Genomic DNA, 288,358 nt, shown 5'->3' with positions numbered 1-288,358 from the left:
AAATTTTGAGTGTTGAATTTTATAATTGTTTGTCAAACAAATTGTGTGATAACTCCTTCCTAAAAAGAAAAAAAATGTTTAGATCTATATTATGCATGTCTGTTTGAGATCCACTTCATTAGACCAATGATGTCTATAAAAATCATTGATGGGACCCATTATGAATACTTTTTTGTTATCATTCCTGGAGTAGATTATAATTTTCTTTTAATCTTTGGAATGGTCGACAACTTATAAGTTGTATGGCTGATTACAGGTAAATCAGTAATTTCTTTTTATCAATGGCGTGTATTCTGGGGTGTGGAACATCCTTTCCATGTGTAATACTTTATATATTTTCCAACAGATGACATTACACAAATGTTTCGTCTTTTAAATGAATGATTTGTATATCATCATAATTTGCTATTTATATAAACCACATTTTTTTACAATAAATATTTACCATATTAACCTTGAATATTATGAATGTAGAATGAAATATGTCTACATTGTGATTGTTTTTTTAAAATCATTTAATTAATCATGTTAATAGGAGTTTTAGGAATCAAAATTTGTAATTTTTTAAAAACCCATTTTTAAATTGTTTTAAATCAACACACCCACATTTAAATTATTTTAAACATAAGATTTCATACCATATATGCGTTTGTAAAAATATTTAGATACCAAATTTCACATGTCTAACTTTCATATTTGTTGTAAAAAGTGTAACTTAAAATGGCAACAGTATGTTATGTAAAGATAAATAAGGATTTAAGTTATATGATGAATATTGGTCATGATATGTAAAACTCAGAACTGTCAACACAATTCAAAATGTTCAGAATATGTCAAACCATAATGAGAAAAAATAAGAATGTCGAGAATATGTTCAGAAATTTCAAGACAGTATTCAAATGTCAAGAATATGTCAAGAAATTTCAGACCATATTCAGAATGTCAAGAATATGTCGAGTAAATTTCATACAAATTTGATATAAATGAGCATTTGTCAAGAAAAATTAAGACACAAGTCATACTTTTGGAGAGTGTCGAATAAAAGCTCATGCAAATCAACACAAAAAATGGTCTTTTCAGACTTTTTGACTTTTGTAGTGAAGTGAATTACAAAAAAATCTTTTAAAAATAACACTATATTGTTAATTACATAAACTTGTATAAACTGTTGCTTTTGAATAAGTATTAAACACAACTCCATTTAATATGCATAAGTCCGGAGGCTGGAGCCTGTTGTTCATTTTTGTTTGTTAGTGTAGTTCATTGGTTCTTTTTGTTTTAATCTATTAGTGGTCCAAAAGCAACGAATATATTCATAAAACCAACAGATTTTTTACTTTTTTACATGAAAGGTTAAATATCTAGGTCATAGGTCATCTGTCAGCTCATTGTTCCGTGTTGTTCAAATGTGTTTTTTTCTTTCTCGTTAAGTTGTCTTAAACAAATGTCCTTAGTCATCAAAACAAGTTAAGAATGCATTTCACATGCAATGTTAATGTCTAGGTCAAACTTCAACCTTACGACTTTCAAAGTGCGCCAGAGGAGTGCATTCTGTACTCAAATCATGATCTGCTCAAAGTATATGCAATTATTTGATAAAGCCATAATCAAATAGAAAAAAGGAAATTCATGAGTATGTCAAATGGAAAGGCATACATTTAAAAAAAGAAAAGAAAAACATGTATAATATAATGATCATTATCACATTAACATACATCATACTTTTATTAATTGAGACTAAGATGGAGAGTTGTCTCATTGGCACCCATACCACATCTTCCTATATATATATATCGTGTACATGAACGGTATATATTAATTTTATATATATCATCAGATTACTTTAAACAAACCCACTGGTATGAAGCTCGAGGTCAAGTTTAAAAATGTCAGTACATTTCTAATAAAACTGAAATATTCATTGTTCATTGTAGAAAGTGACATTAAACACCAACAATTAAATCAATTCCTTAAAAAAAAAGACCACTACCAGAACAACATTATTATGAATACCATGCTGCATGTATCAACTTCATTACAAATTTATCATGTTTGTACAAATGTAAAGTGATAGGAACAAAGATGCTTGCATAATACAAAAAATACCCCCTGTAAAATGGTTGTTTGATATTAAATATCAAGAATTAATTTCAACTGGATTTTTCAAATCTAGAACAAATGTTTCTGAATCAATGCAGATTTTGAGGGAACAGGCAAAGTCAAAGTGTCTTTTTGAATAAACACGATCATATCGAATACCAACTGACAATTTTATCACTAAACACCACTGGCTTTGGCACCTATTTCCAGTGTCTTTGGACACATCAATTTGTATGTCTTTTCACCATCCTTGTTGACCACGATTTTTGTAGAGGTTATGATCAATTATCGACAACCTAGTACATGTTAACATTTGATCATTATCGAAATCCTGGCTTTTCGGTGTATACTTCAGCAACAGACTGTGACAAACTTAAAAAAATCCTGTATGACAAAATTCATTTCGATGACGAATGTCCTTTCTCAAACGCTTATCCAACACAACTTCCATTAATGCATTATTGACTTTTGAATCTTTTACAAGACATTTTTTAGTGTCTGACGCTTCATGTTCAATTGATGTATGAGCACATTGCATGAGGTAATTACCATGAAAAGAATGTATATTAGCTGTATGATTTACAATTATGGAAATCCAGCATTCTTCCAAAAAGTCCTTATCTCCATCACAATTACTGGTACACCACCTCACATGGTTTCAAATAGATCGCATCCAATGGATAAAATTTTTGCAACCTTTTGCCTTTCTTCACTGTTTTTTTCTTATTAGATTTGCATAAGTGTCAAACATCAAACTGATGTTGCACTTCCGGCATTTCCTGCTTCATGGTGCTTTTTATCTGAATATGTCAATCTGTAGCTAACACTTCAATCCTGAACCCTATGTCAAACAGAAGAGTCGTACTAGTGCTAGTAAAACTATTTATCTAAACTATTATATGTTATATGAAAATAGAAATATTACATTGAAAAAACTGGGGACTAACAGCTACATACACATTATAAACATTAAGAGTTATAATCCTTTTAAGATATAAATGAAAATGGTTATACGGAAAACTTGGGGGATAAGATTAAAGTATACAATTGTATCGATACGGTCAAATACAGATGCATAGATTTATTGATTGCATAATCAACTTTAATGTAACTAAGTGCACATAAATATTTTTCTATAAAATCATTCACACTACATAATCACAGCTGTTGTGAGGCGAGGAAAGATCCAATATAAGTATTTTCTTCAAAGAATATTTATGAAATGCAATACCGATTGGGATAACCCTATAAACAGAAACAAGGTCCCTGAATGAAGCCCTTTACTAATGTATCTTGAATTCAAGCAGTTACTGAATTTGCGTTATGGGCTTTGCTCATTGTTGAAGGCCGTACGGTGACCTATAATTGCTAATGTTTGTGTCATTTTGGTCTTTTGTGGATAGTTGTCTCATTGGAAATCATACCACATCATCTTTTTTACATGGATCTTTCCTGGCTGATAAAGCATTTTTACATTCATTTGTAGAAATATTAATGTGAAAAACTAGCATATCAAAACCATATCTAACACTATTACACAGTAAGACAACAAAGTTTTTGTTAGTGTGGTCTCTCAGAATTCAAACTGGTCATAACTTATAGATGAAGAGGCTCTAAAATCAGAGGTTAGTAATTTTTAGGTACCAATTTACTGTTTGTTTAACTTTTGCTCATTGGATTGACAACCTTCTTTGTAATTTTGAGAAGCAACTTTGCAATGTGTTTTACTATTACAAGTTTTACAAGTACGTATTATACAATAAGGTTAAGTGCAACTTTTAAACCCTTCAAATTGATGCAAACAGTTAAACCATTTATGCATATAACATCACGGCCAAGGGAATCAGGTGTTTCTGTATGAAGTAGAACTTTTTTCTGGCTGAAAATTTGGTTGCTGTACACTACAAATAACGGTGGAATGAGTTGTTGATTGAAACTTCCTACATGTGTTGATCTTAGAATCTGCACATACCATATTACGTAAATCTGAGTGCCATTTTGACCAATCTGTTTTTAATAGAATTAAAGAAAAGTTAAGAGTAGAATGTATTAGAAAGGTTTCAAACGTACCAGTTGTAATTGCTATAAGGTGTACTCTCACAGAACTTGTGAGAATACCTGGTTCTCAGTCGTAAGATAATTGCATACTTTTGTTTTCATTTTGTTTACCCTTGTTTTTATAATTTTTAACGGTTCGATAGTATGGTGGTAAATTACTGTATGTCGGTACTAGTGAATACTATTGACATGGGTACTTCGTACTTCGTATGTACACGTATTATGTATACATATCACGGGAAATTGTAATTCAAAGGGCATATTTACCCTTGTTCGTCACTTCTAAGACTGGACAATAGTGAAAGTAACTTAAGTTATTACTTAGTAAACTTATTTTTTATACAGTACAATTATAACTCTCGTGAATGTCTTTCGATCATTTGGGTTTGGACACAGGTTTTCGGATTTGGCTATACTTTTTGGACCTTTTGGATTATAGCTCTTCATCTTTTATATAAGTTTTGGATTTCAAATATTTTGGCCACGAGCATCACTGAAGAGAAATGTATTGTCGAAATGCGCATCTGGTGCAAGAAAATTGGTATCTTTAATTTTATTTTTCCACATTTTACCCTTTATTCAAAATACAGTCTTTTGCCTGCAGTTTAAATGGAGTTTGACCAATGTAACTTGTTTTTGTTGGTTTTTCATAGCCGGCGGAATCGTTGATGACAGGACAAACAATTTATGAACACAGTTTACCAATTATTCTATTGATTTTTTTTAATGAAAGATAATGTATTGTGTATTGCTACCAGGGTTTCCGCTGGCGGTCGCCATTTTCGCAATTTGCGAAAAAATAATAATTGTGGCGATTAAAATTCGTCATTGGCGAAAGAATTTGGCGAAAGAAATATATAAAACGATTTATTTTCAGCCATCTTGTTTATTTACTTCTTTCGGGTTTCTCTGACTTAACCGATCAGACAATACTCGGAATTCACCTTGAACTCGTTAAAATTTTGACAGAAAATCAATAATCAGCTGATTGCATTCATAGCTATCGGCATCAAAGGACTAATTAATAAAGGTGTTGATTGTATGATTTGACAAAATGAAATGGTTAACTGGCTTCTGTCACATGTCACAAAAGGGATTTATTAACCACTTTGCGACGCACGTGTTTGAAGCAACATTTTTACGCTTCCTCTCCTTCTTTTAATGATAGTCCAGAAAAGAAAATTGTTGTTATGACGAAAAATGTTCTAAAGCAAGAAAAGTCTCTGATTTAAAACTTTATCATTTAACTTTCATATAGATCATTGATTTGAGTTGGTACTTCAAAGTCGTTTCAGTTACACACGCGTTACAAGCATATAGTTTTACTTATTTACGATGGTCTAGAAAAGAAAACTGTCGTTATGAAGAAATCAATTCAAAAGGTTGGCATGAGAGTAACTATCTTCAATGTAATGACTACACCTTACACGAGGGATCAATTCCAAGTGATAAGATGCTTCGATTTGTTGTAAAAACACTTCTTATTTAGGGGGGCTGGAAAAAAAGGAAAATTTTAAAGGAAAATATATTTGTGTTACTTGGCGAAAAAAATAATAAAGTGGCGAAAAATATATTGTTTTGGCGAAAGAGGTGGCGAAAAAAATAATTGACCCAGGGGAAACCCTGATTGCTACTCATGCTTTATGTGTTTTGTGCTTAATCAATTATATTTATTTTAATGAAATATAGGGTCCACCAATATCCCTGGGCTATCGGCTATACATATATATAGCATTTAGTATTAATTGAGATGCATAGACATAATAATAAGTAAAGTTGATACTGATATTGACTCAATTATACTTAACTAAAACCAATGCATGTATTGCACTTTTCAAACAATCTTAGATAATGCGCAATTCAATAATCAATGTTAATATTCACAAATGTGTTGCACAAAATGAATAAATCAACTGTTTAGACGTCTACAAGACCAGATGTACATATTTATCTTATCTTAGGACAAAAAGTTAAATCAATGGTCTTTCAAAGTACATTACTAGTTTTTCCATAACGTACTTTACAATTTTGGTGGAGCTGTAAAATAAAAATAAATACAGCAACATTTGAACTTTTGGTAATAATTGTCTTATTGGCTTTCAAATCATATTTCCTAATTTTATATTCCTTTTGACATGGTAAAATCAAAATCTTCTGAAATTGATAGGTGTGCCCGAGGGTATCACCAGCCCAGTAGCCAGTACTTCGGTACTGGCATGAAAATACGGATTTTTTTTGTGTTATTTAAATTTGCTGTTAAAAAATATAAGAAATTATTATATATTAAGGAATGTATCTCCCTCATGCAAAGCTCTGATTCCTTTCACGGATTTGGCTATACTTTTTGGACCTTTTGGATTATAGCTCTTCATCTTTTATATAAGTTTTGGATTTCAAATATTTTGGCCACGAGCATCACTGAAGAGACATGTATTGTCGAAATGCGCATCTAGTGCAAGAAAATTGGTATCTTTAATTTTATTACTACCACTGGGTCGATGCCTCTGCTGGTGGACTATTAGTCCCCGAGGGTATCACCAGCCCAGTAGCCAGTACTTCGGTACTGGCATGAAAATACGGATTTTTTTTTGGTGTTATTTAAATTTGCTGTTACAAAATATAAGAAATTATTATATATTAAGGAATGTATCTCCCTCATGCAAAGCTCTGATTCCTTTCACGGATTTGGCTATACTTTTGGACCTTTTGGATTATAGCTCTTCATCTTTTATATAAGTTTTGGAATTCAAATATTTTGGCCACGAGCATCACTGAAGAGACATGTATTGTCGAAATGCGCATCTGGTGCAAGAAAATTGGTATCTTTAATTTTATTTTTCCACATTTTACCCTTTATTCAAAATACAGTCTTTTGCCTGCAGTTTAAATGGAGTTTGACCAATGTAACTTGTTTTTGTTGGTTTTTCATAGCCGGCGGAATCGTTGATGACAGGACAAACAATTTATGAACACAGTTTACCAATTATTCTATTGATTTTTTTTAATGAAAGATAATGTATTGTGTATTGCTACCAGGGTTTCCGCTGGCGAAAAATAATAATTGTGGCGATTAAAATTCGTCATTGGCGAAAGAATTTGGCGAAAGAAATATATAAAACGATTTATTTTCAGCCATCTTGTTTATTTACTTCTTTCGGGTTTCTCTGACTTAACCGATCAGACAATACTCGGAATTCACCTTGAACTCGTTAAAATTTTGACAGAAAATCAATAATCAGCTGATTGCATTCATAGCTATCGACATCAAAGGACTAATTAATAAAGGTGTTGATTGTATGATTTGACAAAATGAAATGGTTAACTGGCTTCTGTCACATGTCACAAAAGGGATTTATTAACCACTTTGCGACGCACGTGTTTGAAGCAACATTTTTACGCTTCCTCTCCTTCTTTTAATGATAGTCCAGAAAAGAAAATTGTTGTTATGACGAAAAATGTTCTAAAGCAAGAAAAGTCTCTGATTTAAAACTTTATCATTTAACTTTCATATAGATCATTGATTTGAGTTGGTACTTCAAAGTCGTTTCAGTTACACACGCGTTACAAGCATATAGTTTTACTTATTTACGATGGTCTAGAAAAGAAAACTGTCGTTATGAAGAAATCAATTCAAAAGGTTGGCATGAGAGTAACTATCTTCAATGTAATGACTACACCTTACACGAGGGATCAATTCCAAGTGATAAGATGCTTCGATTTGTTGTAAAAACACTTCTTATTTAGGGGGGCTGGAAAAAAAGGAAAATTTTAAAGGAAAATATATTTGTGTTACTTGGCGAAAAAAATAATAAAGTGGCGAAAAATATATTGTTTTGGCGAAAGAGGTGGCGAAAAAAATAATTGACCCAGGGGAAACCCTGATTGCTACTCATGCTTTATGTGTTTTGTGCTTAATCAATTATATTTATTTTAATGAAATATAGGGTCCACCAATATCCCTGGGCTATCGGCTATACATATATATAGCATTTAGTATTAATTGAGATGCATAGACATAATAATAAGTAAAGTTGATACTGATATTGACTCAATTATACTTAACTAAAACCAATGCATGTATTGCACTTTTCAAACAATCTTAGATAATGCGCAATTCAATAATCAATGTTAATATTCACAAATGTGTTGCACAAAATGAATAAATCAACTGTTTAGACGTCTACAAGACCAGATGTACATATTTATCTTATCTTAGGACAAAAAGTTAAATCAATGGTCTTTCAAAGTACATTACTAGTTTTTCCATAACGTACTTTACAATTTTGGTGGAGCTGTAAAATAAAAATAAATACAGCAACATTTGAACTTTTGGTAATAATTGTCTTATTGGCTTTCAAATCATATTTCCTAATTTTATATTCCTTTTGACATGGTAAAATCAAAATCTTCTGAAATTGATAGGTGTGCCCAAACAAGAACAAATACAGTAACATCATTTGGTTCTACCAGTAAAGCCCTGGACGTGGTCTTGTGGTTTTCAAATAAATTTACCTTGTCAAAACCAACCAAATAACTAGTATATAAAACTTTGAACCAAATTTAAATAGATTTCAGTGATTTAAACACATTTTGTCATCTGAACTTTTGTCAACTTATGTAATGTACGTTTCATTCATTAAAATTTGCCATTACTTAAACATTAAAATAGTTTTTATTTTATTTAAAATATCCAGCTTAGCGAGAGTTATTATGCTTATGTTACATCGTAGGTTTCGAATTAAGTTTTGTTCATATTGTTTTTCTTATGTCGAAAAACGGATATGAACCATTTTGGAGATAATAAACTATTCATAATATATAAAGAAATTTGACATCTAGAAACTATCTTTTTAGTGTAGTAAAAATACATAGCCTGTAAATTAGGTATAGTTTTAGGGTTTGATAGATTAAACTCAATTATTTTACCTCGAGTGTCAAAAGTCAAGATCAAACTCAATTAAGACAGATTAAGCTCAATTATTTTGATCTTGAGATAAAAAAAAAAGGGTGAATTTTATAGTGCGCAAAAGTGACTAAAGCCCTCAAAATCCTAACTTAAACCCTGGTCAATGGTTAATGTCAAATTGATATCGCATGGCTTTACACCTAATGCCAAATATCACCAGTCAATGTCAAAAATTAAATGTCAGATCGGGCAGGTGTATGGGATTAAAATGCAGAAAATGAAGATGAATCATATCAGAGGAAATTGACAAATCTATTGATGTACACTAAATAAATGTTTCAAACTTTTAAAATATAGTATTGATAACTATTTATTTCTTATTTTGATTTCGTGACAAAATTCAGATATATTCTTTGACACCTAAAAGTATTTTACTGATACTTTAATGGAAAATTGCAAGTACTTTAAAGTATCGTTTGTGCAGAATCTGAGAGGTTCAAATCCCGGATCAGTGGCAGATCCAAATATTTGCATAAGTGGGGTCCTGTTGACTGACCTAAGAGTGGGCACGCTCCAGTCACGCCTCAATGATTCCCAATATAAGCAACAGTTTTTTTTACCAAAAAGGTAGAAGGGGCCTAAACCCCCGGCCCCCAAACCCGCCTCTGCTGATCGCTGTTTTATGCATGTTATGCGGGGTAGTTGCTTAAATCAAGAGAGACCTTTTTATTTGTTAAAGTATATCAAATCTTTGAATCAGGAGAATCTGAAAAGGATTTTGAAAGGTTTAAAAACCTGTAGACTAGTTTTTTTCTAAGAATAAACACAATAATTTGTTTCGAAAGAAAGAAAGAAAGCACACATACTTATACCATCGGTACTTTTGCCAAAAAAAAAGTGTATAGCAAATCTATATGTTCATTGAGGAGAACTATTCAATGTTCCCCGAATATGATAAGATTGGTGAAATCTAAATTTAAAACAAATAAAACAGGCATGGTTATAAAAAAACGCAACGTTAATTAGTGCCGTTTATTATATATAAGGTTTCCAAGTGATAAGACCGTCGATGTTAAAACAACTATGTTTAAATTTTGTGTATATCGATAAACATTTTATAAAACGGCAATATATGTTCAGATGTATATGATTGTTAAGTTCATACTGTCACATACCTTGTAGGCAATGCTTAAAAGATACATGAAGGATTCAGAGCACGGTATCCGAATTTCCTTTCTTATGGAGGTACTGACAACATGGTGCGAGTGGTCAACTTTGAAAAGGAAGATATCAGTAATTGTAAAAAGTAGTGAACACACACGAATGACCACGAGTGACCAGACCCATACACTGACTGACTCAAATATGATCAACCATGATCATCTCAAAATGTAATAAACAATACAAAGATTAATGTAAATAAAATTGAGAATGGAAAAGGGGAGATTAATGTGCCTGAATATAATCAAAATGTTAGTCAGTAAATCATACATTTACAAACCGCCTACGTAATCACAACATCTGCAAGCAAAGCATTCAAAATATCAACGTGGTAATCGCAAGATGTTGCTAAATCTGAACACATCAGCTGTGTACATCACTATAAAACAGAATAATCTTCTCTGTCCATGATAAGTTACCACAGGAGCAGATTCATCAACTGAGGAAACTTTTAAAATCAGGTAAATGAAAAGAATTAGAATACTTATACAATTGATTAAAACATTAAAGGCGCGATATGAATGGTGTCAAGTGGTATTCATTAAACTATTACGGAATATAAATTGTATTAAAAGCATGTTTGATTTATACTTATTAGACTTTAAAGACTCACAATTTTATGATTGACCGACAGTGTTTTCACACATTGTATATAGTTTTAGAAAAAAAACCACTCATATTTCAATGATGCTTTTAAAGTTGTTATTGCCTCAAATGAAAATGCCATAGTAAACACATGGTAGTTCACTTTGGTTAAACTTTTACTGTTAATGCTTCTTTTAAAGCAGCTGAATGAAATCCGTTGATTTAGCTGTGAACAAACCCATAATTAAAACAAACACTTTGTTCTGACTGCATTAACATTATATGGTTTAAACAAAATCTGTAGTTCAAATTTAACATAATATGGTTTAAACAAAATATGAAGAGCAAATTTAACATTATATGGTTTAAACAAAATCCGTAGAGCAAATTTAACATAATAAGGTTTGTACATGTTAAACAAAATATGTAGAGCAAATTTAACAATATATGGTTTAAACAAAATCTGTAGAGCAAATTTAACATTATATGGTTTAAACATATTAAACAAAATTATTTAGAGCAAACTTAACATTATATGGTTTAAACAAAATCTGTAGAGCAAATTTAACATAATTTAACATGGCGTTGTCAGTTTGTTTTAGATTTATGAGTTTGACTGTCCCTTTGGTATCTTTCGTCCCTCTTTTAACATAACATAGGTTTATTCTATCGGCAAATTAATCACAAATGATAATCTTACGGACGTGATTTATTTATCGTTACATAAAATTAGTATGTATTTATAAACTAAATATTAGCACACGCCTGCGATTGCATCCCAAATCATCGAATTCTGGCTGACCTTAGGGAACTGTGAAACTCAACATTGATTTGAGCGACAAATTTAAAAAAATATTTTAAGTAGTCAGGCTACTCGAGATGCAAATAGTTACCAAAAAGCAATATTCATGATATTACAAACATACCGAGCTGAAAGAAAAATTCAAAACGGAAAGTTCCTTATCAATTCGGAAAATATAAGATCAAAAACATCAAACTAATCGAACAACACTCAATATTCCTGAAGATACACATAATACAGCCGTACCCTTATGTATACTAGATGAAATCTGGGTTTGTAGCTGGCAAAACATACACCTTTTGCTGTTTGCTTTTTCACTTTTGAATTTGTTGAGAGTGTCTGTATTGTAGATAAGTCGTACACAGTACAGTTTGAGAGTTTTTTTTTTACTTTTGTTTAATTGACCGTTTTCACTTTACCTTTGACTTTTTTTTATTATTTGCGTACTGAATAAGATAATAATATTGTTTATTTGTTTAGCTGATAAAGGTAACAACTCTCAATTGAGATGATAATGACTCACTTTTTGACATGGATCCTGTTTGTGTTGATATATTGATGCTTCGTTTAACTTCGTTGTGTCATTTAGTCGATAGTTTACTTTTGTTTAGATATATAAAACTTTTTTTAAATTAATTTTAGATTTTGTTGTTGTTGATACTATTCTTACTGAATAATATGCAATTATGTAAAACATATTTGTGTACAATGTTTTGTATTACGATGAATAACTGTTGAATTCATTCATGTCAAAGTTGTATATATTATTAAAAATTTGTGTTGCAGATACGCTTACCAAATCTCATTTGCAGTGAGAATGACTCACATTTTGAAATGCATCGTGTGTGCGTTTATGCATATGTGTTGTACACGTATTGTTAATGGAGTTATACCGGGTGGTTTTGATCCCGATCCGGTGGTTTCAGGTATGCTAATCACGATTAAAAGTTACAAAAATGTCACTGCGTGTATTGACAGATTGTCACATGCGATAGCTTTAAAAAAAAGTAGGATGATAAATTTAACTATATGAAGATATAATTATCAAGTTTGGGGTCCAAAGCAGTAGCTTGACTCTCATTATGAATGCTGAAACGTTAACATCTTAAAGTTGAGCAAGTAAAGTCCAAAAAGGCGTTTTCACCAATACGACGAAACGAGATTCAATAAATATCACAATCTTTAAAACAAAATTTCTAAAACTACCAGCGTTCAAATCAAGAAATATCTTTTTCAAAATCAATCCAGTTCCGACACACTGAGTACCGAGTTGGTTTCAATTGGCTGTCATCGAAATTGAATTTGGCCTTCATGAATCTTTTAAAAATACAATCTTTTGTACTATTGCCATGGCGTTGTCAGTTTTTTTTACTATGCGTTTGAATGTCCCGTTGGAATAAACCCCCTCTATTTTGATTTTATTCTTAAATTGAAAGAAAGTCTAATCATTTTATATTTTTCCCTACCTTCTACACAAATGTTTAGTTAACTTTTTTGAAGGGGAGAAAATCTAAAAATATTTGCTTCTTTTTATTTTAATAATATTGTGAAGCAAAGTTAGTAGCATATCTAAACAGAAATTTCCCTAAAAAGGCTTTGCATATGCATTAAAGGTATACAGCTCGCTAAATATCTATCAAATTTTATTAACAATTATACATACATGTATCCGAAGATTACAACTTATTGTTGCATATTTGTACCACATATTCATATGTGTTATTACACTGTACGCTAAAATGCTAAGTCTTAAACGATTAATACGAAAGAAAAAAACTTGTTCAATCCCATGCATCTGGATGAGGAAAACAATTTGTTGAAAATATCACCCTATATTTAATATAATAAATATCATCAAGATAATAATATGTGGTCATTAACAAGTACAAACAACAGCTGACTGTAGGGTAAATTACGCAAGAGATTTAGCAAAGAATGTTAATCATGCCGTACTAATAAACGGTGTATGTTTATAATGTATGTGTATTATGCATTTTCTTAATTCCGTGATTTTTTTTACACAGGATTAACAGCAACCTTACCCAGTGGTCCGAATTCATACCCGACAAATGCAATAATCCAATATAACCGGATTCTTTGTCCGAGTACTAATTTTAATGGTGGAAAATATAAAGCTACTATGGCTGGTAATTACTTGGTGTCTGTTACCATGATGTCAGGCACTGTAACCGCTCACACTACTCTAAGGAAAAATGGAGGCATTTATGTGTGGTTATATACTGGTACCCAATTTGATATGGCAACCCAAACTGTCTGCATGCAGTTGGCAGTAAATGACGAGATTTGGGTACAGATGACCAACAAGGCATCGATTCTCTTTGATGTTTATAACACTTTCACTGTAGTTAAATTGCCTGATTCAGAAAGAATATGGATAGAGTAAAGATGTTGCATTTAGACCAAAACATTAAAAAAAAGAGCAGTGAATGCTTTTGAATAAAGTTTACCATTTTGTTATCGTTATATTTTTTTTAAAGTAATAAGCTTACATATGCATTTAATTCTTTTTTTGGCATGTAACCTATACTTTAAAACAAATAAAACTGGACGGATGTTTATATTTACTATTTATCCTCATCAATTGTAGCAGGACTTCAGCATGTCGATTAGTGTATATAAGACTGATATAAATTGAAAGATGAGGAACATATCGTAGGTAAATCACACCAAACGAAACACACATCCTATAGATATTGAACATTTTGAAATTTGATTGGTTAATTGATATTAGTTGCATTTGATTTCCCAGGTTGAAATACAACAATTATATACAATATGATAACATGCAAATGTGTTATGGAATGTCGTTTTTTGCAGTTAAATCTTTCAACTTGTTCAAGTAATAATCTCCCTTGCTTGGCAAAAATAAAAGACACATTTGATAAAATCTACATTAAAAAGACTTGTTATAAGTACGCTAAAATATCTGTCAAACTGCATATGTTCAAACTCTCTTTTCGAAATTAAACAAAATCGTCGATGGTGTATATATATGGGAGACGAAAGATATAACAGGGACTGGACTTTCTAACTTATATATGTAAGACAGATATTAATTTTGATATGAGGTATATGAGTCAGTAAGACCAAACAACAAAACAATCAATAGATAATGAACATTTGGAATTTATTGTTCAATTGATAGTTGCCCAAACTGATAACCCAATGACTAAAAAAAGGTCATGCACGTCCCAAGTATATCACTTATTTGGTTAACTGAATAAATACATGGCTGCGTAGCTCATCAAGGGACTTAGTAATATCATATTTTACAGATTACACCTGCGTTTAACTGTAATACTTCATTATTTCCATTTCTGAAACAAGTTAAATATCTATTGTTACGGATTACAAGCATTTTGAGCAGAAGGATGGATCTGAAATGTTATTTGATTACGGAATTACTGAACATATTTGTCAACCTTTATAATTATTCATATTTCGAAAAATAATTGACAAACTCTATTTTTTAGATTTAGATATTCTTGATAAAAACTTCTGTCACTCCTCGATTGTTTTAATATACCTTTTTAGAAGTAGTGTGTGGATATTCACTCTTAAATCCAAAACAAAATATCATCAATATGATAAAAGATTAATTTAACGGATTCAGTTAAATTCACGCACTCACCCTCATAATTTAAAACTAATTCAAATTGTCGTTTGATTCTTCCGACAAAAAAAGAAACATTAATCATTTAGTCAATCAACAACAATTTAGATGAGATAAAGTTTGGTAAATAAGAGAGAAAAGAAAAGAAAAAAATATTATCTCCACTCTAAGTTGAGGGTGTCAGTTATTATGAAGATCGTAGTACGGTCTATAACAATGAACAAAGCCGCTATCATATGGCCAGCTATAAAAGAGGGACGAAAGATAAAATGGGACGGTCAAACTCATAAATAAAAAATAAACTGACAATACCATAGCTTAAAATGGAAATTACTAACAGACAAACAATAGTACACATGACACACTATAGAAAGCTAAAGTATAATCAACATCAACCCACCAACAACAAGAGGTGATCTCAGGTGTTCCGGAAGGATAAGCAGATTCTGCTCCACATGTGGCATCTGTCGTTTAGCTAATGTTGTAACAAATCCGGAAAATAGTCTAATAATTTGGTAGGTCACATTCATGAAAGGGAAGGAGATTGTAGTTACGACGTAAGGAACATATATCATTTGTGAAACGGTTATTCCATATAACGGTTAACCAACTAGTGATTTTGTTCGTAAAGTTTACGAATTAACTTCACCATTTGGAACTCTTGATTTAATAGCTTCCTTGTGAGCAGCAACCCTTTATCAAGAAAATTATGATAGGAAATGCCAGTACGGGAATATCGTATCAATTGGAAGATATATACCCCATATGCAGGTGCTACTGGAGTGTTGCTTCTTAGAAATGGAAAGTTCACAATTGGAAAGTTGAAATAATCTCTTTTGTCGTAAAGTTTGTTTACAACCGACCCACATTGTCACTTTAAAGATGTAAGTCAAGATATCTGATCGACTTAACTTTATCTATTGTATCGTTTATCTCTAGTTCGATGGGATAGATGCGTTCAACATAGTCACCATATTTTGAATTATTTCGTGAAAGAAAATCATCTATATAGCGGAAAGGAGAGTTAAAGGGTATTGCTAACTTCTTATCTCTCTTCTTAAGAAGTTCCTGTATGAAGCCTCATTACAAAAAAAGACAAGTCGACAAGAAGAGGGTCACAATTTTTTCCCATTGGAACAAATATGTTTTCAACCAAAGAAATCAAGCATCTTGAAAATGTCAATTTCAGAGAATTAATTGTTTAAATCAGAGTGATCCTTTTTAAAGTAAGATTGATCCCTACTTAAGACATGATACTTGTACCTACGTTTTATTGAACAAAGCAATACCAATTCTTTCAATTTGTCTCTTAGTTTGGAATTTGGAATACTTGTGTAAAGTGTAGAAAAGTCAAATATTTTAATACAATTGCAAGATGTAAGAGAGTAAGATTGTGTGTACTCTAAAAGATCTTTGGAATCTTTTATACAAGAGGGACGAAAATTACCAGAGGAGAAGTCAAACTTATAGAAATAAGGTCGTGACACAAAAGAAAAAGCAAAACTCCATATAAATATATATACATGTTTTGGCGCGAATTAACTGTTTGTGGTTATAGTGCCAAACATTTCAAATTTAACTTATGAATGATTAACTTGATCAGTTAACGGGCATCATTGACCTTAAAAAGAAGTTTGTTAATATAACATCCCTTTAAGTCCTAAATTGCAAAGGCGATTCTGGACGTCTAGATTCTCTCAACCTATTAGCCATTCGAACATATTTTTGGTACTACATTTCTTTAGATAAAGATAAATGTAATACAAAGTTCTTTTATAAATGGTTTTATATAAGTTTCTAATTTTTTGCATCGATGGAGAAAGTGAATCCCGTTCTCAATACTATAGGTGTAATACCACCAAATCATGGTACGTCACATCCGGTTGTATACGAAAGTAGGTTTAAAACAATAATGTGTCCATAATACACGAATGCCCAACTCGAATTATCATTTTCTATGTTCAGTGGACAGTGAAATTTGGATAGAAAATAAATCTCATTTGGCATTTTAATATAAAAAAAGGAGGTCATAACCTAAGGAACATGTGTACTAAGTTTCAAGTAGATTGGACTTCAACTAAATTAAATGCTACCTTGACCATAAACTTTATCCTGAAACTTGCACTATCATTTGTTATGTACATTGGACCGTGGAATTGGGGTTAATAGTCTAATTTGGCAATTAAATTAGAAAGATCATATCATAGGGAACATGTGTACTAAGTTTGAAGTTGATTGAACTTAAACTGCATCAAAAACTACCTCGACCAAAAACTTTAATCTGAACGGCATACAAATATTTATTTGAATTTGACAGTGGTCGAAAATTAACCCTGCATTTCAATGCACTTAAATTTTTCTGAGTCATAAACATGTATGTTGGGTGTCTTTAAGTATCATTCTTTTTTGATTTGATGGTCTGATAAAAACTTTTGGAAGGTTAGGGTTACGTAAGTACAAATCAGGTAACCAGTAAATACAAATGTAAAAATTGGGTTGTTTGATTCCGGTGATGGTTACTTTCTTGTATGCAATGAAATGTAGTGTGAAATTTTCAGTGTTACACTGGAAAGGATTAAACTTTATTCATGCAAAGTATTTATTTGGTTGAAATAAAGATTAATACTGTACATTTTTGTTAAAAGTGCCAATTTAACAAAGACTAATAGGGGAAAATCAGTGGTGGTATTACACCTATAAGTGTTTTGCCTGTAAATATGACCCTTCTACTCCATACGAGTATATAATCTTTAATTAAATCAACTGTGTTTATCCAAATATCATTGGCATCTATTTCACAACCCTTAATTGTTTTTTTTTAAATACCTGGGAATCATCTGCAAACATACATAATTTAGTTTTTATGAATTCTTTCTCTCTCCTGGCTTATTTAATCCTTCTATTTCAACGTGACCCCATGACGCACATTCCATGGTTTAAGTCTGTAAGTTATACAGAAGAGGCGCTATTAGACATTATTGACTAGCGGAGAGATTAATCGAGAAGTATCTTGATACAAATTCATTGGTTTTAACAAACGAAAAGAAAAGAAACATCGTTTAAGAGCATGCTTATCAACACCTTAAATCCCCCCCCCCCCAAAAAAAAAATCTCGCAAGTACAGAATTGATTAATTCCCATTTAACACTACCAAGCGCAAGATCCAAATATAACATATTCCTTCTCCATCTTCGTTGTTAATTTATTTTATATTGTTCTGATCCGGTTAGCCTAGCTTATTTTTCCTTCTTTTATCAAACCATGTCTGAACTGTTTGAATAATTTAAGGTGGTACCTAACACCTTAACTAAAACTAATTTGGCTCCTTTAATTTTCTTAAAATTTTGACAAAGTATAAACTTTGACCTTTCAACAAAAATTTAAATATTTCTAAAATTTTGAACCAACCGTTTTGTAAAAAAATTACACTGATTATATAGCAGTTTGGCAAACACCAAACATCAAAATTGATCACTGAGAAGCTTAATATTCCCTTTTTCAGCTTTTAGGGCACTTTTAGTTTAACAGCGGTAAATTTTCAAAAAATTGGGTAGAGTCAAGAAAACCGACGGAAAAAGAAATATATGTTGTGTTGTTCCCGGTTGCATATCAGATACTAGAAAGAACACTGACAAACACGAGTTTATGAAGAATGTAGAGTTTTATCCATTCCAATCAAAGATTAAAAAATATATATGTTCAGTTGAGGAGAAAGTGGTTAAAAATGATTAAAAGTCCAACTGATTATGACCCCCTGCTTGGCATTTTGTTTGTAGTAGACATTTTGTTGGTGGTAGAATGACTTCACAAAACAATATTCCAGAATAAATCCATAAAAATAACTTCAAACAACCACTATCAGAAAGACCAGATAGTTCTATTAAAAAAAGACAAATCCTTGCAACTATTACACCTAGCCAAAGTAAAGACGAATTGAAATTCCAAAAAAAGGTATGATGTGTTGCAAGTTTAGTCAGTATCTTTATATGTACAGCAATTCAACAAAAGAAGAAAAGTAGTAACTTAAAAAACATATTTTAAGGACAAAAAACATGCAAAAAGTTAAGTTTGACTTGGGAATATTAATATCATACATTTTATAGTTTTAAAAATTGCAGGGAATCCTAATACTGTGTAAAAGTCTCTGATTTAACTTGCTTATATTATTTTCACAATTAAGCAAGAATGCTAATGTGTTTTAAGAATAATAGTTTTGCATCTTATCCCACTGTTATGCATTTTTGAGCTACATATATAAATGTAAACAAAGGGTACATGCACCAATACTCATTGGTGGCAAGTTGATGGTTAAAAAATATAATTTAAGTAAATAAATATAACTGACTTTTAATCCATTGTAAATATTAAACTGGTCCCTACTATTATAGCTGTGAAAAATCTTTCATGATTGTCTTATCCAATCATTTTACAGTGTGTGCAGTTTTGTAATCTCAGAATTGGTAGAAAACTGCTTTAAAACATCATATTTATTAGAAATGTCCATTATATTTAACAAATATTCCAAATGAAACAACTCATGTTATATGGAAAGATGAAAAAGAAAACCAGCCATCAGTATTTACACAGGAGGATATTGCAAAAAATGATCCCATATCTATCAAAGAAGTTGACGTTGAACTGTTAAAGGTTAAATAACCATTCTGGTATTTATAATAAGTACCAAACAATGAACTTTATGTAGAATGTTGGCATGGAAAACAATTAAGAATACAGAAGTAAAATTATCAAAATGTGTATTATTGAACTAAATTAAGTGCATGTGTCATTTTAAATAATTATAGTTAGAAATAAAAAATGTCACATGTAAATATGTACAGCCAATAACACTGCACAAAATGTAACAGATGGATAAACTTGTGTATTCTACAAACAATCTGCAATAACATATTTGTAAACCTACATTTAGGTATTTAATGAACGCATTATTTGAGTTGACATTTGACATCTGTATATGTACGTGCATATATATCATTTTTTTCTTCATTTCTTCAATTGTTCTTTCTACAAATAAGTTTCATATTTTTATACATACTTTTTTATGTAGATATCATAGATGTTCCAGAGGATCGCAGCTACAGTTTTAGTACACCAACTATAAAACGCAAAAGTTGTCCAACCTATCGTGATATTGGTATTCAAACCGACATTGACAGTGAATTTATTGAGCAACTAGAAACAAAATTAAAAAAGGCTAATGAGAATTTAAAAGACAGTGCATTTTTACTAGGAGACAGGTTTCTGAAAAAGTTTTACGTGATGACAAAAGTATTTGTTTTTATACTGGTTTCCCTAATTTTCATATGTTTAATGGAATTTTGCACATATTAGACAGTTATGAAACAAATATTAAATACCGGAATGTACCAGACAGTATAAATGAAAAAAAATATGAAGAAAGAGAAAACCAGCTGCAGGTCCTAAAAGAAAGCTGTCTAGATACCGTGAATACACAGTTCCTATGATAAGGTGTCGCTAAGATCTACCAGAAAAAATATTGGCAGATATATTTGTTTTTTTCAGTCAGTAGAATATCCCACATATTTACAACATGGATATATTATATGAAGTCTATATTAAAAGATCTAGTGGTATGGCCATCCAAAGCTTTAATCAAAAAGCATATGCCTGCATCATTTAAGAAATCATATCCAAATACTACAGCTGTAATTGATTGTACAGAATTGTTTATACAGAGGCTAAGGAATCCAACAACTCAAGCTAAAACATTCAGTACTTACAAGTCTCATAACACTTATAAATGCTAAGTCAGCACAACTCCAAATAGCAATTTTAATTATATTTCTGATCTTTATGGAGGCAACACATCTGATAGATAAATTACTGAACTTTCTGGGTTTCTTGATTTAGTATCTGCAGGAGATGAAATTATAGCTGACCGCATATTCAGGATAAGAGACCTTCTTCGTGAGAGAAGGGCTTATTTAACTATGCCCCCATTTACTAGTCCTATAATATAAGACTCTGAAGGTTCATATCATTTACATTCAACGTGTTTTATCGGATATTTTTTTTAACTATCAATGTTGAACCACAGAATACAGGACTCTGAAGGTTCATATCATTTACATTCAACGTTTTTATCGGATATTTTTTTTTTTTTTACTATCAATGTTGGACCTCAGAGTCTTATAACAAGTATCCATTTTCTCGTAGTGGATTCCCAACGAATTTTTGTGGAAACTTTGACCGACAATTTGACAATATTTACGAAAGTTTTAAGTTTACTTATGTCACTATCCTTACAAGTGAACATCTCAAATAATAAATAAAATGTCTTACCTTATCATATGTTGGATTTAAATCCTTTTTTTTAACCACTTTTCAAACTGTCCCCCTTTATTTCAAATTGTCAAGCGGATCAAGTACGAGAAGTTCCGCAGGTCTTTCCGAATGTTTATCAGTTGTACATATTTCAGAATATTCATTGGAAAACGAATTTTGTTTTGACTTTAAGATGATTATAAATGATGAATTGATTTAATTCATTTTAACTTCCTAATCAATAGAAAAGGAAGCTTACCATCAAATCTTTCTTAACCCTTTAGAGGCGACCATTTATTATTCATAAAAAGGTAAAGGATGGTTGTATAAATGAATGCTTTGTCCCGATAATAACAGGAATTACACGGTGAAAATTTCTACAAAGAGTTATTGAAAGAAGAAAAAAACTGTGAAATGAAAATAATGGTCAAAGCTGGAAATGGTGACTATTATTAAATACACGAATAAGGTAGTTGGCTTTCTCGATTTACTTTCTTTACCGATTTTTTTTTCATGTTGGAGATTTGCCATTACAGCGTTTTTTTTTCCTCTCGCGGAAGGCCATGTAGAATAAACTGCCTACATCAACTTCACTCTTGTTAATGTAACATTATTTTGTCTCATCGGCTTCAATACCACATCTCCTTGCAATTTTGATTAGGGCTAATTGCATAATGCTTGTAGAATAAAGCTTTTGTCGGCTTGCTTGCTTTGTTTGTATACATTTCTACCTAAGCTTTGTAAAAAACATTCACATATTAATACAATATATATGCATATCTAGTTATACATTTAATACATGTATCACCGGTAATAAGCAGTCTGGGGTCAAATGTAAATAAATAAACTGTAAAATGTGATTCTATAAGTGTTGTGTAACATGTTGAAAAATGATTCAAATGAATACTACACAAATTACGCAAACCAATAATTTTATAAATTTGAATTTATTCATTACAATATCTTTCATGTTTCTTGTGCTGTTAATCTGGCGGCCACTTTTCCCTTTCTTTTTCTTAATTATAATTTTAAACGACTTCATGTACTATTTCCAAAATATTTTCTTCCTGTCATATTCAAACAATAATAATACTTTAAGCCCTTAAATAAAACATCACACAAAAAAAAAAACAAAGGTAAAATTGCGAGATCAACATACATGGATGAAAAGTTTAAATATCAAATGTCCAAAATCAGTGTTGTCCTATTATATTGGCAATAAGCTGACAGATGCGCTAGAGATGAATTCAGTTTTATTTTATCATGATAACTTTACTTTGTCGCTTAAAGCCACCGGCAAATATACAAGCGATATCATAAACTGCACCAGCACTTGTATCAGATGTTAAATTGTAAATGCATTGACCGTAGACAACTTCATAGAAGATAAATCAGATACAAAGAAAGACGAATGATGCGATTTTCAGCACTGTCGTTGTCCTTCTTGTAAATGTTGTGCAGAGTGTTTAAAAAACTGTACTTGTCGAGAAAGGAGCAAATTTAGTGTGAACGAGTTTCTAAAAACACCCAGAGATTAAAATTGCATTCTTACTTGAACTTTCTTCTCTAACAACTTGCTATTATTCTTTGTAACAACTCGATTTTTGCAATACAAATATTGCCTCGCCATCTATTATTTATTTCTATTGATACATACAAGAAAACGTTTGGTGAATGAGAATTGGCTCGCTCATCCCCGTTGTAGGAACTCGTATTTTGAAAGAAATTTATCTACTCATCCGCCCTCACAACTATCAATTAATTTCTACTGATGCTTAACAACTTGGACAGGAGAACTTTTGGTGAATGAGAATTGGCTCGCTCACTGTTGTATGCACCTCTGTTTTATGAAACTGTAAAAAAATGGAAAATCATGTATTGCCACGCTCGCTCTCGCATTGGTGCACTCTCATGGAACATTGCAACTTCATATCGTTAGCAGCTAGCAGATTTCATGAACATTTGAACTGGTATTTCGGAAGAAATTAATCGCATCGAACGTTCTATTGACTACATAAAAATTATCAAAAGTACCAGGATTATAATTTTATACGCCAGACGCGCGTTTCGTCTACATAAGACTCATCAGTGACGCTCAGATCAAAATAGTTGAAAAAGCCAAATAAATACAAAGTTGAAGAGCATTGAGGACCCAAAATTCCAAAAAGTTGTGCCAAATACGGCTAAGGTAATCTACTCCTGGGGTAAGAAAATCCTTAGTTTTTCGAAAAATTCAAAGTTTTGTAAACAGAAAATTTATAAAAAAAGACCATATAATTGATATTCATGTCAACACCGAAGTGCTGACTACTGGGCTGGTGATACCCTCGGGGACGAAACGTCCACCAGCAGTGGCATCGACCCTGTGGTGTAAACAGTTATCAAAAGTACCAGGATTATAATTTTATACGCCAGACGCGCGTTTCGTCTACATAAGACTCATCAGTGACGCTCAGATCAAAATAGTTGAAAAAGCCAAATAAATACAAAGTTGAAGAGCATTGAGGACCCAAAATTCCAAAAAGTTGTGCCAAATACGGCTAAGGTAATCTACTCCTGGGGTAAGAAAATCCTTAGTTTTTCGAAAAATTCAAAGTTTTGTAAACAGAAAATTTATAAAAAAAGACCATATGATTGATATTCATGTCAACACCGAAGTGCTGACTACTGGGCTGGTGATACCCTCGGGGACGAAACGTCCACCAGCAGTGGCATCGACCAGTGGTGTAAAAAGTTATCAAAAGTACCAGGATTATAATTTTATACGCCAGACGCGCGTTTCGTCTAAATAAGACTAACCTAACACCTTAACTAAAACTAATTTGGCTCCTTTAATTTTCTTAAAATTTTGACAAGTATAAACTTTGACCTTTCAACAAAAATTTAAATATTTCTAAAATTTTGAACCAACCGTTTTGTAAAAAAATTACACTGGTTATATAGCAGTTTGGCAAACACCAAACATCAAAATTGATCACTGAGAAGCTTAATATTCCCTTTTTCAGCTTTTAGGGCACTTTTAGTTTAACAGCGGTAAATTTTCAAAAAAATGGGTAGAGTCAAGAAAACCGACGGAAAAAGAAATATATGTTGTGTTGTTCCCGGTTGCATATCAGATACTAGAAAGAACACTGACAAACACGAGTTTATGAAGAATGTAGAGTTTTATCCATTCCAATCAAAGATTAAAAAATATATATGTTCAGTTGAGGAGAAAGTGGTTAAAAATGATTGAAAGTCCAACTGATTATGACCCCCTGCTTGGCATTTTGTTTGTAGTAGACATTTTGTTGGTGGTAGGATGACTTCACAAAACAATATTCCAGAATAAATCCATAAAAATAACTTCAAACAACCACTATCAGAAAGACCAGATAGTTCTATTAAAAAAAGACAAATCCTTGCAACTATTACACCTAGCCAAAGTAAAGCCGAATTGAAATTCCAAAAAAAGGTATGATGTGTTGCAAGTTTAGTCAGTATCTTTATATGTACAGCAATTCAACACAAGAAGAAAAGTAGTAACTTAAAAAACATATTTTAAGGACAAAAAACATGCAAAAAGTAAAGTTTGACTTGGGAATATTAATATCATACATTTTGTAGTTTTAAAAATTACAGGGAATCCTAATACTGTGTAAAAGTCTCTGATTTAACTTGCCTATATTATTTTCACAATTAAGCAAGAATGCTAATGTGATTAAAGAATAATAGTTTTGCATCTTATCCCACTGTTATGCATTTTTGAGCTACATATATAAATGTAAACAAAGGGTACATGCACCAATACTCATTGGTGGCAAGTTGATGGTTAAAAAATATAATTTAAGTAAATAAATATAACTGACTTTTAATCCATTGTAAATATTAAACTGGTCCCTACTATTATAGCTGTGAAAAATCTTTCATGATTGTCTTATCCAATCATTTTACAGTGTGTGCAGTTTTGTAATCTCAGAATTGGTAGATAACTGCTTTAAAACATCATATTTATTAGAAATGTCCATTATATTTAACAAATATTCCAAATGAAACAACTCATGTTATATGGAAAGATGAAAAAGAAAACCAGCCATCAGTATTTACACAGGAGGATATTGCAAAAAATGATCCCATATCTATCAAAGAAGTTGAAGTTGAACTGTTAAAGGTTAAATAACCATTCTGGTATTTATAATAAGTACCAAACAATGAACTTTATGTAGAATGTTGGCATGGAAAACAATTAAGAATACAGAAGTAAAATTATCAAAATGTGTATTATTGAACTAAATTAAGTGCATGTGTCATTTTAAATAATTATAGTTAGAAATAAAAAATGTCACATGTAAATATGTACAGCCAGTAACACTGCACAAAATGTAACAGATGGATAAACTTGTGTATTCTACAAACAATCTGCAATAACATATTTGTAAACCTACATTTAGGTATTTAATGAACGCATTATTTGAGTTGACATTTGACATCTGTATATGTACATGCACATATATCATTTTTTTCTTCATTTCTTCAATTGTTCTTTCTACAAATAAGTTTCATATTTTTATACATACTTTTTTATGTAGATATCATAGATGTTCCAGAGGATCGCAGCTACAGTTTTAGTACACCAACTATAAAACGCAAAAGTTGTCCAACCTATCGTGATATTGGTATTCAAACCGACATTGACAGTGAATTTATTGAGCAACTAGAAACAAAATTAAAAAAGGCTAATGAGAATTTAAAAGACAGTGCATTTTTACTAGGAGACAGGTTTCTGAAAAAGTTTTACGTGATGACAGAAGTATTTGTTTTTATACTGGTTTCCCTAGTCTTCATATGTTTAATGGAATTTTGCACATATTAAACAGTTATGAAACAAATATTAAATACCGGAATGTACCAGACAGTATAAATGAAAAAAAATATGAAGAAAGAGAAAACCAGCTGCAGGTCCTAAAAGAAAGCTGTCTAGATACCGTGAATACACAGTTCCTATGATAAGGTGTCGCTAAGATCTACCAGAAAAAATATTGGCAGATATATTTGTTGTTTCAGTCAGTAGAATATCCCACATATTTACAACATGGATATATTATATGAAGTCTATATTAAAAGATCTAGTGGTATGGCCATCCAAAGCTTTAATCAAAAAGCATATGCCTGCATCATTTAAGAAATCATATCCAAATACTACAGCTGTAATTGATTGTACAGATTTGTTTATACAGAGGCTAAGGAATCCAACAACTCAAGCTAAAACATTCAGTACTTACAAGTCTCGTAACACTTATAAATGCTAAGTCAGCACAACTCCAAATAGCAATTTTAATTATATTTCTGATCTTTATGGAGGCAACACATCTGATAGATAAATTACTGAACATTCTGGGTTTCTTGATTTAGTATCTGCAGGAGATGAAATTATAGCTGACCGCGTATTCAGGATAAGAGACCTTCTTCGTGAGAGAAGGGCTTATTTAACTATGCCCCCATTTACTAGTCCTATAATATAAGACTCTGAAGGTTCATATCATTTACATTCAATGTGTTTTATCGGATATTTTTTTTAACTATCAATGTTGAACCACAGAATACAGGACTCTGAAGGTTCATATCATTTACATTCAAGGTTTTTATCGGATATTTTTTTTTTTTACTATCAATGTTGGACCTCAGAGTCTTATAACAAGTATCCATTTTCTCGTAGTGGATTCCCAACGAATTTTTGTGGAAACTTTGACCGACAATTTGACAATATTACGAAAGTTTTAAGTTAACTTATGTCACTATCCTTACAAGTGAACATCTCAAATAATAAATAAAATGTCTTACCTTATCATATGTTGGATTTAAATCCTTTTTTTTAACCACTTTTCAAACTGTCCCCCCTTATTTCAAATTGTCAAGCGGATCAAGTACGAGAAGTTCCGCAGGTCTTTCCGAATGTTTATCAGTTGTACATATTTCAGAATATTCATTGGAAAACGAATTTTGTTTTGACTTTAAGATGATTATAAATGATGAATTGATTTAATTCATTTTAACTTCCTAATCAATAGAAAAGGAAGCTTACCATCAAATCTTTCTTAACCCTTTAGAGGCGACCATTCATTATTCATAAAAAGGTAAAGGATGGTTGTATAAATGAATGCTATGTCCCGATAATAACAGGAATTACACGGTGAAAATTTCTACAAAGAGTTATTGAAAGAAGAAAAAAACTGTGAAATGAAAATAATGGTCAAAGCTGGAAATGGTGACTATTATTACATACACGAATAAGGTAGTTGGCTTTCTCGATTTACTTTCTTTACCGATTTTTTTTCATGTTGGAGATTTGCCATTACAGCGTTTTTTTTTCCTCTCGCGGAAGGCCATGTAGAATAAACTGCTTACATCAACTTCACTCTTGTTAATGTAACATTATTTTGTCTCATCGGCTTCAATACCACATCTCCTTGAAATTTTGATTAGGGCTAATTGCATAATGCTTGTAGAATAAAGCTTTTGTCGGCTTGCTTGCTTTGTTTGTATACATTTCTACCTAAGCTTTGTAAAAAACATTCACATATTAATACAATATATATGCATATCTAGTTATACATTTAATACATGTCTCACCGGTAATAAGCAGTCTGGGGTCAAATGTAAATAAATAAACTGTAAAATGTGATTCTATAAGTGTTGTGTAACATGTTGAAAAATGATTCAAATGATATGAATACTACACAAATTACGCAAACCAATAATTTTATAAATTTGAATTTATTCATTACAATATCTTTCATGTTTCTTGTGCTGTTAATCTGGCGGCCACTTTTCCCTTTCTTTTTCTTAATTATAATTTTAAACGACTTCATGTACTATTTCCAAAATATTTTCTTCCTGTCATATTCAAACAATAATAATACTTTAAGCCCTTAAATAAAACATCACACAAAAAAAACCAAAGGTAAAATTGCGAGATCAACATACATGGATGAAAAGTTTAAATATCAAATGTCCAAAATCAGTGTTGTCCTATTATATTGGCAATAAGCTGACAGATGCGCTAGAGATGGATTCAGTTTTATTTTATCATGATAACTTTACTTTGTCGCTTAAAGCCACCGGCAAATATACAAGCGATATCATAAACTGCACCAGCACTTGTATCAGATGTTAAATTGTAAATGCATTGACCGTAGACAACTTCATAGAAGATAAATCAGATACAAAGAAAGACGAAGGATGCGATTTTCAGCACTGTCGTTGTCCTTCTTGTAAATGTTGTGCAGAGTGTTTAAAAAACTGTACTTGTCGAGAAAGGAGCAAATTTAGTGTGAACGAGTTTCTAAAAACACCCAGAGATTAAAATTGCATTCTTACTTGAACTTTCTTCTCTAACAACTTGCTATTATTCTTTGTAACAACTCGATTTTTGCAATACAAATATTGCCTCGCCAGCTATTATTTATTTCTATTGATACATACAAGAAAACGTTTGGTGAATGAGAATTGGCTCGCTCATCCCCGTTGTAGGAACTCGTATTTTGAAAGAAATTTATCTACTCATCCGCCCTCACAACTATAAATTAATTTCTACTGATGCTTAACAACTTGGACAGGAGAACTTTTGGTGAATGAGAATTGGCTCGCTCACTGTTGTATGCACCTCTGTTTTATGAAACTGTAAAAAAATGGAAAATCATGTATTACCACGCTCGCTCTCGCATTGGTGCACTCTCATGGAACATTGCAACTTCATATCGTTAGCAGCTAGCAGATTTCATGAACATTTGAACTGGTATTTCGGAAGAAATTGATCGCATCGAACGTTCTATTGACTACATAAAAAGTTATCAAAAGTACCAGGATTATAATTTTATACGCCAGATGCGCGTTTCGTCTACATAAGACTCATCAGTGACGCTCAGATCAAAATAGTTGAAAAAGCCAAATAAATACAAAGTTGAAGAGCATTGAGGACCCAAAATTCCAAAAAGTTGTGCCAAATACGGCTAAGGTAATCTACTCCTGGGGTAAGAAAATCCTTAGTTTTTCGAAAAATTCAAAGTTTTGTAAACAGAAAATTTATAAAACTAGAGGCTCTAAAGAGCCTGTGTCGCTCACCTTGGTCTATGTGAATATTAAACAAAGGAAGCAGATTGAAAATTGACTACAAAGGTCAATAACTCCTACAGGGGTCAATTGACCATTTCGTTCATGTTGACTTATTTGTAGATCTTACTTTGCTGAACATTATTGCTGTTTACAGTTTACCTATATCTATAATAATATTCAATATAAAACAGCAAAATTTCCTTAAAATTACCAATTCAGGGGCCGCAACCTAAAAACAGGTTGTCTAATTCATCTGAAAATTTCAGGGCAGATAGATCTTGACCTGATTAACAATTTTACTTCATGTCAGATTTTCTCTAAATTATTTGGTTTTTGAGTTATAAGCCAAAAACTGCATTTTACCCCTATGTTCTATTTTTAGCCGTGGCGGCCATCTTTATTTGATGGCCAGGTCACCGGACACATTTTTTAAACAAGAAACCCCAAAGATGATTGTGGCCAAGTTTGGATCAATTTGGCACAGCAGTTTCAGAGAAGAAGATTTTAGTAAAAGATTTATAAAATTTACGAAAAATGGTTAAAAATTGACTTTAAAGGGCAATAACTCCTAAAGAGGTCAACTGACCATTTTGGTCATGTTGACTTATTTGTAAATCTGACCTTGCTGAACATTATTGCTGTTTACAGTTTACCTATATCTATAATAATATTCAATATAATAACAAAAACAGCAAAATTTCCTTAAAATTACCAATTCAGGGGCTGCAACCCCAAAACAGGTTGTCCAATTCATCTGAAAATTTCAGGGCAGATAGATCTTCACCTGATTAACAATTTTACCAATGTCAGATTTGCTCTAAATGCTTTGGTTTTTGAGTTATAAGCCAAAAACTGCATTTTACCCCTATGTTCTATTAATAGCCATGGCGGTCATCTTGGTTAGTTGGCGGGGTCACCGGACACAATTTTTAAACTAGATACCCCAATGATGATTGTGGCCAAGTTTCAAATAATTTGGCCCAGCAGTTTCAGAGGAGAAGATTTTTCTAAAAGATTACTAAGATTTACGAAAAATGGTTAAAAATTGACTATAAAGGGCAATAACTCCTAAAGTGGTCAACTGATCATTTTGGTCATGTTGACTTATTTGTAGATCTTACTTTGCTGAACATTATTGCTTTTTACAGTTTATCTCTATCTGAAATAATATTCAAGATAATAACCAAAAACAACAAAATTTCCTTAAAATTACCAATTCAGGGGCAGCAACCTAACAACGGAATGTCAGATTCATCTGAAAATTTCAGGGCAGATAGATCTTAACCTGATTAACAATATTACCCCATGTCAGATTTGCCATAAATGCTTTGGTTTTTGAGTTATAAGCCAAAAACTGCATTTTACCCCTATGTTCTATTTATAGCCATGGCGGCCATCTTGGTTAGTTGGCGGGGTCACCGGACACAATTTTTTAACTAGATACCCCAATGATGATTGTGGCCAAGTTTGGTTAAATTTGGCCCAGTAGTTTCAGAGGAGAAGATTTTTGTAAAAGTTAACGCCGGACGACGACGACGGACGACGACGGACGACGACGGACGACGACGCCGGACGCCGGACGCCAAGTGATGAGAAAAGCTCACTTGGCCCTTCGGGCCAGGTGAGCTAAAAAGACCATATAATTGATATTCATGTCAACACCGAAGTGCTGACTACTGGGCTGGTGATACCCTCGGGGACGAAACGTCCACCAGCAGTGGCATCGACCCTGTGGTGTAAACAGTTATCAAAAGTACCAGGATTATAATTTTATACGCCAGACGCGCGTTTCGTCTACATAAGACTCATCAGTGACGCTCAGATCAAAATAGTTGAAAAAGCCAAATAAATACAAAGTTGAAGAGCATTGAGGACCCAAAATTCCAAAAAGTTGTGCCAAATACGGCTAAGGTAATCTACTCCTGGGGTAAGAAAATCCTTAGTTTTTCGAAAAATTCAAAGTTTTGTAAACAGAAAATTTATAAAAAAAGACCATATAATTGATATTCATGTCAACACCGAAGTGCTGACTACTGGGCTGGTGATACCCTCGGGGACGACACATCCACCAGCAGTGGCATCGACCCAGTGGTGTAAAAAGTTATCAAAAGTACCAGGATTATAATTTTATACGCCAGACGCGCGTTTCGTCTACATAAGACTCATCAGTGACGCATAACATTTATTTTGTGAATTTGGCTCGCATGCCTCCGTTACATAAACTCATATTTTCAAAGACATTTATAACCTCGCCCGCTCTCAGAACTCGTCCGTGATTTCTGTTGGTGCTCAATTAACAACTTGGAGTAGAGAACTTTTTGTGAAAGACGATTGGTTTGTTCCCCCCCCCCCCCCCCCCCTGCTAAAACATCATATTTATTAGAAATGTCCATTATATTTAACAAATATTCCAAATGAAACAACTCATGTTATATGGAAAGATGAAAAAGAAAACCAGCCATCAGTATTTACACAGGAGGATATTGCAAAAAATGATCCCATATCTATCAAAGAAGTTGAAGTTGAACTGTTAAAGGTTAAATAACCATTCTGGTATTTATAATAAGTACCAAACAATGAACTTTATGTAGAATGTTGGCATGGAAAACAATTAAGAATACAGAAGTAAAATTATCAAAATGTGTATTATTGAACTAAATTAAGTGCATGTGTCATTTTAAATAATTATAGTTAGAAATAAAAAATGTCACATGTAAATATGTACAGCCAATAACACTGCACAAAATGTAACAGATGGATAAACTTGTGTATTCTACAAACAATCTGCAATAACATATTTGTAAACCTACATTTAGGTATTTAATGAACGCATTATTTGAGTTGACATTTGACATCTGTATATGTACATGCACATATATCATTTTTTTCTTCATTTCTTCAATTGTTCTTTCTACAAATAAGTTTCATATTTTTATACATACTTTTTTATGTAGATATCATAGATGTTCCAGAGGATCGCAGCTACAGTTTTAGTACACCAACTATAAAACGCAAAAGTTGTCCAACCTATCGTGATATTGGTATTCAAACCGACATTGACAGTGAATTTATTGAGCAACTAGAAACAAAATTAAAAAAGGCTAATGAGAATTTAAAAGACAGTGCATTTTTACTAGGAGACAGGTTTCTGAAAAAGTTTTACGTGATGACAGAAGTATTTGTTTTTATACTGGTTTCCCTAGTCTTCATATGTTTAATGGAATTTTGCACATATTAAACAGTTATGAAACAAATATTAAATACCGGAATGTACCAGACAGTATAAATGAAAAAAAATATGAAGAAAGAGAAAACCAGCTGCAGGTCCTAAAAGAAAGCTGTCTAGATACCGTGAATACACAGTTCCTATGATAAGGTGTCGCTAAGATCTACCAGAAAAAATATTGGCAGATATATTTGTTGTTTCAGTCAGTAGAATATCCCACATATTTACAACATGGATATATTATATGAAGTCTATATTAAAAGATCTAGTGGTATGGCCATCCAAAGCTTTAATCAAAAAGCATATGCCTGCATCATTTAAGAAATCATATCCAAATACTACAGCTGTAATTGATTGTACAGATTTGTTTATACAGAGGCTAAGGAATCCAACAACTCAAGCTAAAACATTCAGTACTTACAAGTCTCGTAACACTTATAAATGCTAAGTCAGCACAACTCCAAATAGCAATTTTAATTATATTTCTGATCTTTATGGAGGCAACACATCTGATAGATAAATTACTGAACATTCTGGGTTTCTTGATTTAGTATCTGCAGGAGATGAAATTATAGCTGACCGCGTATTCAGGATAAGAGACCTTCTTCGTGAGAGAAGGGCTTATTTAACTATGCCCCCATTTACTAGTCCTATAATATAAGACTCTGAAGGTTCATATCATTTACATTCAATGTGTTTTATCGGATATTTTTTTTAACTATCAATGTTGAACCACAGAATACAGGACTCTGAAGGTTCATATCATTTACATTCAAGGTTTTTATCGGATATTTTTTTTTTTTACTATCAATGTTGGACCTCAGAGTCTTATAACAAGTATCCATTTTCTCGTAGTGGATTCCCAACGAATTTTTGTGGAAACTTTGACCGACAATTTGACAATATTACGAAAGTTTTAAGTTAACTTATGTCACTATCCTTACAAGTGAACATCTCAAATAATAAATAAAATGTCTTACCTTATCATATGTTGGATTTAAATCCTTTTTTTTAACCACTTTTCAAACTGTCCCCCCTTATTTCAAATTGTCAAGCGGATCAAGTACGAGAAGTTCCGCAGGTCTTTCCGAATGTTTATCAGTTGTACATATTTCAGAATATTCATTGGAAAACGAATTTTGTTTTGACTTTAAGATGATTATAAATGATGAATTGATTTAATTCATTTTAACTTCCTAATCAATAGAAAAGGAAGCTTACCATCAAATCTTTCTTAACCCTTTAGAGGCGACCATTCATTATTCATAAAAAGGTAAAGGATGGTTGTATAAATGAATGCTATGTCCCGATAATAACAGGAATTACACGGTGAAAATTTCTACAAAGAGTTATTGAAAGAAGAAAAAAACTGTGAAATGAAAATAATGGTCAAAGCTGGAAATGGTGACTATTATTACATACACGAATAAGGTAGTTGGCTTTCTCGATTTACTTTCTTTACCGATTTTTTTTCATGTTGGAGATTTGCCATTACAGCGTTTTTTTTCCTCTCGCGGAAGGCCATGTAGAATAAACTGCTTACATCAACTTCACTCTTGTTAATGTAACATTATTTTGTCTCATCGGCTTCAATACCACATCTCCTTGAAATTTTGATTAGGGCTAATTGCATAATGCTTGTAGAATAAAGCTTTTGTCGGCTTGCTTGCTTTGTTTGTATACATTTCTACCTAAGCTTTGTAAAAAACATTCACATATTAATACAATATATATGCATATCTAGTTATACATTTAATACATGTCTCACCGGTAATAAGCAGTCTGGGGTCAAATGTAAATAAATAAACTGTAAAATGTGATTCTATAAGTGTTGTGTAACATGTTGAAAAATGATTCAAATGATATGAATACTACACAAATTACGCAAACCAATAATTTTATAAATTTGAATTTATTCATTACAATATCTTTCATGTTTCTTGTGCTGTTAATCTGGCGGCCACTTTTCCCTTTCTTTTTCTTAATTATAATTTTAAACGACTTCATGTACTATTTCCAAAATATTTTCTTCCTGTCATATTCAAACAATAATAATACTTTAAGCCCTTAAATAAAACATCGCACAAAAAAAACCAAAGGTAAAATTGCGAGATCAACATACATGGATGAAAAGTTTAAATATCAAATGTCCAAAATCAGTGTTGTCCTATTATATTGGCAATAAGCTGACAGATGCGCTAGAGATGGATTCAGTTTTATTTTATCATGATAACTTTACTTTGTCGCTTAAAGCCACCGGCAAATATACAAGCGATATCATAAACTGCACCAGCACTTGTATCAGATGTTAAATTGTAAATGCATTGACCGTAGACAACTTCATAGAAGATAAATCAGATACAAAGAAAGACGAAGGATGCGATTTTCAGCACTGTCGTTGTCCTTCTTGTAAATGTTGTGCAGAGTGTTTAAAAAACTGTACTTGTCGAGAAAGGAGCAAATTTAGTGTGAACGAGTTTCTAAAAACACCCAGAGATTAAAATTGCATTCTTACTTGAACTTTCTTCTCTAACAACTTGCTATTATTCTTTGTAACAACTCGATTTTTGCAATACAAATATTGCCTCGCCAGCTATTATTTATTTCTATTGATACATACAAGAAAACGTTTGGTGAATGAGAATTGGCTCGCTCATCCCCGTTGTAGGAACTCGTATTTTGAAAGAAATTTATCTACTCATCCGCCCTCACAACTATAAATTAATTTCTACTGATGCTTAACAACTTGGACAGGAGAACTTTTGGTGAATGAGAATTGGCTCGCTCACTGTTGTATGCACCTCTGTTTTATGAAACTGTAAAAAAATGGAAAATCATGTATTACCACGCTCGCTCTCGCATTGGTGCACTCTCATGGAACATTGCAACTTCATATCGTTAGCAGCTAGCAGATTTCATGAACATTTGAACTGGTATTTCGGAAGAAATTGATCGCATCGAACGTTCTATTGACTACATAAAAAGTTATCAAAAGTACCAGGATTATAATTTTATACGCCAGATGCGCGTTTCGTCTACATAAGACTCATCAGTGACGCTCAGATCAAAATAGTTGAAAAAGCCAAATAAATACAAAGTTGAAGAGCATTGAGGACCCAAAATTCCAAAAAGTTGTGCCAAATACGGCTAAGGTAATCTACTCCTGGGGTAAGAAAATCCTTAGTTTTTCGAAAAATTCAAAGTTTTGTAAACAGAAAATTTATAAAAAAAGACCATATAATTGATATTCATGTCAACACCGAAGTGCTGACTACTGGGCTGGTGATACCCTCGGGGACGAAACGTCCACCAGCAGTGGCATCGACCCTGTGGTGTAAACAGTTATCAAAAGTACCAGGATTATAATTTTATACGCCAGACGCGCGTTTCGTCTACATAAGACTCATCAGTGACGCTCAGATCAAAATAGTTGAAAAAGCCAAATAAATACAAAGTTGAAGAGCATTGAGGACCCAAAATTCCAAAAAGTTGTGCCAAATACGGCTAAGGTAATCTACTCCTGGGGTAAGAAAATCCTTAGTTTTTCGAAAAATTCAAAGTTTTGTAAACAGAAAATTTATAAAAAAAGACCATATAATTGATATTCATGTCAACACCGAAGTGCTGACTACTGGGCTGGTGATACCCTCGGGGACGACACATCCACCAGCAGTGGCATCGACCCAGTGGTGTAAAAAGTTATCAAAAGTACCAGGATTATAATTTTATACGCCAGACGCGCGTTTCGTCTACATAAGACTCATCAGTGACGCATAACATTTATTTTGTGAATTTGGCTCGCATGCCTCCGTTACATAAACTCATATTTTCAAAGACATTTATAACCTCGCCCGCTCTCAGAACTCGTCCGTGATTTCTGTTGGTGCTCAATTAACAACTTGGAGTAGAGAACTTTTTGTGAAAGACGATTGGTTTGTTCCCCCCCCCCCCCCCCCCCGCCCCCGTTATGTGATTGAACTCGCAAATTTGCATTCGAAAATCAAAATTGGACAGTTATTGGGTACGAACTGACTTGCTTAATAAATAAGTTTTACCTATAATTAATGTTTAAACATATTTTTTACTAATCTGTTGATACATTATAACTGTATGTTGGACATTGTTCTTTTCAACTGTAAACAATATACTTATACCGTTTTTTTCGGGGAGGGGGGTTAAAAAAAGAACCCTTATTTTTTATTTTTTATGTTTTTTGCCGATTGTTTTCTATTCTGTTAACCCCATTCGTAATCTCTTCGCACTTTTTATGGCTATCTCAATAATTGCATGACACCATTATAATTGGTCGCGATTTAGACAATAGTGCTGAAAGTGACGCAAAAGACAAACCATTCCCGAGACACTTCTATTTACTCCACCAGTTATCATTGACTCTAACGATATAGGCAAGGGTGCTGAAAGTGGCGTTAAAGACAAAACATTTTCCAGACACTCTTATCTACTCTACCAATAACCATTTGCTGAGAAGATATAGACAATGGTGTTAAAAGTGGTGTTAAAGACAAACCATTACCTACGCACTCTTATTTGCTCCACCAACAACCATTGTCTGTGACAATATAGACAATGGTACTTAAAGTGGTGTTTACGACAAACATTCCAAAGACACTCCTATTTGTTTGATCAATAACCATTGTCTGTGACGATATAGACAATGGTGCTGAAAGTGACGTTAAAGACATATTCTCCAGACACTCCTATTTACTTCACTAATAATCCGTGGCTGTGACGATATAGACAATAGTGCTGAAAGTGACGCAAAAAAACAAACCATTTCCAAGACACTCCTATTTGCTTCAACAATAACAAATGGCTAAAACGCTATAGCCAATTGCAATGATGCTGAAAGTGACGCGAAAGACAAACCATTACTTAGACACTCCAATTGCTCCATCAATAACCATTGGCTTTGACGATAGAGCCAATGTTGCTGAAAGTGACGCAAAATACAAACTATTTCTAAGACACTTATATTTACACCACTAATAACCACTGTCTGTGACGATATAGAAAATGTTGCTGAAATTGACGCCAAAGACAAACATTCCCCAGACACTTCTTTTTACTCCACCAATAACCATTGGCTCTAACGATATAGACAATGGTGATGAAAGTGACGCAAAAAACAAACCATTTCCAAGACACTTCTATTTACTCCACCAAAAACCATTGGCTCTAACGATATGGACAATGATGCTTAAAGTGGCGTGAAAGACAAACCATTCCCCAGACACTCCTATTTACTTCAACAATAACAGATTGCTAAAACGCTAAAGCCAATGATGCTGAAAGTGACGCGAAAGACAAACCATTACCTAGACACTCCAATTGCTCCATCAAAAACCATTGGCTGTGACGATGGGCCAATGTTGCTGAAAGTGGCGTTAAAGACAAAACATTCTCCAGACACTCCTATTTGGTCCACCAATAATCATTGGCTGAGACGATATAGACAATGGTGTTAAAAGTGGCGTTAAAGACACACCATTCCCCAGACATTCATATTTGCTTCAACAATAACAAATGGCTGAAACGCTAAAGCCAAGGATGCTGAAAGTGACGCGAAAGACAAACCATTACCTAGACACTCCAATTGCTCCATCAATAACCATTGGCTGTGACGATAGAGCCAATTTTGCTGAAAGTGACGCAAAAGACAAACTTTTTCTAAGACACTTATATTTACACCACCAATAACCACTGTCTGTGACGATATAGACAATAATGCTGAAAATGACGCCAAAGACAAATATTCCCCAGACACTTCTTTGTCCTTCACCAATAACCACTGGCTCTACGATATAGATAATGGTGCTGAATATGCCGTTAAAGACAAACCATTCCCCAGACACTCCAATTTGCTTCACCAATAACAAGTGGCTGAAACGCTAATTCTAATGATGCTGAAAGTGGCGCGAAAGACAAACCATTACACAGACACTCCAATTGCTCCATCAATAACCATTGGCTAAGACGATATAGCCAATGATGCCGAACATGACGTTAAAGTCACATTCTCTAGACACTCATTTTTTTTTTCACCAATAACCATTGGCTTTGACGATAGAGCCAATGTTGCTGAAGTTGGCGTTCAAGACAAAACATTCTCCAGACAATTATATTTGCTCTACCAATACCCATTAGCTGAGACTATATAGAAACTGGTGCTGAAAGAGGTGTTAAAGACAAACCTTTACCTAGGCACTCTTATTTGCTCCACCACCAACCATTGTCTGTGACAATATAGACAATGGTACTTAAAGTGGTGTTTAAGACAAACATTCTGAAGACACTCCTATTAGTTTGATGATCAATAACCATTGTCTGTGACTATATAGACAATGGTGCTGCAAGTGACGAAAAAAACAAACCATTAACCAGACACTCCTATAGCAATTTGCTTCAACAATAACAAATGGCTGAAACGCTAAAGCCAATGATGCTGAAAGTGATGCGAAAGACTAACCATTACCCAGACACTCCAATTGCTCCACCAAAAACCATTGGCTGTGACGATAGAGCCAATGTTGCTAAAAGTGGTGTTAAATATATAAAACATTCTCCAGACACTCCTATTTGCTCCATTAATAAACATTAGCTGAGACGATATAGACAATGGTACTGACAATGACGAAAAAGACAAACATTTCCAAAACACTTCTATTAACTCCACCAATAACCATTGTCTGTGACGATATTGACAATGGTGCCTAAAGTTGTGTGAAAGACAAACCATTCCCCAGTCACACCTATTTGTTCCACCAACTACAATTGGCTGATACGATATAGACAATGATGCTGAAAGTGGTGTATAAGACAAACATTCCCCTGACACTTCTCTTAGCTCCACCAATAACCATAGGCTGAGACGATATAGACAATGGTACTGAAAGTGGTGTTAAAACAAACATTTCCCAGACACTCCGATTTGATCCACCAATAACCATTGTTCCTGACAATATAGACAATGGTACTTAAAGTGGTGTTAAAGACAAACATTTCCCAGACACTTCTATTTACTCCACCAATAACCATTGTATGTGACGATATATACAAAGGTATTTAAAGTGGTGTTAAAGAAAATCCATTCTCCAGACACTCCCATTTGCTCCACCAATAACCATTTCGTTAAGATATTGACAATGGTACTTAAAGTAGTGTTAAAGACAAACATACCCCAGACACTCCTATATGCTCAACCACTAACCATTGTCTGTGACGATAAAGACAATGGTGCTTAAAGTGGTGTTGAAGACAAACATTCCCTAGACACACCTATTTGCTCCACCAATAACCATTGTCTGTAACGATAAAGACAATGGTACTATTAGTGGTGTTAAAGACAAACATTTCCAAGGCATTCCTATTTTCTCCGTCAATAGCCATTGGTTGAAACAATATAGACAATGGTACTTAAAAAAAGAGGGAGAAAAAATACCAAAGAGACAGTCAAACTCATAAATCTAAAACAAACTGACAACGCCATTGCTAATAAAGGACTGCACTTTAGCGCATGATACGCCCGTTGCTCTAAAAGACGGGCGTATAAGTTATTGTCCCAAAATTGGAAAATCCCCCCTTTTTTAAGCATAAAAATTCATAACACGGAAATGTAAAATCTGAAATTTATAAGAATGGAAAGGGAGCTTACATCAATAGATATAAACTATTCACCAAAGTTTTATGGACATTGGTGAAAGCCTTTTTGAGTTATTGTCAGAAGTGTTAAAAATCCCCCTTTTTTTTTAAGAAAGCCTCATAAATCTTAAAATCTGAAATTTACAAAAATTGACAGGGAGCTTACATCAATAGATATAAACACTTCACCAAAGTTGCATGGACATTGGTAAAAGTGTTTTTGAGTTATTGTCCGAAGTGTGGACGACGGACCCCCTTTTTTATGAATAAAGCCCCATAAATCCAAAACTTAAAATCTGAAATTAAAAAAAAAACGAAAGGGAGCTTAAGTCAACAGATATAAACAATTCACTTAAGTTTCATGGAAATTGGTGAAAGTGTTTATTGAGTTATTGTCCGAAGTGTGGACGACGGACGGACAGATGGACGGACAGATGGACGGACAGACGGACAACTGTATACTATAATATGAAAAAGACAAAATGACAAACAATATTACACATGACACAACATAGAAAACTAACGAATAAACAACACGAACCCGACCAAAAACTAGGGATGATCTCAAGTGCTCCGGAAGGGTAAGCAGATCCTGCTCCACATGTCGCACCCGTCATGTTGCCTACATGTATGTGATAAAAAAAAATCCGGTAAATAGTCTAATTCGGTGGATCACATTCACGAAAGGGAAGGGGATTGTAGTTACGACGTAAGGAACATATCCGATATCATTTTTGAAACAGTTATTCTATAACAGCAAACCAACTCGTGATGGCGTCTTAAAGTGGTGTTATAGACAAAAATTCCCAAGGTACACCTACAGTGTATTTGCTCCACGAATAACCATTGGTTGAGACAATATAGACAATGGTACTTAAAGTGGTGTTAAAAACAAACATTCCCCTGACACTCCTATTTACTCTACCAACAACAATTGTCTGTGACGATATAGACAATGGTACTTAAAGTGGTGTTTAAGACAAACATTCCCTAGACACACCTATTTGCTCCACCAATTACAATTTTCTGTGACAATAAAGACAATGGTACTTACAGTGGTATTAAGACAAAAATTCCCCTGACACTCCTATTTTCTCCACCAATAACGACTGTCTGTGACAATATAGACAATGATGCTTAAAGCGCCTATTTGCTCCACCAAAAACCACTGTATTGACGATGTAGACAATGGTATTTTAAGTGGTGTTAATGACAAACAATTCCTTAGACATTCCTATTTACCCCACGAATAACCATTGTCCGTGACAATATAAACAATGGTGCTTAGAGTGGTGTTAAAGACAAACCATTCCCCCAGACACTCCTATTTACTCCACGAATAACCATTGTCCGTGACGATACAGACAATGGTACTTAAAGTGGTATTAAAGACAAACCATTCCCTGACACACCTATTTGCACCACTAATAACAAATGTCTGTGACGATATAAACAATGGTGCTTAGAGTGGTGTTAAAGACAAACCATTCCCCAGACACTCCTATTTACTTCAACAATAACAGATTGCTAAAACGCTAAAGCCAATGATGCTGAAAGTGACGCGAAAGACAAACCATTACCTAGACACTCCAATTGCTCCATCAAAAACCATTGGCTGTGACGATGGGCCAATGTTGCTGAAAGTGGCGTTAAAGACAAAACATTCTCCAGACACTCCTATTTGGTCCACCAATAATCATTGGCTGAGACGATATAGACAATGGTGTTAAAAGTGGCGTTAAAGACACACCATTCCCCAGACATTCATATTTGCTTCAACAATAACAAATGGCTGAAACGCTAAAGCCAAGGATGCTGAAAGTGACGCGAAAGACAAACCATTACCTAGACACTCCAATTGCTCCATCAATAACCATTGGCTGTGACGATAGAGCCAATTTTGCTGAAAGTGACGCAAAAGACAAACTTTTTCTAAGACACTTATATTTACACCACCAATAACCACTGTCTGTGACGATATAGACAATAATGCTGAAAATGACGCCAAAGACAAATATTCCCCAGACACTTCTTTGTCCTTCACCAATAACCACTGGCTCTACGATATAGATAATGGTGCTGAATATGCCGTTAAAGACAAACCATTCCCCAGACACTCCAATTTGCTTCACCAATAACAAGTGGCTGAAACGCTAATTCTAATGATGCTGAAAGTGGCGCGAAAGACAAACCATTACACAGACACTCCAATTGCTCCATCAATAACCATTGGCTAAGACGATATAGCCAATGATGCCGAACATGACGTTAAAGTCACATTCTCTAGACACTCATTTTTTTTTTCACCAATAACCATTGGCTTTGACGATAGAGCCAATGTTGCTGAAGTTGGCGTTCAAGACAAAACATTCTCCAGACAATTATATTTGCTCTACCAATACCCATTAGCTGAGACTATATAGAAACTGGTGCTGAAAGAGGTGTTAAAGACAAACCTTTACCTAGGCACTCTTATTTGCTCCACCACCAACCATTGTCTGTGACAATATAGACAATGGTACTTAAAGTGGTGTTTAAGACAAACATTCTGAAGACACTCCTATTAGTTTGATGATCAATAACCATTGTCTGTGACTATATAGACAATGGTGCTGCAAGTGACGAAAAAAACAAACCATTAACCAGACACTCCTATAGCAATTTGCTTCAACAATAACAAATGGCTGAAACGCTACAGCCAATGATGCTGAAAGTGATGCGAAAGACTAACCATTACCCAGACACTCCAATTGCTCCACCAAAAACCATTGGCTGTGACGATAGAGCCAATGTTGCTAAAAGTGGTGTTAAATATATAAAACATTCTCCAGACACTCCTATTTGCTCCATTAATAAACATTAGCTGAGACGATATAGACAATGGTACTGACAATGACGAAAAAGACAAACATTTCCAAAACACTTCTATTAACTCCACCAATAACCATTGTCTGTGACGATATTGACAATGGTGCCTAAAGTTGTGTGAAAGACAAACCATTCCCCAGTCACACCTATTTGTTCCACCAACTACAATTGGCTGATACGATATAGACAATGATGCTGAAAGTGGTGTATAAGACAAACATTCCCCTGACACTTCTCTTAGCTCCACCAATAACCATAGGCTGAGACGATATAGACAATGGTACTGAAAGTGGTGTTAAAACAAACATTTCCCAGACACTCCGATTTGATCCACCAATAACCATTGTTCCTGACAATATAGACAATGGTACTTAAAGTGGTGTTAAAGACAAACATTTCCCAGACACTTCTATTTACTCCACCAATAACCATTGTATGTGACGATATATACAAAGGTATTTAAAGTGGTGTTAAAGAAAATCCATTCTCCAGACACTCCCATTTGCTCCACCAATAACCATTTCGTTAAGATATTGACAATGGTACTTAAAGTAGTGTTAAAGACAAACATACCCCAGACACTCCTATATGCTCAACCACTAACCATTGTCTGTGACGATAAAGACAATGGTGCTTAAAGTGGTGTTGAAGACAAACATTCCCTAGACACACCTATTTGCTCCACCAATAACCATTGTCTGTAACGATAAAGACAATGGTACTATTAGTGGTGTTAAAGACAAACATTTCCAAGGCATTCCTATTTTCTCCGTCAATAGCCATTGGTTGAAACAATATAGACAATGGTACTTAAAAAAAGAGGGAGAAAAAATACCAAAGAGACAGTCAAACTCATAAATCTAAAACAAACTGACAACGCCATTGCTAATAAAGGACTGCACTTTAGCGCATGATACGCCCGTTGCTCTAAAAGACGGGCGTATAAGTTATTGTCCCAAAATTGGAAAATCCCCCCTTTTTTAAGCATAAAAATTCATAACACGGAAATGTAAAATCTGAAATTTATAAGAATGGAAAGGGAGCTTACATCAATAGATATAAACTATTCACCAAAGTTTTATGGACATTGGTGAAAGCCTTTTTGAGTTATTGTCAGAAGTGTTAAAAATCCCCCTTTTTTTTAAGAAAGCCTCATAAATCTTAAAATCTGAAATTTACAAAAATTGACAGGGAGCTTACATCAATAGATATAAACACTTCACCAAAGTTGCATGGACATTGGTAAAAGTGTTTTTGAGTTATTGTCCGAAGTGTGGACGACGGACCCCCTTTTTTATGAATAAAGCCCCATAAATCCAAAACTTAAAATCTGAAATTAAAAAAAAAACGAAAGGGAGCTTAAGTCAACAGATATAAACAATTCACTTAAGTTTCATGGAAATTGGTGAAAGTGTTTATTGAGTTATTGTCCGAAGTGTGGACGACGGACGGACAGATGGACGGACAGATGGACGGACAGACGGACAACTGTATACTATAATATGAAAAAGACAAAATGACAAACAATATTACACATGACACAACATAGAAAACTAACGAATAAACAACACGAACCCGACCAAAAACTAGGGATGATCTCAAGTGCTCCGGAAGGGTAAGCAGATCCTGCTCCACATGTCGCACCCGTCATGTTGCCTACATGTATGTGATAAAAAAAAATCCGGTAAATAGTCTAATTCGGTGGATCACATTCACGAAAGGGAAGGGGATTGTAGTTACGACGTAAGGAACATATCCGATATCATTTTTGAAACAGTTATTCTATAACAGCAAACCAACTCGTGATGGCGTCTTAAAGTGGTGTTATAGACAAAAATTCCCAAGGTACACCTACAGTGTATTTGCTCCACGAATAACCATTGGTTGAGACAATATAGACAATGGTACTTAAAGTGGTGTTAAAAACAAACATTCCCCTGACACTCCTATTTACTCTACCAATAACCATTGTCTGTAACGATAAAGACAATGGTACTATTAGTGGTGTTAAAGACAAACATTTCCAAGGCATTCCTATTTTCTCCGTCAATAGCCATTGGTTGAAACAATATAGACAATGGTACTTAAAAAAAGAGGGAGAAAAAATACCAAAGAGACAGTCAAACTCATAAATCTAAAACAAACTGACAACGCCATTGCTAATAAAGGACTGCACTTTAGCGCATGATACGCCCGTTGCTCTAAAAGACGGGCGTATAAGTTATTGTCCCAAAATTGGAAAATCCCCCCTTTTTTAAGCATAAAAATTCATAACACGGAAATGTAAAATCTGAAATTTATAAGAATGGAAAGGGAGCTTACATCAATAGATATAAACTATTCACCAAAGTTTTATGGACATTGGTGAAAGCCTTTTTGAGTTATTGTCAGAAGTGTTAAAAATCCCCCTTTTTTTTAAGAAAGCCTCATAAATCTTAAAATCTGAAATTTACAAAAATTGACAGGGAGCTTACATCAATAGATATAAACACTTCACCAAAGTTGCATGGACATTGGTAAAAGTGTTTTTGAGTTATTGTCCGAAGTGTGGACGACGGACCCCCTTTTTTATGAATAAAGCCCCATAAATCCAAAACTTAAAATCTGAAATTAAAAAAAAAACGAAAGGGAGCTTAAGTCAACAGATATAAACAATTCACTTAAGTTTCATGGAAATTGGTGAAAGTGTTTATTGAGTTATTGTCCGAAGTGTGGACGACGGACGGACAGATGGACGGACAGATGGACGGACAGACGGACAACTGTATACTATAATATGAAAAAGACAAAATGACAAACAATATTACACATGACACAACATAGAAAACTAACGAATAAACAACACGAACCCGACCAAAAACTAGGGATGATCTCAAGTGCTCCGGAAGGGTAAGCAGATCCTGCTCCACATGTCGCACCCGTCATGTTGCCTACATGTATGTGATAAAAAAAAATCCGGTAAATAGTCTAATTCGGTGGATCACATTCACGAAAGGGAAGGGGATTGTAGTTACGACGTAAGGAACATATCCGATATCATTTTTGAAACAGTTATTCTATAACAGCAAACCAACTCGTGATGGCGTCTTAAAGTGGTGTTATAGACAAAAATTCCCAAGGTACACCTACAGTGTATTTGCTCCACGAATAACCATTGGTTGAGACAATATAGACAATGGTACTTAAAGTGGTGTTAAAAACAAACATTCCCCTGACACTCCTATTTACTCTACCAACAACAATTGTCTGTGACGATATAGACAATGGTACTTAAAGTGGTGTTTAAGACAAACATTCCCTAGACACACCTATTTGCTCCACCAATTACAATTTTCTGTGACAATAAAGACAATGGTACTTACAGTGGTATTAAGACAAAAATTCCCCTGACACTCCTATTTTCTCCACCAATAACGACTGTCTGTGACAATATAGACAATGATGCTTAAAGCGCCTATTTGCTCCACCAAAAACCACTGTATTGACGATGTAGACAATGGTATTTTAAGTGGTGTTAATGACAAACAATTCCTTAGACATTCCTATTTACCCCACGAATAACCATTGTCCGTGACAATATAAACAATGGTGCTTAGAGTGGTGTTAAAGACAAACCATTCCCCCAGACACTCCTATTTACTCCACGAATAACCATTGTCCGTGACGATACAGACAATGGTACTTAAAGTGGTATTAAAGACAAACCATTCCCTGACACACCTATTTGCACCACTAATAACAAATGTCTGTGACGATATAAACAATGGTGCTTAGAGTGGTGTTAATGACAAACCATTCCCCAGACACTCCTATTTGTTCCACAAATAACCCTTGGCTGTGACGAAATAGACAATGGTGCTTAAAGTTGTGTTTAAGACAAACATTCTACAGGTACACCTATTTGCTCAACCAATAACCATCATCCGTGACGATATAGACAATTGTTCTTAAAGTGATGTTAAAGACAAACCTTCCCTTGACACTTATATTTGCTCCACCAATAACCATCATCCGTGACGATATAGACAATGGTGCTTAAAGTGGTGTTAAAAACAAACATCTCAAAGACACTACTATTTGCAACATTGGTTGAGACAATATATAGACAATGGTACTTACAATAGTGGTAAAACAAACCATTCCCCAAACACTCCTATTTGCCCCACCAATAACCAGTGTATGTGACGATATAGACAATGGTGCTTAAAATGGTGTTAAAGACAATCATTTCCCAGATATTCCTATTTACTCCAGGAATAACCATCATCTGTGACGATACAGACCATGATACTGAGGGTGGTGTTGAAGACAAATTATTCCGTAAACATTCCTATTTGCTCCACCAATAACCATTATCCGTGACGATATAAACAATGGTGCTCAAAGTGGTGTTAAGACAAATAGTCAAAAGCCACTCCTATGTACTCTACCAATTACAATTTTCTGTGACGATATAGACAATGGTTCTCAAAGAGGTGTTAAAAAAACATTTCCCTGAAACTCATATTTACTCCACCAATAACCATTGCCTGTGACGAAATAGACAATGGTACTTGAAGTGGTGTTTAAGACAAACATTTCCTAGACAAGCCGATTTGCTCCACCAAGTACAATTTTCTGTGACAATATAGACAATGGGACTTAAAGTGGTGTTGAAGACAAGTATTCCACACTCCTATTTGACGATTTAGAAAATGGTACTTAAAGTAGTGTTGAAGACCAACCATTCCCTAGACATTCCTATTTGCTCCACGAATAACCATTGTCTGTGATGATATAAACAATGGTGCTTAGAGTGGTGTCAATGACAAACCAATCCCCAGACACTCCTATTTGTATCACCAATAACCATTGGCTCTGACGATATAGACAATGGTGCTTGAAGTGGCGTAAAAGACAAACATTCCCCAGAAACTCCTATTTACTCCACGAATAACCATTATCCGTGTCGATATAAACAATGGTGCTAAAAGTGGTGTTAAAGACAAACATTCCAAAGACACTCCTATTTACTCTACCAATAACCATTGTCTGTGACGATTTAGACAATGGTACTGAAAGTGGTGTTTAAGACAAACATTCCCTAGACAAACCTATTTGCTCCACCAAGTACAATTTTCTGTGACAATATAGACAATGGTGCTAAAAGTGGTATTAAAGACAAACATTCCCCTGACACTCCTAATTTCTCCACCAATAACCACTGTCTTTGACGATATAGACAGTGATGCTTAAAGCGGTGTTAAAGACAAACATTCCCAAGACACTCGTATTTGCTCCACCTAATGTAATTTTATGTGACGATAAAGACAATGGTTCTTTGAGTGGTGTTAAAGACAAAGATTCCCCAGACACTCCTATTTGTTCCACCAATAACCACTGTATTGACGATATAGACAATGATATTTAAAGTGGTGTTAAAGACAAACATTCCCCATACACTCCTATTTACTCCACAAAACACCATTGTCTGTGACGATATAGACAATGATTCTTCAAGTGGTGTTGAAGACAAACCATTCCCTAGACATTCCTTTTTACTCCATGAATAACCATTGTCCTTGACGATACTAATAATGGTGCTTAGAGTGGTGTTAAAGACAAACAATTCTCAAGACACTCCTTTTTACTCCACGAATAACCATTGTCCGTGACTATACAGACAATGGTACTTAAAGTGGTGTTAATGACAAACCATTTCCCAGACAGACCTATTTGTGCCACTAATAACAATTGTCTGTGACGATATAAACAATTGTGCTTAGAGTGGTGTTAATGACAAACCATTCTCAAGACATTCCTATTTGTTCCACCAATAACCCTTGGCTGTGACGATATAGACAATGGTGCTTAAAGTGGCGTTTAAGACAAACATTCCCCAGGTACACATATTTGCTCAACCTTTAACCATCATCCGTGTCGATATAGACAATGGTGTTAAAAGTGATGTTAAAGACAAACCTTCCCTAGACACTTATATTTACTTCACCAATAACCATCATCCGTTACGACATAGACAATGGTGCTTAAAGTGGTTTTAAAAACAATCATTTCAAAGACACTCCTATTCGCCATACCAATAACCATTGGTTGAGACAGTATGGACAATGGTACCTAAAGTGGAGGTAAAACAAACCATTCCCCAAACACTGATTTTCGCTCCACCAATAACCAGTGTCTGTGACAATATAGACAATAGTGCTTAAAATTGTATTAAAGACAAACATTTCCCAGGCATTCCTATTTGGTCCACCAAAAACCATTATCCGTGACGATACATGTATAAACTATGGTGCTCAAAGTGGTGTTAAAGAGAATCATTCAAAAGACACTCCTATTCCCTCTACTAATTACAAATTTCGGGGACGATATAGACAATGGTACTTAAAGAGGTGTTAAAAACAAACATTTCCCTGAAACTCCTATTTACCCCACCAATAACCATTGTCTGTGACGATATAGACAATGGTACATAAAGTGGTGTTTAAGACAAACATTCCCTAGACACACCTATTTCCTCTACCAATTACAATTTTCTGTGACGATATAGACAATGGTACTTAAAGTGGTATTAAAGACAAACATCCCCAGACACTCCCATTTTTCTCCACCAATAACCACTGTCTGTGACGATACAGACAATGATGCTTAAAGCGGTGTTAAAGATAAACATTTCCCAGACACTCCTGTTTGCTCCACCAATTACAAATTTTTGTGACGATATAGACAATGGTGCTTAAAGTGGTGTTAAAGACATATATTCTCTAGGCACTCCAATTTGCTCGACCAATAACTATTGTCTGTGACGATTTCGGAAATGGTACTTAAAGTAGTGTTGAAGACAAACCATTCCCCAGACACTCCTATTTACTCTACGAATAGCTATTGTCTGTGACGATTCAAACAATGGTACTTAAAGTAGTGTTAAAGACAAACCATTCCCCAGACACTCCTATTTGTGCCACCAATAACCATTGTCTGTAAAGATATAAACAATGGTGCTTAAAGTGGTGTTGAAAACAAACATTCCCCAAACACTCATATTTGCTCCACCAATAACCATTGGCTAAGACGATATAGACAATGGTGCAGAAAGTGGCATTAAAGACAAAATTTAAATAATCAATCTTCCATCTTAATTTCTTTACATTTATTCGAATAGTTTGATATGTTTTAAAAATAGTTTGATTTGGATGTATTATTTGTGTATACGTGAGTGTTTGTAATTTTTGCCTCAATCTAACAGAAACAATGTATTTATATGTCTGTGTAGTTGTCATCTTGGTTTCAAGTTCAATGTGTTTATTGCCAATACATTACTGTGCTATTAATTTGGTTTATAAATACATCATAAATATATGAAAAATGTGTAAGGGTTCCGCGGAACCCAGTGTCTCGCCTGCTTTTGCTGTAACTCCCAGGCTCAACAAAAATGAAACAAACAATCAATAAAAATATTCCTCTTTATACTATCTCTTGATTGTAAGAAGCTATTGTCCAAGTTTAGGAAAAAATTTAGGATAGTTTATGAATCGAATAAATGTTTTAAAAACTTTAACTACAGACTGTATGTATGTTAACTGGAAGAAAAACTAAGTCCATTTATAAGTAAAATACAGATACACAGGTACCAAATATTAACAAAATTTTCTTTCTAGATACACAGAGTGAATGTATTGTTTCCTGGCAGAAAACCTAAGTCCATTTAAAAGTATAATATGGAAAAAGTGGATTTATTTTTTTACAAAATTTATTTCTGTATACTATCTTATGATCATAAACAAGCTTCTGTCCAAGTTTGGTACAAACCCAGGATAGTTAAAGAAAGTTATTAAAATTTTTAAAACTTTAAACATAGAGTGAATGTAATGTTTCCCTACAGAAAAAACTAAGGTCATTTATAGGTAAAAACAGAAAAAAAAGAATTTTATTTTTGCAAACTTTACTTCTGGATACTATCTTATGATCATAAACAAGCTTCTGTCCAAGTTTGGTAGACATCCAGTATAGTTTAAGAAAGTTATTAAATTTTCAAAAACTTTAACCACAGAGAGAATATTTGTGGACGCCGCCGCCGCCGCCGACGACGACGACGGAAAGTAGGATCGCTTAGTCTCGCTTTTTCGACTAAAGTCGAAGGCTCGACAATAAAGGAGAAATCGAAGGTTCAGTAAGACCCCTAGCTTTTAGGCCCCAAAATATAGCAGTTTTACAAAGTAACCTTTAAGCTACTTATTGGAAAGTAGAATGCTTATGCTACGTAAATATAGGCTGTTTTTGAAAATAACATGTACATATTTCGTGTACTAGCATCATAAAGTCATGCTAAATTACTGAAATCTTCAAAAGCGACGTTTTTTGGCATATTTGATAGTTTTTTCATATTTAAGCTAGAATCGGAGCGTATTTAATGACAAAACCAGTTAAAATCTTTCACAAAAGCTAATCAAAATAATTGAAATAGACATTTAAGTATTTAAAAAGCGTCCGAAATCTTTCGATAGATGAAATTGAAATTAGAGGCCAAAATCAGCTTTTACCGGACCTACTCCTTTATACATAATGATATTAAAAAAAACTCTTATAATTTTTTGTTTTAAGTTCTTGTTTAAAATTTATTATATCATCCACCGAACAATGTGCTATAAAAGATTGAAATAACACTTTTAAATGTTATACCTCTGAATCAATTTTCTGGGGGTTTACCATCATTAACAAGTCAAATATTGCCAAGCCAAGAATGGATAAGAACCAAAACATTTAAAAAGAATATGACTAAAAATGACATAAAATCAAGGCAACAGTAGAATACCGGTGTTAAAAATTCATAAATCGATTGAGAGAAATAATCGGATTTATCTGGGGAACACACTACAACCGAGGGAAACACATCTACTATAAAGGGAAACTGATATGCAACGAAAACAAATGACAACAAACAAAGAAACGAACTATTTGATAACACCTGCCTTATTCCTGAATTTGCACAGGACTTGGTGGGTTGAACCTGTTTATATAGCTAGCCAAACCTCCCGCTTTGATGTCAATGTTAAAATATATCTCTAAAATGGCAACACTACTTGACAGCACAAATACATGCAAGAACACTCGTCACAGAGAAACACACAAACAATAAATACATTAGTCGACACAACATACAAACCATAGAACAACAAGAAACACTTTACATCAATGACAGACGCCACAGGACATCATAAACAGTGACACACAATTTCAACGACTATGATGGTACTGAAAGACTATTTTATAATTATTTGGACTACAAAAAATAATACACCAATCAATCTGAGGTCAACCCAGCGTCACTGATGAGGCTTTAAGTTATGTAGACCAAACGCGCTTCTGGTGTATTAAATTATAAGCCTGATTCATTTGATAACTATTTAATTGATGGAGTTGAAACCTGAGTTTCATTATATTTTTAGATTTCTAAGCATACAATTTAAGAAAGGTTTGAAACAAATCATTGCAGTACCGAATTACTTACCTCTGAGGTGATGACACACTCTGTGTACTCATAGTCAACCAACAGAGGTATCGACCCAGTGCTCTCATGTAAAATGTCTCACTTTGCTTGAAATAAAAGGAATTTCCGACGTTAAATTGAAGCTAAAGTTATTTTTAGTGTTGCCAAACTAGCAACATGATTGTGATGAATGCAAAGTGACTATGTAGAACTTACTTTCATTTCAACACTTATTTGCGTTTTAAATACTAAAAATCAAGTCCGTGTGTTTAATCTACTTATAAAACAGAACATTAACTTGAATTGTCCTTGTCATCCTACTTTACACTGTTTCATTTTACATCACATTGATCAGTCGTATAAGAACCCCCTGTTTCTGCACAATAAGCATTGTCCATGTGTGTTGGATTCTAGGGAGTACAGGCACCAGACGAATTATCTTCGTACTTATTAAGTATTTTTGTCGCTCTTTCTATAGCAAATTCACGTGTTGTTACGTCATCAGGGAGATATGGAGGAAACCTTTTCAAATCTTCCGACACGCGAATCGGCCATCCCCAAAATTCAAAAACGAGGCTTAGATTCCTCTCGACTACATTGGAAAACGTCTGTATTCACATGTTCTCTTTATTCTGCTGGTTTGATGGTCGCTTGTCTTTTGGAAGTTTATCATAAGTCCTTAATACAGATTTGTAAGCAGTCCAGCCAAAGTCCCTCGCCAACTGTGCGTACACTAACAACGCTATACCAGCATTTGAACACCATTTGTCATACTTTGCCCCTTCCTGTAAACAAAAGTGTGCGTATGTCTATACAAATTAAAACCTTTAAAATTATGGATTTTCCAATATTGTAATAAAACAGAATAATGTTGCTCATCGCCACAATATTTAAACAATATCTAGTAATGATTGGGACATAAAGTTTAGTGTATTGTTTTGTTAGTTGTCAAAAACAAATCAAACATTTCACTGCTTATAAAACATATAATACGTACATAAATATATGGACTTGTTTTAGTCGTAGTTTTACTCTTATATTTGATGTGTTTCAGTCAGTTTTAGTAAATAACCTGGGTTTGTTTTTTCTCTCAATCGATTTATGAATTTGGAACAGCGGTATACTACTGTTGCCTTCATTTACACTCTCATCTCGGGACCTTTTACAGATGACTATGCGGTATGGCTTTGCTCATTGTTGAAGGCCGAAAGGTGACATATAGTTGTTAATTTCTGTGTCATTTTGGTCTCTTGTGAAAAGTTGTCTCATTAACTTGCTACATATTTTTTTATATTTCTCTTTTTGAATTTGCTTTCGAGTTATTGTAATTTTGTTATACTTATTGATAATATTTTCCCTTTCGTTCGCATTTGATTAGTTGTTTATTGTTAAAAATCAACCAATGTAAAAATGTTAGCAAATATTGATAATTTCATGGCAAACGACACTAGTTAATAAAAAGAATTAATCAGTAGCTGGTATATACGAAGCCGTATATTTCAAGTTACCAAAAACACGTTTTGAACATCGGTGGATGTCATAATTATTTTTTGCATGAACAAGTGGTCAAACAAGAAGAAGGATTACTGTGGATTCGTTAATGTTCGTTACTACCATCTTTCGTGGTTGAGGACAACTTGCATATTCGTGGACATTTAATTTCGTGGTTATGGCAAAGTCAGCATTCATTCCTTTAGAAAATGTGTTAATCGTTGAACATCTAAATTCGTGGTTCTCTCTTTCTTCGATTTTCACGAAATTGGTATGAAAGGAATATTTATGAATCCACAGTTTGTTTAAGTTTGAGAAAAAACACCAATATATGTAACTTATGATATATCTTACCCGGAGATAGTTGCTGGCCTTTTCAAAATTTTCTCTGACCCAAAGATGATCCCATGGTTTCACATTGCAAATTACGTCCATAGCGTGCAACGCAAATATATTACAAGTCACCTCCTTTGTTCCTTTCCAGGTCCACATAGAATCCTGGAAATTATGTCCCAGTTCATGGAATATTCCCCAACTTCCTTTCCTGTTGTTTACGTTTAAAATGTGGTCTCTTGATGACAGAAAGCACTCCTCATAGGTCTAATTTTAAATGAAAAATGTTTATGGTTGAGATCTCACAAACATGTTTAACCCCGCCGCATGTTTGCGCCTGTCCCAAGTCAGGAGCCTCTGGCCTTTGTTAGTCTTGTATTATTTAAATTTTAGTTTCTTGTGTACAATTTGGAAATTAGTATGGCGTTCATTATCACTGAACTAGTATATATTTGTTTAGGGGACAGCTGAAGGACGCCTCCGGGTGCGGGAATTTCTCGCTACATTGAAGACCTGTTGGTGACCTTCTGCTGTTGTGTTTTTTTATTTTGGTCGGGTTGTTGTCTCTTTGACACATTCCCCATTTCCATTCTCAATTTTATTATGCAATACTTAATATTTTGCATTGAATAAATCTTAACTTTGTAAACAGTATGGCAAAATTCTAACATGCTTTAGGGAAACAAATATAAGTTAATTAGACCAAAAAATCCTCATACCATTTGCCATGTTTGCATGTCAGGATTTTCGTTGATGAGAATGATAAGTAGTTTTTAAGACATGTTGGGAAAGTAATTTTGAAATTCCGATGCTTGCTTTGTATGGAAATTTAATTAGAATAGAGAAAATATACTGGAAACGCCATTTCTAAAAGAGAAAAGGACCAACAGACAAAAAGACAAACAATAGTACCCGACCAAAACATTTACAACATTTAAAATTAAAAACTGAGCAACACAAACCACATCACACTCGTTGATGATCTCATGTACCCAGGACTGGTGAGCAGAGAATGAACCACATGTAGCACTCTTCAATATTTTTTGTTATTTCTGTTATAACAAATAAACGCATCATATATTCCGGTCTAAAAATGGTTCATCAATCAAGCTAGAATAAAAAAGCCAAAAGGCTAGGTAAAGTACAAAGTATAAAAAGGTTCTAACATATTTTCTTGGTAAATGTTTGAAACGAACCTTATTAGGATCTGCCATATCCAGATGGGTGACGATTGGATAACCAGAATGCATGTCACCAATGACCGGCTGTTCATCTGTAACTACCCATTGTCCTCTACCATTTGATGGATCCTTCCCCAGCAGGTCAATGTGTGCAGATACTACAGAATCCCATGCCTTCATCGTCATTGTTGGATCTGAGAGGTTTCTGACCGATGAGGATGGTAAGGTCAATGCTATCTTGTCACCAATGACGTCACACCATAGTTCTGGCTTGTAACGCTCAACAGATTCCCATGTATCTGCCGTTTTGTAAGTAAATATGGGAGCAGGTACGACATTGCGTAGTTTCAATTGCAATTTATCCTTTGTACTTTTAGGCGACTCTGAATAAATCAGTCCTCCAAATGGAGTGCAAATATTAAGTGATGTTGAAGAAAAATTTCCAATTTCGTTTGGTTCAAGCTTTTTCTTTATTCTGAGCTTAGGCCATCGTCTTAGCTTAGAATTAATATTGTAAAGTTCGTTACCATGCAGAACAATTATAATATTCCATGGTTTTTCCGTCTTGCTCCACGACAAATCCATGATAGTACCAGCAGGAAGGTAACATCCCGTTGAATGAAATTTGCGTGTCTGTGAGGAAAATTCTAATTCGATAGACTGAACTTCCGGTGTATTCTCAAATGTTCCTGGAAATTCATGAATTCCTTCTGCTAATACTATATTCCCTTCTAAGCCATCTCGGATCATGAAATCGCACATAAGCATCGCAGCTTTTTTGGCGCCATGTGACTCAACGGGTTTACTCCGTGTTGGTATATGGTCGTTATCTGGTGATAATTTCTTAATCATTTCCACAACATGTGGTCTGTGTTTGATATAAAGTTCCAATGGTAAGTGTACTACATTGTGTATTAATCCTCCTAAACTGTTAATCTTTTCTAGGTGCTTGTTAATTGCTGAAACTAGATCACTGGGCTTTGCATAATCCGCCATATTGTCTTTTACTAAAAGTTCCGCTAAGTCGCTATCATTCTTGAACATTAATTTACCAGCATAAGCGATACCTATTGCCCTGAAGATGATGTTAAGTGGTATATTTTCAACGTTTATTTTACAAGCTTTCGCAACCCCCATGGACACAATCCACATATCAACCCACCTCCTCTCTCTACCCAATCAAGTAATTTCAATACACTGTTATCTTCTGTCCGAACCGGATCTCCATTCCATGTTAATATCCTACATTCAGGAGGAACCTCATCGAAGTTGTTTAAGTAACCAGAAAAACAAGGTATCTCATTTCCCTTGTCTGTGTTTTTCGTTATCCAATTTCTGATATTTTCGTTGAATCGTATATTTTTGTGTTTCGTATCTTTCTTTCCAAAACTGATAACAAATTCTTTGTGCGAAACTGCAACTATTCTTCCTTCACCATATTCAGCTGAAAATATACACAGTATTAAAGGATAAAAGGTTAATTTTTACATTTACAAAAACCATTCAAATAGGAAAACCGACGGTCTTATCTATTAAATAAAAAAGAAACTCCTTTTCCATAATATTGCCCTTTAACTGTAGATCATTTATCATTTAACAGATTTGAGATAAACATGTATCTATTGTCGTTTTAGAGATAATGCAGTTTCACATTTTGCGAGCGGCGGCATTTTTTTCTGAATCAACAACAGCTTACCACTTAAAATGTTTAAGCAATTGAAAAGGTTCACATAGTTATATGTTTGACCAAATACCAAAAAATATACCATGAAAAAAAAAAATCAATTTGAAATTTTTATGTTTTGCATTGACTCTTTCATAAGGTTTTTTTGTAAATAAACTCATCATATATACTAGTACTAAATTTTATATACACGCCAGACTCGCGTTTGTCTACAAAAGACTCATATCCAAAAAAGTTTAAAAAAAAAGCCAAATAAAGAACGAAGTTGAAGAGCATTGAGATTCAAAATTCTTAAAAGTGTTGCCAAATACAGCGAAGGTCATTTATGCCTGAGGTAGAAAAGCCTTAGTATTTGAAGACATTCAAATTTTTTTAAACAGTTAATTTATAAATATAACAATATCAATGATAATTCATGTCAGCACAAAAAGTGCTGACTACTGGGCTTGTGATACCCTCGGGGAAATAAATTTCCACCAGCAGTGGCAGCGACCCGTTGGTTGTAAATAAACTCATCATAGATACCAGGACTAAATTTTATATAAACGCCAGACGCGCGTTTCGTCTACAAAAGACTCATCAGTGACGCTCGAATAAAAAAAAAGTTTTTAAAAAAGTTTCATAACTTCTATTTATATAATTGATATTGCATCATTTTTGGCACTTTGTCAAAAGTGGTCATCTAATATATCAAATTGAAAGTCTTAATAAACTCTACTTTAAAATGAAAGTTTTAACCCCCTTTTTATCCCAGGGAGAAGGGCGGGGTCATTTAGTGCAAAAATACAAATTTCTCAGATGTTAAGGTCGTCGCATATCAAATGAAAGAACATAAAACGTACATTTCAAATTTTAAATTGACGTTCCCAAAAATTGGTTGGATGGTGTCATTGAGTGCAAAAAATAAATGTTCTTTTACGATAGGGTTGTTGTATATTAAATGAAGGGTCATGATGTGCACATTTCAAATATCAAATTCCCGACCTCCAAAAATTAGTTGGATAGGGTTATTAAGCGCAAAAAAACATGAAAAAATATAACATGGCGTTGCCGCATATCAAATAAAAACTCATCTACTCTATGTTACCTATATCATACATATATCATTCTTCCAATCTCAAAAATGTAGGTGGATCATATAAGAAAGAAGATGTGGTATGATTGCCAATGAAACAACTATCCATAAAAGACCAAAATGACACACACATTAACAACTATAGGTCACCGTACTCCCTTCAACAATGAGCAAAGTATAAAAAGCGAAAAGTTTTAGAAGGTTATATCAAACGAAAGGTCGAACAAAGTACATACGAAAACATCACTTTTACAGGAAAGACCTTTTAATTGTTTTACAAACAATTGAGATACTAGTTCTTTTTCTGTTTTTTTGTTTCACACCGAATAACGCGCGCAGCGAGTTTTTAACAGTGTGCACCACATTTTCAAAAAAAATATTACAGTCATTTCTTATAATTTAATTTTAGATTTTATTTTAAACCATAAAAAACAATAAAAAAAAATTGTTGACGTGACGGTCAAATGACTTCATTATGTCTTTGGCCTGGTAACAAAATAACGTCAGCCAATCAGAAGACGCGTTACATCCAAAATTAAATTATAGGGAAAATATAATTGTAAATAGTTATCAAAGGTACCAGGGTTATAATTTAGTTCGCCAGACGCGCGTTTCGTCTACATAAGACTCATCAGTGACGTTCATATCAAATGTTTATTAAGCCAAATGAGTAAAAAGTTGAAGAGCATTGAGGATCCAAAGTTCCAAAAAATTGTGCCATATACGGTTTAGGTAATCTATGCCTGGGATAAGAAAATAGTTTTTCGAAAAATTCAAAGTTTTGTAAACATGAAAGGAGTAGGTCCGGTAAGGACCGACTTTGTCCTCAAATTTCCGGTTCACCTTACGAAGGATTTTGACCACTTTTAAAATACTTAAAAGGGTCTATTTCATTTGAATCAATAAGTTTATGAGAAAGATTTTAACTGATTTTGTCATTTAAAACGACCAGATTCAAGCTCAAATATGAAAAATCTACCAAATATGCAAAAAAATGTCACTTTTCAGATGGTTTTCGTCAAAATGAAAGGGGCCGCATCCGTGTTCATCCTCAATCTTTATATATGTTATGTATTATCATAAAATACAACTTTCATTTTAATATTAAGGATGAACACGAATGCGGCCACTTTCGTTTCACACGAAAACCGCCTAAAATTTAACAAAAATGCTAGAATTGTGAAGTTTTCTGTAATTTAGCCTGACTTAATGGTGCTAGTACCTGATATATGTGCATTGCATTGTAAAAAACAGCCCATTTTTATGTAGCAGGACCATTCTTCTATACAATAAATATCTAAAAGTTTACATTTTAACATTTTGTAAAACTGCAATATTTTGGGGCCAAAAAGGGGTCTTACTGGACCTACTCCTTTGTAAAAATTACTACATAAGTGATATTCATGTTAACACCGAAGTGTTGACTACTGGGCTGTTGATACCCTCGGGGACGAAACGTCCACCAGCAGTGGCATCGACCCAGTGGTGTAAATAGTTATCTAAGGTACCAGGGTTATAATTTAGTACGCCAGACTCGCAAATCCCTTTTAAAATGTATTTTGTATAATACTGATAGAAATACCATAGACAGACACTCTCATTTATAAACTTATCAAGATCTTGTTTGTTCAATATAGAACATGTAGAAGAATCATTGCAATGTATGTTTTAAGATTACAAACCTGCTGCACATAAAACGTGTCCTCTCTTGTTTGCAAGGATTGCTTGTGAATTCTCTCCGTAAACAAAAATGACTCCCGGGACACAGCCTGGAAATGATACCAAGTCAACACCGTCTAGAATCTCTCTTTTCCAGTCTTTTATTTCGATTTTCTTTTACAAAAAAAAATAAATATGATAAAAATACTATTTTGAAATCAGGATATTTATAATCGACAGTTTATTGGCTAACATGTTTTACGTTTAAACGTTCTTTTAGGTATGCAAACACTATACTATATACGTGTATACTAATAATCATAATTCCCAAGTAATGAATTTGTACCTCTATTGTAACTTCGTCCATTGCGGTTAGATATTGAATTCCCCCCTTGAGTAGTACAACAAGAGCAACTATAGTAAAAGAATCGCTTCCTACATGTATCAGCAGCACGCCCAATCTTCGTTTTAAATGTGGCTTGTGCTATTCAATATTTTATGTTTGGTGTTTGGTGAACTTCTCATTTTACCATTTTAATTATACTTAACTTTCTGTTAGAAATACGTAAATATTACTCCAACGGGGATATCATAATACAATAACTTTACCAAACCAACAGGTGCACATATGTTATAACCGATATATATATAAATATTGAGACATAATCTCATTATAGATACCAGGACTTAATTTAGTATATACACCAGATGCGCGTTTCGTCTAAAAAAGACTCATTAGTGACGCTCGAATCCCAAAAAGTTTTAAATGTCAAATAAAGTACGGTGTTGAAGAGCATTGAGGACAAAAATTCTTAAAAGTTTTGCCGTCCATTTTGTTCCAATTTGTGATCAGTTTTATTTGACAATCGCCAATGGCAGTCAGCAGGGTTAAAGAACATCAGTTGTTCGGCCTGTTAGTCAAATGCGTTTTGTTTAAATATACTTTTCACTTTTTTGGTCTTTTAGAAAATGTTGTTTGTGCTGTATTTAGACCCTTCTACAACGAAATTTGATCACAAGATGTAACTAAATGGATCTTAATATAAATTTTTATACTAAACAGAAAAAAAAGTTAACTTGTGGCCACGATGTTATGCCACAGACATACGTCGTCAATATTGTTTTAAGTACACCAGATCCGGATTTCGATAATAAATGTCTCTTCAGTGATTTTAGGGATCGAAACGGTATTTGGAAGGCCATATAAAAAGCACCCTCATTTTTAGAAAAAGTACCCTCATTTTAGATAGACTCTTGAATTTTAAGAGTCAATATAGGATGAACAGATCATATAAACCGGAGGGAAAATATGATACAAGCCCAAAACGGAAAAATATAAACGAGCCTAAATTGAAAACTACGTTCAAACCTATGATTGCGTTGGATAGAAACCGCAATTATATAATTATATATATATATATATATAAAGAAACACCGACACCAGTAGATAGAAATAAAAAATACCTTACAGATAATACACAGTAAACTGGATGCTTTTCGTCATTTTTTAGCAATCCGATATATGTGAGGTGAACAAATTAAAACATTGAAGTTCAACTTGCCCTATGATTAATGATAGCATAGTTATCAGAAGTTATTTCTTTACAAATTCCTTTTATCATTATATGTTCTCTAAACGTCAAAAATTCAAGTTGTGTAATTCTAAAAATGGCAGGAAGATGAAAAGATGTATAAGTACCAAGGCATTTATAAAGTTTATACATCAGTAAAGAAATTTAAGTCTAAACGGAATGTCCGAATTAGACTATTTACCCCTATTTGTGACATGTTTACCTATTGTTTTTGTTTGATTTGTTCTCACATCGTTGTCAATATAATGGAATTTGATGCGACTGTCATACAAGTGAGAGGTTTATCTAGCTTTAAAACCAGGTCTAATCCACCATTTTCTAAATAAGAAAATGCCAGTACCAAGTCAGGAATATGACAGTTGTTATCCATTCAACATTGTTTGATGTGTTTGAACTATTGACTTTACCATTTGATTTGGGACTTTCCTTTTTGAATTTTCCTCGGAGTTTAGTATTTTTGTGTTTTTACTTTCCCTAAGCAGGTTGCTAAATGAAAAGCTCAAACTTATCATACAACTGTCATACTCCTAACATTTTCTAAAATTACACAACTGGATTATTGACGATAACAGGACCCATAATGACAAACCGAATGTGTACTTATATGTTTAAGCTAATGAGTGGCTAAATGAATAGACACAACATGATTATAATTCGTGATGATAACCGTAAACCTTAGGTATAATTGTCTATTGTAGTCGTTCTTCCTCATACAAATGGTTTAACAGTTTTCGTGTAAAACGTACATCCTGGTCAAGGGGTCCTTATAGTTCAGAATTTGAGTTTTCTTTTAATTTGTAGAACCTGTATTTCTATATTTCAAACAGTCACACATACAACGAAGTTGTTACGATTAAATTATATTAACTTGCATATATGATCTACTGATATTGTACAAAACAAAGGGGGGTATTCCAACTCACATAAACTGACAACATGATGGCTTACAACATACAAATAGACAAACCCTAGAACCCACGATTGCTCAACATGTTGCACACGTTGTGTTGCGCATGATAGTAAAATAAGTCTATATCGAGTAGTCATATTCGTGAAAAATTTTGAGACATTATAGTTACGACATAAACATGATAACGATAGAATGCACATATTTACTATCATCTTTGAAACGAATATGTCTTAACGGTCAACAAACTCGTGATGGCGTCTGTAAAATATTCGAAAAACTTTATTTAAACTTGACCATTTATATTGCAATTCAATTCCACTGTAAATAAAGATTGCTTTTTTCAAAAAATCAATTAAATACATCAGGAACATTAATTTATACAAAGCTATATAAAAATTATAAGAACACGATTATGTAACGGTTTATTTCTTCCTCTGTGATATTTTATCCTGAGGATAATTTGTCCCGGTAATTTTTTTCCAGGCATGGTATTTCACAGGTAGATTTTTTCTAAAGGAGTGAAAATCTATCTGTGTTATGCGGAGAGTATGTACCGGTATATATTTGCGGTACTATATTTAGAGTCCCAGTACCTACTATGTAAGTTACTCACAATCAATATATACCTGACTATAATTATAAAATGTTTCACAAAGGTAGAACAAATTTGCATAATTTATCAAAGGGAGGTAATTATGAGCAATTTATATTTTAAAGACATTAATATAATATATTTCTTAATCTATTTCATAATGAAATTTCTCTTTGAATCTTATTTTTCATATATTCATTTATATAAAAAGATAACTTATTACTTGATTTAATAAGACAGATAACATTTCACAGGTAAATACTATCCAGCTGTTAAACATGCTTTTGTTCCAATATATTATTATGCTATGGTTTACCTGATTTCCATCTAATTAACAACTACATCTCTGTCACCAGACACAACTATTTATATTGTTAAACATATCATCATAATCAAATTATTCTATTACTGTTTGTTAACAGTAGTAATGCAACTATATTTCTACCTTACTTTTTAATTTATATTTGTACTGAGATCTGAAAGCAACTCACTTTTTACATGTATTTTACTAATCTTATATACTCATGATATTATTTTCACAATTACCATGATTACGATCTTTAAAATTGTTTGATCAAATTTCACCCGGATATAATTTTGCTTTACAATTATCTCCCTTTCTGAATATAACATTTCTTAACGTTTCTCAAATCAAAATATGAACACAAGATAAAGTCTTCAAAGTTAACAATATTTGTTTATGAATAAGCAATAATATTTCAGTTAGAAGTATAAAAAAATAACTAAACATATTCATAATATCAATCAAGAACATATCATTACAATTCAATATACATACCCTTAATAAGAACAGTGTACAGAATATCACTGTAATTATATCTTAATTTAGTAGCAAAACACATAGATCTACCAATATTGACTTAATCAGAACCTTTTATATTTAAAATGTTAAACACATCTTTAATAGGTTAAATATTTCTCAACAATGCCTATTAAATAGTTCAATAAAACTATACTTTGAATTTAAATGACTATACAAAAATTCAAAATCATATTTGCATTTTCAAAACTCTAGATAAAAATATAGAATGTTATTCACATGTACATATTTTTGTTTTTTTGTATTTTATAAAACTCTTTTATATCAAACAGTCATATTCAAAATCATAATAAATATTTACAAAATACACCAACCTCAAATCTTCAAATATTCTTGTTCACAAAACAGAGACACAACTTCACCTGTCAATCACGTATTAATCAATAGTTAAAACATACAATGTAGTGAACAGTTTTTACCTGTACACTAATTACTAGAATGAAGTTAATATTTTGAAATACCTTTACATGATATTTGGACAAAATAATCACACTGTATCATAAATATGATTTGATAAAATATATAAATGCTAGTTTGAAAATGATCTCTCCTTTTTTTTCCAATTTTATTTAATTACTAAATTTCACTTGATTTGCTTAACTCTATACAAAGAGAGATAACTCATACATGTTTAATGTAATATTTGACATGTTACCTTTAAATATATGTAATAACCCAAACGTTTTAAAATATAAAGAATTGATGAATGCGTCAGATTTATTTACACTTACTGGAATAGCAAACTTTTGCAAAAGTGTTATTTAAACCTTTTAATGCATGTGCTTAATAATTTGTTCTTCCTGTCAAATATCTGTATTAATTATAAATACTATATTATTGCACCTTTGTTAACCATGTTGTTCAAATGTAAATATGTTCCCACTTTTATTGTTTGTTAAAAAATGTTGTACTAACATACTCCACGGGGTGGCTTTAGTGATATAAAATGTCTTATGTAATATGTTTTATGGCTTGTGTTACAAAACTTCAATTGTTAAAATCTATACAAAGAGAGATAACTCAAAGATTTCTAATGTAATTTTTGACATGTTACACATGTTTCGTCCACCAGACAGCAATGAGACAACTCAATTACTCAGAAGACCAACTTACTAGTGTAAAATTAGCCGTTGAAAACAGCCGCTGCTTATATCTAATAGCAACTTTCATAAAAATAGTCAGAAAAACATATATAATCCTTGAATTTCATGTACGTAAAATAGCATATATTTGGATTTCTATTTTTGAAATATCATTCAAAACATGACAGTGTTAACAAAATCATGAATTGTTGACTTTTGCCTTATCTAAGTATTTTGGACTTCCAAACTGTTCCCTTTGTTCTGAAGAAAGTGAAGCAAGCAACTGTGGTTTCATATTATTTTCGTCTTTGCAAAGGCTTTTACCGGACTTGGACAGTTGCCAACTTTAATACATGTGTTAAATCTTCAATGATGTTATCCATAATTAACTATGTGTACATTATTATTTATTGGACATATTTCTTTTCCTTTTATATATAAAATTAGGTCGTTATTGTTTGGATTGTAAATGTAAATGTTTGTCCCTTTATAGCTTTCTTTCAGCATTGAGACTATGATTGCTTACTTTACTACGTTTTGTCTTTGATGATCATATATGTCATTTTGGCACTTCTGTCATAAAAAGGCAATATGGCACCCACTCCGATTCAATGGATATGAATAATTGGAGATATCGCAAATAAGTTTTAAGGATAGCACCCGAACGATATAAATACCTCGGAGGTATATTTTGGGATAAAATTATCAACAGATTGACTTTAATGATGGATGAAATTATACAAAATATGTTATTTATGTTATATGCTTGCTGTTCAGTGTGAGCTTATGCTCCTTGTTGGAGACCATACCTAGACCTAATGATTTACTCTCATACATTGTGACTTGGAGAGTTGTCTCATTGACACTCATACTATATCGTCCTATATCTATATAAGCTGTTTACCGTACCTGATTTTTCAACACTTATTTTTATCATACTGAATATAATGATGATCTTAATGTAAGTTCAGGTTCTGATAAAACGTTTATACATCCAGTCCAGATAGAAATGTTTCAGTGCTAGTTTTCGTGCTTTTTGAGGAGGCATAATGTTCTTGGAATGATATAATACAGGTTTAAAAGGGCTCAATTTCTTTTCATAGTGGACAATGATTATTTCATCTGAAATTTCACTTTTTCACGCAGTGAAATTATTGCACAGGTACAATTCATAACAATGGAAAACAACCTGTTCAACTACTTTTACAAGGCGAAAAAGAAAGTCGAATAGTGAAGCCCGTAAACAATACTTTTTTAATCTGAGCATGCAAATCGAAGATAATGTTTTTGGCGTATTGAATTTTAAACCTGATGCTTTTTGTTATCTATTAATCATGTTTTTCTTTGTCTAATGTGTTCTCCTATTTATTTGTATTGTAGTCCTGTAATATTATGTTGTCATCTCAATGTTATATTTAACTTTGCCATTAAAGTGCGAGGTTTGGCATGCCACAAAACCAAGTTCAACTCACCACTTTTATTCCCCTTTAAAAGTGTCCTGTGCCAAGTCAGGAAGATGGCCATTGTTAAATTATTGTTCGTTTAAGTGTGTGTTGCATTTTAACGTTGAGTCGTTTGTGTTTTCTCTTATGTTTGAGATATTGAGATAAGACATGGCACGGTACTTGTCTATCCCAAATTCATGTATTTGGTTTTCATGTTATATTTGTTATTATCGTTGTGTTTTGTCTGATGCTTGGTCCGTTTCTGTGTGTCTTACGTTTCGGTGTTATGTCGTTGTTCTCCTCTTATATTTAATGCGTTTCCCTCGGTTTTAGTTTGATACCCCGATTTTGTTTTTTGTCCATGGATTTATTAGTTTTGAACAGCGGTATACTACTGTTGCCTTTATTTTTTTTTTAATTTACAATAAACATATTAGCAGAACAAATATATTAATTTTGAGAATCCCAGACTCTATATTTAGTCACAGTTTTTCTTGGACATGTAAGTTAAATAACTATTGTTGACAATTGAGATTCGAGAGTCTATAGTTGAGACATTTAGATTAGAGACCATCTCAAAAATATCAAATAACTGTTACGGATTTATACATTACAATTACAACTTTTATCATTGCTATATATCTAAGCGCTTTTTCAGGCAATTTGATAAGGGAAATCCATAACTTGGAACACCACCAAACGTTCACACAATAACATAATTTGAAAAAAAATGGAAAAAAAGGTGGAGTTCTTACTTCTGGAACACCCCTATCCAGTGTCCGCCAATGCTACCTCACTTGATGATAATGTTTGCAGTATTTAGAAAAAAACCTTAAAGTACATATCATGAATTTGAACGTCTGTATTCTATCTGTACATTTTTTATGACAGCGATGTTTTAACGAAAACAAACGATGCATATACTTACTGTCTAGTATATTTTGTTTATTTTTACTTGGAATCCGAATCAGATTATGAGTCAATGCCAAAAGCCTTCACAATCTTTAGCACTTGCTTCCATTTGAATAGGTCATAAGACAACTGGGTTTTTTTCCGGACAATTTCCGTGGTGCTTGGCTTTATTCCTTTGCCTTTTTCTTATCAGTTTTAAATTTGTTTTCGATGCCAGATATAGGATTTGGACTACAACTTGATTTTCTAGAGAACCTTTTAATATTAGTGGATAAAACATATGCTAACCGCTATCCATTATTGACAACTTACAAAAGACACCAATTGCGATATAAACTTTTTGCAAGAAACTAAATCGTTGCATCGGAGAATGCAGAGTTAATGTCGAACACGTCAATCGCATACTCAAATGTTATATTAAAGTACTTGGTACAATATGGCGTCATCCACGCTGGAGAATAACACAGATTGTTGAACTTTGCGCTGACTTGGTAGAAAGAGTGCACAATTTAATTTACTGAAAATAATAAAATCCTTACTTTGAAATGATTCATTTAGGTTATGTAATGAAATATAATAAATTATGTTATCAATAAAAAAAATCATTACTTATTTTGAGACGACCCTTTAAAATGTTTATTGTCTCTCTTGTCTCATTTGTTGTTTGTCAAACGTATTCATTTGTCTAACACGACTATTATATTAAGTTAAACATTGTAACAAACGATCCTGGCTGATATACAATGCTGACGAAAGACGATGCTAACCAAAACATCATGCATTCTCATATACTGTCATCAAGCTTTACGTATTCAAAAATGTTCACGTTGTGTTTCTTTTTGTATGATGGATGTATGTGCTTTTGAATATTTTGTATAAGTATTGCTTAACCACGCTTGAGACCGCCTGTCAGCTTATCCTTGATACCTATGACAGATGGTACGTGGAAAGAATGCGTTGGTTAAGTTTGTAACGTTATTTTATATGAGTTTAATCTGATACTTTTCTCGTGCTACCGACGTCAATTTTTGATTATTCATATTATATGCGCCAACATTTCGTTTCTTTGTTTGTGATAGCTATATCATAACAACTTGAACACGTTTTTTGATATTATCTTGTATTTGTTTTGTAACTTGTGGTTGATAAGACTTTAGCAGACAAGTCCACGTAATATGACTATATCCATATTATTGTTTTTCAAGGAAGCGCTTTGAAAAGCAACGATGTATATCGCATGTAACATGTATAACTTCCCGTTTATCATAATTTCAATAGTGCGTTTACACATATTTTAAAAACCTCAGTGTTTTAATACACCAAGGCTTCTTTTGCTAGTTTTCTATTATTGAGAGTTTTTTGGTACAAGGTAGCCTTTGAACATAGACTCCTCATTGGTTAAGGAATCAAAACCGTTTGTGTGCCACATCTTTCACAAATGTGAAGCCCATCGAAACCAACATCATTGCAATCTATGCATGGAGAAGAAGATTGTTAACAATACCCAACTAACAGAAAGTGATTGCATAAATAATATATCATGAAAATGCTAACAACTTAGCTAACGATACACAAAGGTAAGAAACATAAACGCAAGTTGGGTCGAATCAGTGACTTTTAAATCAAAGATACCATGACTGATGATTTATGAGCATATATGTTCCTAAAATAACGAAAGGCAAAGACATTTTAGTTGTCTTTTGCATGATTTATCATGCTATGTAATTGTTTCATCGACTAAAAGCATTTTGATTATACATTAATTTTGGTGTCTTTTGCATATTTTAAAAGATTATTTCAGCTTAAGTGGTGAAGCTGGAAATAAAAAAAATACCTGTAATTGTTTTATCTTTCACTCATTGCCAGAGTGGAATATTGTAAGGGGACAATTTGCTTAAATTGATGAGTTCTGCCTTCTGTAAATTATTACCTAGACCGGCCTTTTTATTGTATAAGTTGTCTCGATCCAGGTGGTTTTTCTCATATTTGTCTTTAATTCGTTTCAAATCAGCTTTTATTGGATATGAAAAATACCCCGACGCAATAATCAATGTATGGATGTTTGAAAGGTCTATTCCCATGGCGTTAATTATGGGCGTTCAAATGAAATACATCATCAGTAGGTCTTTCTTCTTGCATTCCTTTCGGTACCATTTTGTAAATTTCGGACGACAATTTGCGTTTAATGAATTTGAGTATGCGTTTTTACAATGTCGGATTTTACCAAACATATAAAAAAGAAGATGTGGTATGATTGCCAATGAGACAACTATCCACAAAAGACCAAAATGACACAAACATTAACAACTATAGGTCACAGTACGGCCTTCAGCAATGAGCAAAGCCCATACCGCACAGTTAGCGCAACATGTACGTTTCCAGTCTAATAAAAACATTTTGCTGTTGAACTTTCGTTCAAGCAAACCAATAAGTAAAAATGTCCACAAAATTGGACAAACACAATGAATTCCTTATGTCATTCAATTATTAGAAAGTAATACTAACCAAGTATCACAATAAGAAAAGACAGGAATACTTTATTCATTTGCGTGCATGTGAAAACACAGCCGGTTTACATGTAAGAATGACTCTACAATCTGATTTAATCTGTTTTATCTTATGGTATGACCCCTGATCGTAATGCAAGGTTTCCGTTTGCAAAAAAAACAAAAAAAAATGGCGATAAAAATTCGTCATTTTACAAAGAATTTGGCGAAAAAAATATATATATTTTCCTACATCTGTTTATTTACTTTTATCTGAATTTCTCGGACTAAACCTGATCAGACAATACTCGGAATTCACCTTGACCTCATTAAGATTTGGACAGAAAATCAGTAATCAGCTGATTGCTTTTAATAGCTATTGACAACAAAGGACTAATCAATAAAGGTGTTGATTGAATTGTTTGACGAAATGATATGATTAAATGGCTTCCGCCAAATGTCACATAAAGGATTTATTTACCACTTTGCGACGCACGTGTTTGAAGCAAACTGTTGACGTCTCATCTCCTGTTAAAGATGGTTTAGAAAGGAAAGCTGTTGTTTTGACGAAAATTATACAAAGGCAAAACAAATCTCCGATTTAAAACTTTAATTTAGATTAACCCTTCAATGTATTGACTACACATGAAATGAGGGTTCAATTTCATCTGATAAAAGCTTTTGTTTTGCTTTAAAACCACTTCTTAGTACAAAAGGGCACATCACATTATTCTTTTAACGGAACTTTCCCAACGAATTATAATGGTATTAAATGATCAAATCATGTCCATACATTTGATTATATTCCAGGACTTATATCTTCTTTATTATTAAAAGTTTAATGGCCCCCTCAATAAGAAAAGTTTTTTTTTTAAATACAATGATTTTTTCCCCTTTTAAGTTAAAAACAATTTTGTTGTTTTATAGTAAATGTTTAGTGTTTATTCATTATTACAATGTAGACTCTAAAATAAGTTTGAGAGAATAATCATAGACACAATGGTGCCAATCATCATATTTAAGGGAGGATGTGTGGAAAAAAGGTAAATTTTCAATATATTTATGTTAATTGGCGAAAAAATACTAAAGTGGCGAAAAATATATTGTTTTTGGTGAATGAGGTGGAGAAAAAAGTATTGAACCAGAGGAAACCCTGTAGTTATTATAATCAGACTATTTTACAAATATAAGATGTTTAAAACAAACACGTTGTGATAATAGAGCGTCAAATTCAGTATCCATTTGTTTGAACGAGTGAAAATGAATGATTTGCAAACATAACTTAAATACCCAATTTCAGGACAAATTTAAAACGTAAAAGTTCGTTTTAGAATGGTATAATAAAAACGTAGCTGTTATATTGTTATCTTGATGATTTTTTTTATATGTATAAAATGAATGAAAAGCAAATGTATATCAGCAGCCTGAGGCTATTGTTTCAAAAATTATCTTGTAACAAAAGTATAATTATCAAGTATTCAAAACTGGTAAAAGTGTATACATTTATCATTTAATTTATTATTTCATCATCTTTGATGTATATGTAATATTTGTCGCTGGACATAATACATACAACACTATCATCATCAACAATAGTGATATACATTGAGACTTAATCTCCGTCGTAAGTACATATATAAAATATAGCTTGAGTCTTCTTCGTCGTAAGTACTTTAACTTGAGGCTTAATTCTATCAGATATTTTAGCCGATTTATGTCAAGAACTTATTTATGCATGCATCTCTAAGCTACATAGTTCTAATAAATGTTCAAGTTAAAGCCAATAAAGATCATAGAAGTATGTTTTATCGTATGTATATAGTTGTATGAACTGTACAACTTTGTACTTTTTTCACTTTCGATCTTTTATATCTGGGCTTTATGTATTCGGGTTTAGTTTTCTGTAATTAGTTAATACTTCAGTTTCATTATGTATATCTCTTTCATATTCATTTGATAAAATTTACTGTTTGCAATAGCATGAATTGTTCTATATAATAAGAATGTTCTTATCCCGGGCATACAAACAATGCCGTATTTGGCAAAACCTTTTCAACTTTTGATCTTCAGTGCTGTACAACTTTGTACTGGTGAGTGTTGTGTGGACAAGACGCGTTTTTGTCGTATTGAATTTTAAACCTGATGCTTTTTGTTGTCTATTAAACATGCTTTTCTTTGTCTAATATGTTCTCCTTTTTATTTGTATTGTAGTCCTGTAATATTATATTGTCATTTCAATGTTTTATTCAACTTTGCCATTAAAGTGCGAAGTTTGGCATGCCATAAAACCCACCACTTTTATTCCCTTTTAAAAGTGTCCTGTACCAAGTCAGGATGATGGCCATTGTTAAACTATTGTTCGTTTCTCTGTGTGTTGCATTTTAAGTTGAGTCGTCTGTGTTTTCTCTTATTTTTGAGATATTGAGATAAGACGTGGCACGATACTTGTCTATCCCTAATTAATGTATTTGGTTTTGATGTTATATTTGTTATTCTCGTGGTGTTTTGTCTGTTGCTTGGTCCGTTTCTGTTTGTGTTGCGTTTCGGTGTTGTGTCGTTGTTCTCCTCTTATATTTAATGCATTTCCCTCGGTTTTAGTTTGTTACCCCGGTTTTGTTTTTTGTCCATGGATTTGTGAGTTTTGAACAGCGGTATACTACTGTTGCCTTTATTTATGAAATGATCATGTCACTATTAAAACAATAAGAAAGGAATTGACTCGTGAGAAAGAATCGAACATAAAAACAGCAATTCCTAGTACAGTATTTCAAAATGAACTTGATGTACCGATCTCATAGTATCCACAGCTGCTATAAATTATCTTAAAAAAACTACAACTGATAAATAGAGAAGAATTATCTGGGTTTTTTTTATTATATGATCATATAGTTGTATGAAATATAAACCGTTTTGTCGGAGTTTGTGTTGCTCGGTCTTTAGTTCTTTAAGTTACGTTTTGTGTACTGTATAGTATTTGTCTATTATATCCGGGTGCGTGCGGAGATCGCCAATCTAGAAAACGGTTGGCATTTCCTTCATTATGAGCTAGAACTATTTTCGACTTTGGTGCCTTTTTTGTGAAAAGCTTTACACTGCGACGTGTCTTTAGACTCTTTGTTCCCATAAAACTTCATGTCATCAAGGTCTCTTTTCACACTAGAGGTTTCCCGATTTGCTACCGTACCAACCGTAGTACGAAATGGGAGCCGTCATTGAACTTTTGAAATTAAATCATATATGTCCTTAATGTTAATGTATGTTTTATGAATTATTATAAATCATTATAAAAAAATATTTGAATGATTTTTAGCTACAGCTTGGTATAATTTTGTATGTCACCTAATCATAACAAACGATAGTGTGTGTACTCGATTGTTCTTTCAACAAACCATTGCTACAGATGGGTGCGGTCCTAACCTTGACAAAAGTTAACTTAGAGTTAACTTGTTGACTGCTTTCTAAGTTAACTTAAAAAATTTTAAGCAGTCAAGCAAGTTAACTTCGTCGTTGGTGGACCAGACCTACGGTCTGCTTTTTTAGGACTGCTGCAGACCTATCGACAAGTCTGCTCCAGACCAGACCTGTGGACAAGTCTGCTTTTGACCAGTCCTGAGGACAGGTCTGCCCCAGACCAGACCTGTGGACAAGTCTGCTTTTGACCAGTCCTGAGGACAGGTCTGCCTCAGACCAGACCTGTGGACAGGTCTGCTCCTGACCAGACCTGAGGACAGGTCTGCTTTTGACCAGACCTGTGGACAAGTCTGCTATTGACCAGACCTGAGGACAGGTCTGCTTATGACAGGTTATCGTTATAAGAGTTTTCATATCAGACTTGAGCTTTCATTAAAGTATGTAAACAACATTCGCATTGTGTTTCCACAGATATCCTTTATCATTTACTGGCTAGACTCTACTAGATATTATACAAATGCTCTCTTTTATTTGATATACATGTATTCTTATATCAATAAAAAAAAATGGCTATACGATCACACAGAGTTTTTTTTATTAGAAGGCGGATAGAAAGGTTATCCAACGCATCGGAACAATATTCTTATATCACGGGATATCGGCAACATTGTCTACGTTACTTCGTTCCCTGTTGTTTACCTGTCCCTTCCTAAATTTTACTTTATGCATAAATTTATACTTGCATGGATATTTCATTGATATTCAACTTGTTTGCATTGGATTTACTATTCTATTTCCCGCAGAATATTCTAACAGAAATTGTACAGTGTCCGTAAGCATACGGTGTGGTAAAACCATCAACAATCTCGTCAAATTCGTCAGATTTATCGAGAGATTTGTCATTGACGATATTTGTATTGGACGTCCTAAAATTATACTCAATGTGCTCTTTAATGAAATAGTTGCCACTTGACGTTTAACTATAAACAAAATCAATCAACCAACAATATAGATTCCAAGAAGAGAACCTCGTATACTTTTTTTTATTAAATCATTGTAAATAGTAACATTCTTTTAAGAATCCAGTCCTAAGCAAGGAAGAAGTACAAATGAATTCAGACATGTCAGTGTTGGTACTTTGATGATGTGGCGTAATAGTTTTGTTTTACACGTACACCATCATGAACTCCTATAAATGATGTGACTGTTATTATGAATAAAGGGATGAAATTCTGACATTCTCAATTTATTCAGAATATTTTTTGCATTAATAGTTTTCCAATATTATTGATTACGTGTACATTTACAGTCCTACTAAAATGTGAACAGGAGCGCCAGGAGAAGACATTAAGGCGCTCGGTACAATGGTATGCGGGTATATAGATTTGCAAATAAAAGTGCACATATGATCAGTTTTGGTCAAATAGTTTTATTTTCCAAGTCAGCATGAGGTATTAAAACTACTGAAATTTTATCAATTATTTTGAATAAAAGGAGGACACGCTGGTATCCTAAATTTATGCGAACAAAAATTTGTTGTTATTAAATTGCAATATTGCTGTCCATTGTCATAATTATATTAAATATTGATTCCTGACATAAAAAATATGGCTGATTAATACTATGCGGGTACGTCATGGTGTATATAGATTTGCAAATTAAAGTGCACATATGGTCAGTTTTGGTAATGCGGTCAAATAATTTTGTTGTACAAGTCAGCTGGAGCTATCAAAACTACTGAAATTTTGTTATGTATCAATATTTTGAATAAAATGAGGACATGTTGGTAGCCTAAATTTATGCAAACAAAATTTTTTTGTTATTTATATATATTGCAATATTGCTGTCCGTTGTCATGATTGAATGATACATTAAATCCTGACATAACAAAATGACTGATTTACTGTCCAGGTATATAGATGTACAATTTAAAGTTCACATATGGTCAGTTTTGGTAATGATGTCAAATAGTTTTGTTTTACAAGTCAGCTGGAGGTATCAAAACTACTGAATTTTGTTATGTATCAATATTTTGAATAAAATGAGGACATGCTGGTATCCTAAATTTAATTTATGCGAACCAATTTTTTTTTGTTATTATATTGCAATTTTGCTGTCCATTGTCATGATTATATTATACATTGAATCCTGACATAAAAAATATGGCTGATAAATAATATGTGGGTATATAGATTTACAAATTAAAGTGCACATATGGTCAGTTTTGGTTGATGCGGTCAAACAATTTTGTTGTACAAGTCAGCTGGAGGTATCAAAACTACTGACATTTTGTTACGTATCAATATTTTGAATAAAATGAGGACATGCTGGTATCCTAAATTTATGTAAACAAAAATTTGTTGTTATTATATTGCAATATTGCTGTCCATTGTCATGATTGTATTATACATTGATTCTGGCATAAAAAAATATGGCTGATTAACTATGCGGGTATATAGATTTACAAATTAAAGTGCACATATGGTCAGTTTTGGTGGATGCCGTCAAATAATTTTGTTGTACAAGTCAACTGGAGGCATCAAAACTACTGAAATTTTGTTACGTATCAGTATTTTATGTAAAATGAGGACATGCTGGCACCCTTAATTTAGGCGACCAAAAATGTGTTGTTATTATATTGCAATATTGCTGTCCATTGTCATGATTGTATTATACATTGAATCCTGACATTAAAAATAAGGCTGATTAACTATGCTGGTATATAGATTTACAATTTAAAGTCCACATATGGTCAGTTTTGGTAATGCGGTCAAATAATTTTGTTGTACAAGTCAGCTGGAGGTATCAAAACTACTGAAATTTCGTTACGTATCAATATTTTGAATAAAATGAGGACATGCTGGTATCCTAAATTTATGCGAACCAAAATTTTTCGTTATTATATTGCAATTTTGCTGTCCATTGTCATGATTGTATTATACATTGATTCTGGCATAAAAAAATATGGCTGATTAACTATGCGGGTATATAGATTTACAAATTAAAGTGCACATATGGTCAGTTTTGGTGGATGCCGTCAAATAATTTTGTTGTACAAGTCAACTGGAGGCATCAAAACTACTGAAATTTTGTTACGTATCAGTATTTTATGTAAAATGAGGACATGCTGGCACCCTTAATTTAGGCGACCAAAAATGTGTTGTTATTATATTGCAATATTGCTGTCCATTGTCATGATTGTATTATACATTGAATCCTGACATTAAAAATAAGGCTGATTAACTATGCTGGTATATAGATTTACAATTTAAAGTCCACATATGGTCAGTTTTGGTAATGCGGTCAAATAATTTTGTTGTACAAGTCAGCTGGAGGTATCAAAACTACTGAAATTTCGTTACGTATCAATATTTTGAATAAAATGAGGACATGCTGGTATCCTAAATTTATGCGAACCAAAATTTTTCGTTATTATATTGCAATTTTGCTGTCCATTGTCATGATTGTATTATACATTGAATCCTGACATAAAAAAATATGGCTGATTTACTTAATGATGTGGGTATATTGATTTACAAATTAAAGTGCAGATATGGTCAGACAGTTTTGGTGGATGCGGTCAAATAATTTTGTTGTACAAGTCAACTGGAGGCATCAAAACTACTGAAATTTTGTTACATATTTATATTTTAAGTAAAAAGAGGACATGCTGGCACCCTTGATTTAGGCGAACAAAAATTTGTAGTCATTATTTAAATGAATTAAACTATTTCTGATTGTGGCTGCATAGTTCAAGGATGTATAACTAACAAGGACGTATACACCTAACATCAAATATACTTCTTTTCAAAAATATACATAATATGATTGAATTTGATCTCGGAATATATATATATTCAGTGCCTGTTATCATTGTAACCGAGATTGTTTTCATAATAGATAGATTGTCAGATCACAGATAAATTTGTGTTACGTTCTGTGCGTACTTATTTTCAAATATTTGTATTTAATCCTGTTCATAAAACGGAAGTATTAATTTTCAAATTACTTTATTTTAGATGTTTAAACAAAGATTTGTTTTTTAATCAACGAAGAGCGGTCCTTGTTACAAGTTAACTTAGTGTTGAGCAGACCAGTCAAAAGTTAACTTGGGAACAGGTCTGGTTTCACATTTGTAAGAAAAGATAATAGAGCTATTTAAACATTCAAAATTGACCTCATTCAAAATTTCTAAAGGTAAAGGTAAATAAAAAACCTATTTCATTATAGTGATCGCTCAAATTGTAAAGAGTGCATTCATTTGTTTACATAAATAAGGCCGTTAGTTTTCTCGTTTGATTTTTTTTACATTCTCTTATCTGGCCTTGTATAGCTGACTTTCTGGTATGGGCTTTGTTCATTGTTGAAGGCCGTACGGTGACCTAAAGTTGTTAATGATTGTGTCATTTTGGTCTTTTGTGGATAGTTGTCCCATTGGCAATCATACCACATCTTCTTTTTTTTATATGCAAGGTATTGTACAGTGTATAAATACAAATACGACTGAGCAAGTCTTTATTATAGGTATAATAAAATTAACGGTACCAATTTTCTTGTACCAGATGCGCATTTCGACAATACATGATTGTCTCTTCAGTGATGCTCGTGGCCAAAATATTTAAAATCATTATACAAACCGTGGATGAAGTAACTTGGTTTTATCCAAAAAAAAATAGAAGGACTTCTGTGCATTCTTTGATATAATTTCATATTGTAGGTTATTTTAGTTGTTAAAATTCATTATTTATAATACAATTCTTATATTTTTTTTGGAAATTGCAAAAATCATCAATCAGAAGAATGAGAAATTTTACCAAAAGTTAAAAGAACGAAAAAAGTTTATAAAAAAATAAACACACATACAATATCGAAAGAACACAAGTGTCAGTACAATTGTATTTGAGTCAAGATAACAGTGGCGGATCAAGGAGTTTTCATAAGTTTGGGACCACTATCGGCCTAAGAGGGGCCCTCTCCGGTCATGTTTCAGTGATTCGCAATATAATTAACCTATTTCCAGAAAAGGGGGCCGCCCCCCTTTAATCTGCCTCTGTATAATTTTATGACAATCGTGTTAGTCAATTGAATGATATGTTTCTAGAAATGGTTTTTTGTTTCATTGGCAAATGAATAGTAAATAATGATTTTTCAATTTCACTTTACCCTCCGAAATGCATTTCTAGAAGAAAAAAAATTCAAAGAATTCCCTTTTTTCACTCAAAGGTAATCCCTACTCCCACATCATCTGAAAAAAATAGTTTGCTGCAATGATTGAAATATTGAAATAAATAACTTTAATATTAAAAACTAATTTTATGATACGAAAACCACCCAATTTTGACACGTTAACAAATACAGATATAACCAACACCAGTATCATTATTATATATTAGTTCATGTAAGTATTGCACTAGTGGTCAAATTATATTTACTTGGTATCGTCTTATTTTTTAAATTTTTTATTTGCACAAAATACGAACATGTAAAAGTGGTTTTTTTTTCAATTCAAGGGTTAATTCAGGTTTCATTTTAATTAATATGATATCATTCAGTAGAAGTAGAATTGTCTCAACGAAACCCATAGTATTTAAGTATTTAACAGTGTACCATCGCGCTTTAGCGTCCTACATTTATACCAAGAGGAGATAATATGTCTACAACTCAAAATGGTTTCAAGCAAACCCTGCATTCATATTGTTATGTAAAAGAAATTTCTAAGTGATGTAAACAACGGATTGACCATTTTATACAAATATAAAAAAGGAACTATGACCTTGACCTTCTATTATTTAAAAGGTCAAATGGTGCTGAGTTCAATAGTGGTAGCACCATGCCTCTACTACTTCCGGTTCTCAAGTTTTGTATTGCATCATATATTTGATGATTCATTGTGACATTGATGAACTTCGGAATTGTCAATTTTTTTCTACAATGATGTCCTTCACTTGCAGATCATTTATCATTGAACAGCTTTTGTTTATCTATTGTCGTTTTAGAGATATTACAATTTGATATTTGGCGATCGGAGACTTGTATTTCTGAATCAACAACAGGTTACCAACCAAAATATTTCAGAAGCTGTAGAGTTTACTACAATGATGTCCTTCACTTGCAGATCATTTATCATTGAACAGCTTTTGTTTATTTATTGTCGTTTTAGAGATATTACAATTTGATATTTGGCGATCGGAGACTTGTATTTCTGAATCAACAACAGGTTACCAACCAAAATATTTCAGAAGCTGTAGAGTTTATATGCTTGACCAAATACCAAAAACATTCAATGAAAAATATACCCCAAAAAATAATTTGATTTTTTTATGTTTTGCATTGACTTTGTGAATTTTATAAGTTCTATTTATATTATTGATATTGCATTATTTTTGGCACTTTGCCGAATGGGATCATTTGATATATCAAATTGAAGGTCTTAATGAGCTTTATTCAAAAAGGAATTATAAATTCCCTTTTTCTTCCCAGTGGGTAGAGTGAGGTCATTTAGTGCAAAAAATATTTCACCCAACAAGGGAAGCGAGAGGTTGAAATCAACCAAAGGCTACGAATGAATCGGAACAAAATGAAGTTGGGAATAACGGTCGACACATGGAACAAGTCCTAGTAGTTGCAATTTGTACAAAATATACCATAGTTAAACTAATTTACAAGTGGTCTAATCAACGTGTGTTTGAGAGTGTTTAGGTTAGTTTTCTAGCAAAGTCACTTATTGAAACATACTATAGAGATAAGATAATCATGCTGACTTAGCTTACAACCTAGCTGCGGAACCGTAGTTCATAGGTCCTTATGTTATTTTTTGACTATTTGCGGACCATAGAGCTACGGATTTTTCCTATTTCAAAACGTTCGAAATTGCGACCTAGGTTCAGGTCGCACTTATTTCCCCAAAAAATATTCTTTATAATGTTTGCAAAGCTTGTCAATATGTCTAGTTCGTTTCTTTAGATATTTTTCTAGGATATGACGTACTTATTTATTTTTGAATATTCATTTCCTTAACACTATTATCTAATTATTGCCATTTGTATACATTCTCCGCCTATTTTGTTCGGCCATATTGAATCTTGTGGTGACGTCACGAAAAGCAAGAAAAGATAACTGTTATAGGAAAACACGTGTTGGTTTGTTTACGTTGTCTTTTATTTTATTTTCATGACTTTTTGAATGAAAGTACGTTAAATTCAAATAATATACTTACGGAAATAATAATTCTCTCAGTCTATTCAAATATTTCGTATGAATTGATGTTGTAAAGATTTAAAAACACTCGATTCTTGCTTATGAATAGGTAAACAAACCAACACGTGTTGTTCTCTAAGATTTATCTGTTCTTGTTTTTCGTAGGCGTTCCTCGCCTCCAACATAGGAGATCGAGGGTATTTGAGTTATCTTTTTTGCTTTTCGTGACGTCACCACGAGATTCAATATGGCCGAACAAAATAGACGAAGAATGTATACAAATGGCAATAATTAGATAATAGTGTTAAGGAAATGAATATTCAAAAATAATTAGGTACGTCATATCCTAGAAAAATATCTAACGAAACGAACTAGACATATTGATAAGCTTTGCAAACATTATAAAGAATATTTTTTTGGTAAATAAGTGCAACCTGAACCTGGGTCGCAATTCCGAACGTTTTAAATTAGGAAAAATCCGTAGCTCTATGGTCCGCAAATAGTAAAAAAATAACATAAGGACCTATGAGCTACGGTTCCGCAGCTACTTACAACCATACTAAATATACAAAGAACACACATATCTCAAATGAACTGTACCCTTTGCAATGCATCAAGTGAAATGGAAACATTTTGTGAATGGAAACATTTTGTGAATGGAAACATTTTGTGAATGGAAACATTTTGTGAATGGAAACATTTTGTGAAAACCATAATATTTGTTTTAGAAATTGAATGACATTTTAATTTTTTGCAACATATAATGTAGGTAAATATGAGTAGCTTGGTTTAAAGGTCATGGCCCTTATCCACTACCATCAAAGTATGCTCACAATTGTTAGAGAATTTGAGAATTTTGTGAAATGTGTACGACATACGAATGGTGTTTTAGATTTTCAACAGTCATGAATGAGAATTAATCTTCAGAGAAACAGATTGTTACAAAGTGACTCTTGCTGAATATTTTGGTTTTTTTGTTAAGTCAAAATTGACGAATACGACAAAAGACATCCGCTACTACATATACTGAGGACCATATGCTAGTCTTTCAAATATCCCACTTCCGGAAAATAACAATAAGGGCATGCATACATAAATTTGTCATTTACAATTTAAACACTGGTTAATGTGTTTCCTTCTAACGTACGAATTGAGCACATAGGCAACCATACTGAAATCAGTGTCTGGTGTGAATCAGCATAAAATGAAATACATAGTTTCTATAAATACAAAGATGTTGTTGATAAGTGTGAAATAATTTTAAAGTGTTATCGTGAAGTCCATTTACTGATTTCCTTACTATGCACTTAAAACAAGTGTTTGCAATTCTTAACAATGAATTCACATCTCTTTGTTTATATAATTATATAAATGGTCTTTGTTTATATGAAAGGTCTTTGTTAATGTATAACAAAAGGAGGAAATATCTTTAAACCTCCAGCTAAAGCACCTTTTTTTCCTTTCCTTAACTTAAAATAGTATTAAAAGTATAAATACCAAACACTTTGAGTTCATCTACGACTTCTAACTTAACGAATGGGTGTTTATTGTTTTATTAAAATATATTATACTAAATATTGACATGACTTAAACAGTTGGATACATTATAGAGTATTACATGATCATGTATGCGTCTAAGAATTCCGCACTGGATACGGTCTTCAACAAGTCTCTTAACAATGACGTATTTAAATTCAACGAAATGGACGCCAAACTCCCATATATACAATGTCCCAAAACTTTCGAAATACAAACTAGACATACAACGACTAGAGGTTCCTGAACTACATTTGTAGGAAAGGCGAGATTAAAACTAAAGTATTAAAAATCTATTTTTATTATGTTAAATATGTTTTATTGTAAACGGAAGAAAACACTATATTGACAATATATGTCTATTTCGTATGGGTTAAAATGTACTCGATTTACTATAATTAAGGACATTTTTAATATTTAATGATTTATATACTGGATAGGAGTCTAAAACTTGTTGAATTGAGGATACGAAATCAACCGAAATCAACTGGTGATGAAGAGGGGGGGGGGTCCTTTTTTGGGACGTCGGGATCTGGTGTTTTTAAGCTCTGGATTTCGGGGTTGATCCTTTCGGGATCCGGAATTTATCATTTCGAATTTTGGGATGTCGGGATTTGTTGTTTTTTAATTCGGGACCTCGAGATTTCATGTTTTCAGTACCGGAATTTCGGGATCAGTACTCCTCCTAACCCTCCCTCCTCATTGTATGCTTCCATTATTCCTGTCAGCAGTTTTGAGCTGGTGAATACATTGACTTACAGCCACAAGCCAACGAACATCAGATTTTAAGCGGTTCGAACTTTTTTTCCGAATTTTGTATGTTCGTTCCCGCATGGCTCATGTTTAGCAATAATCGTATCATATTTTCTGAATAAATATATAGGTAATAAAATCATTTTCAATAGATTCCTTTTAATCAGGACTACAATTAGTCATGCAATATGTATTAAAACATAATCTGGAAAAACGTCAAAGGAATACACGAAACAACAGTTTTGTTTTGTAAAAAAAAACATTCATGTCCAGTGCACAATGTTTATTCAATATAGTCAACATCGCGATATCTACAATGTTAACACGATATCGTGTCAATACCGTTCACATTGTTGCAACTCCTATATATTGTTTACATTGTTGACATCGCGATGTCTACAATGCTGAAAAGGTATCGTGTTAACATCGTTTACATTGTTTAAACTCTTATAAATTGTTTACATCGTTGACATCGTTAACATTGTGATGTATACAATGTTGAAAAGATATCGTATTTACATCGTTCAAATAGCGATGTTAACAATGTTAACACAATGTCGTGTCATCATCGTTTTACATTGTTTGAACTCTTATATATTGTTTACATCGTTGACATCGTAAACATTGTGATGTAGACAATGTTGAAAAGATATCGTGTTTACATCGTTCAAATAGCGATGTTAACAATGTTAACAAAATGTCGTGTCATCATCTTGTACCTTGTATGAACTCTTACATATTGTTTACATCGTTGACATCGTTAACATCGCGATGTTTACAGTTTTGAAAAGATATCGTTTTTTCATTGGTTACTTTGCCATATTAACAATGTTTAAACACTATTTGTGTCAAGTAAGAGTTATAATATCACATTTTTTACAGATTTTTCTTGTTGTACAAATTAATAGGGAGAGATCATAACACATGTTACACAAAAAAACAAAACCAAAATACTTTCATATTACTATGTTTACGATGATAGAGGAGACGTAAACAGAAGGGGACTTAAATAGAGAGTCGATGTGCAACATGAACACGATGTTGATACGATATTGTTCAAATTGCGATGCACACAATGTGAACGACGTAATTATAAAGGAATAGACTCCGAATAAAGCATAAACACGATTCTTATTGACACCTTATTGTCAACATTACATCACAATGTATACGATGTAAACGATTTACACACAAAGGTGAAGACTAGGTTCACATAATTTACACAATGTTGACGATATAAACACAATATTATCAGCATCATGATGTATAAGATGTTAACGATGTAAACATAAAGGTAGAGAGTCGATATACAACAAAAACTTGATAAACACGATGTTGACACGATATTTTTAACATCACGATTTATACAATGTGAATGATGTAAACACAAAGGTAAAGGCTTGGTTCCAAACATTTATACAATGTTGACGATGTAAACGATGTAAACACAATCTTGTCACCAACACGATGTATGCGATGCCAACGATGTAAACAGAAAGGTAAAGAGTAAATATACAACATAAACAGGATGTTGACACGATATGTTGATATTGCTATGTATTAATGTGAGCGACGTAAACAGAAATGTATAGACTCTGCATACAATATAAACATGATGTTGACACGACATCGTCAACATAATGATGTGAAGGATGTAAACAGAAAAGGTATAGACTCTTTATATACACGTTCTGAACATAAACAGGATGTTGAAACGATATTGTCAACACCATTGTGTATACGAAATGAACGATATGAACACAAAGGTATAGGACACAAAGCTTTAGAACATTTAGATATAATACAGTGTTAACACAATAACGACACTATAAAGTTGACTTGGCAATATCGACAAAACATCGTGCACTGGACATACCTGTCATATTACATGCACATATTGTTTGATTATTAAAGAAACAGGCAGTAATCTTGTACATCGATTCCAACAATTGAACAGTTAACAGACATTTTATGAAAAGATAAACGAAAAATTGGCACGACGATACACATGTTTTGAAAATGTATGTAATTTGAAACCAAACAAACAGTTAATACTGCCTACGAATTGAATGTTTTCCACGAAAAACAATTCTTTATTTAAGAACGCCCCTTTCTTATAAATGAAATGAGGACGGATGTTATCAAAACAAGGAAATTAGTCGATTATTGTTTTAAAACCAAATAAAGAATTATAAATAATAAGACCTTAATACTATTCCATTAGTCAAAACAGATGTTTTACAGTAAACGCATATATCCATGTGTTTATTACATACACAATGGTTTTAGTTTACATTTTTATAATGTTTAGCGTTGGTTTTGTTAATTCAATGATTGGCGCAACGGGTACGTATTCTTAAGTATATATAATTCTTATAGATGTCGAATGGTCAAAATGATGGTTATACATGTAAGACTTCTGAATATAACTGTTTCGAGAATTTTAAGGCAAATCTTCAAACAAGATGACAATATAATACATAGTATGTTTAGTTGTCCTCATGATTAAAACATATACTAGCACAATTTAATGGTTCGCCGAGTCAGCTGTAGGACATATAATTTATTCGTTTAGACCATCAATGCAAGGGTAATTGCAAGTATTTGTTAAAACTAATATATAAGATGAATCAAGCATGGATTAAATAAACTGATAACAAATATTAAACATAGAAACTAATGATTGTAAGTACTCATCAAACAATCGGTATAAGACGTTTTTGTCTTGATAAGAATGAGTTTAAGTACCAATATAATCGTGAGTCAAATTAATGCAATTGGCACAGCTTGCTTCACTCGCTTCTTAATATAACACAAGGTTAAAAGAATATGAAACACACACTTCCGTACTCTATATAGATATACAAATACGGTAGTTTGATACGTTTGGATCACATGTGTTTCAACAAATGATCGGCCTATATAGTGGAATCAACCTCTTCATGTGAACGTCTTCCTTTATTCATACGAGGCTGACCTAACACAGGAACGTATTTAATAGAAGGAACATATTGGTCTAGATCTGATAATTAACGAAATATTTGCCGATGAGGGTTAAGAAACAATCACTCAATCAACCAATATGATTGTACAATTTAAACCTTAGATGATTTGATTTTTTTAGCTTTAATGCTCTTCAACTTTGAAATTTATTTGACTTTCTATCTATTTTGTGTGGACCGTGTCAGATGAGCATGATGTACTTGAATAAGATGTATCTAGTGTGCTGAGAGAAAACCTAATGTCCTTTATGATAATTTTGCTATTAAAAAGGAAACTCGTTTTTAATAACATGGTGTGATCATGCTGTACATACAGTATGCAATATCAAAAAAAATTAACTTACGGTACGCAAATCAATATATAGTTAATTTGTATAGGAACCTGACCAAATGATTAATACTTAGAGAATTATTTTTTTTATAATTGTAAAAATAGGAATAGCATCCACGAGATCAACTCAGGAGATATATTTGTTTTTTCAAATCATATACCCGAGAGACATCAGTACATTATATTTTCAAATTTACTTAATGTATTTCACTACTTTTCAGATAAACTAGATCCACCAACAGATATCCAAGTTCTTGTAATTGGTAATACAACTAAAATTTCATGGAAAGTTCCTAATGACCAAGGGATAATATGGTCTCGGATCTATATAAGCAATTCAACAGGAGGCTATTTGGATTTAAGTTTAGGAGGAGGACATCATTTTAAAGATATACGATTTACCACTTCTTTCTTTGAGATAGTCAATCTGAGTTTATGTTCTAAATATACTGTCATAATTAGATTTTTACATAGAACGCAATCTTCAAAATTCGCCGCCAAAACGTTCAGGATAACAAGTGAGTATATAATCCATTTTTAGCCATGGCGTTGTCAGTTTGTTTTAGATTTATGAGTTTGACTGTCCCTTTGGTATCTATCGTCCCTCATTTATTATATTATCAATGTTGTTTTTCAAATAATAATGTAGAATGGTGCATGCTGTTGTTTTTTTTTCCTTTTTTTCCAAGATATGTGCCAGTACTTATTTAACTGTTTTAACGTGTTTTTATATTATTAAGGTCGTTTATATGATACAACTAAATCGTGACAAAGGAGGTTGTAAAACTAAAGTTTGAATTGATGTACAAATTTTAAATCGTATTCTAATATGACGTGCTTTTTTCGCTTTGTGAACAAACCCATGCTCTTAATCCCAAAAAAGTGTTTGCACATGCGTATAGTGACTTCTTCAGAATAATGAATTGTATCAAATTATCATGTACTTAATATGTTTCCTTCACTTTAAAACACTTTCAAATTCTTAAATGATGCACATGATGTTACTATTTATTTATTATGACTGTAATGTGTTGCATTTCGAAATTGATATAATTGGCCTAGATACGATAACCGTTCATGCTGACTGTTCAAACTCCTCCTTTTGAAAAATCATAGTGTCATACGTTTGCTTCTTTACAAACAAAAAGTGAGGTTTATGGAAGAGCCTACACAAACGCCTTTATACTTATTTTTATCGGAAATAGAAATTGTCTTGAATGTCAGATTCAGAATCAAAATAATTGATGGCCAAGTGATTTGAGTAGTTCAACTACTACATCACTATCCAGTCAATACCGAAGTTGTATGTTCAAATTTCGCACTGGGCATGTGCACTCGACTAAAATTGACTGGAATTGACAATTTTCCTAACGAAAGTTTGTAGATCACTCGGGGCACTCCGTGTTTAATCCACTATTGATAACTGACCACCACGAAATAGTATAATATTAGGGTTAAATACTAATCAATCAATAAATCAATTCAACCCAAAACATATAAAAGAGCGGTTTGAGTTTATAACTATTTAATGAAATATTTGATTGCGTTTTCAGTCTGGGTTTTATCAAAAATATTGTCAAGATTGTGACAATTTTTTTTTCTTCACATCCTCAGTTATATTATAGTTTGTTTCCCTATGTGTTATATTTTAATGTTTTGTTTCTGTTGTGTCTTAGTTCTCTTATATTTGATGGGTTTCCCTCAGTTTTTTTTTTTTTTCCTCAATCGATTTATGAAGTTCGAACAGCGGACATACTACTGTTACCTTTATTTGAATGGATAAGTGTTTTATAAGTTAATATCATAGTTCGCAGTTGTGCTGTTACGATGGAAGAGTTGAAGACATATCTAGAGATATTTAGTTGGTTTTATTATCATCTTGCAGAAATAACAAATATGAATGTTTAATATACATTTAGTAAACATTTTGTACATTTAACTCATGTATATTGATTAATACATGTTAAACTTATATATAATAACAAGGAAACTTTCTTAAAACTACGGAAGCCCTGTAGTGCCAAGTAAAAATAATAACAACTTGCGCGCACAAGTTACTATCTTGTGCGCACAAGTTACAAACTTGCGCGCACGAGTTACTATCGTGTGCGCACAAGTTACACAACTTACACACTCGAGTTATCATCTTGTGCGCACAAGATATTAACTTGTGAGCGCAAGTTATAACTATTTTTTTGCGTGGCACTCAAGGGCGTCCGTAACTTAAAAATACTGATTATTGTTCCCATTAAAGAAGATATGTAGGGAGAGTTTCTGATAACAATGGTTTAAGTTCCATGTAAACAGTTTATTCGAAGATCAGTTTAAGAAATAATTTCTTCATGTCATGCTCTTTATTCATTTTAACATTGGCAGGCATTGTACATGTTGTAGTTGTCAATATTCTACACTGAGCATTAAAATGAGCACAGTGCATGACATTGAGGTAATATTTCGATTTCGATTTGAAAAGGACAGGAAACATATTTTTTATAAACCGAAGTGTACGAATACCTTCAAAATTGTTGGCTGTTCTCGTTTGCCTCCCCGTAAAGTCTGTAGATTACATCTTCATATGTGATCAGTTTGAAAACAAAAAGCTAGGTAGATATTTGTTGATAAAAGATTTAAAAGAATATTTATTGTATGCTGCTAATATGCATATTTTTTTTAGAATAACAATGACGATAACAAAAATATAAACATTTAATTTGTGTGCGTGTGTCAAACATATTTAGTGCTTATTAGAACACGGTTTTGTTTACAAAGCGTAATAAGGACGTCATATTAGAGTTTAATATATTAAAAACCTTAAACATGTTTCGGTGGGGTAGAATCAATCTTTTGCAATTATTATTGTTTATTGCAGACTTTGTATTTATTCATTTCAGTGGAATGTTATTTCAGATTCTTTTTGCACAAGGAAAATTCCTTATTTCTCAAGTAACACAGGGAAATATGTTCAACAATGACAAAAGTTACTTGTTTCGAGAAAGAATAAGAACTATGCAGACCGTGCAGTTATTGCAATAAACATGCACAATTAGTAAACGTTAAAATTTTGAAAAGAAATATGATAAAAACAAATATAAAAAAGAAGATGTGGTATAATTGCCAAAAAGACAACTCTCCACAGGAAACCAAATGTTACAAAAATTTGCATCTACATGTTGTCGTTTGGCCACCAACAACAACGAACAAAGCCCATATCGCATTATCATCTATAAAAGGCCCAACAATCACAAACGTAAAACTATTCAAATGAGAAAACTAACGTCTTTATTTGTCTACACACAATAAACAAACAAAAAATGTTACACAGCAACAAACTACATTAACATTATAGGATCCTGACAACCTCCTACCTTGGACAGTGGTGTATCAGTACAAAATACGAACAAACTATAGAAATCAGTTGAAAAATGCTTAACTCATCAGAGGAAAACAAATAGAAATATATAGAGTATTACAAAAACACATGGACGTAACTGAGTACTTGTCTGTCCAGCTTCATGTTGAAGTTTAAAACATTAAATGTACGCTCAAAAAAGAAACTCAGGTTCTCATTTAATTTGGTATATACCTTTACTGTTTTCGTTCGACTCTTTTTTGTAATTTCGTTTTGTAAAGTTCGCTACATTATAATTTCCGATTGTGACAGGTTGATATAACTTATGCTATAGTGTTAGCACATTAACTAAATATTTCAAAATGACATAACATGCCAGAGGATAAAGGCATACCAATGTGATAGTAAAAAATACCAAAATAAGGCCAAAAGTCAAACACCAGTACATGAAACACAACAATGAAAACAAGGGACTCAGGAAAACGAACCCCACCAAAATCCAGGTCGATCGCAAATGGCCTAGAAGGGAACTCAGATACTGCTCCACAAGTGGCATAAACAAGAGATAAGTTTAATACATTAGGAAAAAATTGAGGAAAAAAAGATTGGATGACAGTAATGACAATTGGAACATATAGTTTGCCATCTGTAAAACATATCCTTCATAACGGGCAACGTCCTGTAAAAGTGTCTGTAAACTATAAGTAGGAAGATTTCAACTTGGATTAAGCAATAACATTTAATTCATAATAATCACAGTTATGAAAATAATCATGCAAAAAAGTCAAGATTTGTTATATCTTAATGGAATCATTTGTATAATGGAAAGGTCTTATATTTAACGAACAATTAAATGCATTCAATCCAAAGGTGTCACACATGATTATGAACAGAATTTGCTAACTCTTCCGGAGCACATGATATCAGTTTTTGGTGGGATTCGTGTTGCTTAGTCTTTATTTTTCTATGTTGTGATAGTGTTCTTTTATTTATCTGTTTTTCTTTTTTTCATTTTAAGCCATGGCGTTGTCAGTTTATTTTCGATTTATGAGTTTGACTCTCCCTCTGGTATCTTTTGCCATTCTTTTAAAATACTTTCAATGTAAAAGCAAAAGGTTATTAATCAATAGTTATCGGCATCTGCATCAAGACACGCAATGATTAGTCAAAACCTGCCATGTTTTGAATAAAAAGAAAGACATCAATTTTTTATTTTTGTTTCAATATCTTTCTACCGGTAACAGATAGCTAACAATGTTAGTGGTAAAACATACATGTTTTGTCTAATTATTGATTTTGTAATATATATAAGAAGATGTGGTATGATTGCAAATGACACAACTTTCCGCAAAAGACCAAAATGACACAACTATAGGTAACCGTACGGTCTTCAACAATGAGCAAATCCCATACCTCATAGTCAGCTATAAAAGGTCTCGATAAGACAATGTAAAACAATTCATACGAGAAAATAACGGCCTTATATATTTAAATATAAATGGACGAAAAACAAATATGTAACACATAAACAAACGAAAACAACTGAATATACAGGCTCCTTACTTGGGACAGGCACATTCATAAATAATGTGGCGGGGTAAAACATGTCAGCGGGATCCCAACCCTCCTCCTAACTTGGGACTGTGGTATAACAGTATAACATTAGAACGAACCATAAAAATCAGTTGAAAAAGGCTGAACTCATCAGATGGACAAAAATAAAAGTGGACGTTGCCGGGTACTTATACATCTCGACACAAAAAGACACAATGAACAGATCTGAGAGTACTCGCAGTTATCTGACAGCTAGTGCAAAGTCACTAACAACTAATAAATAAATCATGCATCTAAGACTAAACAATCAATCCTCACACATCCAAAATCTAATGGATTTAGTGTAAAGACGTCATAAACAGCCAGAGAAAAACATGTCTTTGTTGTAATGTGTTTTGTCTCACGACATACGCAAATAATTAAAAATCATCTTGTGTAAAAATAGAATGATTATTCGATCCAATTGTCTTTAATATTTCAGATGTTATTGAAGCAACCAATGCCAATTCTCGTGTGTGTCGTTATTGCTTTAATGTTATGATTGTATTACCAATGACGACAAAATTCAAACATATTCCACATGTGTTAGGGAAAAAATATTATGAAATAATTATTAGATTTTGTTCAATAAAAGAAAATGGTTATACGCAATTGGTAAAAGATTTATGTCACACAACAAATTCAAACCCCATTAGTTTAAAAAAAATTCTTAATGTATGTTTAAAAACATAATAAAACATAATGTAACAATTGCAAAAAACAACCACGAAGGCTTTACTTGAAACCCGTCAGCCATTATAACCTATTTTGTAAAACCTTCCATTATTAATGAACATGTATATATTTATTTATAAAATAGCAACAGTAAAATTAACATTCTTCCCTGAGCATCCATTTATCGGCAAGGATATCAAATTCACCTGTAACTCAGTGGTACATTCATGTCCAGGAGAAAGACCTTTCGATCTGTCATTTACATTTTATGGGAACAAGAGAGGCGATACTGACAAGAATACGTTAACGATACATGCACTTACTAAGTCAGATAAGGAAATGCAGATATCCTGTCAGGCAATTGATGACCTTGGAAAAGTCTTTTACTTGAGTAATTCTGTAACATTAGATCCATACTGTAAGTTATTCTAGTTTATGTAAACAAAATATACATGTTAAAACCAACAGAGCCGTCGACCTGTGTTGCATTTTGAATTTATATAGCAATGACAAATAAATAATTAACAAATCAATATAACATTATAAAAACTACTTTCAAAGCTCACTTAAAGAATATGTAGTTTTTTTTAACATCATGAATATTGCAAGTACTGAATGGCGGATAACGCTTTTCATACTGCACTTGTTCTATTAGAGCAGTCATAATGCGTTGACTATATACGTCTATGTCATATAAAGTCACTGACCCAAATATCAGTTTTCCTCTGGAATATCTAAAGAGTAGTTGCTGGAACTATATTTAGTTATTCGTGACGACCTCTTCAACTTGTCTTTGTTTCAAACAAAGCCTGGTACGACAAAAACTGATTGACGTCTAGAAATAATTATTTAATGTAAACCCAGAACGACATGACAAAATTAAAACTACTGCTTACATCATTAAAATCATTATTATATACATACTTGCAAAAACTTACTACTATATCAAAGTGCACATGAGATTGCAATATTAATATCGTTGCAATGTTTTACATTATAAAACAATACAGAGTAAGGCATTACAATTTCTACTAACGTCACCAAAAATTGTTTTGAGGTACAAAAATCTAAACCCAAATCAATCAATGAAACAAGATTCATCCTAAAAAATCAGACGCGCAAAAACATCCAACAAAAACAAAATCATAGTGTACAGATAGCCTTACTTGGTCAGTCAAAAAGTGGGTAGTGATGAGGTGTAGGACATTATGTAGAACGTTAAAGTAGCTTAAAGTCACAAAAAAACAGACAAGTTCATGTCGGTTTGTGTCGCCTGATATATTATTGGTTTCTGGCTGCTTATTTTTTTGTATTCTCTATAATCAGTATAATATTGTTTAAAAATGATCGATTTTATTTTCGTTTCGGCTGTGGTGTTTTTTTCAGTTATTTCTGTGTTGCATATTCTTATAATATTCGATATTTTCATATAAATGTATTTCGATTTTTTTTACTACGTGTAGATAGTCCTGACAACATTTTTCTGGAACCTGAAGGTACATTAGTTAATGTTAGAGAAGGGACTACTTTAGGCCCTATAAACTGTGTGGCAACCTGTTATCCTGAATGTTCATACCATTGGAAATACAATGTGACAGGACGTTTTGAACTCGTTCCAATCCAATTGGTATCAAACCAAGGAAAGACTCTAACTGTATCACAAATAAAACGAAATCAGACAGGGACGTTCCGTTGTCATGTGGATTATAATGTTTCTCGTATAAAGAAGACAACAGATGTATCAATCAATGTGCAGTGTATGTATTAGCTCCGTAAAGAATAATGACTGAGGAGTAAAATAACTTTAATCATGACAGAATACACATTTTTTTATATTCAAAACTACAACTCTACCCCATAATAAGCATTCAGTTGGTGTTCATATGTAAAGTTGTTTGGTACATTTGTAAGAACAGCTTTCAAAATTAATATATGTAAGTTTCAGAGTTACAAAATTCGAACCGTCGTGCTAAGTAATGACTATATGTTATACTTTGTTAACGATTGTATGCTAAAATTAGCACTGTAGTTTTATAATGTGGAATATATTTCTAGTAACACAATACCAGTGCAGTAGCCGCCATGAATGTATATCCCTAAGGAAATGTTTTGTACACGGTATCTAACCTAGATGAAAATTATGTAACGATGCCTTAACATGTTGTAAATCCAAAAGGTATTCCTTAACCGCCGTTAAATTTTGTGTGGTATTACCAATGTTATTTCAACTGATTTCATTTTTAATTTGCATAAGGGCAGTCTTTTTGAAGATGTGTGTTAAACAATTGATGGCCGTTATAATTATAATTGATTTTTCATCACCTATCAGTGTCACCAAACAGATAAAGAAATGAAACGAGAGTATAACTGGACACTTCATTGATCAGTTTATCTCGACACACCTGTCTATAAATTAACTTGTCTTAAATAAGCAAACCAGTTAAGCCCCGCCCAGTCAAGTGAAATAAATCAAGTAATACTCATATTTTAAAACAGGGTGGATGATTGTCTAAGTAAATGGTCCAAAATGTATTTTTCATTTTAGCTTGAAATACTTTAAATACTCAAAAGAGTAAGTGTTTCTGAATTTTCATGACTCTAAAAGAATTCTAAAAACAATGTAAATGATGCTGTTAACACGAAAAATCAATTGAAATTTTGCTTTTAGAATAAGACATCTGGTCCTTAATCAGAACAACATGCATGGAAGTAATGTGAGAAATGATTTGGTCCCCGTTCCGTGTAAATATAATATGCATGTACAATAGGTATCAAAGGTACCTGGATTACAATTTCCTTAGTTTTCCGGAAAAAAAACTAAAGTTTTGTAACAGGAAATTTATAAAAAAAAAACCAACATATAATTACCATTCTGTCTACATTTTATTTAAAAACCAAATAAACTGTTTCTTATAAAGATTTAAATCATAGCTCATTTCATGGTGTTATATGCCTGCCACTTCCACGACTAATATTAATTTAATGGCCCGCTAAAACTATAACTGAATTATATATCAATTGCATTTTGTTTAAGCTACTTCAAAAAACAACGATATAATGACCATAGATATACTTTTTAGTTCCATTTTTAAACTTTATCAGAATTATTGAAATGTACATTATTCATTTGAATGTAATTGTGTGATGTAGAGTTCCTTCTTTTTCAATTATAAAGCACATTACTTGAATCATATATTAATAAAATTGTACACCGTTCTTGGCGAGACCAAATTTTAAGGAGTAGATATATTTTAAAAAACTATTTTGAATCTCAATGTTTTGAAATAATAATACAGAAAGGAATTATAGTAATCATTTGAAATGTGTATACACATTATGTTAAAGATAATGCATACCTTAAAATATCCATTATCTGACTTTTATATATATATACCGTCAATATTTTTTAAATTTTTTTTTAAAGTTTTGCAAAATTTAGTTTAGTTTGAATCGATCTAAAGTAAACCGATCTTAATTTAGATGTGAACGCAGAGATCGGTTTAAACTAGTACGATTGAATCGAAAATAACGTATGCACATGTATAGCGACAAAACGATCTAAGAAGTGCGTTGTTTAACCCATATTTCTCTGTTAAAAGACCTTTAAAACAAACTGAAAACATGTTGTCTTAGCCATAGCATAGATTTGCGAAATATGTGTCTTCTTTTCTTATGTTGATTTTTTTGTTCTCTGCAGGAAACGCAGTATTTCCGGTGTCGTGTTGTAACTTCGTTGCTACAGTTATTTTTTTTCAAAATTTAAGAAAACTGCAATAACGCCAGTATCAAAATTTTAACTTGTGATTCAAGAGAACCAATAACTTTAACCAGTTCTTTTTCCCCAAGTGTGTGTATCAGAGTATCAACACATGAATTTGATAAATCTGTTCTATTTATACACAGTGTTTACATTTTACGGGCAAAAAGGTTAGATCGATTGCGTTTTTAATTGTAGTGTGAACGCAGTTGTTCAGATTAGACCGATAGAGATCGTTTTGATTAAAGATAATGTGAACGCTAACTGGTTTTATTAAGATCGATTTAAATAAGATCGATAAAAAAAAATGCTAGTGTGAACAGGGTCTAATACGTTCAGGTTTTAATACGGCATACGGCTCATTTAGAATGTGAAATAAAACTCACTAATTAATCTAGATATATAAACCTTAAAAATCATTATCAATACACTGTAACTGCAAGAAGAAAGACACATATTAATTGTTACAATCCGGCACATTATAAGTAATATATTGTACCAAATAAGTTTATGGAAAAGAGGAAAAGGGATTTTTTTCTATTTGTTATGACATTTCTATCGAGGGATTGGTTATTTTTTCAACAATTTTAATTGAATCGAAAATGAAATATTCTGAAAGATTGTCTTTTGAATAGCAAGTAATTTTTAACAGATAATCAGGATATAATTATATACCCTCCACACCCGACCCTTTTGTGAGTAACGTGAATGTTAGTCAAGAATATCTTATTAGTTGATCATTTGATAGAGTAAAAGGTATACATAAATTAAAAAAATGTTCTAAATTGACACGAAGATGAATATATATACATGTTGGTTACGGTAGGATTTATATTCAGTGTGTACCATTCTGAACATGCATGAAGTATTAGCCACTGGACGTTAAGCAAGTTTTTAATTAAGTTGCAAAAAAACGATCAACCTATTCAGTGTGACTGAATAAGATTTTCGAAAATCTTACACACGAATGCGTTAAATCTAGCTTTTTATGAAGGTCTACATTAAAATTAATTTTACATGTATGATAATGTTTCTGTATTGTAGCGATAAAGTAACAAAACTGCACGTTTATTTGTTTCTAAAATTAAAATGCGAGCAATGACTTTTTCTTTTACACCTTTAATTGATTGAACTTGAAAAAATTCTCTATCGGCAACAAAAAACTACCAGACAAATATAATTTTGAATTGAATTTTAGGTTGTTTTTTTTCATGGAAAATAGTGACCTCACAAAGGTCATCATTTTATACCATAAAGCATAATTCATTGAAATATGGTATCGTCCTGGTTAATTCTGAAAAAAAGGTACCTATGGTTTTGAAAGAAAATAACTCCATATAGGTATACAATGTCTAAAAGGTATTTCTTGTTCCTATAATCTCAAGAAAATAAGTAATGATATCGATTACCAATGAAATAGCTCAAGTGTATCAAGTTTCAAGTTGATCAGACCTCAACTTTATCAAAAAATAACTTGACCAAAAACTGTAACCTGTATCGGGAGAAGTGGACGAACGACCGGACGAACGGGCGCACATACCGTAAAACAGAATGCTCATATGTTGGTAATAAAAACCCATTCTTCTAACCATATATACAATGTTGTTACTACTTAAATCCGAATAATCTCTGGTATACGCTGATTGATCGTGCTTGTGTAGGCAGTCTTGACTCGTCATTGCTACAGTTAGTAATCGTTTGTGCATGGTATTGGTTGAATTGTACATTTTTATTCTATATAAATAGTAAAATAAACCTATTTGTATTGTTAATTTATTAATGTCCGATTCATTAAACATTGTATTTCAATTTGTTTAGATGGTCCTGACAAAGTTGTCCTTGATCCTGGTCGCACATCTATCAATGTAACAGAAAACAGTACACAGGGACCTATACATTGCACTGCAGCCTGCAATCCGATATGTACATACCAATGGAAACACAACAGGACAAGACACTTTGAGCAAGTCAAAAACAGTTTACTATCAGACCACAACCAAACTCTTACTGTGCCTCACATTAAACGAAGCCAGAACGGAACCTTTCGCTGTCACGTGGATTACTATCCACATCAAAATTATAAGATATCAGATATAGAAATTAATGTGCAGTGTATGTATAAATCCATTAGAAATAGGGAAATACTTGGATCTCAGTATATTACACCAATATAAAAAGAAACCCATTACTATATAAGATTAAGTGTGAACTATATTTCTATATTATTTCAACATGCAACTGTTTCGCGTAATAATGTAATAATATAAAGATAAACGGACTGCAATAAATTTTGATACTCTGCAATATTCGTTCTCAAAATGGATTGTTTTGAATCTTTGCAAATTGGCTAAAATTCTAGGGTTTTTTGCCTGAAATCTAGGAGTTTTAACAACTTTATATCAATCTTAGAAAAAAAGGCAATTCTCAACATGCATCCTGCAATAAAAAAAGAAATGAATAATATACATACTAAAATTTTAGCATTCCTTTTTGTAAGTTATATTTTACATTTTAAATTATACAATAAACTAAATGTTTAGCCTACTGAAATTTTACATTCAAAACTCAGTGCTAAATTTTTAGCTTTCAAAGATTCTCATTTCAATGATATTGGCTCGAGTTTTAACTGTTTGAGCAATTTGGACAAGAACAGTTAATACATGAACAAAAATGCTAAATTTTTAGAAAAAAAAAATATTACATTTTGCTCGAAAAATTGCAATTTGATTTTATTGTAATATACTTAATTGTAAATTATAAGCCTGGTACCTTTGAAAAGCACTTAAACGTACCGCATTTCTCACAAAATTCATAAATTGGCATCAACATGCTTAATAGTCTATCATCAAATTATACTAATCGACATTTTGTGGGATTTTATTGCTCTAATCTGTAGGTATGATGTGGTTTGAGAAGGTTTGGTATTCTTTTCGATATTTCACGTTTTTTGACACGGTATTGTCGATGTTTTCGCCAATTGAATTCTGAGTTTGCCTTAGGTATCAGCAGCCTGTTACTATACAATGTACTATAACTATATTATATTCCCCATTTCCATTCTCAATTTTATTAGACAACCCCCCTTTTTCCCCTTCTGATAATGGCTGGATCTGCCCCTGTATCTTGATTTCAGAATACTAAGTAACACAGGTACTTGTTTACATGAAAGTTTCAAAGAAACACAATAGCTGCATTTGCATATTTACGACACGGTATTATCGCTAAATCTTTGTTATCATCCTCCTTTTGTATACTTCAAATTCATATTGTATACCAGTACTGTTTATTTAATTTTGTGTCTACATATATGATACGTCGTTTGTTTTAATAACAATATGTAAACCATTAAGATTAAGTCAAGACAAGACAAACTTAAAGAGGGGTCAGTTTGGCTTTGGACAGGCGAGTGAAGATGTCCAAAATACTTGAATAAATGTATAACAAACAACAGTTGACTGTGCTGTTTGAACACATATATATCAGCTATAGAACTTGTACATGACCATATGGGTTCAGTAGATTTTTTGTTTACATTTTATCATACCTATAACAACTAGAAAAACAAGTCAAATATAAAGAAATACTCACGTAAAAGATTCCTGATGTTTCCTCCTGTTTTGGTATGATTCTTTCTCTAAATAAAATTCTTATTGCAATTAATAAGACAGAAAAAAATGATGTTTTTGCCATTTAACTATAAATAAAAAATAAATTTGCGCCATTTTGAAGTCTTCAAAATTCTTTATCTTTCAAACGCTTTAGACAAAGGATAAATCAAGGACTTTTCAAACGTTCAGGTGATTTCAGCATTTAAAGCGCTTTTATGTTTTGACTTTTGTCTCCTAAATGCTTGAATAAGTGTTTGACCTTTTATATTATTTGTTTTAAATGGTGTTTCAACAAAGGAAGCAATTATAATATATTTCTAATTTAATTTTAACTGCTCTGATGTTATTACCTGTCATCACGGACCAGTCCGTATATATACAGGTTTTTGAGATAAATTCATTAATTAGTGTTCAACTATTTGTCCCATACTAGTATCATACCGTCAGTTCTTTTATGTATCCGCGTGGTGACACTGATAAGTGATTAGAATCAATAATAGTTGTAACGACAATTATCCCTATCACACACATGCTCAAATAGACTGTTCATATGCAAATTAAAGCGTAAGATCAGTTGAAATTACATTTGTTATAACATATATTATTTCGATTTTTTTTTTTTAAGAAACCATGCCAGCAAAAAAAGGAGTTTTTATTCTGCAATTCCTTTGATTCCCTAGAATTGTCCAATAATAAATATTTAAATAAAAAAAAAACTAATGTTTCAGTCCACCAAGTGCAGCTGACAGTCAACTTTGTTGTCTTATCTTTTTGCTCTTTTGGTCGAATAGCTCTTCAACTGTTTCTGTTGTTTTTCTTACATTCTCGTCTTTCAAATATCAGGTTCTGAGCGTAAATGATTAAGATCAACCCGGAAAAGCGCTTTGGACGCATGCAATATATATACCTTTTTTTTCATTGTTTTGTTGTCAACAGTTATCTTAGTCTGACTTCAGTAACAAACTGTTTTCATAAGTGCTGTAATATGAAATGTATGACACAACGCAAGGAGGAAGATATAAGGTAAACTTTGTTTGCAAAAGAGGGGCGAAAGATACCAGAGGGTCATTCAAACTCATACATGTAGATCGAAAATAAACTGACAACGCCATGGCTAAAAAAGAAAAAAAAAAGACAAACAGACAAATGATAGTACTCATGAAACAACATAGAAAACTAAAGACTAAGCAACACAACCCCACCAAAAACTGGAGGTGATCTCATGTGCTCCGGAAGGGTAAGCAGGTCCTGCTCCATATGTGGCACTCGTCGTGTTGTTTATGTTATTACACATCCGGTATATAGTCTACTTCGGTAGGTCATATTCATGCACAAATGAAAGGGGATTAATGTTACCACTGAAGGAACATATACAATATCATCTGTGAAACTGTTATTCCATAACGGCCACCCGTCTCGTGATGGCGTCTGTTACATTAACGAAGGGATGATTTTAACTTCACCATTTGGAACTCTTGTTTTAATAACTTCCTTGTGAGCAGCAATCCTCTACCAAGAAAATCCTGTATTGATAGGAAATACAGGATCGGGAAAACCGTATCAATTTAGAGATATATACTCAGTATGCAGGCGCTGGCTGCTAGAATGTGCACTACTAAGACCCTCATTGTCAATGTTTAGATGTAAGTCAAGATAAAGGCCGACTTAACTGTATCTGTTTTATCCGTTATCTCATGCTCGATGGGATAGATGCGTTCAATATAGTCACAATAGCAATTGCGATAGTGGACAAAATGATACAGTAGTATTTGTAAACTCGTGCAAAGTTAGGATTTTTGGAAGGAAATACCTATGCTTCCGAATGTATATATAATATGCATGATTATTTATTTGTAACTCCGATTCTTCCACTTAAGCATGTTAAACTCACTTTCTCATTCATTGGTGTGGGAGGAATCAAACTTTAGAGATAAGTGCCAAAAAAAAAGTAGTCGACATTTCAAAATCTGTGCATAGACATTTGTTAACTCATTTAAGCTCTCCTGCTGAAGAAGCATTCATAAAAGTACTCCGGAGGCGCATTGTTTATGAAATGTAATGCGAGTTCTTTATGCTATCAATGCTAAAAAAAAAACTTCAATTTTCGGAGAAAGATTATAATTTTTGTTTAGGTCTGTTAAGTGAGCTGATGTTTCATACTAGAATCATAAAACAGTGTGGTCCTGGCAATTGATTGACGACCTAAACTATCACATTGACTGGGACAGATTAGGAAGTCGGTAACAATCACTGCTCACTATGTACTTGTTAAGGACACTGAATCTGTGGGGTCACCAAAGGTTCACAACACCTAAATAAAGCAATTCGAAAAACGAATCCAGATTAATACGATGTGTTGATTTATATCAATAATATAAATCAAAACATAAAGGTTATTCTTGAATATTTTTTTGAATTATTTTATTATTAAAGGTGTTAAGAACCTTTGGTGACCCCAAAGTTTAAATTATGTAAGAAGTAAGAAGTAAGCAATGGTCGTTACAGACAAACGTTCACCTAATCTGTCCCAGGCAATGGGATAATTTAGGTCGTCAATCAATGGCCAGGACCACACTGTTTTGAATATGATTCTAGTACCATATGGCTTATTTACTGGTTGAAATTGATCTTTTATCTGTAGATAACACTTGTATTGATGACAGAAATGATAGGGTCCTGATATTTTATATGCTTTAATATGCTAGAAGCTCAATCAACATATACCCTAAACTTGGTCTCTGCTTTTGAATAATCTCTTTGAACTGTTTCTCTAGATGTTATTCCTGACAATACAGTTTCTATGTATGTTCAACTTGCCGTTTGTTTTCGTTGTAGTTCAGTGCTTTTGATGTTCTGTTTCCTCTTATTAATTGATTGTTCGGTTTTGACTTGTAATTCGAATTTGTTTTATTGTTTGATTAAATTTAAATTGATGACTATTGAACAGCGGTATACTTCTGTTGCTTTAAAGACAATCAAAGAGTTTTTTCATGATGAAGGCTATACTGTAATATTCATATCCTTGTGTCTTTGGTTGGTGAGTAGACCATAAGCAATCATGAAACCTAATTACCTAACTAAAAAAGTTATTCCAGGTATGCATGTAGGAGTAATGACTTTAAAGGAGGAAAATAAGAAATAAAACTGTCACGTTGAGAAACTTTAAAATACCCAATCAAGAGAGTCTAAGTTCCCTGTACAACAGTAATTGAAAAGGACATTATTTTGTCAAATGAGCTACACAAGTAACAAAGTAACAAAGCCAAAAAATCAACAAGCTGAATGATACACAATAATAAATTAAAACAATAACAAACAATAAAAACACATAAACCTGGTTGAACTAAAACATTTTTCTATTTGTTTTTAAATAATGGCCTGTACCAAGTCAATAATGTGACAGTTGTTTATTAGTTGGTCCGTATCTATAAGCTTTCGAGCGTTTCTTTTGGACAGGCTATAAGAGATTGTTTTACATAGATATTTTGTTTGAAGTTTTGTATTTCGGTTGTTCCTTTATTTTCTTTTAGCGACTGATGCGTTTCCCTTAGTTTTTGTTTGCAGCCTAGATTTGTTTCCTTTTTATCGAATTATGAATATTGAACATTGGTTGCCTTTATTTGGAAATTTAATGAGAAATTGTTTCATTAATACATAAAAAAACACACATTTCCGTGAATCAATAGACCTTGAGACCTTTGAAAATGCTACAAAAAATGAATGTTCATTCAAAATATGGCCTTTTCAAATCTTTTTTTCTGTTTATTGTTTTTCAGTGTGTTTTTTTTTTCTGTCAACAAATCAATAACTACTAGTAACTTATATATGATTAAAATAAAGACAAATGGTAATCAATTGTGTACTAATTATGTATCATGACCTGTTGTAGTTCTACTAGTAAATCGGACAGACAGGACTATAATAGGAATATGGTAAGGTGTCGCATAAGTACATTCTGAACGCTGATTTAGTCCTTCATGTCTATATCCAGTGCATCTCAAACAAACTGGTAAAATGTGTACTAAATGATGAGCATGATAGGTTTTAAGTTCATGCAATAACCTCATAAAATCTTCTACACCTATATGTCCCTGTGAATTAAGTCCATTTGAATTAAGTAAATAAAACTCATTAATGACAGAACGATACATTGGTTTGATATAAAGTGGATGAATTGCAGCATCATTTTTTGCACTGAATTTTAGTGGCAGAAGCAGTTTAAAAAAGTCGGTTAGAACTTTTCAATCAGTGGAATAAGAAGAGCTGTTCTGCTCTCTCTGCATCTTTTTACTTCCCTATTTTAATTTACTAAGTGTTTTAGTAAAACGGCTTATGTAAAATTGCGATTATATTATCTATTTAAGATACTAACCAAGTCATTTAAGAATAAGCTACTAAACCAGATACCCCCATGTGCTTCAAGAAAAAGGCTTAAAGTGACATGATGCACAGCGATTCTGTTTAATTGAAATATTCAAAAGCTAATCAACAGAGCAACAAAAAGTATAAATTCAATATGTTCCGCAACGGCTATTAGAGGAGAAAGGAAGAACCTAAATGTCGAAATACGCATGAACATTAAGAAATAACTTATCTTAAATAATGAAATGGCCTGCTGGGACCCGCAAACCCTTTCTACAGAAAGTTTATTCACCCTTTTCAGATTGTTGAAAGAGGAATTAACAAAACAGATTTGAAGCTATATGTTCAAATCCGCATGAGCATGCCCCTAGATACTCTATTGGTAAGCTTTGAAATGAGGCATATACTATTTTAGTAATTAGGGGCAGCAGTCCATTGGATTATTCAAAATAAGCTATTTCTTAATGCTCACGCGTATTTCGACATTTAGGTTCTCCGTGACTCTCCTTATAGGCGTTGCGGGGCAGATTAATTTTATGCCTTTGGTTCCTCTTTTGATTGGCTTTCGAATGAGGTCTAAGACATATAATAAGGGGCTGAAGAGTCGCAGCAGTCCATTCCATTAATCAAAAATGGCTCTTTCTTATTTAAATTTGGCATTCATGCTCTCCATAACCCCTAATATTGTTATTAAGTCACTTACTGTGTATACCCATTTTGTTCCATTATCAACAAGCTTTTAAAAAGTTTATTTACTGTTATGTATATAGGCGCTAGAGGCTCGCACCAGTCAATGCCATTAGTCAAAATAAGCAATTTCTTAATGTTTACGCGTATTTCGACATTTAGGTTCTCCGTTACTCCTCTAATATGCGTTGCGGAACAAATTTACTATATACAATTACACCTTGTGTACCTCAATTGGTAAGCTTTCGAATGAGGTATAAAATACATCTGTAATTATGGCCCGAAGTGCCGCAGCAGTCTGTTTTGTTATTCAAAGTTGGCTAATTCTAAATTTTCATGTGTATTTTGGTATTCATGACCTCTGTAACCTCTCTAATAGTCATTGCGGCACATATTTATCATATCCATGCATGTTGTTCTTCTATCAACACGCTTTCTAAGGGTGTATAAACTTTTCTAACAAAGGGACTAGTGGGTCGCATCAGTCCATTTCATTATTTAAAAGAAGTTATTTCTGTTAATGTTCACGCGCATTTCGACATTTAGGTTTTCCGTGACTCCTCTAATTGTGGAACATATTTACTATACACCTAAATGTATATATATTTTGTTCCTCTATTATTTAGCTTTCGAATGAGGTGTAAACACTATTTTTTTAATTATGGGATGAAGAGTCGCAGCAGTCCATGCATTCTATTATTTAATATATCCATTCCATCATCCAAAATTGGATATTTTTGAATTTTCATGCGTAATTTTTGGCATATAGGTCCTCCGTAACCCCTTATTGTCGTTGCGTCACATATTGTTTATACCCATTTTGTTCCTCTATCAACAACCTTTCAAAAGGTGTACGACATTTTCTTTATCTAGGGGCTGATGGGTCTGTTATATTATTAGAATAAGTTATTTCTTAATGTTCACGCGTATTTCGACGTACATTTAGGTTCTCCGTTACTCCTCTAATAGGCGTTGCAGAACATATTTACAATTCACCTATTGTATCTCTATTGATGAGTTTTCGAATTGGGTATAATGTTTTTCTCTGTTTGTTTGTGACGTCTTTCCCCTAAATCCATTGTATGTTGGATGTGTACGGATTGATTGTTTAGTCTTAGAGGCATGATTTTTTTATTAGTTGTAAGTGCCTTTGAACTAGCTGTCAGAAAACTGCGAGTGCTCTCAGATCTGTTCATTGTGTCTTTTTGTGTCGGGATGTATAAGTACCCGGCCACGTCCACTTGTATGTTTTGTATGTTTTGGTCGATGCCACTGCTGGTGGACGTTTCGTCCCCGAGGGTATCACCAGCCCAGTAGTCAGCACTTCGGTGTGGACATGAATATCAATTATATGGTCATTTTTATAAATTTTCTGTTTTCAAAACTTTGAATTTTTCGAAAAAACTAAGGATTTTCTTACCCCAGGAGTAGATTACCGTAGCCATATTTGGAACAACTTTTTTGGAATTTTGGATCCTCAATACTCTTCAACTTTGTATTTATTTGGCTTTTTAACTATTTTGATCTGAGCGTCACTAATGAGTCTTATGTAGACGAAACGCGCGTCTGGCGTATAAAACTATAATCCTGGTACTTTTGATAACTATTGTCTATCTGATGAGTTAAGCCTTTTTCAACTGATTTTTAATAGTTCGTTCTTATGTTGTACTGTTATACCACTGTCCCAGGTCAGAGGGAGGTTTGGGATCCCGCTAACATGTTTTACCCCGTCACATTATTTAAGTATATGCCTGTCCCAAGTCTGGAGCCTGTAACTCGATGGTTTTCGTTTGTTTATGTGTTACATATAACTGAGAGCAGAATAAAAAAGGAAAAAACCAATTTTCCTCTTTTTTCACTCTTTATTCTGACAAGTGCAATTAGAGGCTAAATTCGGACCAGAACGTAATAAATTTATTCTATAATCCATGTATTAGAGAAAAAATAATGAAAAACAAAGACAATTATGTTATATTAGTATTTATTTGTTACATTTCAAAATAAATTTATACTGAAATCTACACTTAGCTGTCCATTTTTAGTCAACTCTCTGTAAAGGATTCAACATAGAATAAATTTATTCTAAATGCATGGTGCTTTCTGTATATGATCATTTATAAAATAAATTTATTATATAGAGCCATAATATCTATTATAAGTTCGAGAAAATCATAGAATAAATTTATTCTACATTCAATGTCATTTATGATTATTACAATATTTGAAATAAATTTATTTTGAAAGTCCAATAATCTGTATGGTGAGGCTGAGACACACAATACATTTATTCTACATTCAATGCGATTTCGGATTATAATAAAATATAAAATAAATTTATTTTAAAGTAAAGTTATCTGAATGGTGAGGCTGTGACACAGAATAAATTAATTCTATTTGAATGCGATTTCGGATTATAATAAAATATAAAATAAATTTATTTTGACGTAAAGTTATCTGTATGGTGAGGCTGTGACACAGAATAAATTTATTCTATTTGAATGCGATTTCGGATTATAATAAAATATAAAATAAATTTATTTTGAAGTAAAGTAATCTGTATGGTGAGGCTGTGACACAGAGTAAATTAATTCTAGTTTCAATGCGATTTCGGATTATAATTAAATAAAAAATAAATTTATTTAAGTAAAGTTATCTGTATGGTGAGGCTGAGACACAGAATAAATTTATTCTACATTCAATATGAATTTTGTTCTATATAAAAATAATCTTAAAAGTATTACATGATACAAAATTAAAAGAATTTAAAAGAAAATTCCAATGGTCTTATTTATTACAGACAAACTGAGAGACAACTTGAAGCTTCGTTATAATGCATCTGGTACTAATCGTTTAGTAATCTGATCTTTTAGTGACATGCAGATCTGCATGTATAGTTGGAATTATTCATCTTCAAACTCTTCATAACTTTTTCGAACTATCATCTTTGTAAATGTAATATTCCTAAATACATGTTTCCATTGTTCCGTTCAACCAAAGCTATCTGAAAGATCAAATAAAAAAATGCAGTTCATACAAAAAGAAAGAAAAATGTGTCTATGGGCTACAAATGATCCTGCTCGTAAATGTGCACGTGTCAACTTTCACATTCAGATACATGCACAGGATTTAAGTAGTTAAGACAGTTTTGTGATTTTAACATTCGGTTGAGGCAAACTTAAGTTAGAGAACAGAAACATCCAGCATTTTTTATGGTTATAAATGGGCATAACTCAAGATGGTAAAAGTCTTGCAACATCTTACATTAACCTTATCAAAAACGAACTGTAACTTGTAAAGTAAGCAAATGTTTCAGAGAGATGTACAAGGGCTGAAGGAGCAGCCGGATGTGATCGACGTATAAATAAGATGTGCAAATGATTGAACAACTGAACATTACATATCAGGCCCTCGCTCTAAAATTCATAATATTTTTCTTTTCATAGAGTAACCGATTATTATACATTGCACGCATTCTTAAAATAATGAATTTTAATTCACTTATAACAATTCCGACCGAACTACAATTGTCAAAATACATGTATGAATTATATTTAAATTAGCACTTTCAAAACCTTTAGCAATGAGATAAGAAAAAACACTTTTTATAAAACAACAATTATGAATCTTAATTTCAGCATTCTAAGATTTTTCTTTTTTTTTTTTTACCTCTAAAGATTTTCCTCAAAATGTATCCTTCACTAATGTTCTCTGTGGTTGTAGTAACTTCTGCCATTTTGTCTGCCTTCTAAACTTTTGTGTTTCTTTAAACAAATTCCTTTTGATAGAAGTGTCTAGTAAACTATAAAGAATATATATTATATTTTGACTGAAATGGTCATGTTATCCATGAAGATGCAGACTTTTTGGTCAATTATTCTGTGTGCCAAACAGATTGCATAAGAGTGGGAGTACAGTCTTTAGGTACTTATGAAAATGTTCAAAACTAGTTTTTTACATAAAATAATCTCTTGCTCGTTTATTCGTTTTTCGCAATGGTGTATTATTTTTTCATAGACTTATGAGTATAAATATCCTTTGGATTCAGTGGCGGATCCAGTTAGGGTTCTGTGCTTTGAACACCCTTTTTTTTTTACGATCATTGGTTTTAAATTGGAACAAATGTTTAGAATCCTCTTTTAAAAATGACTGGTCCCGCCCCTAGGCATCTTTCACTTTTTGCTAAAATAATAGGTACATTTTCCATCTTTCTATGCAACAATTTCATAGCTAGTGTGTCCAAACAGCTGTTCTAAGACTAAGCGTAAAGAAAGTTAACTTTTCATTTTTTTAAATGTTTAAAGATTACTTCAACTTTCACCAGTAGGAAATAATAATGAGATTACCAATTAGAAACATTATTAGTAACATAATAATTAAACTTAAGATAATAAATAATATTTATCTAATAATTTTACGTTCAAACTTATGTTCGCATGTTTTCAGATACCATCTCCAATATAAAAAAAAATCACATCATGAAAAAATTAACTTGTTATGTGTTCCTCTTCTACTAGCTTCAAAATGTATCCAAAATCAAGAATGTGGAACATACTCTATCTGACATAATCATTTGGTAACTGATGCAATTAGTCTCTCGAGCTCTTTTATGCCCGTCTTGAAAATAAAAAAAATAAATATAAAATAAACAACTCTGCTTATGCTCAGGTTAGTTTTCATATTATGCAACATAGTTAATAATATAGAAACCAATGGAGATAACAAAGAACTTCTTTTGTCATACAAAACACTGTAAAAAACTCAAACATACTATCCACACTAATCTGTGTCCACACTTGTAGTACATTTTATCTTTGTGATATAACAAATTGTCAATGTAAAGTCAAATTTAGTTATAGCATTAAGCTTTGCTTCATGATACACATCTTTCTTTAATGATATGATTATCGTTATCATAATCAGTTTTGGATTTCCATAAATGTTTTATTCCAAATTGTACTTGTTTATTATGGAGTGATCGATATTATTCTCATGCAGTGCTATCGTAAAAAAATATGCAAATTGATTCGCAGATGCGGATCGATCGAGGATTTGAAAAGGGGCATAAGCAGAGACTTATAAAACGTCTAGTATGCATTGAGCATATATGTCGGGTATCCATGAGGGGACCCCAGTATCCTTGACCCCCACCCCTCACCCCACCTCTAGTAAACTGAGTAAAACTAACCTCCAATTTCTTGAACTGTGATGAATGTTTAATCAACGAAACTGGAAAACTATCCCGTCTATGTTTAACTTGTTTTTCTCCTTTTGATGTCCACTGTCTGTCATCTTCGTTGCACGTACAAAGAGAGAAATACCAAGTGATCATATTATACAAAATTACAGATCAGTGTCATATAAACTGGTCCGCCGTTCCATCTATAGCCTATAGCTTTGCACCGTCAGTGTAGCGATAAGTGAACACAACAGGGGTCCAGTTTAAGTGTCTTACGTCTTGTCATTAATTATCTTGTGTTTCCATTTGAAGACTTCTCTGCATGTGGTAACACTAGGGGCCTACAATCAACGTACGCGTGCATTACATAAAATTGATAAGGCTTTTAAGCCGCGTTTGTTGTAATTAGTAATAATTATTTTACAACTTCTGATAGATATGCGGCACTTGTTTGCTAACATAAATTAAACAAATCGAAGGTTGTAAATTATTTGAATCTGTGTCATTTCATAGAGGTTATTAATGTATGGTCATTTTATATCTTTCAAATAAAATAATATAAAAATGGACAACTACAAAATTATAATGGTCTGGATGGATGGTTCATCGATTTTGTATTCTTTTAATTTTTAAAACATTTTTTCTATTCTTTATAATTTTGCTCATTATTCTCTATTTGATCATCCTTTTATTTTCTATTCTTTATACTTTTTTGTATATGCTATATGTTTTGTCTTTTATTCTGCGTTTCCCAATCGCGTGATTTGATATTCTATCAACTCCAACAAGACCCTCAAGTATTATTACCGATAAAATAGGCGTTTGAGAATGTGTATCATTTTGTCTTATCCTTTCTTTTATTTGTTTTAAAAGATTGGAAAGTAGGTATATATATATATGTATCATGTATGGGTGCTGCTGATTTTATGGACACTTAAGGGTGACTTGGGAATAGAATTGTCTTCATCCGCCAAAATAGAAAAAAATGTAAAACCCGTATAAAAAGTTCACCGAACTTCATCCTGGTCTACCCTTTATTACAGGTGAGAGCCGTGGTGTAGTGGTTAGTGCATAGGACTACTAACACAAAGGTTCCTGGTTCGATTCCCGTTCGGGATGAAAATTTCAGGAACTAAATTTTCGGCTCTCCCTTGACACCATTTGCGAGTATGGTCTTGAGGAAACGATGATAGTCCGTCGGAAGGGGACGATAAATGGATGACCCGTGTTAAGAGAGAGCCATATCTCTTGCACGTTAAAGACATCCTTGTAGATTTCGAAAAAGAGTAGGCTAATGCCGCTACAAGGCAGCACTCGCACCCACAAAGTGGAAAGGGATTAATATAAGTTGTAAAACTTGTTTCCCAATCCACTATAAATAAATATGTTTAAACTAAATTACAGGTATTCCCCATGGTATGTATTGTTTTAAAATAGCTTTTCGTTCCGTGCATGCATGCATGAACTATTTGACACTGCACGTTCTGCAACTGTCAATCAATCGATTTTATAGAAAAGATGTATCATATTTTACATCAAAACAATGTATAACCCCACCCGTTCATCTTTTTCTACAAAATGATATATGTGCAGATCACACTGCTGACATTACTAGACCAGGCCACATACATGTATATGACACTTCGTCTATACCTGAGGCTGTGGATGGGGATTTACAGAATAGAGAATAATGAACAAAAAATAGAAAGAATAGTATCGGAAGTATTGGAACAGAATATAAACAAACAGGAACATAAATTGTACGGCTCTAATTAGAAATGATTACAGTTCAAACACAGCTGCATCATACATTAAAGTTAACGGTCAATCAGAAAGTCTGCTAAAGTTCACGAAAACTATAAATCTACAAATACTTAACACGCTAGGCCAAAGCAAATTAATCTAGGCAATTAAATACCGATCTAAGATAAGAAATAAATGTGCAAGTTTCACCCTATGACAGTTTTCAGATAAAAAAAAAAGACGATTTTTAAGTTTCCTGAACATGTTGTGGCTAAAATTATGTGCATATTCAGGACTTGAACAAAATAACAATAAATACAGTAGATATAGGTTCGTACGTAATGGAATGTCTTTATTGACTTTGTCTTGTGTAAAAAGCTCTCTTGACATCCCCGCGGGTTTAAGCAACTTTGAAGTAAGTGCTTTGGTACTTTCATAGTTTATATATTTTTTAGTTAATTCGCCATTTATTATTTTATACTTTACATGTGAAACAATAACCCGGATAAATCATTCCAGAAACATGATAGTGCTTACATTTTATAAGAGGATAACTAAATTAGAGAATTGTATTTATTTAGATTGATATCCATGATGGAGCAAAGTTTCAACCACTTTTTTATGTCCCTTTTTATCACAAGATATTAGCGTCATTATTTATATAAAGAATGATGAGGATGACGATAAAAACGATGTCTGATGTCCAGTGGTAACTATTACATACACACACCCAGAATGACAACATGCTTTATGTTATTAAGTCGAGTTTAAACCATTTGTCTCAATACTGTGATAAATGGCAGTTAACTGTAAATTGTAAAAAAACTAAAACTATGATTTTAAGCACAAGTAACAATAGGAAAAATCTTAACCATTCTTTTGATTATAATGGTGATAAATTAGAGCAAATGGAAAAGTTTAAATTTCTTGGTAATATCATTAGTCAGAATGGAAATCTTATTCATTCAGCACAAGAATTAGCCAAAAAATCTATGAAAGTAATGTATTCTATAAAAACATATTGTAATTCGATTCATCAGACTCCTGTAAATTTGTCAAACCATTTATTTAACTCACTCGTCAGACCAATATTAACTTATAACAGTGAAATATGGTATATGGATGCATACTCATCCTTTTATAAAGCTTCAATTAAAGGAGATAAAAATAACAAAAAAGTAGATACTCTTAATTTCATTGACAAAAGTCCACCTGATAAAGTACTAAATAAATTTAATAAGTTAACTTTAGGAGTAAAAAAATGCTCTTGCAATATAGCTGCTCGATCTGAATTAGGCAGCTACCCTATTGATTGCTTTATAAAAAGACAAACTCTTCTTTTTCATGATAGACTTTAAGGGAAGAAACTAGTCCCTTACTAAAAGAGACACTAAATTTGGCAAAAACTTTACATAATGCAGGTATTTATTCTTGGTACTCCTATGTAAATCATGTCAGAAGTCAAAATGATTTAGAAATTGTTAACCAAAATAAAGATAAAAATAATAGGCTAATATACAAACAAAATCTAGAAAACTCCTATGAAAATTTATATAATGATAAAATATTAAATTTACAAGAGAATAGCAAACTCCAACTTTTTAAAAAAATAAAGAAAAGCTATAACTTTGAACCATACCTACTTTCTCAAAACTTTGAATATAGACAACTAATTTCTAAATTTCGAATAAGTGACCACTGCTTATTAATAGAAACTGGAAGATACAGGAATATTCCCAGAGATTTAAGACTATGTACACATTGTGATGTACTAGATGATGAGTTTCATTTCTTTTTTAAATGTAAAATAAATGAACAATTAAGAAAAGAATTTTTAAATGAAAATAAATATAATAACTTAAATGATATAGATAAATTAAAACATATCCTCAATCCTGAAACAAAACAGGACACTTGCAAATTAGGCTCCTTTTTAAAAAAGTCACTAAGACTGAGGGCAGGGAGTCCTTGATATAATTTGAATCTCTTATATATTGATTTAAAAAAAAAAGACAAATTATAGTTCAAAGTGTCTCCATTGATTATTTTCATTGTTTTATGTAAACTGTATATTATGTATAATGTTTTAAGCCATTGGTCCATATGGGCGTAAAGTGCTTTTCAATAAAGAATATATATTAACACGTTTTGTACTAGACAAACTGAGTCAGATGTTTTGACGCATTTTTCAGCAGATACAAATAACTTTGTAAGAAGCTTAAGACGTGCCAAGACGTATTATTCTAACTTTAATCGTACCAGTATTCAAATGCTTTCATTACTTATAAACGAATGTTTTCGTAACCTTCATTATTTGTTTGATAAGAGCAATGTTACATGTAATATCATGGAAAAAACATTGTTTTTACGGAAAGCTGGAACAAGAAGCTAAGTCAACAGTGTAGTATTCCGGACGTCAACACAAAAAAAACCAGCATGCACATATATATATGGGGGATAAGTATACCATTATTTACACATCAGACTGTACTAGTTATATCATAACTTTGGATACACCAAGGTACTTTATATATGAGTAACAGGCAATGTACGCCCTCAATTTTATAGAACTAATTCATAACTATTTGTTTCATTTGTATTCATCTGTCAAATGTGTGTGTCCTGCAAGGTTCAGCAGTCATTACCCTTTCATTTGATACATGTATCTATATAACTTACCAAATGTATGATGATGAGACAATATGGGTCGAGATTAAAGGTAAAGGTCAATCATTTCTTCTTTGTTGTACATATAGACCTGAGTGGACGGACAATGACTATTGGACACCACTTAATTATTCACTGGGATTAAGTTACCAGCTAAGCGAGAATATTGTTATAACAGGCGATTTGAACTCTGATTTATTTTCCATTCATAATAATAAATTATATGATACATTGAATCTTTTTAATCTAGAAAATGTTATAAATAAACCAACAAGGGTGACAGCACATAGTAGCACATTACTTGACCCGATTATAATCAGCGATACAATTAAATATTCAATTGCCGACGTTCTTAAATTACCGTCTGAAATAAGTGATCACGATGCTTCTGTAATATTTTTAGAATGTCCGATATTTGCAACCAAATCATACAAAAGAGAAATTTGGTTGTACGATAAAGCAGATCTAAATAAATTTTCTTTAGACCTTGATTCTGTCATTTGGGATGAACTTTTTTCTGATGTTGAGGATTTTGACGAGATGTGCAATATATTTACTCAAAAACTCCTAGACATAGCCAGGCAAAACATTCCAACTCGACATGTTTATATACGAAACAATGACCGACCATGGTTTGAAAATGAATTAAGGAGAGAAATTCGTAGAAGAGACCGTTTTCGTAAAAAGGCCTTAAAAACTAAAAAAGATTGTGATATCAATAAATACAAAAAGCAGAGGAACAAAGTAAATAATATGAAAAAAGCTGCAAAAGAAAAATTTGAAAGAAGTTTGGATAATCTTATCTTAAATAACGTGGCTAACCCTAAAACTGATTGGAAAATAATGAAAATGCTTATAAAATCAAATAAAGGTTCTGGTGATTTACCCCCACTTAATAATATTATTCACGATGAAAGCATGGACGATGTAGTGTACGGAGACGACGAGAAATGTAATCTGCTAAATAAATATTTTAGTCTGATTTCTTCCCTAGAGGAGGAAGGTGTTCCTATACCCGAAATTAAGCCAAGAACAACTATTTTTTTAAATGACTTGGTAATTGAAATAGATGAAATAGTCGATATAATTAAAACTTTAGATCCTAATAAGGCATCTGGTCCAGATGTCATAAGCCATAAAATGTTGAAAATGTGTCCTGAAAAAATAGCAATTCCCTTAAAAATAATATTTAATAAATCCCTACAACAATGCAAATATCCCACCAGCTGGAAGATTGCTAATGTAATAGCATTTTTTAAAAAGGGGGGTAGTTCGTTACCATCTAACTATAGGCCAATATCGCTTATAAGTTGTGTAGGGAAAATAATGGAGCGAGTTGTTTATAAACATGTCTTCAATCACCTACACAGAAATAAGTTAATATATAAATACCAGTCTGGTTTTCTGCCAAAATATTCGACAGTTCATCAGCTTTTAGAAATTTATAATTCTATATTAAATTCATTAGAAAATAAAGAAATTAGCTGTTTTGTTTTTTGTGACTTTTCTAGAGCATTCGATAAAGTTTGGCATAAAGGATTGATACATAAAATGAAGTCATACGGTGTTGACGGAAATTTATTAAATTGGTTTCAAAGTTACTTAAACAACAGACAACAGCGAGTTGTTATTAAACAATCTTCCTCTGAACTTTGCAGTATTTCAGCTGGTGTCCCACAGGGTTCTGTTTTGGGACCGCTGTTATTTATTATCTATATTAATGATATTGCTGAACACTTGATTTCTTTATGTAGATTATTTGCAGATGATACATCTCTGGGCTACTCTAGTCGTGACACGACACAAATACAATCAGTGATCAGTCACGACCTGAGTGAGCTCAGCGAATGGTCTAAGAAATGGCTGATGTCCTTTAACCCAGCAAAAACAGAAATAATGTTGTTTTCATACATTGAAACTCCAGAAATGAATTTCACTTTCAATGGTAAGAGGATTGAAGTTACAGACTTCCACAAACACTTAGGTGTTACATTTAGTAAAGATGCTAAATGGAACACCCATGTGGATAATATCATAAAAAATGTATCTAAACATTTAAATGTACTTGGAAAATTAAAGTACAGGATAAGTAGGAGCAACTTAGAAAAGCTTTACTTGACTTTTATTAGACCGCTTCTCGAATATGCATGTGAAGTTTGGGATAATATGGGTGTGGGTTATTGTAAAAAATTAGAACAGCTGCAGCTTGAGGCAGCCAGAATTGTAACAGGTCTTCCTATTTTTACAAGTAATAGAATTATTTATGATGAGATTGGTTGGGAAACTCTAGCTGAACGAAGAGAAAGAAGGAAATTACAATTATTCTATAATATTCAGCATAATAATGCACCAGCCTATCTTTGCAATTAAATTCCACCAACAATCCAAAGTACAGCTGTTTATCCATTACGTAATGGGAATGATATAATATACCCTTTTTGTAGACTTTCATTAACCCAAGAGTCCTTCATACCTTCAACAATACGACTATGGAATAACCTTAATGTGGTGACACGTAACATTGACTCTTTAGGTAAATTTAAAACCGAACTAAAAAATCTTAAATTAAATTCAAAAGCCCAAGTACCAAAACATTATGACTTTGGCAATCGTAAACTCAATATTATATTGACACAACTTAGGTGCTCAGCTTCTTTTTTGAACTATGATCTTAACAGAGTCAACATTATTTCAGATCCGTCTTGTAGTTGTGGTGCTAAGTTCGAAGATTCACGTCATTTCTTTTTTTATTGTCCTAAATATTCGAATATAAGAACCAAATTATTTAATAATCTAAATTGGTTACCAGACAACTCTCCACTAAATTTGAACACCTTAACCTCCGGCGATAAGTCTTTAACTAATGTTGAAAATGAAAGAATTATAAAGAATGTATATGAATTTATTAAAGAGTCTAAGAGGTTTCTAATTGTGTAATGTAACATATTATAAAGTGCAAATACATGCATATTGTGTATTACCACTCACATCACCACACACCACCTTTTCAGAGTTCAAATAATTTATATATATATACATAATGTATTGTTTGTATGCATGCTTTGTAAATATTCTATTGTTATAAATTGTTATGGGAAAAGACTTTATAAGTTTGATTAACTTGTGTCTCATCCCTTTTGCACATTTACGCAAATAAAATATGTTTAAACTAAACAAACTAACTTACCAAAAATTATTCTGCACATAATATAGTTTGATTTAAATACGTAAGAACTACTATATTTTTTAAATACGTACTTCTCTCCTTTTTGAACGCGTCCAAAATGGTTGGTGTAACATCTTACGAAGTCTATTCAATTTTTTTGGCAAACTATTTCGCTCTGGCTGTTGCTTGTGGTCGTCTTACACGTGCAGTTTTGTGAGATACTTTTCGTTCCACGTTGAAGGTTTAATGTGACTTACAGCAATTACAGCGCTGTTCCTTTGCTTCATTTTTTAATGTGTTTTTTTTTAATGTGGTTATATTCATTTTCTGTCACGGATTTATACCCAATATTCTTTTGTTTTTCTATGGAAAAAATGTTCCTTAAAGTTTACAAAAAAAAATATTGGTATTATAAAATTCCAAATTTCGATGTTTTTTTAATAACGTAAATTATTTTTAATTTTAACAAGGAGGTTATGTTGAGATATTCTAATCTAACTAAACGAAAAAGAGAATTGTAATATAAAATCTTACGATTCTAAAGTTTCTTCGAACAAGATTTGTTATCATATGCTAATTACCCGTATCATATTTTAATGACCACATACTGTGGCCATCGTGATCATATCAACCCTAATAAATTATAAACATTCGAATGTAAAATTTCGCACGATAGATAATGACAAACAAACGACGGAAATTACATAATAAATCCACAGCGTGTATCTTAATAAATTTGTCAGTACATGGATAACCCGAATAATCCAGTCGTTATATTACGAACACTTCGATCACTCCATTAACCATTTCAACGAGAAAAGTAGTGGATAGGGGCGCTGATTTTTCGAGTTAGTACATGGAGGAAAGATATTCAAAGATTAGGAGCGACGATTCACGTTTGACTGTCCCTTTGGTATCTTTCGTCCCTCTTTCAATATCCAATTGTGCATTGTATTTGTCGTGGTTGAAAAGGCACCAGGAACATATCAGGATAGACAACAAAAGTCTGTAAGTATCTATTTTATATCTTTATAAATATTAACATAGATATTATAAGCCTTTCATGCCTTCTGTTGACAAATTTTCTTAACTATGCACTGTTTTAGTAGACCACCGATGTCCTTTTCGAACTAAAAGAACCTCTTTGAAAAGACACACCTCAGTCGAATCTTTCTTCTCAAATGAATGCCTGAATGGTCATCAAATTTATACTTGTTATGGGCAGGCATTTTCGAGAAATTTTTAAAAAATGTATTAATTCTGACTGCAAGAAATTTTAAATGGTAAATAATATACATTGTATCTCGAGGGAAATGTACACACTTAGACAATAGTGAATATTTCAAAAATATTATATAATGGTAAAAGTGTAGCATACACATGATAGATATCATATATACTAACGATTAAACTCTAGAAGAAATATAGTCAAGCATGAATACAAATTAATGGGTCCTATTTGGAAAAGATAAATTTTCTCAGAAAGGTATCTCTTTCTTCAGAGGTTTATATGAAACGTTGATGTATGTTGTGCAGTGATGTTTTTGTCTTTCTCCGACGCCTGTATGCGAGACATAGTAGGTATTGCAACCCAGCGGCACCGGCGACAATGGTGTACACTCTTTGTTTGAAGCATTATATTTCATAGGTTAGACAATCGAAATGTTTCATACGATATGTTACGATATTTCCGTCTGTCATATATCATTGTCCCGGCAACCTCATTTTCATGGTTCAGTTACTGCTTGATACATTTTGTTTTGTTAAATAAAAAACTCACTTATTATGAGTAATATGATAACTATGTTTGGTATATGGGTTCCAAGCAACATTTACATGTTCGTCAGCTAGGTACATGTAGGGTTAACCTGACCTCGACCTTATTCCATGGATCATTTATCAAAGATAAAGTAACTTAAGCAAGACTGTATCTAGATACTATAACTAGTCAGTCATCTATATTTGCTGTATTGATTATTGAAATGATTGTAAGCTGTACATATCCACCCGATAGGTTCCGTCTGACCTTGGCCTCAATTTCATAGTTCACTGGCCGATGTATGGTGTTGTGGTTTGGTCTATTTCTCAGATGCCTTAAGCAGTAGGGTCACTATATAATGTGTATCATGTATGGAATCATTGTCAGCTGGAAATGTCCGTCTGACAGGTCTCAATTGACTTCAACCTCATTTTTATGGTTCATTGGACAATTTTTAGTTGTGTGGTTGGGTCAATTTTTCGGGCATTATAAGCAAGTTATAATAGGTCAATAATATGTAGTGTATGGAACAACCATGACAACTGTGGTGTCATGTCTATCTGTCGGGGTTAACATGACCTTAACCTCATTGTTTGATGATAAGATGTTGTATTAAGATCTGATTCTCAGGTACTATTAGCAACACCAGAACACACCCACAAAATCGCGGTCATATACAGCTTGTGAACTGGGATGATTTTTTGTATTAAAAAGATATTATGTATGGAGAATTTCATAAAAGGTATCAAAAGCCCTCTCCCTTTTTTCAAAGTCTGATATTTGTTTCCTTTCTGTTAAATTCAATATTTTTTGTGTCTCTGGTCTCAAAACACAATTATTCTTCTCCTTTGCTACAATGCATCTTTTGGTAAAGTTTGCACTGCTCCAAACATGAAATAAATGTAACTGCTTATATATAGACCATATTAGTCTAATAAAATATGCTTCTATAGGACAATCCATCAGTGCTTTTTCTTTTGAGGGCATTATTAACATGCCAATGACAGGATATGAATCTTGTATATATGACTGACCGACTAAGGCTAATTTGAGGGGTGGTCGGAGGGGTCCTGATTCCGAAATCCCGGGCTTAAAAACATGAAATCCCGAGATGCAGAATTTAAAGAAATTCATATCCCGAAATCGAAAAATATATTCCCGGATCCCGCAAGGGTCAATCCCCAAATCCCGAGGTTCCGAAAACGTCCTGATTCCCTCTTATCATTACCCTACTTTCTTTTTTGCCAACTCACTACTTTCAATTTCAACAATAAATTTTATGCCCCATCTTTTGGCATTGTGTTTTCTAGTCTGCGAATCTGTGCGTTCGTTCATTTGTTCGTCCTTCCATCTGTGCAGGTTAAGGTTTTTGGTCGAGGCATGATGAATAATTTATCGCGGTGGAAGGAAGAGAAGCGACACACAAAATGAGGTCTTCTCGTTTAATAGTATACATGACAACAATCAAACATTGTAGTTGTGCATTGCTAATGTTAAGTATACGTGATATTTGTAGTAAAACCTCCATTCTAAAGACTTTCAACATGATTTGAATGATAAGTAAGAAAAAGGCGAGACATTTGCACTCATATTTTTGTAATACAATGTGTAAAGTGTTGACAAAAGTACATGTACCTAAATTTCAATATATTTTTGTATCAGAAGTCCGAAGGCGCATCTTTAACATTTTGAGAGGAAAATGGATATTTTGTTGAAGGGGGGAATGTGTTGGGTACATTACTCATACTTTTGCCTGAGGAAGCTGCTGTTCTTTTTGAAACATGTCTTACTTGTTTTCTGGTATGTTGAATGGGGTAGGTAAAAGTATTGTCAACACCGGTCCTGTGTTTTGTTTAAACCTTTATGAAACCTGTTTTTAATTGTAATTTGGCCCGAGAACACAGTTATTTCGTAGTGCATTTCTTTTAGACAATAAATTCAAATTAAAAAAATCGCACCTGCTCTTTCTCAAAAATATTTTTACAGTGTAGTGTACTATCAGTGAGACAAATAATATTAAAATTATAGAAACTTCTACCAGCTCTAACTCAAAATATTGACAATTCTGTGTTAAGGGGGTGTAAAATTCAGTTTGACAGCTTCAGACGTGATAAAATTTGACCTTTTAGAACTGGACCAATTCACTACTTAACATAAAGTTTCAGCACCCAAATTTTTTTGACATGTAATTACATCCCCCTACTTAATATTTCATGCATTTAATATAAATAAATAAATTGGGAAAGTGTATTAAATAAAACATGTAAGTTATACACTGTTTACACTAGGGACTATATTGTGTCCTTGGACCATTTGTGTCTTCAGTTCGCTGTCTCCTAGGCATGAACCATAATGATTCATCTGTTTTAAGACTCTATGATTGATTGATTGATTGATCATAACTGGCTGAATGTCCAATGGCAAATATTACATGCATATTCGGAAGTTGGGAACGATTCATGCCAATCCTGATAAAAAATAAAGAAATATGCCTGAAGAAAAACAATAACAGAGTAAGTGTTCCTGCATTTTAACTTCAAATCTTGTAGAGTGAGAAAAATGTTATGAAACACCAGCAAAAAAGATTAGATTGTTATTCAGTCCTGACTTTATAGTGTTTCTGAAGATGGAGATTAGGTATGTAATAATGAGTTTTTAATTTGATAGAGTGTTTACTTTTGAATTGTAAAAGTTTTATGAGTTACTGTACGTAAATCCCTTTATTGTATGAAAATTCAACAATTGCTGTTCAAGTGTAACTCGAATAATTCAAGCCTTTCTGTGTCCGATTTTCTCCCACACGAGGTTAATGTAGCCTTCGTAGATCAGCGGAATATAACGACTGAATTATTCGGGTTAGTTCAAGTGCATAGCATAGCCATCTTTATCTTGCTGTATCCAGAGGCAATATATATATAAGAAGATGTGGTATGGGTGCCAATGAGACAACTCTCCATCCAAGTCACAATTTATAAAAGTAAATTCACAAAGGTCAAAGTACGGACTTCAACACGGAGCAAGACTGTTATTAATGACATTTAAGAGAGTGAATAATATTATATAAACAAAATAGACATCATAATTAAAGAAAGACAGACAGTTTCTTCATCAAATATAATAAAATTTGGTATGATAACTAAAAATGTTTGAAATTTGTCGTTACTTCTTTCAGATCAGGTCTATCCAGAAGCAAGAAAAAGGACAATTCATAGCACGTACATCTACAGAGAAAGACATGTTTAAAAAAACAGATTTATTTTCAATTTTAGAAAAACCTGTTGAACTTTTACTATTTCTTATCTGTTTATTTTACATTTATATGTTGATATTTTGTTTTTTTTTAAATTGCTGCACTGTATTTCTATTCAGTCCCATATAACAAAATCAGCTGAAGAAATTGATATTTTCATATTTCAAGGGAGTGTCCTTTTGCATTGTTGATAGCAGATATATGTATTGTCTACAGTTGGGTTTAAAAACAGTCAGATCGCAACTTCAAATAAAATACATTTTTATGAATGTTATATGTCATTAAATAGACATGAAAGATGGAAAATTATATAGGAACACATTTTTTATGACCTTAATGTATTGTCAAGGTAAATTAATTATGTGAACATATCAAATATTATCAAAAACACTGCTGGTTTAAAATAAAATTATTCTATGTAGCCTTATGTAATCATACAGATCAGTGTATTTTTTCCTAAACAAATTTTACATATTTTTTAACCAGAATAAATTTATTCTGTGTCTCAACCTTTTAACATATTTACTGTACAATCAAAATAAATTTATTTTATATATCATAATACTTTTAATCCACATTGAATGTAGAATAAATTTATTCTGTGTCGCCTCCTTAATATGATAACTGTACTTTCAGAATAAATTTATTTTATATATTATTATACAAGACAAATATCACATTGAACATAGAATAAATTTATTCTGTGTCTCAACCTCACCATACAGATTACTTTACTTTCAAAATAAATTTATTTTATATATTATTATAATCATAAATGACATTAAATGTGAAATAAATTTATTCTGTATCACATTACTGGACTTTCAAAATAAATTTATTTCAAATATTGTTATAATCATAAATAACATTAAATGTAGAATAAATTTATTCTATGATTTTCTCGAACTGATAATAGATATCAAGGCTCTTTATAATAAATTTATTTTATAAATGATTATATACAGAAAGCACCATGCATTTAGAATAAATTTATTCTAAGTTGCATCATTTAAGGAGAGTTGAATAAAAATGGACAGCTAAGTGTATATTTCAGTATAAATTTATTTTGAAATGTATCAAATAAATACTTATAAAACATAATTGTCTTTGTTTTTCATGATTTTTTCTCAAATACAAGGGTTATAGAATAAATTTATTACGTTCTGGTCTTATTTTGGCCTCTAATTGCACTTGTCAGAAATTAGAGTGAAAAAAGAGGAAAATTGGTTTTTTCCTTTTTTATTCTGCTCTCTGTTATATTTGTTTTCCGTTCATATATTTACATAAATAAGGCCGTTAGTTTCCTCGTTTGAATTGTTTTACATTGTCTTATCGGGGCCCTTTATAGCTGACTATGCGGTATGGGCTTTGCTCATTGTTGAAGGCCGTACGGTGACCTATAGTTGTTAATGTTTGTTTCATTTTGGTCTGTTTGCGGGTAGTTGTCTCATTTGCAGTCATACCACATCTTCTTTTTTTATATAATATATGTATGAAAATACAGGCTAACTGGTCGCAGCAATCCATTCTTTTCTTTAAAATAGTTTTTTTTTTTTTAAATGCACGCGTGTTTTGACATTTATGTTCTCCGTGACTTCTCTAATATGCGTTGCGGAACATATTTACTATGTACCTTATGTTCCTCTATTGATAAGCTTGCGAATAAGGTATAAGACATATATGTAATTTTAAAGTGTCACAGCAATCCGTTCCTTTATCTAAAATGTCCATTCCATTATTCAAAATTGGCTATTTCTGAATTTTCAATCGAATTTTAGTATTTATGTCCTCCATAACCTATCTTACGTCATTGTGGCACATATTGTTTTATATCTATTTTGTTCTTCTATCAACAAGTTTTCAGAAGGTGTATAAAGTGTTCTGTCCGTAAGGAATGGCGGGTCGCAGCAGTCCATTATTCAAAATAAGCTATTTTTTAATGTTCACGCGTATTTCGACATTTAGGTTTCCCGTAACTCCTCTAATAGGCGTCGTGGAACATATTTATTATATACCTTTTATTACTCTTTTGGTGAGCTTCGAATGTGATATAAGATATATCTGTAAAGTAAAAACAAGACAATGTATGATATTTTTTTTTCAATGTTTTGGTATATATGTAGGTCGTTTATATCGTTTATTATCATTTACAAAGAAAATTCTGTTAAAATAGATAGGGAAATCACCTCGTTTAAGCTCCGAAAGTAAAAATTTCAAAGAGTGACTTTTTTCTAGTATATTAGTTTGAATATTTGTTGGATAGCACCAAATCGACGAGTTCCAAAATACGGCATAAAGACTAAGTACTAGTGTTATTTTTTATTTTATTTCATTAGGCATTTTTCAATTTGAATAATTAAATATAAACTATATCATTATTTATTATTCATGATTTAACACAGAATACTGAATAATGAACTAGTTCATTATTCATTATTGAATTCTTAATAATGAAAAATGAATAATGAACATACTTCAGCGCGGTAAATATCGCACATGCATTCAATGAATGTTCTCTCATTAACCTTGTTATAGTTTATCAATCATCAAAATTTATAAACCTCGAAAAAAATCTCAAAAACCGTGGACAATAAAAGTCGTCATATCAACTTAAGGTTTTTGTTCTTTATGAAATGGAATATCGCTCCTTTAGATGTTACGACTCCCTTTTTACACCCTAATCGATTTAGAGCTGAACTATATTGATTCCAACAAAGAAAATCAGAAGATGGGTACCAAACGCATGTGTTTTGTTTTTATTTTGTCTGTTAGTTTGCTGTCTCAGTGATAAATATTTTACATCTTTATTCAATACTTACATAATTGTGTCATGCATATCAAGCGGCGTGCACAATAAGCTTCTTTTTCATAGAAAAGACAATCGTATAGGTTTAAGAAAGTTCACCAAATTATGAAGAAAGATTTTGATACTTTCTAAATAACTATTGCCAAAACGGCTTTGGGTGGGATTCCGTCTTTGGGAACGATCCACAATGCGGGGTACTAGCTCTTTATTCACACACAAGTCGGCAGTTCAATACAGTAAACATAAACAAATTGGTAAAGTCCAAATTCATTTTATTAAGTCCAAATATAAAGTATCAGTATTACAACTTAGTTATTTTAAATCAAAAACAATGTATATGAATGCGATGGAAAATCCGAACGCAGTTCATGTGCTCTTGTTGGCATATCCAAACGGAGTCCCTGAATATACATTTATCTTTCTTTAAATACCAAATAGCGTTGCTTACAACAAAGTTTGTAATGGTCATTTCGTCAACAGAAATTAGATAACAAATTGAATACGTTTATCAAAGAGAATTACGATAGGTGATCAATCTATCGGTGAATTAAATTATGTGTATACATGTATTTGATATGACCGTATAAAAGTTGCATAACGAACTTGTAACATGTTTGCATTAGCTTAAAGTTTAAAAGGTTATTGACAAACAGAAATTTATGATCTTACATGTTTCAGATGTAAACAAATATTTTGGACATGTAAATTCATAGCGACTTTCGAGATCATTCTTAAATAAATTAAATACGCATGCAGTATACGAAATGTACATAATAGAAATCAATATAATTAGACAGTTTGAAATATAAAATTTAGTACCAAAATAATGTGTGACAACTTTACGTTTTATTTAGAAAATATAGTGTGTAACAAATTTAAAAGGCAATTTCACTTTGCTGAATAAGCATTTAACATTTGCACACATCAACAAGGGATATGCACCTATTTTCAGTTTATTTTAAATTTGTGTTCACCTAATATTTGTTATGATAATACAATGTGTCATTTTCAATGAAGAAACGGCCGTGTGGTACGCCAATTTCAAAATGATGTAATTAAAATGCCTACATTGCATATTAATTAATACACTAATCAGTTTAGACAGGCAAGTGCACGGCTTGTAGAATATGGAATTTACGAAAATGTTTATTAGGTCGATGTTATTTGAATGTTACAAAATGACAATGTTATACATTTGTACTATCAATACGCAGTTCATCATAGTTTCTCTAATAATCCGCAGTGACTCTGTCTTTTCACAAGATTGACTGTAATTGCTATTTAAATCGGTTTAACTATATTAACCTTGAAACAACATCTTGTGTGTCCTAGCTAGCTATATACCTGAAGCCCAAAAGACTTCGACTTTTACTTCTAGTCTAACATCCTACAAACTGCCGTAAAATAAGTTTCATCATTAAGATTCTTGAACAGTCTATAAATACACATGGAAAAAGGTATTTTGAAATTGAAAATAAAAAACGCTCTATATTGTTTTGTGATATAAGTTATTGAAATAGGACTATTTAAACATTATTTAAACATCGCTTGAGTTTAATCGAAATAAATGTCGACTCAATAAGTTCTATTTACTGTTCCCGTAAACAGCATAACAACTGCGTTTATCCTCATTGTTTTCAACACATAACCTGGGTAAAGTCTCTTTTTTATTACTGTGCTATAATATGGATAATGCACAGTAAAAGTGTGCATAAACTACATCAGATATTTTGCACAGTGTAAAATACTCTGACCTGTAGGAGCAGACCCTGGATTTTGAAAGGTGTGTAATTCCATTTGATTTAAAAAAAAAAAAAACAAAAAAAAAAACAAAAAAAAACAAAAAAAAAAAAACAACATCATCGTGTGTAGCGAGACTAGCAAAATTTTTGACAATTTTACGATTAAACACTGTATTTGTTTTCCATTCAATAGGTGGGAACTTAATGTATGATTTATTTTTGTATTCAATGTAAATCCAAATCAGTGTTTGGTAATCTCTGGCAAAACTGTGATGTATATCTATGAAATGCAACTTATCTTAACTCAATAACCCTGTCAATTTTGATTTTTCTAACATATTCAAAAATAACACCAAACCGAACTAAAACTGTAGGTCTGGAGATGTAGATTATACGTCAATAGGACAGCAATCGTACAACAAACACAAGTTAAGGACATATATAGGAGGCAACATATAGTAGTATTCAACAATAGAGGTCTCTACACAATTTCGTCACTTTTTTATATAAAAATTGAGTAAATTTAACAGAAACGATAAAAAAAAATCTACCATTAAATCGAATCCAGTTATCTTAAAACAATGTTTATTTATTATTATACAAATAATTTATCATATCTTATCCAAAAAAAAAGGAGGCTAGTCTCGTTAAAAAGAAAATACGGCGTTGCATTACTTTTTTCATGTGTATATATTCATTGATTTTGAAATACAAAACACATAAAAAAAAATCATGATTTAGAAAGTTCCACCATCATTATATATATATATATATATATATTAGACGGCATGCAAAAACGTGAAAAAGACACCACAATACTGACAGTGACAAATGGGCGTCTAACGTTCAGTGTCAAATATTGTGTACAAAAATGGAGGAAATCTGATAGAAAGATATAGGAAATGTGATATGATAGTCAAATTGACAACTCACAGGACTTTCATGAGTAGTCAATGTTGTTAAACACACCCGTAGAAGCAATGGGCTGTCACTATTTGACCTTCAACCAAGAACAAACCACAAACAATACAGATTGCATGCTATTAAAATCCAAACATGAACAAATGCTAGTACTATGACTATGGATACAAATTTATTGCACCAGATGCAATTTTCGTCAAGATATGTCTATTGCAGTGTTGCTGATCTATACAATGTACTATGTATATGCATTCAGTTATCGCATCTCAAATTTATTCGTTCATAGTGTGTTAATTTACGTATTTTGATTGAGTCAAGCTTTCCAATTGATATTTTATCACGTGTTTTTCTATGTTGTGACTATTGTCTCAGTAATAAGGAGAAGGTTTTGTACGTTTAATCCCGCTTCAAATGTTTGCACCTGTCCTCAGTCATGAATCTGATGTACAGTAGTTGTCGTTTGTTGATGTAATTATACGTGTTTTTCGTTTCTCGTTCTTGTTATATAGATTAGATCGTTGGTTTTCTGGTTTGAATGGTTTAACACTTGTAACTGTGGGGCCCTTTATAGCTTGTTGTTCGACAAGAGCCAATGCTCCGTGTTGAAGGCCGTACATTAACCTATAATGGTTTACTTTTATAAAGTATTATTTGGATGGAGTGTTGTCTTATTGGCACTCATACCACATCTTCCTATAACCTAAATACCGGCTGGTTTTGATAAGTCATTAGATGTGCGATCATATATGTTTTTTGACATTCTTTACCTCAAGTATAATATCTTGTACTCTTTTAGATTATTATTTCGCACTGGAAATGTAAGACTATATATACTTGCAAGTGCAAAAAGTCCATAATCAATAATATATTTATTATGTTTTTTAGTGGTCGCTTTTATGATAATCAGGTCTTTTAATATTTTTATTGACAAAGGGCTTGGTTTTCAAAAATATCTTTTGACTGAGCCATGTCTTATGATAGTTGTAGGACATGCCATAGTCATAAGATTTGTTTTCAAAACTGTCCAAAGTTACGATATGTCATAACATTTTTCGTAAATCTTAAATTGAGAATTGAAGAATTGAAGAGTTTTCCCGATATGACTGACCCGTCTGGTGATGGCCTTATGGTTATCAACTAATATGTAAGTTACTTTCGGTGATTATTTTCATGTTAATTATGATAGAAATAATAGTTGTGTTGCTCAGTCGGCTAAATAGTAAAGATTTGTTTTTCTCCACTTCGTCAATTAAAATTTGGATTTCCTGCTACGTAAATCTTAGACTATTTTTCTTACCCATGATTTTGTATATAATAACTATACATATTATATCTTTCCTTATTTAGTACTTTATAAACGTTTTTTGCGCGGCATTTCGTTAAGTACAAATGTAGGTACTCGATGTACGAGTCGTTATATATTCACGATCAGATAATCATTCCGGTTCGAAAAAACATGAACGCAGAGTCGTAAATAATGAGAATGGTCATTTTTTTATTTGTTTTTGTCTATTTAAACCAAAGGAAATGTGTCCCTAAGTCATGACAGCCATACGAGCATCATGCACAGGTATGACTACGTATCTTAGGACAGCTTTGATATACATTCTATGACATATCATATTTTCTCGGATACAAGAAATGGTATAATCAGGACTTTGGAAAGAAGACGTAGAATAGAATCTTTCGGCTAGCGGAGCAAAGCAAAAACATTACTAACCCTTTATTGGCCGAAACATAAATTAGCACATATTTGACGGTTTGTTACGTGAACATATAGTGTAAAAGTGAAGTTAAATAGACAATAAATATAATATAAGTGTCTTTAAATATTAGCTGTATTTGTACGAGGCTAAGAAACAGGTGTAATGCGAGCATAAGCCGGCTATTACTTCTGTTTCGAGCCGAGTACAAATACCGCTGATATTTTAAGACACTGAACAGTTATTGACTTTATCCTGAAATTAATTCTGTTATTGTTTGTCTTTTGAATGACACAAACAATCACTTTATTTTGCATTTATTTTCGATTTGAAATCCCCTGAGGCAAGAGTAGTAAAATTAAATCACATATTCAGCTGGAGATTGGTTATCAAAAAAAGAATCTGGAATGGTCAACAATAATACATCGCTCAAGGTGAATAGTTATCTCTTTTACTTTAATTTATTTCGAAAAACTAAGGATTTTCCTATCCCAGACATAGATTACTTTAGCCGTATTTGGCACGACTTTTTTGGAATTTTAAATCCTCAATGCTCTTCAACTTTGTACATTTTTGTACTTGTTTGGCTTTTTAAATAGTTTTTATCTGAGCGTCACTGATGAGTCTTATGTAGACGAAACGTGCGTCTGGGTACTAAGTTATAATCCTGGTACTTTTGATAACTATTAACATAACAACTTATTTTAACAGTAGAAACAAATAACAAAACATTGTCCAATTTGAAACAGAAGTGTATGAGTTGTCTTACGCTTCAAACTTGACATTCACTAAACATGCATGCTAAAATTTACATGGTTGATTTTGTTACACATTCAAGTTTTGAAATCGACAATTGTCATCTGCTGTTCGTGTGTGTATGTTATCACAAAATTGGGGTAATTCGTATTGCTCTTATGCAATGTTTGAAAACAAACACAGCGTATAAAAGTAATCGTTAATTCGCATAAGGTCAAACAATACGTCATTGGAATGCGACTGCAATACACATTCTGAGGTCACGCAGGTTCATACAATACTCAGTCCATCAGTGGGCGGCGCTTTACAGCAATATCTGTATAGTATACAGATACAAGATAGCGATATATGTAGGGCTGTAGGCTGTATCTGTATAGTAAAATAATTTTATTAGGGTAAAAATCATTGCAAGAACATGAAAGCAGAAATGTACACGTGCATAGTATATTTTACAAAACAGTGTGGACTATTCAACCTGTAGTGCTGTACCGCACAAGTAGTTCCTGTGAAATCAAAGTACTAGTAGGCTAACCGTTGGAAGGTCTAAACATATAACATATAAACACTTGTTGAAATCTAAACACTTGTTTAAATCTAAACATGTTTAGATGCTAAACGCGTTTCAAAACGTACACAGAAAAAGTGTTTAGATAAGTGTTTAGGATCTAAACACTGTTTTTACAGTGTAGGACACAATATTGCAGGATAAAACCGGATCACTATCCTAGTCAAGTCGAAGGAGAGATGACTAATTGCAACGGTGACTGACGTTTGTTGTAAGATTAATTAGCATAACCTCACAGGTTTCTTGTTGTAAACAAGATTTACGGTCATTTAATGAAATGTAAGATACGACCGCGACTTAAATAAAGAAAGACAAACGAGCATTTTTTATTCAAATGTACGGTTGAAATGTTTCACCCAACAAAGGAAATGAGTGGTTCAATATCAATCAAAGGCTTTATACGAATGAGTCTTAAATGACAATTAAGTTGTGAATGACGGTTGAGAAAGGGGGATTCCCAGTAGGCAAGTTGCAGTCGGTCCTTGCAAAAAGGACTCAGTATAACATTTCGGCGAAACAGATTTTCCGGTTACAGTCATATCCTGTTAAAACATTAAGGAAAAGAAGAAAAGTAATTCAAAAACCAACAAATGTTAAGGCACGTACCATTTGATTTTTAGGGGGATTGCCTGGGATTTACATGCGAAAAAAAAATACGTTGGTCTTCTTTTATAAAAATAGTAAAAATAAAAATTCAAATAATGAATTTGTTTGAAATTAATTTTGTCTTATAGAAAAACAAATGGACTAGATTTCTGTTTTCAACCAAGGTACAATCATAGTTGTTTCAAAAACAAACAAGTTCAAAATTATCCCTACCCTTTCCTCTCCTTCCCCTCTGAGAAAAACAAATGGTCCGTACTATTGACTTTTAATTTAAAATAATAAATTAATAAATTTAATAAAAGGAATTACTGACTGGGGATTATTATCAATCAGGCACAAATGGACTGGGGCGTGTGGGGTTAAACATGTTTTGTATGTAAATACTTAAGCTGTGGAACATTTTGTTATCATGTGACTGTAATAGAGTATTACCTTCTGTTGGGTGGAATTGTGAAATAGGGGTCAATACGTCTTTGTTCCATCCTTTGTCGCTTTAAAGGCATCATGCCTGTCATTTTTAACCTAAGCAATCCTGAGTATTCGAGCGTCACTTGTGAGTCTTATGTAGACGAAACACGCGTCTGGCGTATATACAAAATTTAGTCCTGGTATCTATGATGAGTTTATTAACTTTAATAATGACCGAGGGACGTTGGTCAACTCCACGGTGGCAATTTGCCTAATCATGTTACGTTGAAATATTAATCAATAATTTATTACACGTAAATAGAAACAAACAAATAATTTATATATAACGAATTGTTCCATACAAAATAGATATACGTGAAATGACAAGGTTAACAACGATATCTAGTGGGATTAATTATAGAATATTCCTAATAAAAAGAAAAGTGCAAGTAAGAGGTGCGTACACCCTCTACGGCCCTCGTGATCTGCCACTGGTTATTCTGCCTAGTACCCGCAGTCATTCAGGGGCTTTGCTGGTTATTTATTTAGTGGTTTCTATAGTTAAGTAAACAATGTATTGTTCTGAGACCATCCTAAGAGACGTCCTAGTTATATGACAGTTTCGTTGACACAGCCACAGATGTATTATAATTCTTCGGTCAATGTAAGCCCACGACGCAAAGACTCGAGGACTGAAACAGATCCCTCTGCTGATAAATAGTTTATTAGATAGTTTATTTCTCATGAAACCATGAATGTACAAAGGTTATCCCATAATTTATCTGGGAAATGCCACGTAATAATCTGATAGTATAGAAGAATGAAAAATAGGTTTCTACCAGGTCACCCCAACTGAGTGCGTGCTTGGGATCGGGTTGCAAATACCAATAGCCGACCAAGAACGACCCTAGTACTTCATACGTATACGTGCAAAGCATTCACGTTACTAATAGATTACCAGAGTCGAGCGACGTTAACTAAAAATATAATTGACTACTTTTGAAATAAAAATAATTTGGCCATGGCCAATCATCTAAGTTTAAACATTTCAAATATGTGACTCTGGATTCGTCGTACATTAAATTAACGTCAAGGTTAACACAGATATAATTGTTAACAAACCTTATCTAACCTTGAGCTATATATGGTCTGCTGTGAATAATACAAAAGGAATCATGAGTATACCTCCTGTAAGCAAAGCTTTAGGTGTATATACGAATCACCATGTCCATCCATTCGTGTGTCCGTGTCCATCTGTCATTTGGTCTGCATGTCTGTTAATTTGTCTGGTAAACGCAGCTCCTCCGTAACGAATGGATTGGTATAGAAGGATGGACGGTTATAGTACAAGACATGAGGATGTGCATAGAGTAGTGCGGAATGGGGGAATGCTATTGTGAGTAGACTCACAATTATAGTTTCAGCTTCCTTATTGTGAACATTACATTTTCTATGGATGAAGTTCCTTTATATGGAGGAAATATCCAAATTGATTTCATGTTATGAAGTTTACATGATTTATGTGGTAGAGGGTTGCTGCTTACAAAGAAGCTCATAAAACCTAGGGTATCGACCAGATAAAATTGCAGTCCTGCCTTGACTGATTTACGGACCCATCACGAGTTGGTTGAACATTAGGGGATATCTGAGACACGGATATTTTCCAAGTGTTGATACCACATTCCTCTGTAATCTTTCTCAAGTATGACATCACTTAGAATGCTCGAGACTTGTCAGCTGAATTATACATGACCATCAAGACTAGTGTCACATGTGGAGCAGGATCTGCTAACCCTTTAGGGGCATCTAAGACCTCTTCCAGTATTTGTTAGGTATTTGTTGATCCTTAGGTTTCTGTGTAGTGCTTTGAAGACTGGCGCTGGTCTTTTTTTATTGTTTGATTTTTTGCTATGACGTGTGTGCGATGTTAGTTTGTCTTCTGGTAATGAGTTTGATTGTCCCTTTGTTATAATGCATAAAAGCAAATTCCAAATACTTTACATAACAATATAAGCTGAGTATTGTAGTTGCCCTTATAGAAACATACACTATTGTTGTTCAAATAAGAAAAGACAACCCGAAACAAAGATAGAGATATGAAACAGCCACATGAAGTACTCTGGATTTATACTTCCCTATTCAAAATTCAACTCAATTATATATATTCTAGTATATAGTGTTCGGTAGGTGCATTAAAAACCTCAGAATCCGTGTTTTGGCGCTCGCCTATAGATAATTACAATATTGGGCAAAATTCAGAATGAAAACAAGACTAGAGGTTCTACAGAAAGAAAACATCTAAATCATATCCTGAATTTGCTTTTGCTTAGATAACCCATTTCAAAAATGTTTAAAAAATTTACATTGAAGCAGAAACTTAACTTAACTTGGGATTTAGCATACATGTATATGCTGATAGAGAGGTAGCATTTAATATATATACCACTGTTATTGTAAATTAGATTTACAGGCGGAAAGACAGGGATATAAAAAAATAAGCCCCGCTGACAATTTGTCACGGAAACATTAAAATAGAGTCGATTTAAGCCAGGGTTACACATTCACGATTTTTAATTTAGATTTTTACTGTTGTCCTTGACAGGACAATTCTAGATTCGAATTTGTCCCAAGTCTGATTAAGATCCTGTGAATTGTAACTGCAAATTGAAACGTTTACGCGGCGTTCACACAGTGCCGATTATTGCTCCCGTTTGAAATCAGACATCGTTTAAACACGAAAAGTAAAAAAGTCGGATTCCACAATGATCTGGAGTGTCCTATTTTTGGCTAAATGCTGTTGTAAACGTTCGTTACATATTCGAACGGATCGAAGCAACCCAAATAGTTAGATGCGTCTCGTAACATTCGGGAACACTCATCCGATTTTGTCTAGTCGGATTACAATCTTGATTATGTCACGACAGACTCTGCTGTATCGGATCAAAATCGTAACAATGTTCTGAGTTACAATGTAGACTTTGTCCTATGGACCGGGCATGATCTGGTGCGATTTGTCATTGCTATGTTTTGCCGGTTGAATCCACATCCTGAATACGAACCGTCTGTGACGAAACCGTTCCGGAACAGTCCCATTATTAATACGAAATTAGCAATAGGACCCTCGTCTGAGTCCTGAAAATTACAGAACACGATACGAGTCTATACAAAGCCGTTTGAAATGTTGTCAAGCAAACTGTGATAGGGTTGTGTTCCGACAGTACCTGATCATCCCAAATATAGAGACAGTTTTCTAACGGATATCTTCCATCAGCGTCGGTTCATTGTCTGGTCACTGTCTGATGTCTGTTGCGTCGCATACAGCTTAATAGGGACGCTGTCGAGATATATTCGGTCGTTTTTAACCATGGGAAAGATGCAAATCGGACTAAAATCGGATGGAGGACGGGAAAATCGGTACAAGTTTGGATGGAAAATATTTTTTTTGACGCTTCCAGAACAAACTGATTGTTGTTGTGATTAAATGAAGGTTTTTCAAGTTTTAATAAAAGTTTTAATTTTAAACAGGACGGACGTACAAATCGTGAATGTGTGATCCAGCGTGTTAAGTAGACGCGTGACCTAGCTGGGGTGTACTTTGGCGAACTCTCTGGAAATATGACATACGGAAGATTCAATGAATGAATCGTCCAAGAGATAAACAAATGTTTTTCACTGTTTATAACGCGAAAGAAAGTTAGTAAGTTTTATTTTAAGCTGACATATGATATACATAATACCAGTAAACAAATGAGCACCATTCGAGAGCTCTTTAACCGACTATCGCATGTATCGAAAATGTTGCGGTTTAAATATTTTCTATAAATGTACAGGTTGTGAAATTTTCTTGTTAAAACTGGTCAGGGAATTCTTCTTGACCCTTCAGCGTGTACATTCATAAACGGTCAGTAGAACACACATGCATTTTCTTTCACGGTCATCATTCGATCAATAACCAGTTATCTATTCTAGTGAATGAAAATTTATATTTTTGATGTTATATTTTTTCTTTAAATACAAAAATGTACATCTATAATATACGTGACATAAATTTTCATTAATCGACCGTGTTGACATCTTTTTGCGCAATTTTCTATTTAAGTAGACAATCATCCCTAAATTTTATTTGTATAAAATCAATTTCACCACGATGCAAGGCCAGCAAGTTATATGATTAGTGCACTAAAGTTTAACATTTACCTGTCAACTACTACAATTAACTACTCTATCATTTAACAAAAGGGCAATTGTAAGGTCTTTATTTTAATACAAATCGTTCTAAATCTAATTCTGTAATATATTATAGACTTTATTTGTAGCATGCATATATCAAATTAAAATTGTAAACCAGATATGGAAAAGTCATTGTTCGTTTATATCTACAGAAACACGGCACTCCAATAACTATTTACGTTGTTTGGAGAATTAACAAGTTTAACAATGTTTCATTTGGAGATAACTTACGAGACCAACACACTTCTTATTTTTAAGAGTTCAGTAATCTTAATTCAGACCAGAAGTGTAAAAAATGAGAATAGACCGAATTATATCATGACTTTCTCTGAAAATTGAAAATTTATTTTTTCAAACAAAAATTGGTAAAAAATCTAAACCAGGAAAATGTTGTTTTTTTATTATTATTTATTATTATTTTCGGAAAAAAGTTTTTTTTTTTAGGAAAACGCAAATTCTTATAAAAATCAAAGCAAAAAACAAGAAAAAAACACTTATGAATTCTTCAAATAAAATAATATGCAAACATAGTTTTTGCTCTTATCATTCTTAAAACATAACCAATGTATTGTCGCCCTAGGCTCCACTGATACAGTTCCGGGCTCTGCCAATAACACCCACGTCTCGTTAAGGTCAACTCATTTAGATATTTAAAAATTAAATCTAGACCATTAGTCCGATCTGTAAATGTATCAACTGTATATTACAGTGTGGGAAGCTGGGGACGGAACTGTATGGTTTTCTAATAGTTTGGTTATTCGGGAGACTGTCAAGCGGGGCTCCGACATATGACATATGAAGCTGCTTGATGAAAATTTTTATGAAATTCATCTTACTGTTTAACGTTTCTGCTTCAAGTTTCGGTAGCTAAAACATTCAACATATAAATATGAATTAATCAAATGGTAAAAAAAAAATATCCATCCTAACGTGTTCTTTAGGATGGAGGAGCTCCGAGTAAAACGATCGAAACTCCCACACAAAAGCGATACAAAATGTCAAAAAAACATCAAGAAAACAATCGTTACTACCAGAATGTTCACGTGTACCATTTCTGGTATATTATAGTCTTACCTGTCTTGATGATTTAAAACCATTGTCGCAGTAAAAACCCAAATACATTATTTTTATCCATGTCGAATAGTTTTCTTGAATCGCTTGCGATCTAACTGTACAATCACTTGAAACTTTCCTGTACAATCACTTGAGAGCTTTATTCTGCAATCGTTGGCAAACTATACTACCCATACTATACTTCTATACTGGTTCATAAAAGTTTTAATCAAGCAACTTGTTTTTTGTCGAATGTAGGAACCCCGCTTGACATGTACAGTCTCCCGAATTACCAAAATATTTAAAAACCGTACACTGTGTATATACTTTCCAATGGTTACATTTTGACTGATAGTTAGATTGTACGGCAGTATGTTTCCCCTTGTTTTGATTATGGTCGAATTATACCAGTCTTTTTTGTTTTGTTTCAGAATTGCAGGGCAATATACAGTTACTGATCTTTTATGAACACAACGATTAGAATTAAAATACACATAGGTAGAAAAGGTAGGAAAAAGCGATCGTCAACTGAACTTTTTTTTCAGTATTTAGGAATGATATATATACTAGCCACAAAAGAAACGATACCTGATTTTTATCAAAAATATCTACTTTATTTTTCAGCAATATTGTTTTTGTTTTGTATTTTATGAAACAATAACATCAAAGCACACAAACTTAACAAAGATAACAAATCAAAAATAATTTTCCTTATTGCACGGACTGTTGAAGTTGTTGTTGTCAAAACCAAAAGTTGAAGAGTAAATATCGCGTATGGCCACCTCTTGCGTCGATAAAAGCAGTCAATCGCCGACGCATTGATCCAAGTAATCGTTGAATAAATGCTTGTTGAATGTTATTTCACTCTTCCACAAAAGCGGCTCGTAGCTGGTTGACTGACTCTGGTGGTTGATGACGTCTGCGAAAACGTTTATCAAGTTCATCCCATAAATGTTCAATGGGTGATAGATTTGGTGATAAAGCTGGCCATGGAAGAATGTCAATGTTATTTTGTCCAAGATATTGTGTTGATACACGTGCCACGTGACACCTAGCATTGTCCTGTTGGAAACTATGCCGATTTCTATGCCTTGCAATGAATGGTTGTACAATAGGAGAGAGAAATATATCACGATAACGAACATCAGTAAGGCTTTCGTTAATGAACGTCAAGTCAGTTCGTCCACAATGCGTGATTCCTGCCCAAACCATCACACCACCACCACCAAAGCGATCACATTCATGTACACACGCGTCTGCATAACGTTCATTTTGACGTCGGTTCACTCTCATTCTGCAATCACTTCTACGTAAGAGAAATCTTGACTCATCGCTAATAATGACGTTTTGCCACCTTACACGATTCCAATACAAATGTGCATTTGCCCAATGTAGGCGTGCAGTTCGATGACACTGTTTTAGAATGGCACCTACTACTAGACGTCGTGAACGTAAACCAGCCTCTCTTAGCCTATTACGTACTGTTTGGGCTGATATCCTTGGATAATGGCTTCCAGGTGATTGTCTAGCGGTAATTGTAGCTGGTAAAAAAAGATTCCTGAGATGTGTGAATCTTATTTGACGATCTTGGCGTAACGTCGTTTCTCTTGGACGTCCACTACGTCGTCTGTCATTTGAGAACCCAGTCTGTCTTAGACGACTCATTGATCCTGTTATTGTCAATTTAGAAACACCAACGTTGTTTGCGACGTCAATATGACGCATATCTGCTTGTACCATTCCCACAGCTCTATCACGCTCATGTTTGCGAGGCATATGAAATCCCCTTTTGTGAATGTCACCTTCAATCACCTTTTGTTTACCTGTGTTGACCGGATATTTAATCACCCTCATTAAATTGAAAACCCCTGTTCGGACGGCATAAATGTGGTTCGGCTCGAATTCAAAAAGACGCTAAAATGACGTTATTGTCCGGTAAAATAAAAACAAAAGTGCAGTACCCTACAGACTTATGACTCTTTTCGAACATATAACTAGTCGCAATAAATATTATTTTGTCAATAAAAAATATTATGAAAAAATGTTGGGTATCGTTTCTTTTTTTGATTTGTATATAGATTCTACCACTGCATCGAGTGTAATACGATATGTATCCACTCGAGACAGTTACATTTTCAAATTTTAAGTCCGAGCCGCCTCAGCAAGGACTTTTAAATTGATAATTTAACTGTTGAGAGTGGATAAATATCGTATTACACGATATTTGGTAATGGAATCTGTTTCTCTAATGATTTTCTAACATTATGCAGGCAAACATATTCTTTCTTTTCGAATGATCTGCAAAAATATGTGTTCTTTCTATGTGACGTCGTCAGGCATGGTCGCCTTTTTCATGCCGTCACAATAGGAAATTCAGAGGAAAGCAAGAAAATTCGACGTCACAATCTGATTTTAACCAATGAAGTACTGAGATCAAACGAACCACACGTTGATTAAATTTTTGGTATACAATGGGTGCAGAAAGGGATAAATTGACGAAGAATTAGAGAAATATATATATATATATATATAATTAGTTATCAAAAGTACCAGGATTATAATTTTATACGCCAGACGCGCGTTTCGTCTACATAAGACTCATCAGTGACGCTAAGATCAAAATAGTTTAAAAGCCAAATAAATACAAAGCTGAAGAGCATTGAGGATCCAAAATTCCAAAAAGTTGTGCCAAATACGGCTAAGGTAATCTACTCCTGGGGTAAGAAAATCCTTAGTTTTTCGAAAAATTCAAAGTTTTGTATACAGAAAATTTATAAAAATGACCAAATAATTGATATTCATGTCAACACCGAAGTGATGACTACTGGGCTGGTGATACCCTCGGGGACGAAACGTCCACCAGCAGTGGCATAGACCCAGTGGTGTAAATAGTTATCAAAAGTACCAGGATTATAATTTTATACGCCAGACGCGCGTTTCGTCTACATAAGACTCATCAGTGACGCTCAGATCAAAATAGTTAAAAAGCCAAATAAATACAAAGTTGAAGAGCATTGAGGATCCAAAATTCCAAAAAGTTGTGCCAAATACGGCTAAGGTTATCTACTCCTGGGGTAAGAAAATCCTTAGTTTTTCGAAAAATTCAAAGTTTTGTATACAGAAAATTTATAAAACTGACCATATAATTGATATTCATATATAAGTAACAATAACATCTCCATGCCTTATATATCATGTACTGTAGTACGACGCTAGATTAAAACTGACGAGGAAAGGTAACACACGGCCACTGAAAGCTTTATTTTTGTAGAGCCCATGTGGCCGTGTGGTCTAGCGGGACGGCCGCAGTGCAGGCGATTTGGTGTCACGATATCACAGTAGCATGGGTTCGAATCCCGGCGTGGGAAGAACAGAAGATTTGCGAATGCAAATTTACAGATCTAACATTGTTGGGTTGATGTTTAGACGAGTTGTATATATATATATATGTTAGATCTGTAAATTTGCTTTCGCAAATTTTTGGTTCTTCCCTCGCCGGGATTCGAACCCATGCTTCTGTGATATCGTGACACCAAATCGCCTGCACTGCAGCCGTCCCGCTAGACCACACGACCACCTGGGCTCTCAAAAAAAGAGCTTTCGGTGGCCATATGTTACCTTTCCACGTCAGTTTTAATCTAGCGGCGTACTACAGTACATGATATATAAGGCATGAAGATGTTATTGTTACAGATCAGCTAAATTATCTATAGTAAAGGATCCTACAAATTAATGTAAGATACAGTCACAGAAAATAATTATATTCATAAGTACGTCTGAGTCAGTGACAACCCTACAACAGATGTATCCATCGGATCGCCATCAATGATGGTGATACATGGCTGTGTACATAATGTATATACAACTCGTCTAAACATCAACCCAACAATGTTAGATCTGTAAATTTGCATATATATATATACATATTTATCAATTTGATCTTTTTTAGAACAAGCACTAGGCCACCGGAAGCTAAATTATTAATTCAATCTAGATGGTCTAGAAAGAGCGATCGGCAACTTGAATATTAAAAAAAAACATTATGACGGAATTTAAAAAGAAGTAGGTAGGAAAGTGCGATCTTTAAATGTACAATGTAAGTCTGTCAGTGGGGCGGGGGGGGGGGGGGGAGGGGGGTTCATTTCTCAATAACATCAAATAAACTTATCATAGATACCAGGACTAAATTTAGTATATACGCCAGACGCGCGTGTCGTCTACAAAAGACTCATCAGTGACGCTCTAATTCAAAAATGTTTAAAAGGTCAAATAAAGTACGCAGTTGAAGAACATTGATCATTTTGGCATTCCACCTTTTCAGCTTTTTTTTCTTGATGCATCTCTACGTCATATTGTGAATGATGGAAAGGGCGATTGTTATTAATATATATATCAATATTAATTCGATATCAAGTTATTTTTATAACGCAGACAGAAATATCTGTTTCTTTTTTTAGCCATTACTTGGCGTTCATTGACTCCGTCTGTCGTCGTCGTTTCCGTCTGTCGTCGTTGTGCGTCTAGTGTATACTATTTCAAACAAAGTTCTATCAACAAATAAGTTCAATGACCAATATTGTCAATTTTCCCCTAAAGGTGTTATTGCCTTTTTAAAAAAATCACAATTTGTTCATTTAATCTGCTCCTTTGAAACTGCTGAAACAATTTCAGCCAAATTTGGGCCGAATGAGTTTCAAAGTATCTACTATAAATTTTATATTTAATTTCTTTGTCAAGAACCATAGCAACTAGGACTAAAATGGAACATATGGGTAAAGTGCATTTCTTTGATTTTGAAGAAAATAAGACAGATACAAAGATCATTTCAAAGGAAATTTTAAGTCATTGATTAATGTACTATATTGAAAAACAAACAAAAATCATAGATAAAAGAATTACAGGTGAAAGATTCAAGTTCTTGAGAGCTTCTTGTTGGTTTTTTTGTCACCTTTTATTTTTCTGTTTCATAATTGTAAAAAGAAAGTTTAATTTTTTATTCAAGTGAAAATGACACTAAATCGAAGGCGTGAAGGTGGGAAAGAGCGATCGTCAACTTAAATTTTCTTCTAAGTATGAAGTTTGTGACATAATTAACGGTTGTGGGTAGGAAAGAGCTAAGGCCTATATTTCGTCAGTAAAAGGTTTATAACACAATAACATAAAAAAAGATCATTTTTGCAGCTTTTTTTCTTTGATGCACATCACTATCCTATTTTTAATGATAGGAAAGGCGATCGGGTTTTATCTATGTTTGCGGCTAAACGTTCGATATGGAGTTGTTCTAATAACAAATAGCGACAGCGATATGTTTTTCTTGTTTTTGCTAATAATCTTTTTTCTATGTCATAATTAAAAAAAAAACTTAGTGTGATTGGGTTTTTTTGTTTGCAAGTGAATATTCATTTACTTTAAGGTACAAAAGATCAATCAACAACTTAATTTTTACCTAGAGAATAGTTTATCAGGTCGAGAACTCTAGATTTTCTGACGTCAGAATATATTTGCATAGTAATTTCCAAAACACAAGGCCAATATGGCCTTGAAAAACTGACCAATCGAATCAATGAACTACAATGCATTGTGGGCTACTACGAGTAAACTACTACTCAAAACACGTGGAATTAGTGGGAAAACAGTCAACTAATATATTGTCTGGGACTCTCATTACCAATGTGTTTATTCTGCAAATATATTTAATGTAAAATTGATAACGTAATCCTCAATTTGCATGCTCAGATTAAAAAAATATTGCTTACTGGCTTCACGATTCGACTTTCTTTTTCGCCTTGCAAAGGTAGTGGAACCGGTTTTGTGCATTGTTATGAATTGAACCTACATTAATTTCAAGACATGAAACAGTGAAATATCCAGTGAAGTGACCACTGTCCAGTAAGAAAATCATTTGAGATCTTTAAAACCGATATTATGTCATTCCAAAATCATTTCTGCCTAGAAAAACACGAAAACTTTTATTGAAACACTTCTTTTTGTACTGAATGTGTATTTTTTTTTTATCAAGACCTGAACTAAAAATAAGAACATCATAATATTCATTATGCTAAAAATAGGTGTTATGAAATCGGCAGGGGCGGATCCAGCCGTTTCAAAAAGGCGGGTTCTAACCCTTGACAAAAGGGGAGGGGGTTCCAACTACATGTCCCCATTCAAATGCACTGATCCTTCAAAAAAAGTGGGGTCCATAACCCGGAACCCCCGCCCCCTGGATACGCCACTAAGCGGGTACGGTATATAGCTCAATACATTTTTTTTTATAGTTTCAACAATCGATAACATCCGTTTGTTGCTAGTTTTATCACAAAATATCTCCATATTAAAAGTCTCTGGATCATAGTGGGTGCCATATTACCTATTTTTTTTCCTTCTAAAACGTGCTTTTTATATAGAAATAAGAAGATGAGGTATGAGTGCCAAATTAGACATCTTTCCAACAAAAAAATAATCTAGTAAAGTAAGCAGTCATAGGTTCAATGCTGAAAAGTAAGCCATAAATGACCCAAAAATTACTTGTGTAAAACAATTTACAAAAAAAAAACCAAAACGGCCCAATTAAATATATAAAAGGAGAAAAAAACTATCCCATAAAATTTAAATTGTATATGAGCCTGTATTTCAGTGGTTGTCGTTTGTTTATGTGTTACATATTTGTTTTTGTTCATTTTTTATATATAATTAAGGCCGTTAGTTTTCTCGTTTTAATTGATTTACATTGTGACGTTGCGCACGATAGTGGTGTCACTTTGGAAATATGGGTTAGATGGCGGGTTATTCAAGTTCAAGCTCTTATCCTATACAATAAATAGCCATGTTATGCATATCATTCGAAAGGCAATAACCCATGGAAATCAATAACATAGATGAATTTGTGCTTTGTCTATTTTTTGATGAAAAAAAGTGCTCATTTCGATGCCTTTAACGTCATTTTAAGGGTGTCCCGCTGTTACAATTATGTTTTATGTGCGTCTTTGAAATCCCAGTGCGGTCTCATTAGTAAGTAGAATGGTTTAAAGTTTTACAACTACATTGTATACATTTGACGTTAAATGAAGTGATAGACGTTTTTAACTATAAGAGTAGGAAGATCGTCAGAAAAGTTTGAATAAAAAAGAGAAAAAATGTCCCAATTTGCTGCTCAACCCGTAAAAAAACTTTCTGTCTTCAATTTCATAATATATAACATACGACAATGGATTTTAATAATATCAGAAAAATTATACATGTTCAGAAGAAGCTATCTGAAGACATCATTATGTTACTGCGGTCTTATTTTAAAAACATCGTCATTTTCCCCGTGTCCAATAAAATGTCCCGATTGACAAAATAACACAAAATATAATTCAGAGGCTTTTTATCAAACGAAATTCTACTATATCTCAAAATTTTATCACCTGGTAACTGATATGAATGGAAAATACATTTAATTTCCTTTAAAATGATATGATTTGTACTTTAATTTGAGTTGCAGGTAGAAAATCCGAAACGATCTAAGATGTCCAATGAAATGTCCCCGTGACCGTAATTTGACGTTCGCGTTATAATAACGTTAAACTGTATACGACTTTTACTTGCATATTAGGCATAACATAATTTCATGAAATGGTCTGATCTATACAAAATAAAGTTCTCGTTTAATATGCATTAAAATGCAGATCTGCATTGTTTCAAGGATATAAGATGTCGAAATATTTAACTTGGATACTCCAAAAAGACAATGCTCCGGAGCTATTACAAAGAGAAAATTTACTATTGACCCACCCCCACTTTATAAAAGCAAGATACATTGAAAAGGGAAATGCAAACAAAAGTGAGATCTTCTTCTAGAACGTCGTGTAACGCTAAGTGGCACCAATACTGTGCGTAACGTCTGTTATATCGGGGCCTTTTATAGCTGACTATGCGGTATGGGCTTTGCTCATTGTTGAAGGCCGTACGGTGATCTATAAATGTTAGTTTCTGTGTCATGTTGGTCTCCTGTGGAAAGCTGTTTCATTGGCAATCATACCACATCTTCTTTTATTTTATTATTGAGCCAACGCTGCAATTTTCACAAAACATATCAAATTTTCCACCTTGTCGCACATACACATGGATAACATCATTACAGCTTATTTCCTAATGCATGTAGTCCAAAACTTTGGTTAGCTTGCTTGCTGTGTTTGTATATTGTACAAAATATAAAATATACAAGTTAAACTATGTCTATACATGTATATTGTTTAAAGATGTCGATCTTATTTTCAAAGCTTGTATAAACAACTATACAATCAAAGCAAGCAAGCCAACCAAAGTTTTACTTTGCAGGTATAAGAAATCAGCTGTAATGATTTTATTCAGTTTGGCAAATGTCCGAGCCCGTTAAAAAACGAACAAACTGAAACTACAGTTGCTGACCTTTACTACCTTCAAAACAAAGGGAACAGTTTGGAAGTCCCATATACTGAAATGTGAAAAAAATAAATACTTATAGATTTTGTTAACACTGCGATGTATGTAAATACCTCTTCGCCTTTTTACGAACACAAAATTCAAGGATCACACATTAGCCTTTAATTATCTATACAAAAATTGCTGTACCCATGAATATCAGCACCGGCTGTTATCGACGGCTTACTTTATTTACACTAGTTAGTTGTCATATGGGTAATTGTGTTTTCTCGCTGTTGTTGTCTGGTGGACAAATACATGAAATATCTGTGCCATCATCAAACATGTTAATGGCTATATATCGGGTAATTCAAACCCTTCTTTCTTCGCATAGAAACAACTCTTCGTTAATCTGAGCATGGAAGTAATACTTTATATCATGAACTATAAATAAGGATACACAAAATGAAAAACTAAGCGAAATTGTGAATCCCGCATTGCACGAAAAAATGTGTTGTATTTCAGTAAATAACACGTGTTCTTGGTTGATTGTAAACACGTAGTAGTCCATCATGCATTGTGACTCATTTAGTGGATTGGTCAAAAACCTAGGTAAAAATAAATTGCGTCACATGTAAATAAACAATTACATGTGCGAGAACATAAGTATGCTAATTTATGCATTTCCATATAAGGTAGTGGTCCTGACCTGTTTATGTCAGGATGATTACATTATGAATATTTTGGTATTCTGCCTTTTCCAACTTTAACACACATCATTATCTTTCTTGTGACGTTCTGCTTATAAAAATGTAGACAGCGATAGTTGTATATATTTTCATGTTTCTATGTATTATTTCAACCTTTGTCTCACTCGGTGTCACAATGTGTAGTGTTCGACAAAAGGAATGTCATTCGTATGGGAATTTATGATAGAATAACAAGATATAAATCGTGTATTCGTATCTGTAATTTTATAGTCGTTATCTTTAAAGCAAATCTATAAAACTATCCTATACATTTTAAAAGTGATGGGCGATCATTGGTTAAATATGTTTGATTTGGTTTTAACAGTTTAAATCTCTGGTTTAGAGTTCTGTTAAGAATGAACACAGCGATAGTTTGTTTGTATGTTTTTTTCTACAAAAACCTCCTTTTTTGTTTTAATCGGAAGGAACATTTCGTTATGAATAACGTTTTTTTCGTCAAGAGAAAAAATACGTTTACATTTTAACAACTTAAATTTATTTTAGCAATGGACATTAATTTTGACAAAATAAAATATTCAGATAATGTTTGCTTTCCGCATTTTTCATCCAACTCTCTTTCAATTTCCAACTTCAATAGTTACACATCATTATCTTTCTTGTTAAATTCTGCTTAAGGTGGTACCCAACACTTTGACTAAAATTAATTTGGCTCGTTTAATTTTCATACAATTTTGACAAAGTATTTACTTTGACCCTTTGACAAAAATATAAAAATTTCAAAAAATTTGAACCAACCGTTTTATCAGAAAAAATACACTGGTTATATAGCAGTTTGACAAACACTTATTTTGATCATTGAGAAGCTTAATATTCCCGTTACAACACAACGTAATTAAAACGTTTAGCTGATTTTACAGAGTTATCTCCCTGTAGTGTTAGGTACCACCTTAAGTTCGCTCTTTATTTGAGAATACTCTTTCTGGGTAGTTATTGCATGATCACTGCATTATTGTGCAAGTTAAAGACTTTGAAATATTAAACTTGCACGGAAGGTAGGAAAGTGCGATCGTCAACTGAATATTTTCTTAGTTTGGAATTTAAGAAATGATGTAAACGGTTGTACATGTACGTAAGAAAGAGCGATCTTTAGCTTCAAGTTATTCAGTAAGGGTTTCATGACACAATTACATAAATAAAAGGGCCGAAATATACCAGTGGCTTTGAAATGATTTTCAGTAACTGCAAGTACTCTCAGATCTGTACTTAGTGTCTTTATGTTATATATAAGATGTTACATGGACAATCATACCACATCTTCATTTTTTATAGTTTTTATTAGGGACAGGCCGCTGGCTGAGCAAACAAAAAGGGGGGGGGGGGCAATCATGCTTCGGTCATTCCATATATAATCAACCAAATTGTCATACAAAAGGTCCTACTTGGACCCGCCTTTGCCACTAAATAGTCCAATATTTCCAAAAAAGGCGTTAACCTCCAATCAATCAACCAATCTCTGAAATACATCAAGTTAATGTTTTTGGTGGGGTTCGTGTTGCTTATTATTCAGTTTTATATGTTGTGTCGTGTGTATTTTTTTTGTCAGTTTGTCTTTTTCATTTTTAGCCATGGCGTTGTCACTTTTTTTCGATTTATGAATTTGACTGTTTCTTTGGTATCTTTCTTCCCTCTTTTATTAATGCCTGCGTCACACTATCCCGATTATTATATACGATGGACACCCGAATGGGAAAATTTTAAGTTCGTACGAAGTTGTTCCCGATCTCGTTAAAATACCAAAAAGAGACCGAAGCAAGAACGATGAATACCGAAGTCTATACGATGGTGCCGAAATTATATATGATAGCAAAAGATGGACATTTGAAGGTTACCGAAGACGTGTATTTAAGCTTCATATCTCAGCCGAAGCCTACACGATGGATCACGAAGGCTATGTACACGATGGATTACGAATGCTACACGATTGATTACGACGATGGTGCGAACACAAACAAGATGCATAAAGGTAAAATACATGTATGTACATAATACATGTATGAAAACGATCAAAACGGCGTTCTACCTGTTTTGATTTTTTTATGGTACGAACATAATTTCGACAACATATCGTATCTGTACAAGGCTGCCATGCATGGGGGAAATCGATCTGTTTGTCTAATTCTTATGAAACTTAGTTTATTGTCCCCTCGCCTACTACATGTAAGTTGCGTGTAGATTAACTGTTATGGACACTCTAGAACAAAAATGCTCAAAACTTGGTATGGTGTTACTCGTTAAGAAAATCTTAAGCACTATTGACTTTAAAGTTCAAAGGTCAAGGTCACAGTGGCAGTTGTAATACATGGCAATATCACCCTTGTGGACACTCTAAAACCATTATGCTTCAAAACACATTTGGTATGTTCTTCCTCCTTGTAATGATCTGATATTTTTTACGTTCAATTTACAATTTTCTGCATGTATATGACACATATAGTGTCCATATTTTTCCCCAATATGTGATATATGAGGACATGCCAGGCTCGGCATTGCCTTGTTTGAACTGTAAAATGTGTCTACTAGTCTGAATAATCACCCATATTTATGCCCATGTTTTCTGGTCTATCTTAAAGGCAAGGTAATGCAAAACGAGCTCTTCCCAGTTGAATATCATTATAATATAGACACACAGAAGGATGTGGGGAAATCATCAAATGCGACAAAATATGACATATAGAAAACAAAATGGTTATGGAGTAAACATTCGTGTGACAACAACTCAAACGATACATAAATAATAAGAATAACGAAGAAAAGGTTGGTTTCCCTATATACATGTACCTGCAGTGTTGGTGTACGAGGCGCATTTATGATTTTCATTATGTTACTTGATATGAAAAATTGACAAAAAATAATATAATACTTGTAAATGTAAATCCTGAGCCTGTAATAGCTGCTCTTCTTGTTCTATTTGAAATAAAAGAAACAATGCAGTTCCCTTTTTTTGTTAGAATCTCATAGAATCATATGATATGAGTTCCATTTTTTGTGAACGTCTTTTTTAATTGTGGTCTTAGACTGACCAGCTGTGCATATCGCGCATGGCACTTAAAATGTATTTTAGCGCGAAAATTAAGCTTACATTTTGCTGGATTTAATGCCGTCGTAGTTCCATCTTTTCGCCTTCGTACTTGTATTCGATGGCAACACGACGAGATTACGAACATGTTAAAATTAAAAACCTTTTCCGAAGTTGTCCCAGGAGGCTTGAAAAAGTGACCAATGGTTCTACGATGGTTAAAGATGGCACCACGAATAGCCCGATCTGGAAACGATTAGTCCCGATTTAGAAAATTTCCATAATCGAGTTGCCATCGGCGTAAAAATCAGGACAGTGAGACGCGGACATAAGGGCGATCACTATAGTGATGTTTGATTTAATTTCAATAATTTTGCTATAACATAACAAAGGGTTTGCAGTTTAGCTCAAAATGAAAACAGCGATAGCATGCTTCGAAGGGCTAAGTGAGCTTTTCTCATCACTTGGCGTCATTCGTCCTGCGTCAATCGTCCTGCGTCCGTCGTCCGTCAATTTTTACAAAAATCTTCTCCTCTAAAACTACTGGGCCAAATTTAACCACTCTTGGCCACAATCATAATTGGGGTATCTAGTTACGTGTCCGATACTTGTTTGGATTGATAAATATTTTGATACGAACGTCACTGATGAGTCTTATGTAGACGAAACGCGCGTCTGGCCGGAAATATAGGGGTTTTTTTTGTGTAAAAAGAGTGCAAAACATTTTTTGTAATTTGTGATAACGAATTATTTAATTGGTTAGAACGGTTTAAATTTCGTTGAATTAGTAATTATCATTTTTTAGTAATTTATGATTTCTGATTAAAAATCATTTTCACAGATGTTTAGCACACCTGACCCACACTAGAAAGTGAGATTTTCCCCTTAGGTTGCACCTGTTGCTGTTTTAAATAAAAATTGTCTTATTCGCTGAAACAATTTGACCAAATGTTACAATATTTATACGTTATACTTTTTACCACAAAACACAATCAAACTTGTAATTGAAGAGCGTCACTTTTACAGTTCATAAGTTCATAGGTTAAGTCCTTTATTAATGGAAAAGTGATAATTCTGTCGTTTCCCTTGTCAACATTGAGTTTGCCTCAACCAATTGTTAATAAAGGAAGCTATTAAAACAAGAGTTCCAAATGGTGAAGTTGAAATCATCCCTTCGTAAATTTAACGGAAGCCATTGCAATTTGGTCAGTTAATTAGTAACAACGATTGGCCATCTGGTCAGAATGGGCAAATTATATGAAAGACTTACTGCTTAGTTTATTTCCATTTTTCTCTACATGTAGTTGTTTTAGTGGAGAAGACAAAATGTTTAAAGTTGAGAGATCTATGGACGACAGACGGACGGACGAATGAACGGACTCAAAGTGTTGACAAAGCGTTAAAAGGGAGGTACAAATGTTAATACGTATTCTAAAAGGTTTGGCAATTGTCACAATGTCACCTTTTATACAAAATGTATGTGTTCGTGCCTCAAGTTAAGAGTTTCATTAATGTCTGGAAGATTTTAATGGAGCTGTATAGATCTTCTGTGGTCACAAATTGTATTACAGCAAAACTAACGGGATGACTTCATAAACCCATCCTCTGTTTGTTATTCATAATGGTTCATATATATTTGCGTCGACTTAACAATCGATACCAGCACTGTATAAACTTTTCGACATACAATGACTAAATTAAATTTGACATTTCAATTAAACTGTGTATTAGTTTACTATGAACGTCGAGTTAATCAAGTACATAAGTGTTGAAAACCGTCACGCTAAATGCCTAAGAATCCCGAATAAAAAGTAATAAATCGCCATCAAAGGGACGTGTTGGTAGTTATTCTATATATTGAGGATTTTGTCAAATCATTGAAGTCGTCTGTCATTGCAGTTAAAAGAACTGATTTGAAGATATATACCTTGGATACGTAAATGTTTGAACTGAGGCGGTTGACCTTCATCGCCGAACAAGTTCCGAAAATGAAGATCGCGAGAAGGAATATACAGAGAAAAATTTGCCCCCAGTAGCAGTATTTGATCATGTAACGAATTTAGTGTTAGATTCTAAAAGGATAAGCGTGGAGTTTTGTTTAATTAAGAGGAAAATTAAGCACGATATTTCAATCTTTCGTAACAGTTTCCGAGTTTTAAACTTATTTCTGTGGTGCATGATAATTTAAAAGGAAAAAGTTGTGAGAAACTTTTCTTGGTGTCTAAAGTTAATATACCGAAAGATACAGAATTGGTTTTGGACTATGGATAGACCTTGAGAGATAGGATTCTAGGAAACCCTTGAATGACCGGATAACTCTGTCGCTTCTAAATTAAATGTAAAATGTCAATTATCAATTGGTAAGTAGGAAGACAATAATTCATCGATTTAATTTTATATATTCAAATTCAATATTTGGTAAAATTTGTCTAGAGACTAGGTAGTAGTGGTCAGGCTAGCGCTTCGGGCACAATTTGTAAGTTGTGCGTACAAGTTTCAAGAATTGAAATCTATACTTGAACAATGTTTCAAGAATGACTGTAATATCTGTTTCTTTCTAATTAAAGTTTGGATCACATGTTTGATGTTATTTCGAATAGATACTACAGCCTACCTTAACTTATTAAGAAAGAAAAAACATTTTTAATTTCATTAAATTGTTTCGTGTCTAAAATATACGTAACAGTGGGGATTAGTGAGTGACTGGATTGAATGTGAAACAATTTCATATATGTTTACAAAAGATCAGGAAATTTGGATATTTTATCGAAAGGTCATTTATTATTTTACTGCATGCATAAATTGATTGAATAGATCAAATTGGTAATAAATATCAATAAAGATATACATTGTATTCCAGAATTCGTCTATGCAAATCACAGGAAAATAATTAATTGGTTGCGTCAATACAAATATTCAGCGATTGTTTGTCAACAAACTTTAATATACTTTGTTCTAATAATAAACATTATGCAACTAGACAACAACAAAACATAATAATCAGGGCAAACATGTACTAGATAGAACATGAATAAGGGCTAATGGACCGGGATTCTGTTTTATACAATATAACAACTAGTTTGATTTTATATGAGGCTTCACACCAGTCCATATGGACTAATACATATAAAGGTAAACAAGGAATGCAGGATATAACTACCTATCGAAAGCAAGGTAAGTAAAAGGCAGTGGCTATGTTGCCGGCTCCGGACTATATGAAATACATTTTATTGAAAAAAATTATCATGAACACACATGATATATGTGGCTACTAGGTGAGATTTCTATAATCTTTTAGTCTTCGACTAGATAAAGGATAACCATACTTTCGTATGTCGAACAGTTCCACCACCAAATAATAAACGGAAAACTTAATTAACAATCCTAACACAACAACCTTATGTTCACTATTTACATTAGGATCTTTAAGTTTTAATGACTTTATACATGGGAAGTTTACAGTTTTTTTACTTTGACATGGGAAGTTTACAGATTTTTAAGACTTTTTACATACAAAGTTAAGAATATTTCTGATTTTTTACTTTAAACAGTTTGTTTTATTTTGGTATAGTACTATTTAATGTAATAACACTTACAGAATAAATTACATAAATTCTTTTTAGATAATTCGTAATTCAGAAAAAAACTAAATTCATAGTCTTTGACCTTTAAGAATTGACCTTTATATCTTTAAAGTAATATGGCACTAATTTATTTACTGCGTATTATGAGGGTAAATAGAAAAAAACGACTTATTTAATGTTAATTCACATATTCATTAACTGAGACTTTAAGATTTAATAAAAAGGATTATACTTTTGAAAATTGTATTAAGTAGACTAGCTTTTCAAATGTTTGTTTAATTATTCATTGCTGCAACACCCATCCTTGGACCCACTCTTCGTGCATGTTTTTTGTTTGCTTGGTCTTTCATCACCAGTTGATATCGTGCATTCTGTTTAAGGAACACTGACCTTCTTGATTGGAATTTTATTTTGAGATATCAGGTCAGATGTGACTCAGTAAACAGTTTATATGCTTGTTTTGTCCATTAATACTTGTATTGTCATTTTATATGTGAGGTTTTCTTCAAGCACATCAACATTTAAGGTCAGGATGTTCTTACTTGTTCGTAAAATTGTTTGTCTAAGACTCTTAATAAGACCGGCAAAATAGCAAAACTCTATACAAATCGCTTTTTTACCGAAGCCGATAAAATAAACCCTAACTAAGAGATGGATGTCCATCAATGTCTTTATCATTTTTATCTTTTATAGTGTGACGGTTATTTGTATATTTTACATATTCAGCTAGCCTATGTTCAAAATATTTGTATGTGCGTACTAGGTATGTAAAGTAGATGTAAATGATAATACTATAGATTTTTTTTCAGAGGCTATAAATTGTAAATGTACAGTGACAAATGATAACAGTGTGAATGTGAAAAATTGTGAGCTCTGCACATCGTCCTCAAGCAATTTTCGTGCTAATGGCAGAATAAAGTAATTAAAATAGCTGCCAAGGTAGTGTGAATGATATGATAATGTACATGTAGTTTGGTATGAACTTTAAAGTTTTCTTGCACTAATCTTTGAAATGAAGGAGCTGAATAAGGACTACAAATTGATATAAAAATGTGTGTACACCTAAGTAATACATGTATATTCTTATGGGCCTCAGGAAAAAACAGTCCTACAGCTTACGATGTTAACCTCTTTAAATATGTAAGAAATTGTTATTATATAACATTTACAGAGTAAAAAACAAAAACACTGAAATAAATGTAGATATTGTTTTCAAATCTATATATTATGTATATTGAAGCTCAACATTATGAAAAAATCACACAAGAGAAGAAAAACATTCAGATTACAGAAATGAACTTTGCATTATTTTCATAATTGAAAATTCTTAAAACTTAAAACTTTCTCATAAATTCTGTTGATACAATGTATACTTCACATTTTACTGCGCTTCAACAATACTTATTTATCAGATGATTTGCATTCTGTTCAGAGTATGAAGATGTAACCTGTAAGTGTTATCTATAAACTTGTATGTGGGTTTAAATGAAGAAGAGAGGAAACCCAACATCACTATTACAACCTAAATATTTGTAAAGATCTATATTCAGTCATAAACTATCATTATAATGTTTGTTCCATTTAACGTTTCTAAATTTTTTTCTACAATTTTAATGTATCTAAAGATCTAAATTTATTTGTAGGGGGAAATCATCAGAAATTTATGTAAAGAGGAACCTCCTAAAAGAAAAGACAATTCTGAAACAAAATCAACTAATGTACAAAAGATTGATGAAACTCATCAACAAAGGACAAACAACACAAACACCTCTTATGTTGTCCCGAAAATACGTCAGATCAAGCACAGAAATTTACTAAAGGCGAATTTTCAAAATTAATGCTGGATAGAAGCAATATGCATCTCGATATTTTGAAATATATTCAAAATTGTTCAACTACATTAAATTAATGCCAAAAGTAGGAGACCCCGCGAATAGTTGTGAGGACTATGCTGATAAAACTAGGAATTTTACTTAGGAGCAAAGATCATCAATCCTAAAATATTTATGTGACAATGTTCTCATCCAATCACCTTGCAACACATTGATGTACATGTACCAAGTCTAATTCATGTCACTATTACATGCACTTTGATACACAGACCATCCAACTTTGATTCAGGTTTGTCTGTTTTTGCTTCTCTTTTATTTCTGTCAGAAGAATATTGACTTTGAAATTTTGCTTAGTTTACATGTATAAGTTTGTGTTTAGATTTGTTTAAAGGCAACTACTTGTGATAAGTCAATGGGATTTGGTAAGTAGGTCCGAGACCACAATTGTCGTCCCTTGATTAATATAGTCCCTAGTGTTAACAGTGGGTTACTTGCCAATAATTTTTATACCCCTTCCAAGTTTATTTCTCCATGTTTAATGCCTCAAATTGTAAATAGGGGGTGAAATTACACTGTAAAAAATTTGGGTCCAGAATTTTACAAGAAAGTAGTGATTTGGTCCAGCTGAAAACAGTTCAGGAGTTATGGTGTTGAGATATTGAAAATGAAAGTGTGAGTTTCAGGTTAAATTTTTCGGTCAAGGTAGTTTTTGATGATGTTGAAGTCCAATCAATTTGAAACTTAGTACACATGTTTCCTATGGTATGATATTCCTAATTTTTATGCCACATTAGATTTTTTACCCAATTTCATGGTCCATTGAACATGGAAAATTATAGTGCGAGTGGGGCATCCGTGTACTTTGGACACATCCTTGTTCTTCCAATTTTAGTTTGTTTGTGACTGTACAACCATAAGGTCAAACCAAATGATTGAAAATAGGAAATATGGTTGATTCCAATTTTGTAAGCTAGGACAAAAGTGGCCATTGAAAGAAATTAGTTGTCTTAAAAAGTATGTTTGAAATGGACAGTCTATTTTTATGTGAAAAAGTATAATATTCTTCAAAAAAACTTATTTCAAATGTGAAAACTGTAGATATAAGCTGTTAAAGGGGAACCACTAATGATATTGTTATATATAAATAAAAAAAAAGAAGATGTGGTATGATTGCCAATCAGACAACTGTCCACAAGAGACAAAAATATGGGCTTCAACAATGAGCAAAGCCAATACTGCATAGTCAGCTATAAAAGGCCCCGATATGACAATATTAATGTAAAACAATTCAAACAAGAAAACTAATGACCTTATTTAAATATAATAATGAACAAAAAACAAATATGTAACACATAAACAAACGAAACGGCAACCACTGATTACAGGCTCCTGACTTGGGATAGGCACATGCATAGATAATGTGGCTGGGTTAAACATGCAAATTTTTTTTTACATCGGCTTTTCCACATATATCACATTGCATTGCATTTTCAGTTTCATTCATCAGTCATTAACTTTTTTTCACAATTTAAGGTTAAGTTTTATTTGTTTTGAATGATTAAACCATTTGCATGATTTCAAATGTCATATCCACTTTTTCCTACCTGCCCCTGGAGGACTTTTGAATTCAGTGTTTGTTTGAAATAGCACATCCTATTGATGGCCTCTTTTTCAAAATTTTATTAAAAGTTTCAACTACATAGTTAGATCTTAATTTTTCAGGCTTTTTACATCATATGGCTGATCTAGATGCTGTTTTAAGAGCACAGTCTATACTGTTTGTGATTGAAGAAGAAGTGGAAACAAAGCCAGAAAATCTGTTGAGTCATACAGATATTCTGTTTAATATGTCCAAAAACACAAACTTCAGCGAAGACCTACTTTAGAAAAGATGCATGGCAGCTTGTTTTAAATACTCTCAAAGTATTAGAAGGTACACAAATGTAACCAGTCTGAATATTAAAAATAGAAAACTAACGACCTTATTTAAATATAAAAATGAACAAAAAACAAATATGTAACACATAAACAAACCACTGATTACAGGCTCCTGACTTGGGATAGGCACATGCATAGATAATGTGGCTGGGTTAAACATGCAGGTTTTTGTTTACATTGGCATTTCCACATATATCACATTGCATTGCACTTTCAGTTTTATTCATCAGTCATTAACGTTTGTCACTATTTAAGGTTAAATTTTAACTTAACTGCTGCAATCAAAGAATTTTCAATGCTTTTTTAGCTCACCTGGCCCACAAGGCCAAGCGAGCTTTTCTCATCACTTGGCGTTCCTCGTCCTTTGTTCGTCTCCGTCGACATCGTTGTTAACTTTTACAAAAATCTTCTCCTCTGAAACTACTGAGTCAAATTTAACCAAACTTAGCCACAATCATTATTGGGGTATCTTTTTGAAAAAAAAAATGTGTGCAGTGACCTAGGCAACCAATCAAGATGGCCGCCATGGCTAAAAATAGAACATATGGGGTAAAATGAAGATTATAACTCTGAAAATAAAGCATTTAGAACAAATCTGACAAAGGATTGAATTGGTATCTATTCAATATCTATTTTCCCTGAAATTTTCAGATGATTTGGAGAAATGATTGTTGGGTTGCCTCCCCCTCAATTGGTAATTTGAAAAAAAAATGCCTTTTTTGGTTATTATCTTGAATATTGTTATAGATAGAGATAAATTGTAAACAGCATAAATGTTCAGCAAAGTAAGATCTACAAATAAGTCAACATGACCAAAATGGTCAGTTGACCTCTGAAAGAGTTATTGCCCTTTATAGTAAATTTTTAACAATTTTCATTAATTTGGTAAATTGGTTTACAAAATACTTTCCTTTCTATCTAAAGGGCCAAGTTTATTATAGATAGAAAAATTGTAAGTAACAAGAATGTTCAGTCAAGTAAGATCTTCAAACACATGTTTGTCATGAATCCATCTGTGTCCTTCATAGACTAAGGTGAGCGACACAGGGTCTTTAGAGCCTCTAATTTATGTTTTAGATATGTATATTAGTAACACTCAGAAGTATTATGATAAGATTTCTCCATGCCAGACAAGAAAAGGCAAAGCTTTAATAGGTCCAGTTGAAGGTGAGTTTCATATTAATGAATATTGAAAAAAACATCTGAACGTAAGTACGTATATGTGGAATAATTGCCATTGGTACCAAACCCAGTTACGACATTGAACAAGTATTAAATAAGCTCTCTACGAGTTCAAGTTTGACATCATTATAAAGTTAACTTTTGACTGGTTTCTGCTGGTTTATAGTAGACACGTGTTTAACTGGCCATGGACCTAAGAGCAAATTGATTTTATTTCCAATAAGTTAATTAATGAAAATATAAAATGTGTAAAAGATTTTCAAGGAGACAACAATGAGCTAGAGACCAATTTGCATAGATGTAAACTACTATTGGTTACTGTTTGGCCTTCAACAATAAGCAAAATCTTTAAAATGTAGGAAGTTATGAAGATTTTGTGACATAATGTTAAGACTTTGTAATAACTTCACCATTGTTTTAAGGATAACGCGTATTCAAGCACTTTTTAAAAAAAAATTTAGGAAGAATATTCAAAAAGTTTTCAAAAAGGACATCAGACCAGATTAAATCAAGTAAGTAATTCTTGACTTGTGTAAGTATTTTAATTTATAATGTTCTGATTAGTACTGTTTTCTACTGCACAAGTATTTCTTTGAACATACAACAGTTTGGGTTCTACAGATAAGTCTGAACCATCTTACATATTTATCAATATGCTCCAGTAACATTGATAGTGCAAGATGTTAACTCTGCATAGTTTATTATTTACTTTTTATATTTGTATTGATTTAGTATAAAACCAGATAGGTTGTTCATTTGTGTAAGTTGAAATTTGAAAATTCACCTCTTATTCCATTTTTTCTCTTAAAAGATGATTTTGATCTATTTTTTTAGCTTTTTGGCAGAAAAATGAAATATCATTTTTTAAAATGTATTTAATTGTACTTAAGGCATCATGAATTATATATAATCATTTATAAAAAATCTGCCCCTAAAAATTAGAGGTGAGTAATTTCAGGCTTTAATGAGACTCTTGTTTCTGTAGATATCTTGTTTCAATATTTGTGAAACATGTTTATGCCAACCTGGGGAGATATGATATAACAAAGAATACTAACAATTTAGGCAGTTTATTTATACACATTTTTTATACCCCATGCAACTTAAGTTACGAAAGGTAAAATATTTTTGACTGGTCCATCGGTATCAAAAAAGCTTGGATGGGATTGTTATTGACAGAAATAAGAGGAGGGAGACTTTTTTCACGAGGAGACTGGATAAAGATCATAGATTTTTGCTTTATGCCTAGAACATGTAGAAAGCACATTTATTTTTTGTTGGATTTCCTATAAATTTCAATGAAGTGCTGGATATCGGTTAAGGTGGACCACTTTGTCAGGGGGGGGGGGAAGGATGAAAATCATAGATTTATATTTTGTTTGCCTAGTGACAATATAGGGATGTGGGGTATGTAATCCTGCTCACTTATCTAAAGTTCTTTTATAGATAACCAAGCTATAAAAAAAAGTTCTATGACATAATTCTAGGTAAAAAAGATAAGAAATCCTTTGATAGTGATGACAGATCTCCATTTAAAGCAAGACATGGTAGGTATTTTTAAATATTTGTATTTAGAAATACTTATTGCTGTTGTTCTACACATCTACAAATTTCCTACTCAATTATACATGTATCAGGCTTATTATGTTGCATGCCAGAAGCATTTCATCTTAACAAGTCACTTCTAACATCTTATAATTAATTACTGTTTAGAAAAAAGAAGTGTATATTCCTTTACAAGTGAGGAATTTTCTCCATTAAAAGCTAGGAAAGCTAAGAAATCCTTTACAAGTGAGGACAGTATTCCATTAAAAGGTAGGAAAGCTAGGAAATCCTTTACAAGTGAGGACAATTCTCCATTAAAAGCTAGGAAATCCTTTACAAGTGAGGATAGTTCTCCATTAAAAGCTAGGAAATATCTTACAACTGAAGATAGTTCTCCATTAAAAGCTAGGAAATCCCTTACAAGTGAAGATAGTTCTCCATTAAAAGCTAGGAAATCCCTTACAAGTGAAGATAGTTCTCCATTAAAAGCAATAAAAGGTGAGTGATAATATAAATATGTTATATACCTATTACCATTAAAAAGAGGAAGCTAACATAGGGGACAATGAAAGTTAATACCATTACTTTAACCATTCAAAATCCTGAAATTTAGTTTTTGATCCAGATAGTCATTTGAGCTTATGCCATCACTTGCTATAATCCTCATGAATTATTTCCAAAATCTTCCGTTCTGAAATTAATGTGTCAAATACTTCAAAAAGACTTAAAGTGAATGTTCCTTAGGGTATATAGTTTATAAATTTTAATTGATGATTTGATTCATCAACAAATCTTGATGCTGTTGCTAAGAAAAAGAACATAGTTTAGTGGTTTTTGTGAAATTGGTGTCTTTTTAATAGAATTATGCCATTTTCAATTTTTTAGTGCGTCTTTTCATGTTGTAAAGTTATACTATTGTAAATGAGGTTAGGGTAAAGGTTGGCGTCTGTTAAAACATTCACACCTGTTACATTTATTATATGCACCTGTCCTTAGTCAGGAGGCTTTTGTTTAGTGGAAGTCGTTTGTTGGTGTGTTTCATATATGTTTATTGTTTCTCGTTTTGTGAATAGATAAGACCCTTTGTTTCCTGTTTGAATTGTGTAACACTGGTCATTTTGGGACTCTTTATAGCTTGCTGTTGGATGTGAGCCAAGGCTCTGTGAAGAAGGCATTACTTTGACCTACAATTGTTAAATTTGAATTCATTGTGAATTGGATGGAGATTTGTCTCATTGGCACTCATACAACGTCTTCTTATTTATATAAAGGATAAATGCAGTTTTGGGCTTATATCTCACTAAAGCAGTTAGAGCAAAAATAATGGAGGTTTATGTAAGTAATAGAACAAGATCTATCTGCCATAAGATGAACAGTGCAATTGGACAACCCATGTTTGGTAACCGTCCCGAAATGGTTGATTTGTTGGTTATTTCATTGTATCGTTAATTCTATTATAGATAGAGAGAAGTTAAATTAAATAAATTCAGCGGAGTTAGGTATAAAAATAAGTCATTATCAGGTTAAGATCTATATGCATTGTAACTTTCAAACATATCCAACAACCCATTGTCGGGTTACTGTTCCGAAATAGTTATTTTTTAGGGAATTTTATTGTTTTTGGTTATTATCTTCAATTTTTTTTTGGAGATATATAGAGATAAAATGTTACAGCAAAAAATGTTCAGCAAAGTAAGATCTACACATGAGTCAAATGAGTGAAATTGAAATGAGATATTAAACTGTATGCAATAAAAATAGGAGGAACAATTTATTTGCTTATATTTTAAGATTCTGTGGATTTATTGATTTTCGTGGGATACCAATTTTTGTGGATAACGTGGGTGTAGGTGAATCACAAATTTATCTAGGCTTGTTTCAACACATAATAAAAACCATGAAATGAAATATACAAAAAACACAATTTTTCCACAATCCACGAAAACTGGTACCCACGAAAATAAATGAATTCACAGTAATACAGCTTACATGTTCCTATATACTTTTTTTAATTTATTTTAATTGAAGTAAATGAAAAATATTTCCTCAGGAATGCCCACCTTCTTAGTTATAAAAGCAAAAGAAATGAAAGCTGAAATTATAGAGTATCTGCAGAATTATAAGCCATTTAAAACATTGCCAAAAGTTGGAGATCCTGTTTAACCATTATGTTGACAACACTAGAGGCATATCTGAGGAAGTGAGAGATGAATTAACTTCATATCTCAGCTTGACATATAAAGACATTTTCAATCTATCTGTCAGTTCTGACATTCCATCTATGATGCACAACACTATATCATTCATAATACATCATTCAGGAAACAAAGGTACAACTTTTATGAGAGAAAACAATATTTTGTTTTACTTTCTGTTACATTAGAAATAACAGTACTGTAGAGTACTGAAGAGTTGCCACCGTCAATTGTTACACAGTAGACAGTATCAGAGACAGTAAAACAGTAATTTGCAAATTAAAATTGACAGTGACAACTGTTCAAGTACAGTACTGTTATTCCGATTCTAATGCATTACAAAAAGAAAAAGTACGATAAAACTTTAAAAAACGACTAAACTTGACAATTAGAAACAAAAAAACGCGAAATTTAATGAATTATTTTGGCACAAAAATGTCATGGCTAAACGTGACGTCATACAAATGAAAACTTACAAACTGGAGGTTATTACCTTACCCGTACGCTTCAAATTACGATAAAATTACATTAAAACGCCAAATTCAAGGTAGGTGTTGTTTTATTTTCAATTATATAGTAGTAATCGAACATTTGTTGTTTCAATCAATTCAAAATGGGGGGGGGGGGGGGGGGGTCCCTCCTTAGTTAAGCCTGACCAACTGTGGATTTGACAGCAAATTTTAGCCAATGAAAAAAAAATTGTTACATCCAAATTGCATTAGAATACTCATTATCTGAATAATAGAAATCTGTCACATTTTGTTATTGTTTTCCAGTTTCTTGTTTTTATATTACTGCATACACCTTAATATGTTATTTTATATTAAACCAATTTCTGCCTGTCATGGCATTGAAGGTTGTGTTCTATAAACATATAATTTATTCCATTTGAATTAAGGTAAATTTATAGAGATGACCTGCTGTTGAAAAAATACCCGATGAATGATTTTTTTCAGTGGTTTATTTATGTTAGCTGAAATGCTTTTGGAATAGGCCTAGGTAACTATAGCTAAGATGATAGACAAGTGCCTCATGTTCAAAAATATTCATGTAATTACAGTAGCCCATCCAGAATTATTCAAAATGTTACAACTTACATGAACATCAGTGTAAAGGTTAAACTTAATGATATACATTTTACGTTTTTACAGGAAATCAATGTTATTTCGTCTTAGATTTTATTCTAAAAAAATCCCAATTTGATGTTTTAGGGACCAAATTGAAAACACCTAGAATCATCCCTGGTGGAATAAGCTTGTTTTTTCTCCTTTTTCATTTACATTTTTACTCAACTGTTTAATTTTCCAGATTTAAATAATCCAATAGATGTTTGCCAAAATTTAGAAAGGATCCGTGAAACTACTGGAGAATATGAAAGGATTGGTAAAAATACTAAAAAGGGTAAATAATCTAAAGTTTTTACAACTTTATATCAGTCCAAAGATTGTTTTTTTCACAGTTTGTCTTTTAAATCTTATTTACATTCTGAATTGCAACTTGTATACTTTTGAAGATTTGACTGATAAAAGAATTTTATTCAGATTTGGAAAAGGATGATAACAGTTTGTGAAAAGAAGTTTCATCTTCATAATGCAAATTTAAAATAGTTTTAATTGTTTTAATTCCATACAAATATTTTAGGGAAGGTTAGAATGAATTTTGTTTTTTAAATCCTGATTTTCATTTCAGATGCAATTACAGGACTTATTAATCATTCATCGACAAAAGATAAAAAATCAGAAATAGGTGAGAAATCATTTAGTATGAAATAATAGTTGGTTAAAAAATCTTCTCCTCTGAAACTGCTTAGCCAAATTTAACCAAACATTGCCAAAATCATTATTAGGGTATCTAGTTTAAGAATTGTGTCCGGTGTCCCGGTCAACCAACCAAGATGACTGCCATGGTTAAAAATAGAACATAGGGGTAAAATGCATTTTTTGGCTTATAACTCAAAAACCAAAGCATTTAAAACAAATCTGACATGGGGGTGAAATTGATGATCAGGTCAAGACCTATCTGCCCCGAAATTTTCAGATGAATCGGACAACCCGTTGTTGGGTTGCTGCCCCTGAATTGGTAATTATAAGGAATTTTTGCTGTTTTTGGTTATTATCTTGAATATTATTATAGATAGAGATAAACTGTAAACAGCAGTAATGTTCAGCAAAGTAAGATTTTGTTTAATATTCACATAGACCAAGGTGAGCGACACAGGCTCTTTAGAGCCTCTAGTTTTAAAAGCAATGTATTTGCATAATAATAGTCTTTTTAGTTAGTAAAATAAGTTGATGTTTTGTAGGCAGAAAAAGATTAGGAAATAAGAAAATAGATGCAGCAGAATCCAAGAAGTGTACAGTAAGACTGACTGATATTGGTACTATTAAAAACTTGAAAACATATGTAAACAAGACAGAGAAAAAAAGAAAAAGAAGGAAGATATGTGTAAAGAACTTGTAAAAAAAAATGTTAAATGTTAAAGGGGCACTAGCTGTCAAATTCATGTTCACCGACTTTACTTAATTTCTAGTATTTAATTTATAATAATGAATAATGTTAACATTTATCCAACCTATTTAAAGTCTAAAAAAAATTATTAAGAGGACACGGTATAAACTTACATTTCGTGTGTTCGCAGTCTAGACCGCCATCTAATTAATTATTGAGTTGACCTCTAAAGTCTTTCAATGACCATATAAGCGATGTAAACATAAATATAGATATAAATAGATCAAGCAAATTCATGCTCTTGGATTATTCTAGGTCTATGTAATTTTATATTATAGATGAAACATTAATGTTTATCATCGTTTTTATCTGTATAAGAATGATTTTCTTTTGATCAGATCAGTCAATCAATTGATTTACCTTTGTTTCACTTTCAATGTTGATATTCTTTTCCTATAAATAATTTTACACATTCAATTCATGTGTTATCCATTTCAAGCTAAGGAGTTAAATTGAAGTTCACATTAATACAAATTCTATGAGGTTGAATTATTCACTTGCAAGTGAATAATTCATTATCAATGATTTTAGCTTATTTTGACAGAACAAAATCATACTTGCTGCTAAAAGCGAATTATTATTTCACCATTGTATTTCATTAGTGATTGAGCAAAAAAAATAATATATAATTTTTTTTTTATATATCTCGTAGCTAGTGCCCCATTAAGATTTAAAAAAGTTCATCTGATATGAAACAACAAATTCAGGATACTTTGTGTCATATTTCAAATAAGTTGAATGTATATCTACTTATGATAAAACTATGGTATTGCAAAATGTCGTAATTTTTTTTTTGTCTTATTGATGAAAATCGATAATAGGAAGAGTAAAAAAGCCTGTGAAGTAAAAATATAAAAAAATATATTAATATATAACAAAATCCCTTCAAGAAAATATTGTGACCTTTAGTTTAGTCATGCAGTTCTATGACAGCAGATCTTTTTTATGTTATGCAACTTTACCATAAGTTTGACCAAATGCAAAGCAAATGCAAAGCAAATGCAAAGCAAACAATAAAAATCAGGAAAGAGAACACATGGATGTATATATTTATTCTGTTTGACTTGAATTTACATTATTATTTATCTAAAGTTTTTCAACTTTTCAATAGATAGACTAAGTGTAAATGTTTGTTATGTCTGCAAATTTTCAATATTATTTTTTCATGGAGTAAATGAGTCTGTATTGCAAACAAAAGAGTGTATTACACAGTTCTTTCCATTAAGTTCATATTTATGCACAAAAAAAATCATAATTATGAGTACTGTTTTTCACTGTTTATTGTATACACCCCTATATCATGAACATAGTATAAGAAGCTTGAGAAAAAAGTTTCCATGTGTATAACAGGGACATATCCGAAAAGTTCAAATTCAGTAAAGTTTTGCTTAAGTCTGATTTTTTTTAGCAAGAACTTAATATATATAAAGAAAATTCAATTCAAAGATGACCTTGATTTTTGCAATGATATATATACATATATAGAATACTTTTACTTAATCATTCTGCTTGGATATCAATTTTGTCAAATTCTAAAATTGAATAAAAAAACAAACAAATACTTGTGTTTAATGATCTTCATACTGTTAGCGTTCAGCCAGGATGAAGAGATTATGCTCAAAATTGTCTCTTTATTGGATTGAGTGAAAGAGTTTTTATCTTTAAAATGAGAAAAGTAGGAAAGTTATAGATCAGTGAAAGAGATTGAACCTTATAGTTATTTTTAGTTACAGTGAGGATAATGATATAATAATGACTATCTTGTGACTTTAATATTTTATTGTTGTTGTTTGTTTATATAAACAATGTTTTAAGTTTCTGTGAATAGGCACAGTTTCTTTATTTATTCCATGTTTTGTTACATTATCAGTTTTTTTGTGGACCTTCAGAATTTGTGGATAATCTTTTGCAACATAAATGTCAAAATATTCACGCATCATGCATCTTGAACTTTATTTTTCTTTACCTATAATATGAACCATAATGTATATAGATATAATCCTTTTACTTCATCATTCTGCTTGGATATACAAGTTGTCTAATTATTGAATTGAATAAAAGACAAATACTTGTGTTTAATGATCTTCATACTGTTAATGTTCAGCCAGGATGAAGAGATTATGCTCAAAATTGTCTCTTTATTGGATTGAATGAAAGAGTAAGTTTTTACCTGTTCAAGTCATTATACTGTTAGAGTACAGCTAGGATGAGAAATAAATGCTACAGTGTTAAATTTAAAAACAAAATTGATTGAGAAATATATATTTTAACTTCTGAAAACAATGATAAAAAATGAATCAACGGTAATAAGGATATTTTTTTGTATATATATGTACATAAATCATGTAAATATTTATATATGTTGTATTCAAGTTGCAATTTTGTACATGTTATATCAAGTTGCAATTTTGTACATGTTATATCAAGTTGCAATTTTGTACATGTTATATCATGTACAGAAATATTGTACATGTGATAACTTGTATATAATTGCAAAAAGGCTTGTTATGAACTGTACAAAAATACCTCAAACATAGTATACCATGTACAATACATTGCTTAAAATGGTTTAAATTTTACAAAATTTTAAAATGAATCCAAATAAAGCTGCAAATACATTCAAATTTTACTGACTAAAAAAAAACTCAGAATGTAATTTTAAGAGCACAGTGATCAGAAAGTTTTAGAATTATTTGTATTGCTTCACGATTCATGTTGGCATAATATGTTTTCATAACATGTTTTTAGCTCACCTGGCCTAAAAGGCCAAGTGAGCTTTTCTCATCACTTGGCGTCTGTCGTCCGTCGTCTGTCGTCGTCCATCGTCTGTCGTCCGTCGTCGTTAACTTTTACAATAATCTTCTCCTCTAAAACTACTGGGCCAAATTAAACCAAACTTGGCAACAATCATCATTGATGTATCTTGCTTAAAATTTGTGTTTTTTTACCCGGCCAACCAACCAAGATAGCCGCCATGGCAAAAAAAAAGGTACACAGGGGTAACATGCAGTTTTTGGCTTAAAACTAAAAAAACAAAGCATTTAGAGCAAATCTGAAATGGAGTAAAATTGTTTATCAGATCAAGATCTATCTGCCCTGAAATTTTCAGATGAATCAGACAACCCATTGTTGGGTTGCTGCCCCGTACATTGGTAATTTTAAGGAAATTTAATGTTTTTGGTTATTATCTTGAAAATTATTATAGATGGAGAGACCTGAAAACAGCAATAACGGTCATTAAAGTCAGATTTACAAATAAGGCAACATGACCAAAATGGTCAGTTGATCCCTTTAGGAGATATTGCCCTTTATAGTCAATTTTAGTCATTTTTCGTAAATCTCCATGATCTTTTACAAAAATCTTCCTCTCTGAAACTACTGGGCCAAATTAATCCATACTTGGCCACAATCATCATTGGTGTATCTAGAAAATTGTGTTTTTTGACCCGGCCAACCAACCAAGATGACCGCCACGGCTAAAAATAGAATATGGAGGTTAAATGCAGTTTTTGGTTATTACTCAAAAACCAAAGCATTTAGAGCATTTAGAGCAAATCTGACAATGGGTAAAATTGTTTATCTGGTCAAGATCTATCTGCCCTGAAATTTTCAGATGAATCAGACAACCCATTGTTGGGTTGCTGCCCCTAAATTGGTAATTTTAAGGAAATTTTACTGTTTTTGGTAATTATCTTGAATATTATTATGGATAGATATAAACTGTACACAGCAAAAATGTTCAGCAAAGTAAGATTTACAAATAAGTCACTACACCCAAAATGGTCAGTTGACCCCTTTAGGAGTTATTGCCCTTTATAGTCCATTTTTAACAATTTTTTCGTAAATCTAAGTTAACTTTTTCAAAAATCTTCCTTTCTGAAACTATTAAGCCAAATTTTACCAAACATAGCCAGAATCATTATTAGGCTATTAAGTTTAAAAATTGTGTTTTGTGACCGAGCTAACCAACCAATATGGTCGCTACGGTTGAAAATAGAACATAGGGGTAAAATGCAGTTTTTGGCTTATAACTCAAAAATCAAAGCATTTAGAGCAAATCTGACAGGTAGTAACATTGTTAATCTGGTCAAGATCTATCTACCCTGAAATTTTTAGATGAATCGGACAACGCGATGTTAGGTTGCTGCCCCTAAATTGGTAATTTTAAGGAAATTTTGCTCTTTTGGGTTATTATCTTAAATATTATTATAGATAGAGATAAACTGTAAACAGCAATAATGTACAGCAATTTAAGACTCAAAAATAAGTCAAAATGACAAAAATGGTCAATTGACCCCCTAAGAAGTAATTGTCCTTTATAATCAATTTTTTAAATTTTTCATAAAATTTGTAAATTTTTACTAACATTTTCCACTGAAACTACACGGACAAGTTCATTATAGACAGATAATTGTAAGCAGCAAAAAATGTTCAGTAAAGTAAGATGTTCAAACACTTCACAATCACCTTAACACAATGTTTTCATGAACTGTCTGCTTCCTGTGTTTAATTCACATATACCAAGGTGAGCGACACAGGCTCTTTAGAGCCTCTAGTTAATATATATTATATTCAGTCCACCGTGGCCTATAGAAGTTTTATGCTGTTTGACCCACTGCAATGATGAATTATAAGAATTAGTTATAAACTGTTTATATTTTGTCATTGTTAAAAATAATTGGATATATTAAACTATATTTTGTTGATTCTTGATTAACCTTCAAGGGTCACATTAAAGACCAAATGTTTGGACATTCAAAGAGTGTTTTAAAAACACTATCCACATGATTGTCTGAAGGTTTGCTATGGTGTAGAAGCATCTTGAAAACATATCTGCTTCTATCCTTGTCCTTTTTGGGGCGGGCAAGAATATTATTCTTAATAGGGAACTATAATTGAATAGTTAGGGAAAAAAAGGAAAAGGGATATTGCAATTCTATCATGAATAAGCTAATTCTTCATTTAAATTTTGGTCATGATGGTGAACCCAGTGTGGTTACCATTGCGCCCCAGACCAAAGTTCATTTAGCACTAAAAAGAAGTGAGTTTTTATTAGATGTTGTTAATAATTATATGCAAATGCAAAATGAAAATGATGTAATAGAAATAGAAATTATTTTATCAGAGTATAATCGCAATTTTACATTAGGCTTTTTATTTAAATGCTTAGTAAATGACAATAGTGAAGTAAAAAGATGCAGAGAGGGCAAAACATCTCTTCTTGTTCCACTGATTGAAAAGTTCCAACTGGAAACAGAATTTGTTAAACTGCTTCTGCCACGAAAAATTAGTGCAAGAAATGCTGTTGCAATTCATTCGCTTTATATCAAGACAATGTATCGTTCTGTCATTAATGAGTTTTATTTACTTAATTTACATGGAGTTAATTTACAGGGACATATAAGTGCAGAAGATTTTATGAGGTTATTGCATGAACTTAAAACCTGTCATGCTCATTATTTAGTGCACATTTTACCAGTTTGCATTTGTTTGAGATGCACTGAGTATAGACATGAAAGACTTAATCAGCTTTCAGAATGTACCTATGCAACACCTTACCATGGTCCTATTACAAATAGCCCTTTTCGTAATTTACCAGTGAGACAACAACAGTTAACAGGTGGCAGACCTGGCTAATGGTATTCTGTTATTCCATAGTTTACATGTATCACATGATCACATTATTTTATTGTTATGTATTTATTATGCTAATAAATTATTTTAATCATATATAAGTTTCTAGTAGTTGTTGATTTATTTATAGAAGAAACATACTAAAAATAATAAAACAGAAAAAAAGGATTTGAACATGTTGAAATGGCCATATTTTTAATGAATCCTTAAGAACTCAAGGTCTGTTGATTATACGAATCAGTCGCTAAAAGTAAATAAAGGAACAACAAAAATACTAAACTCCAAGAAAAATCTAAGTAAAAAAACATCGCAAATAGCCTGTCCAAAACAAAAGTTTATAGAAACGGACAAACTGATAAACAACTGACATATTCTTAACTTGGTACAGGACATAATTTAAAAAAATGGTTTCAGTTCCACCAGGTTTATGCTTTTTATTGTTTGTTATTGTCTTGATGTATTATTGTGTTTCATTTAGCTTGTTGAATTTGTTGCTTTGTTGCTTATAATTTTTTACCTCATTTGACAAGAGACAGTGCCCTTTTTTCAATTTTTGTATTAACGTGGACTGAGACTCTCCTTGTTGGGGTATTTTAAAGTTTCTCAACAGTTTTATTTCTTATTTTCCTCCTTTCATAGTAATAAACTCTAGACATGAAATAACTTTTATAGTTGGGTAAGGTTTAATGATTGCCAAATGATCTACTATCCAGCCAAAGAAAATGAATATTACAGTATAGCCTTCATCATGAAAAAACTCTTTAATCGTACTGAAAGCAACAGTAATATACCACCATAGTCATAAATCTAATTAAACAAGAAAAACAAATCCGGATTACAAACCAAAACCAAACAATCAACTACAAGAGGAAAACAATAGAACAGCAAAACAACTGAACTACAACAAAAATAAACGCCAAGTTGAACATACATATAAGCTGTATAGTCAGAAATAACATTCAGAGACACAGTTGAAAGAGATTATTCAAAAGTTGACACCAAGTTAAGGACAAACCTTGAATGAGAGTATAGGAAATTAAAGTACACAAAATATCAGGACCCTATCATTTCTGTCAGCAGAACAAGTGTTCTCCATAGAAAAAAAGATCAATTTCAACGAGTGAATCAGCCATATAATACCAGTATTAAACTTCAGCTCACTTTATAGACATTAAGTTATAACACAAAGTTATAAGCTTTCGCCGAAAAATGAAGGACTTGTTTTATGCATACATAAAAATTGATAGCATGTAGAAATTCCATTACATTTCATAAACAAAGTGTCCCAGAGTGCTTTTCTGGATGCTTCAGCGGGAGCGCACAAATGATTTCATAATTGTCAATGCCAAAATTTTGAAATGTCGACTTATGTGTAGAGTTGTATAACTGAATGCAAGCGTTTGCTTGGGCTACTAACTTTTATTATGGTTTATATCATTTTATTTGTTTTGTTTTGCACTTATCTTTAACGGTTGACATTCTCAGTCATACCTCCAGTGGATGAGAAGGTAAACATGCTTAAGTGGAAGGTTCTGAACTACAAACTAGAGTGGTAAACATGCATATTATATATAAAAACGTGAGCATCGGTAATTTCCTCCAAAATCACACGTTGCACTGTCGTCATCATTTTGTCCACTATAGCAAACAAAGTTTACCTTACATTTTCCGCCCGTGTTGTTTAACATATTACATATTATAGCATTTTTAAAACAGTTCGTGACTGGGGTCAGACCAAGATAACCGTTTATAACCAAAAATCGCTGCAAAAGTGATAAAAATGAAGCTATTCTGGGTTGATCTTCATCATTTACGCTCAGAACCTTATATTAGAAAGCTAAGGATGTAAAAAAACAAAACAAACAGTTGAAGTGCCAAAATAACACACAAAAAAGATAAAATAATCGAAGGCCAGCTGTGGGGACATCACAATAAAGCAACCAATTACATCACAATTAATTATGTCATAATGAAATTATCACAATTCGGAAGACTTATCCTTGGTACCTCATTTATAAAATATATAAAAATAAATACCTGGATATCAATGCATGTTAAGTTATGTTTTAAAATATCAAAATAAAATGAATTTGCGATATAGACAATATTCAAATTTAACTACTATGTGGAATGTCACTTACCAAATGAAGGTTCTTTAAGTAGAAGTTTCAGCTGAATATTTGGTTATTAATACCTGATTAATTTAATCACCAATAATATAAAGATTACAATTAAACCTAAGTGTATTGTTGTATGAATTGAAGTATGTAGGGAAACAATGTATAGTCTGATATATCATTTCGTGGATTTAGCAACAAAAATGCCTGTACGTTTCTGAAATTTGAATTAAGTACAAGGCATTTACACAAACTGATAACGTATACTTACATGACTTAAGTGTACATCTATCTATTTGTTTTGGTTTTCATTAATCTCCTATTATTGATCTTCATGTAAATACTGATGAGAAGCTCAAGTGAAAGGTTCTTAACTCAAATATTGTCATTCAAATCTGAACATGCTTAGCTGATATATCACAAATGTGTGTCTATAGAATCTTTTAAGTTCGGAACAGTTAAATAAAATTAGAAATGTATAATGATATTTTTTTTATTGAAGCTGTAACATTAATAATTAAAGAACCAAATAATCTAAAGGTGATACAATTATTCAAGCGTTTTAAAGACAAAATGTTAATCATAAAGGCGCTTTAAATGTTAAAATCACGTAAACGTTTGACATTTCATAAATTCATCAAATATAATTAAAGCATTTGAAGGACGCAGACTGTTTATGATTACAAAATGGCGCAAAGTTGTTTTTACTCTATTGTAATATTACAATACATCAACTGTTCGTGTTTTCTTAATATAAATGATAATTGTATTCAAGGGAAATAAGCATACCAGAAGAGGAGGAGAAACTTGGTAACTTGAACGTTATTTAATCTCTATATATAACTAGTTTTGCTAGTTTTATTTTGTATGAAAATATGTAAACAAAATATGAATTGTAACCAGAGTTCATGTCTGGTTTTCATTTAAACTTTCTCTCGTTTTTTTCAAATACCATGTTCCATGTCTTTTGACCTCATATAGAGTCCTTATAATAGAAGACATTTACTTTAAAGTGTCAACACATACTATAGACAAACCATAGGCATAAAATCAAATCAAATAATTTTATTGGTGTAAATTCCTATACAGAAATGATACCAGCCGACATTTACAAAATACAAATACAAATACAAAAATGAACAAACAAACAGACAAAAACAAAAAAACCAAACCAAACATATTTTCTCAATGATAAGAGATACATATTTTATATTTACATTACGTGGAGGTGTTATTCATACAAAATTATTGATTCAAGCCATTAACAATTAGCATTAATACTATAAAAGTTCTTAACAACATTATTTTTGCTTTAAATGAATGTTCAAATCATACATATCGCTTATTCCAGCTACACTTACAGTACTAATGTCTGTATCATTACTTTTCAGAATGAAACTAAACTTATCTTGTTCACACATATTAGCAAAAGATGGAACTATATCACTTAAATTACAAAAGAGTACATTTCTATTAATTTCTAGCGCTTTACATTGAATGAGGCATATGTACAATATATATACTGCCTGGTACAAACTATAGTTTTATAGTATTGAAGAGGTTGCTGATGCCTGAGGCAATCTCAAAATGTCGGAAAGAATATCAATCCTACCAAAACCACATAATTCCTACAGATTGAGAAATAAAATCCCACCAAAAGTCGATTAGTATAATAATGATAAACTATTCTACATGTTGATGACAGTTTATGAATATTGTAGGACATTCAATTCTAGTGCTTGTTTCAAAACTTAAATGTAAACTCTTACTCGTGATTTTCGTGATCAAATCAAAATAATGATCGCTAAAGTCGCTAAATTTCATCTCCAAAATCGATTATCAAAGGTACCAGGCTTATAATTTACAATTTAACTATATTGCATTGCGATCAACATGTTATTTTTTTTTACTAAAACTTTAGCATTTTTTTCATGTATCAACTGTTTTTGTTCAAACTGATCAAATTTATAGTTAAAACTCGAGCTGATTACATTTAATTGAGAATCTTTGAAAGCAAAAATTTAGCCTTGAGTTTTGAATGTAAGATTTCAGAAGGCTAAAAATTTAGTTTATTGTATAAATTTAAAAGTACAATATGACTTAGAACAGGGAAATGCTAAAATATTAGTATGTATATTATTTATTTTCTTTTGTTATTGCAGGAAGAATTTGAAGGTAGCTGAGAATTGTCTTTTTTTTTCTAAGAAAAATTGAATTAAGCTGTAGTATTTAAAAGTTTGATGCAATTTCTCTAAACAAAAAGAAATTCATTAGATTTCAGGCAAAAAACATAGAATTTTAGCCAATTTGCAAAGATTCAAAACAATCCATTTTGAGAACGAATATTGCAGAGTATCAAAATTTATTGCAGTCCGTTGATAGCAATTGAGTAAAGATAGGTTAAAGTGGTTGGAACATTCTTATAGTAAGCTAAACCATGGAAATGTTAGAGTTTGAACGTCTTAGTAAGCAAAGATTGACAACATTGATCATGTGAATTGTTAAGTACTCACATGTTTTTTTTTATGGTAAGATGATATTTGAGTCCACTGTAGTCAGTAAAATAAAAGATTCCATTATTCATTTTATCGGTCATTTGTTTTATATACCTTCATTGCTTTTTACTGAAAATGAAAAATATAACATAATAGTGAGTAAAACTATTTTTAAGCCTACATTTTGAGTAACCTGTCCTTCATTTAGAACAATATAAGGTAGTACGATCAAAGAATAAATGCAAAAATTGCCATTAACAGTAATCATTAGTTTTATCGTTAATGATTTATGAAAAACAGGTATTGATTATTCCCTAATTTGTTAAATTGCTAAGTACATTCATAATATATTCTTTTTAATTTGTTATATTTAAGATGGTCCTGGTAGAGTTATCCTTGAACCTGCAAGCACATATATCAATGTAAAAGAAGGAGATACGTTAGGTCCTATACATTGTACTGCAACCTGTAATCCGGAATGTAAATACCAAATGGGAATACAATGTGACAGGACGTTTTAAATTAGTTCCATTTGAATTAGTATCAACCCAAGGAAGAACGCTTACTGTACCACAAATACAAAGAAGTCTGACAGGAACTTATCGTTGACATGTGGATAATTATTTCACTCAAATAAAAATGACAGCAGAGGTATCAATCATTGTACAGTGTATGTATTACCTCTGTAATATAATAAATGAGGCGTAACTCAAGATTTTGTACGTTTAAAATATTCACATTTTTCCCCCATGATTAGCTTTTAGTTAGTTGTAATTTGCAAGATCGATTGATACGCCAATAGACTGTTTTCATATATGTTAGTTTTCGAGTTTCCAACCGGAGTAAAAGTTACAGTTTTATTTGTATACTCTAGCCCTGACCAACTCTATTCTAAAGGTAATATTGAATAACAATGTACATAAAATATATGCCGCAAAATGCAAAGATAAAAAAAATAATGCAATTGTAAAGAGTATTGTGTTAAGGTAAGTATGTTAAATACATACTTAATCATTGAATTATTTTTATATTACTTCCAATAAGTACCCCTTATCCCTGTCTCATTGCTAACGTAACCAATCATTGGGATCTCTGCTGTTTATAGAATTGGCCAAACATTTTTACGAGTCATCAGTTCGGGCGAGACACCAAATAATGTAGAAGTCCATAATCAACAATTGAATAGACAAAATAGTAAAAGTTCATTTTCTTCACAAGTAACTCATTCTTTACGGAAATCATTTAATATTATTTTAATGTATTCTTTTTTATATTCAAAGGGATTTTATTATATAGTATGCACTATTAAATGATCATTTAGATGTAGGAAGATGTGGTGTGAGTGCCAATGAGACAACTCTTTATCCAAATAACAATTTATAAAAGTAAACCATTATAGGTCAATGAACGGCCATCATGACGGAGCTTTGGCTCACACCAAATAACAAGCTATAAAGGGCCATTAAATTACTTGTGAAAAACCATTCAAACGGGAAAACCAATGGTCTAATCTATATAAAAAAATGAGCGACAACTACTGTACATCATCTTTTTGACTTAGAACTGGTGCAAACATTTACTAGTATGTATTTAAAATATTAAGCAAAACTTAATTCCAAACAAAATGACAACATACAAAATAATGAACAGAGTTATTCATACTTTAAATTTTCTTTCAAATATTCTATGCACGAATGATTACAATATACATGCAAAATGATGAAATGCGTATTATATTAATATTATGCTCATCACCTTCCATTTTGTAAAACAAATATGATGCATGTAGCCTTTCTATTTAATACATAATCATTTGTCAAGTTCTAGTATTTCATTTTCCCAATAGTATTCGAGTGTCCAACAAAAGGGTGTAAAGCTGTCACATCAGGCATGTTTGATGTAGGAATAGCAACATTAGTTGTTGGGTTGGGAGCTCTACTTTCAGCAATAACATTCTTCATTGTTAAACGTAAGTTGACTTTCCATTAATGTACAGATGTTTAAACCTATTTGCTCTTGTTACTACAAACAGTTGATTTAAGATAATTTAGATAAGTAGTTATGTCGTGCTTAAAATTTTTGTTTTTGTTCAGAAAATATTATGCATGTGTATGTAGAAAATACCATTTTGTCCTGAATAGAAGTACAGTGTAGAATAGAATAAGAAATATGAAATATGAATAGAATTGAAGCAAAACAGCACATTCTCCTTACAAAAATTAATATAGATGATGAGGGTCTGGAAAAGAAGAAGTTTATTCCAATATTCCTCAATGTATAAAACCACGTTTTTAAATAATGAACTTCTTGCCAGTCTGTCCATCCATCCGACATTCCATCCATCATACTTTTAGTTCTCCATTGATATATAGAGACCCGATGTTTCAGTTTAATTAGATAATGTAGATTTTAATGAAATGTTAAACATGTTCAAAGTATCGATAAAGACAGGTTTGGATTGTTTTTCGTCGTTATTATTTTTCCATTTTACAGTTTTGGTATTGGATTGTTGCAACAATTGAAAAAGTTGTGGTTACCGAAAATTAAAATGAACGCAGAACCCTTACATGAAATTGATTGACATTATAGAAAATATTAAGACCATCACACACAAATTATGTTTGATTTTCTTTTTTTTTTGCTTTAAAGATTCCAAAGTTATTGTTTATTTGTTTATAATTCTTATATCATTTGCATATCTAGTAATACTTGAATTGGATTGGTCAATTAAAATTTTTCTCTAGGTTTACACTTCGATAAACCATGTTTCCGAAACTACTTTTGTAATCTATTCATACGCGATACACATTCTTGAAGGAATACTGGGATTTCAGCAAGTTGAGATTATAAAACAATTGCATAACAGTTTATTCTATTCTTATGCATATATAACAAAAAAAAATAAAAAATAAATGCACTAAAGCTTCGAAAATGTATAAAAATAAAATTTGAATAAAATTCCGGAAAATTTCACGAATATTTTGGCGCCGGAATTTACGTCATGGCAAAACACGACGTCATACGATTGAAAACTTTCAGACGGAAGATTACTTCGTTACTTGTACGCTTCAAATTCGGATAGTTTATAATTAAAACGAGGTTTTTGAGGTAGGTGCTGGTTCATTTTAAATTCTGTTGCATTTATCGAACATTTAAGTTTTTTAGAAAGTCAAGATGGCGGCGTACTCCTTACGACATGCCATTGTGTTTCTGATGTTACATATAGTAGCCATCAAAGTAATAATGTAAATTAATAAACGCGTATGTTTGGCTGAAGAATTATAATGAGTAAACACATTTTTTCTAGAGGTTATTGATGTGTAAACCGGGTCCCTATCTCACAAACTTAACGTAAAAGTTCTTCGGACTTTTATTCAGTTTGTGATTTAATCGCCCCGGTTTACACATCAATAACCTCTAGAAAAAATGTGTTTAATCCTATAGTATACGTTATTCGGTTTACACCTGGTATCTATCTGTTCCAACATTTTTCCAGATAATGACAGGCTGTAAAATTTTTACAGCTTTTTTACACGAATATCTCAAATCTATTGATTGGTGCTTTAATCTGATTAGGGTTTTCAGCTAATTTACAGTAAATTGTATTTTAAATTCATTTATCCATTCATTTTTTGCAGGTGCAAAAACAAAGAATGTAAGACCAAATGAGTACGTATTATATCGAAGTTTGAATAATGATCATTGCAATTTGCAGAATATATCATAGTTAAACTAATTTACATGTGTTCAAATCAACATGTAGTTGAGGGCGATAAGGTCAGTTTACTAGCAAAATGGTTCAAAGATTTATAATATAGAGTTATAATATAGAGATACAATGAGCATCATAGCGTTGTAAAACTTTTTTTTCATGTATATAAAGAATACAAGTTCCTCAAATGCAATGTACCCTTTTCCAACGCATCAAGTAAAAAAAAATTCTTAGCGCCAAAATATTTATTTGTAAATTTTCCGCACTGAAAACAGTCAATAATTAAAGAACTTTCAGTTGTAAAAAATAGCGTCATTTGCAAATAGACAGCTGTATCTGTAATATTTATAATAAACAAAACTAGGTTGATTCAAAGTGAAACAAAACAAAATATATTTTAGATGAAAAAAATCAGATGGATAAATAAAATAGGCAGGATTTATGATTTTATGCGGCGGAAAAGGAAGGAAGATATTGCAATGCGAATCGTGGGACAAAGATAAAAAAAAATACGACTTCCATCCAATTTGTTCACATTAAGTGCAATTTTAAGAGAATGAAATTCTTTGCACATGTATACATACTTTGCAAAAATGTAGTAAACATGTATTACTTTATCTAAATCTTTGGCAATTTAGCCTTTTCTATGTTCATTGTAAAAAAAACAATCATTGTGCAGTCATCATGGTCATGGTTGAAATCAGTAGATAGTTGGCTTAGTTTAATGGTTATGACCTTTATCTGCTCCATAAATGAAACAAAATGCGCGAAAAGCTTAAGGTGTTAGAGAATTGAAGAACTTTTTGGAATGTCAAAGACATTCGAAGTTGACTTTTTTTTCAAAAATGAAAAATTTCATTTTTTTAAAACCGGACTGTTACTCTTGGATTGCTCCAATCTCAATAGTTCAATTATCGATATGTACATTACTCGGCAAGGCTCTGACTTTGCATGTTAATAACTTAACTATCTTGATAGAAAAAATCCGATTATCCACTGGTTACAATGAAAAAATAGATATGTATATCCTCACCATGTTTAAACATAATGCAATTCTGCTGGGTTTCTTTCCCCTTGATTTGTAAACACAAATTTGATTAATAAAATATCAAGCACTGATGTCTTTTAACTGGTGCACTTCCTAAAAATAGCAAAAGGAATGCATACGTAAATTTGTCAAAATACACTTTTTAGCTCACCTGGCCTAAAAGGCCATGTGAGCTTTTCTCATCACTTGGCGTCCGTCGTCGTCGACGTCGTCGTCGTCTGACGTCGTTAACAATTTTTCAAACATCTTCTCCTCTGAAACTACTGAATGGATTTGGATGAAACTTAGCATGATTGTTCCTTAGAATATCCTGCACAAAGTGTGTGCTTCGATTTTTGATCCGTCAAAAAACATGGCCGCCGTTACTTAAAATAGAACATAGGGGTCAAATGCAGTTTTTGGCTTATATCTCAGAAACGAAAGCATTTAGAGCAAATCTGACATGAAGTAAAAATGTTCATTAGCTCAAGATCTATCAGCCCTGAAATTTTCAGATGAATCAAACAAACCATTGTTAGGTTGCTGCCCCTTAATTGGTAATTTTAAGGAAATTTTGCAGTTTTTGGTCATTATCTTGAATATTATTATAGATAAAGATAAACTGTAAACAGCAAAAATGATCAGCAAAATAAGATCTACAAATAAGTTAATATGACCAAAATTGTCAATTGACCCCTTAAGGGGTTATTGTCCTTTAATGACAATTTTTCACAATTTGTTCATCATATTTGCTAACTTTAAAAAATCTTCTCCTCTGAAACTACTGAATGGATTTGGATGAAACTTAGCATGATTGTTCCTAAGATTATCCTACACAAAGTGTGTGCTTTGATTTTTGATCCGTCAAAAAACATGGCCGCCGTTACTTAAAATAGAACATAGGGGTCAAATGCAGTTTTTGGCTTAAATCTCAAAAAAACAAAGCATTTAGAGCAAATCTGACCAGAGCCTCTTGTTTATATTTTACATTCATTTGATAAATGTGTTTATTTTTAGTTTTGATGGAGAACAGAGGAATCAATACTGCAATAAGTTTCTGATGTGAATCAACATAAAAATAAAATATACAGTATCCATTATAACTAAGAAACGTTTATAAGTTTGATAGTTAAGTTAATTGATTGATTTCCTTCCTCATGTTCCTATGCACTTTAAAAGTTTTCGCATATTTTCACAATACATGTAAGTTTCCTTACTAATATATACAAGTCCTTTAATTATATACAAAAGGTCTTTGTTTATATATAAAAGGTTTTTGTTTATATATAAGATATTTTTGTTTATAAGTAAACATATAAGGAGATAGCTTTTAACTTCAAGCTAAAACATACCATTTTTCCTGTTAGTCAAAAATGTTAAAATGATACTAAAATTATTATTATCATGATTATAAAACACATTAAAAATGTCGGCTTATGTCCATCTTCCGACATATCAAAGTGCTGGTAATGTCTTAATAAAAGACATTTTACTGAATAATAAACCGAACCTAAATAGTTGGATACATAGTTGAGTAACACGTGTAGCATGCGCCTAACACTTGTTATTTTAAACGTGTATGTTATTAAACGAATAGAAAATGAATACAAGAAAAATGTTTAAGAGATACATAGTTATCAAAGGTACCAGTATTATGATTTAGTACGCCAGACGCGCGTTTCGTTTACATAAGACTCTTCAGTGACGCTCATATCAAAATATTTATAAAGCCAAACAAGTACGAAGTTGAAAAGCATTGAGGGTCCAAAATTTCAAAAAGTTGTTCCAAATACGTCTAAGGTAATCTTTTCCTTGGATAAGAAAATCCTTAGTTTTTCGATATATTTAAAGTTTTGTAAACAGAAAATTTACAAAAATGACCACACAATTGATAATCATGTCAACATAGAAGTGCTGACTACCACTAGAAGCCCGATTTCAGTCTGAAACGGCCATTTTGGTCTGATCACATCTTGATTGACTGGATTTACCGCTAGAGAAATTCGTCCAGATATTTCAGATCGTTTAGTCGCCGTTCAGATCGATAGCCTCATCAGGTAAATCAGTTCGTTAAGGCGTATCAAGACGGAAAAGACTGAATCGTCTAGCGGGTTGTTTAGACCCGTTAAGACCGTGTCAGACCAAAACAGACCATTGATACAAAATTACGTTCAACATGTTCAGACCCTGTTTAGATCCGTTTAGTATACCGGTTTGATAACACGAGTTGCGCCCCTTCTACTCGATAATGCATTTTAGATTAATTTGTATATATGGGTTTTTTTTATATTAGGATTTGTTTGAAGTATTATTTTGATTAATTACAAAGAAAAATTAAATCTTCTGTTGATTCTTTATTTCTTTTCTTGTTTTGTCGAGGAACTAATAAATTATTCGTCTATATATGTTGTTTATTTTTTAATAAATGTTAGTTTATATAAATGTATATTGGTAATTAAATACAAGGACGTATGTTAATTGTATACACACCAGAATGTATGCCATAAACCTTAAAATGTTGTGAACACCGGTGAAAATGTTTTTCGTATTTGAAGATTAGTAACGGAAAATCCTAAACGTAACCTAAAAAAGTTAAGGATCCACAGAAATGCACCGGAGGCAAATTAACACATGCATATTTTGGTTTTATGTATGACATTTGCTTTAATTCGTTTTCTGTTGATATATGTCCTAGTTAACCGTTGAAGCTGTTGCTTTTTGTTTGCATGTGTATTAATTTAGTGAGATTTACTCTATTTAAGTTGGAAAAAAATATTCCCGACATCCGGAAATTCGAAAAAAGACTTCTCGGATCCCGAAACCTGATCATCATACTGCATTCATTCAGTCTCTGTCGGGACAGTGTTAAAGTATCACCGTATAATATGCATTTTCTAATCCATATGATAGGTATACTGTATACTTAGTATACATATGGCGTTAACTTAAACACAATCTATTTTAGTTAAAATGGTTGAGTTCGATGGCACGTGCTAGTAATCAACCGGGTCAACAGGTAACAAAATCAATGATCCGTAACGTAAGAAAGTACATGCCTATTATATATTACAATTACTCTCATCATAATTCTTAATAGAAAGGTGCCGTAGGGCTAAACGTTAATAAAGAATTAATGAATTTGTGTATACACGTATTAGTGATGTCTGATCGTCAGTTTTTAATAATCATGCTTATGTTTTCAAGATTTTAAATTGAGCAAAAAAACATGAACTGTTCGGAAGTTTGTTAAGTATTCAAAAGAAACTTTTCGCTTCTCTACTTATATAGTTTACAGAGTATTCCTTTAAATTATGTCAGTTAAATAAAGTAGTGTGTATTTGTATTCTATTTATTTTGCTAATTGTATCATTATAATATTCATTTTGTATTTCACTACTATATATACTTTAAGTTGTAGTGTGATTGATTGTTGGTTGTTAAAAGTCCAGTGGCAAATATTTCATGCATTTTCAGGACCAGCTGTAAGTTGAAGACATATATGAAACTCACCGGTGTAGTTTTCACGTGTTATAATAGATAAAAGAATAATTAATTTCTAAAATATCGAAACATAAAGGAGGCAAGGCGCATGGAATACCCGCACTTATCAGTTCTTTTTCTCTGTTTTGTCTTAAAAAAATAATGTTATTTTTTTTTTTATACGTATACGTTTATATAATTCACGATAACTGCGGTGTATACGTGCTGTCAGACGAAAGATAAATATGTGCCCTTTAAATGTCTTTTTTACCATGGATCGCTTGCTTTCGTCGTATTGAATGGAAGCTGCGCTCAAAGTACTAATTCTTTGGCGTATAACGACCAACCATGATGTGAACAATCTTCTAAAGATTAATTTTGAAATGTCTGACATTGTAAAGTTCGTCTAAAGTAAAACTTGTAAAATGCATTTTTTTGTACAAAAAACACTTCATTTTGTTATAAAAATTTTAGTTCGAAAAAACCTTTTTTTCATACATTTTTTGTTCGATTTAAAGCCAATGTTATCATTAACTACGTTTCAATATTATTTTACAAATATTTTATCATATTCCATCCAAAATAAGAGACTAATTTTTCATGTTTTAAAAAATTAAGGTGTTGCAATACTTTTTTCCATGTGTATATATGTTTCTGCATGGGTGATTTGTACAGTTATATAAATACAGATTTAATGTTTTTACAAAATGCATTCATTTACACGTAATGAACGAATTTGGTAATTGTCATTGTTTGTCGGGAATACACGTACTTGTAATAATTATCCATTCATTTGACTGTTTTCCCCGAGGGCTAATCATAACCTATGCCATATGGCATGGAGAGATTAACAGTTAATTTCATGTTTTGTCTGAGGTTAAAGATTTTTGTGCAGCCATCAATAACCGGTTTGTTTAACCGTACAGTTGCAAGTTAAATGCATATATCCATGCAGGTCAAGATCATGATAATGATAAATGAATGTTGAAACTATTTTGTTCTACGTGGCGCTGGACTTTCACTCGTTTGTTCAAAATGCAACAGTCAGACTGAGAGCATGTATATATCTTATAAGTGGGTGTGGCTTTTTTCCACCTATTTTCAAACTTGAAAGGAGACCTCTTTCAGCGACACGAGTCTAGAACATGTACATGTGGCAGTTGCAAGTAATAGCTATATAAATATAAAAGAGAAGATGTGGTATGATTGCGAATGAGACAACTGTCCAAAAGAAACCAAAATTACACAGACATTAACAACTATATGTCACCGTACGGTCGTCAACAATGAGCAAAGCCCATACCGCATAGTCCGCTATAAAATGCATTTCAAAGATACTATAATTAGAATGAAAGGTTATAGAGTATATTAAACGTACTTACAAAATATGTCATCTTGTAGAATGTGATTTCACAAATATATTATTTTCAAATTCGCAGTCCAAGTCAACGTAAAATCAGTTACACACATTTTTCATGCTATAAATCCATTTCAACAATATCATTTCAAACACACACTAGCTTGCCTTTTCATTAATTTAAATAATACAAATTCAGCTAAATTTTGTTTATTCCCATCAACAGAGAAATCTCACACTTATCCTAGACGTTAATAATACTCATGCACTTCAATTTTATTTAACAATTTATTGATACGGAGGACAACACTTTAAAAATACGGTTACATCAGGGTGTAAAAAAAAGTGAATTTGTTTTAATTTGAATTCAAAGATAGATTAAACGGTAGCTTTAATAGTGAAATGTACTATTTTTTGAAGACTTGCCTAAATGTATGTTGCATAGATGTATTTGACCCCAACAATTTTATTAAGATCATGCTGTAAATTATATTTATAAAACCATTCATTTGTAAATACCGCATATATCTGCTCACTGTTTGAATATAGAAACTTGTCGATTTTATAATATTGAGACATATCCGAGATTATGTGTGATAAACAAGTAATTGAAGATGAATATCATTTTATTTTAGTATGTTAAAAGTAATGAACTTCGAAAGAAATTTATCAAACCATATTGTTGGAGGAAACCGTTGAGTCATAAACTTATAAGACGATCAATGCATTTGAACGGGGACATATAGTTGGAACTCGCCCCTTTTTTTTGTGTGATCGGTTGGGACCCCAATACAGGCTCATAGTATTTTGAAGCATTTTTGAAGTAATCAAATATAATAAACCAGAGACATATATAACTTGTAATTTATGTCTCTAAATGGACGAATGATAATTTTTACGAAAAGAAAGAAAAAGCAAGTCTATCCGAAAGGTGATTGTCTATTTGATATTTAAAAGGAAAATGTATAACTATAGTGTGTTCATTGTAAACTTAAACCATAATGCATAGAATTGTCTCTGCATGTTTATAACAGTCACAAGTCACTTCTAGAATTAAAGGTCAGCGATCGATTAAAAATTCGTGCAATTATATTTTGTCAAAATTGTCCAGAACACGTTAAATTTAATATCAGAGCCATATAATACATGTTTTATATCTTTGACTATTATGCTAGTAGACTAGTATAGTTTTCTCAGGTTATATTCTCCGTTGATATGTATCTTTCCTTTAAAGTCTTGTTTTTTTCTCTCTAACACTTTAGAATAGTATATACGGGACAACTTCCGAAAATAATCTTTCAAAATGCAAATTTAAAACTTGTATGTCAAATAATTTGACCACATGACAAAAAATTCTACAATAAACATTGGTCACGCTCGACAGATTTCGATATGAGACAGTCACACGTGCCGTTACAATAGCCAGTGTACACGCATCAGCGCACACATGTATGTCAAATAGGTCTGATTGGAGGAATGTTTCCGAAAATACGCCTACCTCAAACTAATACCCAATCAAACGCCTTTACCAGAAACATAAATAATACTTTGAGATTTGGTTGCGTATTATATTCTTTTATTATTTTATTATTTACTTAATCTTAAATTTTTTACTTTTTTTATTTATTTATTTATCAAAATTTTTGCTTTTTAAATTTTTGTTTTTATTAAACTTTCTTATCATTCTAAATTATTTAAATTACCACATGGTAAACATATTAAATTATTTAATGCCCAAAAAGGCGCAAGCCAGGGTCGACCGTGCAAGGGCTGTATAGCCAGTCAAGGTCGTGAAAAACTTCCATTTGTTGGTTACGTATTCAACATTTGAAAAAGTTTATAACACTCTTTAATTCGAGCTAAGAAGCAAAGAATATGCCCGAAATGCAAGTTTCCCAATAAATTTCAGCTATCTAGTGATGAAAATAAATAAAAAATAAAAATACAAATTAAAAGTTTTTCGAGTTATATAACTATAAGTCTTTTATCTGGCAAGAACAGCCCAATTTAGCGGACAAGCAGTCAAGTTATTCTTTTTGCTGTTACTGAATATATCAAAAAAGAAAATAAATCCCGATATTAATTTGAAACTTTGTTACTGAATACTTTTCCAAGAAAATATTCACATCTCTTGGTAACATGCATGTCGGAACAGAAAATTCTCTTGGGACGTCCAGTAGCATATATATATAACGTGCATGTTGGAACAGAAAATTTGGCATACAGTACTTCAGAACGATGTTCACATTATAATACATTATACCCAACAATTGTGATGACGAATTCCTTCCTTTGTTCGAGAACAATTTTATTTAAATAGAAATCTGTGATTTTACTTTGTCCATTACTTCGACGAACCAGAGCAGGTTAAATATCGACCTGTTTTTAATTCAAATTGGTTCTCTTCTTCTTCTTTTGGTATACAATAGTCCATCGACATCCCATGATAACATGCTCAGTGGCGGATCCAGGAATTTTCGTAAGTGATGGCCCACTGACTGACCTAAAAGAGGGACCGCTCCAGTCACGGTTCAGTGATTCCCTATATAAGGAACCAATTTTTTTCCCAAAAAGGGAGGGGGCAAATTGCATGTTTATTTATGTTTAATTGTCATTTTGCTTATTTTCTTTGGTTACATCTTCTGACATCAGACTCGGACTTTTCTTGAATTGAATGAATTTTAAATGTACGTATTGTTATGCGTTTACTTTACTACATTGGCTAGAGGTATAGGGGGAGGGTTGAGATCTCATAAACATGTTTAACCCCGCCGCATTTTTTGCGCCTGTCCCAAGTCAGAAGCCTCTGGTCTTTGTTAGTCTTGTATTATTAAATTTTAGTTTCTTGTGTACAATTTGGAAATTAGTATGGTGTTCATTATCACTGAACTTGTATATATTTGTTTAGGGGCCAGCTAAAGGACACCTCCAGGAGCGGGAATTTCTCGTTACATTGCATTGAAGACCTGTTGGTGACCTTCCGCTTCCTCTTCGATACATTCCCCATTTCCATTCTCAATTTTATTTCTTTTTTATGTTCAATGTAAAAATGTATATAATTTTAAATTGCAACTATCTATAGTTCCGTAACTTTCTATCAAGGCGTATAAAAGAATGGTCGTAATAAGTGCGTATATATATATTTTTGTTAAATCAATTTTTCTTGTATGTTTCAAACTGGCCTTTACTTTTGACAACGAGTACTTACATTTCCCCAAATTTACCATTGGACATGTTGGAAAAAATGTGTAAGCAAATTTTTATTTTCTCAAATCTCTTTTTTGGAATTATTTAAATTTTTATGAATAATATTCTTTACACCAGAAATGTTATTTATAAACAGTAATGACTAGTGTATCACTATCGGACACGCAGGACAGAGATGTATATTATCAAATGATTACCTATGCACCTGAAAGTTTAAAATGGAAAGATTCAAGTTTTCGGTCGTGTACACTGACAGAAGTGAAATGATGCATGAACTTGCAAGTCCGACAGGAAATCGCTTGAATACCTGGAGGTGTCACCTGCCAATACATCTGAGAGTAATACCTTTAGCCATGCTGGTGACCAGACAGGTGAAGGTCTGAATTTATTTAAATAAGTTTATTACATAAAAGAATTATGGACAAATTAGATTTTTGAAAACAATTTTCACGGAACGTCAGGGTGATACTTGTACAAGACATTAGTTAATTTTATTTACTTTACATTAAAGTAAATAAACCCAAGTCAGGAGCCTGTTATTAAGTGGTTGTCGTTTGTTTTTGTGTTACATCAAGGATTTGTATAGTGAGACACTATACAAATCCTTGGTTACATATTTGTTTTTGTTCATTTATTTTCATAAATAAGGCCGTCAGTTTTCTCGTTTGAATCGTTTTACTTTTTCTTATCGGGGCCTTTTATAGCTGACTAGGCGGTATGGGCTTTGCTCATTGTTGAAAGCTGTACGGTGACCTATAATTGTTAATGTTTGTGTCATTTTGGTCTTTTGTGGAGAGTTGTCTCATTGGCAATCATACCACATCTTCTTTTTTATATTTAAATAGTCTCCCCTTAATTTTTTGTCTGTAGTGTTTTTGTTGATTGCTGTTTATCACATATTTGTTTGTTTGTAGCTCATGTATACTAGTATAAATCAAGTTGTCATCACTGTTGGGTTCTCGTCTGAATTTTTTACATTAACTCTGTTAGAAGCCTAGCTCTTTACAAGCAGAGCCATTTATAGGGTGCTCATCATGAAGTTTAAGTTTTTGGTCTTTGCTGAAGGGTGTGCAGTGACCTATTATATAGTGACTAAAAAGAAAATCACTTGGTCTACATGGTTTATAGTTTAAGTAATGCAAGTCGACTCATCAAAATTCATACCCAGTGGTGGATCCAGGGGGAGGGTTCAGGGGGTTGGAACCCCCCTTTTTTGGACGATCATGGAATGGGGACATATAGTTGGAACCCCCCCCCCCCCCCCTTTTTGTCTTGGGTTGGGAACCCCCCCTTTTTTAAATGGCTGGATTCACGCCTGATTCCATATCTCCTTAGGCAAAACAAAAATTATGTTTGTTTCCAACATGTTCAATGTAGCTTACAGCTTCTGAGAAACAATTCAAACATTGATGACCTTCTGCTGTTGTCTGCTCTGTAGTCAGGTTGTTGTCTTATTGGCACATTCCCCATTTCCAGTCTCTAATTTCATTACGAAGTATCTGAGAAACAAACCTAACCATGTTAACATTGTATTAAACTGAAATAACCTAAATCACTTAGATTATCCATGAAATAAAATTAAGGTCAGGTCAACCTAACCTGATAGACAAGTAGACCTTGCAAGGTACTCATATACAATAAAATGTATCCAATTACATGTAATAAAATGTAACAGAATATTTTACACTCATTCCCTGAACCAGCTCTTTTAGCTTTTATAAATGTAAAGCTCTATTAAAAATAGCTTACATCATCACCCCAAGACTGTAATACATATTTCTTGCATATATACAACCAACTTTCATGACTTTCATGTAAGGCGAGACAAAATAAATTGATACTTTGAAGTACATGTATTGTTTAATATGTTCGACTACTACATGTACTAGTATAAAATGCCAGTTTCAGAATGAACAGTAATTTAGAAGATTGTCACCATACATGTAGATTCATTCAGACTATTTGAACTACAAATGTATACAGCAAGCTGTCATTTGACTCTAAGTGCAACCAACAACCGTGCCAGGGCTGTAAAGCTTGTCTAGGTTGGTGAAACTTCCATAATCATGCATATATGACACTAACCAATTGTGACGGACCATGACAGACCCTCACGAAAGGTCAAAAAGGTTTAACACTCCCAGCTGGTGGTACATGAAGCCAACAGTAGCAACGCCAGCACAGAAATTCTTATTATATCCAAATTCTTATTTTAAATGTATAATTATCCAAGGTGAATTCAGATATATATGATCATGATGATGCACTTGTAGTATTGACAATGATCATGATGATTGTAAGATAATCACTGAAACTATGAATTTTCATTATTCCAATTTCCTACTTTTTTTCCTATGAATTTCAAGTTTGCTATTTGTTCAATTCACTTTTTCCTTTTTGTCCAATCAGAACATCCCATCAACATCATGGCATAATGCTGTTAGCTTTATCAACGTTATTTCCAATTGCAATAAGTAACTCAAAATTATGAATGAATCCACCGTTTCGCAATTTACAGCTACAGAGGTGACCGTGAGGTACCGTATGAGAGTAATTTAGTGACACTATATATTTCCTATGTATATATGATATATATGCCCCTTCATAATCTTGCTGGGAATCATGCTCAAACCAATGTGATATCTTATCTACAAAAAAAATTTACATTAAGAATTAAGTATTTATAACTTGTATTACATGCGACTTCTATAACATGTATAAAATTAAATAAGTCAATAGCATTAATACTATTTTATATACTACTGTCAATTCAGAAATTAATGTGAGGTTTTTATTATTGCAAAAAATGCGACTGAGTTGTAAACGCAATAACTTAAACGCAAATTTTGTGATATTTTATATGAATTAAACAGGATTTTTCACAAAATCGTAAAAATTAAAATCGCATTTAAGTCTAAAATGAAAAATTCGCAATAATTTGCAAGCAATACTTTCTGAATTTACAGTAACTACATGTATTTGATTTGTGATATTTGTAGTAATAATAATTCAACAAATTCTTTTAATAATACTTTTTTATTTCAAAATAGAATTTGTAGAATATTACTACATACATGACAAAGCAATGGTATGCATAGATTATAACATGTTATATTTAAGTTCTACAAAATTTAGAGCAAAACAAATCATTGATAACAATTCAGGGGAGAGTCCAGCCATTTTGAAAACCAGGACAAAGGGGGGTTCCAATTACATGTCCCAATTCAAATGCATTGATCCTCAAAAAGAGAAAGGGTTCCAACCCCTGGAACCCCCCTCTGGATCCGCGCCTGCAATTTAATGAAACATGCCTGGAAAATTATCTTAAATTTCTTATCACAAAAGTGTAAAAAATTGTCGTTAAGGACGCAATGCTGTCACATCATTTGGAATCAGGGCACAATATCAATATACTCTTTTTTTTGCCCCCGGCAATTTAGAGGTTATTGCATATGCAAACCCAAGCCTTGAAGGTATTCATAACAAATATGTGATAAATTATAATTATTGTACATCACCCACCAGTGGCTATATAAATAGGTGCATCATCATTGTAACATACATGTGAAGATTGGTTGGTTATGAGTTATAATCCAGTGACAGATATTTCATGCAAATTTTAGGACGTGACAGTTATCAATACATTATTAAACATACAATAAATATGAATATGTAGGGTTACTCTAGTCCAAATAATTATGACGTTTGGCAAGGCTATTTAAATTTTTTTCTGGGACGCCTTCCTACAACGTCCTAGGAAGGCGTCCTAGGAAGGCGTCTCAGAAAAAAAAATAGCCTTGCCAGACGTCATAATTATTTGGACTAGGGTTACTCCATCAGGGGGTTAGGTCTGGTAATAGGCCCCCCCTCCCCCCCAACCAAACCATTGTGAATACACACAATGGTTTAGGCAATAAACAGGTGTGTATCCAGCCCTTTTTAAAAGGGAGGATTTAAACCATAGTTTATATGTACCTTTTTCAAATCATGCATTGATCTTCCAAAAAGGGGGGGGGTCCAATCACAGGAATAATTTTTTTTACAAGCCCAAATTCTTACTTTGCCTTTGAACAAGTTACTGTACAAGAATGTGGTGTATTAGAAAGTCAATTCATACCTGTATGCACAAATGTAACAAATGTAAACATCTTTCCTTCAAACTCTTGGCCGGATCTGAGACTACTATAGTAGTCTCAGGCCGGATCAATGATTATTCTCATGTCTGATAGGCATGTTTTAAATATTATTCATTTCTACTCACCAATTGTAATTTCCAGCTCAGCTTATATTGTGCTGTAGTGTCCATCTACCATCATGGCATGTCAACGAATTTGTGTAAAATAAATTTGCCATTTGAAGATGCCGACATGCGACAAGTAAAGAGGGTACGGTAACGTTAAATCGTTTACGGGCTTATTTTCCGTTTTTAATCAAACTTGTCAGATTTGATTAATTATCGTCAGAAAATGTCCCTAATGGATAGTAATTCAAATTAAACCAGCTTTATTATGCTGTATTCATGTAATATATATAACCTGGTCTTCAAATGTACTTCAGGTACACTGGTCTTTTTCTGCTATAATATTCAAACTTTATCTTTTAACAAAGTCTTCTGGTGTGTAATATTTTTTTTATAAAAGGCTCTCGAATTATAGACTAAGTGAAAAATAAAGATGGAAAGTCAAACGCATGAGTCTGGCAAAAATGAACGGACAATGGCATGACAGTAAACGGAAAACGAGAAAAGACATAGTTTCTAGTTATATATATATTTTTTTCCCTGCCTCACTCAAATGCAATTTATATAGCCAACATTAAAAGTTAAATGAATGCATTCATTTACAATATTAAAAAATGTTACATCTTAAATTTAATTAAACATAATTATTAAGATCACGCGTTTTCAAGTGTTCACGCACAGGCACTTGTCTCAGAAAAAAAATTCCTATATACCTTATTATAATAAGGTATATAGGAAATTTATTTTCTGAGACAAGTGCCTGTGTGTTCACGGCCGACATCCGTAATTATTTAATACGGGTGTAAAAATGATCTATTGCGTCAACATGACACATTTTTCACCACCCACGACAGTCTGTAATTGCAAAAACATGTATTGTAATCACTTGTAAACCTTTAATATAAAGGTTCAGGTGCTTACATTCAATAAATAAATGTTATTTCGGCAATCTGTTGAATTTTTTTTAGTCATTTCGCGGCGGTTTGTTCAGCAGTATGACTTTGAGCTATTTTTTAAAATATATACAAAACATGTTAAATAGGATGTAGTAAGAATTCAAATTGAATATTTTTTTTATTTAATTAACATGATTAAAGGGACGTGGTAGACTTTCAGTTAACATAAACCGTCTTCTTTCTAACTTTTATTTTATTTTTAAAAGGGGAGCAACCCCTGATAAACAATGGGAAAGTTTCACTCGTTTTGTGTCCAAATGATTAAAATCTGAACACGACTGGACACGGTCTGACAACATCTTGACGTAACTTTGTATCAATGGTCTGTTTTGGTCTGACACGGTCTTAACGGGTCTAAACAACCCGCTAGATGATTCAGTCTTTTCCGTCTTGATACGCCTTAACGAACTGATTTACCTGATGAGGCTATCGATCTGAACGGCGACTAAACGATCTGAAATATCTGGACGAATTTCTCTAGCGGTAAATCCAGTCAATCAAGATGTGATCAGACCAAAATGGCCGTTTCAGACTGAAATCGGGCTTCTAGTGTACTGAGCTGGTGATACCCTCGGGGACGAAACGTTTACCAGCAGTGGCATCGACCCGGTGGTGTAAATAGTTATCAAAGGTACCAGGATTATAATTTAGTACGCCATACGCGCTTTTCGTCTACATGAGACTCTTCAGTGACGCTCGCTCATACCAAAATATTTATAAAGCCAAACAAGTTCGAAGTTCAAGAGCATTGAGGGTGCAAAATTTAAAAAAAATGTTGTGTCATAGACGGCTTAGGTAATCTGTTCCTTAGGTTGACAAGAAAAACCTTACTTTTGTTACAAATTCAGGAAATTTATAAAAAATGTCCGCATAATTGATATACATGTCAACACCGAAGTGCTAACAAATGGGCTTGTGATACCCCGACTAAAAAGCAGTTGAAATCCACAAATGTTTCTCAACGTAATGAAAAATGCCACACCTTGATATGGGCTTCGGCAAGACTGCAATACCCAATGACTCAATTAATATTGATTCCAAAACATGCCATGCTATTTAATAACTTTCGTATTTATATCCCTAGTGAATACAGCTGGTTAAAGATTTGGTTAGCATTATAGATGTACGACGATATTTGTTTAGTTTTGTCAGAATTTTAAAATAAAAGTTGGGATGTGAAATACCTACACGTATTATACATGCCAAATGCATGTATGTTGATCTATATTTACGAATGAATTCCTTGTACTCATGATATTCAGTAAACGTTTTGACAAGTTTATATCAGAAACCCTGACATTATTCCTCCATTTAGTGAAATATATGTTTTTTTTATTCAATTTAATGTTAATCCGGAATAATATTTTTGAATCATGGTCTTTTGACAAGGTCAATACGTTATATATGGACCTGTTTAGATTATATTGATCGAGATACCAGTCTTAAATTCATAGACCTCATTTAATTTGACCTGCTTTGTTTTATTAGGACCGATGGATATAATGAGGTTCAGAGAAGTAATCCGGTATTCACAGATTCATATTCTACGTTGCAGTCTAACCCTGGTATGTGCATTTTAAATTACAAAATCATTGGCGTATATTAAGTTCACGACATAAAGATTATGTGGTCATTACATATGTTCAATTCAGTATAAATCAAATATACAGGCATTATTTCAAAACTAGAAATGCATTACTATAGAGCTACAATTGCATGTGAATATATGTAAACGAATATAATGAAATCAATGAAAGAATACAACTGATTATCTTATACAGGGATTTAATAGCAGCTTACTATTATTTGGATTTGAAAAACATCATATGAAAATAAACGATACATAAACAATTATAAACGATTATATCAAATATGTTTGTTTGATAGTTTTTGAAACCCAATATTCAAGGCGTACGCACATTAAACTACACACATTAAACCCGTCACATTCTGTCTTTATCTCAGTGGTTGTCGTCTTTTCATGTCTGTCATGTTTGGTTTTCGTATATTCTTTTGTTAAATATTATGCCGTTAGTTTTCTTAATTGGATTTTTTCATACTCGTCATGCCCAAGCGTTTTTATAGCTGACTGCTCGGTATTGGTTTCCGTCTTTGTTGGAGGGCGGACGGATGCCTTAATTGACATTTACACTTTGGTTGATAGTTGGCATTGGCCACCATACCACATTTCCTTGTTTTAAAACATGATTAAGAATGGTTTGAAATAATGGACTACGTGACTGCTTGTTGGGAGACCATGTGCAATGTCTTTTCAATTGACCCCTCTATACTAGCTTGTTTTGAGGATCCTTATCACGCAAGTAAGCTGTAAAGACATTACATTTAAAACAATGTTGTCTACCGCACATATTCAATTCTTTTATTTGTTCTGCATAGTCCAGCATTCACTTTTGGAGTTTGTGATTCTCAAATGTGTTGATTGTTGTCTTCATTAGTCTAAATCAATTTATGAAATTTGAACATCTACCATGTGCGATCTCGCCTGTGTAAAGAGTTGTGTTATTAATTTCTATGTTTAAATGCAGACTTTTGAAAAAACACGAAATCAAATATCTTCGAAAATGCACGTTTTCCTCAATCCTCGAAAATTGGTACCCGAGAATATAAATGATTCCACAGTAGCTAAACCCCATATAGTTACATTAGGGTAATACACTGTTTCTATTACAGAATCAAGACCTACACAAGACCCCAGGTAATAATGAACATATTTATATTCTACTGCACTCAAATTTCTTAACTGTTAATACCAAATAGTTTTGTATGCTAAGATTTTGAAGCCGTTTAAGAAATAAGTTTTTGTTTGATTACAATTTGTTGGTTGCTTTGAGGTAGAACTTGCAGACTAGGGTTTTTTCACTCTGTAATCGATTACATTACGATCGATTACTTGTGATCGGAAATTGCGTGATTACTAATTACATGGGATAACATTACAAAATGTAATCCCATGTAATGATTACGTTTACGATTACTGATTACAATTACACCATTCCTGATGTCCAATCGTCAGACCATTGTTTTTACTACAAATTGCTCAGTCTCTGTTTTAAGAAATACATTAGAAAAAATCCATAACAAATAATAAATTAGGAATATATTAGAAAAAAAACCCATATACATTCATTTTGAATTGTTATGCTCCATTTATGGGTATTATGTTTTCTGGTCTAGCTGTGTGTCCTTTCGGTTGTTCGTTCGTTCAGCTTAAGGTTAAAGTTTTTGGTCAAGGTAGTTTTTGATGAAGTTAAAATCCGATCAACTTGAAACTTAGTACACGTGTTCCTTATGATATGATCTTTCTTATCTTGATGCCAAATTAGATATTTTACCCTAAGAAAATAGAAAATAATAGTGCGGGTGGGGCATCTGTGTACTTATAACACATTCTTATTTAAGGTAAAGGTTTAACCGCGTTTACGTGTTAACGATTTTCTTATCTGGCGGTCAATCTCTAGGATACTTCCGAGTTTTTATTTTTCAGTTAGATACCTTAATTGCGGTTGTTATAGAATTTTAAGGTTCTCTTTCATGGGATTGTTTGCATTCAGTTTTGATCTTTTTCAAATTTCTTATGAAATATATAGATCCGTTTCTAAAATTTTATATAAGAATAATTCAGGTTTCTGCGATGTCAAAAACACCAAAAAAAAACGCTATGTCGAAAATGCAAAAACGCAAAATCCTTTCACACTCGTTTTCGAGTTATCGACTTCGTGTTTTTATGTACATTGTATGTGCCTGTCCCAAGTCAGGAACCCGTAATTCAGTAATTGTCGTCTGTTTATGTGTTACATTTTCTTTTTTCGTTATTTTTTTATATACATAAGGCCGTTAGTTTTCTTGTTCGAATTGTTTTACATTGTCATATCGGGGCATTTTATAGCTGACTATGCAGTATGGGCTCTGCTCATTGTTGAAAATCGTATGGTGACCTATAGTTGTTAATGTCTGTGTCAGTTTGGTCTCTTGTGGACAGATGTTTCATTGGCAATCATACCACATCTTCTTTTTTTTATATTAACCGGCATCCATGCATAGTACCATGCTATTGTTTCAGATCTATAACACATCAACTGATTGTTTAAAAAAAAATTCAATTCGTATTATCAACCTAGGACATACTGTAAAAAAATTATATGACTAAAAAATTGCCTTAAAATAATAGATAAATCTATATTAGGGCATCCTTGCTTGAGAGAGTTGAACACTTAATTTCGCAATAATTTATAAATTTATAAACGAATAATTTACGCAAGCCTTTTTATTATTTTTGTCAACCAGTCTGTTACGTATGCATGAACAAACAAGTGCTGTATGACAATATTTTGAATTCTAATTATTTGAAATAAAGATACGTGGTGAGATTTTTAATGAGAAAAATATTCATAAGAGATTAAAGGACATTTATTAAAGCAATTATAGGCGACCATACGGACTAAAACAAAGACCAATGAACAGCACTCACATCTCTCAGTCAGTTTCATAAATAATATTTCAAACAAGTATCCAACAGCCTGATTATGACAAATTATGTGTGATTTCAAACCGTCCATTACCTTAAAAAGAGTTTTGAAAAAAATACCACAATAGAATTGTAACATGATTTTAATTGGTTAAAACTGTTTTGGTATGTTTTCACGATTTATTGTGTTGTTTAAACTATTCCTTTGTTTTTTTTTAATTTTCCTTATTTTATGATAAAAATGAAACACCTCATTAATAGTATCTAAATATTAATAGTTCTGATATATATGAAGAATGCGGTATAGCACCTGATATGAGTACATACGAAAACTGTGAAGACAGGTAGGTACTTATGTGCTTTGAATACACTTATGTATATGTAAGAGACCTTCCGAATGAAATATTAATAAAATTGTGCTTTAGTATCGGACCAACATCGTATACATATAATTAAAATTAATACTTGTTGTTCAGATAATAGTTGAAGGTCTTTCCACTAGTAAATATCTATTTTGATATTAAAATATGAAAAATCAGTTTAAAATGTTTGTTTCTTTCTGATGTATTAAAATGAATTTTAAGCAAAGGTCAAAATCTAGAACGTCCAATTTGCCTATGACCTTGATCTTAATTTCAAGGTCACAAACAAGGACCCTAAATCAAACGACCCTAGGTCTTTGATATGTATTATGAAAGCGTAAGTCTAGATGAAGGGATTGGTGAAAAATCCCATTAATTGTCTACTTACCTGTTCAACCAAAATATATAAGTAACGACATATCGCAACTAACAATTTAGTAAAAGTAATCTGTCGATATGCTATACAGTTTGAAAACAAGCCAAAACAAGCCAAAATCGAAATGTAGAATATGACCTTGATCTTTGACCTTGTATTCGGTAATTGACCCAGTCATGTCGTCATATCGGACATACTAAAAAGCATTACACATTTAACATTGGTTCTTCTTTTACTGTCAATGTAAATACGTAAACTTAAAGGTGCAAACAGAAATATTTTTCTGAGGTTGAAACTAATGATTAGGTATTCACTCTCTTTCGATAATGTAACCTTTCATATACTTATAAAATGTCTAATATCTGAGTAGTTCGTAGTTGTAACAGTGTCTTCTTGTTCAAAACAAGAATTTATCATCTTCTATAAAGAATTCCAAGTACTAAAGTAATCATGACATGTCGATATATTTCGCACGTCCAACAGCTGGTTGTAAATGGTCTAGTATTGACGAAATGTGCATTTAGGGTGATATCATATAAGACTGGGATTTATTTTTGATCATTTGTTCAATTATAGTGCAGGTGTGTAGCTTTTGTAACACAATGTATTGAAGCAAAAACACGAATCCGTAATGAAATATACACAGTCACCTTAAACTAACTGTAAATGTACGAAACAAGAGATACAACGAACAATGTCTGTGTCATAGGTCAGATAGCCTGACTTTGTCCAGTCAAATCATTTGGTCATTGCAGAATTAAATAGGGACTACTACCTTTTTTGTCTCGCTAGACCACAATAAAAACATGTACAGCCTAACTTACGATAGAGCGACAATACGTTTAACACATAAATAAATACGTGCATATAAAGTAAAAATGAGGGTCATTAAGTGGCCAGACCAGGTAGATACATGTAGCTAGATGTTCGCATGATCATTGAAGTATTCTATCTACTAGGTATAACATTGGAATACTACAATGGCTTAACATTTGTATCTTGCCTACATTCAATTTCGATTTATACGTTATATTATTCGCGTTTTTTATCCCGTCATAATATAAATGTACATGTATGTACTTTATCTTTTAAAAATACCATACTCTGAATATTCTAATCTAATATAATATAATAGTATTTTTTTTAGATACCATGTAAATATTTTCGAAGAATTTATAAAGCTAGTAGTTTTGACTGAAGTAATATATAAACATTATTTTAGGTCATGAAAAGAAGAACCAGAGGATGTTTGCCGTAAAGATTTAGTAGTTTGCTAGAATTTTTATTTCAATTTTTATGTATCTTTTTGTTCATGCTACTATCTTGTCAATTTTCAATGTAAATAATATATTTTTTGTGTTTTGTGATATATTTTAGTGTATTGATTTTCCTTATAAAAATACATATTTTCGACTGGTGCAGCTAATATTATTCTTAAAAAAATAATAAATAAAACATACTGAAATCAAATTGACGTAGTCTTAAGCTTTGACCTACAATCTTAAGAGAGACCAGACACAATATTCCATGCACATGTTTGTACGGATAGACTCGTTGGAAAATGTAAACGATTCTACTATAACGTTGGTAATTAACACTGAGTATGTTTGTTTGGATGTCTGATCCCCATCATTACAGTAATATGGGGGGATTTACATGCTATAAAAACACCTTATAAGGGAAGATATATTTATTCTAGTGAGCTTCCTCCAGGCATGCTTGGAGGATGCTCCGAGCATTTTATAGAAGCTAATATCGTTAATACACCATTACATTCCCATTAATATCAATCATATATAAAAGTGAAAGTTAACAGCTTGTATGAGCTTTTTGTAAGCCTTTTGTACGCCTGTACAATAAAGTTTTACTATGTTGCCCTAGACAATTGGTTAATTTGACACATAAGATAAATAGATCAAAACTTGAGGTTAAACAGTTTAGGGACGAAAAGCTCTAATATAACTAAAACATATTTATTTAAACCCGATCAAAATAACACAACAGTAGTTGTATAAAATCGATTACATTAAAACAGAACCTTAACAGTTATCATTACTTGAAAATAACTATTTACTTTGTTGTCAAGTCTATAAATATATTAACGAAAAACTTTATAGGAAAAAGAAATAGATTCACAAACTTGTAATTTTTTTAAGATAATAACAAATCAAAACATGGACACACGTACCTTTTTCTGAAAATTCATAAAGTCAATCTAGAAATAATTGATGAGGCATTTCCAACTGGTCAAATAGTTAGCAACATAAACATTTCTTACCGACCAATCATACATAAGTGTAACTCTACCATGAGATGCATTGAAATATTACTCGATCTAATCTAAAACCGTTATTGAAGAGTCATCACCTTGACATTCAAGATATGAAAGTCTTCATTTATGAAATAGAGTTGCACAAGGTACATTAGGAATGCATTCTCATTGTCTATTATGTAACAGTTTTCAAGAGTTGCACAAGGTACATTAGGAATGCATTCTCATTGTCTATTATGTAACAGTTATCAAGAGTTGCACAAGGTACATTAGGAATGCATTCTCATTGTCTATTATGTAACAGTTATCAATGCATTTTCATCAGTTGACAAGCAAGAATATACTTTAAAAATTTTAAACAAACAAAATAAACGGCATTTGTAAAGTTAAGAAACAATGAACTTGAATTAAATGGACAGTTATACACACAAATTATAAGAGCGCATGTTGCTGTTATATTTTCTCTAACATGCAGATTTACATCTGTCTGGTCTGTTAAAAATATCTTTAGATATTAAGTTCCAATGAATAGAAAACATCAAATTGCACTGTCAATACAAAGACGATAGTTTTATGTTCTTCACATGCACTTAAAAGCAGGTTGAAGATTTCTTTAACATAGCGAACAACATTGACCCTCTGCTTAAAATCACAGCTGAGGTGTCTAGATTAAGTATGACCTATTTATAATTTACCGAAGTTTACAAAGGTGAAAGATTCAATAATGATGACATACTTGATGTTAAATCAAATATAAAATAAACAGCTGCGCCATGAGCGCAAGATATGTCTGACGTCTTGTGTGGAAGTTTTATGCAATTATCCTAAATAGTTTCTGAGAAAGTTTTAAGCAATAACCATATATTGTTTTTGAGATACGGCAAGACATTTGAACCTCCCCCCCCTGTTTTTTTTTTACAAAAAAAAATGTCACTAAAATAAAATTTTGAATCACAACCCAAAAGTATACAGATCTTCAGATTAATATAAATAAGAAGTGTGTAAAGTTTTAAGCAAAAATCATAAATTGTTTTTGAGATACAGCGCGACATGTAAATTTAAAAAAATTCCCCCTTTTTTACAAAATACTCAATAACTCAAAAAAAAAATTTTGAATCATCACAAAAATGTTTACAGATATTAAGATTAATATAACAAAGGAGTGTGTAAAGCTTAAAGCAATAATTATAAATCATTTTTGAGATACGGCGCGACATGTAAAAACACACTCCCCTTTTTTACAAAATACTCAATAACTCATAAATGAAATTTTGAATCATCACCAAAAAGGATACAGATATTGGTAACTAAGAAGTGTGTAAAGTTTCGAGCAATAATCAAGAATCGTTTTTTGAGATACGGTGCAACATGTGAAAATTTCCAACACATCCCTGTTCTAGTTACAAAGTGCCGTAACTCAAAAAGTGTTAATATTATATTCACCAAAAGGTATACAGATCATTTGACCATCATAAGAAACACCTTTATTAAATTTCATGAAATTTGGATGTGTCGTTCTCATCATGTTTACGTCGGACAGATAGACGGACGCACGGACACCGGACATTTGTATACCATAATACGTCCCGTCAAAATTTTGGCGGGCGTATAAAACACAAAACGTGTCAATATTTAAATGTTACATGTTTAACTAATTCAGTGATGTGACTATTATTTCTAATATGAATATATATTAACACACTGTAATACTTGTTAATGTGTGTTTAGGATGGTCACTAGTGATTGGTAAATATTGATACGTTTCATGTTTTTGTATATTTGATTTAACATCAAGTACCGGTATGTTATTATTATTGAATCTTTTACCTTTGTTCACTTCGGTAAATTATAAAAAGGTCATACTAAATCTAGACACCTCCACTGTGATTTTAAGCAGATGGTCAATGTTGTCGGGGAAAAAAACACCAATAGGCGCTACTATAATTTGTTTGTATAACTGTCCATTTAACTCAAGTTCATTGTTCCTTAACTTAACAAATGCCGTTTTTTCTGTTTGTCTGAAATTTTTAAAGCATATTCTTGTTTGTCAACTGATGAAAGTGTTATGATAACTGTTTCTTCTAAGTTATCAATCTGCATATTACACCATAGCCAATAAGAATGCATTTTTTCTTGACCTTGTGCAACTCTATTTTATAAATGAAGTCTTTCATATCTTGAATGTCAAGGTGATGACTCTTCAATAACGGTTTTAGAATTAGATGCGGTAATCCTTCAATGCATCTCATATAAGAGTTACACTTATGGATGATTGGTCGGTAAGAAATGTTTATGTTGCTCACTATTTGACCAGTTCGAAATGCCTCATCAATTATTTCTATATTGATTTTATGCATTTTCGGAAGAAGGTATATGTGTCCATGTTTTGTTTCGTTATCATTCTTCAAAAAATTAAGTTTATGAATCTATTTCTGTTTTCCTATATAGTTTTCAACAATATCTTTTATAGATTTGAAAACAAATATTTATTTCATGTAATGATAACTGTTAAGGTGACTTGTTTTTGTTCTAATGTATCCGATTTTATTTACAACCACTGTTGTGTTATTTTGATCAGCTTTATATAAATATATTTTAGTTATATTAGTGCTTTTCGTTCTCATTTTGATGAAATGTCCCTAAAATGTTTAATCTTAAGTTTTGATGTATCTATTTTTGTGTCAATTAACTAATTTTCATGGGTAACATAGTAAAACTTTATTATAACAGGCTAACAAAAGGCTTACAAAAAAGCTCATACAAGCTCCTAACTATAAACTTTTCTATTTGATTGACATTAATGGGAGTGTAATGGTGTATTAACGATATTAGCTTCTCTAAAATGCTCGGAGCATCCTCCAAGCATGCCTGGAGGAAGCTCACTAGAATAAATATATGTTCCCTAACTTTATTTTAGCTTTTACTGTAAATCACAAACTTAAGGTTCTCATAACGTTTTGGTGTCACAATAAAACATATCTGACACCACAATGGAAAAGTGATTGATGTTTGACGTCAAAAGTTCAAGTCACACAGATTTTCGACGCATAGATTTATATTAGCGATAAGGTGTATAGCCGACATGCTTACCATTGTAAGTTCAGAATAATGCAGTAGAAGGCAAATGGATTTATCAAATCATATGATCAGTGGTTGATATTTGTCACACTTAGTATGTGTATTTGTCAATATTTAAGTATGATAAGATCATATGTTTATGAACGCCAAATGAATTTGTACTATGCATGCTTTTTGAAGGAATGTGTGACATCACAATGCATTCTGAATAGTACAAAAACGAGAAAAGATGAAATGCGAGTTCGGGATTTATTTACGTGAATTAAACGAACTAAATTTGATTTCCAAACTTACGTTTTTTAAAATAAAAATGTCTTTGCTAATTTGCTACTAGTTGATGTTAAGGCAACTGAACTGCATAGAATGAATAAATGTTCAAAAGTGTAAGGTTACATCCTAGCTAGCAGAGAATCCTGGGTTTCGATACATTATGTCTAGGATTTATTCATCGCATATGCATGTAATATTCGATCAAAATTATATAAGGTGAGATCAATTAACAATTTGGTATTCAGAATTCGGTATAAAGAAAAATGTAAAGGTTTACAAATTAATGAAACTAAAAAAAAACAAAGTTGTTGTATACATGCTTTTTAATAGAAAATGTGCTTAAAGTTGTTGTCAGTCTTACGAAGCCATTATAGGAAAAAAATATTTTGTCAGCAGTACGCATTAATGAAATTGCCTACATTAACTTTCAACCAACATAGATTTATTTTTCCCAACCTAGTGGAATTATATTTTTCGGTCAGTGCGTTCATTTATTTTTCGTTCATCTGTCGTCTAGCTGTCCCTCTTCAGTTTTTGTCTTTTTATTTTGTGAATGTTTATTAAATACATGTCTTATATACAAATTTTAGTCCTGGTATCTATGATGAGTTTATTTGATTATTTTAGTCAAAACGCAACTTGCATTGTAATAACTATATATTGTACTATGTAAACAATCACTGTTTTTGTTAAGATGTTCTATCTTCAACATTATTATAGCTAAAACAATGCTTCTACAAAATAAAATCTTTATTTGAAAAAAATCTGTTTTAGTTCTTATAGTTTATTGTTTGTTAGTGGCTTGAAGATGTCTATAAAAAAATCGCCTACTGGTCACAAACCTATCTAAAAAGTAACTATATCTCTCATTCATCCACACATATGGCAGCAGGGTCGCATTATTCATGATGCTATATAATTACTAAATCTGGTAATCTGTGAGAGAATGGATAAACATGTTTAAAAGAACTTTATGTCTTTCATTTAGAACGCATCGGAAAGAAATGGCTGTTATTTTTGGAATATTTATTTATAGGTCACCGTGCAGCCTTCAACAATGAACAAAATCAAGACTGTATAGAACAGTCATGTAGTATGCTATAGAAAGTCCCTAAATGACAAATATAAAATAATTTAAAAGAAAAAGACTATCAGGCTAATGTATTTTCCAAACGAAAAAACCTACTGGTCGATTTATGTATAATAGTATTGAATATCGTATTAACCCAGAAAAATATGTACATACTCTATATGCTTACGATATTAGAAAATGAAATATATGAAAGGAAAAGATCATCAACAAGTTTTTAGTTCGTGGAGTAGTGTTACAATTTAAAAAGTTAATAAAAACAATATTGAACTAAGAGGACAATAAATTCGGAAAGTTTATAATGAGGTCCATAAACAAGATGGCAAATCAAATAACAAAACATATATAAAAGAAATACAAAATGTCGCATATACAAAACATACCAGCAAAAGATAAAAGACAATACAAACACATTGCCGGGATGTATAAGTACCGAGCCACGTTAAATGAATATCACATAAAACAATCCAACAGTCAAAGTAATACTAATAATAGAACAAAGACAAACGAAAGAACAATAAAACACGTTGTAAAGCAGGCTTCAATATCAATTTCTATTTGAATGTTAAAACCAGGCAGACATATTTTTTGTAGCCCATAGTTCAATACATTTGGATAACACGTTTTCAAAATTCATTTGTTCGTAGAATTTTTATCTCAATTGTTATCAACGTACTTAATTATAAGCCTGGTACCTTTGATAACTAATTAAAAGAAGTTTATTGGTGTATTGCTTGCTTCCAACGAAGCATTTCGCTGACATATTTTCTGGGACTTAAGAGTGACCCTTCTCGTAACAATCCGGGGTGTTTTCAATCGGCATGGATCTGTCACTTTTATCTGATAGCCAAGTTTAACACGTGTTCGATATCAATGCTTCTTTTTATTGTTCACTATAAGGAGACAACCGGTAAACTACGGCTTCAAAACACGACAAGTAATGAGCTGCCATAATTTCACAGCATAACAGACAGAAAAAAAATATATGACGATATTCGATATGATTGCGTAAAATATGATAAAATCGTGCACAGAAGACTTAGTTTATGATATATACATACATTTAGTATAAGTATTATCCCTGAACTAGTATATATTTGTTTATGGGCCAGCTGAAGGACGCCTCCGGGTGCGGGAATTTCTCGCTACATTGAAGACCTGTTGGTGATCATGTGCTGTTGTTTTTTTCTATGGTCGGGTTTTTGTCTCTTTGATACATTCCCCGTTTCCTTTCTCACTTTTATGCATTATACTTCAAGAATTGGATAAACATTATTTTTCACTAGTAAAACGTTTCATATGACTTTAAGTACTTATCGTTTTTAGGTGTGGTTCTTAAGGTATTTTCCAATTTTAAATTAAATAGATTTATACGGTTTGAATCGTTTAACACTATTCAATTTGGAGTCCTTAATATCTTTCTGTTTGGTCTGGGCCATTGCCCCGTGTTTAATGAAGGCCGTACTTTGACCTGTAATTTCTAACCTTAGATAAATTATGACTTGCATGGAACTTATTTTAATTGGAATTCAAACTACATCTTATTCATATAAAAAAGTGTAAAAAAAAGGAAAAAAAAGATCACCAAAACGTCAGAGAAACGGATAACCAACATATACCACAAAACACTAAAATGTACAGACATGAACGAACCGCTTTAACCCTCACAATTCCAAGGAATTAGCAGTTCTTGCTTCTTGCAAGGCAGTAGCCGTGTTACCTGTTTTAAATCATGTCCTATGAAGGAAGAAAGACATCTATATCAATTCAATGGACATCATTCATCGCAGTCTATTTAATATATGATGTTCTTAGAGACTAATAATAAGGAAACGACCATATGACTTCAAGGGTGTTATGTTTTTTTCCTAGAAATATATTGTGATACCAAATGTATTAAAAACAGTCTGTTCAAGCAGATGTCAAAATAAATATTCTGAATCTTTATAGTGTTGAATATTGAAAAAGATAATTCATATACAAGCGTTGAAAAACTAAATAAAATTTATCGCACTTTGAGTGAAATATTCTGACAATTTTGTTTGTCCAATGCAAAAAAAAACCAACATATCCCCACTTTTTTTAGATAGAATGTTGCTCCCTTATACTGGATGCCATAAATACATGTATGCTGCAATTAAAAGTGAGCATTATATGTCATGGTAAACTGAACAACAACAAAAAAAACACTTGAAACGCGTTCTATTTGAAAAAGAGAATATCTATTTTATTCTCTTTTTAGTGTGGTTTCAAATTCGGTAAACAAAAAGATTGTCAACGTTTATTGTAAAAAACATCTTTATTTGAAGAAGGCAAGGCAATTCAGTTGCAAAAAAATAGTAAACATTTATTCAGAATAACACCTGATGTTAACTTTATATTCATGCAGGAACAAAGAATGATGAAACTGCTTGCTATAACATACATTAAAATGTAAACATTGAAATTATTCCTCATCTATGCTCATAATGAATTAAAAAAATGAAAATGGGGAAATATCCCCGGAATAAAAAGACCTTTAGACTGGGGAAATATCCCCACTTTTCCTCAAATATAATTTTAAGTTTAAGAAGTGTGTGTAAGTAATTGTAATTAACATCATGAATAAAGTGGGGAAATATCCCCACATTAAATATGCCTTTCAATATGGTGATAAAAGAATACGATATGGGGAAATTTCCCCATTAAATTACAAGTAGTGGGAAACATCCATACAGGAAGACAACACATACGTGAACACTAAACAATATTGGGGAAATTTCCCCACATGAAATTAATCTTTAAAACAGGCTGTGTAATTGGTTATTTCTATATCGAATAAAAAAAACAATAAACACAGAATGGGGAAATGTCCCCATTATGTGTATTTATCCATTTCTACATCATTTTGCAAAGATTAACTTTCCGTCTAAAACGTCAATCTTGAACATAAAAATGACGAACATTTATCAGGTGAATAGATATAGGAAGATGTGGTGTGACTGCTAATGAGACAACTCTCCATCCAAAAACAATTCAAAAAGTAGCATGGAAAAGCAGTGTGGTTCTCAATGGACTTTTTGAACGAGTTTTTTTTTATTGCAAACAAGTCAAGCTAGTGAAAATACTGCTTCAAATTATTTTGCAAAGTTAGATAGCGGGCCTTAGATTTGAAGGTCATAATTAACACTAAATAATGTACATGTACAAGTCTTTAAATGACTCTGAAACATTCAAATACGAAATAAAAGATAAATCTTGGTGATTATGTTGGCTTCGCACTGTCCAGCGGTAAATAAATATGCATATTCAGGACAAGAACAAGTTGATGTAACATGAACAATAACTTTACTTTTCACTTGAACCACACGCTAAGTCGGATTTTCAACAAGCTAATTCATAAAGGAGGAGAGAAAGATACCAAATTGAACATTCAAACTCGTATATCGAAAGTAAACTAAAGCCCTGGCTACAAAAGAAAAGACAAACAATAGTGAAAAGAAAAAACGTCAAAGAAATTAAAACCTACAAGCAACACGAATCCCACCAAAAACTGGGGGTGATTTTGGCAACTCCGACAGAGAAGAAAATACTGCTTCACATGTGACAACCGTCATGTTGTTAATAAGATAACAGTCCACCGAAACGGACATAGCATTATCACTTCGAGTCAATCAATCCTTTAATCAAACTCCTTCATGCTGCGTGCTAAGTGGAGAAGCAACAAATACAAATGATAAGATCTCGGTTTTCATCCAGCCGGGTTCCAACGTAGGACCTCTCACAATCGGAGTGATCAAGCTACCACGTATTCGTGTATTCATCAAATTAAAGTAAAGTAAACGAGATAGAAATCAATGTTTTTTCAAGAGAAAACATAACTACAAACTGTTTAATGTCAGTACAAATTTAAATTCTTGAAAATTACATATTAAAGCATGCACATTATTTTTAATAAAACATAATAATTAAGTTGTTAAAATGTAAACTTTTATTTATTTATTGGGAAGTAGAATGCTTCTTCTACATAAATATGGGCTGTTTTTGAAAATACAATGCAGTCACATATATCGGGTATTCGCATCATTAAGTCATGCTAAATTACTGAAATCTTCTAAGCATTTAGATTAAAAAAAATCGGTTTCTGTCTTAAATAAAAGTTGCCGCATTCGTGCTCATTCTCAATATTGAAATGTAGGTTGTATTTGATGATAATACATAACATATTTAAAGGTTAAGAATGAACACGGATGCGACCACCTTTATTTTTGACAAAAACCATCTGAAAAATGACAATTTTTTGGCATATTTGAAAGATTTTTTATATTTAAACTAGATCAGAGCTTTTTAATGACTAAATCATTAATGTCTTTCACTTTAACTAATTGAATCAACTGAAATAGACACTTAAGTGTTTAAAAAGTGTTCAAAATCTTTCGTTACATGAACCTGAAAATTGAGGCCAAAATAAATGCGTCTTCCCAAAAGTACTTCATCAAATTAGTAATCACATAATATATAAGACGGGAAGCCTCGAACAAGAAGATGCGTAACTCAATTTGATGATGTTATATAGTTGTCGGTTTTTTTTGGATTTGAAATTTTTATTACAGCTACACTATAAGGTTAACCAACTTTCTCTGCCATAGAAAACTGTCCGATATGTTACATCCAAGGTATCTTAAAGTTGCATTGAGCAAAATACAAACAAACAGTTTGATTTTGAAAGACAAAACAATCGTCCCGAATCGATAACGTTGCAAGCGTAGGAACAAAAGTAATTATCTGTCTAGTTTATGGGTATAAATTCTACAATGTATATAGCCACACTGCTTTGATTTTTATAGAAAATCTGTTTTAGTGTGGACTGTTTGATCTAACTGTATTGACGCAATAACAAAGTGCTTCAATAATCTGTAATTTAATCTCCGAACATCTCAGTCAAATTCCCAAACACATGCAAATCGGAGGTCAAATGCAAGTAAATCTTGTTGATTATGTCTTGATGCTATTTTTTCTTATACAAACTTTACCCTTCACCCTGTCATTATAATTAAAAGAACGTGCATTTCGACTGTCCTTTATTGAGAAGAAAAATAATAAACAACCACGTGTTAAACTTTTCAATGGAAGACGACGATATTCATAATATACGTTTAGAGAGCTACATTTGTATCATTTGATATTTATGGAGGGGGGCTGTACTGTCAGTCTTTTTCTAAGTGTAAAAAAATCTGCTTGCCCTTCGTCTAAATTGACATTCTTTTGCAAAGCGTTCGTATCGGATTTATTTATAACTTTTTTCCATCTGGAACTTGCATGAAAGCTGTGTTACTGATCGTCAACGAACAACAATGAAATGATTATAAAAAAATGTCATGATTTACAGCATTCGTATCCGTGTTGTCCTTTTACAATGTGCATACATGTACTTGTCACCGGCGCTCCATAAGTACTTTATCGGAAGAAAACACTATAATTACATTGTATGATTTTTCATAGTAGTTAAGATATACTTGATTGACCTAAGTTATTTTGAATTTCCCACAGTGCTTATGTTGTACTTCATAATTTCTTTATCTGAAACAAGTGTAAATTGAATAGAACTATTGTTTTGAATAACAATGTATTTTTATCACAGGGTGTGACGAGCACGATTTCTTAAAACCTGTTTTTACACCACTTACAAACCTGCTCGTGCATTTTTCATTGTTATTCAACGCAAAATAATTATCTAAGATACCTGGGACGATCTCATTTCACAAAGGATTTCTATTGTTTACTTATTGTACCTCGAACTTATTTACCCGGTGTAGGTCTTTAAGTTGAGGTTCAATTTACTTAAAGTTAATCGGGCATGACTAATTAGATACGCCCTCTTAAAATCAGGGGGTCCGAAATAGGATCGGGGAAAAACACCCAACAAAATATTATAATTTACAATTTAAGAAATGTTTTGATTCAAATTGCTTTTGGTTGCTTAAAATATCTCCGATCAATAATCCAACGGTATTTTATTGAAATAATAACCGGGACATGTTGGCTGCAATAAGAATTTATTTATTAAAAAAAGTTCAGATCTCATTTATTTATAGTGGCCGTTATTGATTGTATATTCATGACGTTTTGTCATTCGTCTACCATGGAGAAAAAAAGAGGGAAGGAGGGCTTAAGCTTAACTTACGAGTTCGATCATCATGATTCAAATCTATTCTATTACGGCATACGTTTTACCTCTAGCGAACGCTCTGCCTTATTGTAAAAATGTGCCATTCTAAATTTGTAAGCATTTGCGTCAGATTGATCCACTTTGCATCTAGTCGTAAATATGCATGACATATTTGCCACTGGACACAAAGGAGCAATAACTTAACCAGCTTCATTTAGTGATGTATAATCATTTGTCCTCATTTGATTATTGTCTCAAACAGTTTTCCAGTTTTAATATATTTCATTTTTATTTACATTTGAATTTTTCAGCGTAAATCTTAGCGTTTCCTTCATCATTTTTCTGTTTGAATTTAATCTTTTTTTAAACATTAAAAAACGTTGTCGTAGTACACATCAGGGGTTACATTTTATCCTTTCCAGCAGAATTAATAGGGGAGGGGATTAGAACAGATAAACAATCTTCATTGAAGGGCAATAACTCATTTATTGAAGCATACAATGACGACTGTCTCGTCTAGGTGACAACATTTGCTGTTTAAAGTTTATTTATATCTCAGACTGGTATATAGTTGTCATAAAGCAAAAAAAAAACTGATAAAAACAAGAATGTGTCCAAAGTACACGGATGCCCCACTCGCACTATCATTTTCCATGTTCAATGGACCATGAAATTGGATAAAAAATATAATTATGCATTAAAATTAGAAAGATGATATCATAAGGAACATGTGTACTAAGTTTCAAGTTGATTGGACTTCAACTTCATCAAAAACTACCTTGACCAAAAACTTTAACCTGAAACATGCACTTTCATTTTCTATGTTCAGTTGACCGTGAAATTGGGGTCAAAAGTTTTATTTGGTTTAAAAATTAGAAAGATCATATCATAAGGAACATGTGTACTAGATTTCAAGTTGATTGGACTTCAACTTCATCAAAAACTACCTTGACCAAAAACTTTAACCTGAAGCGGGACAGACGGACGAACAGACCGACGAACGAACGGACGGACAGACAGACGGACGAACGGACGGACGATCAGACAGACGGACGAACGGACGCACAGACCAGAAAACATAATGCCCCTCTACTATCGTAGGTGGGGCATAAAAATGTTGACAACAATTTATAAAAGGAGTCAACTTATTTTGGGCGTTTCGTCTTTTTTTTATATTGTCTTGCTAATCAGTTTTGTTATATTATTTTCCTCTACTACTGTCCTAGCAACAGTCACAAAAATGTGGTTAAAATCAGCCATGCAACTTATTTGAAAAGATTTAACTGACTTTTCTAGCTTGTTGTTGACTCATTTCAATCATTTAACTCGTGCGTAGATCGTATTTTCCTTTAATGTTTTTAAGGTATAGATAGCGTGGAATTCTCACTACACCAGGCAATGGATATACAAATGTATATCCATTCCTATTTGTTCGGTGTGAGCCAAGGCTCCGTGTTGAAGGCCGTACATTGACCTATAAGATACTTTTTTTAAATTGTTATTTGGATGGAGAGTTGTCTCATTGGCACTCACACCACATCTTCCTATATCTAGTATATTTCGATCGGACAAAGCTGCGTGTTATCCGATAAGCCAAAACGAACGCACCCATTTAGCAAGGGTATACTGTGGGACGGGAGAGGTCCAGACATGTCAATATCTCTATATCTAAGTGGATCATTTGGTTTTGAATAAAAGGAGTTAAAGGTATAAATCAATGCGACAGCAACCCAAAGACACAGATAAATCAAAATATTTAGAGTCAACATTAATTTCAGTCATTTTTTTTTATAGAAAGATGCGTATACAGAATAATAAGCTCAAAACAGACCCATGACTAAATAATAGTTATACGGAGTTAATTCAATAATATTTACCGTCAAATATTATATATTCGAAAAGGCATATTTGATTAAATATTATATATACCGTCAAAGATAACCCAACAATCACAAGTGTTTGGTTGAAAATTTTCACCTGCACTATTTTAACTTTGATCGGTGAAAATTTAAGAAGTTGTTATATAAACCAGTAAAACAAAAACACTTTATTGTATAATATAACGGTAAAATAAATGATGATAATGGATGACGACCAGCGGCAAATAAAATTAATATTGAGGACGATAACATGTAAATATAATATGAGTGTTAACCCCGTTTTTTACTAGACTGACACGCTGAGTAGGTTTTTTTCATTGTGTAAGTTCACAAGATATTTCTTCGCAGGAAGAGAAGTCAACTGACCCGGACACATTTCCGACTCTGAGTCGAACAGTCTGTGCTCTTACTCTATGATGCCACGTGTTTAGCGTTGAAATAGAATTCAAATTTTAATTAACGTCTTTGTTTGACCCGTTCGGGCTTCGAACAAATAACCTCCCGCTCTCGAGGCGAACACCCCGACACGAGAACAACCAGAAGAGCGGTAGTGATCGGTAGTGCAGAATATCATACCATATATATCATAGTACAATACACAATACAGTTTCACAGAATTCTCACAGTTACTAAAGCGAGCTAAAAGTATCTAACCTAAATTGGATGCGTGAAATGATATTGTAAACTATTGTTACACGTAAACATCGATGATCGACTTCAGAGTAGAATTTATAGATCAACGTTCGTGGCAAATTAAAAACTCTTGTACCAATTATTTGAGTGGTCCGAATATTGCCACTTGTTGCAAGTCTAAATTTCTGCCCTTATTCAATATACCCTCATTTTCCAGTGGTATTTTAAAGTTTTACGTCCAACCTCACTGTCGACCTCCTGTTGCTCGAACTATCTATTGTATTTAAAATTTATGTGTTTAAAGTCATGAACATGCATGAAATATTTGCTACTGGACGTAAAGAAAACAACAATCAATCAACTTAATTAATTTTCCTGTACTAGTACTTAGCACACAAAGACAAGATCTTGTAAAATACTATAATGTACAATTTCCATTTAAATCTTTATTTATTTTTTTTCTCTTCAATTTATTACGACTGCTTATTAAAAAGAACTTTTAAATATTTTTTTACTAAGGTTCTTATCTTCTGTTTTAATACGATTTATAACATATGATTTTTTTGTTAGGCAAGGATATAACTAAGAAATATAAAGTTTTTTTTCAGGTGTTTTTGCTTCATTTAGACATGAAAAGGGAATAACGGACGACTAAATTAAAGAATTTATTTTCATATAATACATTGAACTTGAGAATATATCTCACCTAACACGTTTTGATCGGGCCAGTGAAACCTAGGTTAACACGGTTTTATTCATAGAAGTTTGCATGCATACTTTGTATTAAAAAAAACAAATAAAGCAAGGTCTACATGTATTAATTAATTTGACTGAATAGACAAAACTTATTATATCGCATTCGCATGTAACGTTATGTAGGCAAATTACCGAATCAGAAACAAAATGAACATTTACCGGATGGATATTGTGAAGGACCTGATGCATCTAGGTCTGTCCGATTAGAAGTTCTGAAACAAGCTGTTTAAAAAGCTAATTGTTGTGAGAGTTTACTTACTGTTTTCTAAGGTCTGATCTTAACGAATCTATTTCATGATTACTGACAGATAAAAAAAACAACATCAAGTATATATAGCAAGAAGTTACTAGTGTTGGGTAAAATATTCATTGGTCAGTTATAAATGAGGTCTGTATGGGGTTTTGATTGCCTCATTTATTAAATAAGAAATCGTTATTTTGAAAAGTTGGCTAAAATAATTTTTAAGTACCCCCTAATTTTGTAAAACTATCATTTAGTGTTATTTTAATGCTAAAAAAATAATGAAAAATAAATAATTATAAGATGTAATGCCATAAAATTGGTCCGTTTTCATTGCAATTTGGTAATTGTTAATTGTATATATCAGTCTGAGTACTGTTTAACTATCATTTTGAACATATTTAGACTCGTCCAATTCAGGGGAATTAGGTTTCTGCAAGTGCTTTTTATGTACTTTTCTTATATTTTTTACGGTTTGTAAGTCAGTAAAAGTTCAATGATTAAGTTAATATTGACATTAAAAGACCTCCTTACAAAAAGGGCTGTTCAAATCCCCTCGCCCTTCGGGCTCGGGGATCTAAACGCCCCTTTTTGTTCGGAGGTCTTTTTATATCAATATTAACTTATCATTGAACTTTTACTATTACAAAATCGCAGAACAATGTCATTTATAACAATAGATATTGATTCTCTTTAAATAGAATGAACATACGAAAGATATAGCGAAAAAAATATAAAGCATCTATTTTGAATAAAAAAATCCTTTCGATACTCGTTTGCTTGAAGGTAAAATGTTTCGCTATTCTAAAGCATTGATCTTCACAAAGGAGGGGGATTTTAACTCCCGGACTCCCTATGGATTGACTAGTGGTAGATCCATGGACAAAGGGGAGGTATCCAGCGGTTGAAACTGGCTCTTTTATTTCAAAGATAAATGCATATGAATAGGGACAAAGGTTGAAACCCCCTCTTTTCTCCTGGGTTGGGATCCCCCTTTTAAAGATAACTAGGTCTACCCCTGCAGTGGCGGAATGGAAGGAGGAGTCTGGGGGTTGGAACTCCTTTTTATATTAACGATCAATATATTTTAATGAATCCAACGCTTGACACAATGTCGTTCGTATTACGTTCGTCCATATTGACAACTGCATACAAGGATCGACGATGGTGGGTTATTTTGTAATAAGAATGCATGAAACAGTTTACTCTGACTTGCTGATCCATTTTAGCACATCAATGTAACGAGAATATACAAAACAGTAACTTTGACATGTGTAAAAGAATTCGCCAAAGTTAGGTTACAAGTCGCGTTTCATGTAAAAAAAAACCATTTCTTATAAATCTTGGTTTGATATTGTTGTGTTCATTTTCATTTAATAATCAATGCCAACAATTGTTGAGTTATGCATCGGGTGTTAGTCAGTTAAACACCTGGGGATACGGTATTTCTTGATAAGAAGCCCCTCCGACCTTCGGTTTCGGGGTTTCTTAACAAGACACACCTATCCCTATGTGAATAACTCTTACCGAAACTTTGAATATCCCATGATTTAAATAGATAGTTTTCGAAAACTTTTGTTGAGTTGATGATATTTCAACATTCGATATCAATTTTGGGAGGGGATAATTGTGTTGATATATTTCAACTGTTTTTGTCTCATCCGTTTTTTAGGAGAAAATAAATTGATTTATTTTATCTCTACTTTTAAGTGGGGTAAACTTTTTCCTTAATATTGAAAGTTCGGTCATGTTTAGCTTAAATCTTATCATAGTTCCTGAATGTACATTTCGGTAAAAAATCATTTTCAATGTATTTAAACACAATATGGAAAGGGATCAAATGACAACAACAAAAAACCTACGATATTGCCAGAATCTTTTGTTTGTTATTATCTAAGAAACAGTATTTAATCTTGTATATTAACCAATTATACAATTGAGAGATATTTTTCTAAAAAAACACCCAAGGCTCTAACAAATAAAGTAGAAAAATATATAGTTAATACCGCCCACAAATCTAATATTTACCCCGGACAACTTTGAAACTATTCGTTATTTAACAGGGCCTCTTTCTTAAAGATGAAATAAAGTCGGATATTATCATTTCAAGTAATAGGTCGGTAGGCGTATAAAAACAGATAGAAAATTCATAAATGGGATGTATAGATATCAACCTGCATATTATTCCAGTCGCTAGAAACGGACGATTCACAGTTACTGCATTTATCATGTAATCCAAAAGACGAAGTAATTAGTGTTGATCAAATACAACATGATGTTCATTCACATTTATATGATATTTAGTGTTGGTTTTGTTCATGCGATACTTGATGCAACTGGTGAGTAAATGTTTAGGTATATATAATTCTTATTGACGTCGAATAATCTTCAAATGGTTTGGAGAATTTCAAATCAAATCTTCATACAAAAGAACAATGTAATGCATGATTTATTTAGTTGTCCTTATTATAAAAACACAGTTTATGTACAGTAGAAGTTGTCGTCTGGTCTGTTGTCAAACATATGGTGCACTAATTTCGATCATTAAGGATTAATGCTAGTTAAGTATTGATATAACTACGAATATCTCATTGTCACTCATAGACGTCCTTTTTATTTCTGTTGGTATTTGAAAAGCGTATTTCATTCACAATTTCACAACTATTTTGAAAACCCATTGTAAAACAGAAACATTGTACTCATGTATAAGAGAAATCAATCATCATACCACTGATATAAGGCATCTGGTTTTTTTTTCTTGGTAAGAATTTAATGAAGTTTCACCATATTCGTTAATCAAATAAAACAAAGTGCATAACTTGCTACGTCTACACTTGCTACTGAATATAATGCAAAGTTAACTGAATAGTCAACACATAATAATGGATGGCATATATATATATACATATACAAATTTTGTGGCGCAACATCGTGGCCACAAGTTAACAATTTTTTTTTTCTGTGACGTATTAAATATATATTAAGATCCAGTTTGTTACAACTTGTGATCAATTTCATTTGGCAGTCGCCAATGGCAGTCAGCAGGGTTAAAGAACATCAGTTGTTCGACCTGTTAGTCAAATGCGTTTTGTTTAAATATACTTTTTCACTTTGTTGGTCTTTTGGAAAATGTTGTTTGTGCTGTTTTTAGACCCTTCTACAACGAAATTTTTTGACATGCACACGTATAAAAATTGCGGTTTTTATCCAACGCAATCATAGGTTTGAACGTAGTTTTCAATTTAGACTCGTTTATATATATTTTTTGTTTGGGCATGTATCATATTTTCCCTCCGGTTTATATGATCCGTTCATCCTTTATTGACTCTTAAATCAAGAGTCAATCTTAAATTGAGAGTAAATTATATGGCCTTCCAAATACCGTTTCGATCCCTAACATCACTGAAGAGACATATATTGTCGAAATCTAGATCTGGTGTACTAAAGAAATATTGACACCTAAATTTTGTGGCGCAACATCGTGGCCACAAGTTAACAATTTTTGTTTTCTGTGACGTATTAAATATATATTAAGATCCAGTTTGTTACAACTTGTGATCAATTTTATTTGGCAGTCGCCAATGGCAGTCAGCAGGGTTAAAGAACATCAGTTGTTCGACCTGTTAGTCAAATGCGTTTTGTTTAAATATACTTTTTCACTTTGTTGGTCTTTTGGAAAATGTTGTTTGTGCTGTTTTTAGACCCTTCTACAACGAAATTTTTTGACATGCACACGTATAAAAATTGCGGTTTTTATCCAACGCAATCATAGGTTTGAACGTAGTTTTCAATTTAGACTCGTTTATATATATTTTTTGTTTGGGCATGTATCATATTTTCCCTCCGGTTTATATGATCCGTTCATCCTTTATTGACTCTTAAATCAAGAGTCAATCTTAAATTGAGAGTAAATTATATGGCCTTCCAAATACCGTTTCGATCCCTAACATCACTGAAGAGACATATATTGTCGAAATCTAGATCTGGTGTACTAAAGAAATATTGACACCTAAATTTTGTGGCGCAACATCGTGGCCACAAGTTAACAATTTTTGTTTTCTGTGACGTATTAAATATATATTAAGATCCAGTTTGTTACAACTTGTGATCAATTTTATTTGGCAGTCGCCAATGGCAGTCAGCAGGGTTAAAGAACATCAGTTGTTCGACCTGTTAGTCAAATGCGTTTTGTTTAAATATACTTTTTCACTTTGTTGGTCTTTTGGAAAATGTTGTTTGTGCTGTTTTTAGACCCTTCTACAACGAAATTTTTTGACATGCACACGTATAAAAATTGCGGTTTTTATCCAACGCAATCATAGGTTTGAACGTAGTTTTCAATTTAGACTCGTTTATATATATTTTTTGTTTGGGCATGTATCATATTTTCCCTCCGGTTTATATGATCCGTTCATCCTTTATTGACTCTTAAATCAAGAGTCAATCTTAAATTGAGAGTAAATTATATGGCCTTCCAAATACCGTTTCGATCCCTAACATCACTGAAGAGACATATATTGTCGAAATCTAGATCTGGTGTACTAAAGAAATATTGACACCTAAATTTTGTGGCGCAACATCGTGGCCACAAGTTAACAATTTTTTTTTTCTGTGACGTATTAAATATATATTAAGATCCAGTTTGTTACAACTTGTGATCAATTTTATTTGGCAGTCGCCAATGGCAGTCAGCAGGGTTAAAGAACATCAGTTGTTCGACCTGTTAGTCAAATGCGTTTTGTTTAAATATACTTTTTCACTTTGTTGGTCTTTTGGAAAATGTTGTTTGTGCTGTTTTTAGACCCTTCTACAACGAAATTTTTTGACATTCACACGTATAAAAATTGCGGTTTTTATCCAACGCAATCATAGATTTGAACGTAGTTTTCAATTTAGACTCGTTTATATATATATACATGTATATATAATTAAAACCGCAATAGTTTGAAAGGTTTAGATGACGTGTTTTTCGACACACATCTGCCACCACCTCGAAACAAATAATGCTCTTCTTCTTGTCCATTTGTTCATTCATCTATATATGGCTGACTTCAAATGGGAAGTTAATCTATATGAAAAAGATATGGTATGATAGGCAACGAAATCTTTGCGACTGATTATAAAGAAACTTATCGTCGACGGGCTTTTAAAATGTCGTATATAACTTTTTTGGCTAAAAATACATTTTGACACCAATGGTCTGGGCTGGAGGAAATCTTTGGTATTACAAAATAGCACACAGTTAGACCAATAAAAATGTGTGAAATAAGACATATTAAAAAATTGCCAATGTCATTTGATTGGTAAAGTTAGCTTCCAAAATGTTGAATGAAAATTTGAAAATCGTTGTAGAATGGCTTTGGGAAAAAAATAATTGTTCATTTCTTTATTTCTGTGAAAATAATTTAGGTTCTTGGATAATCGAGAAATGTCGATTTTTTATTTTACTGCCATACACAAAAATGTTCAAGTTTACATACGACATTTTGGAATCATGCATTTTGCCAAAATCTTCAAAGATATTTTGTGAAATATTCATTTCTTGAAAAATTTGTAATTTTCAACATTTAAGAAGCCCAGCGACGCATTACTCATATGATTGTGAATGAGACAAAACCACCTTTGATCATTGTTCTTTTAGTGCTCATAAGCTCTTCTCTTCAAAAGGCTTTCTCTCTGTTTTGTGTCCAGTGAATATTATTAGTGTTTGTCAATTAAAGCAATTGTAAGATATTCAAAATGAATGTTTCAATTGAAAAGGAAATGTGTTTTTATTATAGGATGTAATAGTGTGTGACCATGCTATGATTATGTCTTATCAAAGTGAAGGCATGGTTTTCTTTGAATTTGTTTGATAGTATTGTGTGATCATGATATAATAATCACAAATATTTGAGCGCTAATCAATATAAAGTCAATGTGTATAGTTTACGAAACAAAAATGTGTTATACTCCAAAAACAAATTAAATTAGGTATTGCTTTAATGATTTTTATTTCAAAAACACAAAGAAAAGCGTAGATAGCTATAAGAATACATAGAAGAACAAATCATTTCAAATTGCATATCCCAGAGACATCAATACAATATATGTTCAAATTTCCTGAATGTCTCTTCTGCATCATTTGAAGTATCTTTCAATGGCTTTCAGACGAACCAGATCCACCAACAGATGTCCGAGTAGATGTAATTGGTAATACAACTAAAATTACATGGCGAGTTCCAAATGACCAAGGAATAACATGGACTCGGAATTATCTCACCAATTTAACAGAAGGCGATTTTGATTTAGGAATAGAACATCCTTTTGAAGATATACAATTTCCCACTTCTAGTTTTGAGATAGCAAATTTAAAGATGTGTTCTAAATATGGTGTACGAATTAAATTTCTGCTTAGACCTCGGTTTTCAGAATTCACCACAAAACGTTTTGGATAACAAGTGAGTTGGTTTTCATATAACTTTTTACATTTTTTTTTTTGCATTTTATCAATTGTTAGATACCGGGATTGTTCTCAACACTTTTTTTGTTTATTTTGGAGTTTTGTTATAATAATCGTGCTATGTATATTCTACATGTGACTCGTGTCATTTATTGTTAGAAGATTAAACTGTGAACTATAATCAACTATCATTCGGAGGCGAAAAACAACTACAAAAGACCTGGTTACCTGGAAATCGTAATAAATCATAATGCAAAGAAATTTTAATGATATAGATTGACGTCTTGAAAAGATGCAATGTGTAAATAGCCATGTCATAGTGAAAAATACATTTCTGTCAAAATCATGAACGTGATCTGGTATAGTAATAAAATTATATCCAGGATACAGACCAATTACACTTTTTTTTACATAACATTAATATCTCAATTTTCCTTCAAATAATCAGAGTAAAACATATCTTTGTAAATATTACTTTTACTGTGTATATAAAAAGAAAATATGGTATAAATGCCAAGAAGACAACTTTCAACAAGAGACCAAATGACAAAGAAATTAACAATTATAGGTCACCGCACGGCCTCCAACAATATGCAAAGCCCATATCTAATAATCAGCTATAAAACGCCCCGCAAAAGCAATACAAAACAACATATGAGAGAAAACTAACATCCTCATTTATGTACCAAAAAATTACGAAAAACAAATATGTAACACATAAACACACAAACAAACGACAACGACTGAATTACAGGCTCCTGACTTGGGATCGGCACTTACATACAGAATGAATGTCGCTATATTGAACATATAATCGAGACCCCAACCCTCTCCTAATCAACATAAGAACGAACTGTCAAAATCAGTTGACGATTCAATGAAACAACATCATCAAAATAACGATACGTTTTGTAGAATTTTTCACTTTCATGCAATTTAGACGGGTCTTAAACCAGATTCAACCCACCACTGTTATTCCCCTTTAAAAGTGTCCTGTACCAAGTCAGGAAGATGGCCATTGTTATATTATTGTTCGTTTATGTGTGTGTTGCATTTTAACGTTGAGTCGTTTTGTGTTTTCTCTTATTTTTGAGATATTGAGATAAGACGTGGCACGGTACTTGTCTATCCCAAATTCATGTATTTGGTTTTCATGTTATATTTGTTATTCTCGTGGTGTTTTGTCTGATGCTTGGTCCGTTTCTGTGTGTGTTACGTTTCGGTGTTGTGTCGTTGTTCTCCTCTTATATTTATTTTTATTTTATTTAACAGAGTTTGGTCACAGTACAAAAACAAGTCTACTATAAGTCTACTATAAAAGGGGCGCAAATAGCAAAATTTGTACTTTGATAGTTGTATTCTTGTCTTTAATTTTTGCTAATTTGCTCTTTCTATGTGCCTTTTGTGGTTTATTTGATATGTGGCTATATACTTATACATCCTGTGTTTGAGCTATTTTCAATTATTTTGTAATCTTGTCTTTCATTTTTGCCAATGTACTGTGTCTATATGCTTCTGTATGTGTTTTTGATACATGTAAGACGTGCCTCTATATTTGTTTTTTGATACATGTAAGACGTGCTCTGTACTTCATTGTGTTACTGTAATATGGTAAACTTGTGTATTCTTGTCTTAATATTCCAAATATGCTTGGTCAGTATGCCATTTTGTGCGATTTTGTTAAATATTTGTTTGTTTTAATAGTGATAAAGATTATATCACAATGAGCATGATTCAAATCTATTAAGAACAGGAATTGTTGGTTGTTAGAAAGCTCATACTACTGGTCAGCAAATATCATCGTATCTGTCAAAGATGGTATTTTGTATTTGATGTATTTGTGTAAGATGTTAACTTGGATATTTATTATAAGCATAGGTATACTTTATATTTTCTGACTATGTACATTTGTTTTATCCCAAAGTTAAAACCCAACACTTGAAATTTTAGTTATTAATCATTGTCTCTAATTTTCAAAAGTAATCGACATAGTTAAAACGCGGATCACGATAAGGATCATAAAATGAACTGTTACGTTAAAATCAATATTCATACCAGCGCTTGTTCAACCTAGAATAACAGGAAAATTTTATTTTCCAAGTACAAATAAAGCAAGACAATATTGGTATACCTGTCATTTATAATAGTTTGCTAATTACAGGATAATTTGTTTTGTTGATATTTTTCATTTGAAACATATTTCAAAAACCTTGATTGCAGGCATTTTGAGTTTCATATCATACAAGTAATGTTATAGGAACATCAACTGCTCAACTATTTTCAATTGACTTCAAAAATATCTCACAATAAATGAAATTTACATGTCTTTTCAAACCACACTATGTTTATCATATTTTATCAATCGTCCTGCACATTGACACAGAGTAGTTCACCTTAATACTGCTTTTACACATTTGCATTTCTTTGTTAACCGTGTTCACTTTCACTAATTAGTTAAGCGCTTAGTGCAGGAAGGTATTATATAGCCATACGGTATATTAATCACAAATGACGCGAACTGTCATCTGAGGACTTCATATACTGATTTTTTTTGGTAGCCATTTTAAATGATGGCCATTTTGAAAACATGAATTTCCAATATATCATTATTCACTTTTCTAATTACTTCATTAACTCAACAACAGCTGTTAACAGAACTCAGTTCAAAAGAAAATAAGTTTCCATAGTAAGTATGATACAGGATGACCAAACATCTAGTCCAGTAATATTGTTGAGTGGCAAACAACACTTACCATTTCTCAGCCAGAATAGTACAATGTGCTATTTGTCTTCGATAGGATACAATTGCAACTTATCAAGTTTCAGAGGGTAAGATGTCTCAAAGATTGTGGAACTAATTCATTTTGAAAGCCTACATTGAATGTCCCTGTAAACTTCCTTATAGGAGCAAGCCTAACTCTTTAAACTATTCTAGCTACTTTGACTATGAAGAGGCCTTCACCATCACGACTATAAGACATGGCTTGTTTCAAAACTTCACCAACATATTCTTTGAAAAATCCGGTGAAAGACACAACCTTTCATGAGAGCTTGCATATCATCTATGGCAGCTAGTACTCAATTTTTCAGAAGTGTTGTATTAATCATTCTTTCCATGACAACTCAAAATTATAAAATACGTTTACTGTACAATTTCCCGATATCAGCAATTTCAAATATTATCCAGACTTCGAGCCGTCACTGTTTTCTATCATTCTGGCAAGCTCTATTCCATGGATAACTGATTCTTGACAGTTTAAAAATAGGACCTGACTATTCGGTTATATTGTCGTCCATAACGGATATTTTAGATGTCATTGAAGCAACCACTTTTAATTTGAGTTTCCTGTAACTATTAAAAAACCTAGATATTGCAGTAAAGAATTTAACCTTATAAGTGGGTTTTTCTTTAATACATATTCAAAAATAAAATAAAACATATAGCAATAATTACACAGACAACGACAAAGGCCTTTGTAAAGGTCGCTCAAAACTTCATAATTGATGAAATTTTTTAATTGATATTTTAGCTACACCAGAATTAACATTTCGTCCCGAGCATCCATTTGTCGGCAATGATATTACATTCACCTGTAACTCAGTGGTACATTCATGTCAAGGAGACACACCTTCAAATCTGTCATTTAAGTTTATGGGGAACCAAAGAGGCGATACTGACAATAATTCGTTAACGATACATTCACTTGTTAAGTCGGATAAAGGAATGCAAGTATCCTGTCTGACAATTGATGACATTGGAAACGTATCTTACCTGACTAAGTCTGTAACTTTAGATCCATACTGTAAGTTCTTTTTATATATATACAAACAAACTATACAATATAAAACCAACAGCGCCGTCGACCTGTTTTGCGTTTTGATTTATATAACAACGACAAATAACTCATTAACAAATCAATATGAATATAACATGATATAAGCGACTATTAGAGCTCATTTAACATGTTTAAATTATATTCTGGGTTTTTTTACAATCATGGATGTTGCAAGTATCGAAAAGCGAGTATCGGTTTTTATACTGCAATCGTTTTATTAGAGCAGTCAGAATGCATTGACTAACTATATACTTCTATACCATACACAGTCACTGACCCGATATCAGTTTTCTTTTGATATCTAAGTAATATAATGAAATGTATAAAACGAAGAATTGACCGACTCAAACTTATTTCTTTTACAACTGTTGGAAAACATATTTTACTTGGTCATAAGTTTTTGTTTAAAAAAAATCTATACTCAAACGTTATGTTTTATGCTTATTGTTGATTTTTTATGTCCATAATCAAAAGAATTCGTTCACCACCGATTGGTTTAAACGGGTAATACTTCATTGTTTTTATTTCTCCACCAGATATGAGGCCTATTTAATTCAAATAGATAATAATAATACAATAAACAACAACTGAAAATTGTTTTTCTAGTTTGCAATTTAAAGACAATAATAGTGTATTGACTTGACACATCAATAATATAAGGAATGGGCAGAGCCTCGAATTTTCCTGATTCTAAGCCTCATCCTTATATTGTCTAAGCATGGTATCAAATGAATGATAAAATTATATAAGTTACATGGAATCAATTGTTGCATGATTTACTTCTAGGAACAATTATTCCGTGTAAATTAAACACGACATAACGAAATTAAAACTAGTGCTGACAATCATTACAATCATTACAATCATTATTATATACATACTTGCAACACTTACTATTATATCTAAGTGTACATGAGATTGCAATAATAATATTATTTAATGAGTGTGCATTGCACATATGTTAACGATAGCTGGTTAGTGTCAGAGTGCAGTTGTATCTTAAGTCGTTATAATGGCTGAGCTAACTTGTTATAATGACTTAGCTAAATTATTTAAACGACTAAGCAAATTTATATCGTTATAACAACTTCGCTTACTTGATTTAACGACTGAGGTTACTCGTTTAAACAACATAGCTAACTCGTTTAACAACATGAACAACTTAGCCTTCTCATTAAAACGACTTAGCTAAGTTGTTTGAACAACTTACCTAAATTGTTCAAACACCTTATGAGCCTGCAATTCAGTGGTTGCCATTTTTTTATATGTTACATAGTGGTTTTTCGTTCATTTTTTCATTTAAATAAGGACGTTTGTTTTGTCGTTTGAAATGTTTTACATTGTCTGATCGGGGCCTTTCATAAATGACTATACGGCATGGGCTTTGCTCATAGTTGAAGGCCGTACGGTTTCATAGTTGTTAATGTCTTTGTCATTTTGGTCTTTTGTGGACAGTGGTCTCATTGGCAATCATACCACATCTTTTATTTTTATATCAGCTAACTTTTTATAAAGACTTAGCTAATCCAATTCGTTAAAACAACTAAGCTAACTCGTTAAAACGACTAAGCTAACTTTTTTAAACAACCAAACTAACTTGTTGAAACAACTTAGCTAACTCGTTAAACACCTTATCCTAATGTTAAAACGAGTTAGATTAGCTAAGTTTATATATAAACAGTTAGCGGAGTCGTTTCTACGAGTAAGCCTAGTTGTTCAAACGAGTTAGCTAATTTGTTATACATGTAACGAGGATGCTATTCGTTAGAACAAGTGAGCTAAGTTGTTTTCCGAGATAAAAGTTATGACAAGATGCAAAATTTGCATTAGATCAAATGGGTATTCATTTAAAATTTCAAACTCTGCTTAATTGATAGGTAAGGTGATTGTCGGAGTAAGTGGTCTACATTTTATTTTCGATTGTAGGCAAGAAGTTAATAAAATAGCTATTTTCTTTGAATACCCAACACGACATGGCTCTCAAATGCCGGGTAGTGGAAAGTTCCCAAGAAATCATGAATTAGTTTCACTACTTCAAAAAGCAATAAGTTAGTTAAAAATGGGTTGGTACATCCGAACATTAAGCTCATACATATAACACATTTAAATTTCTGAATTTAAACGTCTTTATGGTCTCTGATATGAAAAACTTTCCCAAAAGTATTGCTTGGCACTTCCTTTTTGACAAAAGAGTGTCAAGCTAAGTATGAAATTTAAGTAATTATTTCAATATTTATCTCAAAACCTGATTGGTGGGTTAAGACGCATACTTATCGTATCGGTCAACAAAATATTCATGATTGTAACCTTAATTAATTATCAACGTTACCAGGATTATAATTGTATACACCAGACGCAAGTTTCGGCTACATAAGACTCATTAGTGACGCTCATATCAAAAGGGTTATAAAGCCAAAAAAGTACAAAGTTGAAGAGCATTAAGGACCCAAAATTTCAAAAAGATTTTACAACACGGCTAACGAGATATATGTCTGTGGTAAGAAACTCATTAGTTTATCGAAAAATTAATAGTTTTGTCAACAGGAAATTTATGAATAGTACTATATTAATGATATTCAAGTCAACACCGAAGTTCTGACAATCGGGTTGGTAATAGCCTAGTCATGCTTGGGAAGGAAACGTCCTCTAGCAATGGCATCGACCCATTGGTGTAAATAGTTCTCAAATGTACCACGTTTATAATTTATTTCGCCAAACGCGCGTTTCGTCTACTTCGTTTTCATCAGTGACGCTCAGATGAAAAAGTAATGCAGCCAAACAAGTTCAAAGTTGAAAAGTATCGGGGAAGTTGTGCAACAAACGGCTTGAGTAATCTATGCCTGGAATAAGAAAACATTTAACCATTAGTTTTTCAAAAAAATCATAGTTTTGTAAACAGGAAATTTATGAAAATGATCAAATACTTGATATTGATGTCAACACCGATATGCCGACTACTGGGCATAGTATCACTTACTATAAAGTCTGTGTAGTGTGCACTTACATGGGAGTAACGTATCAACAGAGATATGTAAAAAAAAAAACATACGATTGAGAGGTCCTCTGTGGTCAAGTAGCCTTAGTAACATCGTAAATTATTTATTAAATCAAGGAATTCACTGTTTTCATTATTTGTGAACTTGTTCAATACATTAACTTTGTTTAATTTGTTAAGATGGTCCTGACAGAATAAGCATTGACACTGTAGATATCAATCTACTAGAAGGAACTACTTTAGGCCCTATACATTGTACTGCAACCTGTAATCCGGAATGTAAATACAAATGGGAATTCAATGCGACTGGACGTTTTGAACTCGTTCCAATCGAATTGATATCAAACTAAGGAAGGACTCTAACTGTGCCACAAATAAGAAGAAGTCAGGAAGGAACTTACCGGTGTCATGTGGAATATCATTGGTCAAAAATACATAAGACAACAGATGTATCAATCACTGTACGGTGTATGTATTACATTTGTCAAGTATCATAACTGAGATAAAACGAACTTTGTTATTTGGTCTTTAGTAGATAGTCTCATTTGCAGATGTATTTTTAAATGTAGGTTGATATGACAATAATAAGGTTAACAATAGTAAGTCATACAGTCGTGTTATATGTGTATGCATGTGCTCTCTAAACTAGTTTATGCTAAAGGGTAATCGCGTCTCAGTTTCAAAATAATAAACTTTTCAAAACAATACTTTATATTGATAGTGGATCCAGATTTATGAAGAAACCAAGGGAGCAAACAATAATAAATATATAGGTCAATGCGCTTGTTTTCGAGATAATAGCCATTATCTTGGCGGGAATTTATTCTCTCTTGACTTTTCATAAAAAAAACTATTACATGTAAACATATTAATTAAATAGCATATTTCAAAGACGACAAATAAATGAATAAATCATAAAAGTCAAAAGAGCTAAGGTTAATATACTACATGTATCTTATCATTGAATAAATTTCCAATAAGTACCACTTATCCTCGTTACAAAATTACCAAACTATTTATTGGTGTCATTGATGCATGACCAAAGAGGGCACCTTCGTACTCAATAATTGGTAAGACAAGAAAAATATGATAAAAGACCAGTTCTAACTATGGAACCTTCTGTACATGAAACTCTTTGTTAACACTTTTATGACCTATTATTTACATGTTCCCGTATTTTTTATCAATTAAAATGAATTTTGAATAGTTGCAATTTTAAATATAATAATTATAATACATTTTTTTTTCTTTTTTTTATATTTCTATTTAACATAGCTTTGGTGAATTCAACGACACATTTTTACGCAGTGACATCAATCCTGTTTGGTGTTGGAATAGCAACATTAGTTGTTGGGTTGGGAGCTCTAATTTCAGCATTAACTTTCCTTATTGTTACACGTGAGTGGAGTTGTAGTTTTCATAACTTTAAAGGTATTTTTTTGTAATTGTTTATTACTAACAGTTGATTTAAGACATTTAATATCAAGCACATTTGTAGTTGTGTCGTACTACTTTTTGTGAAGGGAATATCATGCAGGTCATTACAGTTTTGGTATTGGATTGTTACAATAATTCAAAATATTGATCTTATCAAATTGAATTGAAAACTTCCGGTTTTGTTTGTCGCAGCATCTTTTTAATTTGTGCATATAGCGAGGTTCTGCATCACACTGTACGTAAAGGTAATATAAGAAAAGAGGCATATGATTTTATGAAATTCTACATTCAAAAAATTATTTGTATGTCTTTAAACTCCTTTATAAAGATTACAACATCTATAATGTGATTATCACAGTATTACGCTACAAAATCAAACGTTGTATATTAGTGATTCCATGAAGGGATGTCTGCAATAACAAATTCAATTTCTTAATTTGAGGCTCCTTCCAACAAGGTTGATTACAGTTCAAAAGTTCTGTTTACTTTTTGAAAAATCGAGTGCATGCATTTACATTTCAAAATATATCATATGGTTTTAATTTTATTTTTTGACTCTTTTTTTAAACGTCAATTTTACTGTTTTTGAAATTAAATTTTAAACAGTATTAAATACTATTTTTCAATAAATCAGTGTTACACAAATCAGCCAATTTTTCCTGTCGTAGATTTATTTTGTTTATTGAATTTAAAGTTTTAAATTATGTATTTTATTATAAAAGCGAACCACCCTTAGTTCAAAAATGTTCAAATGAAAAATGAAAAGTCTTTTGAAACACTGGTATTAGATAAGTTATCCCTAACATGTATTGGATTGCATTCCCTTATAAACTTCATCGCATGTATTATTTGGTCATGAGAAAAATAGTGGTTGCCGCTAGTGTAAAAGGAACTCCCTAATTAATCATTAGTAACACTATAGGTTATGATATGACTCGTTTAAGATGTACTTTAAGGTGTGTGGTTATTTATTTTGTTCATTTGTTTGTTTATGATTTTCGTTGTGATATGGTGATTGTTATGGTCTTCATGCATAACATAAAACGTCATTTGATTTACCAATTTCCATTTTTTTTGTTCAATTATTAACAATATATATCTGAAATTGTTTACAGTGACTTAACGCGCACATTCTAAAGGTATTACTGGGTACTTTAACTTGATGAGATTCGTCCGTTAATTTACTATTATAAGTATGATAAAGTGTACTTTGAATTCATCCATCCACTTTTTTTTGCAGGTTTAAAAACTATGGAATGTAAGACCAAATAAGTACGTAAATTACCAAAGGTTTGAATTCTTTCCATTGCAATTTTAGCAAAATGCATCATAGTTAAACTAAAATAGGGGTGAGAATTACAAGCGGGACAGTCGAACTCATAAATCAAAAATAAACTGACAACGCCACGGCTGAAACAGAAAAAGACAGACAGACATAAATAGACACAAGACACAACATAGCAAACTATAGACTAAGCAACACGAACCCCATCGAAAACTCGGGATGATATCAGGTGCTCGGGAAGGGTAAGTAGATCCTGGAGATAATTTACATGTGTTACATGCAATCAATATGCATATATATGTGGTAGAGGGCGGTAAGGTCAACTTACTAGGAAAATTAAATGTATCCAATCTCGTCAAGGCTCGTACTTAACAATTAAATGACTTTACTATTTCGTTTGGAAAAAAAATGATTATCCACTGGCTTCAATGCAAAAATCTATATGCATAAACCTATGTTTAGTATAATGTCGAAGCAGCCTTATGGTCACTGTGTTTAGAAATCATGGAATTCTTTCCGTTGTTTGTTTGTTGGTTTGTGAACTAAAACTAATTGATAAGACATCAACTACTGGTGTCTTTTAGATAAATCCCTCGTTTACTTAGCAATCAGGGCAGGCATACGTAAATTTGTCATTTACAGTTTTTACTATAAGGAGGATTAACATTCATTTGTTGAATGTGTTTTTTGTCAACTTACTGATGAAGCACAGAGGAATTAATACATAAAATAAGATATAAAGTATGCATAATAACTTAAAAGCTTCTGATGAAATTGAAATAAACTTAAAGTGTCAAGGTAAGTTCCTTGACTTATTTCCTTCCTATGCACTTTACTTAAAATCTTGCTTATTTAAACAATAAATTTTCGTCTCTTTGTTATATAAAAAAAAATCCTTGTGTATGTCTGAACAAAAGGAGGAAATGTATTTAAACCTGTCGCGTAAAGAAAATATATGTTTCCTTTTCGTTACAAATACGTATTGTGTTAATATGTCCGCCATACACCTCAAACAACAATATTCCGTAGAAAATATTCTTTTGCGATTGTGAACAAAATATTAACGACTTATTTTGTTCATAATTTGCACGACGTCCAAGTTCACAGGCATAACATAACAAAACGATAGTATCAACCTTAATACGTAAATCAGTGGGGAAAACATCGGCAATATAACTCAAATGAATAGCATAGACCACAATTTAATCTAAACTGCTCTGTTTTCATAGGTCCGATGAATATATTGAGATGCAGAGAATGAATCCGGTATTTACAGATTCACCTGCTCAGTTCAGTTAAAATCAAATATACAGGCATTATTTTCAAATTAGAAATGCATTATTATAGAGCTATGATTGCATGTGAATACATAAAAACGAACAAACAAAATCAATTAACACATACAACTGATCATCTTGAACATTTAAATAATAACAGCCTAATATTCATTTGATTTTGAAAACATCCTTTCAATAATTATACTAAAACAAACGATACATGATAATTTATAGATTTATTGTATCAAATATAAAAAAGATGTGGTATGATTGCCAATGAGATAACTGTCCACAAGAGACCAAAATAACACATGCATTAACAACTATAGGTCACCACACGGCCTTTAACAATGAGGAAAGCCCATACCGCTTAGTCAGCTATAGACAATTCAAACGAGAAAACTAACGGCCTTATTTATATAAAATAAATGAACGAAAAACAAATATGTAAAACATAGAAAGTAAAATCATTAAAATATTGAACTTAGAGGAAAGTCAGTTCGGAAAGTCCAAAATCACATAGCAAAATCAAATAACAAAACGTATAAAAAACGAATGGACAAGAACTGCTATTTTCCTGACTTGGTACAGGCATTTTCAAATGTAGAAAATGGCGGATTTAACCATGTTGTATAGCGCTAACCCTCCCATAAACATAAACAAACGACAACCACTGAATTACAGGCTCCTGACGTTGGACAAGCACATAGTTACATAAATAATGTGGCCAGGTTGAACATGTTAGCGGGATCCCAACCTCCCCTAAACTGGGACAGTGGTATATCAGTAAAACATAAGAACAACCTATAACAATTAGTTGAACAAGGCTTAACTCATCAGACGAACAAAAATACAAATAGACGTGGCCGGTACTTATATATCCCGACAACAAAAGGACAGCTAGTTCAAAGCCATTAACAACTGATAAAAAAGCATGCTTCTAAAACTTAACTATCAATCCGAACACATCCAACATTCAATGGATAAAAACATGACCTTGTGCAATGCCAAGTTACAGGTATTGACAGATTATAGATCCATTAGTGTGTATATGTACACAACAAACTAGTCATATTCAGTTTGCTCTTAATTTACTGATAACAAAATCAATATTTATACCAATAAAAACAATTTTCAATGATCTAATTACAGTGTTGATTTGGTAACCTTAATGAATATGTTTATTTGGTAGTTTTCAAAAACCAATATTCATGGAGTAGGCACATTTAACGACACACTTAAAACCAGTCAGATATATAAATCTGCCTATCGGGAGATTTTAACTCAGTGGTTGTCATTTTTTCATGTCTGTCATGTTTGGTTTTCGTATATCCTTTTGTTATTTATTAAGTCGTTAGTTTTCTCAATTGATTTCTTTTGTATTTTTCATTTCGAAGCTTTTTAATAAAAGACGGACGTAAGATACCAAAGAAAGTCAAATTCATCAATCGAAAATAAACTCACAATCGCCATGACTAAAAATGAAAAAAAGACAAACAGACAAACAATTGTACACATGACACAACACATACAACTAAAAAATAAGCAACACAAACCTAACCAAAAACTATGGGTGATCTTAGAAGCTCCGGAAGGGAATGGAGATCCTGCTCAACATGTGGCGCACGTTATATCTAACATTCCGGTGTGGAGTTTTGTCATTGTTGGAGGGCGTACAGTTGCCTATTCTTACATTAACACTTGAGTAGATAGTTGTCATTGGGAACCATATCTAACATCTTCTTTTAAAAAAAATGGTTATGTATGATTCAAAACAACTGACTACTTAATTGCTAGTTCAGGGAACGTTTACAATTTGTATTTAATTGGCCCCACAAGAATATCTTGGTTTGATGATCTCTAGTGCGTAGGTAGCATGGAAAGACATTTAATTTAAAACAATTTTTTTCTAGTGCACAAAGGCGATTCTTTTGTTTGTTCTGCATTGTCCAGCATTCACTTATCGTAAACTATTTTACCTTTAGTAAAGAGAACTTTGATGGAATTTAAATCAAAATATTTAACTGTGACATTAAACATGTAAAGGTGCGTACATGGTCTCACTATATGAACTTCATCAACAGTGGTTTGGTCACAAAAATGGTTTGAAGAAAAACGACGATGTATCGTCGTGTGAATTCAAATATATGTGTTTTGGCGGTCTGAAATCTTTCAAATGCAAAATAGTCGCCGAATTTGTAATTTTATTGCGATTGTGACATTTTGTTTAAGTAAAGATTCGCATGGCGAATGAAGTATGTTTACATGCGACAATAATGGCTTAACATATCGACACATCAATGTCCTCATGTGTTGATTGTTACCTTTATGTGTCGCAATCAAATTACGAAATTTGAACATCTACCATATGCGACCTCGCCAGTGTTAAGGGTTGTGTTATTAGTTTCAAGTATAAAAAGAAACAGTTAGATAAACAACAAATAGTAACATTAGGGTAATACACTGTTTCATATTACAGAATCAAGACATGTAGAAGACCCCAGGTAATAATGAAAATATTTATATTCTACAGCATTTTCTTAAATTGTTAATACCAAATAGATTTTTATGGTATAAAGATGTTGAAGCCATTCAAAAATTAGTTCTTTTCTTGATTATAATGTGTTGATTGCTCATGTTTACCATGTTAACGTAAAATTTGCAAAGTAGGGACAAAGGTCCCTTACATTTGTTTAAGAACGCAATCTCTGTATGATTTACTGCCGCGAGTCTAAAGAAAAATACTTCAATAGAAACGTTAAAATCCAACACCAAAAAAAGAAAAAAGTTAAAAAGGGTTTTTCCAACATTCTTTTGTTATTTATTTCACACAAACGTTTTTATGTCATAATTTAAACCTTAAAACAATTATATTTACGTGTACCAATAGTTATCAAAGATATAAGGGTTATAATATAACACGCCAGACGCGCGTTTCGTCTACATAACACTCATTATTGACGCTCATATCTACAAAGTTCATTTTGAGCGTAACCCCAGGAGGTAGGCTGGAATATTTATTGAACTATGACCGTATGTCCATTCGTCTGTGATTATTTTTCCTTTCGTCCGGTTAAAGTTTTCTCTGCAAATTACTCAGCCTCTGTTTAAAGAAATACATATTAAGAAAAACACATTACAAATAAAAAATTAGGAATACATTAGAAAAAAACATTTTGTAAGGTTACAGGCAGAAACTCTGATACCATTGCTGAAATGTTATCAAAAAGTTTGATTAGGATTTTATTGCGTCACTTTTCAATAACATGTCTGCATATTCACCTCCATGTTTTGTATTCAAATGATTAATGTTCATTTCAAACAGTTATTTCGATGCTTGACCTGATGACGTCTAGTTTATTACTCCAAGAAATGTTGATACATTAAAAAGATTTTATGTATTGTGAATTGTTTCTTCTTTATTTTTTTTTTATTAAAACCATACCTACGTTTCTGGTTTGAAAGCAAAAAAGAAAACTTCAATGAATACGACTGAAACACACTTTACTGTTAGTTCCCTTGTTTTTATTATTTTTATATGTAGTATGGTTACATATCTGTCATACGACAACATTCAGCAGAACTTATTTTTGGAGTCAACTAATTTATTTGCGATTGTCACCAAGAAATTAACGACTTGACATCGACATTTACAGATATTACTTTACAAAACGAGTTCATCAACATTAAAACGTTAATTCAGTGAAAATAAACTTTCCATGATATAACTGAAAAAAGTATCATGGACCCCAATTTAATCTGACCTCTGATTTAATAGGTCCAATGAATATATTGAGATGCAGACAAATAATCCGGTATTCACAGATTCAAATTCTACGTTGCAGTCTGAACCCGGTATGTGCATTTTACAATACAAATTCATTGGCTTATGAATTGACATAAAGATTATATGGTTATTGCATCTGCTCATTTCAGTATAAAACAAATATACAGGCATTTATTTCTAGAAAATAATTACTATAGAGGTATACTTGAATGTGAATATTATATAAAAACAAATAAAACAAAATCAATGAACACATACAACAACTCATCTTGAACAGTTCAATAAAAACAGCTTAAAAGTCATTCGATTTTGAAAACATCATATACTAATTATACTTAAATAGACGATACATGATCATTTATCTATAACAACATCAAATATGTTTATTTTGGTAGTTTTCGAACCCCCATATTCAAGGGGTAAGCACATTACACGACACACATAAGACCCTCAACATTCTTCCTATCGAGAGCCTTTAACTCAGTAGTTGTCATTTTTTCATGTCTGTCATATAAAAAAGTAGATGTGGTTTGATTGAAATGAGATAACTGTCCATAATAGACCAAAACTATAGGTCACCGTACGGCCTTCAACAATGAGCAAAGCCCATAATTTGGTTTTCGTACATCCATTGGTTGTTAATTATGTCGTTAGTTTTCTCAATAGATTTTTTTCGTAATTTTTATGTGGAAGCTTTTTCAACTGGCATTTCGGTGTGAAATTTTGTCATGTTGGAGGGCACACCTTTGCCTATACATTGACACTTTTAAATAAGCGGATAGTTACCACTTGCAACCATACCTATCTTCTTCCTTTAACAAAATGGTTAAGTATAATTCATAACAATGTACTGCTTAATTGCTAGTTCATAGAACGTTTGCAATTTGTTATTAATTGACCCCCAAGAATCGCTTGGTTTGATGATCTCTAGTGCGCAGGTAGCATGGAAAGACATTATATTCAAAGTAATATTTTCTCACGCACATAGGCGAATCTTTTGTTTGTTCTTCATAGTCCAGCATTCACTTGTCGTAAAATCTGAAACCGTCAGTAGGAAGAACATTGGTTAAAATTACATCAAAATATTAAATTGCGGCATTGATGAAACTTTCATTAAAGTGAGAGGGTTAGCGCTATTGAAACAGGTTTAATCCACCATTTTCTACATTTGAAAATGTCTGTATTAAGTCAGGAATATGAAAGTTCTTGTCCATTCGTTTTTGATGCGTTTTGTTATTGGATTTTGCCATGTGATTATGGACTTGCCGAATTGATTTTCCTCTCTAAGTTCAGTATTTTTGTGATTTTACTCTTTAACATGGTTAAATGCGCGTATATGATCTCACTATATTAACTTCATAAACAGTAGTTCACTCAGAAACACGTCTTGAGGAAAAACTACGATGTATTGTAGTTTGAATTCAAATAGACATGTATTGCGATTTGAGATCTTTCAAAAGCAGAATACTCGCCTGATTTGTAATTTAACCATGATTGTGTCATTTTGCCTGAGTAAAGATTCGCATGGCAAATGAAGTATGTTTACATGTGACAATGAAGTCTTAACCTATTAATAGTTATCAAAAATACCAGGATTATAATTTTATACGCCAGACGCGCGTTTCGTCTACAAAAGACTCATCAGTGACGCTCAGATCAAAATAGTTAAAAAAGCCAAACAAATACAAAGTTGAAGAGCATTGAGGACCAAAAATTCCAAAAAGTTGTGCCAAATACGGCTAAGGTAATCTACTCCTGGGGTAAGAAAATCCTTAGTTTTTCGAAAAATTCAAAGTTTTGTATACAGAAAATTTATAAAAATGACCACAAAATTGATATTCATGTCAACACCGAAGTGCTGACTACTGGGCTGGTGATACCCTCGGGGACGAAACGTCCACCAGCAGTGGCATCGACCCAGTGGTGTAAATAGTTATCAAAAATACCAGGATTATAATTTTATACGCCAGACGCGCGTTTCGTCTACATAAGACTCATCAGTGACGCTCAGATCAAAATAGTTAAAAAAGCCAAACAAATACAAAGTTGAAGAGCATTGAGGACCAAAAATTCCAAAAAGTTGTGCCAAATACGGCTAAGGTAATCTACTCCTGGGGTAAGAAAATCCTTAGTTTTTCGAAAAATTCAAAGTTTTGTATACAGAAAATTTATAAAAATGACCACACAATTGATATTCATGTCAACACCGAAGTGCTGACTACTGGGCTGGTGATACCCTCGGGGACGAAACGTCCACCAGCAGTGGCATCGACCCAGTGGTGTAAATAGTTATCAAAAATACCAGGATTATAATTTTATACGCCAGACGCGCGTTTCGTCTACATAAGACTCATCAGTGACGCTCAGATCAAAATAGTTAATAAAGCCAAACAAATACAAAGTTGAAGAGCATTGAGGACCAAAAATTCCAAAAAGTTGTGCCAAATACGACTAAGGTAATCTACTCCTGGGGTAAGAAAATCCTTAGTTTTTTGAAAAATTCAAAGTTTTGTATACAGAAAATTTATAAAAATGACCACAAAATTGATATTCATGTCAACACCGAAGTGCTGACTACTGGGCTGGTGATACCCTCGGGGACGAAACGCCCACCAGTAGTGGCATTGACCCAGTGCACGTGGTGTAAATAGTTATAAAAAATACCAGGATTATAATTTTATACGCCAGACGCGCGTTTCGTCTACATAAGACTCATCAGTGACGCTCAGATCAAAATAGTTAAAAAAGCCAAACAAATACAAAGTTGAAGAGCATTGAGGACCAAAAATTCCAAAAAGTTGTGCCAAATACGGCTAAGGTAATCTACTCCTGGGGTAAGAAAATCCTTAGTTTTTCGAAAAATTTAAAGTTTTGTACATGTATACAGAAAATTTATAAAAATGACCACAAAATTGATATTCATGTCAACACCGAAGTGCTGACTACTGGGCTGGTGATACCCTCGGGGACGAAACGTCCACCAGCAGTGGCATCGACCCAGTGCACGTGGTGTAAATAGTTATAAAAAATACCAGGATTATAATTTTATACGCCAGACGCGCGTTTCGTCTACATAAGACTCATCAGTGACGCTCAGATCAAAATAGTTAAAAAAGCCAAACAAATACAAAGTTGAAGAGCATTGAGGACCAAAAATTCTAAAAAGTTGTGCCAAATACGGCTAAAGTAATCAACTCCTGGGGTAAGAAAATCCTTAGTTTTTCGAAAAATTCGAAGTTTTGTATACAGAAAATTTATAAAAATGACCACAAAATTGATATTCATGTCAACACCGAAGTGCTGACTACTGGGCTGGTGATACCCTCGGGGACGAAACGTCCACCAGCAGTGGCATCGACCCAGTGGTGTAAATAGTTATCAAAAATACCAAGATTATAATTTTATACGCCAGACGCGCGTTTCGTCTACATAAGACTCATCAGTGACGCTCAGATCAAGATAGTTAAAAAAGCCAAACAAATACAAAGTTGAAGAGCATTGAGGACCAAAAATTCAAAAAAGTTGTGCCAAATACGGCTAAGGTAATCTACTCCTGGGGTAAGAAAATCCTTAGTTTTTCGAAAAATTCAAAGTTTTGTATACAGAAAATTTATAAAAATGACCACAAAATTGATATTCATGTCAACACCGAAGTGCTGACTACTGGGCTGGTGATACCCTCGGGGACGAAACGTCCACCAGCAGTGGCATCGACCCAGTGGTGTAAATAGTTATCAAAAATACCAGGATTATAATTTTATACGCCAGACGCGCGTTTCGTCTACATAAGACTCATCAGTGACGCTCAGATCAAAATAGTTAATAAAGCCAAACAAATACAAAGTTGAAGAGCATTGAGGACCAAAAATTCCAAAAAGTTGTGCCAAATACGACTAAGGTAATCTACTCCTGGGGTGAGAAAATCCTTAGTTTTTTGAAAAATTCAAAGTTTTGTATACAGAAAATTTATAAAAATGACCACAAAATTGATATTCATGTCAACACCGAAGTGCTGACTACTGGGCTGGTGATACCCTCGGGGACGAAACGTCCACCAGCAGTGGCATCGACCCAGTGCACGTGGTGTAAATAGTTATAAAAAATACCAGGATTATAATTTTATACGCCAGACGCGCGTTTCGTCTACATAAGACTCATCAGTGACGCTCAGATCAAAATAGTTGAAAAAGCCAAACAAATACAAAGTTGAAGAGCATTGAGGACCAAAAATTCCAAAAAGTTGTGCCAAATACGGCTAAGGTAATCTACTCCTGGGGTAAGAAAATCCTTAGTTTTTCGAAAAATTTAAAGTTTTGTATACAGAAAATTTATAAAAATGACCACAAAATTGATATTCATGTCAACACCGAAGTGCTGACTACTGGGCTGGTGATACCCTCGGGGACGAAACGTCCACCAGCAGTGGCATCGACCCAGTGCACGTGGTGTAAATAGTTATAAAAAAATACCAGGATTATAATTTTATACGCCAGACGCGCGTTTCGTCTACATAAGACTCATCAGTGACGCTCAGATCAAAATAGTTAAAAAAGCCAAACAAATACAAAGTTGAAGAGCATTGAGGACCAAAAATTCCAAAAAGTTGTGCCAAATACGGCTAAGGTAATCTACTCCTGGGGTAAGAAAATCCTTAGTTTTTCGAAAAATTCAAAGTTTTGTATACAGAAAATTTATAAAAATGACCACACAATTGATATTCATGTCAACACCGAAGTGCTGACTACTGGGCTGGTGATACCCTTGGGGACGAAACGTCCACCAGCAGTGGCATCGACCCAGTGGTGCAAATAGTTATCAAAAATACCAGGATTTTAATTTTATACGCCAGACGCGCGTTTCGTCTACATAAGACTCATCAGTGACGCTCAGATCAAAATAGTTAAAAAAGCCAAACAAATACAAAGTTGAAGAGCATTGAGGACCAAAAATTCCAAAAAGTTGTGCCAAATACGACTAAGGTAATCTACTCCTGGGGTAAGAAAATCCTTAGTTTTTTGAAAAATTCAAAGTTTTGTATACAGAAAATTTATAAAAATGACCACAAAATTGATATTCATGTCAACACCGAAGTGCTGACTACTGGGCTGGTGATACCCTCGGGGACGAAACGTCCACCAGCAGTGGCATCGACCCAGTGCACGTGGTGTAAGTAGTTATAAAAAATACCAGGATTATAATTTTATACGCCAGACGCGCGTTTCGTCTATATAAGACTCATCAGTGACGCTCAGATCAAAATAGTTAAAAAAGCCAAACAAATACAAAGTTGAAGAGCATTGAGGACCAAAAATTCCAAAAAGTTGTGCCAAATACGGCTAAGGTAATCTACTCCTGGGGTAAGAAAATCCTTAGTTTTTCGAAAAATTTAAAGTTTTGTATACAGAAAATTTATAAAAATGACCACAAAATTGATATTCATGTCAACACCGAAGTGCTGACTACTGGGCTGGTGATACCCTCGGGGGAGAAACGTCCACCAGCAGTGGCATCGACCCAGTGGTGTAAATAGTTATCAAAAATACCAGGACTATAATTTTATACGCCAGACGCGCGTTTCGTCTACATAAGACTCATCAGTGACGCTCAGATCAAAATAGTTAAAAAAGCCAAACAAATACAAAGTTGAAGAGCATTGAGGACCAAAAATTCCAAAAAGTTGTGCCAAATACGGCTAAGGTAATCTACTCCTGGGGTAAGAAAATCCTTAGTTTTTCGAAAAATTCAAAGTTTTGTATACAGAAAATTTATAAAAATGACCACACAATTGATATTCATGTCAACACCGAAGTGCTGACTACTGGGCTGGTGATACCCTTGGGGACGAAACGTCCACCAGCAGTGGCATCGACCCAGTGGTGCAAATAGTTATCAAAAATACCAGGATTTTAATTTTATACGCCAGACGCGCGTTTCGTCTACATAAGACTCATCAGTGACGCTCAGATCAAAATAGTTAAAAAAGCCAAACAAATACAAAGTTGAAGAGCATTGAGGACCAAAAATTCCAAAAAGTTGTGCCAAATACGACTAAGGTAATCTACTCCTGGGGTAAGAAAATCCTTAGTTTTTTGAAAAATTCAAAGTTTTGTATACAGAAAATTTATAAAAATGACCACAAAATTGATATTCATGTCAACACCGAAGTGCTGACTACTGGGCTGGTGATACCCTCGGGGACGAAACGTCCACCAGCAGTGGCATCGACCCAGTGCACGTGGTGTAAGTAGTTATAAAAAATACCAGGATTATAATTTTATACGCCAGACGCGCGTTTCGTCTATATAAGACTCATCAGTGACGCTCAGATCAAAATAGTTAAAAAAGCCAAACAAATACAAAGTTGAAGAGCATTGAGGACCAAAAATTCCAAAAAGTTGTGCCAAATACGGCTAAGGTAATCTACTCCTGGGGTAAGAAAATCCTTAGTTTTTCGAAAAATTTAAAGTTTTGTATACAGAAAATTTATAAAAATGACCACAAAATTGATATTCATGTCAACACCGAAGTGCTGACTACTGGGCTGGTGATACCCTCGGGGGAGAAACGTCCACCAGCAGTGGCATCGACCCAGTGGTGTAAATAGTTATCAAAAATACCAGGACTATAATTTTATACGCCAGACGCGCGTTTCGTCTACATAAGACTCATCAGTGACGCTCAGATCAAAATAGTTAAAAAAGCCAAACAAATACAAAGTTGAAGAGCATTGAGGACCAAAAATTCCAAAAAGTTGTGCCAAATACGGCTAAGGTAATCTACTCCTGGGGTAAGAAAATCCTTAGTTTTTCGAAAAATTCAAAGTTTTGTATACAGAAAATTTATAAAAATGACCACAAAATTGATATTCATGTCAACACCGAAGTGCTGACTACTGGGCTGGTGATACCCTCGGGGGAGAAACGTCCACCAGCAGTGGCATCGACCCAGTGGTGTAAATAGTTATAAAAAATACCAGGATTATAATTTTATACGCCAGACGCGCGTTTTGTCTACATAAGACTCATCAGTGACGCTCAGATCAAAATAGTTAAAAAAGCCAAACAAATACAAAGTTGAAGAGCATTGAGGACCAAAAATTCCAAAAAGTTGTGCCAAATACGGCTAAGGTAATCTACTCCTGGGGTAAGAAAATCCTTAGTTTTTCGAAAAATTTAAAGTTTTGTATACAGAAAATTTATAAAAATGACCACAAAATTGATATTCATGTCAACAACGAAGTGCTGACTACTGGGCTGGTGATACCCTCGGGGACGAAACGTCCACCAGCAGTGGCATCGACCCAGTGCACGTGGTGTAAATAGTTATAAAAAAATACCAGGATTATAATTTTATACGCCAGACGCGCGTTTCGTCTACATAAGACTCATCAGTGACGCTCAGATCAAAATAGTTAAAAAAGCCAAACAAATACAAAGTTGAAGAGCATTGAGGACCAAAAATTCCCAAAAGTTGTGCCAAATACGGCTAAAGTAATCAACTCCTGGGGTAAGAAAATCCTTAGTTTTTCGAAAAATTCGAAGTTTTGTATACAGAAAATTTATAAAAATGACCACAAAATTGATATTCATGTCAACACCGAAGTGCTGACTACTGGGCTGGTGATACCCTCGGGGACGAAACGTCCACCAGCAGTGGCATCGACCCAGTGGTGTAAATAGTTATCAAAAATACCAGGATTATAATTTTATACGCCAGACGCGCGTTTCGTCTACGTAAGACTCATCAGTGACGCTCAGATCAAAATAGTTAAAAAAGCCAAACAAATACAAAGTTGAAGAGCATTGAGGACCAAAAATTCCAAAAAGTTGTGCCAAATACGGCTAAGGTAATCTACTCCTGGGGTAAGAAAATCCTTAGTTTTTCGAAAAATTCAAAGTTTTGTATACAGAAAATTTATAAAAATGACCACACAATTGATATTCATGTCAACACCGAAGTGCTGACTACTGGGCTGGTGATACCCTCGGGGACGAAACGTCCACCAGCAGTGGCATCGACACAGTGCACGTGGTGTAAGTAGTTATAAAAAATACCAGGATTATAATTTTATACGCCAGACGCGCGTTTCGTCTATATAAGACTCATCAGTGACGCTCAGATCAAAATAGTTAAAAAAGCCAAACAAATACAAAGTTGAAGAGCATTGAGGACCAAAAATTCCAAAAAGTTGTGCCAAATACGGCTAAGGTAATCTACTCCTGGGGTAAGAAAATCCTTAGTTTTTCGAAAAATATAAAGTTTTGTATACAGAAAATTTATAAAAATGACCACAAAATTGATATTCATGTCAACACCGAAGTGCTGACTACTGGGCTGGTGATACCCTCGGGGGAGAAACGTCCACCAGCAGTGGCATCGACCCAGTGGTGTAAATAGTTATCAAAAATACCAGGACTATAATTTTATACGCCAGACGCGCGTTTTGTCTACATAAGACTCATCAGTGACGCTCAGATCAAAATAGTTAAAAAAGCCAAACAAATACAAAGTTGAAGAGCATTGAGGACCAAAAATTCCAAAAAGTTGTGCCAAATACGGCTAAGGTAATCTACTCCTGGGGTAAGAAAATCCTTAGTTTTTCGAAAAATTCAAAGTTTTGTATACAGAAAATTTATAAAAATGACCACAAAATTGATATTCATGTCAACACCGAAGTGCTGACTACTGGGCTGGTGATACCCTCGGGGGAGAAACGTCCACCAGCAGTGGCATCGACCCAGTGGTGTAAATAGTTATCAAAAATACCAGGATTATAATTTTATACGCCAGACGCGCGTTTCGTCTACATAAGACTCATCAGTGACGCTCAGATCAAAATAGTTAAAAAAGCCAAACAAATACAAAGTTGAAGAGCATTGAGGACCAAAAATTCCAAAAAGTTGTGCCAAATACGGCTAAGGTAATCTACTCCTGGGGTAAGAAAATCCTTAGTTTTTCGAAAAATTCAAAGTTTTGTATACAGAAAATTTATAAAAATGACCACACAATTGATATTCATGTCAACACCGAAGTGCTGACTACTGGGCTGGTGATACCCTCGGGGACGAAACGTCCACCAGCAGTGGCATCGACCCAGTGGTGCAAATAGTTATCAAAAATACCAGGATTTTAATTTTATACGCCAGACGCGCGTTTCGTCTACATAAGACTCATCAGTGACGCTCAGATCAAAATAGTTAAAAAAGCCAAACAAATACAAAGTTGAAGAGCATTGAGGACCAAAAATTCCAAAAAGTTGTGCCAAATACGACTAAGGTAATCTACTCCTGGGGTAAGAAAATCCTTAGTTTTTTGAAAAATTCAAAGTTTTGTATACAGAAAATTTATAAAAATGACCACAAAATTGATATTCATGTCAACACCGAAGTGCTGACTACTGGGCTGGTGATACCCTCGGGGACGAAACGTCCACCAGCAGTGGCATCGACACAGTGCACGTGGTGTAAGTAGTTATAAAAAATACCAGGATTATAATTTTATACGCCAGACGCGCGTTTCGTCTATATAAGACTCATCAGTGACGCTCAGATCAAAATAGTTAAAAAAGCCAAACAAATACAAAGTTGAAGAGCATTGAGGACCAAAAATTCCAAAAAGTTGTGCCAAATACGGCTAAGGTAATCTACTCCTGGGGTAAGAAAATCCTTAGTTTTTCGAAAAATTTAAAGTTTTGTATACAGAAAATTTATAAAAATGACCACAAAATTGATATTCATGTCAACACCGAAGTGCTGACTACTGGGCTGGTGATACCCTCGGGGGAGAAACGTCCACCAGCAGTGGCATCGACCCAGTGGTGTAAATAGTTATCAAAAATACCAGGACTATAATTTTATACGCCAGACGCGCGTTTTGTCTACATAAGACTCATCAGTGACGCTCAGATCAAAATAGTTAAAAAAGCCAAACAAATACAAAGTTGAAGAGCATTGAGGACCAAAAATTCCAAAAAGTTGTGCCAAATACGGCTAAGGTAATCTACTCCTGGGGTAAGAAAATCCTTAGTTTTTCGAAAAATTTAAAGTTTTGTATACAGAAAATTTATAAAAATGACCACAAAATTGATATTCATGTCAACACCGAAGTGCTGACTACTGGGCTGGTGATACCCTCGGGGACGAAACGTCCACCAGCAGTGGCATCGACCCAGTGCACGTGGTGTAAATAGTTATAAAAAAATACCAGGATTATAATTTTATACGCCAGACGCGCGTTTCGTCTACATAAGACTCATCAGTGACGCTCAGATCAAAATAGTTAAAAAAGCCAAACAAATACAAAGTTGAAGAGCATTGAGGACCAAAAATTCCAAAAAGTTGTGCCAAATACGGCTAAGGTAATCTACTCCTGGGGTAAGAAAATCCTTAGTTTTTCGAAAAATTCAAAGTTTTGTATACAGAAAATTTATAAAAATGACCACACAATTGATATTCATGTCAACACCGAAGTGCTGACTACTGGGCTGGTGATACCCTTGGGGACGAAACGTCCACCAGCAGTGGCATCGACCCAGTGGTGCAAATAGTTATCAAAAATACCAGGATTTTAATTTTATACGCCAGACGCGCGTTTCGTCTACATAAGACTCATCAGTGACGCTCAGATCAAAATAGTTAAAAAAGCCAAACAAATACAAAGTTGAAGAGCATTGAGGACCAAAAATTCCAAAAAGTTGTGCCAAATACGACTATGGTAATCTACTCCTGGGGTAAGAAAATCCTTAGTTTTTTGAAAAATTCAAAGTTTTGTATACAGAAAATTTATAAAAATGACCACAAAATTGATATTCATGTCAACACCGAAGTGCTGACTACTGGGCTGGTGATACCCTCGGGGACGAAACGTCCACCAGCAGTGGCATCGACCCAGTGCACGTGGTGTAAGTAGTTATAAAAAATACCAGGATTATAATTTTATACGCCAGACGCGCGTTTCGTCTATATAAGACTCATCAGTGACGCTCAGATCAAAATAGTTAAAAAAGCCAAACAAATACAAAGTTGAAGAGCATTGAGGACCAAAAATTCCAAAAAGTTGTGCCAAATACGGCTAAGGTAATCTACTCCTGGGGTAAGAAAATCCTTAGTTTTTCGAAAAATTTAAAGTTTTGTATACAGAAAATTTATAAAAATGACCACAAAATTGATATTCATGTCAACACCGAAGTGCTGACTACTGGGCTGGTGATACCCTCGGGGGAGAAACGTCCACCAGCAGTGGCATCGACCCAGTGGTGTAAATAGTTATCAAAAATACTAGGACTATAATTTTATACGCCAGACGCGCGTTTCGTCTACATAAGACTCATCAGTGACGCTCAGATCAAAATAGTTAAAAAAGCCAAACAAATACAAAGTTGAAGAGCATTGAGGACCAAAAATTCCAAAAAGTTGTGCCAAATACGGCTAAGGTAATCTACTCCTGGGGTAAGAAAATCCTTAGTTTTTCGAAAAATTCAAAGTTTTGTATACAGAAAATTTATAAAAATGACCACAAAATTGATATTCATGTCAACACCGAAGTGCTGACTACTGGGCTGGTGATACCCTCGGGGGAGAAACGTCCACCAGCAGTGGCATCGACCCAGTGGTGTAAATAGTTATAAAAAATACCAGGATTATAATTTTATACGCCAGACGCGCGTTTTGTCTACATAAGACTCATCAGTGACGCTCAGATCAAAATAGTTAAAAAAGCCAAACAAATACAAAGTTGAAGAGCATTGAGGACCAAAAATTCCAAAAAGTTGTGCCAAATACGGCTAAGGTAATCTACTCCTGGGGTAAGAAAATCCTTAGTTTTTCGAAAAATTTAAAGTTTTGTATACAGAAAATTTATAAAAATGACCACAAAATTGATATTCATGTCAACAACGAAGTGCTGACTACTGGGCTGGTGATACCCTCGGGGACGAAACGTCCACCAGCAGTGGCATCGACCCAGTGCACGTGGTGTAAATAGTTATAAAAAAATACCAGGATTATAATTTTATACGCCAGACGCGCGTTTCGTCTACATAAGACTCATCAGTGACGCTCAGATCAAAATAGTTAAAAAAGCCAAACAAATACAAAGTTGAAGAGCATTGAGGACCAAAAATTCCAAAAAGTTGTGCCAAATACGGCTAAAGTAATCAACTCCTGGGGTAAGAAAATCCTTAGTTTTTCGAAAAATTCGAAGTTTTGTATACAGAAAATTTATAAAAATGACCACAAAATTGATATTCATGTCAACACCGAAGTGCTGACTACTGGGCTGGTGATACCCTCGGGGACGAAACGTCCACCAGCAGTGGCATCGACCCAGTGGTGTAAATAGTTATCAAAAATACCAGGATTATAATTTTATACGCCAGACGCGCGTTTCGTCTACATAAGACTCATCAGTGACGCTCAGATCAAGATAGTTAAAAAAGCCAAACAAATACAAAGTTGAAGAGCATTGAGGACCAAAAATTCAAAAAAGTTGTGCCAAATACGGCTAAGGTAATCTACTCCTGGGGTAAGAAAATCCTTAGTTTTTCGAAAAATTCAAAGTTTTGTATACAGAACATTTATAAAAATGACCACAAAATTGATATTCATGTCAACACCGAAGTGCTGACTACTGGGATGGTGATACCCTCGGGGACGAAACGTCCACCAGCAGTGGCATCGACCCAGTGGTGTAAATAGTTATCAAAAATACCAGGATTATAATTTTATACGCCAGACGCGCGTTTCGTCTACGTAAGACTCATCAGTGACGCTCAGATCAAAATAGTTAAAAAAGCCAAACAAATACAAAGTTGAAGAGCATTGAGGACCAAAAATTCCAAAAAGTTGTGCCAAATACGACTAAGGTAATCTACTCCTGGGGTAAGAAAATCCTTAGTTTTTTGAAAAATTCAAAGTTTTGTATACAGAAAATTTATAAAAATGACCACAAAATTGATATTCATGTCAACACCGAAGTGCTGACTACTGGGCTGGTGATACCCTCGGGGACGAAACGTCCACCAGCAGTGGCATCGACACAGTGCACGTGGTGTAAGTAGTTATAAAAAATACCAGGATTATAATTTTATACGCCAGACGCGCGTTTCGTCTATATAAGACTCATCAGTGACGCTCAGATCAAAATAGTTAAAAAAGCCAAACAAATACAAAGTTGAAGAGCATTGAGGACCAAAAATTCCAAAAAGTTGTGCCAAATACGGCTAAGGTAATCTACTCCTGGGGTAAGAAAATCCTTAGTTTTTCGAAAAATTTAAAGTTTTGTATACAGAAAATTTATAAAAATGACCACAAAATTGATATTCATGTCAACACCGAAGTGCTGACTACTGGGCTGGTGATACCCTCGGGGGAGAAACGTCCACCAGCAGTGGCATCGACCCAGTGGTGTAAATAGTTATCAAAAATACCAGGACTATAATTTTATACGCCAGACGCGCGTTTCGTCTACATAAGACTCATCAGTGACGCTCAGATCAAAATAGTTAAAAAAGCCAAACAAATACAAAGTTGAAGAGCATTGAGGACCAAAAATTCCAAAAAGTTGTGCCAAATACGGCTAAGGTAATCTACTCCTGGGGTAAGAAAATCCTTAGTTTTTCGAAAAATTCAAAGTTTTGTATACAGAAAATTTATAAAAATGACCACAAAATTGATATTCATGTCAACACCGAAGTGCTGACTACTGGGCTGGTGATACCCTCGGGGGAGAAACGTCCACCAGCAGTGGAATCGACCCAGTGGTGTAAATAGTTATCAAAAATACCAGGATTATAATTTTATACGCCAGACGCGCGTTTCGTCTACATAAGACTCATCAGTGACGCTCAGATCAAAATAGTTAAAAAAGCCAAACAAATACAAAGTTGAAGAGCATTGAGGACAAAAAATTCCAAAAAGTTGTGCCAAATACGGCTAAGGTAATCTACTCCTGGGGTAAGAAAATCCTTAGTTTTTCGAAAAATTCAAAGTTTTGTATACAGAAAATTTATAAAAATGACCACAAAATTGATATTCATGTCAACACCGAAGTGCTGACTACTGGGCTGGTGATACCATCGGGGACGAAACGTCCACCAGCAGTGGCATCGACCCAGTGGTGTAAATAGTTATCAAAAATACCAGGATTATAATTTTATACGCCAGACGCGCGTTTCGTCTACATAAGACTCATCAGTGACGCTCAGATTAAGATAGTTAAAAAAGCCAAACAAATACAAAGTTGAAGAGCATTGAGAACCAAAAATTCAAAAAAGTTGTGCCAAATACGGCTAAGGTAATCTACTCCTGGGGTAAGAAAATCCTTAGTTTTTCGAAAAATTCAAAGTTTTGTATACAGAAAATTTATAAAAATGACCACAAAATTGATATTCATGTCAACACCGAAGTGCTGACTACTGGGCTGGTGATACCTCGGGGACGAAACGTCCACCAGCAGTGGCATCGACCCAGTGCACGTGGTGTAAATAGTTATCAAAAATACCAGGATTATAATTTTATACGCCAGACGCGCGTTTCGTCTACATAAGACTCATCAGTGACGCTCAGATCAAAATAGTTAAAAAAGCCAAACAAATACAAAGTTGAAGAGCATTGAGGACCAAAAATTCCAAAAAGTTGTGCCAAATACGGCTAAGGTAATCTACTCCTGGGGTAAGAAAATCCTTAGTTTTTCGAAAAATTTAAAGTTTTGTATACAGAAAATTTATAAAAATGACCACAAAATTGATATTCATGTCAACACCGAAGTGCTGACTACTGGGCTGGTGATACCCTCGGGGACGAAACGTCCACCAGCAGTGGCATCGACCCAGTGGTGTAAATAGTTATCAAAAATACCAGGATTATAATTTTATACGCCAGACGCGCTTTTCGTCTACATAAGACTCATCAGTGACGCTCAGATCAAAATAGTTAAAAAAGCCAAACAAATACAAAGTTGAAGAGCATTGAGGACCAAAAATTCCCAAAAGTTGTGCCAAATACGGCTAAAGTAATCAACTCCTGGGGTAAGAAAATCCTTAGTTTTTCGAAAAATTCGAAGTTTTGTATACAGAAAATTTATAAAAATGACCACAAAATTGATATTCATGTCAACACCGAAGTGCTGACTACTGGGCTGGTGATACCCTCGGTGACGAAACGTCCACCAGCAGTGGCATCGACCCAGTGGTGTAAATAGTTATCAAAAATACCAGGATTATAATTTTATACGCCAGACGCGCGTTTCGTCTACATAAGACTCATCAGTGACGCTCAGATCAAAATAGTTAAAAAAGCCAAACAAATACAAAGTTGAAGAGCATTGAGGACCAAAAATTCCAAAAAGTTGTGCCAAATACGGCTAAGGTAATCTACTCCTGGGGTAAGAAAATCCTTAGTTTTTCGAAAAATTCAAAGTTTTGTATACAGAAAATTTATAAAAATGACCACAAAATTGATATTCATGTCAACACCGAAGTGCTGACTACTGGGCTGGTGATACCCTCGGGGACGAAACGTCCACCAGCAGTGGCATCGACCCAGTATCCATGTCCTCGTGTGTTGATGGTTAATTTCACTCATGTAAATCAATTTACGAAATCTACCATATGTGATCTCGCAAATTTACAGGTAATTTCAAATGCAATTACAAAATAGTTAAATAAGCAACATTTAGTAACATTATGGCAATACACTGTTTTTTTTTATTTCAGAATCAAGACCTATACAAGACTCCAGGTAATAATGAAAACCTTTATTTTTTTACAGCACTCTAATCTATAATGATAATTTGTCAATAAAGAATATATTTGCATACTAAGATTGTGAAGCCGCTACAATAATAAGTGCTTGTTCAGTTAAGATATCATCGATTGCTTTGACGCTGAACATGAAAACAGGGGGATAGAATAAATGTCTTTTACATTTGTTAAAAAACGCAAACAATGTAGGATATACATTGTAACCTTCGGGAGTCTAAAGAAAAAACTTTAATAAAATCGTTACAATCCAACACATAAAAAAAGGTTAACAAAAGTTGAGAAGGGTTTTATAACATTTTACATCTTAATATTTTGTGTGAAGTATTTCTTACAATTTTTCATAATTTTGAGTTAAAAATGAAAATATATGTGTATATATTTCATTTTTTAGCGTAACCCCTACCTCAAAGACAAGAAGGTAGGCGGAATGTTTGTTCAAATTTGATCTATGCCCTTTTGTCCGATTATTTTCTTTAATACAAATTACTCAGCCTCTATTTAAAGAACTGCATAAGAAAAGAGCAATGCATTCCTTGTACGCATAGTATTTAGTAAACATTTTGACAGAATTTTTGAAACCATTGCTCAAATGTAATATACTATCTGTGTCTTTATTTCAACTTGATCATGTTAATCTTAAATAGTATGTGTGCATATTCACCTTCATATGATGCATTCAAATGGTTAATGTGCATTACAAGCAGTTATTTCGATGATTGATTAAATGACGTACAATATAATAACCTGCACATGTTGATACAAAGATTTTATGTATTGTAAATAGTTTCTGTTTGGATTTTGTAAAAAAACCGTGTTAACTTTTCGGGTTTGAAAGCGCAAACAAGAGAATTCGAGTGAACACGACTGAAAATATATTTGACAGCTAGTTCACTTGTTTTTGGTACTTGTCATTCTTATAGGTCTGCCATACATCTCATTCAATAATATTCAGCAGAAAATATTTTTGGCCTCAATTAATTTATTTGCAATTAAGACCAAAAAATTAACAACTTGTTTTGTTCATAATTTGTGAGATATCGACATTCACAGATATTACTTTACAAAACGATCTCATCAATCCATCAATCTTAATTCATACATTCTGCAATATAGCTTATTCAAATATATCATAGACCATAATCTTTTCTAACCTGCTCTGTTTTCATAGGTCCGATGGATATATAGAGATGCTGAAAAGTAATCCAGTATTAACCGAACCATATTCTACAGTTGAGTCTCATTCTGGTATGTGCGAAAGTGTTTTAAAATACAGAGTCATGGGTGAGTAATGATTCACACTATAATAGATTAAATATAAAAAAAAGAAGATGTGGTATGATTGCCAATGAGACAACTATCCACAAAAGACCAAAATGACACAGACATTCACAACTAAAATGTATATGACCTTCAACAATGATCAAAGCCCATACCGCATAGTCAGCTATAATTGATCATTTCACCTGCATAATTCAGTATAACATGTATAAATCAAACATTGCCAAATAGTTAGGCATTATTTATCAACTAGAAATGCATTTCTATAAAGCTTTATTTGCATTTGAATATATAAAAACGAACAAAATAAAATCGATTAAAAAATACAACTGATCATCTTAAACGACAATATAGTAGCAACCTAATATCTACTTAATTAGAAATACAGCATATTAAAATAAACGATACAGGATTACTTATAAACTTTTATACCAAATACCGTATAGCGGGTTTGTTTCGCCGTGTGTAACACTTTAATAAACTGTTTACTTACTATTTATACTTGAATTTCGCTTATTATCGCGGATAGAACAAGATCGCAAAAATGTATTTCGACACTTTAAAAGAGCACCCAAGGGTATTAGTATTTTTTTCCCAATCCACTAAAATTATAATAGCCAAAATATTTCGTATGCAAACTGAACTTTTACACCTGCGATTATAACCCGCTATACGGTATGTTTGTTTGGTAGTTTTTAAAACCCAGTATTCGAGGTGTCAGCACTTTAAACTACACACACTAAACCCGCCATATTCTGCCTGTCGGGAGCCTTTAGCCCAGTGGTTGGCTTTTTTCATGTCCGTCCTATAATTTTTTCGTATATTGTTTTGAATTATGCCGTTGATCAAATGATTTATTTTGATATTTTTGATATTTGTTTTATAAATGACTATTTAGTATGTAGATGTTTTCTTGTCATTGTTGGATGGCGTACGGTTGTCTATACTTATATTACCACTTTGGTAGATAGTTGTCATTGGCAACCATATCACATTTCCTTGTTTTAAAACATGGTTAAGTATGGTTTAGAATAATAGACTGGTTGTTAACAAAAGATTTGCAATATGCCCTTAAGTGATCTACAAGAATAACTTGGTTTGGGGATCCATATTGCGCAAATAGCAAGTAAAGACATTCAAAACCATTTTGTTAACAGCACATAGACGATTCTTTAGTGTGTTGTGCATGATCCATCCTTCACCTTTCGTAAAATCGTTTACCGCCAGCAGAGAGAAATCTTTGAATGAAATAAAAAGTAGTGTGTCAAAATGTTTAAATGCGGCATAAAATAGAGTTAACATATTAAGGTGCGTGTATGGTCTCACTATATGGAATTCATAAACATTCGTTTGCTCACAAAATTGTTTTGAGAAAAAATGACGATGTATCATCGTCTGAATTCATCTAGACATGTTTTGGCGGTCTAATAAACATTGTATTTCAAAACCAATGTAGTCGAATTACCATGTTTAAACAACAGTATTTGTCTTAAAATGTCTTGTACCAAGTCAGGAATGTGGCAGTTGTTATCCAGTTGTTTGTTTCAATGTATGTTGCGTTGTCGTTTGTTCCTTGTTGCACTTCAGTATTTCTATTATTCGTTGTTTTTCTTTTATAGTTGATTTGTTTCATTTGCTTTTAGTTTACAACCCGAATTTGTTTTCTATCAATCGATTGATAAATTTTGAACAGCGGTATACTACTGTTGCCTTTTCATGTTTATTCTATTTCAGAATCAAGATTTAAACAAGATCCTAGGTAATGATAAAAATATTTGTATTTTACAGCACTCTTATATCTTATAATACTATATTAATAGAAAATAGATGTTCATGCTTAGATTTTGGAGCCGCTTCAAATAACAGTGTATGGTTGATTAACATTATTAAAATATAAAGATTGCTTTGACGTAGAACATACAAACAGGGGCGTAGAATAAAGGTCTTTTACATTTGTTAAATAACAGAACGCAATCAACGTAGGATATATAACCGTATTGAGTTTAAAAAAATATAACTTCAATTGAAACGTTTAACACCAACACTTAAAAAAAAAGAAATAGAAGTACAGAAAAGTTCAAAAGGTTTTCTGAGCATTTCACATTTTAATATTTTGTAGTGTTTCATACAAGGGTTATTTTTTCAAATATGTAGATACTTTATTACAAATGAAGATAAAGGTGTACGTATTTTGTTTAGCGTAACTCCTGCCTCCAGAATGAGGAGGTAGGCTGGAATGTTTGTTCAACTATGGCCGTGTGTTCAATCGTCTGTGATTATTTTTTCTTCCGTCCCACTTTTGTTTTCCCTACAAATTATTCAGCTTCTGTTTATAGAAATACTTAAGAAAAAATCATTGGAAATAAGATATGAGGAATACATAAGAAAAAAACCCACATATATTTGTCTGGATTATGTAATGTGAAGGGCAGATGTGTGCATGTTGATCTTTACGAATGCATTCTTTGTACTAATGATATCGTTGTATTCATAATTTGTAATAATTCGACAATCACAGATAGCACTTTACAAAACGATATCATCAACATAAGTTCAGTGGAAATAACTTTCAGCGATATAACTAAATAAATACATAGACCGCAATGTAATATAGCCTGCTCTGATTTTATAGGTCCGATGAATATATTGAGATGCAGAGAAGTAATCCGGTCCTAACTGAACCATATTTTACGTTTGAGTTTCATTCTGGTATGTACGCATGTGTTTTAAAATGCAAAGACATCGATGAATATTATACATGCCATAAAAGATCATTCTATGTTTTATTTGACTTTTGACTTTGATGTTGTCCTGCTGCTGTTTATATGACCACACTCGCATTTCCATGGCATAAGAACTAATGACATAGCAGTAGAAATTGGATCAATATCCATGTTTATGTTGATTAAAGAATAGTTCATATTTAATCGGAGATGTTCAATCATAATATCTTTTTTTTCAAAGGTCAATAGTATTAGTTTCAAAATTGGCAAAGCATCGTTATAGATCTATAATTGCATTTGTCTACAAGAAAAAGAAATTAATAAAATCACTTTATATTATAAACTGAATCAGTTGAATATAACAGATTATTATTTGATTTGAAATACATTATATTGAAATAAACGATACATGAACATTCGAAGACATCATTGTTTGCAATGTTGACGTTTGTACTAATATAGCTATTATGTCTGGGTTGTTATGTCAGTACAATATAATTCAATAAGACTGCCATTAAAATGAGATGTTTAGCTAGCTACAAAACCAAGTTTAATCGACCATTCTCTACATACGAAAATGCCTGTAACTAGACAGGAATATAACAGTTGTTTTCCAGACGTTAGATATAAGCTTTGTAATTTGCCATGTAACATGTATAACCGACGTTCTGTTTTGAATTTGTGATATTTTACCTTTGTTTGATTGATAGTTTCGAAATCCATATTCTTGCCGTTAGCACATTAAACTATCAACAGTTGACATGATCATAAAAATTAAGTAGAAAATTGACTAAGCGAATTGGTTGCTCGTTGGTGGAACATTTGCAATATGTACATTAGTACGTATAACCTTCAAAAAAAGATAGGTTTGCGTGCAAAGACATGTGCTTTAAATCAATCCTGTCTATCGGACATGGTGATTACTTTATTTTGCATGCATAGTTCATCATTCACTCTAAAAATGCTATACTGTCAGAAGAGAGTGTTTTGATTGCAAGTATGAGTGTTTCAACTGCTTCTGCCGTTTACATGTTGAGGTTCATCCATGGTCACACAACACAGCCTTCAAAAGAAAGGGTTTGTTTGTTTGATGACGACTGATGTAGCAATAAAGTCTTTGCCTTAATAAATTCACGAGTCTGAATATCCGTTAAGTTCCTTTTATCCATCTACCATATGAGCATTCACCAGTTTAAAGGGTTATGATGTTAATATCAAATGCAATTAGAAAACATTTTATTATATAGTTAACGTAAAAATGTAATGTTTTCTTTTTACAGAATCGAGACCTACCCAAAACCGAAGGTACTTATTAATATTCATATTTTACAGCGCTCTGATTTGTTTATACAAAAAAGATAAATGATTTTCTCATATGCATGCTGAAATTTCACATCCACTTCAAAAATATGTTTCTTACTAGTTAGAATATTCTGATGAATTTGACGTTAATCACACAAACTGTAAAGAATAGAATAAATAAAAGACTGCAGTTAATTGTAATCGAACTCAACCACCCAAGGATATAAATTTCACGGTTCTAAAAAAAACTACGTCGAATGAAACGTTGAATACCATAGGTATTTTAGGCAAAACATAAAACATGTGTAGGAAATTTGAAAAGGGTTTTTCTAACATCTATTTTTTTTAAGCCTTGGTATATGTAGCGATCATACATCAGTTCTTTAATCATAGTTTGGATTGAAAAAATATGTTGATGTTTTCAAAATCATAACGCCCATCTCAATGATAAATGTGTAGAAATTCATTGTTTCGTCAGTTTCTTTCTATGTCAATTCGACTCTGTATTTTTTCACGTTTTTCTGACTATTAATTTGATTATATATTACTTACCTTCTGTATAAAGGTATGCCTATGATATATCTATCTGGATTTTTAAAGGTTAATGTTTAACATGTTTACTTAATGATTATCGTTTATCACTCAAATATCCTTGAGTTTTTATTTTTGAATAAGGTACGTTTTTTGCTGTTGTAACATACACACTTTAATAGTTCCTGTTTTGGCTTTCGAACTTTTGTTTATCTACGCATCACTGTCTGATGAGTCTTATGTAGACGAAACGCACCCAAGGTGTATAGAGTTATAAGCCTGGCACCTTTGATTACTAATTCCATCTGATGTTTTATGGTCCTATTCTATATATTTAGTTTATTTATTTTATATTTTTCTACCGTTTTTTGTTGTACCATTGATATTATGGCAGTGGTTTGAGATCTATTAAATACAACTTGTTGATCAATAAAATCTTGAATTTGTATTATAAACACAAGAAATTCTTGCATATTTCTGACAAAAATTAGACCTTTATAGTAATATCCAAATTAGGGCAACATGTTCGGCCTAATTATAAGTTAAAAAAAAATAATTTATAAATGGATAAACAGACAATTCATAGAACGTTTGTAATATATTTATCAGTATCAGGTATGTTGGGCAGTCATGTACCAACATGTACTAGTTGACGATAGTTATATAAAATAAGGATGTGTGGTTTGATTATTGATAAAACCAATATGCATAAGAGACGATAGGTATTCATAAAAAGCATGTATAGGGAGCCATACAGACAAAAGATCAATGAGCGAAAACCACTAAGTCACAGATATAAGAAATTACACGAACAATCTAAGAAAAACAAATATGTCAGACTGAGCCATGGACAACCACTTTAAAACATGCTCCTTTGCGAACCATCCCTTATCTAAAACAGAGACCAAACAACAGACCCTAATAGCATTGTAACATGTTGTAATACCTTAAAAAATATTTGGTATGTTTTGCGCGATATCCATTTTGCTGAAACTATTTTCTGAGTTTTTTTAACTTTTTATATTTGTTTTGTCAATAATGAGACGCATTGATAATAACTAAATATTTATAGTTCTGATATGCATGAGGATTGTGGAAAGGCACATGGTAGGACATGTAGGAGTAACTACGAAAACATTTAAGACTTCATAAGACAGGTAAGAAGTTATTTGCTTCGAAAACTATTACAAACATATTAAAGAGAATGTGGCGAAACAATAATACGTTGCTTTAGTATCAGGCCTTTAACGCATAAATGTTAATAAAATCCATTTGAAACATTTTCATTTTTGTGTTTGTTTATATGCAATGTTATTTGGTATTCAAGAGGTGGTCCATTTTAAGTCTATCCATGTCGAAATATCGATCAATAAAAAGCATAAAACATTTGCAATATATATAAAATTAAATGTTGTACAAGTTATGTGCTTCTCTGGGCGTCTATGTAATACATAGTGCCTAATCCATGTTTTAAACATAAAACATGTATAAAATGTATAAAAAACTAAAATATGATCTCTTGAAAATTTAAACTAATAATATTGTACAATGTAGTTACGATCCGTCCGATAATCTAACTACGTGTAAGCATATACATGAACATTGTAACTATCAATGTCTTATGTCTGAGTTGTTGAATAGTCGTTACAGGTGTAATACCACCATTGAGTTTTCCCTATTAGTCTTTGTTAAATTGGCACTTTAACAAAATGTACATTATTTACCTTTATTTCAACCAAAGAAATACTTTGCATGTATAAAGTGTAATCCTTTCCAGTGATACAGTGAAAATTTCACACTACATTTCATTGCATATAAGACAGGAACCAGCCCCGGATGTAAACAATCCAATTTTTACACTGTCATTTACTAGTTACCTGCTTTTATAAGACCATCAAATAAAAAAAGAATGATGCTTTCAGACATCCAACATACATATTTACGACTCAGAAAATTTAAGTGCATTGAAATGCAGGGTTAATTTTCTACAACTGTCAAAATTCAAGGGAATATTTTTTTGGCCTACTTTCGTATGCAACCGGATGTGACGTACCATGATTTGGTGGTATTACACCTACAGTGTACTCTGTTTCAAAATAAATATCAATGACAAGAATTTACACTATCAGAAAGTTCAAATACCAAGGAAATCGTGTCAATAAAAATAACACTTTATATGTGTTTGCGTCCAACTGTTTGTTGTACTATTGATGGGTCGATTACTGACGCAAGATGCATCTAGGGTAATAAAAAATAAGACTCTTATGTTTTAGTTATTTGTAATGTTATCGTGCAATCAATAGTACAGATGTTTTTTTTTAAATACATTAAAGGTGTCAAACCACAAATTAACTTCCTCTAATTTAGTAAAAGTAGCCCTACTCTGACAAAAAATAGTGCCTTTGGTGTCATTGTAAACTTAAACTAACTAACAAATTTACAATATCATACTTGTGGTGAAAGAGAAATATATGAAGGCCATTTTGAGCCAAAATATGTCTTTGTGTTTGCATTAAAAGTTGATGTTTAATGCGCTCCGTAATACACTGATTTAAGATTTCTAGAAAACCAGGGGTTATTGTATGTAGTCCTTTTTTCTTAAAAGACTTCACACATTGGTTAGCAATTGCATGTAAAAAGGTGATACATGTACAACGCAGGATATACTTGGTTCCTATGAAGATAACTTTGAGGTAAAATGTTGAAAAACCTGTTAAAATTGTAACATTTGGTTAAACAGTTAGGGATTTTAATTAGCAGTAAAACAAAAACACGGATCAGTAATGGAATTTATACACCAACTAGATAATCGTACAATAAAAAGTAGATGTTATAGAACAGATATTCAACGAATTGACCAAATAGCCTGAATTTGTCTTTTTATCCAAGCAGAACATGTAATGTGGTTGGGCTAGACTTATACGTCCGACCATCCACCATTTTTCTAGCAAAACCACAATAAGAAAAGTCTACATTCCAACATACGACAGGACGTCAATACATTTAACAAATAAATAGATTAATACATATAATTGGAAAGGAGGATAAAAAAATATGCAATGAACAATTAGCTATTTTTAGAAAGGTAGCTTTTCATTTGAAGCTGTTGGTTAAATGATGTGTGCATGCAAATTACAGTTTCCTACATGTACCAACTAAATATAACATTGAAATCCTACACTGGCCTAACATTTCTATCTTGACTTAATTCGTTTTCGATTTATATTTTTCGGGCTTTTTTATATCTTCTTAATAACACCCATCCTCTTACATATTTTCCATACCATGATTATATTGATTTAATCCGATATAATTATAGAGATGACATGTAACTACTTTTTAAGAATCAAGAATCTATAACGCTTCATGTAGTAGTTTTACCTGACGTTTTATATAAAATATAGTTTTCAGGTCATCAAAAGAAGAGTCAGTGGATGTATGCTGTTGTGAAATTTTAGTCGATTGCTAGAATTTTTTGTTTCAAATTTTGGTATCTTTTGGCCATGCTATTATCTGCTAAACTTTCAATGTGAACACTGCATTTCTACGCCTTAGTGATAGTGTTAGGTGTATAGTGTTTCCACATAAAAATATGTATTTTTGAAAGGTGCAGCTAATTTATTAACAACCATCACTAGAAAACACTGTAATCAAAATTGATATGCTAGATTTGGACCTACAGTCTTTAAAAGAGACAAGTTAAATGTTCCATGCACATTTTTTGTATGAATAGACTCGTTCAGGAAATGTGGACGATTTTTTTATCACGCTGGTTATTCTCAACTCATACGTTTTGTGGATGAATCCAACATGTCTGATACCTATAACAACGGTAATGTCAGGGAAATATTGGCATGATGTGAATAGCCTTAACATATAGAGCAGATATGCTTACCGCCGCTGTTAACCTGTGTTAATTCAGATAAGTATTGAATCATGCAAATGGACCGATCCTATCATACACACACTGATAGGAATTTGAAACCGTAGTAATGTACATTAATTTTGTAAATATTAACCTTTCATATGATTATAGAATATTTCTAAACATTGAAATTTGATATGTCTAATAGTTATTCATTAAATTTCAATGAGTCTACTTGGTAGAATGTATCTTTATGGATCCATGCAGCCTTGAAATAGATAACAATTATTATACATAGTTTCTTAGTTTGTGACCCTGCATTTGATAAAACATGTATCGTTCGTGTATATTTGGCCATGAACATCACTACTTTGGCAAAAAAAGTTCTATATGCATAACAATTCAACACAAAATGATATTCATCTTCAAAATTATTTGTTTTTAACATTAACCGATACCATTGTTTCTATTCCTATTGTCATCAATAGTATCATTTACATGTTGTTATTGTACATTTTACATTCATTTATTGTCATTGATTAATGTTTTAAATTATTTAATTTAAACTGTAAATAATGTTAGTTAAACATACACTGTAAGTCAATTATTTTATTACTTGGAGCAAATGATGCTCATCAGTACAAATATAATATATATGTATATATGCATATAAGGGTGACAACTCAAATATTTGAAAAGATTTAAGTGTGTTAACGGTAGCTTTCATAAAAAGGAAGTTAAATAATATATATTATACTGTTCGAATGCACAAATGAAAATTTTCCTTTATCAGTAAAGAACAGATATTTTAAAGAGCAATTAGAATTTTAAATATATATCTAGATAAAAAATAATATTTTATTCTATATATGGAACAATAAAGAACAAATTTCATATAGAAAATTGGAAGTTACGTGTCGTTGATAGATATGGAGAAAAAAATATTTGAAGACGAATTGTTTTGTTTGTTATATTTTTTTTCAGTTGTAGGGCATTATCTTACTGGAAAAGTTATACTTATTAACATGTATACATGACGTAGATATATCATCGAAAGAAATAATGTGACAGTGAATAAAATACAAACCTCTGATGAAAAACGAACATGCAAGTTTATCGAATGCACGTTGGTTATTCTAGATAAAATGAAACGTGTATTGTAATCACTATATAAAAAAAAAAGAAAATACACGTCGTATGATATGATTGCCAATGAGACAAATATCCACAAGAGACCAATTCAAATGACACAGAAAATAACAGCTATTGATTACCGTACGGCCTTCAACAATATGCATGAATGAATGAATGATTTTATTCTCATAAACTAGTACATAGCTACAGAGATAATAACAGTTCATATATAATACATATCTTTGTTTTGCATGTGTGAAAATAATAACATTATAATAATATTACAGTTCCTCTAACCAGGAGGACAGACTTTCAATGATATATATCGTATAAATCTACACAATTTTTCTAGTTCTACAACATTTTCAGATGAGAATACATTTTTGAATTTAATAATGTTTGCATTTTTGTTACAATAGTGTGGTAAATATTTTTCTCTTTCTATGTTAAAACAATTGCATGACATAATGTAGTGAAATTCATCGCCAATATCTTTAGAGCTACAGAGATTACAAGACCTTTCGGATCTCGGAATAGTTTGCCACCTTCCTGTCTCTACTGGCAAACGATGATTTCCACATCTAAATTTACACAAACTATATAAAAAATTAAAAGGCAAGGTCGACAAATACTTTTCAAATTTAAATTCAGTCTTGAAAATTCTATAACATAAACCTTTTGAAGATTGGTGTAAATCTGCACACCACTCTTGTTGAAATTGGTCTTTAAGCTTTTGCTCAATACTTAACTTTATCCATTTTTTGTTAAAATAATCTTGGCCATGCCATATATTTGACATGCCACATTCATCAAAAATGTTCTTAATACATAAAATCCATTTATTTCCAATACCATAATTGTTATAATTAATCTATAGTAATTTATATAGTATACAGGATAATTTATCTTCATTTGTATTATCAAGAAGGCGACACCAAAAATTGATCATTCGTAATTTTGCATATAAAGAAATGGGGTATCTCCCAAGTTCTCCATAAATCATAAAATTTGGAGTCGAGTTTTTAAGTTTTAAAATGTGCTTACAGAATTTCAAATGAACTCGCTCAAGTATATCAAAATTTTCGTATCCCCAAATTTCAGCCCCGTATTTTCGTATCCCCAAATTTCAGCCCCGTATAGAAGAATTGGTACAACAGCTTTATCAAACATTTCTAGTTGGCATTTAATCGATAAGTGATTCAATCTGCTCTTCTTGATAACACTATACATAGCCTTAGTTGCTTGGTCTCGTAAATATTTTCTAGTTTCGAAAAAAGATGCATTTCTAGAAAAAATAACACCAAGGTATTTATAATGTTTAACTATCTCTATTTCTTCTTTTTCAATACAAAATTTCAAATTATTGGGTATTCTTCCTCTTGTAAAAACCATCACTTTGGTTTTACTAACATTGATTCTTAATTTCCAATTATTACAATATTGTGAAAAATTATTTAAAAGTAACTGTAAATCTGAATTTGATTCAGCAAGTAAAATAGTATCATCAGCATATAATAATACAAACAGTTTTAGGTATATATTAAGTTCATTTTCCATATCTAAAGTTAAAGATTGTACACCAGTTATGTTAACATTTTCTAAATATTGCTGTAAATCGTTCAAATATAGAGAAAATAGCAAAGGAGAAAGATTTTCCCCTTGCCTAACACCAATTTCACTAGCAAACATGTCAGATAAATTATTATTATGTACAATACGTGACTTAACATCATCATACATATTTTTAACAACTCTAAGAAACTTTCCTTTTACATTATTCATAAGGATTTTATATAATAAAGAATTTCGGTGTACAAAATCAAACGCCTTTTCAAAATCTACAAAAGCGCAAAAGAGCTTTTTCTTTTTAACACTGAGAAGTTCAAAAAGTGCATATAAAGAAAAAATATGATCTGTTGTAGAGTACCCATACCGCAAAGTCAGCTATAAAATATCCCGAACTGACAATATTAAACAATTCATATGAGAAAACTAACGACCTTGGGTTGAAGTCATAACACTTTGCTCAGTGCTCGGAGCACAAAATCATGCTCGAAACATAAAATCCAGTATTTTGATTGGTTGATTATGAGTCTGAGTACAAAAATCGTGCTCGAAAGTTTTATGACCGCAAGGCCTTATCTATGTTCAAAAATAATGATCGAAAAACAAACGTGTAACACATAGACAAACGACAACAACTTAATTACAGGCTCATGAATTGGGACACACATATACAAAAATATGGTTGCCAAAACCTGCTTTGATATTCTAAGTAGGAGAAATATCTTCTTAAAATGAATTTATTTTTTAAATTAATAATTGTATGAATTTTACCTAGCTTTATATAGAAATTGATTTACAGTCTCTCATAATTCTTAATAGAATGGTACTTGTATTTTATAGTTGTGTATTGTCTGTTTTATATTTACTCTGTATGTACTGTATATTTATGTATTGCAAGTAGTGAGACTTTAATAAGATATCTAATATTGAATCTACATACAGAATATGACGGGGTTGATTGTTTATTGTACCTAAATGCTGTAGGGGAACCAATTGCAAGTAGTGAGACTTTAATAAAATATTGAATATTGAATCTACATACAGAAAGTGGCGGGGTTTATTGTTCACTGTGTATCATCGCCACCGGAAATTGGGTACTAACGAAGCGGAGAGAAACAGAAAAAAAAATAAACAAGTTAAGAATTCATTCAATTTGAGGCATTTCCACTCATTTGATGAGGGTGCCGCTGAAGAAATGATTTTCTGATATATAATTCTTTAAATTATTAGGCCGATAAGTACAAAATAAATACAAGATTTTGTGTAATACTCCAAAACTTGCCACTTAGTACCGGAAAATTTCGAGGTCTATCGTCCTCTGTAGCCCCATTCTCAAGATATTGAACTGTTTTTCATTATTTTTCCAGACACAATTTTAGATTATTATAGTGTGGCATCATATTTACTGAAATTTGTTGTCAAAAAGATGCATTTTAAAGAATATAGACCATAAAAAATAAAGTCTAGGGTACGGCAACTTGCTCGTGTTGATAAATTTACTGTATGGCAACTTGTTTTCAACTGTATGGCAACTTGCTAATCCTTTCAAAGAAAATAAAGTATTAAGTTCAAATATCTAAGGTGGGGGGGGGGGGGGGGGTCCTTTTTATGTTAAACTGTTATTATCCTTTTCAAGGTTTGAATTTGTTTAAAACAGTTATTTGACTGACAAATTTTAAAAACTGTTAACTGTTTTCGACCCACTGTCTGTAATCTATTTTGTTAAAATTTGCAATGATGTTAACTGTTTATTTGAAATTGAGATTCTTGTTATCTGTTACTTTATACTTAAAGTGTTCACTGTTTTTTGACATTATTTTCTCTGTTAACTGATCTTAACTATTATTAACAAGAATCACATTAAAATTTGCTGTACATCTCTTACTTCACGTTGCTTCCGCAAAGGAGGGACATAAACATCATAATTATATGTAACTGTACATGTCTTTAAAAAAATCTTCAGTGAGTATAGTAAATCCTTGATTAAATTGAGAATGGAAATGAAGAAAATGTCAAAGAAACAGAAGCCCGACCAAATAGAAGAAACAACCCAACGCAGCGAGAAAAGTATGCACTAGGGTGGGTGTCAAGTCACAGATAGGAAAAAAACTAAGAATTGACACTCATAATTTTTAAACACCCTCTTTCCTCTTTCCCTTCTTTCCCAATAAATAAGGCTTAATATTTGAGTTATGCATGTGTATATTTATGGAAAGAGAATCGTCCATAGATTTGATTTCAAACAGTTATAATGGTGAAATATAATCCCTTTTTTGTGTTGTAACTATGGCAACAATGAGCAATTATTTTATACCAAATATTGCAAAAAAGGGGGTTGAACATGTCACAAAGATCTGAAAAATTTGTTCCAAAGGAAAATTTCAATCAATAAGAGTGATATCTTTCCTGAAACCATAGACATATATCTATCAAGACGTAAAAAAATCATATGCATTTCTGCTGTATTTTTCCATGAAATTGAATTGAAAAGACCGAGCGTCGAATCTTCGCTGAAAAAACAATACAAAATTTTCAAAATATATGGCGGTACGGATAGGAACGCTTGGACGGTCAAACTGAACAATGGCCTATAAAACATGCTAACAATAATCTAAATGTTCATATAAACCCACTAGGAAGGCTATATTATTATTCAACTATCTAAAAATCAATTCAATTGTACAAAGACGTTCATATTTAGAAAATTCACAATGGCTATAATGCGAAACTAAACTTGTATGGTATACCTGAAGCTGTCTCCTAAGTGAGCAATAAATAAACTACAAAAGGGGGTCGAAGTTCAATGTTTGTTTCTTGAAACATATAAATGAATCAAAATTTTTTTTAAAAATGAAATAAATACAAGACTTTATAGCAAAGGTTATGGACTCAAGTTGGGTCATGAAGGTGCAACAAATGCGGCAGTGTTAAACATGTTTAGGGATATATCATGCCCCTCTTTATACGTCTAACCAATGTAGTTATTTCTGGCTTCTATTTGTAATTATTGTATCCAAAACGTTAAAAGGAAAGGCCACTTCTTATCCAGACAAAACCCTGGTCAGTCCTATGACGAAAATAATTCACGTGTTTATGGAATGTTTGATAAGTTATATCGACCCAGACTACCTGGACGGAATTGTGAAAAATAAAGTACCTTTTCAATTTGCAATTCGTAAAATAACTGAACAGTGTGGCCTAGTAGAAGAGGCCGAAAAAAATAGGAATTGGTTCTCAAATTGAAATCAAGTTTGCTAGTCTAAGAAATTCAGAATGAATCTAAAGATAGATCAAGGCTTCTTTATATCAACTCAGATGGAGATTAAACAGTGCTTAAACTTGTGACACCTTACATGCTACTTTCTGATTTATACACTGGTTTTGATGATTTAAAATAAAAATCAGTAAACCATCGTTATTCCTTTTAATAAAATCATGTATGCAATGAGTCGTATGAATACCCTGACTGAGATGTAACAATAATTTATAAGAGCCACCGCCATTAAAAAAATGTTCGCGCCCATAGTATTCACTCATTCTATCTGTTTGTTACACTTTCCTACGTCATGACGATAACCCAAGTTTTCTACGATTGATTGACACAAAACATTTACTCAACAATATACATAACCAGAAGAAGCCTCCCTTTTGGTGTTTGAAGCATTTTCGATTATTCATGACATAGTCTTTTTTCTTGGAGTCAATCACTCCGTCTGCTTTTCCATCCGTTCAATTGTCTGTCCATTTGTAATTAAAGTTGCTGTTAACTCTTATCAGCATTTAAAATTTGTTAACTGTTTTTGCCGAAATCGAGGTGTTGTTAACATGTTAACAGACCCCCTACCTCCCCTCATATAATTATGCATTAGATAAAATGCATTTGATAGAAACAGACAAAAACAATTAATTCGAAATGCAATTCACGATTTGTTTCTCCTTACTTTCGATGAAAACAAAGTATTTTCTTAATTCAAAGTTTATGTTTACAAATGAGTCATTTCAGAAATTAAATAATTAAACAATTTTATGTGTCTGTCCGAATTCTCGATCATGTGGTTCGGTGGTTGTCGTTGCTTCATCTCTATCGTATTTGTTGTTTTCATAAATTGTTTTGTTATGAGTTAGGCCGTTCGCTTTCTTGTTAAGTCCTTCCACATTTTTTGGTCGGTGCTTTGTATAGCCGACTATAAGGGACGAGTTTTCGTTGTTGAAGGCCGTACAATACCATATAATTGCTTACATAGAGTTTATTTCATCCTGATGGATAGTTATCTTATGTGCTATCATACCACATCTTAACTGTTTTTATCTTAAAAAAAACTAAACTAGCACCAACAAAAGATGAGCGGACGGTTTATTTAATTTCACCATAATAACAAATAAGACAACATTTACAGTCGTTAGTAGTATAACGATATATATATTAATGTATGTAGGATAATATGGTTGAAAAAAAACCAACTTTTTTACAAAATCGAAAAGCGGAAAGCAACGAGGCCTCCTGAACTGAATTAACGGCATATATTTAATAATATTTGATAAGTAAGACATGTTGTATGTTTGTAAGCCTGAAAAGCTTTGATATCAACAAAATATCGTCACTTGATATTATCTAAACAGTGATTAATTTCCTCTTAAAATTATAATATATTGCAAGACGCCGTACAGACAAAAGTTGTTATTTTGCAATTCGCCGTATAACGTCCTGCAATTCGCCGTACAACAAACAAACAATGTTTTTGTCCATATTCTTCAAAACACATGTTTTTGACAACAAATTTCAGTAAATATGATGCCACACTATAATAATCTAAAATCGTGTCTGGAAAAATAATGAAAAACAGTTCAATATCTTGAGAATGGGGCTACAGAGGACGATAGACCTCGAAACTTTCCGGTACTAAGTGGCAAGTTTTGGAGTATTACACAAAATTTTGTATTTATTTTGTACTTATCGGCCTAATAATCTAAAGAATTGTATATCAGAAAATCATTTCTTCAGCGGCACCCTCATCAGATGAGTGGAAATGCTTTAAATTGAACGAATTCCTAACTTGTTTACTTTTTTTTCTATTTCTCTCCGCCTCGTTAGTACCCAATTTCCGGTGGCGATGATACACAGTGTTGTTTATTGTATCCAAATGCTGTAAGGGAACGACCATTTAACTTCCAGGGTGTGTGTGGAAGGGAGAAGTATTTATCTTTCTAAAAATATGCAGGTCCAAAATTTGATGGAAGTGAAATGGTTGCTCCCTAAATTTATCCCTTTTTCTTTTGGTATGTTAAACATTCCCAGTACTTTTGTATCTTCAATTATATAGTTATGAAGAATCCTTTTACGTATTAAAGTTCTATACTTGACAAAGCATGTTCTTCTATAATTTCTTATAGTTTATTGTTCGTTAGTGACTCTGAATTGTCTATAAAAAAACGCCTACTGGTCTCTAGACTATTGTACAAATCAGCAATATATCCCATTGAGCAATACGTATAAATATTGGATCGTATTTTTCGCTGATATTTTTCAAATAAAACATCTTGCGTTTACTTTTTTTTTAATTTGACCATCTAACGGGAGGACAAAGAAATATGTTTAATAGGAGCTTTATGTTCTTCATCTAGAAATCAGTACAAAACTGCTGTGTGTTTTATTCGAAATGCATTCTTCATTGTTTGTAAATTTATAAATTATTTAGGGATGTTCAAAAACATGTTGAAAAAGAGGTGGGATAAACTAAAGGGATAGAAATCTCAAATTGGAAATAGAAAATGACAATGCCATTGTAAAATACTAAAAAAAAGACACACGGACAAAGAACAGTCTAGAGCAACACAGTATAGAGCAACACGACCTCCATTAAACACCAAGGCCGAGAGAGGTCCCATGTGCTCCGACAGGGTAAACAGATCCTGCCCCTTATATGGCATCCGTGTTGTTGGGTCCTCTATGTACATAACCGGTGATTAGTGTTATTCGAATAGTCGCGTTTAAGGATTACAAAAGTTGTAGCACATCTATTCGTCGTCGCTAAATTTATAGATTTCTAACCCAGGTATCCCTATTGCTACCAACAAACATTATTTCTAGTTTATCTATATTGTGCATCGTATGTACCAAATTAAAATAAGAAGATATGGTATGATTGTCAGAGAGACAACTCTCCCAAAGAGACCGCATGACACAGAAATGTATAACTATCTAAAAACATCTAATGAGTAAACAACAACAAACCCCGTTGCCAAGTTCATCCTCTGATTTAGAACTGTCAAACTCATTTGCTGATTTTTTCGTCAATAAGGTTGTAACAATAAGAGATGGACTAAGAGACCAAAAGGTAGTGAATGGTGATAACATTGCATTTCTACAGGCTGATGTTGAATTCACTGGTACACCTTTGTTGTCATTCAAACACACAACCAATGATGAGATACGAACTATCATTCAAAAAGCCCCGAATAAGTCCTGCGAGCTGGATCCTATTCCGTCGAACCTCTTGAAACAGTGTTCCGATGTTGTCGTGCCACTTATTTCAGAAATCGTCAATGCATCATTTGATGAGAACATCGTGCAGTCAGACTTTAAACAGGCTCTTGTGAGACCTCTTCTGAAAAAACCTGGACTTGATTCCGAAATTTACAAAAATTACAGACCAGTGTCCAATTTACCCTTTATTTCGAAAACTCTAGAAAAGGTAGTTGACAAGAGACTAGATGTTCATTTGGACTCGAACTCATTGTGTGATCCACTTCAGTCAGCATACAGACCACGCCATTCAACTGAAACTGCATTAGCGAGAGTACATCATGATATCAATGCAGCTTTAGATAAACAGTCATCAGTAGTATTGGTGCTATTGGACCTTTCCGCTGCATTCGATGTTATAGATCACAGAATTCTTCTAGAGCGTCTGTCATTTTCATATGGCATAACTGGTTGCGCTCTCGAATGGATTAAATCGTATTTGACGAATAGACATCAGCGTGTGGTGATTGGAACAACTACATCGAAGAAATGTCATCTAACATTCGGTGTTCCACAAGGTTCCGTGCTAGGCCCGAAACTGTACTGTCTTTTCTCTAAGCCAATAGGTGAAATATGCCGTCGCCATGGCATGACATATCACTGCTATGCGGACGACACACAAGTTTACATGGTCATCAAGCCACTAGACAACTGGGAGAACTATTTTTCGAAACTTGAACTATGTCTTTCCGACATTAGTTCATGGATGTCAACAAATATGTTAAAACTGAATCAAGATAAAACCGAACTTATCATATTCACACCGAAACATCTGAAGGCTAGTGTACCAAATCTCCAACTCAAAGTCGGCAATACTGTTATAAATAGTGTATCCTGCGTGAAAAACCTAGGTGTATATTTTGATCAACACCTAACGATGGAACGGCAAGTTTCTGCCATAGTAACATCCTGTCATTTTCACATCCGTAATATTGGACGCATTCGCAACTTCATAACAACAACTGCTTGCAAAACACTTGTGAACAGTCTAGTAACATCCAGACTTGATTATGGGAATATTCTGCTGAACGGTATCAACAAGACTACATTGAACAGATTACAAAAAGTACAAAATACAGCAGCTCGTCTTATCACCAGGACAAGAAAACATGAACATATTACACCGATACTTGCTGATTTGCATTGGTTACCCGTCCAATATAGACCACAATACAAAATACTGACTTATGTGTACTGCGCTTTGAATGACATTGGCCCTGCTTACATCCGGGAACTAGTCAATCTACACGTGCCAAACCGATCTTTGCGTTCAAGTTCCACAAAACTACTCACCGTTCCAAAAGTGAGAACGAAGACGTACGGTGAAAGACAATTTGATTGGGTAGCGGCATCTCTATGGAACAATCTCCCGAACAGTTTAAGACAATGCAAGTCCCTAGAGTGTTTTAAAATACAGTTAAAAACTCATTTTTATCGTATTGCTTTTAATTAGATTGAATTCTTTTTTTTTTACGGGCTCTTTGTATTTCGTTTTAGAGTTTTTATTTGTTCTGCATGCTTTTATCCTATATTGTTATTTTTTTATTCTTTGTTTTAACATGTATTTCGTATTGACCTTTTATTTCATGGTAGGCATTTTTTATTTCAGTATTTGAATCTGACACGATGTATTCTTTATGTTTTATGTTATTGTCATTGATTTGTTTTAATTACCATGTGTATGTACAGCGCCTTAGAGTAATTTTTATTTTTTATATAGGGCGCTTTATAAATTTTCATTATTATTATTACTATATACCACTGTATGACCTTCAACAACGAGACAAAAAAAAAACGCATTTGAAAAAAAAATCAAATTTTGAGAAATTCAAAATAATTTGCAAGGTGACCTTTTAGATAAGTTGTAGTTAACAGAAAAGAAAACCAATGAGAAATATAGCCGTTACATGCCATGACATGCCATACAAAGCTACAGAAAGGACGGCAAATGGTGAAAACATAAAAAGCGCTTACAATTTATTCTTTTTAACATGCTAGAACCCTGTTCCTTTGGATAAAATCGGTGCATGAAATCCTTTAATACTCTAATGTACATTATATTAATAATAATTGTCGTAGATTATTAGTTAAAAGGCTTTTGATCAAGTAATACTTGAGCATAATAGTATTGTAGACCATTTGAATTGAACAATACATTATCTAATACATTATGTATTAATATTTTCTGATATCGATTTTTTTTAAATACACTCATGAAGTGTTGTTTAATCAACGCGCATTTGCAAATATTGCATGGATGCTCAGGACGAGAGAAAATTAACATGACATATATATATATATATATATATATAAAATGACTGAATAAATAGTCAACGATCAATCTTACAAGGCGATGGATCATGTAATATGATTCTGTACACTACAAAATATAATATATAACAAGTCAAAAAGGGTACAACATCACCATAAAATAACTATAAAATATACAAATATTAGATATTTCGGATAACAGATATCCTTCTTCAATAATAGCACGATGTCAAATGAATCATGTCAATTCAAATTGAGACTCTATCAAAATCTTGATTTATACAATTTAAGCGAACGCTGGAACAATTTTAAAATTTCCAAACACACCGCAAAGACTACAGAAATATGCCAAAAATAAAAATAGTTATTTACGATGTGAAATGGCACAACTTTAGATTTCCAAAGGATGTGACAGTTGAGATGTAATAACTGCATTGAGGGCAGTCCTCAAACAAAAAAATCAAAATAATCAAAAGTGTCCTTACCGATCCAGGATGGTATAAATTAGACAACGGCAGGGCAATTACAACGGAAACTACATATTAAAGCCTTCCAAACGAATAGCAGTCTAATAGTGATTGAAAAAATAAGTTTTGTATATTGAGCTTAAATAATTGAACGTGGCAACGTACTTATACATCATCCCGAATCAATGAAAACCTGTAATTTAAACGGTAATTTTAAAAATAATTTCGAACTGTAAAGCCAGTACTAAATCCGGCGTTGTTTAAAACAGGTGGTCACAGAAAAATGAGGGACTCGTTCTATGTTTTTTCATTTATGCCCTCTGGGGAGACTGTCCGTAACTTTCTTATCCAAAATCTTTCCCGAGCGACTCTGTCGACCTTCGACCAACACTCGTTGTGGTCTATGATCGTGATGGTAAGGTTTTTGAGATCAGCTTGTGTGTGTCCAGGTGATCTCAAATGACGACTTACGGGTAGGTCGGGCTTGCAAGTGTAGTCACTTCGATGACCATTCATGCGTTTGTTAAATGGCTGCTCTGTCTCGCCAACATACTGCATGCCACATCGACACTGAAGGAGGTATACAACATTCTGGGTTTTGCAAGTTACATTGCAATATATAGTGTACACAGACCCAGTCGAGTGGCAAGTGAATGTTTGAGTATTCAGTATTTGTTGACAAGTCAGGCAACGTCTGTTACCACATGACTTGCACCATCCTGCAGTTGAACAGCTTTTATTTGAGGAAACGTCAGCTCTAACAAATAAGTCTTTCAGACTTGCTGGTCTCCGAAAAGCTAAGACAGGAGGATTGGGAAAGATCTTGGATAATTTAGGGTGTTTGGCAATAGTTTGCCAATTGGCACGGATCAAACGTGAAAGGTTATTAAAGGCTGGATTGTATGTAAGAACAAACGGGACTATTTTGCTGCGCCTCTTCCGTTTGTACTGTAAGAGGTCATTGCGGCTGTTATTGTTAGCGCGCGCAAACCCCTTATCTATGTCCAATTTCTTATAACCTCGTTTTGTCAAAAATCCGCGAAGTTCCTGTAACCGTTTCGTGACAGCCTCCTCAGAGGAGCAAATCCGCTTGACTCTGAGAGCTTGACTGTACGGGATACTTTTTGTACAGTGTTTTGGGTGACAGCTTTGGGGAGAAAGGTATTGATGTTTATCTGTGGGTTTACAGTAGAGGTCTGTTGATATGACACCGTCCTTTATAGATGTGGTTGTGTCTAAGAAAGATATCTTAGAGTCGGAAATTTCATACGTAAATTTAATTGAATGGTGGGCGCTGTTTGCATGTCTGATGAAATCATCCAGTTTTTGTTGAGATTCAATCCATTTCATGTCAACATCATCAATGAAACGGAACCAAGACAAAGGTTTGGATAAAGATGTTGCAATAATTTGTTTTTCTAATTTGCCCATGAAAATATTGGCGTAAGACGGTGCCATTTTCGTCCCCATCGCTGTCCCGTTAATTTGAAGGTAGTGCTCACCATTAAAGGTGAAATTGTTGCATTTCAGGACCAGAGTAAGCAGCTGGACTAAACATTCAGTAGGTGGTTCTAAAATGTTGCGCGAGTCCCATATTTCCCTACAAGATTGTATGCCGTCATCATGAGGTATGTTGGTATACAATGAGGTGACATCTAAAGTGACAAGGAGGGTTTCCGGAGGAAGAGGGTTCATGGATTCCATTTTACGAAGATAATCTGTAGTGTCTTGAATGTGGGAAGGAAGATTTTCTACATGAGATCTTAAATGAAAATCGACGAATTCCGAGATTTTCTCAGTCGGATGGCCGTTTGCGGATACAATGGGTCTACCAGGGTTGTTAACCTTGTGTATTTTGGGAAGAAGATACAATCGACCAGGCTTGGCATTCTCTGGCTTTAAATAACCAATTGTATCCTCATCTATGTGACCGTCATTGTACATGGTTTGTAACGCAGTGATAATTTTGGAGCTAAACTCGGAAGTAGGGTCATAGTCTAGCTTCTTATAAAATCTCTCATCAGAGAGCTGACGCACTGCTTCCGCGATGTAGTTAGCTTTGTCCATTATCACAACGGCACTGCCCTTGTCTGCTGGTTTTATCACAATATCATCTCGGTTTCTCAGCGATTGTATGGCTTTTTTCTCGTCAGAAGTGTTGTAAAATGACGAGTACTTGTTGCTAGCTAGATGAACAACATCCGATTTGATTTTGTCGATAACATCTTCCAGTGTAGCAGATTTACTAGGTTTTGGAATCCATGAACTCTTCTTTTTAAAATGCGGAATTATGATTTCTTCCTCCGAGTCAGACGTGGCTGTGTCCTCCTCATTATCCACCTCTTTATCCTTGTTACCAAAATATTCTTTGATTCTGAGGGTTCTAGCAAAGTTATCAAGGTCATCTCCCAATTTCATATCATCTATGTTATTGGGAGTAGGGCAAAAATTCAAACCCTTGGACAAGACTTTAGTTTCGTCCTCAGATAAAGAGACGGAGGATAAATTGACAACCGTGTTGTTGGGATCCATCGGAATTCGAATTTTTCTTTTAAATCTACGATTTCGAGGTTTTTTCTTAGATTTTGTAGAGGGTCTAATTGAAGGGGTGTTAATTTGCACACCATCACGTTTAAATTTGTTGATCTGTTTGACGTGGAGCTTATGTGATTCAATATGGTTGATATCACGAAGACGTACTTGAATTTCGTCAAGTTCAGGATCAGACAAATGTTCACGGGATCGGCAGTGCAAATTATCACGTAATTTATAAATATAATTAACTTGATGAATTGCTTCTTGCCGTAAGAGATCCATCAGACGAAAAGAACTGTTGTATAAAATGTTGTTCCATCTGTGAAAAAATCTGTTCGACTTTTCTCCTGTTGTGAGTGGGGAGGCCTTTAAAATAAGTCCTTTCGGAATAATTCCTTGATTAATGTAGGTTTCTAAATTTGAAATGTGATGTTCTGTTTTGATAATTTTGATAGTAGAAGATCTTAATTTCTTAAAATAAAATTGAAAATGCATGATGGAATATGCAGTAAGAAAATCGGATCGGGTGAACACACTCGATGCAGACTACCAAAAAGGTAAAAATATTAAATGACTGAATAAATAGTCAACGATCAATCTTACAAGGCGATGGATCATGTAATATGATTCTGTACACTACAAAATATAATATATAACAAGTCAAAAAGGGTACAACATCACCATAAAATAACTATAAAATATACAAATATTAGATATTTCGGATAACAGATATCCTTCTTCAATAATAGCACGATGTCAAATGAATCATGTCAATTCAAATTGAGACTCTATCAAAATCTTGATTTATACAATTTAAGCGAACGCTGGAACAATTTTAAAATTTCCAAACACACCGCAAAGACTACAGAAATATGCCAAAAATAAAAATAGTTATTTACGATGTGAAATGGCACAACTTTAGATTTCCAAAGGATGTGACAGTTGAGATGTAATAACTGCATTGAGGGCAGTCCTCAAACAAAAAAATCAAAATAATCAAAAGTGTCCTTACCGATCCAGGATGGTATAAATTAGACAACGGCAGGGCAATTACAACGGAAACTACATATTAAAGCCTTCCAAACGAATAGCAGTCTAATAGTGATTGAAAAAATAAGTTTTGTATATTGAGCTTAAATAATTGAACGTGGCAACGTACTTATACATCATCCCGAATCAATGAAAACCTGTAATTTAAACGGTAATTTTAAAAATAATTTCGAACTGTAAAGCCAGTACTAAATCCGGCGTTGTTTAAAACAGGTGGTCACAGAAAAATGAGGGACTCGTTCTATGTTTTTTCATTTATGCCCTCTGGGGAGACTGTCCGTAACTTTCTTATCCAAAATCTTTCCCGAGCGACTCTGTCGACCTTCGACCAACACTCGTTGTGGTCTATGATCGTGATGGTAAGGTTTTTGAGATCAGCTTGTGTGTGTCCAGGTGATCTCAAATGACGACTTACGGGTAGGTCGGGCTTGCAAGTGTAGTCACTTCGATGACCATTCATGCGTTTGTTAAATGGCTGCTCTGTCTCGCCAACATACTGCATGCCACATCGACACTGAAGGAGGTATACAACATTCTGGGTTTTGCAAGTTACATTGCAATATATAGTGTACACAGACCCAGTCGAGTGGCAAGTGAATGTTTGAGTATTCAGTATTTGTTGACAAGTCAGGCAACGTCTGTTACCACATGACTTGCACCATCCTGCAGTTGAACAGCTTTTATTTGAGGAAACGTCAGCTCTAACAAATAAGTCTTTCAGACTTGCTGGTCTCCGAAAAGCTAAGACAGGAGGATTGGGAAAGATCTTGGATAATTTAGGGTGTTTGGCAATAGTTTGCCAATTGGCACGGATCAAACGTGAAAGGTTATTAAAGGCTGGATTGTATGTAAGAACAAACGGGACTATTTTGCTGCGCCTCTTCCGTTTGTACTGTAAGAGGTCATTGCGGCTGTTATTGTTAGCGCGCGCAAACCCCTTATCTATGTCCAATTTCTTATAACCTCGTTTTGTCAAAAATCCGCGAAGTTCCTGTAACCGTTTCGTGACAGCCTCCTCAGAGGAGCAAATCCGCTTGACTCTGAGAGCTTGACTGTACGGGATACTTTTTGTACAGTGTTTTGGGTGACAGCTTTGGGGAGAAAGGTATTGATGTTTATCTGTGGGTTTACAGTAGAGGTCTGTTGATATGACACCGTCCTTTATAGATGTGGTTGTGTCTAAGAAAGATATCTTAGAGTCGGAAATTTCATACGTAAATTTAATTGAATGGTGGGCGCTGTTTGCATGTCTGATGAAATCATCCAGTTTTTGTTGAGATTCAATCCATTTCATGTCAACATCATCAATGAAACGGAACCAAGACAAAGGTTTGGATAAAGATGTTGCAATAATTTGTTTTTCTAATTTGCCCATGAAAATATTGGCGTAAGACGGTGCCATTTTCGTCCCCATCGCTGTCCCGTTAATTTGAAGGTAATGCTCACCATTAAAGGTGAAATTGTTGCATTTCAGGACCAGAGTAAGCAGCTGGACTAAACATTCAGTAGGTGGTTCTAAAATGTTGCGCGAGTCCCATATTTCCCTACAAGATTGTATGCCGTCATCATGAGGTATGTTGGTATACAATGAGGTGACATCTAAAGTGACAAGGAGGGTTTCCGGAGGAAGAGGGTTCATGGATTCCATTTTACGAAGATAATCTGTAGTGTCTTGAATGTGGGAAGGAAGATTTTCTACATGAGATCTTAAATGAAAATCGACGAATTCCGAGATTTTCTCAGTCGGATGGCCGTTTGCGGATACAATGGGTCTACCAGGGTTGTTAACCTTGTGTATTTTGGGAAGAAGATACAATCGACCAGGCTTGGCATTCTCTGGCTTTAAATAACCAATTGTATCCTCATCTATGTGACCGTCATTGTACATGGTTTGTAACGCAGTGATAATTTTGGAGCTAAACTCGGAAGTAGGGTCATAGTCTAGCTTCTTATAAAATCTCTCATCAGAGAGCTGACGCACTGCTTCCGCGATGTAGTTAGCTTTGTCCATTATCACAACGGCACTGCCCTTGTCTGCTGGTTTTATCACAATATCATCTCGGTTTCTCAGCGATTGTATGGCTTTTTTCTCGTCAGGAGAAGTGTTGTAAAATGACGAGTACTTGTTGCTAGCTAGATGAACAACATCCGATTTGATTTTGTCGATAACATCTTCCAGTGTAGCAGATTTACTAGGTTTTGGAATCCATGAACTCTTCTTTTTAAAATGCGGAATTATGATTTCTTCCTCCGAGTCAGACGTGGCTGTGTCCTCCTCATTATCCACCTCTTTATCCTTGTTACCAAAATATTCTTTGATTCTGAGGGTTCTAGCAAAGTTATCAAGGTCATCTCCCAATTTCATATCATCTATGTTATTGGGAGTAGGGCAAAAATTCAAACCCTTGGACAAGACTTTAGTTTCGTCCTCAGATAAAGAGACGGAGGATAAATTGACAACCGTGTTGTTGGGATCCATCGGAATTCGAATTTTTCTTTTAAATCTACGATTTCGAGGTTTTTTCTTAGATTTTGTAGAGGGTCTAATTGAAGGGGTGTTAATTTGCACACCATCACGTTTAAATTTGTTGATCTGTTTGACGTGGAGCTTATGTGATTCAATATGGTTGATATCACGAAGACGTACTTGAATTTCGTCAAGTTCAGGATCAGACAAATGTTCACGGGATCGGCAGTGCAAATTATCACGTAATTTATAAATATAATTAACTTGATGAATTGCTTCTTGCCGTAAGAGATCCATCAGACGAAAAGAACTGTTGTATAAAATGTTGTTCCATCTGTGAAAAAATCTGTTCGACTTTTCTCCTGTTGTGAGTGGGGAGGCCTTTAAAATAAGTCCTTTCGGAATAATTCCTTGATTAATGTAGGTTTCTAAATTTGAAATGTGATGTTCTGTTTTGATAATTTTGATAGTAGAAGATCTTAATTTCTTAAAATAAAATTGAAAATGCATGATGGAATATGCAGTAAGAAAATCGGATCGGGTGAACACACTCGATGCAGACTACCAAAAAGGTAAAAATATTAAATGACTGAATAAATAGTCAACGATCAATCTTACAAGGCGATGGATCATGTAATATGATTCTGTACACTACAAAATATAATATATAACAAGTCAAAAAGGGTACAACATCACCATAAAATAACTATAAAATATACAAATATTAGATATTTCGGATAACAGATATCCTTCTTCAATAATAGCACGATGTCAAATGAATCATGTCAATTCAAATTGAGACTCTATCAAAATCTTGATTTATACAATTTAAGCGAACGCTGGAACAATTTTAAAATTTCCAAACACACCGCAAAGACTACAGAAATATGCCAAAAATAAAAATAGTTATTTACGATGTGAAATGGCACAACTTTAGATTTCCAAAGGATGTGACAGTTGAGATGTAATAACTGCATTGAGGGCAGTCCTCAAACAAAAAAATCAAAATAATCAAAAGTGTCCTTACCGATCCAGGATGGTATAAATTAGACAACGGCAGGGCAATTACAACGGAAACTACATATTAAAGCCTTCCAAACGAATAGCAGTCTAATAGTGATTGAAAAAATAAGTTTTGTATATTGAGCTTAAATAATTGAACGTGGCAACGTACTTATACATCATCCCGAATCAATGAAAACCTGTAATTTAAACGGTAATTTTAAAAATAATTTCGAACTGTAAAGCCAGTACTAAATCCGGCGTTGTTTAAAACAGGTGGTCACAGAAAAATGAGGGACTCGTTCTATGTTTTTTCATTTATGCCCTCTGGGGAGACTGTCCGTAACTTTCTTATCCAAAATCTTTCCCGAGCGACTCTGTCGACCTTCGACCAACACTCGTTGTGGTCTATGATCGTGATGGTAAGGTTTTTGAGATCAGCTTGTGTGTGTCCAGGTGATCTCAAATGACGACTTACGGGTAGGTCGGGCTTGCAAGTGTAGTCACTTCGATGACCATTCATGCGTTTGTTAAATGGCTGCTCTGTCTCGCCAACATACTGCATGCCACATCGACACTGAAGGAGGTATACAACATTCTGGGTTTTGCAAGTTACATTGCAATATATAGTGTACACAGACCCAGTCGAGTGGCAAGTGAATGTTTGAGTATTCAGTATTTGTTGACAAGTCAGGCAACGTCTGTTACCACATGACTTGCACCATCCTGCAGTTGAACAGCTTTTATTTGAGGAAACGTCAGCTCTAACAAATAAGTCTTTCAGACTTGCTGGTCTCCGAAAAGCTAAGACAGGAGGATTGGGAAAGATCTTGGATAATTTAGGGTGTTTGGCAATAGTTTGCCAATTGGCACGGATCAAACGTGAAAGGTTATTAAAGGCTGGATTGTATGTAAGAACAAACGGGACTATTTTGCTGCGCCTCTTCCGTTTGTACTGTAAGAGGTCATTGTGGACTATTTTGCTGCGCCTCTTCCGTTTGTACTGTAAGAGGTCATTGCGGCATATATATATATATAATATGCAATCAGTAAGTCGTACAATGAGTGTCTTTCTGAATGCAGGGCGGGACATTTGAAATGTTACTAGAGAGATTTTGCTTTTCAACATTCAATTTGACCTAACGTGTCTGTGTACTTATACATCCAAAAAAGCCATACCCACTTTGGCAAGGTTATACCGCCGGTTGGAAGATAATATATTTATTCTCTACTCACTCTTTAATTCATCAACATTGTATAATTCTTTATTTAAATTACCTGAACAATGAGGTAATATGTTCATCGGTAGAAGGGGGTAAGGTATTTTTCTCTTGCTTTATGTAGCTCCGAGCCACCAGGAAAAGTGTTGTAGTTGCATTCACAATTACGGTACACCAAATGCTTCTATGTCAATCTATATATCACATGCATATACCCCAACTTGCCGATATTCTAACATCTTTGTATCATTTCAGGCATAGTTTTTTAAACGAAGGGGATTACCCTATCAAATACTCCAACCCTCGATTTCTCTAACATTATTTGGATTACTGCGGACATTGTATTTAATATGAGAACTGTCATTAGGCACGTATCATGTAGTATAATTGCTTTATACAGACTGTAATAGTCATGAATTAAAACAGAGTTCGCTAAAATTCATTGTTTTAGAGTTTTTTACTTTAATTTATTTTGTTGTTTAAAATTATATTAAAATATAAAAAGACAAGCAAAACAATAAGATAAGTCACATTTAGCTTATATATATATGATGTACCCTTAGCTATAATTATAATTATCTATATATTTGTTAAGTACGAAGTCTCAGCAGAACTAAATTGCTTTCTTATGCTTAATAATAAGCGTGACAACTGTATGCTGTTTGATATCCATCGTTTGTAATGTAATGATAAGAAGTAATTTATCAACTAAATCATTATCAATACAATCAATGTCAATTTGGCCCTGTAACATGCTATCCATTTATTGTATATAACAAACAATATCCAACTTACATATAGTTAAAAAGTAATACGACTTATGCCACCAGTATAGTCTAGAAGATATTTAGTATGTTTGGCGTAGCCACTTGGATTTATGTCATGTTTATAGTACGTCTAGTAATCTTTTTATTATCCCTCTTTGTATATGTGTATTTATATGTAATGTATTATGCTAATTAGAGACATACCTTATAAGCATAGGATCAATCGGATCAATTGAGACTTCCGCGAAGCAATGATTCAATGTATGGTTCGGTAGAAGGTTTGATAAATTCATAAATCCAATGGAAGATGTAACGGAAGAAAAAAAAATCTGTGTAAAAAGTTGAATCCTTATGTACCATTTTAATGCAAGAAAAAGTCATATTATTTTAAAATAAAGTTGTTTCGTCCAATTTAAAATAGTTTCATCCAAATCATTTCATGCATGTTTTTTTTCTAAAGGCTCGACAACCCATTTAGGCAAACAAATGTACTGTAGATGAAAAAAAAATGAAAGTATTCTAGAGATCGAAGTGTGACCTCAAAATTTAGACAGGATCACAAGAACTCAAACTATGAATCTTATCGAACAAATATCTCCGATAAACAATTAATTCCACAAAAAGTCAAAAACTAATATTTTGCAAGGGCAACTGTTGGTGAGGTTTCTGACTTTTGACACTTTCACTTTTCTCATTTATTTGTAATTTCACAAGTAGGCCTAGGACACTTAAACACTGCAAATAACTATAGCAAAAGAAACAATAAGCATAAGTGAGACTCTAAGATAGTAGTTGGTCTTGGAGACACAATTGATGAGAGAAAAAAACCTTCTCGCCCTTCGTCCTTGTTCTTTGACAGAATTTTTCTATGGGATTTATTTATGACTTGTTCCCGCTTAAATTTGCATGAAACCTGTGTCACTAAACGTCAATGAACAACAATATGAACTCAATAATATAACGAGTTATGGAATACAAAGAAATTTTCGTACCCGTGAATATATAAAAAAGAAGATTCGGTATGATTGCCAATGAGACAACTGTCCACACGAGACCAAAATGGCACAGAAATTAACTACTATAGGTCACCATACAGCCTTCAACAATGAGTAAAGCCCATATCGCTGAATGTAAAACAACTCAAACGAGAAAACTAACTGCCTTATTTATATAGTGTGGTCCATTTACTAAAATACATACTAGTTGTACGTAATGTAATGTAACTTGTGTGATGAGAAAAACAAGTATTAATGTTTCATGATGACAGACTGAGACTGTTATTTTACAGCCAAAATCTGCCATGAAGTACTTTTCATTATAAGAGAAAGTGTATTTTTAATTTATATTGTAAACATTGTATATAATCATGATAATGCTGTTTGTTTTTTGTATATATGATTTACTGAGTTTTTAATCTTATTGTGTTTTATGCTGAAATAAATCGTGTATTGATATAGATACATGCTATTTTATACATGTAATATAAATGTGTTTCTAGATCTAATGTATGTTTTACTGTCCCTCATAACTCGTTTTAGTGGGTCTGTTATATAATGATCTGTTAATTTTATATTGTATTTAGTATCAAATGTTTTTAAGATATGAGCCCGTAATAAAGTACATGTAGGTATTACATTTGTTGTTTGTTTGTTTTTTTGTTTGTTACTTCTGCTAAATGAAAATTCAAGCAAGAATAGACAAGAAGTTTTCGATACGTGTTAGTGGCAGCTTTTAAATATTATATAAATACAAAATAAAATCATTATATATTATATAATTAAAATACAAAATAAAACCACACACACAGACACCAATGATTTAAGCAAATTAAGAATTTTAATTCTGTAACATAATATATAATTATCTGCTTTAGGTTATCCGTTTTAAGGTCAATGACAGGATGTGTGTACATTTGTGTACTTATAAGATATACATACGGTGTGTCATTACAAAGTCATTCAAGCAATTAATGAGAGTATCTTGTTTTAGTTGAATAAATTTTCTAAGTATTTTATATTTTTGCGAAATGTTAAGGATTCAATTTGGTATACTTTTTGAGAATACTTTTATAAGGTCACTAACATTGTGCTCAAAGAGAAAACCAACAAGAACTTAGAATGTGTAAGTGAGATTGGTTTCATTTGTTTTGAGGTTCAATGACATGCTTTATAAAGCATGTCATTGAAGTAAGTTAATACGCAAATCTGTTTTTCTGTTTAGAAAGAACCTAATGGTAAAAAAAATCAAAAGACATTCGGAAGTCAGTATACGCATCTAATTACATCTATGAGACGTACGGTTTTGTTAAAACAAAATAGACAAATATCTATATGCAAATTGGTTGGGGTCAAGCAGGAGGCCAGACTCCCTGTCTGACCCCCCTTGTTGTGGAAAAAATATTGTTGGTTATATAGAGAATCACTGAAGCGTGACGGTAGCAGGTCCCCTCTTAGGCAGCTAGTGTGCTACCACTTATGAAAATGTCTAGACCCGCCCCTGGTTTTTATTAAATTATCACTTTGCAATGAATGGGGTAGGTTGTTGAATCATGCAGACAAAGTTCTTTGATTCATACAATTCTTCGTAGTCAGTTTTAGATAGGAGAGAAAACCACCGGGACAGAACCATCGACCATCGGTATGAAAATGACAATCCTAGTCAATAGAGATTGAAGTCGTCTGCACCTGCCACGTGCCCAATTCGAACTCCTGCTGATAAACAAAACTACAAATATAATTATTATCATTTTCCGTTTAAAAATCTACAAATGATTTTTTTTTCGGGTTCCAGTTTTAACATACATGTACGCATGTTCAGAGATTGTACTAAAAAATCAACGGAAATAATGTAAATTAGAAACCAATTGTTTAGAGAAAAATTGAATGTCTTCCCACCACTAAAAAAATATTTTGGAATGAAAATATTAAAATTCAGTATAAAATGTCAGTTCTTTTGGCTTTATAATTACAAATTAAAAATCTAGAGCGTCAAATTTAATTTTGACCTTGACCTTACATTCAAGGTCATAAACCAAGGATCTCAAATAAAAAGACCCTACGTGTTATTATATATGGTTGATGAGTTATATTCACCCATACACGTTATTTTGAATATAAAGGGGAATTTCAATTTGATTTTGTGGGACAGTAAAGTTTTGGAAAAAGAAGGGGAACCAATTTTGTTGATATACTAATATAATAGTTACAATTTTAATACAGCTGTTTATTTAGTTTACGGTATTATGTGTATCCTGCGAGATGCATCGGGCTTTATCATTAATTTATATTGCTGAATTCGTCATACCACATGTAAATAAATATTATGCAATCTTTATTCTTTCCCAAGTAAGAAGCTTAATTTTATTATATTTTTATTTTTAAAGAAAGTTATAATTTCTTCAAAAAGTTTTGTATTTTTGAATATTTAGTTAATTTTAATGAATTAATTGATTAATTTAACTGATTACATTTTCGTTTGTTTTTATTAATTTAATAATTATTTTCAGTATTATTTTACCTGAGCAACACGACGGGTGCCACGTGCACAGGTGAGGCAGGATCTGCTTACCCTTCCGAAGCATCTGCGATCACCCCTAGGCTTTGATGGTGCTCGTGTTGTTTATTCTTAAGTTTTCTATGTTGTGTCATGTGTACTATTGTTTGTCTGTTTGTATTTCTCATTTTTAGCCTTAATGGCGTTGTCAGTTTATTTTCGATTTATGAGTTTGACTGTCCCTATGGTATCTTTCGTTCCTATGTTTTTAAGCATACATCTTTTATAGCGCTAAGTATTTACACTGCTCAAGTTTAAACTATCGCTAGAAAGTATTAGTTATGTTGAATTGTGCATTATTTAGGCGGAAGAAAACAAATGATAATCAGATCAAAATCTAAAGGTCTTTCCACGGAAAAAAGTAGAAAGACATAATAACGTAAATAAATTATGCTGCAACATAGAGAGATGTACTCGAACTATATATATTAATGGTGCATAGGACATAAAAAAGGAACCATTTACAATGATTGCCAACATTGGAATATTGTTTTTAAATATTATAGTTTAATTATCTTAATGGATATAAGAAAAGTTGGTATGAGTGTCAATGAGTAACAGACATCTCTCCATTTAAGTCACAATTTCTAAAAATAAACCTTTATCGGTCAAACTGCGGTCTTCAACACGGAGCAATGGCTCACACCGAACAGCAAGCTATAAAAGACCATCAACATGACTAGTGTTAAACTACTTAAACGGGAAAACCAACAGTCTTTTTAAATCTATATCAAGAAAATGTGAAACATTAATGAACCACATCAAACAAACGACAACTACTGGTATAGTTACACTGTTTCGAAGTATGGCGTAGTTTATACAATGTACAACTATCACACTACAGCTTCTTTGTTATATCAGGGGCGATCACTCTATTTTGAGTTTTCCAGTGTGTTTTATATGTTTCTGTAACATATTGGCGGATATGTCAAATCCACAATAACCTTAGAATATTTCTATACGAAAAATTACTAAGTGAACTATCAAAAGGTATTTTGAAAGAAAAATCAACTGTTTATGCTGGGAATCGAACTGAAGAATTTTATACCCCTACATTAGGAACCCTGTTAACTTAACATATCTAAACATTGTGTCCGGGGTATATACTATCATATAGTAATATATAAAGCATATAGATGTAGTATTGATTGTGTGGCGTTTTAAACAATTTGTTATCAAGCGTAAATGTGTTTTTATTTTATCTATAACAGCTAGGATGTAAAATAGTTATCCAATTTGGACTTGGTGTGTCAGTTTATGATAACTCTCCGGCCTCCGATCACCGGGGTGATCTTACACTGAAGCATTGCGTTCTCATGAGATAACTTAGTCTAAAATTACTTCACCTTTGTTAAAATTTAACTATTCCACAAATAACCGTAGCAGTAAACTGTTATGGAGATAATGTTTAAAAAAAAAAGTGCAATCGATCCTAATTATTCTCTCAGCATTAAAGTAAGTTTGATTTTAACAAAAAATGAAATCTTGGGGTTCTTTGATAAGCTGAATCAAAACATGTACTTAGGTTTTTGATTATGGGCCCAGTTTTCAAGTTGTTCAAATCGGGGTCAAAATCAAAATTTGATTGACTCTAACAAAAGTTAAATCCTTGGGGTTCTTTGATATGCTGAATCAGTTCTTAGGTTTTTGAATATGGGCCCAGTTTTCAAGTTGTCCAAATCGTGGTCCAAAATTAAAATTTGATTGATTTTAACAAAAATTAAATCCTTGGGGTTCTTTGATATGCTGAATCTAAACATATATTGAGACTTTTGCTTATGGGCCAGTTTTCAAGTTGGTTCAAATCGTGGTCCAAAATTAAACTTTGATTTTTACAAAAATTAAATATATGGGGTTCTTTGATATATACTGAATCGAAATATGTATTTAGATTTTTGATATTTGGGCCCGATTATCAAATTGGTCCACATTGAGGTCTAAAGGGTCCAAAATTTGAAGTTTATTTGATTTCATAAAATATTGAATTCCTGGGGTTCTTTGATTTGCTGAATCTAATCATGTATTTAGATGTTGGATATTGAACCATAATAAGTAAATGTCCAATTTAGATTTTTTAAGTTTTTAAGTTTAAGTTCTTAGACCACATTCATTCTGTGTCAGAAATCTATGTTGTGTCAACAATTTAATAACAATCCAAATTCAGAGCTGAATCAAGCTTGTTACTTACATACAGTACTGGTGGAATTACTGCAAGCACTGCCAATGTCCTCAGCCGAGGCAATCCGTCATCATGTGTTTCGACCCCTAGCTCGGTACACTCTCAAAATGGGGGGTCCACAGTGGTGATCAATCACTGCGCATTAGTAGTGGGTTTCCAGCTACTACTGTCTCTCTTCGTCCATATCCAGCAAGACGCTTTCTCTGCTGCTTGGCCTAGTTTCTGTATTGCTGGTCTTCTTTGCCGGCCAGTCACTCCTACTGCAGAAAACAACCGCCACACTGACTGTGCAGGGAAGCCTCTGCAGCCAACCTCAACAGGAAAGTTCCATGTCTGCCATCCTCTATCTCTACATTCTGCCAACAGTTCATCTTACTTTGCCCTCTTTCTTTCATTGGCTTCGCCACATCTCTCCTCCCAGGGAACAGTCAGCTCAATTATCATTGAATGCTGTGTCCATACTTACTCCAACTGTTCAGGGTTCGATTTCTGCGGTCGTATAAAGCTGTGCCCTGTGGAGCATCTGGTTGTAAAAAGCTGTTGTAAAGGTTTTTCAAGACATGTTTTGTTTTCAACAGAGTATATTAAGATAACGAGGCAAAAGGCAATGATAGAGCAACGAAACGACAAAAATTAACAAGAGAGAGAGAGAGAAAGAGTATTAATTTACTATGGAAAAATTTAAAATGTAAAATCTAATAATTTTAAAAACTGACATGATATACAATAAAAATGACAAAATAATCGAAATTTGGGAAAATCTTTCAAAATTAAGTTATTAACAGACTGATGATTCTTATGTAGACGAAACGCGCGTCTGGCGTTTACAATTATATTCCTGGTACTTTTGATAACTATAAACAGTCTCCGGGACAAGTTTGCAATTCCGCTGAGTGCAAAAGTTGTCACCTTAATTTTTGGAGTTAAGTCAAAACAAAGTTGATAACTTGGTTGGTATTGGTTCCCTGATATTTGTCCTAAAAAATTTTGGCTCTAGCACCACTGTTGAAAAAGTTATGCCCCTTTTTTCAACAATTTCCTCAGAGGAAAAGTACTTTTCCTCAAGGGAAATCAAATTTCCCTGAAGGAAAAAGATTTTTCCTCAAGGGAAATTGTTTTTTCCTCAAGGGAAAAAGATTTCCCTTAGGGAATTTGCTGCATAATTATTTCCTTTGAGGAAATTCTATTTCCTTAGAGGAAATTCTATTTCCTTAGAGGAAATTCTTTTTCCTTAGAGGAAATTCTTTTTCCTTTGAGGAAATTTGCAGCTTCAAATTTTCCTTCGAGGAAATTTGCAGCTTTA

General features: G+C 32.7%; 5 protein-coding genes and 3 long non-coding RNA genes across 9 annotated transcripts; 5 read left to right on the top strand and 3 right to left on the bottom strand.

Annotated features, from left to right (window-relative positions):
- The first annotated feature begins 10,621 nt into the window (after positions 1-10,621).
- LOC134723546 (uncharacterized) lies at positions 10,622-14,145 on the top strand. The gene is made up of 3 exons (XM_063587129.1): positions 10,622-10,746; positions 12,459-12,598; positions 13,697-14,145. The coding sequence occupies exons 2-3, from the start codon at positions 12,490-12,492 to the stop codon at positions 14,074-14,076; spliced, it is 489 nt and encodes a 162-aa protein (XP_063443199.1). The 5' UTR covers positions 10,622-10,746; positions 12,459-12,489; the 3' UTR covers positions 14,077-14,145.
- Positions 14,146-53,343: 39,198 nt separating this feature from the next.
- Positions 53,344-56,941, bottom strand: LOC134722822 (TRPM8 channel-associated factor homolog). Its single transcript, XM_063586449.1, has 3 exons — positions 55,961-56,941; positions 54,786-55,031; positions 53,344-53,725 (listed from the first exon to the last, which is right to left on the bottom strand). Exons 1-3 carry the CDS (start codon positions 56,939-56,941, stop codon positions 53,555-53,557), a joined length of 1,398 nt encoding a protein of 465 aa, XP_063442519.1. The 3' UTR covers positions 53,344-53,554.
- Positions 56,942-85,340: 28,399 nt separating this feature from the next.
- On the top strand, positions 85,341-174,755 carry LOC134721537 (uncharacterized). Of its 2 annotated transcripts, none has more exons than XM_063584616.1 (6): positions 85,341-85,466; positions 86,675-86,971; positions 92,216-92,488; positions 93,534-93,827; positions 97,646-97,939; positions 174,609-174,755. In XM_063584616.1, the coding sequence occupies exons 1-6, from the start codon at positions 85,400-85,402 to the stop codon at positions 174,752-174,754; spliced, it is 1,371 nt and encodes a 456-aa protein (XP_063440686.1). In that variant the 5' UTR covers positions 85,341-85,399; the 3' UTR covers position 174,755. The 2 variants fall into 2 exon arrangements, with proteins under 2 accessions (XP_063440686.1, XP_063440687.1); XM_063584617.1 differs by lacking the exon at positions 85,341-85,466 and adding an exon at positions 86,322-86,467.
- Positions 106,449-109,858, bottom strand: LOC134723545 (uncharacterized). The gene is made up of 3 exons (XR_010108109.1): positions 109,670-109,858; positions 108,151-108,283; positions 106,449-107,485 (listed from the first exon to the last, which is right to left on the bottom strand). It is a non-coding gene; the product is annotated as an uncharacterized LOC134723545 (long non-coding RNA).
- LOC134723544 (uncharacterized) lies at positions 117,902-123,049 on the top strand. Its single transcript, XR_010108108.1, has 3 exons — positions 117,902-118,244; positions 121,545-121,632; positions 122,168-123,049. It is a non-coding gene; the product is annotated as an uncharacterized LOC134723544 (long non-coding RNA).
- LOC134723543 (neurofilament heavy polypeptide-like) lies at positions 156,484-164,075 on the top strand. The gene is made up of 7 exons (XM_063587127.1): positions 156,484-156,552; positions 157,635-157,724; positions 158,201-158,251; positions 159,453-159,782; positions 162,788-162,880; positions 163,169-163,225; positions 163,782-164,075. The coding sequence occupies exons 2-7, from the start codon at positions 157,637-157,639 to the stop codon at positions 163,937-163,939; spliced, it is 777 nt and encodes a 258-aa protein (XP_063443197.1). The 5' UTR covers positions 156,484-156,552; positions 157,635-157,636; the 3' UTR covers positions 163,940-164,075.
- Positions 174,756-174,762: 7 nt separating the features above from the next.
- On the top strand, positions 174,763-198,976 carry LOC134721538 (uncharacterized). The gene is made up of 7 exons (XM_063584618.1): positions 174,763-174,903; positions 176,080-176,202; positions 177,872-177,902; positions 193,701-193,777; positions 194,904-194,928; positions 196,977-197,042; positions 198,659-198,976. The coding sequence occupies exons 1-7, from the start codon at positions 174,873-174,875 to the stop codon at positions 198,663-198,665; spliced, it is 360 nt and encodes a 119-aa protein (XP_063440688.1). The 5' UTR covers positions 174,763-174,872; the 3' UTR covers positions 198,666-198,976.
- LOC134721536 (uncharacterized) lies at positions 188,533-191,750 on the bottom strand. The gene is made up of 2 exons (XR_010107878.1): positions 191,278-191,750; positions 188,533-189,664 (listed from the first exon to the last, which is right to left on the bottom strand). It is a non-coding gene; the product is annotated as an uncharacterized LOC134721536 (long non-coding RNA).
- Positions 198,977-288,358: the final 89,382 nt, after the last annotated feature.

Source organism: Mytilus trossulus, chromosome 6 (assembly GCF_036588685.1).
Source record: "Mytilus trossulus isolate FHL-02 chromosome 6, PNRI_Mtr1.1.1.hap1, whole genome shotgun sequence".
NCBI classification, from domain to species: domain Eukaryota; kingdom Metazoa; phylum Mollusca; class Bivalvia; order Mytilida; family Mytilidae; genus Mytilus; species Mytilus trossulus.
The sequence above is the reverse complement of the archived record's forward strand: the minus strand, read 5'-3'. Positions and strand labels throughout refer to the sequence as shown.

Coding starts and splice junctions, on each gene's coding strand:
- LOC134723546 (XM_063587129.1), top strand. CDS start 12,490: ATGACTCACATTTTGAAATGCATCGTGTGTGCGTTTATGCATATGTGT. Junction 12,599..13,696: donor TCCCGATCCGGTGGTTTCAG/GTATGCTAATCA, acceptor TTTTTTACACAG/GATTAACAGCAACCTTACCC.
- LOC134722822 (XM_063586449.1), bottom strand. CDS start 56,941: ATGGCGGATTATGCAAAGCCCAGTGATCTAGTTTCAGCAATTAACAAG. Junction 55,032..55,960: donor ATATGGCAGATCCTAATAAG/GTTCGTTTCAAA, acceptor ATTTAAAATTAG/ACCTATGAGGAGTGCTTTCT. Junction 53,726..54,785: donor AGGCCAGCAACTATCTCCGG/GTAAGATATATC, acceptor TTTTGTTTACAG/GAAGGGGCAAAGTATGACAA.
- LOC134721537 (XM_063584616.1), top strand. CDS start 85,400: ATGGTTTTAGTTTACATTTTTATAATGTTTAGCGTTGGTTTTGTTAAT. Junction 85,467..86,674: donor TTCAATGATTGGCGCAACGG/GTACGTATTCTT, acceptor ACTACTTTTCAG/ATAAACTAGATCCACCAACA. Junction 92,489..93,533: donor TGTAACATTAGATCCATACT/GTAAGTTATTCT, acceptor TACTACGTGTAG/ATAGTCCTGACAACATTTTT.
- LOC134723543 (XM_063587127.1), top strand. CDS start 157,637: ATGTATATTAGTAACACTCAGAAGTATTATGATAAGATTTCTCCATGC. Junction 159,783..162,787: donor TCCATTAAAAGCAATAAAAG/GTGAGTGATAAT, acceptor TTAATTTTCCAG/ATTTAAATAATCCAATAGAT. Junction 163,226..163,781: donor AGATAAAAAATCAGAAATAG/GTGAGAAATCAT, acceptor GATGTTTTGTAG/GCAGAAAAAGATTAGGAAAT.
- LOC134721538 (XM_063584618.1), top strand. CDS start 174,873: ATGACAGCAGAGGTATCAATCATTGTACAGT. Junction 174,904..176,079: donor GGTATCAATCATTGTACAGT/GTATGTATTACC, acceptor TTTTCCCAATAG/TATTCGAGTGTCCAACAAAA. Junction 194,929..196,976: donor AGACCTACACAAGACCCCAG/GTAATAATGAAC, acceptor AAATATTAATAG/TTCTGATATATATGAAGAAT.